Source organism: Eptesicus fuscus, chromosome 23, assembly GCF_027574615.1.
Source record: "Eptesicus fuscus isolate TK198812 chromosome 23, DD_ASM_mEF_20220401, whole genome shotgun sequence".
Lineage (NCBI taxonomy): Eukaryota > Metazoa > Chordata > Mammalia > Chiroptera > Vespertilionidae > Eptesicus > Eptesicus fuscus.
Window position 1 is genome coordinate 10,074,100 of NC_072495.1, and position 231,469 is coordinate 10,305,568.

The 231,469-nt window shown below is 43.0% G+C and overlaps 9 protein-coding genes and 1 non-coding gene across 21 annotated transcripts; 7 read left to right on the top strand and 3 right to left on the bottom strand.

Moving 5' to 3' along the window:
- Positions 1-3,352: 3,352 nt before the first annotated feature.
- On the top strand, positions 3,353-12,539 carry HVCN1 (hydrogen voltage gated channel 1). The gene is made up of 5 exons (XM_054712550.1): positions 3,353-3,809; positions 7,803-7,907; positions 10,325-10,556; positions 11,773-11,885; positions 12,227-12,539. Exons 1-5 carry the CDS (start codon positions 3,543-3,545, stop codon positions 12,290-12,292), a joined length of 783 nt encoding a protein of 260 aa, XP_054568525.1. The 5' UTR covers positions 3,353-3,542; the 3' UTR covers positions 12,293-12,539.
- Positions 12,540-12,584: 45 nt separating this feature from the next.
- Positions 12,585-40,947, bottom strand: TCTN1 (tectonic family member 1). 2 transcript variants are annotated; one of them, XR_003617933.2, is made up of 16 exons: positions 40,667-40,947; positions 39,709-39,829; positions 36,471-36,601; positions 35,252-35,403; positions 33,894-33,981; positions 32,104-32,213; positions 30,650-30,670; positions 26,136-26,273; positions 25,466-25,591; positions 24,918-25,003; positions 24,233-24,373; positions 16,657-16,819; positions 14,321-14,446; positions 13,501-13,645; positions 13,221-13,336; positions 12,585-12,667 (listed from the first exon to the last, which is right to left on the bottom strand). XR_003617933.2 is itself a non-coding variant. In XM_008142717.3 (15 exons), the coding sequence occupies exons 1-14, from the start codon at positions 40,884-40,886 to the stop codon at positions 13,502-13,504; spliced, it is 1,767 nt and encodes a 588-aa protein (XP_008140939.2). In that variant the 5' UTR covers positions 40,887-40,947; the 3' UTR covers positions 12,585-12,667; position 13,501. The 2 variants fall into 2 exon arrangements, 1 of the variants encoding a protein (XP_008140939.2); XM_008142717.3 differs by lacking the exon at positions 13,221-13,336.
- A 15,285-nt stretch (positions 40,948-56,232) lies between these two features.
- PPTC7 (protein phosphatase targeting COQ7) lies at positions 56,233-97,618 on the top strand. Of its 2 annotated transcripts, XM_008142716.3 has the most exons (6): positions 56,233-56,742; positions 80,732-80,911; positions 88,401-88,599; positions 92,690-92,813; positions 96,086-96,215; positions 97,532-97,618. In XM_008142716.3, exons 1-6 carry the CDS (start codon positions 56,517-56,519, stop codon positions 97,588-97,590), a joined length of 918 nt encoding a protein of 305 aa, XP_008140938.1. In that variant the 5' UTR covers positions 56,233-56,516; the 3' UTR covers positions 97,591-97,618. The 2 variants fall into 2 exon arrangements, with proteins under 2 accessions (XP_008140938.1, XP_028003004.1); XM_028147203.2 differs by lacking the exon at positions 96,086-96,215 and having other exon boundaries at positions 97,532-97,597.
- Positions 64,064-64,174, top strand: LOC114231958 (U6 spliceosomal RNA). Its single transcript, XR_003617993.2, has one exon. It is a non-coding gene; the product is annotated as a U6 spliceosomal RNA (small nuclear RNA).
- Positions 97,619-97,672: 54 nt separating the features above from the next.
- Positions 97,673-146,472, top strand: VPS29 (VPS29 retromer complex component). 3 transcript variants are annotated; one of them, XM_008142712.3, is made up of 5 exons: positions 136,919-136,936; positions 139,173-139,184; positions 142,187-142,378; positions 145,492-145,727; positions 145,978-146,472. In XM_008142712.3, exons 1-5 carry the CDS (start codon positions 136,934-136,936, stop codon positions 146,093-146,095), a joined length of 561 nt encoding a protein of 186 aa, XP_008140934.1. In that variant the 5' UTR covers positions 136,919-136,933; the 3' UTR covers positions 146,096-146,472. The 3 variants fall into 3 exon arrangements, with proteins under 3 accessions (XP_054568681.1, XP_008140935.1, XP_008140934.1); XM_054712706.1 differs by lacking the exons at positions 136,919-136,936; positions 139,173-139,184 and adding an exon at positions 97,673-97,708; XM_008142713.3 differs by lacking the exon at positions 139,173-139,184 and having other exon boundaries at positions 136,852-136,936.
- On the bottom strand, positions 109,291-136,845 carry RAD9B (RAD9 checkpoint clamp component B). The gene is made up of 12 exons (XM_028147202.2): positions 136,817-136,845; positions 136,604-136,779; positions 134,349-134,419; positions 133,137-133,280; positions 132,818-132,932; positions 124,767-124,866; positions 119,821-119,927; positions 116,633-116,739; positions 116,483-116,547; positions 115,834-115,956; positions 111,485-111,693; positions 109,291-109,415 (listed from the first exon to the last, which is right to left on the bottom strand). Exons 1-12 carry the CDS (start codon positions 136,843-136,845, stop codon positions 109,291-109,293), a joined length of 1,371 nt encoding a protein of 456 aa, XP_028003003.2.
- Positions 146,473-146,810: 338 nt separating the features above from the next.
- On the bottom strand, positions 146,811-156,381 carry FAM216A (family with sequence similarity 216 member A). Its single transcript, XM_054712705.1, has 7 exons — positions 155,957-156,381; positions 154,512-154,552; positions 152,542-152,663; positions 150,010-150,139; positions 149,745-149,928; positions 149,102-149,184; positions 146,811-147,466 (listed from the first exon to the last, which is right to left on the bottom strand). Exons 1-7 carry the CDS (start codon positions 156,046-156,048, stop codon positions 147,351-147,353), a joined length of 768 nt encoding a protein of 255 aa, XP_054568680.1. The 5' UTR covers positions 156,049-156,381; the 3' UTR covers positions 146,811-147,350.
- Positions 156,382-156,712: 331 nt separating this feature from the next.
- Positions 156,713-165,498, top strand: GPN3 (GPN-loop GTPase 3). Of its 3 annotated transcripts, none has more exons than XM_008142709.3 (8): positions 156,713-156,854; positions 157,582-157,690; positions 160,429-160,596; positions 162,164-162,288; positions 163,304-163,419; positions 163,561-163,657; positions 164,186-164,314; positions 164,956-165,498. In XM_008142709.3, exons 1-8 carry the CDS (start codon positions 156,807-156,809, stop codon positions 165,016-165,018), a joined length of 855 nt encoding a protein of 284 aa, XP_008140931.1. In that variant the 5' UTR covers positions 156,713-156,806; the 3' UTR covers positions 165,019-165,498. The 3 variants fall into 3 exon arrangements, with proteins under 3 accessions (XP_008140931.1, XP_028003005.1, XP_054568679.1); XM_028147204.2 differs by having other exon boundaries at positions 156,727-156,854; positions 157,566-157,690; XM_054712704.1 differs by lacking the exons at positions 156,713-156,854; positions 157,582-157,690 and adding an exon at positions 157,796-157,901.
- Positions 165,499-167,287: 1,789 nt separating this feature from the next.
- Positions 167,288-178,409, top strand: ARPC3 (actin related protein 2/3 complex subunit 3). Of its 2 annotated transcripts, XM_008142706.3 has the most exons (7): positions 167,293-167,396; positions 169,772-169,871; positions 174,000-174,076; positions 175,965-176,033; positions 177,085-177,211; positions 177,556-177,650; positions 178,106-178,266. In XM_008142706.3, the coding sequence occupies exons 1-7, from the start codon at positions 167,391-167,393 to the stop codon at positions 178,166-178,168; spliced, it is 537 nt and encodes a 178-aa protein (XP_008140928.2). In that variant the 5' UTR covers positions 167,293-167,390; the 3' UTR covers positions 178,169-178,266. The 2 variants fall into 2 exon arrangements, with proteins under 2 accessions (XP_054568760.1, XP_008140928.2); XM_054712785.1 differs by lacking the exon at positions 177,556-177,650 and having other exon boundaries at positions 167,288-167,396; positions 178,106-178,409.
- An 18,449-nt stretch (positions 178,410-196,858) lies between these two features.
- ANAPC7 (anaphase promoting complex subunit 7) lies at positions 196,859-216,672 on the top strand. Of its 5 annotated transcripts, none has more exons than XM_008142705.3 (11): positions 196,859-197,065; positions 200,926-201,112; positions 202,107-202,226; positions 205,371-205,482; positions 205,795-205,948; positions 206,802-206,944; positions 209,167-209,284; positions 209,951-210,147; positions 212,423-212,647; positions 214,004-214,154; positions 215,843-216,672. In XM_008142705.3, the coding sequence occupies exons 1-11, from the start codon at positions 196,866-196,868 to the stop codon at positions 216,030-216,032; spliced, it is 1,797 nt and encodes a 598-aa protein (XP_008140927.1). In that variant the 5' UTR covers positions 196,859-196,865; the 3' UTR covers positions 216,033-216,672. The 5 variants fall into 5 exon arrangements, with proteins under 5 accessions (XP_008140927.1, XP_054568404.1, XP_028003002.1 ...); XM_028147201.2 differs by having other exon boundaries at positions 196,999-197,065; positions 200,996-201,112; XM_054712426.1 differs by lacking the exons at positions 196,859-197,065; positions 200,926-201,112; positions 202,107-202,226 and adding an exon at positions 203,767-203,791.
- Positions 216,673-231,469: the final 14,797 nt, after the last annotated feature.

Sequence of the window (231,469 nt, forward strand, 5' to 3'; positions counted from 1 at the left end):
AGGCAGGCCCCAGGATCCTGGGTGGGGACAGATTCAGGAGGTTCACTCCTGGGAGGTTATATGCTCTCCTTGGGCCTCTTAGCATCGGAGGAAGTCTCAAATCAGGGGCTCCCCTGGTGCTTGAACAATATGGGAGACTGGGCAGGGGAGGCAGCCTGGAGTCGATGGGGTGTTCCTGGATATAGCATTTTGGAGCACCATCCCCTCCACACACGTCACCCACAACCTCGCCCCACAGTCTCAGCGCACTTAACAAGAAAATATTGGGGTTCAGGAAAGTCTTATGAAAGAGGTGGTATCCTTTTAATGAATTTGGAGCTTAGAAATGTACAAGGCACCACAGTACAGGAAGGAACAGTGGCCTGGGACCAAAGAGCTTCAGTCCTATTTTCAAGTGCACGGCTGCTGGTTACCTGAGACCATGAGCAAACCCTGGCCGCTCATGGTCCCATCACTGAAAGCATGGGGAGATCCGACCAGGTCATTTCTTTGTCTGGGTACATGCAGATGTCCTCAGCGATATGTAGAGGCATTTATTTTAACTGTTGTCTAGTATTTCATCACACAAATAGGAAGGATTCATTTCTCTTCCGCCATTTAGGTGAACATTTCTGGTGAACATTCTTGAGCATGTCATTGATTTGAGCACATATGGGCAGTTTTTGGGGGAAGCCCATCTGGGGATGGAATCACTAGATCATTAAGAAAGATATGCACAACTTCATCTTGACAAAACAATGCCATATTGCTGCCAAAAATGGTGGTGCCACTCCCTGTTCTTATCTTCAGTGTTCAACAGACCCCGTTGTTTCTGTTTCACGCCTTCACCAGCATTTGCTATTGCAGACTTTAAAATCTGGCCAATCGGAGGAGTGAAAAGGTGTGCGATAGTTACTTCACCCTGCATTTTCCTGAGTGCGGGTGAAGTTGAGTATCTTGGCCATTTGGGTTTTCTGTTAAGTGACTTGTTTAATATCCATTACCTAGTTTTCCGTGGAGTTGTCTTTTTGAAGGAAAATTTCTTTATATATTCTGGGTGCTAAATCTGTGTCTATTAAGTACTTTGTAATATTTACTGCCAACCTGTGTGTGTCTAACTTTGTAGGGGTGTCTGTGAGATAGAAAAGCTTTTAGTTTTGATGAGTCAATTCTATCCATTTCTGTGTGTTTTGTCTTCTTTTTTAAAAAATATATTTTTATGAAGAACATAAACTGATGAACAAAAATACAGAGACAGAGAAGTATTAAATAGACTATCAAACTTCAGAGGGAAGGCAGGGGAGGGTGTGTGGGGGGGTAAGAGATCAATGGACACAGACAGTAGGGGGGGGTGATGGAATGTGCTGGGGGTTGGGGGAGACAGGGGAGAGGTCAATGGGGGAAAAAGGAGACACATGTAATACTATATGTAATATTTTAAACAATAGCTCTAACCGGTTTGGCTCAGTGGATAGAGCATCGGCCTGCGGACTGAAAGGTCCCAGGTTCGATTCCGGTCAAGGGCATGTACCTTGGTTGCGGGCACATCCCAGAAGGAGGTGTGCAGGAGGCAGCTGATCGATGTTTCTCTCTCATCGATGTTTCTAACTCTCTATCCCTCTCCCTTCCTCTCTGTAAAGAAATCAATAAAATATTTTTTAAAATATATTTTAAACAATAAAGAATTTTAAAATGTATATGTGTATATATATATATACACACACACATATATATAGATATATATAGATATAGATATGTATATATTACTTTAGAGAGGAAGGAACAGGGAGAAAGAGAGAGAAACATCAATGATGAGAGAGAATCATTGATTGGCTGCCTCCTGCTCGCCCCACACTGGGGATCGAGCCCACAACCTGGAATCGAACCGTGACCTCCTGGAATCAAACCGTGACCTCCTGGTTCATAGGTTGATGCTAAACCACTGAGCCATGCCATTCGAGCAGTTTTGTCTTCTTTAAACAATCTTTCCCTGTTTTGAGGTCATGAAGATACTTGTTTGTATTTTGTTCTAAGACTTTTAAAGTTTTTAAAAAATACATTTATATACACTGAGTGGCCAGATTATTATGATCTCTGAACACATAATAATCTGGCCACTCAGTGTATATCCTATATAATAAAAGACTAATATGCAAATTGTCCCCTCAACCAGGAGTTCGACCAGCAGGCAGGCCGGCCAACCACCCATGTCCCCTCCCCCTGGCCAGGCTGGCCAGACCCCACCCATGCACAAATTCATGCACCAGGCCTCTAATCTACACTATTAAAAGGGAAAGCTGCAAATTATCATACCTTCACGACGCCCACCAGCCATTCAAGAGTGAGTATGCAAATTAACCCAACAAAGATGTCAGGTTAATTTGCATATGCAGGCACCGGCCGGGGGCAGGCGTTCCTCGCCGCCCCAGCCGCTCTGGGCCTCTGGGCAGCATGGGAAGGTGGAAAGGTGGCTCCAGGCTGGAGCGAAGGCGGTGCCGGCAGCCAGGGGAAGGAAGGCCCATTCTTGCAGGAATCTTCGTGCATCGGGCCTCATACACACACACACACACACACACACACACACACACACACACTGAGTGGCCAGATTATTATGCGTTCAGAGATCATAATAATCTGGCCACTCAGTGTATATATATTTTTGCTAATGCCTCCTAAACTTATTCTTTGTGTTGTGTGGGGTCTTTTGTTTACTTACTTTTCTATTGGGAAAGCCAGTTGTCCGAACCTCGCCAGCCCTTCCCGCTGATCTGAACTGCCACCACCATCACATCCGGGTTCCCACAGGGACCTGAGTCTGCTTAGGGCTCCCTTCTGTTCCACTGACCATGTCGCCTATTCTTGTATCCATACCTGAAAGTTTTCATTACTGAACTTTATAAAAAATGTATTATCTGGGCAAAGAGGGGAGGATCATTTGCTTTTTGCTTTGAGGCCATAGGTCTTTAATTGTCCTTTGTGTATTTAAAATAGCTGAACCTAGAAAAAAATCCATTTGCTTCTCACCTTTCAAGGACTGATCCACCCCGGCACGAAGTGGAGAGGGGGTCCTTCACTTTTCTGTGAAACTCTGGGTACTTTTACTTTTGGCTTTCCCCTCCCCCTCCCAACTCTCGCCTCTGGTTTTTCAGGTTGTGATATCTTTGACCCATGCGGCCTTCTTCCGATCTTTACACGTGGGCCCGTGATGGGTATTTTGTAACTGGGTTGTAGTACCAATTCCGTTGGTGACTGCCAACCAGACCACAGTGATAGGCCTGATGGGGTCTGGCATTTCCTGTCGCCTCACTGACACTGACAGCCTGGATTCCAAAAATAAAAGCACAAGAAACCACTGTGACCTCACGGTCTCTGTGCTCGCACGGTGCTCTGAGCTCTGGGGCTGCCTTCACCCCTGTGGCCCAGCTGGGGCCCTGCTCCCCGCCAGAGAGACGTGGGGTCCCAGTGGTCTGGTCGGGCTCTGAGGCCGCCCTGCCGAGCGCTCACTCTCTGTCCCCTCCCTTCAGACAGTCACGCGGAGGGCCAAGGTGGCTCCCGCTGAGAGGATGAGCAAGTTCCTGAGGCACTTCACCGTCGTTGGGGATGACTACCAAGCCTGGAACATCAACTACAAGAAATGGGAGAATGAAGAGGAGGAGGAGGAGGAGGAGGGGGGCGGCGGAGAGGAGGAGCAGCCGCCGCCGCCGCCGCCACCAGCCTCAGAGGAGGAGGGCAGAGCTGCTGACCCAACTTCGGACCCCGTCTCCACACCCAGGCGCCCTCTAGACTTCAGGACCAGGTTGAAGAAGCTCTTCAGCTCTCACAGGTTTCAGGTAGGTGGGCAGGGCCCTCGGCTGAGAGTCACGAGGCTGGGGTGGGGGCCCATCGCTGCCTCATTCATTGTGCAGATGCCTCCTGAGCACCGACCACGTGCCAGGCGCCTACACAGTGCTGGGTACACAGGGCAGGTCCCGTGTTTCAGGGATTAAATCTTACTCCAGAGGTCCATCATCTGAGGAGTGGATGAACAAAATGTGGTCCATCCATCCAAGGGAATACTGTTCAGCCACGAAAAGGAAGGAAGCGCTGACACCTGCTACAACATGGATGAACCTGGAGAGCATGATGCTGAGAGAGAGAAGCCAGACACTAAAGACTCTGTATTGTATGATTCCATTTCTGTGAAATGTCCGGAAGGAGCAAGCCCATGGACACAGAAAACAGATTGGTGGTTGCCACAGGTTGGAGGGAGGGGAGGGTGGGCAATGGCTGCCTCATGGGTACAGGGCTCCCATTTGGGGTGACGAAGATGTTCTGGAACTATATCGTGGTGATGGTTCCACAACCTTGGGAATAGGCTTAATGCTACTGAATTTTAAAATGGTTAAAATGGTAAATGTTATGTTATACAAATTTTGCCACACACTCACAAAGGAAATTAAAGGATAAACTTTGGAGGCAGAAAAAACGTGTCAGCCCCTCAAGGCCGAGAGGGTGCTAGGCCACACCCACTCTTCACCCTGGGGGCCTGTCTCAGCCAAAAATACCTGCCAGGCTTAACTCACTGCCGACTTCCAGGTGTGGTGATGGGGAGAACTTGAGGGGGAGATGGGGGGCTTCAAAGAATAGCAAAGGAATGGAGCTTTCTACAGAGTTCAGGATCGTCCTGACATCTGATTTTGAAGGATAAAAGCAGGTGGAGTCTGGCCAGCCGTCAGGTGGGCAGGCAGGAGTCCAGGAGCATGTGTGAGTCCCAGGAGAACGCCGGAGGCCCAGGGACACTGGGGAAGCACACAGCCCCTGTCAGCCCCGTTACCACATGGAGCCATTTGGGGGACCCTGGGCCAAGATAATCCAGTTCCTACCAAGAGCCAGTGTCCCTTCTGGAAGCAGAGAGAAGCAGCCCTGCCTCTCCCATCGCTGACTTTGTTCCAGGGTAAAATAGGGAAAACTTATTTTGGTATTTTTCGCTTTTATGTGGCTTAGAGAAAGAATGCAGGCCAAGCAACCCGGCACAGTGCTTTCCTCTGTGGCTGCGACAGGAAAGAAAGCGTGGTATTAAGTTGTTGGGGTTGAAATCCCAAACCCTCAATTTCAGCAGTAGGACGAACAAGCCAGCTTCCTTCCAGCTGCAAGGGGAGCCCTAGATTATCCCCCTCTGGGAGGTGCCCCCCTTCTCCTGACTCAGCCCACCAGCTGGCCCCCTAAGCTGGGATCCCCGGAGATGCTGGTACTGGGGAAAAATAAGTAGAGGTGTCTAGTCATTCACTCAACAGCCGTTTCTTAGCACCTGTGTGTGTGGAGGCGGGGTACAGTGGCGAGCGTGGTGGACACATTTCTGCCCCACTCACGGATGCAGTCATTCCAGAAACTGGTTACAAGTGGAGAGAAGCCCTCTGTAGGGAAACAGAAGGGGGTTCTGAGAGATCCTGGGGATGGGGGAGATGTGTCTAGGAGGTGACATTCCCCCCAATCCCCAACAGCTGACGGCTGGGCAGGAGTGAGCTCAGTGGGTGGGAGAGGGAGGAGCTTTCCAGGCAGATGGCCCTGTTGCTAAGGGCCCGAGGTAGGAAAGGGTCTGCAGCGTTGCAGGACGGAGAAGGGTCCACGAGGCATGTGTGTGGTGAGAAGAGGGACCGCTTGGCAAGGAAGGAGGCACCGGAAGGTCGTCATCCCCGGGCAGTGGGCAGCCATGGAAAGTTTACATGCAGGTGGGAGGGGGTGACATGACCAGATTTGGAGAAGGGGCGCAGAGTACAAGAAAGGTGGCCACCTCACAGCGGGGGATACAGGTTCAGGCTCAGGGGTTAGATCTGTGCTGGTAGGATCAGCCTACAGAAGATTCTGGAATCCCTTTCTTGCAAACCACTTGTTCCACATGGTTTGAGGTGGCCAAGGTGACATGATGTATAGCTAACTGCTGTCACACATGGGATGGCACAACCACGAGAGAAAATACAGGGTGGGGACCCAGGCATTGTAGCTTTGTGACCTTGGGCCTGTCTGTCTTTCAGAGGTGAGATTCATATAAAATTAATCATTTCAAAGTGAATCGTTCAGTGGCCTTTACTTAATACATGCACAATGTTGCACAGCCATCACCACTATCTAGTTCTAGAACATTTCATCACCCCCAAAGGAGATTCGGTACCCATTAAACAGTGACCGCCCAGCCCCTGACAACCGCTAATCTTACTGCATCTATTGATTTGCCTGTTCTGGACATTTCATATAAATGGAATCATACAATACAGATTGTCTTTTGCATCTGGCTTCTTTCACTTAGCATAATGTTTTCTAGGTTCAACTACGTTGTAGCATGTATCAGTACTTCATCTCTTTTTATGGCTGAATATGCAGCCTGATTTTAATATTTCTGTGCCTTGGTTTTAAGTCAGATCCCTTTAGCTCTAAAATAAAACCAAGGATGAAGAAAGAAAGAAAAGGGGGGAAAACGCACCAAAAGCTTGAATCTTTATTAAGCTGCTGAATTTGATCTGTATACAAACGTCATTGAAAAACAGTTTGCCATGCAATTTCACAATAATCCATATCATCAAATCATTTAATTACTGAAATAATTAGCTACAGGTGGAAATGATTTTAAAAAATGTATACAGTACTTCGTTCTTAGTGGGCCTGCACTTGTAGAATTTCATCCTGAAACTGCCAAGAAAATTAATGGCAACGTTAACCTTCAGAGGCCAAAATCTACGTACCTGAGAGTGTAAGAGGCAAGGCCCCGGGGGAAGCAAGTGATGGTCCAGTTTCCAAAGGAAGAAAGTCATGCAGCGTCCCCTGGGTCCCTCCACCGCTGCCATCCCATCACCACCCTGTCATCCCTGTGGTCTCTCTCAACACTGTCACCTCCTCCCATTAGTGCCCTCCTCAGAGTCGTCACCACCCCCATCTCCGTGACCACCACCATCACTGAGAGATCACCCACTCCCTCCACTCTGGTTCCCACTGCCCCCCTCTGCTCCCAGGTCATGACTGTCTTTCCCACAACTCTTCTGTTTTCCACCTGAGTGGGGCAGGTATTTCATGGCTCTGCACAGCAGCTGTTTTATGTGCACAGTGGACATCACTGTAACCCAACTGCCCAAAGCGGGCAGAGCCTGGAGCTTCCTCCCACAACTCAGACCTCTAAGGCTGCATGTTTTTCATTATTTACTGAGCATCTACTCTGAGCTTACCCTAGTAAGAGCAAAGCACATTACTAGGAAAATAAAAATGTGGCAAAATGTTTTTATTATTTTGCTTGCCACCTAGCAGTTTGGTTTGAGAGACGCTGGGAAACAGTGAACGAATAAGAAAAAGACAAGTAGTGCCCGGCCGACATGGCTCAGTGGTTGAACGTCGACCTATGAACCACGAGGCCACGGTTTGATTCCTGGTCAGGGCACATGCCTGGGTTGTGGGCTCAATGCCCAGTGTGGGGTGTGCAGGAGGCAGCTGATCAATGATTCTCATCATTGATGTTTCTATCTCATTGTCTCCCTTCATCTCTGAAATCAATAAAAAAAATTTATCAAAAAAAGACAAGTAGTGACAGAGGGTCAGGGAGTGAGCTGTCCTGAGATGCCCTGGTACAGGCACTGAGGTGGCGAACAGCCCGGGAAGGCAGCAGGGGGAGGAGGGGCGTCTGTGGAGGAGCTGGCCCCCAGCGGGCTCCCCACAGGGTACATGGGCCATAGCCAGCAGCCTCCCAACCTTGGCATTTTTCCCTAGTGTTTTCATCCAGATGTTTCCAAACCAACCTTTGAAAGATAGAAGGCGGTCTCCCTTTCGGGCTCATGGCTTCTCCTCCTTCCCTGGGTCCGCAGGTCATCATCATTTGCCTGGTTGTGCTGGATGCCCTCCTGGTGCTGGCCGAGCTCATCCTGGACCTGAAGATCATCCAGCCGGACAAGAACAACTACGCCGGCAGGGTAGTGTGTCCACAGCCCTTTAATGCTCTCTTCACTCTGGTGCCTGCCCTGAAGGGGACAGAGTAGGGTGGATAGCACCCGCCCTGAGGCTGCCTGAGAGCAGATCGGGTGCTTTTAGTCAAAGGGCAGAGGAAATGTCTGCCTTTCCAAGTTATAGATAAGCATTTACTACGACAGGAAACGTCTCCTTTCACTTGATGGCTTCCTGGACCGCTGAGCTGGAGTGTGTCCCTGATTCCAGAGGGGCGCTCTGACCAGGAGAACCATACTTTCCCGTCCCCTAGAAGAGCTGTTTCTCCTTCGCTGTTCTGATGGGGTCCCTAGGCTGGAACCCTCGGGGGATGTGCCACTGTTTATTCCCTGATTCACACTTCCTGCCGGAGTCCCTCCCAGACACTCGCCCAAGGGGCACTGGACACCCCAAAAATGCACCACCTGTGGCCCGTCGTCAGTAACATAGGAGACAGTCAGGGGCTGGAAAGCTTCTCCCAACACTTTTTTAAAAACAAAAGTCCATTTATAAAGCGAAAATGCCCTTTCAGGTGTAAACCACCACCCTTCCTACTGGTGGCCCCTTCCCAAGGCAGCCTTAGGTGTCCCTCTGCGGCCAGCCCCAGCCCTTCCGTACATGGATGAATTTCTTCTCTATTTTTCTTTAACAGAATCAATAACATACCTGCAAACTCACTGTCTTGTGCCCTTCTTTTTCCTCAACTTTTTTATTATGAAAAAAGGCAAATCTACATTTTGCTATATTTGCTTTATATCTCTACCCACAAACACACCCATGTATTATTGTCTGACCATTTGAAAGTAAGTTAGACATCATGACACTTCATCCTAAATACTTTGATGTACATAAGAATAAGGTCTTCCTCCTACAGAACCATAATAGCATTTTCATACCTTAAAAATTATCAGTAATTCCATATCTAATAGCCAATTAGCATCCACTCATGAGCATTGGCTGGCCAGTGAATACACTGGGGGATGCAAACTGGTGATTTTGAACTGTCTTTCCTTCTACATCACGTAGTTGGTATTCTTTTAGAAGAGCTTTCCTTTTTCCTGTGTACACGTGTGTGCATGTACCACTCACTATGGACGCATGGATTTTTTGTGTGTTATGTATTCAGTGTATTACAATGATAGCTATTCTTTTCAATATTCAAATGGTCCCAAACCTGGCCACTGTGAGCCCCTTCGAGTGGACTGCTGTGTTCCTTTGACACGACCCCATAGTCTTCGAGCATTTCCCTGCTCAAAGATGATGTCCCAGCCGACTTTGAACTTTCCCTGCCCAGAATGGAAATGGTTACTTTACTGAAGACAGGATCTGGGAACTCTTCACTCACCATCTACCTTGGTGATCACTGCTAGTCAACCCATATGGATCAGCCTTGGTCTTTTTAACAATTGCGTAGTGCTCCATATGGAGGTACTGTAATGCATTTGACGACTGCCCTTCAATGGATATTTCTATTTTTCTACAAACTATGTAGAAAATCTATCCTTACAAGTCTTTGTACACGTGAATTAAGCTGTAGGATAAATTCCAAGCAGTGGCACTGTTACCCAACTGAAGGGTCTGTTTGCCTGCATTTATCAAACGAGAGTCTGCAGCCACGAAAGTAAGGATTTATTAAGGAGATGGCACCATGCCTGGAGTCACAGGTGAGCTACTGCTCAAAAAACTCCTTCCCCATGGCTTCCAGGGGAAGGACTTTATAGCGGGGGTGGGGGGGGGGGGGGGGAGATGGGGGGGGAGCAGGGGGAATCGTTAATCATGATGACTCGAGGAGTTAGGGTCGTGGTCTCTACTGATTGGTTGGTGCTAAGGTAGGGGGTAGTTGATCATTGTATCTGGTCCTGATGCCAGCCCTGGAGTCATTGTCTGTTTTGGCAAGGATATGTTTGGTGGGATTGCTCCGCTTTCCTGGAAACTGAGGCCAACATGCTATCTGTAGTTTGACTGAAAATTCTGTCTCTATAATCAATAGACTTGTTCCTAAGACTACTGGATACTGACCAGAACCTCATTGCTCTGAGGGCTTAATGATTAAGCAAGGTGGGTGAGTCAGGCTGGGTGAGAGGCCCGTTTGAGTCAAAGGAAAAAAATGAAAAGGCCCAGTGAAAGAAAATAGGGTTTCTGCATGGTCCCCGTATTGCTATGCCAATAGGCATGGTGGATGTTTTCCAATCTGCCATCGCCCAGTTGCCCTTCAAAGAGCAGAGCCCTGTCTGCTGTTCCCGCTGTTTTACCAGCCCGAGAACAGGGCCTGGTGCTGGCAGAGCCTCGGGACTGGTCAGTGAATGAAATCTCTCTGGTGACCTGACAGGTGCACTTGAGGCCTGCTGGTCTGTGCGGCCTGCCCCAGCCCGGACCTGCTCTCACTGTGCTTCCTTGTCTCCTTCAGGTGTTCCACTTCATGAGCATTGCCATCTTGACCTTCTTTATGGTAGAGGTTTTCTTTAAAATATTTGTTTTCCGCTTGGAGTTCTTCCACCACAAGTTTGAAATCCTGGACTCCGTTGTCGTCGTGGTTTCATTTGTCCTCGACATCGTCCTCCTGTTCCAGGAGCATGAGTTTGAGGCTCTTGGCCTGTTGATTCTGCTCCGGCTGTGGCGGGTGGCCCGGATCATCAACGGTACGTCCCCTGCACTCCTGGGTTGCAGAGCAGATAGGAATGGGTGGCGCCTGGGAGTGGACACAGAGGCTGCAGGTCGTGGTTTCCAGGTCGTTTCCTCCTCCTCCCCGCAGTCTAGAGGATAGTGAAGTGGTCTGATCTGGTGTCCCACCACCACCTCTGTGGCTAAGAACTGACACTGAGACATGCGCTCTCAGAGGAACTACCTTTCTCCTTTAGGCCCTATTTCTATTAGACTAATCCCTGAGAGAATTTTATCACATCCTACCCACCTGGGGAGGGGCCTCATCCAAAAGGGGTGCAAGGAAGCTAAAAATGATTTACACTAGATCCTGCCCCCTTTGAGAAAAGCACATGTGTTAGTGTGGTGAAGGCTCTGAGAACTGTGATATTTTCCAAATTGACCAATCTGATACTTTCTGGGAACATAATACTTATTCACATGCCGTAGACCCTGGCTGTGGAGCACACCCTTGGGGAAATACCGTGTATTTTAGGTAAAAAGCCTATGCCTTGCACACCCTGTTTGTACAGGAAGCCTCCATCTGAGAATTAATGTTTTTGCTGTAACTTTATTTTATTTATTGATTTCAGAGAGAGGAAGGGAGAGAGAAAAACATCTATGTGAGAGAGATTGGTTGCCTCTAGCCCAACTGAGGCAGGGATGGAACCTGCAACCCAGATACATCCCCTTAACTGGGAATCGAACCCACAACACCTCGGTGCTCGGGCCAACACTCTATTCACTGAGCCACACCAGCCAGGCCAGCCCTTTGTGGCTTTTGCACACACTGCTGCTAGGCAGTGCTGTGGTGAAGCAGCTTTGTGGTGAGGAGCTTAATGCTCATCTGCTCAGTTATTATTATTATTTTTAATTGATTAAGGTATTACATATGTGTCCATATCTCCTTATTGCCCCCCATCCCACTCCCGTACATGCTCTCACCCCCGCTGCTGTCTCTGTCAGTGATTATTTTTTAAGGAATTTTCAGCCCATGGGAACCAAAGAGAAGTAATTCACAACGAGGTCCTCAGAAATAAGTTGCTCAGAAATGAAAAATCTGAATCCTAGTTCAGACGCCTTTAAGCAATGACTGTTTTACTTGTCTGTCACCACTCTTCCCAACTGGATACACTTATAAGGAACACAGATTTTTTTTTTTTCAAGTGGTTAAATTAGAAACCAGTGTCATTGAGACCCTCAATTATTTTTCAGGAATAATTATCTCGGTTAAGACACGTTCAGAACGGCAACTGTTGAAGTTAAAACAGATAAATATGCAGTTGGCTGCCAAGATCCAGCACCTTGAGTTCAGCTGCTCTGAGAAGGTAAGGAAGCACTCCTGGGGAAATCCCACCTGGCTGCAGCTGCCCCCCTTCAGCGCAGTGCTTCTCACGCCAGGCCTTCGCTCCTGTGTGCTTGGGCCAGGAGCACCCCTCCCGCTGGCTAAGTCTTCCCTGTCCTTGCCTCCTTCCCAGCTAGGCTGGGCGTCCCTCCTCTTGTCTCTGCCATTGTCCACTGGACGCCATCTGACTGTGGTAGTCGCCTTCACAGACTGATTCCACAAGCTTCATGGCCTGTCCTTGTTCTGGGGCGCACGGAATGATGGTCACGTCCCTGGTGAGGCTCAGAGGTAAATTCAGTTATTTGTCTGCTTTTGTAATAACAGGAACAAGAAATTGAAAGACTTAACAAGCTACTGAGACAGCACGGACTTCTGGGGGAGGTGAACTAGAGGCGTCCCTGCTCCACTCCAAAGACACCGCCTCCCGGGCTGTGGCTGTGAATGAGAACCACCAGCCGTCCTGGGGCATCTGCGGGACAGGGTTGGTTTGATGTCTTTGCCTCCGACCCAGCTTGGACTCTGGAGGGACACAGTCTTTCGGAAGGCTCTCTCTCTTCCTTGGTGTGACCGAGGGCTTCCCATCCCATTCCCACCTGCACTGTATCACAAATGTATTATAAGCTGTTTCTCATGTTGAGCACTTGATTCTTGCTCGAAAATGTACAACAAAGCTGGACAATCACTAGTTGTATATAACATTTAATCTCATCAAATGTCGTTTTCACGTTCTACGGGAATACTGAGGCATTCTTTCCTATGAGCGCTCTGAAAGACAAAAGAAAAACAAAAAGGAAGCTACCTTAGCTACCAGCCCATTCTGGAAAGGCCTTTTCTATTTCCAAACTGTTCTAAACAGCTTGTTGAAGGGCAGTTCCTCAAGGAGGCTGTCCTCGGGTTCCCAGCCCCTCCTCTGCATCACCCAGCTGCATCTCCCAGCTGCTAGCTGCTCCACCCAATTCTGCCACCTGATAACATCTTTCTCAATTACTGTACAATTAATGTAGAACATAAACTCTCTCCTTCCCCCAGACCCTCCTACTATATCCTTTCCAGCTTCAACTGCTTGGAACTGCTCTGTGGCATTCCACACCAGCCCACCAGTTGGAGAGCTAGCTAGCGACAGTGCCTGGTACAGAAATGTCAATTGGACCCAAGACTCCACTCTAATTAACATGACATTTGGGGGAAGATCCCCTCCTGAGGCCTTGTATTCTATCTGCATGAGCTTATACAATAGTTCGCTATTTTTGTACTCATTTCAATGGGACTTGAAAGAAAACCTGAACTAAAAACAATGATTATTTTAACAACAACTCACATCAAAGCAGGAGGTGAGTGAACTGGATAAACCCTCAATGCCTGTGTTACTTCAAAGTCTGTTCTCTCTACCGTCTTCCCAAAGGTGCAATTTGATTTCCACATACGATCTGTGTGCTGAGAGTTTTGGAAATTACCAAGATCAGATAGTGCCCCCTTTTAAAGTCAAACCAAGTAGAATAAAATTTCCAAAAGGAGGGAAATGAGTGGGGAGGGGAGGTGTACTGGTCTGGAAGCCACTCTATTCTAGAGGTGTGGCCTCCTTTCTTTAAATGACTTACGTCAAACGAACGGGAAGAAGAAATTGAAGGGCAGCTTGGCATTGATGGTTGGCCGAGCTCTGAAGCCTGCCTCTGCCGGTGCAGACACATCCACAAAAGAAACCGCAGTGGAAATAAGAACCGTCCTTTCTTTTCCTGAGTTGGTCTGTAATAAAAAGCCAGGGTGCTGTAAGCCTTGCCGCCCGGGTGTTACCAGGATAACAAAAACACGACATCTTTCACTCTGTTCCTCACTGACCACTGTTGGTCATTCAAAAATCTGATAGGTATGTGGAGGGCTAATCAGCCATTAACTTGGATGAGAGAAATAATTTTTACCCGGGTTGCCCAACACATCAATGTCAATCACAACTCAATTTTCATAAGAATTTTAAAGATAAATCTAAACAAGTGTGCTACTGTGAATGAAACCCTTGTCAGTGGAGGTTTTTCCTCTAAGTGAAAGAAAATGACAGCTACAGTGTTTTAAGAATCCAGATTGTTGCCCTAGATGGTTTGGCTCAGTGGATAGAGCGTCGGCCTGCAGACAGAAGGGTCTCAGGTTTAATTCCGGTCAAGGGCACATGCCTGGGTTTCGGGCTTAATCCCCAGTAGGGGACATGCAGGAGGCAGCTGATCAATGATTCTCTCTCATCATTGATGTTTCTATCTTTCTCCTTTCCTCTCTGAAATCAATAAAAATATATTTTTTAAAAAAGAATCCAGATTGTTTCCATTTTAATTATAATCTTTTTCACAAAATAGTAAATTTTACTATCACACTTGAGTTTTGTCTGGACTTGTATCTTAACCTATACCTTGAAACTAAAGTTAGGCCTACCTTAGGATATGAGGATGAAATTAGATTTGCAGTTACGTTGACTATTTTAGCCTGTGGGTTCAGTAAGGATCCGTACTTCGTCCACTTCACTTCTATAACCAAAGCCAGTGGGAGCTGGCAGACATCCTACAAAACAAAATGCTGTTAATCAGTTTGACTATTACACCAACCACACATCAAACTTAATCTGCAGTTCAGAGTTTTAATTATAAAATGTTTCACATATTACAAAATGTTCTGAACAAGAGAATGAATAGACTCTCAAAGTTCAGATAAAAACCGCTTAGAGAAAGCACATATTTTAAAGTACTCAATGCTCCAAAAACATTTTAACACCTAACGCACAATTTTTCCATTCCTTCCAATTCCTCTGATTTCTAAAGAGGCCAGCATCAGCTGGGAGTTGTAAGCCCAGTGCGTGTCTGTAGAACCTTCAGGGCCTTGCCTGCTCTATCTTCCTCTACCTCAGTGGTCGGCAAACTCATTAGTCAACAAAGCCAAATATCAACAGTACAACGATTGAAATTTCTTTTAAGAGCCAAATTTTTAAAACTTAAAATTCTTCTAACGCCACTTCTTCAAAATAGACTTGCCCAGGCCGTGGTATTTTGTGGAAGAGCCACACTCAAGGGGCCAAAGAGCCGCATGTTTGCCGACCACAGCTCTACCTGTTTATAGCTACCTCCGAGATACCTGAGGAGAGAAACTGGCATTGGGTGGGGAGGAGAGAGAATGGTATTAACAACAGACAAATTAAGCCCGATTGCATATTATGTTAAAATACACTTAAAAGAAATGTGCCTTCTTTTCATTTATCTGGTTTCATCAATTGGCAATTAAGGTGTTACACTGGGGTTTATAGGCAGAGTGTGAGTTGTCGAAGATACTGCCAGCTCTCCACAGGAACCGAGAGCCTCCATGGAGCTGCGCAGTTCAGACTGGACGCTGTGGGAGCTGGGCCTGAGGCCTCTGCTCCAGGGCCTCTGTTTGGGCAGCCCCCAGGGGAAAGTGGTTGGCGGGCCTTCCCGATCTTGTTCCTGCCTCTAGACCTCTTTAGTTGGCAACTGTGATAACTGTTGAAGCTGCATGATGGTTAGAAGGGATTCTGTTGTATTATTCTATTTTTGTGTATGTTTGAAATTTTCCATAATAACAAGTTTTTAAAAACACATCTCTTCAAGGCATGAAAAGCTAGCAGGCCTGCTAAATTTGTGCCTGCCAAAAAGGCACTGGTGGGATCCTTAGCTTGGAACTGCCTTTTAAGCAATTTGTAGGCTGAGAGATCCTTGAATATCCTGTTATTAGGAGAAGATGCAACAAGCAGCTGGTATAACTGAGCTTAGCAGATGCTCTCATGTCTGCTTCTACCTGGGTTTCCTGAAAGGTTGGCACAAAACCCACCCCAGGCCCTGAGCTACCTGGACCAGCACAGACCCTGGCAGTGCTAATGTCCTCACTGCTGCGTCTCCTCCCAACCTGTTTTCCCTTCTGAGGGGGAAGTAATCTCCAAGAAGCCAGAAGCAATCTGCCTGGTTCACTGAGGCAGCAGAGCTGAGCCAAGACTTAGCAGCTGAAAAGCAGGGACTGAGCAATCACCGGTCTCTGGTAGGAAGGGCGGGATCCGAGCTGGGGAGCAGTCCTCACCCCCACTGTCCCCATGCTATAAATATGCTAAGCAGATAATGAAAGGCCTGAAGAAACTGTGACAAGAAAAAGCTGGGCAATTAAAGGATAAGATGGAGAGCACACCTCCAGGGATGGGGGCCAGCCCACACTGACTGCTGAGACAAAAGGAAAAGGTGGGCAGAAGAATCACATGTGATCAGGAACCCATTTATAGGATGTCAAATCCATTAAACTCCTGGGAACTTTTGAATTGAAAGCTCTCATGTGGGCCGCCTTTATAGACCAGGGAACAGCGCTGTGGATGAGAGGATGTCTCAATCTCTTTGAGACAGTCCTCACACTTGTCTCATATCCAATGCCTAGAAGAGGCCTCATGTAACCCCAACAATGACAGTAGGAATGGTCAGGTTCCCATTTATGGAGTAACCACTAGGCACCATGAATATTAATTACCTCATTAACTCAACAATCCCTATGAGATCGGTACTATAACCATCATTCCCACTTCACAGAGAGGAAAGGGCCCAATCCCACAAAATCAATGGCCAATGACAAGTGTTAACAAGGACAAAATCAGTATTCAGGGTCCGGGCCCATCTGATATCAAAGCCCAGGCTCCCGCCCGGAGCCATCTACCTCCCCCACGGGGTGGAGGGCAGTGGAAGAAAGAGAGATCGCCATTATGTGGCCTTCAACTTCTCCCCCTGTACCTTCATGTGGGGTGCCTGGGCGATGAAGTGGATAGGCACCCAGTCCAGCACATCCTGGGCCTGAGAATTCCCAAAAGAGGCCACATAATCTGGGAAGCCCTGGCCCTTCAGCAGGCTCTTCACCTTCTCCACGACAAGGGGACACGTGATAGTGCTGGTCAGTCTTTGGAGAAGGAAAAAGAAGTCAATCAAATGAGGCTGTTGCTCACACCAGCATTTTTCACAGGCTCAACGACACACATGCTCTCTCTGGTTTATTTTCTCACTCTCCAAAAGGGGATTGTTTGAAAGAAGCCATGTGTTTCTAACTTTGAGAAATCGTCGTTGGCCAAGGAGATGAACCCAAAACAATGTTTCTCAAACTGTGTTCCATCAAGAGACTCTGTATAAGAAAGGTTCCATGGCCAAAAGTTTGGGAACTATTGCATACCCATGTCCCTCCTGAAGTACACTGGCATATTAAAGGCTCTGAGAAGTCCTACAGTAGGAACAGGTTTTTAACTTTATTTTTTTTAAATATATTTTATTGATTTTTTACAGAGAGGAAGAGAGAGGGATAGAGAGTCAGAAACATCGATGATAGAGAAACATCGATCAGCTGCCTCCCGCACACTCCCCACTGGGGATGTGCCCGCAACCAACGTACATGCCCTTGACCGGAATCGAACCCAGGACCTTTTAGTCCGCAGGCTGACGCTCTATCCACTGAGCCAAACCGGTTCTGGCCAGGTTTTTAACTTTAATTGGTATTTCCCAAACATATTAAATCATAGACCTACCCCTACTGACATCTTGTGGAAATGTATTCTGAACCCCCCTTTCACAAATGCTGGTCTAAAATGATCAGAACTAATAACGTAAGCTCTGGCTAGTGATGCTTAGTGATCAGAGCAGCATCATGAACGGTCACAGATTCAATTCCCGGTCAAAGGCACCTACCTGGGTTGCAGGTTTGTTCAAGGGCCCCAGGGCACGTGCAGGAGGCAACCAATTGATGTTTCCCTCTATTTCTCTCCCCCACCCTCCCACTCTCTCTAAAAATGAATGGGAAAAAATATCCTTGGATGAGGATTAACAACAACAAAACGGAACTAATAATGTAAAAATGTAAATGGCACGTACTGGTCTAACCAAAATAATGACATAATTACGCTGGGGAGTTACAGGGTCAGAAGTGAGTTGATGGTGGGGTAGGGGGTGAAAGGGAAAAGGGCCAGATTTTCATCTTCCATAGTGGGAACTCAAGAAATAATCCTTAAAACTAAACTATCAAGAGAAACCAAGATGGCGGCATAGGTTAAACACCTAACCTGCAGCCGGGCACAACAATTTCAAAAATACAACTAGAGGTCAGAACGGACATCGTCCAGAACCACAGGAAAGTTGGTGGACTGAAATGCCCACAGCTGGGGGGAAGGAGAAGGCCACGGGGACAGTCGGGGAAGCCGTAAAAGCCTGAGGTATGGAGAAACGGGCGGAGACACGAGCACACGCGCCTGCGGGGAGGATGGAACCGGAGAGGAGGGGGCGGCTGATGACCTGGCCGGAGTTCACTGGCAGGAAGGAGATAAAGGCTCCGGAGTGCGCTGAGCACCGGCTCCGATTGCACTGAACCCCATTCCGGGCGAAACCCTGGGAAACTCACTTTCGCAACTCCGCCGCCCCCGCAGGCCTCCCGGCCGGGGACGCTGGGGACGCCGCCGCAGCGGCGGCGCCCGGAGCCCGGCGGCCTCCCAGCACCCGTCCCCGCCGCGCAGCCCCCGCGCGCCTGGTGCCGCGGGCCGCGCGCGCACACCGGACGGAGGCCCGGGCGCCCTCTCCGTGCACCTCCCGGCGGCGCTAGACTTCAGTAGAGTTGACTGAATTCAAGGGATTAAGAAGTATAAATTGGGGGGACGCCGCGGCGGCGACGTCCGGAACGCGGCCATGGCGGTGCCTGGAGCTCGGCGGCCGCCCAGCGCCCGTCCCAGCCGCGCGGCCCTCGCGCGTCTGGTTCCGCGGGACGCGCGCACCGCGCACCGGACGGAGGCCCGGGTGCCCTTTCCGTGCACCTCCCGGCGGCGCTAGACTTCAGTAGAGTTGACTGAAATGAAGGGATTAAGAAGTACAAATTGAGAAGTTTGAAAAAGATAGCGGCGGAGGTTAAAGGCTGTTCTGTTGCCTCGCACCCAGCGAAATCGGAGGGGATGAGGTGTGGAGGTGCGTGGGTCTGGCTGGTGGCGGGGGAAAGGGGCTTTTGTTCCAAACCTAAGGGAGATTAGCTCTCCATCACCCTGAAACCCATCTTCTGGCGAACCCCGGGAGACCCAGATGCCTGCGGGGAGAGGCGGGACTTTTGCGGAGGTGCGCCCAGCAATCAGTGTTTGCTGCGCTGGAGTGCGGAACGAGGGGACTTAGATACGTGGAAGGCAGAAGGACCAGACTCACAGCCATCGAGGCTCGCCGCACCATGGCCTGTTGGCGCCCTGAGACCCCGCCCCGCCCTGGGACCCGCCCCGCACGTTTTGAAGACCTGCCCCGCAAGTCTTGCAGGCACACCTGCGCCCCAAGCAACGGCTTATGCATATGGGTGGCCTGCCCTCTGGCAGCGGACCAGATGATCTGCTGTTCTAGTCGGACTGCTCCAGGGCCACTCAGACAGGAGGAAGAAACTACAGTTTTTGCTGTAATCCTTGCTGAGTGCCTAAGGCAGTAGCTGATCTACACCCCATTGGAGACCCAGAAACGAGGGCATCTGGTGGTCTGTGGGAGATGACACCAGATTTCAACCACGTGCATAAGGGACACATTCAACGGGAATATTCAGTGAGCGCCAAAGCTTTGCTGCACCAAGACCCGGCCCATAAACGTGTCTCCTGCACAGCAACTCTTCCTTTATAGACAAAGAGAGCCCCCCCCAGTGAAACCAACAACAATCAAGACTTAACTATACAAAGGAGGACCAAGATGGAGGCATAGGGTGGAAGCCTGATTGTTGCCTACCACAACAACTTTGAGACTACGACAAGAGAGCAGAGCAGACACCATCCAAGACCACCATAGGGCTGGCTGAGTAGATGCTCTACAACTAGAATAAAAGAGGGGTATGTGGGATGATGCTGATGCCGGTGACCCAAAGACCACACTTTAAGAACTACGGCTCAGGCGACACAAAAGAACTATGGCTCAGGCGATACAACAGCGGCCTGGAACGTGCTCGGCGCAGTTCCCCCGGCGGTCTCCGGCTGAGGGGACGGCTCCACTGGCAGCCAAGCACGGACAGACGAGCCCCTATGAGACATGGGGTGGGAGACTCTGCGCTTGCTGACCTATGAGTCCGTCAAGAATCTCAACGCCGCGGAAGCGGCCAGGTGCGCATGCTCGGCGACCGGCCACCGATGCAGACCCAAGGGCCGACGCAGCGACGCCAGACCGGCCCACCGCCATGCACCGGGTGCACCGGAGCTTCGCCGAGCCGCCGCCCGACGAGTTCTGCAGCAGCCATACTGGAGCTCTGGAAGGATGGCCAGGGGAATTGCTGAGGGGGGATTGACCGGCAGGAATTGGGATCGGGAAGACGGGACCCCGCTGAGACCCGGGTGCGGGCGGGGTTGCGCGCCTCTGGGCTCGGGTGTGGTCACACGCCTCTGGGTATAAGTGAGGCCTCACGTCCCTGGGTCTAGGTGAGGCCACATGCCCCTGGGTCCAGGTGAGGCCGGACTCCGGGTCCGGGTGAGGCCAAGTGCCCCTGGACCCGGATGACACTGGATCCCATGCCCGGGCGAGGCCAAGCGCCCCTGGGTCTGGGAGAGCCCACACACCCCTGGGTCCAGGCGAGACGATGTGTCCCTGGATCTGGGTGAGGTCTTGTGCACCTAGGCCCGGGTGAGCCCAAGTGGCCCTGGGCCTGGGAGAGGCCAAGCGTCCCTGGGTCCGGGAGAGACCATGTGTCCCTGGATCCGGATGAGGCCTCGTGCACCTAGGCCCGGGTGAGCCCAAGTGGCCCTGGGTCTGGGAGAGGCCAAGCGTCTCTGGGTCCGGGTGAGACCATGCGTCCCTGGATCCGGATGAGGCCTCGTGCACCTAGGCCCGGGTGAGCCCAAGTGGCCCTGGGTCTGGGAGAGGCCAAGCGTCCCTGGGTCCGGGTGAGACCATGTGTCCCAGGATCTGGGTGAGGCCTCGTGCACCTAGGCCCGGGTGAGCCCAAGTGGCCCTGGGTCGGGGAGAGGCCAAGCGTCCCTGGGTCCGGGTGAGACCATGTGTCCCTGGATCCGGGTGAGGCCTCGTGCACCTAGGCCCGGGTGAGCCCAAGTGGCCCTGGGTCTGGGAGAGTCCAAGCATCCCTGGGTCCGGGTGAGACCATGTGTCCCTGGATCCGGGTGAGGCCTCGTGCACCTAGGCCCGGGTGAGCCCAAGTGGCCCCGGGTCTGGGAGAGGCCAAGCATCCCTGGGTCCGGGTGAGACCATGTGTCCCTGGATCCGGGTGAGGCCTCGTGCACCTAGGCCCGGGTGAGCCCAAGTGGCCCTGGGTCGGGGAGAGGCCAAGCGTCCCTGGGTCCGGGTGAGACCATGTGTCCCTGGATCCGGGTGAGGCCTCGTGCACCTAGGCCCGGGTGAGCCCAAGTGGCCCTGGGTCGGGGAGAGGCCAAGCGTCCCTGGGTCCGGGTGAGACCATGTGTCCCAGGATCCGGGTGAGGCCTCGTGCACCTAGGCCCGGGTGAGCCCAAGTGGCCCTGGGTCTGGGAGAGGCTAAGCGTCCCTGGGTCCGGGTGAGACCATGTGTCCCTGGATCTGGGTGAGGCCTCGTGCACCTAGGCCCGGGTGAGCCCAAGTGGCCCTGGGTCTGGGAGAGGCAAAGCGTCCCTGGGTCCGGGTGAGACCATGTGTCCCTGGATCTGGGTGAGGCCTCGTACACCTAGGCCCGGGTGAGCCCAAGTGGCCCTGGGTCTGGGAGTGGCCAAACGTTCCTGGGTCTGGGTGAGACCATGTGTCCCTGGATCCGGGTGAGGCCTCGTGCACCTAGGTCCGGGTGAGCCCAAGTGGCCCTGGGTCGGGGAGAGGCCAAGCATCCCTGGGTCCGGGTGAGACCATGTGTCCCTGGATCCGGGTGAGGCCTCGTGCACCTAGGCCCGGGTGAGCCCAAGTGGCCCTGGGTCTGGGAGAGGCCAAGCGTCCCTGGGTCCGGGTGAGACCATGTGTCCCAGGATCCGGGTGAGGCCTCGTGCACCTAGGCCCGGGTGAGCCCAAGTGGCCCTGGGTCTGGGAGAGGCCAAGCGTCCCTGGGTCCGGGTGAGACCATGTGTCCCAGGATCTGGGTGAGGCCTCGTGCACCTAGGCCCGGGTGAGCCCAAGTGGCCCTGGGTCGGGGAGAGGCCAAGCGTCACTGGGTCCGGGTGAGACCATGTGTCCCTGGATCCGGGTGAGGCCTCGTGCACCTAGGCCCGGGTGAGCCCAAGTGGCCCTGGGTCTGGGAGAGGCCAAGCATCCCTGGGTCCGGGTGAGACCATGTGTCCCTGGATCCGGGTGAGGCCTCGTGCACCTAGGCCCGGGTGAGCCCAAGTGGCCCTGGGTCTGGGAGAGGTCAATCGTCCCTGGGTCCGGGTGAGACCATGTGTCCCTGGATCCGGGTGAGGCCTCGTGCACCTAGGCCCGGGTGAGCCCAAGTGGCCCTGGGTCTGGGAGAGGCCAAGCGTCCCTGGGTCCGGGTGAGACCATGTGTCCCAGGATCTGGGTGAGGCCTCGTGCACCTAGGCCCGGGTGAGCCCAAGTGGCCCTGGGTCGGGGAGAGGCCAAGCGTCCCTGGGTCCGGGTGAGACCATGTGTCCCTGGATCCGGGTGAGGCCTCGTGCACCTAGGCCCGGGTGAGCCCAAGTGGCCCTGGGTCTGGGAGAGGCCAAGCATCCCTGGGTCCGGGTGAGACCATGTGTCCCTGGATCCGGGTGAGGCCTCGTGCTCCTAGGCCCGGGTGAGCCCAAGTGGCCCTGGGTCGGGGAGAGGCCAAGCGTCCCTGGGTCCGGGTGAGACCATGTGTCCCTGGATCCGGGTGAGGCCTCGTGCACCTAGGCCCGGGTGAGCCCAAGTGGCCCTGGGTCTGGGAGAGGTCAAGCGTCCCTGGGTCCGGGTGAGACTATGTGTCCCTGGATCCAGGTGAGGCCTTGTGCAACTAAGCCCGGGTGAGGCCACGTGCCCCTGGGTCTGGGAGAGGCCAAGCGTCCCTGGGTACGGGTGAAGCCAGATCCTGGGTCCGGGTGAGGCTGTGTGCCCCTGGATCCATCTGGGTGAGGCTGGGTCCCAGGCCCGGGTGAGACCACGCGTCCCTTGGGTATGGGTGAGGCCACGTGCCCCTTAGTCCGGGTGACGCCGTGCCCCTGGGTTCGGCCGAGACCAAACCAGAGGGAGTCGGACCCCCATTACCACCATTTGTCCACCATCCAGAGCTGAGGGGTCAGTGCTGACATGTACACATAAGGAACTACTGGACATCGAAATTGGGTCTCAAAAGAACTGTTGGTCCAGGGGGAAGCTCGCTACAGATTGATTCATTTGCCTGTCAGCATAAATATTATTGCTCGTCTCACATTCAGTTCTTATTAGTATATATCTAGTGACATATGATCTCGTTCATCTAGAGGAAATGATGAACAACATAGACTGAGGAACAAGAACAGAACCAGAAGCAAGGAGGCATCGATCGGACTATCGGGCCTCAGAGGGAGGATAGGGGAGGGTAGGGGGGGGGGGGGGGGAGGGGGAGAGTTCAACCAAAGAACCTGTATGCATGCATATAAGCCTATCCAACGGTTAAGTTCAACAGGGGATTGGGGCATGCGTGGGGAGAGGGGTGGGATGGGAATGGGGGGATGAGGACAAATATGTGACACCTTAATCAATAAAGAAATTTAAAAAAAAAAAAAAAAATTCAAAAAAAAAAACAAACAAAAAAAAAAAAAAAACTAAACTATCAAGAAATAGCGTTATATGCAGGCTATTTAAAGATTTGAAGGTAAATTTCCAAAAAATCAGCTGTAAGAGTTACTACCTCTGTGGTGGGGCAGGTGAGGGTAAGAACTGCTGTTTTAAAATAAGCCATGCAGAGCCATTTGACATTTTACAGTAGATGCATGTTTGATGATAAAAAAAAAAAGTACCAGTAAATTAAAAGCAGATCACACTCAGGCTTCCTCTCACTGGGCTTGCTATGTTGTGTGCAGTATATGAAAATGCAGACCTATAGCAAGGACTTCCAGGGGAAGTATTTTTGCAGTGAACTCAAGTGCTATGCAACCTTAAAAACAAAACATACAAAGCCTTGAGGTTTTTACTCCACTCTATTTGATTTGAAAAATGGTTGTAATAGTTTTCCTTTGAACCATGCATGGCTTATGGTTCTGAGAATTAAAATAAAAAATTTAAAAAAAACTATATTATAATGTATTGTCACTATTGCTACTACCTATTAATAATCATAAGGTACATTGTAGCTTTCACAGGCACTCCCATCAGCCAAATATCTGATTGACACGGGGTGGGGTGGGGGGAATGTTTTATTTTCTGATCAACACATGCAAGTTCCAACAGAAACAAGTCTCTCCCTTACCTTAGTTTACAGCCAGATTGCATATTGTAACCAAATAATACTGGGGTCCGAATCCCCTCTACTGCCAAGCAGTCTTGCTCAGCTGTGCTCTGAAGAATAGTAAGTTGTCCATATCTATTCATGGTCTGAATAATCCCAGACATTCATAGAGAGTTAAGGGATAACCACCCAGTACGACAGCAGTCTGGTTCTCAGGCGACAGTGGCACATGTGTGACTGAGACATGAGTGAGACCCAAATATCTCTTCTCTGGGCCTCTGGGAATATGACAGCTATTTCCCAGGAGATGGTAAAGGCAGTTATAACTATTTTCCTTGATTAGATCCTCAGAAGAAAAAAAATCTTCAGAAACTGGCCCTGCAAAATTAATTCCAAGTTTTCAAAATCACTAAATTTGTTTGGATCTCTGTGAAATTAAATACACCTAAATGTCTGTCAGCTTTTCGAGGTTAAGACTTTCATTATAAACATTGACATTTTCCTGGGTCATGCTGTTTCACCCCTAACCTCCAGTCTCCAAGGAGCCCCACATGCTGTGTGGCCTGACCACCCCCTCCAGAGCCACCAGGGAAGCCTGTGGCCGAGACCAGCCTCTCCAGCCCACAGGCCCCTCAGCGATAAAGGGAAGCGTGGCTCACGCACGTGGACGGGGAAATCAACCTTCCCCACGGAACCAAAAGGATATCCTTTGTGAGGCTGAAATCCGGCAGCTAGCGGGAGGCCCACAACATAACCAGGGTTTCCACTCAGAGGAACCGGCTTTGCATTTTGCTGTAAGACAATGCAGAAAAGCCCCCAAGTAATTCTCACTTTAACAAGGAAGTGGCAGGGGGGAAATGAAATGCTTTTCAGAATAAAATCCGGGATTACTGACCAACAAAATAATTTCTCCCCTACTCAGAACTATAAATGTATCTGCTGAGTGTAGGAGTACATCATGCTGTAAAGAGCAAGCTTGCATGCAAGGACTCAGTCCCCGTGGGAAAGGATGCAGGCCTCGGCCTGATTCATTACAAACCCAATGCTATGTGCAAGCCTTCGTTCAGTGCAAGGGGTTAGGTGTGGCAATACTTCTAAGCTGAGATTATGTTTTTCTTTTTTGTTTCTATCTTTTTTTTTAATTTCTTTATTGATTAAGGTATTACATATTTGTGAGATTATGTTTTTCACTGACAAGTTAGGATTTCTTTTCACTTGGCAGTGAGCTACTTGTACAAAATTGATCAAACTTACCTGAATAAAATGAATTTCAAACTTTTGCTGGAGTGGAAGCTCTGTGTCGCTAACTGTCCCCAGAAGGAGAGAGAGATCGGCTTTTGTTACTTCACCTGCATCTGTGTATGTGAGTCTGTACTTTACCTAAAAACAAAATGACACTCCAAATACATCTGTTCCCATGACATTTCTGTAGCTGTATTAATAACTCAAATAAAATATAGAGAGGAGGCAAGTGCTTTCCCATTTCTCCACTTGAAGCTTTTCTCTCCTGTCCAATCAGGTTAGGGGAGATGTTATTTCGGCGTCACCCCTGCTGACAAGCAGGGTCATTTGAGCCTCTCCGTACCCGATTACGTAAGTTCCAAATCAGCTGGCCTGGGCAGAATATAATCAGTCTCTCTCTGCAGTGGAAACATTAAAACAAAACAATGGCAACAAAAACAATCTTTTATGTATTCTTGTAAGTCATTAGGTTTATGGAGAAAAAGCACACGTGATTACTTCAGAGACAAAGAGGTGTCCTCTGAGGAACAGCAGAAAGACAAGCAGGAGGCCACATCAAGAAAAGCAATACCACAGTGTGGGCCAGAGCCCCTTTTGAAGGGCATCCAGTTGAACCCCTTGGGACCACGCAGTTCGAGTCTGCCACAAACTATTCGAGCTTTCAAAGCCAAGTGGGCCCTACCTCTAGAACGACCTTGGTGCAGACTTTAACAGCCCCCGCCTCTTCGACAAGAACTGGCTCCAATACGTGCGTGTCTGCCAGCCGGGTAAGGGTTTTATTTAGAGACTGAATGATGATGGACTGGACAGTGATAGGGACCTGCAAATAAAGAAGTCCTGGATTACCGAAGACACCACAACAGAGGTGAATGGGTTAAAATAACAAAACACTTGAAATGAACCTCCACTGATACACTGCCAAGTAGGGAAAAGTGTGCTACAGAACAACAGGCATGCTATGTAATTCCACATTTGCGAAAATGTGGATATTAATATGTAAGTACATATATATGTCCACAGAGAAAATACTTAAGAAAGATATAGCCAAAACTGTTGGCCCAGAAAGAAACTCACTACAGACTGATTCATTTGCCTGTCACCATAACCATTATTGCTTGTCTCATTTTCGGTTCTTATAAGTGTATTTCTATTAGCACATGATCTCACTCATCTAGGGGAAATAATGAACAACATAGACTGATGAACAAGAACAGAACCAGAAACAAGGAGGCATGGATCAGACTGTCGGGCCTCAGAGGGAGGGGAGGGGAGGGTGGGAGTAAAGGGGAGAGATCAACCAAAGGACTTGTGTGCAAGCATATGAGCCTAACCAGCGGTTAAGGACAACAGGGGGGTGGGGGCATGTGTGGGGAGGGGTGTGGGATGGGAATGGGGGGATGAGGACAAATATGTGTTACCTTAATCAATAAAGAAATTTTTAAAAAAAGAAAGATATAGCCAAAACTTTACTTGTGGTTACCTCTGAAAACATATGTGTGTGTACAAATGTTCACAGCAGCATTTATAATAGCCACAAACTGAAAACAACCCGCAAGTATATCAACTGATGACTGGATAAATAAAATGTGGTATATTCATACAAAAGAATATTATTCATCTATGAAAAGGAATAAGGGACTGACACTTGCTACAACATACATGAACCTTAAGCACATGATGCTAAACAATAGAAGCCAGGCACAAAAGGTCACATACTGTGTGATTCCTTTTATGTGAAATGTCCAGAATAGCGCAAATCCACAGAAACAGAAAATATATTAGTGGTTGCTGGGACAGAGAGAGGGGGTTGGGGAAGAATGAAGAGTGGCTGCTAATAAGCACAGGGCTTATTTTTGGAGCAGTAAGAATGTCCTGGTGATAATGGTGATGGCTGCACTACCTTGGGAATATACCCAAAACCACTAAATTGTACACTTTTAAATGGTGAGTTTTATGGAGGTGAATTATGTCTCAAACACACACACAAACAACTCTCATCACATCATCAAATGCATGTATATGTTATCACCTCCAAAACTCAGCTCCTACGGATTAATGCCCTCACTCTGTATGCACACATGCATATTCTCCAACAGTCCCAGGCACACCCTGTAGTATGTGGGTGTGGCTGGCAGAAACCAGACAGTCTAGGTTGTGTGTTTTTTAAAAATATATTTTAAATATATATATATTGATTTCAGAGAGGAAGGGAGAAGGGAAGAGAGAGAGAAACATCAATGATGAGAGAGAATCATTGATTGGCTCCCTCCTGTACACCCCCTACTGGGGATCGAGCCTGCAACCTAGGCACATGCCCTTGACCAGAATTGAACCTGGGACCCCTCAGTCCAGAGGCTGATGCTCTATCCACTGAGCCAAATCAGCTAGGGCCAAACGGTCCAGTTTAAACAAGCTTTAGAAAGACCAATGGGAAGAGCAGCACTAGTCTATCAGCATCCACAGGAACAGCCACAAGAATGACAATGGCAGGGCTGTTCTGGTTTCCTGCATGTCCCACTCAATCATCTCCCATCCCAAACCAAAGAACCAAAGCATCTACAATAATAAAAGCACAATATGCTAATTAGACCAGACGTCCCTCTGGACGTCCTTCTGGACGACCTTCCAGACAAAGCCGGGGCTATGAGGGAAGCCCGGGTCCTGGGTGCCAGAGGGAAGCCACTGCCAGCAGCCAGAGGAAGGAAGGCCTACTCTTGCATGAATTTCGTGCATCGGGCCTCTAGTACTTAATAATATGGGGCCGCCCTAGCCGGTTTGGCTCAGTGGAGAGAGCGTCGGCCTGGGGACTGAAGGGTCCCGGGTTCAATTCCGGTCAAGAGCATGTACCTTGGTTGCAGGCACATCCCCAGTAGGGGGCGTGCAGGAAGCAGCTGATCGATGTTTCTCTCTCATCCATGTTTCTAACTCTCTCTCTCTCTTTCTCTCTGTAAAAAATCAATAAAAATAAATAAATAAAAAACTATGGGGCCATAACTTAACCTTTCACTGATGGTTCAACAGATATTGACAATGATTCCAGGCTGTCATCAGGGGCTTCACTTAATGGGGAGACTGGATCCAATTTTTATATTCCTGATTCTCTAACAGACCTTGGAAGTCAATTGGAAAAAAAACCTTAGGCCCTGGCTGGGTAGCTGTTGGTTAGAGCATCATCCTGATATGCCAAGGTTGTGAGTTCAATCCCTGGTGAGGGCACATACAAATATCAACCAATGAATGCATAACTAAGTGGAACAACAAATTAATCTCTCCCTCTCTCAAATCAATAAGTAAAAATTTAAAATGAAGAAACCTCTGATATTAGTTGATATGCTTATCTTTCAGAGCACAAACTCTAACGCCACACAAATCTGAGTTGGAAGTCCCAGCCTTCCACTTCCTGTGTGGCCACAGGATGCAGAGAGAATGTGCGGGAAGCCTGTAACTCAAGGCCTGGTACGAAGAAGAGCTAGTCCAGTGTCATGGTCTCTGTGGCCAGACAGCCTGGATTCCTGTCCCGGCTCTGCCACTTCCCTGCTGCATAGCTTTGGGCAAGTAATTCATCTGTGAATCACGTGACAGAGGGGCACAATAACAGGACCTACTTCCTAGGGATTGCTGAGATGACCAAAGGACTTCAGACATGTGTAGCACTTGGACACACTGCTTGGCGTACACTACGTGCCTTTCAGTAACATCCCATTATTCCTCATAAGGATCTTCCCTACTTGATTGAGCCAATCCCCTAGTCACTCATTCACTTAACATATAACCCAACACATACTAGGCACCGCCCTAGTACTAAGGACATATCGCAGACAGGGCCACTGCCCCAGACAGTTCAAGCTCTGAATGGTAGGTTCAAAGCACTTTTTAGTGACTTAGAGGTATTTGAGAGCTAGTCCAGTGACTTTCAAACTGGGTTCCTGGGAGCTGTAGGGTTCCTCAGAGGGGCCAAACCAGCAGAGAGATGGAGAGGCGGGGCAGGTGGAGAGCTTCTGGCACCACCCTTATTCCAACCAGGGGCCTTGGGTTCAATCCATCTTACACACTAGGCAGAGCTCTGTTTGAGATTTCATTTGAAGAAGCTCTATAATTAAACAAGTTTGAAAACCCCCTTCACAGAAGAGGAAATCCAGGCCCACACACAGTAGTGTGAAGTTCAAATCACACAACTACTTCCTTTCAAATATCGACCTCAAACACATTTGTGTCCAGAGACTTAATGACATCAGTGACAGTAGGATCGTTGTCCCAAGTGCTTCCTGTGTGACAGACACTGCACAAAGCAGCTCATACGCATAGAGGCTTATAGCCCGCTTGACAACTGGGGGTGTGAGGAGCATGTTATACAAGAAAGTCATGGCAGAGCTGACTTTTGAATAAGGCTGACTAACCACACAGGCTTTGGGATACGATGGCAAGGCCATCGCCTGCATTCACAGGCAGGCATAGGGCACAGACCCAAGAATAAGAGGTAGATCCATGTTCCTCATCTCTGACATACCTACAGACACACTGGCCTCCTCACCATAGCCTGACAGGGCCCCTGGGCTGGGGGGATAGGCTTGGAACAGAACCTGTCTGCAACTAAATGCTGAAGCTACACTAGGATGCTCACCTCCTCACTGGGGAAAACGGCTCTATCGTCCTCACTGGACAGACAGCATCCTGGGGGCTAGCCCGCTCTCCTGACAAGAGACCAAGAAGGTATCAAGGGATGCCAAAAAGCACAGAGGATGATCATACCAACATATGACTACAAAAGGGTCATCCATGAAGTTTCCCTATTTCATTTCTGCTTGCTTTTTTTTTTATTTTGTTAATCTTTACCCCAGGATATTTTTCCATTGATTTTTAGAGAGAGTGGAAGAGAGAGGGAAAGACAGAGAGAAACATCAATGTGAGAGAAACACATCGATTGGTTGCCTCCTGCACACATCCCAACCAGGGGCCAGGCTGGGGAGGAGCCTGCAACCAAAGTACATGCCCTTGACTGGAATTGAACCCGGGACCCTTCGGTCCACAGGCCAACGCTCTATCCACTGAGCCAAACTGGCTAAGGCTCTGCTTGCTTTTTGACATGTGTTTTTGTTCTTGGCAGTAAGGTACTTTTCTAATCATAAGTATAATCATTTCCAAAGGCTCAGAAATAAGACAGAGTATAATAAACTTTCCATTGAGAAATATTCTTACCTTTGTTTTTGAATTAGGTACCTAGACAGAAAGAAACAACAAATTTTGTTAAATACAACAACAAAAAATCATTTTTATTGCTTTTTTTCAGACTGGGGCTCAAAGGGCATATTCATCTTATTTAAGACTTCACAAAGAGGAAAAAAGAATATCCTTAATCAAGACCTGCCAGCTACTTCTTCTTGTATCTATATCATAATCAAAGAGGTAACCTTACATTTCCCTTTGATATTCACCTCCTCCAAAATGGAAGCTTAATAGACCAACCCAACAGAGCCAGTCTTAGGAAGCCTCTCTGCTTCAGGGTCATCACTCGGTGTTTTCCATGTGGTCACCAGTGACACAGCCCCGTGAGGAAGACATGGCTCTCACCTGCCAGTCACTCTCACTGCACTGTGCTCGCTGGAAGGTCAGCATCCTTCACAGCCTCCTAAGTGGTCTTCCTGCCTCTAGCCCAAGCCCCCTCAAGCCACGCCCCTGGCTCCTCTACACAGCCAGAGCACTCTTCCTGAAGGTCTCAACCTCCCTTCTATAATCACAGGACACCCACCCTTTTAGGCCACTGGAGCTTTGGGGAGGGAGATGAGTAGACAATTTTGGGGAGGCCTGTGCTGGGAGAGACCTGTGCCTGCATGCCAGAGGGAATACTTCCAGAAAACTGAGAAGGCAAACTCGCTGGAAGAATTCGCAGGCCTAGATGGCTGACATGAGAAGGAGGGGAGAAAAAAGGTTGAACTTGACTCTGAAAACTGAAGCCCAGATGGATACTGATGCCACAGATCACTCTTCCACCACCTCCCAAAAAAGAAAATCAGGAGATCCGGGATTTCACAATAATCCCATGGTTTTAAACATTAAAAAACACTTTCTCCCCTGCAACCCTCCACATCATCCACCAAATGGGCCGGTGACGTCTCTCATTTCAGTTCAGGCTCGGGTCCCTGCTACCAGGAGGAAGGGGCCTCTCACCACTGTGGCCTCTTTCCCTTCCCCAGCAATCCTATTTCCTGTCCTTCCCTGGTTACTTATTTCATCTGCCAACCAGAAAGCGGATTTTCTACCCTTTTCTGGCCTGTTTCTCAGAGAGATCTCTACTTGGTGCTAATATGATTATTTCTGTCACAGACATTAAGATGCTTTTATCATTGGTAAAGTTTTTGGTTATTAATTTTTTTTTTAATTCAGGAGACAGACATTATTGGTTACCATCAAAATGAGTGAAAGAAAAAAGAAAAAATTAATAAAAGCAAAATATGAGCTAGCTAGATAGAAACAGAAATTATTTTAAGTGATTTTCCCCAGTATGTTCGGTATCAGTATACCAAAAAACTGGAGACATTTTAAAATTTGAGTGTCAATCATGTACTTAAATTATTCTATACTTGTCGTATTGTAAAAGGGTACCAAGAACAGAAAACAAACCTAACGAATCAGCTTCACAAAATAATTCTTACCCTCAAAATTTTAGGACTGCTGTAATGAGCCATGCTCAGAGCTTCCATTTCTTCGCACTGTTCCAAGTTTATCCTTCTGGTGCACTTAACAGCTTGATTCATCAGAAATGCTGGAAATCGTAACGTTCCCAAGGGGGAAAAAAATAAAATGAAAATTTCAACTGTTCATGGGTAGCTATAAAATTGTAATAGAAGTAAAATTACAAAATAAATTGATACAGATATATGACACGTTTAAAACAGGGCTTAAATTTTTTAAAAAATATATTTTATTGATTTTTTACAGAGAGGAAGGGAGAGGGAGAGAGAGTCAGAAACATCGATGAGAGAGAAATATCAATCAGCTGCCTACTGAGGATGTGCCTGAAACCAAGGTACATGCCCTTGACCAGAATCGAACCCAGGACCCTTGCGTCTGCAGGCCAACGCTCTATCCACTGAGCCAAACCGGTTCCAGCAGGGCTTAAAATTTATTTTTCAAATAGGTAACACATTCACATGATTCCAAATTAAAGATCACAAAAAGGGATTGAGAGGTCTCCCTTGGGGCCCTGGTTCCCCAGTCTCCAAGAGACACTCAGCATGAAGTTTCTTGTGTATCTTTCTGGAAATATTCTATGCAAATAAAAGTGTGTGTAAATATATTTTTAGTATTTCTTTCCCCTTTTAGAAACAAATGCACAATATATATCCTGCCCTTTGTTTTTTTCACTGAACAATCTTGGAGTTCAGCCTGTCTCATCCTCCTCCCCCTTTTTTTTTTTTTTTAGAAATAATTAGTATCCTACTATAGATATGCCATAATTTATTCAGCCAGTTCCCCATGATGGATGCTTAAGTTGTCTCAAGCTTTGCTGTCACAACCATTGCTACAATCTATTATTTTGCATGTGAGCCAGAGTTTCTGTAGGACTAACTCCTAGAAGTAGAACAGTGGGGTCAAAGGGCATATTCTTTTGCAATTTTCATACATATTGCTAAACTGCTCTTCACAGAGGTTGTACCAATAAATAGTCCCACCAGCTTTGTAGATGAGTGCCTACTTCCCCACAAGCCCTACATTCTTAAGGTTTGCAAATCCATTAGATGGAAATGTTCTCAGATTGGTTTTAATTCACACTGGTGCTGTAGCGAACAAGGTTAAGGATCTTTTCAACAGAATACATTTTCCTTCATGTATCAAATGATGTTTCATTAAGCCACAAGCTATCACCCATTCTTGGCTGGCTCCTTCCTAGTGAGGCTGGCATAAGGATGGGAGAGCCAGGCTTGCTGCCTCCCACTGCCAAGAGGATTGCTCCACAGTTCTGGGAAGCTCCGGAAAGGAGCAGCAGGGCCCATGGGAGGCAGTTGCGTGGGTTGCATCCCTGCCCCCGCTCCACCACCTAGGTAAGCCTGAGCAAGAAAGTGAATGTTTCTCATTTTCCTCATCAAATGACAATAACTCTACCTCAGAGGCACTGAACATTATACCCAGCACACAGTGAGTGCTTAATGAGTATCAGCTATTGACAAACTTTAGCTCTGGTGAAGAGAGAACTTCCCCACAAATGGAGGTGTTAAACAACTCAGCAGGCTGGTTCAGGTTGGGAGTCCCCATCCTACAAGTACTCAAGCAGTGACTACATGTGGTGGGAAAGATTCTGGCACCGAAAGACATAATCTTTGAGGCCTCTTTCAACTCTAAGATTCTCTGCTTCTAGTCATGAAGCCTGTTTAATTATGATTACTATAAATTTAAACTAAGCCAAGTCTGTTTTAAGGACAAGAAAAACTGCCCGCTCTCTTACCTGCAGGGTTATTATCAGTGCACAGAGATGATGTAAGGGGAGAAGGAAATCTCAAAAATGAATCTGAAGTCTGCAGAAGAACCCCATACTGCAAAGAGAAACACCAACAGTTATTAAGTCATTCATTCAACACTTATTGGATGCCTACTATGTGCCAGGCAGCATTTCAGGCATTAGGAACACAGTGATGAGCAAAAAACAGATATGGTCCTTGCCCAAATGGAGCTTACATATAGCTGCCCCATCCATTTCTTTTAAGGGTGCATGTTTCTTTGTATCCATGTTACTATACATTGCAGGCCTTTTTATTAAGGAATTCCTCTGGAAGGATATGTTAAGGAATTCCTCTGGACTATATAAGAAGCTGACATAGGTGTCTGCCTCTACAGACAGGAACTTGGTGGCCAGGGACAGGGGTGAGAGAGATAATTATTTTTCAACTAGAGGCCCAGTGCACGAAATTTGTGCACTGGGGGAGAGGGGGCCACCGCCCCTGCACTCACCAGCCTGAGCCTGGCTTCTGGCTGAGTGGTGCTCCCCCTGTAGGAGCGCACTGACCACCAGGGGGCAGCTCCTGCGTTGAGCATCTGCCCCCTGGTGGTCAGTGTGCGTCATAGCGACTGGTCGTTCTGCCATTCAGTCAATTTGCATATTAGCCTTTTATTATATAGGATAGCAATACTTATTTAAATCACACTGAAAGGTTTACTAAGGAACATATATAAAATAGCACATATCATCCCAAAGTCTGTACAGCTAAATATAGCTTTGAGAACATTAGGCATCCCACCAATCCCCTCTGTTCCAGTAGCATGCCTCTAGCACTTTGCTGCATTTCTTGAGGTGGAAAAAAACAAATTCTGCAGAGATAAATACACGCTTACCACACAATAAATGACTTTAAACCCTATATTAGAGCCCTGGCCAGTATGGCTCAGTTGATTATAGTGTTACCCCGTGTACCAAAAGGTCTTGGGCTCGATTCCTAGTCAGGGCACGTGTCTAGGTTACAGGTCCGATCTCCAGCGCAACTGAAAGATGTTTCTCTATCACATTGATGTTTCTCTGTCTCTGTCTCTGTCTCTTTCTCTCTCTCTCTCTCTCAAATCAATGGACATGTCCTCGGGTGAGGATTAAAACTAAATAAATAAAATGAAAAATAATTCCTATGTTAGAATTCAACTACTCAATTTTAATTTTCATGATCTTTGATTTATAGGCACAAACATTAATTTTTTGTGTGTATTATATGAATTATATGTCTCATGTAGCTGATTTTACTGGGAACATACTGAAAAAATAAGTTACAAGGACAGGATATTTGCAACAGGATGAATAGACTTAGGTTCTTGGCTCACCTCATATTTAGTAGTATTTGGAACATCTGGTTCATTTGTTAAAGAAACATCTGATTCTGTATTCAATGAAAAACCATTTAATGTTTTCATCAATTTATCAAAATTGTTTTCATCAGGCACTTCTGGATCAATAAAGGATAATGCAGGTTTATCTGTTTTTAGAAAAAGTATTTTAAATCAGTATAAAATACATATATATTATATACAGCACATATAAAATTTTGAAACAGTTTTAGTAGCAATAAGACATGCGAAAAAAATAAAGTATAATTCTCCATATTTACTTCCCCCGGGATTTCTGAATCTGATTAAATAAACAGGATCTTCAGACTTGGCCTGTTTCACTAACAGTGTAGAAGCAATGGTTTCTAAAGCCACAGATAAATAGCACAACAGAAGCCAGTAATAATAACTTTCTCCATCCTAGATGGCTATGGGAATGAAGGACCCTGTTTCTACCCTCACACAGCCACCTCTCAAGTCCGGGAGAATACCTGCTGTTTATGGAAAAGGTAGAGGGGAATAGGCTGGTAGGTTCACTGGGCCACTCTTATGTCAAAGAATGTGACAGTGATGGACCAGTCACTACTCCAGGTTACAAATCACAGAGTATTCCCCTACATTTTCAATTATAAGGGAACAAAGCCAAAATATGAAGACATTCTGAAAAGATGATAAAGCTTGACTGGGTACAACCATAAATGTGTCTCTGATCTTTGATAGCGCTAACATTTTACATTTTACCTGTGCTTTGGATCTAGTCACATATTTGAGCCAAATGCTCAGATAAAAATAAAGATCCTGTTTTCATGCAAATATTCTAAGTAAAAATAAAAGAGAAAAACGGAAATTGAAACTATAGCTAAACCTGATTCTAAATCATTAAACCAGGAGGAAATAAAGCAAAAAACAAAAAACCCTCATGTGCCTAAATAAATATAGATTCCTATGCATGTCTACATATCATAAACACCTTTAAAATGAAGTATGAGATTTCAAAAGTCAACTATCCAAGCAGTTCCTTTACTTGTAAAGAAAATGTGCATGCCCACAGGTCTCTAAAGTTACTTGCAGTTGCCTGGGAAACAGCCTCAGAAGATACACCCTAGCCAAATCATAGAATAATAGCTTTAAATCTAACTAAATTGGACATTTTCCCATAAAAGATCTTTTAAAAGAAAAAAAAGTCAGAGTTTTACAAAGTATATAAAATACTCACAGTTTGTAATATGAATGCAGAAAATAGATGGATTGATCTGGTCTACAACTTTAAATATTCTCTGGGGTGGGTTTGCTGTTAAATTCAAAGAATAGATGGCTGCTTTTTGGCTACAAAACTGACTATCACCCCTGAAAATTAAAAAAAATAATAAAATTTAAAAAGTTTTAAGGCATGTGCGCACAATCTTAGCAAGATTCTTTAAAACTGTCAGGTGCTTGTACTGTGTACTATGTTAACAACTACATGGAAGATATTTATGAAAGTGTGATGTTAGAAATGAATCCATTTTTATTTAGTTTATTCAGTGTTAAAATGTTTGGCATTTGAAACATTTTCCTCTAACAGGAAAAATATTAAGACAAGTAGAATAACCTTCAAGGAAATCTTGTCAAGTATGAAATGTAGATCAGGGCATAATTTTGATGTAAATGAACCCTGCAAACTCTGACAGAATCAATTATATAAAATTCTGCAGAACTTTTAAAAGTAATCAGAAGGGACCTAAAATTCCTTTTCTTCAGAATAAAGCCATCTTCAAAGTACTGTGAAAATTAGAAAATGTGAAGTCATCTGAAAGTTTTGGAGCTTAGAAGTTATACAGTCAGGTCTTCAACCGATCCCAGACTTGACAAACCTTAATCAATTTGACACAGATACAGATACGGCGATAGAGATATAACAGAAATGGGATCATATTCTACATACTGCTTTCAGGCCTTTTCTCACTTAATATACAGTATATTACCCAATATTTATGTCAGCAAATATGTTTTTGCAATTTTATACTAGAGGCCCAGTGCAGGGGGGGTGGGAGAGTATCCTTCAGCTCGGCCTGCACCCTCTCAAAATTCAGGACCCCTTGAGGGATGTCCGACTGCTGGTTTAGGCCCGATCCCGGCCTAAACCAGCAGTTGGACATCCCTCTCACAATCTGGTACCACTGGCTCCTAACCGCTCGCCTGCCTGCCTGATCACCCCTAACCGCCTCTGCCTCAGCTCCCGCCGCCTCGGCTTAGTCCGGAAGGACATCTGGAATGACCTCCGGAAGGTCGTTCAGCTGTCTGGTCTAATTAGCATATTACACTTTATTATAGATGATTTCATTGTACACCAACTTATTAAGATACCCTAATTTCTTTTTAACCAATCCTCTATTGTTGGTTTAGGTTGTTTCTAATTTCCCCGGTTCTTTATGATGCTATAATGACATCCTTGTACATACATATTTATGAATGTCTCCAATTATTTCCTTAGGCTATATCCCCTGAAGAAGAATTGCTGGGTCAAAAGGTAGGTACATAATTTAAGGCTTCTGAGACATCTTGCCAGATTGTCCTCCAGAAAGGCAAGATGCATCCTCACCAACACTGTAGCAAAGAGTGTAGTTTCCCTGGACTCTTGCCAAGATTGGATATTATCCAACTTATAAATAGCCTTTGCCAATTTCATGGGCAAAAACCCGTTATCTGGTTATTTTAATTTGAATTTTATCATTTACTAGCAGGTTAAACATATTCTCATATGGTTACTGCTCACTGGTATTTCCTCCATTAAGTTTTTGCTCATACCTATTGGCCATTTGTGTATCAGAATGTTTATCTTTTCATTGATTTGTGAGAGCCCATATTCTAAAGAATCTTCTCTAAGTGTCATGTGTTATACATACTTTTTCCCAGTTAATTACCTTTCAATTTTATGGTCTTTTTGTCATTATAGAAGTCTTAATTGGTTTTTACAATCACAATTCTTTTTTGAAAATTGAGGTATAATTGACTAATTTTTTAAAATAACAAAATTGTCCAACTTTTATAGTTTGTGGGTTTATGCTTAAAAGACATTCCGTAGCCTAAGATTAACAAATGGCATGGCTCAGTGGTTGGTTTAGTGTTGACCTATAAACCAGGTCACAGTTCAATTCCCCATCAGGGCACATGCCCGGGTTGCAGGCTTGATCCCCAGTAAGGGGTGTGCAGGAGGCAGCCAATCAATGATTCTCTATCATTGTTGTTTCTATCTCTTTCCCTCTCCCTTCCTCTCTGAAATAAATACACACACACACACACACACACACACACACACACACACAACAAATGTTCACCTATATTTTTCATTCATTTTTTTATTTTTTTTTTTTTGTTGTGATTAATCATCATCTGAGGATATTTTTTTATTGATTTTTTTTTTTTTTTAGAGAGCGTAGAAAGGAGGGGGGAGATGTGAGTCACATCGATTGGTTGCCACTTGCACCCTGACCACCAGGTCCAGGAATAGAGCCTGCAACCATGGTATGTGCCCTTGTCCAGAATTGAACTTGGGACCATTCAGTCCTCGGGCTGATGCTCTATTCACTGAACCAGCTAGGGCCATTCTTTAATTTTTTAGTGTATTTCATTCTTCAATCTATTGGTAAGAAGAGTTTGCTATTCTTTTTTTTTTTTTTTTTTTTTTTTTTTGCTATTCTTATTCAATAACCTCTTGGCTGCTCTCATCTGTTTATTCTTCCAGATGAGTTTCAGAATCATTTTAATACAATAACCCTTTCCCATCTAACTAGAATTAAATTTATAAACTAAGTTCTTATAAGTTAATTACATAATTACTCCATCTCTGAATATGTTGGTCCCATCCTGAATAAATTAACTTCTTTAAGTGCTGCTGTTTTTCAAAAAGCTTTGAAATCTGAATTAGGAGAAACAGATCACTCAGAAGAGATTCTTTTTTACCTTGTAATAGGCTAGGAATGTCATTTTCCATTATTTTCCTATACAATGTGAACTGTGAGGATTCCTGGGAGATTTGCATATCAGAAAGGTAAAAAACAAAGCTTTCCTGACCATCCATTTAATTTATTGTTACAATTACTATGTCCAAAACAAAAGCTGTAAAATTAAACTGCACCTTTCACCCTAGGCTATACATAACAGGAATTCACTAATGCAAAAATGATGCATTATCTGTTTACAAATCAAAGTGAAATGTAATTCAATCTCTGAACACAGATTTCATCATACTCTTAAAAAAGTACTCTGTCTGCTCTTTTGACTGCACTATCATCTGGCTGGATGCAATAAGGGACAGATCCTCTTCTACATATTGGTTGGACAGCATGGCTTCTGAAGGATGCAACTTTAGGAAATCAGGCTTGAGTTTTTCAGCCAAGGGGAGTTTTCATGTCTTCTCAAAATTTTATAATCTTGGTCTAATTGTATCAAAACTTCATGGGTCACAAACTTACATGACAACTGGAACTGAGCAATCAGAAAAGACACTAAAATCCATGGAGCTGCAATCAGGATCACAACAGCAGTTGACGTCACACTGTGCTGGAGACAGGTCACAGACACACAAAGCAGCAACTACAGAAAGGAGAGAATGGATGCAGAACATCACAATCAGCAGGTAGTGACTGCCCCCTGCCACTGCAATGCACACAAAAAACCTGTTTCATACAAATATCCATTTGATTTTTGCTACTGCACTTTGGGAGAAATGAAGATTAGTCAGTTTGAGCTAATCTGGGGTTTAGCTCAAATCTGGGGTTTAACTCCTCAATCTGGGGTTTCTCCAAAGTGGCTAGTCATCTGGCTCACTTGGAAAGCTGTTTGTGCTCTATCTACCTACAAAGACCCCGATTTGGTAAGCTGAGTGTGAAACCCAGACATCTGTGTTGTTCAAAAATTTTCCAGTGATGCTGATATTTAGACAGGTTTAAGAACCAGCATGCTAAATCACCTGCCTGACCATAAGAATATTGCAGATCCCCAACCTCCTCTGATTCAGAGGAAGGACCCACTTACGGCCACCAGGAATCAGGGTTCTGTGCATCCTCTGCATTTAATTTTCACAACTGCCTAGAAACTGTCCATTTAATTTCTTCTTTGGCTGCAAAGTTGCAAGGACTTCATTCATTATTACCTTTAGCATTAATGTTGTCCAGGACCACTGCAAGTACTTTCAAAGATTTGATATTGTCCCACTTACGCTCTCTGAGCCTCGGTTTTCTCATCTGTATGACAAGGATACTATCTACCTCTAAAAGTTATTGAGAGGATCCCTATGAAACACTTGGGAATGCTTGCACAATAAAGTGTTCAATAAACGTTAACCAACATTATTATATTACATCCTCACCCGGGCTACCCCCTCCAGGATGGATCACTGTGGATCCCCTGGAGCGGACACTTGGTACCCACCGTCCGTGACCGGGGTGGGCCTGGGACCGGAGGAGGGTCCGGGGTTCCTGGGGGTACCCGGGGGCCTAGCAGACAAGACAGGTCGGGGAGTCGTCGGGGCTGGTTCCGTAGAGTTGAGGTCCTCCGTTGTCACTACCAGGGTGGTCCCGGCTTGGGCGTTCACGGAGGCCCAGCAGTCCAGGAGCACCAGCAGGAGTCGCGGGAGGCCCCGCGGCCCCATTGTCGGGTCGAACCCCGCGCCGGCGGCGGCAGGGACCGTGTTGCCTGGCAACCACGGCGGCAAGGCGCGGGGCATTATGGGAAATATCCCGCGAGGCTACGCGAGACTGCGGAAGGTGAGGGCGGGGCTTCGGCAGGGCGGGCGGGGCTTCGGCTGGGCGGGCGGGGCCTCGGCTGGGCGGGCGGGGCCTCGGCTGGGCGGGCGGGACCTCGGCGGGGCGGGCGGGGCCTCGGCGGGGCGGGCGGGGCCTCGGCTGGGCGGGCGGGACCTCGGCTGGGCGGGCGGGGCCTCGGCTGGGCGGGCGGGGCCTCGGCGGGGCGGGCGGGACTTCGGCTGGGCGGGCGGGGCCTCGTCTGGGCGGGCGGGACCTCGGCTGGGCGGGCGGGGCCTCGGCTGGGCGGGCGGGGCCTCGGCTGGGCGGGCGGGGCCTCGTCTGGGCGGGCGGGACCTCGGCTGGGCGGGCGGGACCTCGGCTGGGCGGGCGGGACCTCGGCTGGGCGGGGCGAGCCAGCGGGACGAGCGGCTGCGTGAGACCAATGTTGATGAGGGGGGTTGTGTACTGGATCGGTGATTCCCTAGCCGATTGCGGCACAGGTTTAAAAAATTCGGATTTGCAGGTTCCATCTCAGCAAATTCTGACTCAGTAAGTTTAGGGCAGAGGCCAGCAATCAATATTCTCAACAAATGTCCTGACGCAACGGGTGAAGGGACAAATTTCGGAACCGCTCTCCAAACGCTACTAAATAAGGACTTTTGAAGGAGCACGGAGATGACTTCACCATCCTTGAATTTTCTCTATCCCACACTCTGTCAACATTTGCTTTGCCTTTTTTGTTTTAGATGTGTCGCCTGAGGTCGCCAGATAACTTCTGTTCACCGTGTTGTGATAGGGGGAGAAAGGAACACCTAACTTTTTTAGACAAAAAAAAAAAAAATCATTGGCAAAAATTAAGTAGAGTGATTTAAAGTCTTAAAAAGTAAAAACAGCCCTGACCGGTTTGGCTCAGTGGATAGAGCGCCGGCCTGCGGACTGAAAGGTCCCAGGTTCGATCCTGGTCAAGGGCATGTACCTTGGTTGCGGGCGCATCCCCAGTAGGGGGTGTGCAGGAGGCAGCTGATCGATGTTTCTCTCTCATCGATGTTTCTAACTCTCTGTCCCTCTCCCTTCCTCTCTGTAAAAAAAATCAATAAAATAAAAAAGTAAAAACAAAGTAAATATACTGTGTACAAAATGGCATGGAGACCACAAGACTTAAGGAAGCCCCTCCATTCTATTAATCTTACAATTCAGAAGTAAATGTCAAAATACTGAAACCTATGGTATTTATTCAAGAAATACATTAAGTCAGAAGAATGCCCATAGTATATACTGAGTTTATTAAATTAATATCACAAAGAGAAATAATCAAAGTGATATCTTTAGCAACTTCCTGTGGCATTCCAAAGTGTATAAAACTATAATTGGATCAAATGTGTAAACAGGTATTTCTTTTTATTTTTCTACAAAGGATTGTTTTAATATCTGACTGGGTTTCTGAACCACTTTTATTTATTTTTATTATTTTTAATACATTTTTATTGATTTCAGAGAAGAAGGGAGAGGGAGAGAAAGATAGAAACATCAATGATGAGAATCATTCATAGGCTGCCTCCTGCAGGCCCCAGGCACATGCCCTTGACTGGAATCGAACCCAGGACCCTTCAGTCCACAGGCCAATGCTCTATCCACTGAGCCAAACCAGTTAGGGCTGAACCACTTTTAATAACTTATGTAATGCTACCCTTAAATAAAACTATATTTCCCAAACCTTCATCTCATGGCTTCTAAGTCCAACACTTATTGTTGTTGTTTTAAATCTCTTTATTTTCAGGTACTTACTTTTCCATCCCTTAATATCTGTGAATCACTTGTGTCCTATTTTCATTTGAAATTTTAGTCTATTGGATTCAATTTTCCTAAAGTGCCTTTTGGCTCTAACATGTTTGTCTTTATGCTTTATGGTTTAGGAAATAATCTTACCATCCCTTTTGTCCAATCTCAAACATTTGGTAGATGGCCCCAAAGTAGTAATTTTATGACAACTTAGAAAATCAAAATGAGAGGTTCATCAACTCAAATCCATTTTGAACCTTGGGAACAATGAAACTTCATGTCACATGTGACCCTTATCTGCCAGGCTTATTTCATTCAACCCAGATGATCCTTTCTCCCTTTCCTCGGGCCTTGATAGGTTCCCCCATTGGGATGGAAGGACACAAGAAAGGGCTAAGATTTCCATATTTTGTCCAAAACTGCAGCATTTGGTTTGTGCCTAATGTTTGTGATTTAAAATGTCCATCTGTTTCTCCAGGATTATTGGCATTCTCAATTTCTTATTGTCTGTGCCAACATTGGAAGGAGTCAAGACAATTCAGCTTTTTGCAATTCTGCACTTGCTGCCTGTGAGGAGCCTGAAAACCCAACAATGGAAGTAGTTAAGAAAAATAGCTAAGGCTGATTTACAAGGTAGTGTTAATCACTCTGTCTTGGTCTTTCCTGTGGCTTGGGGTGAATGGGTTTTTATTGTTTTGTTATTGTTGCTAAAGTCATGACTGGGAAGTACCCAGTTTTTCCTATATGATTAAGTGTATCCATCCATCTTTATTCTTCTGAGCCAAATATTTTAAAAATAGGGAGGCAGAATCATCAAGCTTTACAAAGGGATTGCTTAGAGCTGCAGGGAGTTCAAGGCTGTGTGAGGACAAAGGATTGACTCTACTGTTCTGACTGAGGTGAGCAGTCCAAAATTGATTTCTAAAACAACACTCAGAAGAAGGTAACCCTTAACTTCTCTCCTCCTCCTATTCCCCATGTACCTTGTCAACTACCAGGTGCCTCAAATGTTTTCTGAAACATTATGAAGATAGAAGGGCTATTTTTCTGTTTTGTTTTTTAAATATATTTTATTGATTTCAGAGAGGAAGGGAGAGGGAAAGATAGAAACATCAATGGTGAGCCCTGACCAGTTTGGCTCAGTGGATAGAGCGTCGGCCTGCGGACTGAAGGGTCCAGGTTTGATTCTGGTCAAGGGCATGTACCTTGGTTGCGGGCACATCCCCAGTAGGGGGTGTGCAGGAGGCAGCTGATTGATGTTTCTCTCTCATCGATGTTTCTAACTTTCTACCCCTCTCCCTTCCTCTCTGTAAAAAAATCAATAAAATATATTTTAAAAATAAAAAGAAACATCAATGATGAGAAGAGAATCATTGATGGGCTGCAGCTGCCTCCTGCACGCCCCACACTGGGGATAGAACCTGCAACCTGGGCATGTGCCCTGACTGGGAATTGAATCATAGTCTTCTGGTTCAACCACTGATCCATGGAGGCCGGGCTAGAAGGGCTATTTGAACAAACTTCACATTTTTGAAAGGCCTCAAATTTACAAGTTTGACCTTTCCTGAAAATGAAGTAATAAATATGATAGCAGACATACACACAGGAGTAAAATAAGAATTCCATGTTTACCAGACAATTTTAAACTTGCATCCTATTAATAGACAATACTGCAGTTTGAATAAACTAGTTGGCTTTTTAAGAATCATGGGTGTACAAACATCTTTTCAAGATCGTGCTTTGAATTTTTTTGCATATCTACCAGAAGTGGAATTGCTGGATCATATGTAATTCTATTTTTATATTTTTTAGGAACATCCATACTGTTTTCCATAATGGCTGCACCATTTTACATTCCCACCAGCAGTACACAAAAGTTCCAACTTCTCCACACCCTCTCCAACGTGTTATTTTGTGTCCTATTGATAGTAGCCTCCTGTTGGGTGTGAGATAGGTCTCATGGTGGTTTTGATTTGTATCTCCCTGGTGACTAGTGATGTGGAGTATCTTTTCCTCTGCTTATGGGCCACTTGTATATCTTCTTCAGTAAATTGTCTATTAAAGCCCTTTGCCCATTTTTAAATTGTGTTCTTGTTGTTGAGTTGTAGGAGTTCCTTATGTATTCTGAATATTACTAACTCCTTACCAGGTATATGATTTGCAATTATTTTTTCCCATTCCATAGGTTGCCTTTTCACTCCGTTGATAATTTCTTTTGACATACAGGAATTTTAAAAGTCTGCTGTAGTCCCATGTGTCTACTTTTTCTTTTGGTGTCATATTCATTTTATCATTGCCAAATCCATTGTCCTGAAGCTTTTCCCCATACTTTCCTCTAGGAATTTAATAGTTTTAGGTCTTTAATCCATTTGAGTTAATTTTTGTATATAGCTCAACGTAAGGGTGTAATTTCATTCTTTTGCATGTGGATACCCAGTTTTCCCAGCACCATGTATTGAAAAGACTGCCCTTCCCCTATTGTGTGGTCTTGGCACCCTTGTGAAAAATCATTTGCATGGTTCAGTGGTTGATTGTTTACCTATGAACCAGAAGGTCACAGTTCGACACCTGGTCAGGGTACATGCACATGCTTGGGTTGCAGGCTACAGGCTCCATCCCCAGTAGAGAGTGTACAGGAGGCAGCTGATCCATGATTCTCTCTTATTGAATAGAGGCTTGGTGCATGAATTCGTACACGGGTGGGGTTCCTCGGGGTGGCCTGTGGAGATGTGGCCCCAGCTTGCACCCCAAGCCTTGCAGCCCCACAGCTCCACCTGGCACTCCGCCTTGGCCTGGTGCTGCCCCCTCACCTGCTCCACCATCCTGCTAAGGTCCTGCTCTCCTTGGGGCCTATCGGGGCTGCCAGCACCACCATGTTCTGCGCTGCCCCCTGGTGCTCAGTGCACGTTATAGCGAGTGGTTGAACTGGTCTCCTGGTCAAACTCCCAGCCAAACAACTGCCCGAGGGGACAATTTGCATATTAGGCTTTTATTATACAGGATGTTTCTATCTCTCTCTCCTTCACCCTTCCTCTCTGACATCAATAAAAATATATTTTAAAAGATCATTTAGCCATATATGCAAGGTTTATTTCAATTTACTCCTTTTTATTGCAGACAAGTATTCCATGATGGGTGTACCACAATTGCTTCATTCATTTACCTTTTGAAGGAATTTGAGTATTTCCAGTTTTGGGCAATTACAGATAAAGCCACTATAAACATTCACTTACACATATTGTGTGAACATACATTTTCATTTCTCTTGGGTACATACCTAGGATTGAGATTTCTGAGGTGTACAGTAGGTCTGTGTTTAATTTGACAAGAAACTGCCCAACCTTTTTCCAGAGTGACTGTACATTTTGCACTTCTGCCAACAATTTATAAGATTTCCAGTTGTTCCCCATGCTTATAAAAACTTGGTATGGTCAGTTTTGTCTTCATTTATAGCTGTTCTAGTAAATGTGTGGAGGTATCTCATTGTGGTTTTATTGGTTGACTTTTCGGAAATTCAGTCATCTCGTAATGGCACATTTACATTGCATTTTAATCTTGGGATGCCAAAAGCATTTGCTAAATATTAAATGAAGAAATGAATCCTTGCCCTAACTGGTTTGGCTCAGTGGATAGAACGTCAGCCTGTGGACTGAAGGGTCCCAGGTTCGATTCCGGTCAAGGACATGTACCTTGGTTGCGGGCACATCCCCAGTGGGGGGTGTGCAGGAGGCAGCTGATCAATGTTTCCCTCTCATTGATGTTTCTAGCTTTCTATCCCTCTCCCTTCCTCTCTGTAAAAAATAAATAAAATATTTTTTTTAAAAAGAAATGAATCCTTCATTTTCCTGTAGACAAAGAGCCTCAAAATATGGAAGTGAGCTGGCCTCCTTATACCACTAAGGGGCACTGCTCTCCCCCCACTTCTAGTTCTGTTTCTGTGCTGTAAACATGTTTTCATCATTGTCCTCAGGACCCGCAGGTAGTTCCGCTTTCACTCACCCCTTACTGGCATCCTGTTAGTGAATTCTTCTTGTGGCCTGAACCTGCTTCATTCTGCCATGTCATGGGCGCAGGCATTTCTGCTACAGCTTGCTTCAAAGCATGTACCTTTTGTTAAACCCAAATTGGTTGGAAAGAATGTGGAGACCAAAAGGAAAGCAATACAAAATGGAGTAAGAGAATGTCAAAAGCATCAACCTGACATTGTTGAAGCATGTTTTCCATACCCAAAAAGGAACCCATGATCTGACAAGAATGCATGTAGTTATGAAGACAATGCAAAAATTGAAATGTCCTGAAAACATGGTATGTGCATGGCACTTACTAAGCACGCCAAAGGCTTAAAAATATTCAGGAAAGGATGTAGAATTCCTTAATTGGAAAGGACAAAATGGTGTTGATTAATTCTGCCTAAAGCTAAAGGAGAACAATTGATTCTCAGGTCTTCTTGCCTTGAAGTTGACTGTATTTTCCCCAGGGCTTGAGTTCTGAATCTTGCAGTTTCACTTTTACCCCTGCAGGTGGCAGCCTTCATCACCAAAACTTCACAGAGTTGACCCTGAGGAGAAAAATCCCTTATCTTTATTTATTTTTTTCCACTGGCTCTATCATTCACTCTACAAATATTTACTGAGCATCTCCTATGTGCCAGGAACCAGGGAAACAGCAATGGTCAAGCACACACTGTCATTGCCTTCTAAGAATTTAATGGTTTGCGACAGATCTGGAACTTAATTCAAAGGTGAGAGGACCTCCCTACACACCGCCAAAGACCTTTCATATGTATGTTCTAGTATGAGGCACAAGCCCTAACTGGAGTCCTTACTCAAAAATAGAATGCCTTCTTGAGAAAAAAATGACTCTATATAAAGTTCATTACTGAATATCAATAATTTTTCAGGCTTACTTGCACTTAAAAGGAGGTTTCCAGCGCTGCCAGCATAACATGACTCAGTGGTTGAACTTTGACCTATGAATCAGGAGGTCATGCTCAGGTTGTGGGCTCCATCCTCGGAGTGGGGCATGCAGGAGGCAGCCAATCAATGATTCTCTCTCATCATTGATGTTTCTATCTCTCCCTCTCCCTCCCTTCCTCCCTGAAATCAATAAAAATATTTTAAAAATAAATAAATACGGAAGTGTTTTTGTTTTTTTTTAAAGGAGGTTTTCATAAGTTCCACACTCAGAGAAAAGAGTTGGGAAATTAAGGCTATTGAAATCATCACCAATGTAGAAAGGGGGTGTTGGAGTGGGTGGACAGGAGGATTGAGGAATTATAGGCTAGAGTTAACTCTCAAAATGTCCCCCAAATTTATAAGCCAAACATCTCCTTTTGAAAAAAAATTACCCAAAATTTGGATATAAGACCAAGACAGTACAATTCTTTCCATGTCATCTAAGACATTGTTGAACAAGCCCACCCAAGGATTAATTTTCTAGCAGGGGTTGGCAAACTTTTTCTGTAAAGGTCCAGATAGTAAATATTTTAGGTTTTAAGGCTGGCTTTCTGCTCTCTGTCAGTTATTCAATTCTGTTGTCTTAGTACTCTGTCACTGTACAGCAATGTAGACAATATGTAAACAAAGTTTTAATTAAAAAAAAACTTTATTAAAAATGCCAACAGCAGGGCCAGATTTGGTCCATAGGCCAAAAACTACACCTTTGTTTGCCTACTTGCTTATTGTTGACTATTGGCTCAGGTTTTTGACTGGTAGTTTCAAATTATTTCTCTCCAGTACAAAAAAGAACCCAGAAGCTTATAGTTTTTATTACCCTGTGGAGATTAACTAGTTTTATATATAAGTTTCCTACTTCTTCAAAATGCTCTCTGAATCAGCTTTACCATCTTACTGTTTTTCTCTTCAGCAAGTTGAACAAATTTTTGACATCTGTGAACCTGGGACCCTTCAGTCCACAGGCCGACGCTCTATCCACTGAGCCAAACCAGCTAGGGCTAGAAGCATGTTTTTAAAACAATCTCATTCCTCCCTGATTTCCTGAGTAAACCCATTTCCCAGAGACAAAGTTTTCCAGGCATAGCTTCATTAAACTCCTTCTTCACTTTTGGGTTTTCATTAGCTTTCTCTACTTCAAACCCGCCCCCCCCTCCCCCCACACACACACAAATGTATTTCCTCTATAATAAAGGCGCTGTTCGTTTTATTTATTTTCACTATTAAATACACCCCCATTTTATGGGTAAAGCCAGAGTCTGGGCTTCCCAAATCCTAAACCATGATCAAGGCTTATGCAATTAATGAATCAGAGCCCACGGGATCTCAGCAGTGAAGTGAGCTTTACCTGCATGTAGAAGCCAAAAGGAATAGAGATCATCCCCTCCACGCTCCAGCTCATGGCTCCGAAGGAAGCCCAGAACAACACACAAAAGAACGGATTTAGGGCTGCTAACTTTGCGGCATCCACCCACACTGTGTTCACATATTAAGAAGGCTACAACCTCTCAAACAAGAGCACTGTCAAATATGAATGATTTAGTTGCCTTTGCTGTATAAAGTCCAGCCTAAAGCTTTGCTGAAAGGTGTTCTACAAGAAGCAAAAACCTTCTGCCTAAATGTTTGTAAACTCAAGTTCTGCCCTCTTTCAAGTAAGCCTTCCCTGGAACAGAAACCTGCAGCCCTCCTCCCCCATGACCTAATCCCTGCTCCAGCCACCACCTGCTGAGGTCAAAGCTGTGCTCACAGGGGTTAGGTCAAGGCCTGCCCCCAGAGGCCCTTGTACTCAGGCCTCTGCCAGTTAAAATCCTGCTGAATAACTGTAGCTGTTACAAACTGCCCAGGTTAAGAACCTACTTAACCCAAGATTACCTCAGCCTAGAGCCCTGACTGCATCAGAAACTTGATCTCCACGTGTTGTGTTAGCCCCCAAATGTCAATCTTCATGCCTGCCTCTCAAAGTTTTCTGAAGAGCAAATTAACATGTTGAGGGGTTATGGAGAGAGTAATTAATTACACCCTTCTCAGCCTTTCCAAATTCCAAATCCACTGAGAAGTAGATGTATGGATCAGGCAGCTGGAGCTTTAAAGTCTCAGCTTTATTGATAAGGCTGATTAGAGAACAGGGCTTCATCATGCAGTCACCCTCTGGATCACATTGATTCACTCAGTCACAGGGTGGGGGACTGCAAGCCTCCTCCACAGGGACAGACTCTCCATAGCAGAGGAGGAAGCGAGTGTCCAAATGTCAGGCCACAGCAAGAAATAAAAAAAGAGAAGAGGACTGGGCAACAGGCTCAGCATCTTTTCCCAAATCCACCAATCAGACAAATTACTCCTGGTCTCATGAAAGGAAGAGGTCAGAAGTTTTCCTTCAGCAGTGTTTCTACTGAGGGGTCGAAGTTCCCTCTTCTCCATGTAAAGAAGTGGAGGATAAGTTCCCTTCTAACAGCTGCCTTTGATTTGAGTACTTAATCTTGATTCAGTAATTATAGCCATGGCACCTGGGTCACATGATGTGTTTGTCAGGATTCACTGTATTGTAAGCCAAACTCAAAGCAACTCAAGCAAAATAGGGAATTAACAGGAGTTCAGGGACTGATCCTCTTCAGATAAAGCTGGATGCAGGGTTTTGATCAATGTCACCAAGCCTCTGCTTCTTACCATCTCTAGGCTCTGTGTCTCTCTGTATTGCCTTTATTCTCAGGCTGACTCTTTCCAAGTAGTGGCAAAGATGCCCATAAGATGCTGTAAGCTTGCATCCTACCAGTTTACAAACCCTAATGAGAATTTCTCCTTAATATTTTCAGCAATATCCCATAATGGAGTTGCATTGGCCCAGCTTGGGTCATGTGCCTTCTCTCTGGACTAATCACTGTAAATAAGAGAATGCCATGCTCTGATTAGTTAGGCCTGGGTCATGTGACCACCTCTGGTCCAGTTCCACCCAAACTGCTTGAACCAAGGGGGCATTGGATTATTCATTCCTCCAAGGAAAATTAAAATATATTATCATAGAATGGAGAAAATGGATTCTAGCTTATGGCTACTTCAAAAGGGCTTTGCACAACAGTCATGGAGAGTATCTAAACACCTCTCCAGTTCAGCCCAGCTCCACCCATTAACTTCCTATGAAGTGAGCATGCTATTCAACCCCTTTCCTCAAATGTAAAATAAGATGCTAAGTTTTTTTTATTCAACAGCATTCACTTATTAGGAATTTATTTAGCACCTATTATTTAACAGGCACTGTTCTGGACACTTGAGATAAGAGTAGTGGATAAAATAGACAAAATACTTTGCTCTTGTGGAACTTACATTTTAGTCAGGGAAGAGCCAAACAATAAATAAGTCCTATGAAGAAAAACACAGATGAGACTGTTGGGTGGTCATGTGTTTAAATAGGTGGACAGACTGGGCTTGTCCCTTTGGGGCTAGCTAGGCTCTTAGGGTTAGGCTGGGCTCCTAGGGCTAGGCTCCGCCCTTCGGGAGTGGGCTCAGCTATTCCGGGCTTAGTTAGGCTCTATGGGGTAGGCTGGGCTCGGCTCTTCGGAGCTAGGTTCCCGCCTTCAGGAATGGGCAGGGCCTTTCGGAAAAATAAAATAAATAAAAGTAAAATAAAATCTATTTTGCAAAACAAAAATAAATAAATAAATAAATAAATAAATAGGTGGTCAGAGCAGATGATGCGGCGAAGCACATGGTTAAGAGCTCAATCTATGGTATCTATTGTTCTCACTCTCATTACTATTCTCACCATCACTATTATTATTTTATTTTTAATTATTTTATTATACTTTGTAATATTTAATGTTTTATTATTATTACTGGCATATTAAAAGCATTTGGTAACAACCTCCCCCCCGCCCTTGGTGTGTCCAGCATTAAATATTCTCAGTTTAGCATATAAGGCCCTCTACAACAGGTCCTAAACTGGTTTCCTGAGATGTAATTCACGTACCACAACATTCACCCTGTATATATATGTGTGTGTGTGTGTGTGTGTGTGTGTGTGTGTGTGTGTGTGTGTATTGATTTCAGAGAGGAAGGGAGAGGGAGAGAGAGATAGAAACATCAATGATGAGAGAGAATCATTGATTGGCTGCCTCCTGCACGCTCCCTACTGGGTATCGAGCCCACAATCTGGGCATGTGCCCTTGACAGGAATCGAACCTGGGACCCTTCAGTCCATAGGCCGACACTCTGTCCACTGAGCCAAACTGGCTAGGGCAACATTCACTTTTTTAAAGTGTACAGGTCAATGTTTTGTTGTTGTTTTAGTATATTTATAAGTTTATGCAACCATCACCACTATTTAATTCCAGAACATTTTCATTGCCCCAAGGAGAAACCCCATACCCATTAGCAGTCACATCCCACTCTCCTTCCTCCTGGCCCCTGGCAACCACTAATCTGCTTTCTGTCTCTATGGATTGGCCTATTCTGGGCATGTCCTATAAATAGCATCATACAATATGTGGTCTTTGGGGACTATTTTCTTTAATTTAGCATAATGTTTTCAAGGTTCATTGCTGTCCAGGCATGTATCATTACTTCATCCCTTTTTATGGACTAGGAATTCCTAAACTATTTGCCTAATAGTTCCTAAACTATTTTCCTAGCCTCATTTCTCATTATTCCTTATTCAAGTTGAGCTGCACTCGACTACTTGCTTTCTTGCAAACACTCTGCATTCACTGAGTTTCCACTTCTTCCTTTTGGAATGGTTCTACGCCCTCTGCAGACCTCTGTCTGTTCATTCAGGCCTCTCACAAATGTCACCTCTTCATGAGATGCCTTGTGTTCTCTGGCCCCAGTGGGTCCCATTCTCTTTCCCACACTCCTCTTTTATCTCAACCCTTAGTGCTTATATTCTCTATATATTTGCTTAATTTTAACCCTCCTACTATACTGTGATGGCCATGAAGTCACCAACTGCTTTTTTTTTTCTTCCTCTAGCCCAAAGTGCTCTGCCAACTACTTGTTTATGCGCATGGCATTAATATAACCCAGTGGTTCTAGACGGGGGTGGTTTTATTCCCTAGGGGACTTTTGGCAATATCTGAGACGTTATTGGTTGTCCCAACTAGGAGGTGATGGCATGCCACTGGCATTTAATGGGTAGAGGCCAGGGATGCTGCTAAGCCCCTTTCAATGCACAGGACACCATCCACAATGAAGAATAATCTGGCCTGAATGTCAGTGTTGCCAAGGTTGAGAAACCTTGCCATAATCTAATTAGTGCTCCTTTTGAATTGGTTAGCAAATAGAAATCAGAAGAGATCGGTGTACCAGTCTGGCAGAAAATCTCACTAGGGAATTCGTGCCTCTTTTTTTACTTTTCTTTTTTTAGGAGCTGGGGGTAACTCCAGTGCAAAACTCTTTCCTAATGCCATAGAGGTGCCCTGGGAACACAGATGGTATTTTCACTACTTCTTCGCCACTGAGAGTGACAACTGACCTCCCAGGAATCCTTGAAGTGTTAAGAATGTAACTCTGTTAAGGGATGAAACTCGTTAGGGCTTTTTAAGTCTAGCAAAATGTCAAAAGTGAATTGTGCTCCGGGGAGAGGGCAGGGAAAAGTGTTTTTTTTTTTCCAAAGTACCCTCTCCTGGCTTCTCCACCATGGTGAAACTTTTCAATGCTGGCTCTGGAATAAATGATTCAAAGGGAACCTGAGGCCCTGTCTCCTCTCCTTTCCAAAAAGTGCAACAGAGCTTTGAGAAAGGATTCTGTTCACATTGTACTTTGGTGAGCAACTCGTTTGCAGGAAGCTCATTTGCAAGAAACTCAAGGCACCCATATCACTTCACTGTGAAAACAGCAGCTGCATCAGAGCAGAGGTTACCAGCTTCAGAGTCACATCTTATGTTCCTGCTCATCTCATCCAACCGGTCCTTGTGAATGACAAAGAAATTAATAATATATGCCCTGAAAATGAAAGGCAGGAGCAATCTGAAGGAGTTGATGAGGCAAGGAAAGGGGTGGACATGCTATTTTAAAAAGTTTGTCCTTGGGGTAGAATTACCTGACAGCTTGGCTGGGATTTGACAGTGGTGTGTGTGCTTGAAAGAACAACCTTTAACACAGCTGGCATAGACGTAAATGCCAAGCAGAGGATCCACAAGGCTCCACCCCCTCTTCTGGGTGCTCTCCAATTGTTGTGGGTCATAAAAAATAGCAAGGTGTGATTGCATGCTCGGGATCACTTTATATTCTATCCAGTAAATGAACTTTTATTTGGTCTACATATTTGACAAAATGCCACTCACCATGTGAAACGATTTATTCCATCCAATTTTGATGAAAACCCTTAAGGACAGAAACATATAGAGTACTTTGGCACATTGTAAACTGTAAAAGTGTTTAATGATGACAATAATTAGGATAACAGAATAAAACAGAATAATGTGCTTTAAGTAGACAGTTGGCAGGACTTTAGGTACATTAATGAAAACAATAATTTAAAGAATGAGATGGGAATCCCAGGATTAACTACACTTCTGTCAAAAGTGAACTGGATCAAACAGACTGTCAAATTACAGGGGGAAAGTTAGGGAGAGGTGGGGGAGATAAGAGATCAATCAAAGGACTTGTATGCATGCATATAAGCATAACCAACGGATGCAAAACTCTGGGGGGTGAGGGCATATATGGGAGTGGGGTGGGGGGTGGCAATGGTAAGATATGTACACATATAATACCTTAATAAAAAAAATTGAAGAAAAAAAAAGTGAACTGGAAAAGGACCAATGCATCTGGTTAATATATATATATATATATATATATATATATATATATATATACTAAAGATATATTTTTATTGATTTCAGAGAGAGGAGGAGGGAGGGAGAGATAGAAACATCAATGATGAGAGAATCATCAATCGGTTGCCTCCTGCACACACCCTACTGGGGATGGAGCCCACAACCAGAGCATGTGCCCTAACAGGGAATCAAACCATGAGCCACACCAGCCAGACTATATTTATGTTTCAATAAAACTAAAAATCATTCCAAACTGAATCATTTGCATCAAATCTCAATTTTCTTTTATTTGTGAACCCCATTCATTCAATCATTCCTTTATTCAAAAAACATTACTTTTTATATTATTTATAGTTTCTATTCAATTATTCCTTCTTTTATTCAACAGACATTTACAAAGTACCCTACTGCATGCCAGGGATTGCATTAGATTCTAATAATACAATGGCAAATGATCTTTGCCCTTGGAAAGCTTAGGATCTGGTGAAATATCCATTCATTCATTCATTCACTTACTCACTCACTGTGTGCCCAAATGTCCAGATAATGGAATTACATTCTAGTGAGTAGATGGAAGAACAAGAGCTAAGGCCCAAGGCAGCTGTGAGCATGGCTGGAGCCTTTAGTGAAGAGGACATGACACCAAATGAAGTGAAGAGGTATGCAAAAGCTAGATTGTGTATAGCAACTCTAGGCATGGTATGTAATCTGAATGTACATTCATACACACATATGAACATGTTATTTGGTGAGCTAACCTCATCAGATTACAAACTCCTCATTAAATTTAGTTATTATTCAACCTAAATAATTTCAGAAGAAGGTTGCTTAAATAATAGTAAAAAACTGGAAAAGGATACTGTGATGTCAGTGGTGGGCTGAGAACTAAAAAAAGAAGTAGGGGAGCTGCCTTTCTTGCCAAGGGCTGTCCTTTGGACAAGAAGAGGTGGCGCTGTGAAGGAGAGAGGAAAAGGCGTTCATACCCTCTGCAAGTCTTTGGTACTGCGTGACCTCTCCTGACACCCAAGACAGAGGTTGGGAGACCTGCAGGTGGGTCCACAAGAAAATTAAGATTTGGGTCAACGATATTTGGGGCCTGAAATTATTTATTCTCAATTTGGCAGAACCATCTACAAAGTCTGAAACACTTCTCTATAACTTATCTGCAGTGGCCGTGTCTGTATCTCTGTCACTACTTGCTACACGCACACCCCCTCTCCCATTCTAATAGAGACATACAACATTTTCTCGAATTTTCCTAAATACTATGCAAAACGGCTCTTCTTTCCAGATTGCCAGCCCTAGTGCTTCCAGTATATAAATTCTGAAGGCGTCACTAGATATGTGTACTTCAATTTCTTTAATATATATACTACAGGATAATATTCATGACCTGATCCTAGCTTCTTTCAGGTTTCTCTTTAAAGGAATGGTGGCGTTATTTAAAACAATAGCCTTTAAATGATATGGTTAAAACAGGGGAGAGAACTGTCAAACAGTCCACCTTAATTCTTAATAATTTAGATCCCACGTCTAGGGGAAATCCTCGAAGTCCTGGATGCTGGGCAGTGAAGTAAAAAGCGACTACAATTCCCAGGAGACATTGCGTCCACACCCTCTGCGCACTCTCGAGCTGGGTGATTGCGAAGGGCACCGAGCCCGAGGGGCGGGGCTTGGGCATAAGCCGCGAATAATGGGCGGGGCTATGGGCGGGGGCATAGAGGGGGCGGTGCTCCCGGCGCGGCCCGGAACACGCTAGTGGAGCGGAAGATGGCGGCGGCAGCGGTGGCTGCAGCCGGGATCCCAGTCGGGCTGAGGCGGAGGTGCCGCCGGCTTTGACCTCGCTCTGGCTCCGGTGCGCGCGGCGGGGCGTGTGCGAGGCTCCGCGAGGCGGGCACGGGCGGCGGCAGTGACCGCGCGCCGCCCTGAGGAGCGCCCGAGCGGCGGCGCGGCTGCGGCTGAAGAGAGAACCGGCTCCGGGCCTCCGCGTCCTCCTGCTTCTCGGGCCCCCCGCCTCCTTGGGGGGGCGGCGGCGGCGATGTTCTCGGTCCTCTCGTACGGGCGGCTGGTAGCCCGCGCCGTGCTCGGCGGCCTCTCGCAGACCGACCCCAGGGCCGGCGGCGGCGGCAGCGGCGGCGACTACGGGCTGGTGACGGCCGGCTGCGGCTTTGGCAAGGACTTCCGTAAGGGCCTCCTCAAGAAGGGTGCGTGCTACGGGGACGACGCGTGCTTCGTGGCCCGGCACCGTTCAGCGGACGTACTTGGTGAGTCCCCTGGCCCGGCTCTCCCACCCCAGCCCGGAATCCGCCTTTTGGGGACTCCCCTGCTCGAGAGAGACTTCCCTCTTCTCTTTGGGCAGCGAGAGGAGCCCGAGAGCCAGTAGTAGTTCTCTTGTAGGGAGCGCTTACTATGTGCCAGGCGCCGTGCCAAGCGCTCGGAGGTGCATTTTCCGCTTGACCAACCCCCATTTTAGAGATGAGGAAACTGAGGCGCAGAGCGGTCAAGCCACGTTCTCAAGGTCATACAGCCTGAGAATGTGACCAGTTTGTTCGAGTTCAGAGCCGCACGCTTAGTCACTTGGCTGTGCCAGCCCTGGACGACCTCGTCCCTTCCCTCCCCGCCCCCCCCCCCGCCCCCAGACACCTGCAGGCTCGTAACCTCGCTCTTGTGCCCTCCCTCCGCCCTCCCTCCGCGTGTCCCGGGGATCTCTGCTTCTTCGAGTGATCCTGACGCCACAGCCCGGCCTGGGGCTGCTGGATCGCGAGCAGACAGACTGTCGTGAGCCCCACAGCCCCGCCGCATTCTTTCGCCGCCTCGATTGTGACCAGATCTCCATCCTTTTTCCGAGTCTTCCCGAGTCTCGCAGTGGGGGCCCCTGGCCTGGTGAAAAAACACTCACAGTGCGTTATCCCAAACTGTTCTTGCCCACTTGAGGTCACCGAGGGTGGAGGAAGAGTCTCCTTGATCCAAAATAGAATAGTCAAACCTTCTTCTAGACTGCAGCCAAGAAAGCCTTGAGAACTGGTAAAAGCCTTTGAGGCCACAGGTGCTTCCCAAGGACTATTCCTGTTACACCTTTGGAGGTGGGAGACTAGGGTGAGAGCTTGCAGAAAGGGCTAGATATAGATCACAAACTTTACCATAATGTACGTCTGTAGAGACCATGTATATGCCATAGAATCCTATGCCATTACGTGTCTTTTAATAAAGCACTTTGAAATTGAAGGACATGCTGTCATTGAACTTGGGTTCAAATGTCACTTTGGTTTCACTTCTCAGGTGAGATTGAGTTTTTGATTACTTTAAACTTCATATGCCGAGGCAAAGTTTGGCATTGGAACAAATGGTCCTGTAACTTTTTATGACAATAATTACTTTTTAATTTGATCTCAGAGTAACTGCCTATTATCTTTGCTTCTACTACATGTAATATTGGTGAACATGTAACTGGAAAGGTTGCTCTCAATGTAATTTATGAATTACCCCATTACCCGGGTTAAACAAGTCATTTAATGTTTAAGCAACACTCTAGATGTTAACTTTTAAAAGAGAAAGACAGACTCCTTAGAAGGTTGAGGAGCTTGCAGATTGAAATGCTACAAATCTGAAGTCAATTTGACCTTGATTCAGTGTCTTTATTAAAAGGCTGTCAGTAGCTGTCTTTTTCTATCACATTTAGAAGTGCTTCACTCAATGAGCTTGTGACCTGTGCTGCTTTTTCAAATTGCAGTCATAGTGCAACAGGGTAAGGGATAATGAGCCACTAAGGTTCCCCCTTACAGATTTGCTATGTGCTGGCTTTTATGAAAGATTTGTGAAATTTTGGTCAAACCCATTTTGAAAAAACTATCAACATATCATCTTGGCAGAAACCTGGCCTAATTTGGTACTCAGCTTTGCAACTTACTAGCCCTGTGATTCTGTGGTTTTGGGCAAGAGTCTCTCAGCTCATTTTCCTCATCTAGACTAAAGGATGCAGGGAGTGGACTATCTGACCCTCAAGGAATTCCGACCATCAGATCATATTTTGTTTTGCTTTGAAATGACGGCACCCCTTGTTATTTTGCACCTCAAGTAGCAGACATTACTTCCTGTCTTATTCATATGGGCACCTCCAGTAGATTTCTTCTGTGTTATATCTGGCTTTAATCAGTGGTTCATAACTTCCGCTGGTGTGTAGTCTCTGAGAGTTTTTGAGTGCCCAAAGGCTCATTCAGGGAATTTACTGACTCCATGAAGTCCATCCATGTACTATCTAGAGGTCCATGCATGGGTTCCAGATTTTAAACCACAGCTTTATACCCCTCCTAAAAGGAATGCGGCCAGGCTTCTTCAACTATATTTGACAAAGAGCTATTTTAAAAGTGTGTGTGTGTGTTCTGTGCGAATCAGGGGGAGACGTTCTCTAGGACTGTCCTGTTGTTTTGGAGCTCTTCTGGAAAGTCATCTTGGAAGCCACCTGAAACAACTTATGTTGGCCTCATTTGTCTGATCTTTGACCTACGCAAACCAGTACTTACGATGGTGCCTTCTATCATCACAGGTCTGATTGTCTCTTGCTGTGAAAGAGATGATGAATCTCAGCGAGTCTTCAATACTGCTTTTTACTCTGGAAGTTGGAGTTTTAAACTGAATTGTATCAAAAGGTTATGTTGAATGATCATGTTAGTGTTTTGAACTTTCTAGTTCTATAGATAATTCATTTTGTTTGGATTGACACTGTTTATTGCTAATTATCTGTGGAACTCACTGGTCATCTAGGGCTACTTGACTGTGGAATGAAAGCTGTTTATTTTTTTCTGTATTAGAAAGGGAAAGCTGTTTTATTTTATTTTATTTTTTTTTAAAATATATTTTATTGATTTTCCACAGAGAGGAAGGGAGAGGGATAGAGAGCTAGAAACATCGATGAGAGAGAAACATCGACCAGCTGCCTCCTGCACACCCCCCCACCGGGGATGTGCCCGCAACCAATGTACATTCCTTGACCGGAATCGAACCTGGGACCTTTCAGTCCACAGACCGACGCTCTATCCACTGAGCCAAACCGGTTTCGGCAGAAAGCTGTTTTATTTTAATTTAGAATTGATCTGTTCTATTAGTCATGCAGTGACTAAAGGTATTTGATGCTTTATGGCATTTTTTAGAGTCCCACTGGATTTCTCTTAGGAAAAACCAACTATAATGGGTGTGGTGAGACATAGGAACCACTCCTATTCACTGGAAAGTTGGCCAAGGTGTTTTCTCTTTATTAGGTCCAACAGGAGTAAACCAGAACCAGGAGGAGCTGTTTGCACTTTTCTTTTTCCTTCTTCCCTGTAGTTAGTAGTTCTCTTACTCTATATAGTGTGGATGCCTAAGTCCACAAGAATATCAGAACTGCCTAGCGTGTAATTGCGGGAGCTGCCTAGTGTGTAATTACTGGGCCTCCCATAGCCCTAAGCTACTTAACAATAGAATTAAAGCCTGATGAGAGTTTAAGACTTAGTAACCTTGGAGTCCAGTTCTTTCGTTTTACTGATGAAAAAACGGTGTCCTACAGAGGATCAAATGACTTTGCTAAGGTTACTCCGATAGTTAATGGCAGAACTAGGGCTAGCACCAAGACCTTTCCGTTACAACACTGGTTAAGTTTTCTTTACAAGATATATGAATTCAAAACCAGTCTAACTTCAGCTATTGTTTATCCTTTTAATGCTTTTTCTGCTTAAGGGTGTGTGTGTGTTCACAACTTCTTTATTCACTCAATGACTCATAATTAAAATGCAACAACAAAAGCTCCTGCATACTAAACCACATTTGACTGAAATCACTTCTTTAAAGGATGGCAGCATGGTCTGTGCCATGTACATTCTGACCTTTGAATATTGAGTTGTAAAGTAATTCTTTTTAAAAAATATATTTTTATTGATTTCAGAGAGGAGGAAGAGAGAGGGAGCCAGGGAGATAGAAACATCAATGATGAGAGAGAGTCATGGATCGGCTGCCTCTTGCACGCCCCCTACTGGAGATTGAGCCCACAACCCAGGCATGTGCCCTTGACCGGAATCGAACCTTGGGACCCTCCAGTCCGCAGGCCGATACTTTATCCATTGAGCCAAACCAGCTACGGTTGTAAAATAATTCTTATAAAAGTGTGGGATGTTGATTTAAGCTTGATTTAACTTGAAACCTTAAAAAAAGAAAGACAGCAATTTCCTATTTTAGCCTTTGGACTTGATTTGGATTGTGGCCACGTGTTTTTGTGAGTAACACCAGTCTTAAAAGTAGTGGTTGAAAGGTACAAGGATTACATGAACAATGTCAAGATCAAAATTTTATTTAGGAAGTGAATAGATGAGGTAGAATTTGATGTTTTCCAACAGTCCATGATAATTTTAATATATTTGGTAGAACCTCCATATCTGAAAGTGAGTCTTCCTTTTAACAAAGTAGTCACCTTGGGAGAGTGTGTATGGGCAGTAATAGTAGCCTTTTAAAAAGTCCTCTGTGGAATTTCCCTCAGCTAGATTTCAAGCTGCATCAAGAAACCAGTCTTATTATTTTTATATTCATAATTTTTTTAAAGTAAAATTTTAGCCTGATATACCTGTTGCCTGTAGACATGATCCTGATTGAATTTTTAAAAATTGAGATAATAATTCACCTGCCATATCACTCAACTTTCAAAGTAAAAAATTCAGTGGCATTTCTTATATTCACAGGGTTGTACAACACCACCATTAACTTGTTTCAAAACATATTCATCACCCCAAAAGAAACTCCCTCCCCCTTAGGAGTCACTCCCTCAACTCCTGACAACAGAAATTAGATTCTGACTCCAGATTTGCCTATTTTGGACATCTCATGTATATGGAATTATGTCATATTTGATCTTTTGTGTCTGGCTTTTTTCACTTAGTATACTATTTTCAAGGTTCATCCACATTGTATGTATTAGTACTTCATTCCTTTTTATGGCCAAATAATATTCCATTGTATGGATATGCCACATTTTGTTCATTCATATATTAATGGAAATTGGGTAGTTTTCACTTTTTGGCTGTTGTGAATAGTGCTGCTATGACATTCATGTATAGGCTTTTGTGTGAACATATATTTTCCATTCTCTTGGGTATATACCTACAAATGGATCATTCTGGACATATTGTAACTCTAACTTTATGAGGAACATAATGTTTAATACATTTTTATATAGTTCTAATATAATTATTTTCTACAAGGGCAGTATTTTTTAATGGCAACAATCAGATATGTAAGTTCCAAGATCAGCAGTACTTTAAATATACCTGATTTCATAATAATCTATGTGATTATTCACAGTCAAGAGAAAATTGTGGAATGTTAAGGAAATGTGAGCGTAATGAGTTTAGTAAAAGAACCTTTTAGGATTCATAGAGATAGCGGGGTTTAAGAAGCCACTGATCAAAAAAAAGTTACTGACTAGTTGTTGCCTGTCTTTTCTGATCTGTCATTCTGTAATAAATAAGGTTACAGGATTGATGGAAGAAGAACTTTACTGTTTTATATTGTATTGTATTTTATTTTAGTTAACCCTCACCCCGAGATCTTTTTTCCATTGGTTTTTTTAGAAAGCACGGAGGGGAAGCGAGAGAAATATCAATGTAAGAGACACATACATTGGTTGCCTCCCGCACACGCCTGACCCGGGGGCCTGGGATCGAGCCTGCAACTGATGTAGGTGCCCTTGAATGGGAATCGAACCCGAGACTCTTCAATCCAGGGGCTGACACTAGCCAGTGAGCAAACCAACCAAGGCTGTTGTTATATTTTTTCTCATTTAAAAAAAAATTATGTGTGTGTGTGTGTGTGTGTGTATTTCAGAGAGGAAGGGAGAGGGAGAGAGAGAGATAAACATGAATGATGAGAGAGAATCACTGATCGGCTGCCTCCTGCACACCCCACAGTGGGGATTAAGACGGCAAATTGAGCATGTAACCTGATAGGGAATCGAACTGGTTCATAGGTTGATGCTCAACCACTGAGCCATGCTGGCTGGGTTGCTGTTATTTTTTTTAAACTCCTCCCTAATATTTTTTTCATTTTGCTGTGTAGATATATTGTACTTTTTTCATAGGTTCTTATAAGGCACATTATTTTTAAAGTAATTTCCTCATTTGTTATACTGTCAGAGCTACTTTTCCTTTTTTTTTTTAAATATATTTTATTGATTTTTTACAGAGAGGAAGGGAGAGGGATAGAGAGCTAGAAACATCAATGAGAGAGAATCATCGACCAGCTGCCTCCTGCACACCCGCTACCAGTGATGTGCCCGCAGCCAATGTACATGCCCTTGACTGGAATCGAACCTGGGACCTTTCAGTCCGCAGACCGACGCTCTATCCATTGAGCCAAACCGGTTTCGGCAGAGCTACTTTTCCTTTGTTCACAATCTTTTTTTCCTTTTTTTATTAAGTCTTCATACAAGGATATGTTTTTATTGGTTTTGAGAGAGAGAGAGATATATCAAGCCGACCAGGGATCAAACTGCAACCTTTTTGGTGCATAGGACGACACTCCAACCATCTCAGCCACCTAGCTAGGACCACAATAGTGTTTTTAAAGACAGCATGCTGCTGCCCTAACTGGTTTGGCTCAGTGGATAGAGCGTGGGCCTGCGGACTGAAAGGTCCCAGGTTCGATTCCGGTCAAGGGCATGTACCTTGGTTGCAGGCACGTCCCCAGTAGGAGGTGTGCAGGAGGCAGCTGATTGATGTTTCTCTCTCATCAATGTTTCTAACTATCCTTCTCCCTTCCTCTCTGTAAAAAATTAATAAAATATATTTAAAAAATTAAGACAGCATGCTGTGAATGAGATTTATCCCCTTTGCAAGTTTTCTTTAATAATTTTTTTCAATTACAGTTTACATTCAATATTATTTTGTTTTTGTTTATAATCTTTAATCTAGAGATTCTCGAATTTAGTTTTAAATTTTCCTAAATTCCAGCTTCTCTCTCAATTTGTTAATATCCTTAAAGGATTCTAGATGAATGTTTTTTGTAGAGCAAGTTAAATTTTAAAAGCATGACTTTTTATACTTTTCAGAAAATACATTTTTGTGAAAGGGTTAAAAGTTGTAGCAGAAGGTAGAAAGCAGATGTTATCTGGTTGTGGTGGGACCAGGGTTGGTTTTGGTGGCAGGGAGGGGACATGGATGGGAGGAGGCTGATCCCTGAACTTTAGCACTGCTTTTTTGAAACTGGGCAATACATAACCTGAATGGTTGCAACAGTATCCAAATGGAGTTTGTACTCCTGTGTGACTCAAGAGGCACTATATCAGGTTAGAGTATTTGACCTACAACTCTGTCCTTTGAATAAACGCTTATGTCAAATTCAAGCTAAATGTCAAATTCATTTTACTTAGCTTAGGTCCTTGTGCTTTTTAGAGGGGCCTCACCTGGGGCTTTAGATTCAGAATTTTCATGAAAATGCTTTGGGAAAGTAAGTTAAGAATATTTTCTTTTCAAATAAATTTGACATTTCAAACCAGAAATTCTAGCCAGTTGAAAAATGGTGTGCCTTGTGATTTTCCCTTTCAAAGTCTCATTTTAAGAATTGGGGGTGCTCGCTTCAGCAGCACATATACTAAAATTGGAATGATACAGAGAAGATTAGCATGGCCCCTGTGCAAGGATCACACACACACACACACACACACACACACACAGAATTGGGGCCCTGGATTATTTTTCATGTAGTTAGTAATAAAACTTAGTACTTTATCTTGTTTGGGAATTGTTCCATATTTTAAAAATCTGTTAGTTTCTATCTCCCCGAGATCCAATTTTTTCCTATTACTAAACAATTCACACAATTCACAGAATTGCATCGTAAATCAAGACTTTTTGCAAAAGCTGACCCACTGCAGAGAATGTGGGGCTGTTAACACATACTCATTTAAACGTGAGTTGGCAAGTGGCACAGCTCTTGCAATTTCATTTAAAAGTTTAAAAAAGAAAAGATACTAAATGTTTTAGAATAAGATCCCAAACAGGATTTTGGATGGATTGAGGTGGGAGTTGGGGAGCAATAGTAGCTTTTATTTATTTTAATATATTTTTATTGATCTCAAAGAGGGAGAGGGGAGAGAGAGAGAGAAACATCAATGATGAGAGAGAATCATTGATTGGCTGCCTCCTGCACGCCCCCTACTGGGAATTGAGCCAGCAACCCGGACATATGCCCTTGACTGGAATTGATCCTGGGACCTTTCAGTCCACAGGCTGATGCTCTATCCACTGAGCCAAACCAGCTAAGGCTTATTTAATCTTTTAAGTATGAAATAACTGCTCTTCTTTCCACTCAATCTGTTCCCTCATCTATAAAGTTGGCTCATCAATAAGGGCAGTACAGCTAGTATAATATTTGGGACTTGAACCTAAATTTCCTGCCTACATGTCTAGTGATTTTAAATAAGTGGTTTTGCTTTGTGTGGGGACTTGAACCTAAATTTCCTGCCTGCATGTCTAGTGTTTTTAAAAGTGGTTTTGCTTTGTGTGTATAAAAGTATAAAAAAGTAACACATGTTCAGAAAAGCACAGTATAAAACATCTGTAACTCATAATTCAAACTATAGTCTGTGTGGTTTCCTCAGCCATTGTGTATATACAATTTTATGTATACACATTATTAAATGAAGATTACACATTATGTGTTCTTCTATGATGTTATTTTATGTTGTGTAAATTTAGCATATTTCCATACTGATAAGCATAACTGCGTCATACTTCACTGCAGTATAACCCCATAATTTATCTAACCAGTCCTCTATTTTTAGTTATTTAGATTATTTCCAATTTTCTGTTGTTGCAAGTAACACTAGAATAAATATGTCTGCATCTGAATACTTACTTAGGATAAGTTCCTCGAAGAGGCGTTCCTGAGTGTCAAAGGCTATGAACATTTGCAAGGCCTCTTATATAAATATTAGCATAGGTCCCTCCAGAAAGATTATGCTAATTTATACTTTTCTAATTACTATGAAATTGCTCTCATCAATAAGCTTATTGTTGATCTTGAGTCTGTCGTATTTGACAATTTATAAATTTACTAGGTTCTTAAACAATTGTTTTAGAGGTGAATAAGTTTGTTGCTGGTGAATAGTTCTAGAATTGATTGAATTGTTGGTATGAATCCCAAGGACTACAAAATGACTCAAAAACTCTGCCAGAGACTACAAGTGACTTACTACAAAGAATGCTTTCTGTTGAAGGATCCAGTACTATTTTGACTCAGACCAATTCCAACACATTTGTGCACTTATTATTTTTTTACTCATTAACAGTCTATTTTGAAAAGAAAGAGAATTTATTTCTTGTTATACTACTATGATTGTACATTTTGATCTTTCAAGGGTGCCATCATCCAGGAAGTTATACTACTATGATTGTACATTTTGATCTTTCAAGGGTGCCATCATCCAGGAAGTTTTTTACTTAATCAAGGATTAATTTGTGTTGTCATTTGAGATGGATGCAAATGGTTAGCTGTGCTGAATGAAGCACACAAGAAGTGCTGCTGTTTTCACATCAGTGTTTGAATAGGAAAATAGATTTGAGCTATTTGCATAAGAGCTAGAAAACTGTTCAAGTCCTGTAGGTTGACCACTAATTGTTAATATGGTCATTAGTGTTTCTATGAGATAAGAAAGTCTAAACAGCGATGTCTTATGTGTGTGTTGTTTGAAAAAATCCACTTCTCCTGTTTCTTTAGTGGCAGCTTTGATCTTATTGATTTTCATGCTCATGTACTCTGAATTCACTGAACAATCAATCGGCAATCTTTGGATAACAAGGTTAGTATGTTTTGTGAATACATTTTATACATACAAATTTATTTACAGATAATTTGAATTTACTGAAGTCAATTAATACTAATCTATAACTTTTATCACAATTTCAAATTGAAGAAAATGGTTGACCTGACTTTTTGTTACAGGCTTAAAGGAGAAAAGCTTTTCCATCTAAGTCAGGTGGTTAAACAGGCTCCCTTTTCTTGGAGTGTGACTTAGAATCTCGGAATTTTAGATGTTAAAAAAAAAGGAACTCTTGAGAGAATTTGTCCTTCTGCCCCTTATTCCACAAGAAAACTAAAGCTTAGAGAAGCGTTTTGACCAGTCTTCTACAGCCAGTAAGTGTCAAAGAAAGCAGGTAGTGCTGTCATCTCCAGACTGTTTTTCAGGCTTCTTTCAATCAGGCCTTCTTTTGACTGTGAGAGGAGCATCTTGTAGCCAGCTTTAACCCAGAGCACAATACTTTGTGGAACCCTAGGATTAGATAATGAGTTCATTCTCTTTTTGGAGTTCTTCATAACAGTTGGTATACCAGAGTATTGGTATTCTAACTTTTCAGTACAGTCAACTGGATTCATTGTTTACTGGTTGTTTCCTGTTAGTTCCTGACAGGTGCTGTGGAGAAGACCAAGAACAAAACAGATTTCAGCCCTGAAGTTTCATAGGCTGGTGGGAAAGGCGCATATACACAGGAATAGTATAAAAGAATACACACACATTAGATTTTTGTGAAAGCATGGAGTCAGGCCTCAGGAGATGGGTACATTGAGGCAATTGAGGAGGAGAATGGTAAGGCTGTCTGGTTTGAGGGATCAGCAACAGCAAAGAAGAAGATTCCCCAAACAATAGATGTTTATAGCAAGAGAATAGTTTGGAGTGGGGTGGGAATGGGAGGGCGGTTGAGAATTGATGTTAGAAAATATAGGTTGACCAAATTGTTGAAGGTCATAATTGTCAGGTTAAGGAATTGAGTGTTGTTTTGCTTTTTTGGTAGGAAACTATAAATGTTTTTGCTTTTGTTGATTTTGGTTTGGTTTGGCTGTTTTGAAAAGGCAGCAGGTTCAGATGGTACAGAATTCAAAAGGTATTCAAAATTAAAAAGGGTGCACAGTAAAGTTTTCCTGTCACCGTGACCTCCTAGCTGCAAAGTTCTTATCCCGAAAGAACCAGTGTTATCAGTTTCTTGTGTACCTTCTAAAGAATGTTTTTATATATAAAAGTAAGTAAGTTTATATATAGGGAAGGTATTTGACTAGAAGAGTAACATGGACATAGCAATCTTGTTAAAAAATGGTAGAGGGTGTAATAGGAGAACAGGAGGCAAAAGACCAATCAGGAAGCTACTGAAATAGTCTTTGCTATAAAGGGCTTTAACTAGGGCAGTGAAAAGTAGTTGGCCTGCAGACATAGAATCAGCAGGACCAAAAAAGGGTGAAAGAGAAAGAGGAATTGAAGTTGATTTTGAGATTTTGAATCTGATAACTTCCTTAAGGTTTCTAGCCTTGAGGTGTATGTGGGTTTGACTGCCATTAATTGGATTAGGAAATGCAAGAGAAGGATTAAGTTTGGGAATAGAAACAGGGAATTACTTGGTTCAAGAGGCTTTCAGAGACAGAATCACCTGGCTTGAAGAATGTTTGTGTCCAGTTGGCCTTTACTAAGTCCTGGATGTTCTAGCAGTGAGTCATTAGAATCTCCTCTACAGTTTGGTTTTCATACTTTGCTAAAAGGCCTGGGCCCACTCTGAGCATTCTGACTCAGAAAGTGGGGCTTGGGTTCAAAAGTAATCTCAATGTGCAGTAAGAATCGAAAACTGTTGTGCCAGTTACCAGGTCAGCACACAGGGATGAAAAGGTGGTTAGCAGTGTGAAAGAAACTCAGTCCTGAAGGTGGTCACAATATGAAGAGGGAGAAATAAGAAAGTCATGATAGAGGTGCTGTGATTAATAGTGATCTAAGAAAATGGTTAGGTCTGCTTATGTATAACTAGTTGTTATAAGATTTCCCATTTAAAATGAGAAATTTCTAAGTCTGAACCATGGCACATAGTAGGCAGCAGGCATTTAAGAGGTATCTATATATATAAAAGCCTGAGTGACCGACCGTCTGACTGTCTGACCATCCAACTGTCTGACTGGTAGCTATGACACACAATGACCACCAGAGGGCATATGCTCTGTCCGGTAGCTATGACACACACTGACGACCAGGGGGCAGACGTTCAACACAGGAGCTGCTGAACTGTGGTGTCTTGACAGCTGCAGTTCTCGGCTGACATACCCCTAACCAGAGAGGAGGGAGCCCAATTCCGGGATGCATCACCCGAGAACCGCCCTCTCGCAATCCAGGACCCCTCGGGGGATGTTGGAGAGTTGATTTTGCCTCAGTCCCCTCAAGCCAGGTTGAGGGACCCCACCGGTGCACAAATCCCCGGGCCTCTAGTTTGTTAAGTAAGATTACTTCAGCGTCAATTCTGGAGAAAGAAAACTAATTCATTTCTTTAAAGTACAGGTGATTTTTTTTCTTGTGTGTTTTTTGGATACAAATATATGTTCCTTAGTGCTTGAAAATGTTATTGTTGGCCCACCCAGAGTGGCTTAGTGGTTAAGTGTTGACCTATGAACCAGGACATTAGGGTTCAATTCCCGGTCAGGCCATATACCCGGGCTTGATAGGAGGCAGCTAATCAATGAATCTCTCACATTATGGATGTTTCTATCTCTCTCTCCATCTCCCTAACTTTCTGAAATCAATAAAAATATATTTGAAAAGCCCAGCTGGTGTGGCTCAGTAGTTGAGCATCAACCTATGAGCCAGGCGATCACAGTTTGATTCCCAGTCAGGCTCAATCCCTAGTATGGGGCGTGCAGGAGGCAGCCAATCAATGATTCTCTCTCATCATTGATGTTTCTATTTCTACCTCTCCCTTTCTCTCTGAAATTAAAAATATATATATTTATTAAAAAATATTTTAAAAAAGATAAAGTTATTGTTAAATGTTTAATGGAATATTGAATGGTGGTGGATGTGTGACTGGGAAAGATGAATGGACAACTCATCTTTTATACACTATCTGTGAGTGGAGTTATCTTTTGGTTGTCATCACAGACCAGTGCTTGTAAAGCTTGTAGCCTACAAATACTGGTCAAATACTTTTTTCTGATTGCTACAGGCTACACTGCTCCAAATCGTGTTATTTGGACTTTCTTAAAGACAGGCATAACTCATCCTATATAATAAAAGACTAATATGCAAATCGACCAAATGGTGGAATGACCAGTTGCTATGACACGCACGGACCACCAGGGGCAGACACTCAATGCTGGAGCTGCCCCCTGGTGGTCAGTGCGCTCTCACGGGGAGCACCGCTCAGCCAGAAGCCGGGGTCATGGCTGGCTAGCACAGGGATGGTGGCGGGAGCCTCTCCTGCCTCCGCGGCAGCGCTAAGGATGTCTAACTGACAGCTTAGGCCCTCTCCCTGTGGGTTCTCCCGAGGGCACCCAGACTGAGAGAGGGTGCAGGCCGGGCTGAGGGACACCCCACCTCCCCCGAGAGCATGAATTTCATGCAGCAGGCCTTTACATATTAGCTGCCAGCTGAGCACTGTGGCAGGCTCTGTTAACACATTATTTAGCTCCTCACACCAACGTTGTGTTGCCCATGATATTATTCTCATTTATGGGTGAAAATACTGAGGGTTAGAGAGCTGCCCAAGGACACCTAGTCCTGGAGCTAGAATTTGAACCCAGATCTGACACTTGCCAGCAAGATGACGAGACCTAGGTTTTTATCTTCCTGAAGGAAAGATTTCAATCAAGAGATAAAGTGTAGCAAAGCAAGAGAGAATTTATTGGCTACAGCAAAAACACACTTAGAACAGTGAAACAAGGAAGGGCATAGAAAAAGCAACAGGAAAGCTTTGGCTCACTGGGAAGTCAGGGAAAAGGGGGCCTTGGAGGTTCAGGGGGCTAGCCTGGGATGAACTGCTACTGCCCACTGCTCCCCTGGTTGCAAGTCCGGTGGGGTTCCTTAGAGTGTAGGGCAGTGATGGCGAACCTATGACACGCATAGCCATTTCTGATGACACACGGCCGCTGAGGCGGCCGCATGCCGAGGATGAAACATTTGTGAAATAATGTTTTTTCCTCAAAGTGACACTACCCGAGTTATGCTCAGTTTTTTGGTGAAGTTTGACACACCAAGCTCAAAAGGTTGCCCATCACTGGTGTAGGGGATACATGCCTGTGTGGGATGAAGAGAGGGAAGGGAATGGTATGGGTGTGCTCCCCTGGGACAGAGCTCAAGCTGAGTCCCTTATGTTGAGGCTATTTATTGCAGGTGGGAATCTTAGGGGAGGCCTCAGGGGAGGGTCTCAATGGAATATTCATCAGCTTTCCAGGTGAGCTCTTTCAGGGTCACGGTCTCCACTGATTGGTCAGTGCTGAGGCAGGGGGTCCTGAGTCAGTGCAGCTGGTCCTGAGGTAGCCATTTGTCTGTTTTTGCTGTTTTTTGGGGCCTGGAGCTGAAATACAACTGAGGCCTAGATGTTATATTTAGGGAGGAAAATGTGTGTGTGTGTGGGGGGGGGGGGGGGAGGGTGTCTGAATCTCATGAGGTTACCTCTTGTTTTCCCAGTTTTGCCCCTTGCCAGGTACCCAGGGCTTTCCGCCCTGGTGACCTTCTGCATCTGATTCATTGTCCTTTCCCTGCTCATGTCTAACTGCCTATAACAACTCCAAAACTATCTGCTGTGCTTTTGCCCAGTCTCTGTACACTACCTTTCAAGTAAAAAATTACCATTTTAAACTTTGTTTTACTGAGATGATTTTTGCTGAGTTTGAATACTACTTAGTTATTAGCTATTCTTAGGCTAATAATTGAGCAAAGCCCCACAATTAAAGCAGTGATGGCCTCATTGAGTCTTGTTGAGCTAGTCTGTGGGCCACAAGGACTTTGGTGGCCTTAGGCCAGTCCTTTCCTTCTGGGGACCTCCTAAAAGCCTTAACTCCTGCAGTGCATTGTTTGAGCTGATTGCTAGTGAGAAGTTCCTGGCCATCTGTATATATAAAAGCCTAAGTGACCATTTCAACCAAACAACTGGAACGTCAGGTCAACCAGTCGCTATGACATGCACTGACCACCAGGGGACAGATGCTCAATGTAGGAGCTGCCCCCGGTTGTCAGTACACTCCCACAGCAGGAGCGCTGCTCAGCCAGAAGCCTGTCCTGCCTCCGTAGCAGCGCTAAGGAGCGGTGAGCCAAGTGGTAAGGAGCGAGCACGTAGGCAGTTAGGAGCAAGGGGTCCCAGATTGTGAGGGCGCAGACCAGGCTGAGGGACACCCCCCTCCGCCCCCTACCCTCATCCCCGCAGGATTTCTTGCATTGGGCCCCTAGTGGTGTAATAAGCATTTACCTGAAGGGAAGGTTTCTTTTCTCTGAAAGCTCTATCCTCACCTTTATTACTTGATTTGTACTATATCCATATTAGTCACAATCATAGGTAACTGCCGGAAATGCCTGTCTCTTCAACCTCCTCCCTCATAACTCAAGTTTTTATAACTTTAATATTTTTCTGATTCTTTCAGCTAGTTGTAATCTGATCTTCCTTGCTTTTGTTTTTTTTGATGTATATGTACTTTGGTTTATTATAGCCATTTATCTTAAACCTCTCCAAGCGCTCTTTCCCTACCACAATCACCGGCACTTGCTTTTAAGTTCCTGTGGGCAGGAAATCTTTTATTATATGTAAATTTCTTAGCTGCCTTTTGCCACGTCTTGCACATAGAAAATGTTCAATAAAACATGTTAGATAACTTTTAATATTGAATTTAAGTGTATAATGTAGCTCCAACTGTATTTATAGTTTTTGTCATCCCTTCCATGAAGGTAACAGGTATTCATTACCAAAAAAATGGGAAAGTGTGGAAAATAAAAAGAAGGGGAAAAAATTACTTGTCCTTCCCTGGCTGGTGTGGCTCAGTAGTTGGGGCATCATTTGTACATTGAAAGGCCATGGGTTCAGTTCCTGGTCAGGGCACATGCCCAGGTTGTGGGTTTGATTGGGGTGCATACGGGAGGCAACCAGTTAATATTTCTCTCTCCCTTTCCCTTCCTCTCTCTCTAAAATCAATAAAAAAATATCCATGGGTAAGGATTTTAAAAATTTACTTGTTCTACCACTCAAAGACCATTACTTAACTAAACAATATGTAGGGGAACATAAGTAGCGTTTAGAAAGTAAGTGTACACTTGGCTGGCTTATTCAAAGGAATTATGTTTTCATTTTTTAAAAAAGCCCAGCCGGCGTAGCTCATTGGTTGAGTATTGATCTATGAATCAGGAGGTCACAGTTTGATTCCCAGTCAGGGCACATCCCTGGGTTGCAGGCTCGATCCCCAGTTGGAGTTGTGTAGGAGGTAGCTAATCAATGACTCACTCTCATCAGTGATGTTTCTCTCTCTCTCCCCCTCTCCCTTCCTCTCTGAAATAAATAAAAATATATTTTAAAAAATAAAGAGGGCCAGTGTAGCTCAGTTGGGTAGGTGTTGTCCCGTGCACCAAAAGGTCACAGGTTCGATTCCTGGTCAGGGCACATGCCCAGGTTGGCGGCTCCAGTAGGGGGTATGCAGGAGGCAGCCAATTGATGTTTTGCTCTCACATCGCTGTTTCTCTCTCTCCCTCTCCCTCTCTCTCTAAAAAAAAATTCAATAAAAAAAAACTTTTAAAGGCATTTTTGCCCTAGCCAGTTTGGCTCAGTGGATAGAATGTCGGTCTGCAGACCAAAGGGTCCGGAATTTGATTCAGGTCAAGGGCACGTACCTTGGTTGCAGGCTCCTCCCCGGCCAGCCGGGGCCCTGGTCAGGGCTCATGCAGGAGGCAACCAATCAGTGTGTTTCTCTCACATCGATGTTTCTGTCTTTCCCTCTCTTCCACTCTAAAAATCAATGGAAAAATATCCTCGAGTGAGGATTAAAAATAAAATAAAAAAACAAAACAAAAAAGGCATTTTTGATCTGGGCTACATGTGACTTTTTTTTTTTTTAATATTAGGTTAACCTTTAAGACCATAATTCTAGATCTGATCTTATAGATCTATAATCTTATAATCAGGAAAAATTTTCTCTTAGCCTAAAGGGCCAATACAAATAGGTACCCATCAGATAGCTGGACTTAATTGCTGTTACTTTCTTATTTAAATGTTAAGTTATTAGTGTTATATAACATTTCCTAATATCTAGAAAAACTAACCAGCCTCAGCATTAATAGAAGCCCTTAATTTTGTATCACACTAAGGGCCCTTCCTCTACTATTCATAACTTACCATAAGTGTGGCTCCCAGATGATTTGTCTGTTGCTTCCTCCTGACCTAAAAACATTGCTATCAGCATTTAGCATTTCAGGAAGATACTGTTGCAGCTCAAAGGAGTGAAGTGACCTATTCTGTGACTTCACCTTCAACTCTGCAGTTTGTGTGGTAGGGAGGCAGTGATTCATACCCCAGTCTGTGAGCTACCCAAGGTCCCCAAGCCACAGTTGAGCCAAAACACATTATTTCACATTAAGTATTTGATATTTAAACAGAAGAGCTAAAGTTAGAGGAAGGACATTTTTATTTTTAAAAGGTTGACTTTGAGTTTCTTTGCCTTCACAGTATCATTTCTTAACCCTCTTTATAGCATTTTCACTGCTTTTTAAGACAAAGCAACAGCCCAGAATAGTCTAGAAATTACTATCTCTAGTTAATGAAGTATTCTGGACAGTAGGTATGACTATGTGTATTCATATTCATTTTAACTTGATTAATTAAGCAATTTTATGTTTACTAAGCTAGAAAGGACTATTTTGTTTGGAATTCTAAAACATAAAATGAACTGTTTATTCCTTCTTTGAGCCAATATTTGAGTTTTGTTAACTCTCCTAGATAGTTCCTTTTTTCAGCAGAATTTCAGTTTTGCTTATTAGTTCCATTTATCACAGGGTTGAACCTTCCTTTCCATCCTTTCAGCTTCATTGCTTTAGCTTTTGAGTTAACTGTTCTGCTTAGAGATTTTGAGTTCTTGAGGTAGGGTTGGTTTCTGGAGAATGAAAAATGCAGATTTCGTTGTTATTAATGCAGAGTATTGTTATTAATGCTTTGGGGAAACTTCTTGTGAAGGGAATGTATCACTTGCTTGTTACAGCAGGAAGAACATCATCTATAATTATAAAAGTGTAATATGCTAATTAGACCAGATGTCCTTCCAGACATGCTGCAAGGGAAGCCCCGGTCCCGGGTGCCTGCCAGTGGCCAGAGGGAAGCTGGTGCCAGCAGCTGGGAGAAAGAAGGCCTACTCTTTGGATGAATTTTGTGCATCGGGCCTCTAGTAATTTATATAATTTCACCTCTAGAGAACTGAAAGGACTGTTAGTTAAAGTAAATTGTACTTTTGTGAATAACTCAACTGTTACATATATTTTTTCAGTAATCCTGCTTTTTTGTTCCCTTTGGGATAATTATTTGCAGATACATTTCACAGTTCTGAGTCACAGGGGAGTGTTCTTAATGCCCAAATAGTTGAGGCTTCAGAAATGTTGATACAAATGTGATCTGTTCCATTGGATAGAAATTGAATTTGTACTCTGATCTCATTTTTCTCTAGAGGCTTCAAGTTTGTGATGCCTGTAGACAAATAAGGTTGACTTGGAGAACCCTAGATTGTAGATTGAAGAAGAACCTCGGCATCTGAAAAGAAGCTGGCTGTAGCACTGCAATAAATACTGTCTAACCAGCTTCCTCATTAGATGAACAGTTGCTGCAGAAAGTGTAAAACCAGATCCTTATTCCCCTGAGTACAGAGGGTCTCATGCTACTTTTATAATTTAACTCTTGTGATCCAACCAAATTCTTACTCAGTTTCTCCTTTGGAGTTTCAATTCACTATCAAGTACCCGTCCTAGTAGATAGATGTTTCACTGATGGAAAAACAATCCTGTAGAACCATCTTTCTTCATTAGGGGATGAGGATCCTGTAAAATGCCTCAAGACAATCAAAGATGCAAGGAATAAAGCTGTTACCTTACAATACCAATTAATATTTGAAATTATGCCAGAGCCAAATTCTTCTTCACTGATGCTTATATTAAATTTGAAATAGAGTATTTATTCTTTGGGCATCACTTTTTTTCTGGAAAATGTTGGCTTTGTAACTAATTTCATGCCAGTCTGAAGATCAGTGTATTTGGGAAGGTTTTAAAAAGAATGGCAACCTCATGGTGATGGCTGATAGAGTCCTGGAGAGACTCAGGCTGATGTTGGCTTCATTCAGTCTTTTAAGGAGAGCCTTTTGTAATTACACAGATCACCATATGCAATTGGAAAGATAGGATTTCAATTGGAAAGATAGGATTAGTATTTTCATGCATTATTTTATTTATTTTTATTAAATCTTTATTGTTGAAAGTATTACATATATCCACTTTCTTCCCCATTGATCCCCTCCAGCCCACCCTCGGTAACTATAAATTTTAAAAATATATTTTTACTAGAGGCCTGGTGCACAAATTCATGAACGGCCGGACCCACCCTGATTGGGGCGAGGGGACGAGGGGTCATGGGTGGTTGGCCAGCCGGCCCCACCCCCTGGTTGAACTACTGGTCAAAGGGGACAATTTGCATATTAGCATTTTATTATATAGGATTGATTTCAGAGAGGAAGGGAGAGAGAGAGAGAGAAAAACATCAATGATGAGAGAGAATCATTGATTGGGTGCCTCTTGCATGCCCCCAACTGGGAATTGAGCCTACAACCCAGGCATGTGCCCTGACTGGAAATTGAACCATGACCTCCTGGTTCATAGGTTGATGCTCAACCACTGAGCCACTAGGGTCGGGCTGTGACTATAATTTTTTAAATATACATATATCTTTATTGATTTCAGAGAGGAAAGGAGAGTGAGAGAGAAACATCAACGATGAGATAGAATTATTATTTGGCTGCCTCTTGCACGCCGCACACTAGGGATTGAGCCCGCAACCTGGACATGTGCCCAGACTGGGAATTGAACTGTGACCTCCTGATTCATAGGTTGATACTCAACCACTGAGCCACAATGGTCGGGCTGTAAAATAATTTTTAAAAATGTCCTTACAAACAGATACATTGAAGTGATGTATCCATTTAAGTGAGATATACCGGAATTATTTGTTCTCCTCTCCTAATTCTTCACTTTAGAAAAACAGTCCATGGAAAACATAAAATATTATATAAAAATCATAAATATTTTCTAGTTGATTATTTCCCACTTCATAAGACTGCCATTTCTACATAAATGGTACAACTAAAGGAATCTTCTGTGCCCTTTAGTCTTCTCTCAGCCTTTTGCTCAGCCATTTCAGATATGTAACCATTATCTTAATCTAATAATGGTTTTAATTGGATTTTGGGTCAAAAGAAACACTTAAGCTAGACTGTGTGCTCACAAAATGTTATTAATGGAGACATAAGATGATTACAGTGAATTAAAGGAAATAGCTTCTATGTTCAGTGCAAACTCTATATCTTGGCATTCAAAGCCTTTCTAATTAACTCAGCCCACCTTTTCACCTCTCTTCACCTCTAAACAAATTATATTCTGACAAACTGGATTACTTGGCCTTAATCAGTTATCATATATGTGATTGTAATTTGATGTCTAGAGTAAGAATGCAGTTCACAAATGAGCTATTGGGCCAGGAATTCTCATTCCTAAGATAAGGTCTCCTTGAATTAACTCCTTGAATTTATTACTCTCTCTACCCTCCCAGAACATCTCATCTGCCCCTCTGGTGTCAGTTCCGGATCTTTGCCAAAGCACGAACTCAGATTGCCTTCCCAACAGCAGGCACATAGTTCCTGATTTCATACAGAACATTTTCTCAAAAAAATGCTCCACTGACACCTGAAACTAAGCACACCAGAGACAGAATTCAAAATCTGAAGTCATTCCCACCCCCTTCCCAACTGGCAAATCATCTATTCAGTACTCATTCCTCAAATTCAGAAACCTACTGATAAAAAAAACCCTATTGATAATAGAGCATAGGTATCTTTTGTATTTATTCCTTTGTATTTCCGGTGATTGTCTATTCTACTTTTCTCAGTACCTTGAACCTAAAATTTTGCAGCTGACTCTTGACCTCTCCCAGCCCATTTTCTCCACTGCTATCAGGATTATTTTCTTAAAATATAGATTGGATTATATCACTTGTATCCCAAAACCTTGTCAACTTATTATTTATAGCAGTGCTGTCCAGTAGAAATATACTGTAACTACATATATGATCTTAAATCTTCTAGTAGCCACATTTTTCAAAAGTAAAATTAAATATAGTTCATTTCAATTTATTTAACCCAATATATGTAAAATATTTCATCATGTTCAGTAAAAAATTATTACTAAGACATTTTATTTATTTGTTTGTTTATTTATTTATTTTGGTATTATGTTTTTGGAATCCAGAGTGTATTTTACATTTAATAGCCCATCTCAATCCAAACTAACCACATTTCAAACTCAGTAGCCACGTGTGGCTAGTGGCTTCCGTATTGGACAGCACAGGTCAATAGCATAAAGCTTAATGTTCTTCGTCTGCAATTTTGGGCCATCCACAATTTCAGCTACTGCTCTCCATATTTCAACTTACCCCCACTCACTCAGGCACCAGCTATACCTAATTGTCTGCCATTCTTTTTCTTTTATTATTACCCTTCCCTGTCTGGAAATCTCTCTCTCTTTTTTTTAATCCTCACCCGAGGATATTTTTTCCATGGATTTTTTTCCCCCTGAGAGAGTGGAAGAAAGGGAGGAGAGAGAGGGGGAGAGAGAGAGAGAGAGAGAGAGAGAGAGAGAGAGAGAGAGAGAGAGAGAGAGAGAGAGAGAGAAACATCAACAGGAGACACATTGATTGGTTGCCTTCTGCACTCACCCTGACTAGGGTTGGGAATCAAAGCACAACCAAGGTTACTTGCCCTTGACTAGAGAATCAAACCTGAGACTCTTCTGTCCATGGGCTAACACTCTTAACCACTGAGCAAACTGGCCAAGGCAGCAGTCTTCTCTTTTAATATTTGTTTTCTTTACCTCTAAATGAAATTTCCCTTTATATCTGGATTAATTCCACTGTTTAAAAGGTGTCCTCTCTTTTTGTGGATTGAAGCTTTTGCTAATATAGAAGAGGGAATATTATTTGTAGAAATAATTGCCTAGTATGAATTAAACTAGGTTTCAGATGTACATGTGAAAGATTATTCTGATTTTAGCCTGATTCTAATCCCAACTATGGTTCTTCATGTTATATAACTTGTTCTTTGTAAGTAAATTATATATGCATGCTAAGGCTTCCCTCCCACCCCCTCCCAGCTGTATTGAGAAGTTTATATGGTTTTTTAATCTCTTTTTCCCTAAAGAGATTTAGCCAATGGAATTTTGCCTGAGTTCTTTTTCCCATATAAAAGCAAACAGGTGCCTGAAAAGGTTGCACTCTATTCTAGGAGAAATCTGATTAATGTTGAAGGACTGTGTCAGGTCAGACTCTGTAACCTGCTCACAGATTATTTAATGAGTGCCGGAATCAACTCTCAACATTATCTCAGATTTTACTGGTTTTCTTGTGAAGGGCACTTGTAGATGAAACCAGTTTGTATAATAGTTAATTGTGGCTCTTAGATCAGAAACTGGTTAAGAAGAAATTCTTTCCTGGAGCAGGCAGTAGTTTGAAAGAATGAATGATTCATCAGATGGAGTTGCAAGAATTAAAATTGCATTCTGTGCTTTAACACAAATTGTTGCATTTAAACCCATGGTGAAATCTTATCCCTACTGATATAAGAATTCCTCAAAAGAAGTATCTTTTAAATAAACTATCTTAAATTCTCTTGGGGAAGGAAATGGGGAACATATGCAATAGTGTCAACAATAAAAACTTAAAATAAAAAAGAAAAAAATTATCTTAAGAATTTTTAGGTATCTTCCCAACTGCTTGAAAAAAAGTGGTACTTCTTTATGGTAGGGGAGACCTGTCATCCTCCATGCTTCTCTTTCCCCTACCACCGCTGCCCCCACCTCCCACCCCATCCAGTTCACCTGTCAGTCCTTTTGTTTCACCAGATCCCAAATCCCTGCACTCTAACTGCACTGCCACCATTTCACAATGGAGTTGCTAAGACTCCTGACTCATCCCTTCTTTCCACTGTTGTTCTCCACATCAGGCAGAAGGATCTTTTTTATTATTATCCTTATTACTATTGAGACTTTATTATTATTAATATATATTAATTAAAAATAAAAACAGATGCTATTGATGTTAATAATGTATTCTCTTTAACACATTATATCCCAAATATTATTTCAACATGTAATCAATATAAAAGTTAATGAGATAGCTGACCCTCTTTTTTCATATCAAGTTTTCAAAATCCAGTGTGCATTTTATACTTAGAGTACATCTCAGTTTGCATCAGCCCCATTTCAAGGCTCACTGGCAACATGTGGTAGTGGCTGTTTTATTGGAAAGCTCAGCCCTGGACAGGATAGTGGTTTTCTCTTAGGGAGGAGGAAAGGGAATGGGGTATATTCTTAAATTTGTTCTGTATTTTACAGTTAGTGACTAATACTTGAAGTTAAAAGATTGAGGCTTTTGATATTCTTAATGATTGCCAGCTGTGGATCAGTTGCATTGTTACTAGCATCAGTACTTTTTTTTTTTAAATCATTTTACATTCTTATAAAATACAACAAAAATTAATAGCACAAATTTCTTCTATATAATAAAAGACTAATATGCAAATTGACCAAACAGTGGAATGACTGGTCACTATGACACGCACTAACCACCAGGGGGCATATTCTCAACACAGGAGCTGCCCCCTGGTGGTCAGTGCACTCCCACAGGGGGAGCACTGCTCAGCCAGAAGTCAGGCTCATGGCTGGCAAGCACAGCGGTGGTGGTGGGAGCCTCTTCCGCCTCCACAGCAGCACTAAGGATGTCCGACTGCCAGAGGAGCGGGCCTAAGCTGTCAGTAGGACATTCCCCGAGGGCTCCCTGACTGCAAGAGGGCATAGGTCAGGCTGAGGGACAAGGGCCCCCCCCCCCGAGTGCACGAATTTCATGCACCGGGCCTCTAGTACAATAATAATCCTGCTGAAATTGTACTCTTGGCTGGTAGGCAATGCCACTCTGTGGTAACTCGCATGTTTATTCATCAATATATGAAAGATCAAATTCTAAGTTAGAGAATATGACTTAGGAGTATTAGTGTATAATATATCAAACTTGAGCACTTTTTATTCTGAATTTCAGGGTAAATATGTTTACTGCTATGTAGTAAAATGAACTGTCAGAAGGAGATGGGTAGGAATTCCTGAAAAGTTGGTAAGAACATCCTTTAAATGTAATTATTATTATTATTATTTTTTTTTAGGGGTTGCAGATGGTGTAGGAGGATGGAGAGACTATGGAGTTGATCCGTCTCAGTTCTCAGGGACTTTAATGCGGACATGTGAACGGTTAGTAAAAGAAGGACGGTTTGTCCCGAGTAATCCCATTGGAATCCTCACCACAAGCTACTGTGAGTTGCTGCAAAATAAAGTACCTTTGCTTGGTAAGTAGATATCCTTTGTGTTTTCCTTTCTAAAGATGTCCAGGAAATGGTTAACAATAAAACCAAGAAGTTAATCAGCCTACCTTTAAGCAGCGTTTGATAAAGAAGCTATTAAATACTTACTATTGCCGAAACCAGTTTGGCTCAGTGGATAGAGCGTCAGCCTGCGGACTGAAAGGTCCCAGGTTCGATTCCGGTCAAGGCCATGTACCTTGGTTGCGGGCACGTCCCCTGTCGGGGGTGTGCAGGAGGCAGCTGATTGATGTTTCTCTCTCATCGATGTTTCTGGCTCTCTATCCCTCTCCTTTCCTCTCTGTAAAAAATCAATAAAATATATTTTTAAAAAAATACTTACTATTTACTTACAAAATACGACTGCTTGGAGAGAATGTAAATAGGTACATCCACTTGGGAAAACAATTTGGAATTGTAGAATACAATTAAACATGAACAGATAGTATGCTCCAGCAGTTCCACTTCTAGGTCTATACCCTAGACTAGAGAAACTCTTATACATCTGTGTATCAAAGAGTAGGCACAAGAATGTTTACAGTAGCATTATTTATAATAGCAGAAAATTGGGAACATTCTAGAAGTCCATTTATAGTAGAAAAACACACTTAGAAAAGGAATGATTTAAAGCTGCATGCAATGCTCAGGAACAGCCCTGGCTGGTGTAGCTCAGTTGGTTGAGTGTTGTCCAATGCACCAAAAGGTCGCTGGTCAGGGGCATGCAGAAGACAGCCAATTGATGTCCATATTTCTCTCAATGTTTCTCTCTCCCTTCCCCTTCTCTAAAGTCAATAAAAACATTTTTAAAAAGTAAACTGTATTGTTTAGGGGTTCTAAAATATGATAAAAGAAGGAAGAAAAGCAAGTGATTATATAATTCAGGATAGTGGTTCTTTCCAAGGGAGGAAGAAAGGAGTGAGGTCTGGCATGAAAAATTCGATTGATTACCTGTGGGGAGTTCAGGTTGCAGATAGGTACCCCAGACTAATAGCAGTTAGCTGAAATAGCATGGCACAAAATAGATCCCTGTTAATCTTGTTATTAGAAAATGTACAAATACCTAGTGCTTATTTGGTATACTAATGAAGCATCCTTTGGCCAAGCTTCCACAGTTATTTGTTAAATGGTTTCCTGGAAACTTACCCAGCCTTCTATGCAGAATTTCAGAAAGGGTGTTATTAATTTTCTGCTAATTGCCAGTATCTTTCTGGTTATTAGTAGCCCTCCTCCCCCCCCCTCCCCCCCGCAGTCACCATCTGCATTTAAAATCAGCCTCTGTTCAGTGTTAATGGAGAGCTCTACATTATAGAATTTTGCCTTCAATTTAAATCCTTAAGAACGGTTTCTTTTCATTATGCTGCCATCTTCTGTTTTCTCTATGCTGTGATTAACCAGCTTATTTTATTTCTAACTAAAGAGAAATCTTGCCTTGAGGTTTCAATATACTGCTTTGTCTTAATCTGCTATTTTGGGCATGCAATTTGGAGCTTGCCTGGCATAGTGAAACATCCTAGATTCTCTTTCTAGTACCTCTCTGTCAACTTTCCATATGACTTTAAGCAAACCACTTAACCCCCTGACCCCTTGCTTCATATGTTGAATGGAGAAATGTGTGTGTGTGTGAGAGAGAGAGAGAGAGAGAGCGAGAGAGCGAGAGCGAGAGAGAGAGAGAGCTGGAGGGGGGGGGGGGCAATTAAAGCTTCCTGCAGCACTCAGAAACATGTTGAAGGAAAAGAGGACATTGCAGAATACCATCTAATAGTCTACATCTAAAGAGAACCTATAAACAAATTCCAGAGGCCTGAATGTTTCCATGAATCCTCTGCCCCGTAACCCCATGCATTTATTATGACTTGGAATAACCAATTACAGAAGAGCAGCTATCCTATTTTTGCACTTTGAAAGCTTTCTTCTTGCTAAATTTTTTCCTTATCTTTACTTCCCTTTTTGTTTACCCTCATGTACTTGGGAGATCTTAATAAATGTAAGGACATATCAAAGGTTTTTTTTACATTGAACATTATAGTTTTTTCTCCTAACAGACACATTGAAATAATCCTTTGTTACCATGTTTGACACATATGTACTTCTTTCTTACCTAATCTACAACTATCTAAGCTATTTGTAACTAAATTTAAGTATACTAGTATTTGGCCGAGACAGACTGCTGAGTTTTATTAAACTTCAGATATAGACCAAGAGACTAGAAGTGGGGGGTGGAGAACTGAGCAAGAACATGTACCACATGCTATTCATATTTTTGACAAATGGCTATTGGGCAGAACATATTTTGTATGATGATTCTATTAATGATAAATGATGGGATTTTTCTGTGCATTGAGTTAAGAAGGAAGGGTAATTGGCTATCTTGGCTCTAATGTAAGCTATGGAGTAGGTTATCTGACAGCACTTCCAGTTTATTGCAGTACCTTTGTTTTTCTTTGACATTTAATGGATAGAGACTAGATAGCTTAGCATTAGAGTGTCAGGTTAGTACCCAAGCATATACTGTAAAGAAACAACAAAATGGAATTTCTGAACATTAGGATGAGCCTAATGCTTATATTTAAGTGTTTTTAAATTATTAAGTTATACATTTTCATTTAGAAAAAATTATTAGCAAAAATTAAATTAGTGATTACGCTTTCTGTTCTTTTTCTGTGCATGTTTGTGCAAAGTATAGTGATAACAGGAATTGAATCTACTGTGTGCTCACACAGTGCCATGAACTAGGTTCATAGGTACTTTTTTGTTTTGTTGTTAAATATTTTTATTGATTTTTAGAGAGAGAGAAGTAGAGAGGGAGAAAGAGAAACATCAATATTGGGAGCAGAACAATGATAGGCTGCCTCCTGCACACCCCCCTGGGGATCTAACCCCAAATCCGGGCATGTACCCTGACCTGGAATCGAACTAGTAATTTTTGTGGTGCATGAGACAGCACCCAACCAAATGAACCACCCTGGCTAGGGCTCAGAGGTACATTATTCACCCTTTTGTTAGGAAGAGACTGAGGCCTAGAGAGACTAAGTGACTTGCCTGCCGGCAGTCACACAGCTAAAAATGATGGAGCACTGGGATTTAACACAGCTAGTTCCACCCCCTGTTTTCTTTGTTTCATTTTGCTTAACAGTTTGGCCTTTGCCTACTATTGCTTTTTTTAAAATAAATTTCACTGTTTTTGATGTACAATTCTTTAAGTTTGGTATCACTTTTTTTTAAAAAAAGGAAACTTCAATACTAGCTTGTAATTTACTTGTTTGACTTAAGTTATCATCCTTCCTTTTCAAATATATTTCTCTAACACAATTTTAGTTGCTATTAAAAAGCTAACACTTGAGAGAAGCAAGATGGCAGTATAGGTAATCGCCTGTACTTGCTGCCTCTCACAACCACATCAATACCACAACTAAACGGCAGAACAACTATCACCCAGAACTGCAGGAAGGCTGGCTGAGTGGAAGTTCCACAACTAGAGAGGTGAAGAAAGCACATTGAGACTGGTAAGAGGTGCGGAGGCAAGGAAAGTGCTGGCACCTGGATGTGCTGCTCTTTTAGTCGTATGGGAGATACAAGCTCCCACTTGCTCTGAACTCCAGTTCCTGGCAAGACTCTGGGGGACCCAGGCACATACGGGGAGAAACTGGGCTGTCTGGCATCGGGACAGGAATGTGAGGGCAGCTTTCTCTTAGAGGGGCTTGCAGCTATCATTGTTCCTGCATGGGGCGCAGGATGCGGAGAACCAGGGACTTCTCTGGTTCAGGGCTGACTGGCAGCCATTGCTGTTTGCTCCGCCCTGGTATTCCCAGAGACCCCGCCCCACCCAATTTACAACCCACCCAATCTGTGCACATCGGTTTTTGCATATGAATGGCTGGTTCTTTGCCTAAAACCTGTCAAACTGCAGCTGGGTCAGAAAGCCCCAGAGCTTCCAAAAGAAAGCCCAAGGCCCTGCCAGCCTTGCTTCACAGCTGGGCCTCATCTGGGCACTTCCAAACCCCATACAAAGAGGAGGAATCTGCAGATGTCTCTGTAGCTCTGGCTGGGCGGCCCCAGATAGTGGCTGACCTTGCACCTCCTTGGAGATCCAAGAGCCAGCGAACCCATTGGTCAGAGTGATACTATACCGGATTACAACTCTTCACATCCATAAGAGACACTCAGGGGGCAGACTCATTGAGCACCAAAGCCCTACAGAAGCAAGTCCTGCCCCATAAGGGTGTCTACTGCACAACAGATCTTCCAGTGTAGACACAGCTGGTCATCACAGCCAATTGGCTTGGAGGTCAATTCCTCCCACTGATACCAACAGCAATCAAGGGTTAATTACAACAAGACTGTGCAAACAGCCCACAAAGGGGTGCACCAAGAGCGTTCACTTCAGGTGACTAGGGAGGCTGAGCCACTGGGCCCTATAGGACACCAACCACACAAGGCCACTCTATCAACTCAAGAAGACTTAGCAGCTACCCAGTACATAGAAACAAACACAGGGAAGCAGCCAAAATGCGGAGACAAAGAAACAAGTCACAAATGAAAGAAATAGATGAAAGCAAACTACTGGATATAGAGTTCAAAACCACAGTTATAAGATTATTCAAGAATCTTACAGAAACCTCTGAGAAATTTAGTGAGACCCTCAAGGATATGAAAAAGGACCAATCAGAAATTAAGTTTACACTGACTGAAATAAAGAATAATATACAGAGATCCAACAGCAGACTAGAGGATCCCAAGTATCAAGTCAAAGATTTGAAATACGAAGAAGCAAAAAATACCCAACCAGAAAAGCAAAATGAAAAAAGAACCCAAAAATATGAAGATAGTGTAAGGAGCCTCTGGGACAACTTAAAGCGTACCAACATCCGAATTATGGGGGTGCCAGTAGAAGAGAGAGAGCAAGATATTGAACACCTGTTTGAAGAAATAATGACAGAAAACTTCCCCCACCTGGTGACAGAAATAGACTTACAATTCCAGGAAGTGCAGAGAACCCCAAACAAGAATCCAAAGAGGACCACACCAATATACATCATAATTAAAATGTCAAGGATTAAAGACAAAGAATATTAAAAGCAGCAAGAGAAAAACAGTTACCTACAAGGAAGTACCTATACGACTGTCAGCTGATTTCTCAACAGAAACTATGCAGGCCAGAAGGAAGTGGCAAGAAATATTCAGAGTGATGAATAGCAAGAACCTACAACCAAGATTACTCTACCCAGCAAAGCTATCATTTAGAATTGAAGGTCAGACCAAGAGCTTCACAGGTAAGAAAAAGCTAAAGGAGTTCATAACCACCAAACCAGTATTATATGAAATGCTGAAGGGTATTCTTCAAGAAGAGGAAGAAGAAGAAAAAGGTAAAGATAAAAATTATGAACAATAAAATGACAACAAATACATATCTATCAACAAGTAAATCTAAAAATCGAGTGAATAAAATCTGATGAACAGAATAAACTGGTAAATATAATAGAATCAGGGGCATAGAAAGACTGACAATTCTCGGGGGAAGAGGGTATAGGGGGTGTGGGAAGAGATTGGACAAAATCTTACACCTATGGACGAGGACAGTGGCGGGGGTAAAGGCATGTGGTGGGGGGAAACCTGGTGAAGGGGAGCTATGGGGGGAAAAAGAGGAACAACTGTAATAATCTGAACAATAAAGATTTAAAATTAAAAAGATAAAAGAACACTTTGTGGGGAGGGGAGGTAAGTGAGCAACCCAAGGACTTGTGCATGCATATAAGCATAACCAATGGACACAGACAGTAGCTGGGCGAGGGCATGTGCTGGGGTGGAGGAACAGCCGGGGAGAGGTCAATGGGGGAAAAAGACATATGGAATACTTTCAACAATAAAGAATATAAACTTAAAAAAAGAAAGCTAACACTTATTGTGTATTATTATAAGTGTTTGACATGATTTAACTAATTTTATCCTCACAACGCTATGAGGTAATTACTGTTATCCCTATTTTCATAGATGTAGACACTGAGGCACCGAGAGGTTAATTTGCCACAGGTCACACAGCTAGTAAGTAGCAGAGGTAGTATTCAGACACAGGCAGGCTGATTTACCTAAGACAGTGGTCAGCAAACTGCGGCTAGTGAGCCACATGCGGCTCTTTGGCCCCTTGAGTGTGGCTCTTCCACAAAATACCATGGCCTGGGCGAGTCTATTTTGAAGAAGTGGCGTTAGAAGAAGTTTAAGTTTAAAAATTTTGGCTCTCAAAAGAAATTTCAATCATCGTACTGTTGAAATTTGGCTCTGTTGACTAATGAGTTTGCCGACCACTGACCTAAGAGAATACTCTTTAATATTATGTGACAGTGTATATAGCTTGCCATGGTATGGATGTACTATAATTTATTTAACCAGTTGCTTAATTTTAGATGTTGTGGTTGCTTCCAGTTCTTCCTGATATTAAACGCTGTTTTGATACTTAAGTCTTATTTGCATCTCTAATTATTAGAATAAATTCTTACCAGTGGATATGCACATTTTTTAGGGCTATATTGCCCTTTAGAAAGGTTGTTTAGTTTTACTCTCTCTCCATTATGGAATGAGAGTGACCATGTTTGATACACTCTTGATGATAGCATGCGTTATCTTCTTTTGATTCTTGTTAAACTAGTAGACAAAATAGTAGTGTGATGATCATTTTTCATGTATTTCTTGGTGAACTGTTTATATTTCTATTTTGTCTTTTTTTCTTTAGGTATAAGTTTAAATTTTAGTACTTGAAGTAATCTTACTAGTTGTAATAACAACCTTTCATTCTGGGGAAGGTCATGCGAGCTATGTGCTGCAAAGGTACATGGAAGCTTTTGCTCTCTACTTAGAATGTGGTCTCTTCCATCTGAACATTATTAGTCTCTGTAAAGTGAACAGGTTGATTCCATAAGCCACCTGGGAAATTAGTCTTGTTACTTCAGAGTGAATCAGTTCCCAGTAAAAGTTCTTTGTGACCTCAACAGTTGGAAATCTGGTTAAAAATTGTAGTTGCGTGCCCTATCTTAAATGCTAGTGAATTTTGTGGAGGCTTCCTACCAGTGACTAATGAGAAATGTCAGGGAAATGTAGCATTCTCATTCTGGCATTTAAGTATTAAAGCTTAATATCTCAACAACATGCTTTTGAGCATTTGGCATAGATAATAGCACTATTGAAATGAAATTATATGGTTAAATACCAGCCATTTTTATTGTTTTCTTTCTCTGCAAATGGAAGAATTCAGATCATCAATGGCCCACTTACTATGTATCATACAAATTCCTTTTTCTTTCCCACCATTTGGACCCTGATCAGGTTATTAATGACATTTGTTGTGACATGGAGCATAACTAAGAAAGATCCTTTTTAAGCAAAGGTTCAAATTATGGCATGTTGTTCTTTGAGGTAATATGATAAAAATATGTGTACAAAGGCAGCTTTGGAAGAGAAAATAAATGGAGACCATTTTTGTTTCTAGGTAGCAGTACTGCCTGCATTGTGGTGCTGGACAGAACTAGCCACCGCTTACACACAGCAAACCTGGGCGATTCAGGCTTTCTGGTTGTCAGGGGTGGCGAAGTTGTGCACCGATCAGATGAGCAGCAGCATTACTTCAACACTCCATTCCAGCTGTCAATTGCACCACCAGAAGCCGAAGGAGTCGTCTTGAGTGACAGGTAATTTCCCCTTTCACTCATTAAAGTGTGAACAAGGCATGGCTTACTCACAGGTTCTCTCCTATCCCCCTCAACCACAGTGGCGATAGGCAATTTCCATTCCCAGATGAGAAAAAAAAGACATTGAGAATGTTCTCATCAGGAGAACCTTTTAGTTTGACTTGGAAAGATATTTTGCATATACTTGATATTGCAGCCAAGGTGAATTCTGATAAACACCCAATAATTTGACAAGACTGAAAATGCTATTTCAAGTTTACAAAATATCAATTTTTCATACCAAGATCACGTGGTATGTAGTTATGTTAAATTTTGCTAGAGAAATTAGTTATTATTCATGCATGCCATTGTCTGTGCAAGATTTTGCATACGTTACTAGGGAAGAGTACAAACAGGCATCTGCTTTATTTATCAGAATAACTTCCTGATTCTCAGGGCCTCCTACTACATGTATCAAATAGAGCTTGCAGTCCAGGCAGAACCTATTAGGACCAAGTTAACGTACAGGAAATGGAATCGAAAGTGGTCTTGGATATGTTCTGTGATGATGCTGTTGAGGTGCTCTCTTTTTCTTCTGACACCTTCTCTTGGTTCTGTTTTTTTAATCCTCACTGGAGGATATTTTTTCCATTGTTTTTAGAGAGAGTGGAAGGGGGAAGGGAGAAGAGAAAAACATAGATATATGAGAAAGATGCATCCATTGGTTGCCTCCCGCAACGCATGCGCCCTAATCAGGTCAGGGATGGAACTTGCAAACCAGGTACATGCCCTTAATGGGGAATCGAACCTGGGACCCTTCCATGTGTAGGCCATTGCTGTTCTAACCACTGAGCACCCTGGCAGGACCCTCAGTTCATTTTTAAATTGGGAAGAGAACTTTTTGAGACAATCAGTACTTTTTAAAATCAACTTTTACAGTTTATCATTTCTAAGATCAGAATACAGACAAGGCTAAGACAATCTCAGATTTCACTGTCTGTAACTATCTTGTAAGACCTAGGACAAACATTGTTGGTAATTCATAAATGTTGTTAACTGGGTGATAAACCTTTTGTAAAAATTGAAGCATTCTAGCAAGTATCTGTTGTCTCTACTTAATAGTCCTTATAAAACCATATCTTAAGCCCTAACTAAGATAAAATGATTATTCTACCATCTTTTATTTTTTGTTAATCCTTACCTGACGAGATTTTTCCATTGATTTTTAGAGAGAGTAGAAGGGAGGGGGAGAGCCAAGGAGAGAGAAATATCAGTGTGAGAGAGACATCATTTGGTTGCCTCCCAAACGTGCCCTTGACCAGAATCAAACCTGCAACCCTTCAGTTCAAGGGCTGACGCTCTGTACACTGAGCCAAACTGGCTAGGGCATCACTACCATCTTTTAAACTGTAATGAGTATATTACATAATGAGGTATTCAGTATCACCCATCTAAAATCTGTTGTTAAAAAAAAATAAAAATCTGTTGTTGACTCCTAGAGAGAGGTAAGCATTATTTACTTTCAGATTAAGGCAGATTACCATAAGTGGAAGAATATTTGATTATGGGCCCTTCTTCATTGTAATACACATTAATATTAACCATATTGGAGTGAGCAAACCTTAGAACCCCAGGACTTGATAGATAGTAAGTTCAGCTAACAGTTTTTAGAGAACAGTGTTTTAATTTTTCTTTATTTGATTCTTCTTGATTTGGCTTCTGAGTGCTAGAGCAGCCCTGCCTTATCTCACATACTATCTTTGGGACAGTCTGATTAGGGCAGCACTTGGCCTGGCCTGCCAATGAGGTGGAGGTTTCTTCCCCTGGAGCCCAGAGACAGCTTATTAGCATGTGATTTCAGCTTGTGTTTCAGTGCAGTCAAAAGTTTCCAGCAGCACAGTATGTTCAATCAAAATGGGCAGAACTGCAGCTGGCAGAACACCAAGCTCATGGGTGGGAGTGTTGGGAGAAGAGGACAAATTGTCCAATGGTAGTGAGTCTCTCACAGGCAGAATAGCAAAGGACACTCCTGTGGAAAGAAAAACCTCAGCATAAAATCGAGCTTCAGTGCCAACCTGGTCATTAATCAAAACTTCTAGGATCTGATTAGCTTCCAAAGACTGAGCAAATGTGAAGTGTCTTGTATTTTCTCTTTATTCCACAGAAGAAATCAACCTGATTTCCACCAGTTTTAGTCCCCCTGACCCCCTGCTGTATCTTAGCTATTAGTCCATCTTATCTATAAACTATTATTTTAACCTTGACTTACGGGTTTTCTTTTAGTAGCTGTTTTTACAAAATATTTATTATATGAATGTATAAATTAATTTGTTCCTTGACAAAGCCCATCATAGAACTTTTAGATGTGCTGCTTCTTTCCTCTGATGAGACGATGAACCAGAAATTTTCTCAGTGCACTTTTGAGGCATTTCCCAGCAGGCATGGGTGGGTTGTTAGTTTCTTGTGTTTTCTCTTCACAACTTTTATAACATGTTGCTTATACAGGTTTGGGGGTGGTGTTTTTTTTCTGTCAAGCTTAGGGTGCCTTAGTTCTGGCCGCACCCTTCTGGGTCATTGTATGCATTTTTTCCTGGCTCTTGTCACTTACAGGTTAAAGCAGGTTATCAGGTATCTATCTCACCTTTTCCTCACCCTGGAGGCCTGGAAGCAGTGAATCTGGACATTGGAAGTGGCTGAGAAATGGCCTCTCAGGGGGCCATTAACCCTTTGTATATATAGTCTTTTCTGTTTTCTCCCCACCTGGGTTTTTTCCCCCCATTCTCTGCTTTCATTAGGTTTTGTCAGAGGAAAAAAAATCTCCCATCTATTTTTTTTTAAATATATTTTATTGATTTTTTACAGAGAGGAAGGGAGAGGGATTGAGAATTAGAAACATCAATGAGAGAGAAACATTGATCAGCTGCCTCCTGCACACTCCCCACTGGGTATGTGCCCGCAACCAAGGTACCTGCCCTTGACCGGGATGGAACCTGGGACCCTTGCGTCCGCAGGCCGATGCTCTATCCACTGAGCCAAACCGGTTAGGGCTCCCATCTATGTTTTTAAAAATTTTATGCAAAAAGATGTGGTGCAAAGTCTACCTCCTATTCCTGCCGCCAGCCACACATTCTCTCCACAGAGGCAGCCACTGTTATCTTTTTCACTCTCTGTACCTTCCTCTTTCATTAACAACATATCACAAAGGTTATTTTTGTGTGTTTTTTATTCCCCAATTTGGAGGGCCAGTTACTTTGTTTCTTCATTCATTTAGTCATTCAACAGATATTTATTGAAGATCTATGTGTCAGGCACACTAATAAATACTTATGCATGTGGAGCACTTTGTAAGCCCTGGGAGATACACAGTCCTTACTCTGCCAGAATAAGTATCCCTTAGTAATACTAACATAGAATTTCCAATAATACACTAGTAATTACTAGTATTATATTATTGCATCTGTTTCCCATGAATGAATTCTTAGAGGATTTGCATGCTCTCATAGTTATTCCACTATAACACAACCTCCTGAGAGCCAGGTTCAAGTCTGCAGGGAACTGATAAGTGGACAATGAATAAGAGAGGATGGAATGTGACTCTAAAGAATTAGGAAATAAAGACTCATTTGCACTAGGATTTTAGAGACATGTTAGCATCTGACTCAGAAAAGAACCCTTCCTCCTTTGAAATCACATATGACTAATCACCACACTCTGTTTTACTTGGTAGTTTCAGTTAAGCTTTTGAAATCTATAATAATAAAAGCATAATATACTAATTAGACCAGACTTCCTTCTAGACGACCTTCCAGACAAAGCTGGGGCTGCGAGAGAAGCCCGGGTGCCAGAGAGAAGCTGGTGCCGGCAGCCAGGGGAAGGAAGGCCTACTCTTGCACGAATTTCGTGCATTGGGCCTCTAGTATTTATATAAGAGTGTTTAATTGTTTTCAAGGTTAGGAATTTCAGAATGACTGGCTCTTATTATTGACTCCTAATATAAATTAGAGGTTTTTTTTATAGCATTATTACATTGTAACATAGTGCCTGTTGAAAACTTTGAATGGTATCTCTAAAGAGCTTTCTTAACTTTGCACCTACCCTTTCCATGTCACAGCCCGGATGCTGCTGATAGCACATCTTTTGATGTCCAGTTAGGAGATATTATCCTGACAGCGACAGATGGACTCTTTGACAACATGCCTGATTATATGATCCTGCAGGAGCTAAAAAAGTTAAAGGTAATTAACTGAAAGGTTGGCCCTTGGAAACAATGGCCCTCTCTGGGCAGTTAAATTTTCTCCATTCAATTGCATTATCTCTTTTTATAGTTTTGAAAAGGACTATTTTGTGAATATAGGAAACTAATAATAGTACCAGTTTTTCAATCAGTTGTAAATGGAAATATTCACAAATGGAGAACTTAAAGGAAAAAGGCTTTTCACCAAGCTTTTAGTAGGGTGGTAAAGGTAGGAAAAGTCCAGATAAGAAATTTCTTGTTTGCATTTTTCATTGTATTTTAATGGTATTTAATAGTGTTACCTCCTGGTCCTTTTCTCACTTTATTCTCATAAGAAACCCAGCAGGTGTTGAAGCTGGGAAAGATAGGAAGTCATCATACCAGAGCCAGCCAAGGCAGCAGTCAAGGGCATCAGGCAGTTAGGGGCCTTGATGTGATCTGAGCTGTCACCATTAATAAAGCAGTTCAGCTTTGACCCATACAGAGAATGGAAGAAAGTGAAAATCAGTGTTTCCATATTCTTTGGCTTTGTAAAAATTGTAACTCTGGGAAAAGTTAGTTTTTTCTCATGCTTTTATCGCTAACCACTGTAACTTTGAGTAAGTTTTTAAACCTTTTAAGCAACATTTTCCTCACCTGTAAATTGGGGGTACAAAAGGCCCTGTTTTATAGGGTTATGGTGAAAATGAACTGAGACCAGGAGTACAGAATCCTTAGTACCAGGCCTCATCTCTGGGGTTCAATAAAGGCCAGGTGCTTACTGTAGTGATACTATACTCTGTGGTGACAGGGTGGTGAGCAGAAATGACATTCCCTGTCCTCTAGAGCTTCTATTCTAGTGGAGGAAGGTAGCTAATACAGAGAAAGAAAAAGATAATATACTGGGTGGGGCAAAGGTAGGTCTATAGTTATGAGTATGTGAAACAGTTTATTCTTGTACTAGAGGCCCAGTGCATGAAAATTTATGCACCGGAGGCGGGGTCCCTCAGCCTGGCCTGCCCCCTCTCACAGTTTGGGAACCCTCAGGGGTGGGAGGCGACCCAGCGATCAGGGGAAGGCGACACCCCATCACACCTCTGCTGCTGCCACTACCGGCAGCGCAAGCCTCGGCTGGCCCTGGTTACCTGAGCCTCAGGCGGCCCTGGGCGGCTGGGCAGCCACCATCCGAGGCTTGCCTGCACCTCGGGCCGGCCCTGGGCGACTGTGGGGGCTGAGGGGACTGGGGGACTCTGGAGGCAGGCATGCAGAGTGGCCTGGCCCGCCTGCTGCCCCGGCGGGGCTGAGGGGACTGGTGCCACCATCTTTGAGGGTGTGGAAGTCAATTAACATATCCCTCTTTATTAGATAGGATTATTTAATTGTTGCTAATCCTCACCCAAGGATATTTTTTCCATTGGTTTTTAGGGAGAGTAGAAGAGAGAGGGACAGAGAAACATCAATGTGAGAGAAACACATCAATTGGTTGCCTCCTGAATGAGCCCTGACCAGGGGGGCCCAGGCTGGGAAGGAGCCTGCAGCCAAGGTACATCCCCTTGACCTGAATTGAACCCAGGACCCTTTAGTCTGCAGGCCAATATTTTATTCACTGAGCCAAATCGGCTAGGGCTTGTTATATTATTTTGCATACGAACAAGTATAAATCTACTTTTGCACCACCCTGTAGTGTTTATGGTAAATAAGAAGAAAAAGCAAGGTGAAGGGATAGGGAATAGAGAGGGTTGCTGTTTTAGAAAGATTGGTCAGGGAAGGCCTCTCACTGAGATAACATTGAAACAGAGGCCTATTATAATCTATACTGAAACCATTCTGAATCTTAGGATGTTAGAGCTAAAATGGGCCTTGTTTCCCATTCCATTTTACTGATGAAGTTGAAGTAGCAAGGGTAAGGGAGTGGCTCAAGATTATACAGCTAGATAAGAATCTTCATCCTATATAATAAAACCCTGATATGCAAATAGACCAAACAGCAGAATGACCGGTCGCTATGACACTCACTGACCACTAGGGGGTGGATGCTCAACACAGGAGCTGCCCCCTGGAGGTCAGTGCACTCCCACAGGGGAAGCACCGCTCAGCCAGAAGCCAGGCTCATGGCTGGAGAGCACAGCAGCAGTGGCGGGAGCCTCTCCCACTCCCGAGGCAGCACAAAGAACCCTCGGAGGATGTCCACCTGCCGGCTTAGGTCCACTCCCCACGGGGAACAGGCCTAAGCAGGCAGGCAGACATCTCCAAGGGGTCCCAGACTGCAAGAGGGCGCAGGCCGGGCTGAGGGACTACCCCCCATCAGTGCACGAATGTCGTGCACTGGGCCTCTAGTCATGATATAAAATTCTAAAGGTATTTTCAGTAGGGAAACTGGCAGCTCTTAGAGAGCAAACTGGTGTTGGCCAGGAGCACATTTATAAGCAAGGGGGAAAAATTTTTTTTTAACCCTCACCCGAGGATATTTTTCCATTGATTTTTAGAGAAAGTGGAAGAGAGAGGGAAAGACAGAAATATCAGTGTGAGAGAAACTCATTATTTGGTTGCCTCCTGCACATGCCCTGACCAGGGTCTGGGCTGTGGAGGAGCCTGCAACAGAGGTACGTGCCCTTGACCAGAATCGAACCCAGGACCCTTCAGTTCGCAGGCCAATGCTCTATCCACTGAGCCAAACCGGCTAGGGCAGCAAGGAAATTTTTGAGGTCATTCCTAAAGTGCTATAAAAATTTGCCCTTTCATTCTCATCCTATTTTAGCAAAAATACCTGAAGAATTTCAAATGGGAAAAAAAGCAGAAATAAAAACCCAAACCTCAGGGCCCAAGGCCACCTATCAAAAACTTTCTGGCCGAAACCGGTTTGGCTCGGTGGATAGAGGGTCGGCCTGCGGACTGAAAGGTCCCAGGTTCGATTCCGGTCAAGGGCATGTACCTTGGTTGCGGGCACATCTCAAGTGGGAGGTGTGCAGGAGGCAGCTGATTGATGTTTCTCTCTCATCGATGTTTCTAACTCTCTATCCCTCTCCCTTCCTCTCTGTAAAAAATCAATAAAAATATATTTTTTTTAAAAACAAAACTTTCTGATTCACATTGTATGCAGGCAGCACTGATGGGCTCATTCCTTTTAGTGAGGGTGCAATGTTTATTGTCTTCTCTAACTGGAATAAAACGCAAATGGTGGAAACTGATTAGATAAATGTTACTATCTTAAAAAGTGATATTTGTAAGTATACTTCAATACAAAAATCATGTGAGACATTATCATAAAAATAACTCTCTCATCCTTCATCTTAGAATTCAAATTATGAGAGTATACAACAGACAGCAAGAAGCATTGCTGAGCAAGCTCATGAGCTGGCCTATGACCCAAATTATATGTCACCTTTTGCACAGTTTGCATGTGACAACGGACTGAATGTGAGAGGTAAGCAATCTTTAGGAAGGTCATAGGGACATAGTAAGATGGGAACATTCTGGGCTGTGGGGTGAGGTAAACTAGAGCACTAGAGTGAGACTGTTGAGATGTCCTCTCTTAGCTGTGAGTGGTGGCTTTGAGCTAGGTCATTAGGCCTTAACACTAGAAGACAAGAGCAAGTGCATGTCATCATGTCTTCCCCACAGAGGACGCCCTTCAGAGCTGAACTTCATAGGCTACAGAGGCAGGCGGAATCTGAAGCCCTTTATTGCCACCACTGCACTGCTTGGACCTCAGCCCAAAAGGCCTCCAAGCTCTGCCTGGAAGGACTGGACATTCCCAGCAGTTTAACATTTGCCCTTCACGGGTCTGACATTTCACTTCTCCCTTCCTTTGGCTTTGTGGGACTCGTTGACAGTATTTGCCTGCCAAATTGCCACAGCAGGTTTTGAAGAGGGAAGTAATGTTAACCTGTCCTTGCTTGAAGAGCCCTTCTATCTACTAAGTGATATTAACTTTGGGAGCAGGACAGTGGCTCTGTCTTGGAGCTGGGATGATGTGTTGGTGGTAACATATCAGAACTAGTACAGTTGGTCAGTTTCTTGCTAGTATTATATTATGACATGTAAAGCATTTCTTAGCCTTCCAGGAAATATTAAAATAGGAAAAAGCACATGCCATAGCTGTTTGGCAGATTAGAGTACAAGATTGTTCCTAATTTCAAAACAGTGGGTATGTTTGTCCAAATTAGGATTATGCATAGAAACATGTAACTTTCTTGTCAGGCAGAATTTATCTTAACCAGATTTTCTTTACTGTGATTGCTATAAACAGAGGAGGTAGTGGCCATTTTATCAGAGCTACTGTTTTAAAGAGCAGGGAAGGTTTTTTTTAAGTGTCAGTTAAGTTACATGTAATTTCTTGGTGTTTTTATTCCTCTCTTTTTTAAAAAAATATATTATTTATGTATTTCAGAGAGGAAGGGAGAGGGAGAGAAAGCTGGAAACATCAATGATGAGAGAATCATGAATCGGCTGTCTCCTGCATGCCCCGCCACTGGGGATTGAGCCCTCAATCTGGGCATGTGCCCTGACCAGGAATCAAACCCTGACCTCCTGGTTCATAGGTTGATGCTCAACCACTGAGCCACGCCAGCTGGACTTTATTTCTCTTCATCATTTTTTTTTCTTTCCTCTACTAGAATATATTGACAAATCAAACCTTCGTGAATTGCAAGCATTTGTCTCCTAGAACTTACTTAGGCTTACAGTTTTGATTGACTTTACTTTTTACGATACATGACTACATTTTCATTTTTGTTTTAGGTGGAAAGCCAGATGACATCACCGTCCTTCTTTCCATAGTGGCTGAGTATACAGACTGACACACCTAGGTGTCAACTCCTGCCTTTCCTTCCATCATCCCAAATTTTCCCCAGCCGTGTGTGCTGATCCTGCTGGCAGGACCATGATTCTTTGCCACTGATCTCAATGGCCAGTGATGTAAGCCTTTTTGCCTGTCTTTTTGAGACCCCATTGAGATCCTTGTTAAGAACCACTACTGTCATTCACTAGCTCATATCTGCCAGCAACTTCGAAGAGAATCAAGATTTGAAGATTGGCCTTCACTTCTCATTGTCCTTTCCATGATGGGATCGGAGGTTTTCAAAGCTAAAATGGCTATTACTTTTCAAAAATGCTTGAAGTATTGAAGAAAATGAGTAATGTTGGTAAAGTGAATTAAAAATTACAGTGTGTAAAAGGGATTTTAAAAGTATAACACAAACTCTATGTTATGGTACATCTCCTAGAAACATACATTATTCATCAAAAGAAATGTTACATGTATACTATACAGTCTTTGTTATGATGATTGAGTGTGGCTTTGTGTTTTCATTATAAACTCCTATTTTTCAGGGGCTTATAATTCTGCTCTAAAACATTGCTCTGGATTATGAAATCTTGATCCACGAGCTTTTTTTCTTACAAATTGGAAGAAATTTTCAGTTTAATTCTATGGATGCAAATGTTTCATGGTTTTTAAAAGATGCTTAATTGTGATCCTAGGATCAAAGTTTTGGCAGTTTATTGATTCATCCAACTCACAGGCTGGTGGCCTGAACTGCAGGAGTAGGGAGACTCTTTACCAAAATTTTAATGGGAATGTTACTCAAGATTGTAGAACTCCTCAAAGCCAAGGAATTTAATGTTATGGCTGAAATCCTCCCAGCTGTCTGACATGATGCCCCTGTGTGGGAGCTCTAGGCCCATAGGCCTAATGGGCTGAGAATGGACAGCTGTTATTTTGAATTTTGGGGGTCATGCTACTTCTAGTCTCACTCAGACCCTTTATTAGTAGCCTTGCTTTCTGTATAGCATGCACCAAATTCAGGGGGTCCATGTGGAAGGAGCACTGTGGGCAGTAGCAGTAACACAAGAGTCCATGAGGAAAACTAGTGATGATATGACATTTGCATTTGCCCTACACAGAAATTTAGGGGTTTCTGAATCAAGCTTAATGTTTACAGTTTCCAAATAGCCATCTTGCAGTGTATAGTTTCCTTATAAAACTATCCCACATTCAGTTTTCCCATTATCTGCAAGTTCAAACTTATTTTTAAGGTTTGTGTATAAGTCGACTGCTGTAAAGATATATATTTTTGGGTCAGTCTTTTTCTTCATTAACTTGGTGGTAGAAAAATATAGTTAGCAATCCTTAAATTAAAGCCATGTTTTATATATAAGTCAGGTAACATTGGTGTATAGATGAGAATGCAATTAAACCTGATGAGAATCTACTTGAGGAGAATATAGAAAGTCTCTCTCTAAAGGAGATACATACTCCCTGGTTTATTGCATTAAAACTTATGTTTGAGGTTACCTCAACTTGTTTTAAAAGATTTTGTTTTGTGAAATTGTACTGTATATTTGAGTAACTGTCAAGCTTTTGTTTTATTTAAAATTGTTTAACATGTACCATGTACATGTCATTACTATATTTCAATGCATCATGCTTGTAACAGGCATTTCATTTATAATAAGAATGAGTTATTCATTTGTAAACCGTTCAGTAATTTATCTACTATTCCTAAATTGGCATAATGTTAGATATCTATTTTGAATCACCTTTAATTACATGTCAGAATGCCTTAATTACCCTAACTTGACAAAACAGTTCTTTGGTAGAGGAGATGGGGGGTGGAGGGAGACTGTTTAAGTAATGAGAACCCATTGTGCTGTGATAAAACACAGAAGCCAGAGTGGCAAGTGGCGGGGTATTTATTTTGCACAAAATATTTGCAGTCTCTGTGTATTTTAAAAAGTAAAGAAAGTTGCATCCAGAAGGGTTTTGTTGCAAGAAGTACATTTATACTTGGGCTGATGACATTAGTTCTTTTATTGAATTTCTAATTATTTCTGGTCAGAGGTGTGTAGCCTATGATCTGGATATATTTTGCATTAATTTTCCAATGCCTAAATTTGATTCCTGGTAGAGCAGTGCTGATTAAGTCACTGGCTTTGCTCTCATTTAACCCATCAAACACAATCTTTGTAAAGCTAGATTGGTGGTATTTTAACACAACTTATTTTATCAACTTATCTTTTTTGAGAAATTATTGTTAGAAATTGACAATATGTTTGTTCCAGTGATGTTGAATTTAGTGGGACAAGAATCGAGTTTCACCGTCGAACTAACTTTTGGACCTGGCCTGTAAATTTAGTAATACAAAATATTTTCTCTTTTCCCTGTCCTTTTTGTGTTATGCACTTAATTTTTTTACTGCCAGTGGTCAGTTGGAGTGCTGCTTATCAAGTAACTCTCCTTCCACTCTCAGTGGTCAGAGGCTGTGTTGGACCCATGCTGGAATTTTCCAGTCACAGGACCCAAACCTCTGTGGGGTATGAATGAGATATGCCACTTGGTGGGTCTGATTCTGAACTTGATGTGTGTGTTAATTGTATTTTAAATCAAGCAGTATAAAAAAGACACACACACACATTTGCCTCATGTAATGGACTTTTATAACAAAAGAGAATTTGGATTTCTAATTTACAAAAGGCAAATTATTTATCTCTCTCTGGATGCACCAAAGACCAGTAAAGTTTATAGCTTTTCCATCTATATTTATAAAGCAATACTGTATTATAAAAAATCAATATTTTTATCACATGCTTGAAATTTTTATTTTGTTCTGTTTTAAAATGTGCACTCTAAACATATCAGAACCTTATTTCTTCCTGTGAACTTAAGCTGCCTGCGCACAAAAAATACTTACCGAACGGATATGCAGTAGAGCCCTAGGCTCTTAAAAAGTGAAAGAAGAAATGAAGGGGAAAACAAGTTTGTCCTGAATTACTGTACTGGCTTGACATGGTCGATGGGTACTAAATCACAAAAGAATCCATTCCAGGTGTGTATGTCTGGGGGTTGGGCTGTGTCTAGATTAGCAACTAGATTTCCAGCTTTGCATGATGGGAGTGTCTCTCCTATCAGCTACATTTGTTTTGGATAGAACAGTAGCCTTCAGTACCACCTTCAGTACCACCAACCTACCACATCAAGTAACAAGGCAGGAATTGTGGGAATTTACTGAGTTCGTTTTTGAGAGTTTTGGAGATTGTAAACAAGATTGACTAGAACTATAAGTGTTTGTACTTTGGATAAGTTCTTGGTTCCTTGTCACCTTATACCAGCTATCTTTGGTAGAAGCTACGGCATCAAATTTCCCTGGAAACAATCACATTTTTGCATTTAACAAATTTTACAATATCAAACAAAAAAACAAAATCTGCTTATAAAACTGAAAATATGAAACAAAACATTTGGATTTTATTCATAAAAAATTAAATTCTTTGTAAAATTGAACTTCTCAACTAAAAATTGGCAGTGTCAATGTCAAAATTTTAACGGTTAGCAGGTAGTTTGTGGCAAAGATGGCTAAATAATGAAGCAAGTTTGAATTTATACTAATGAGCTGCTTTTTTCTGTTGAGACTATCATTATTTGTCTTACCCAAGAGGCAATGACCTGAATTGGATGTCTGAAATATAACTTATGCAGGAATAGTTCTGTAAATACATTTAAATAAACTGTAAAGATATTTAATAAATATAGTATTTATACTAATCTGTGTACTCCTTTTAATTGAAATAGTAACTAAATAAGACACCAACCCTGACATTGAGTTTGTTGGTCTCTATCAAGTCCTCATTTCCAACACTCTTAGCCTAGCAGTGACTCCGTACTTTGTAGCTATTATTTTGTCTGTTACTAGTTCTCTGCCTTAGGTCTTTTCACCAGCTGGTTTACTACAACAGTTTATCTTCCTCAAAAATTCATCAAAATGGACTGATAATTCAAAGTAAAATACACATGGTTTCCTAGCAGAGAAGGCTTTTGCATATTCTACATGGTATGAAGTGAAAGCACAGAAAAATCTGGTGTCATTTAAATTTAGCATTCTTTATCTAAAATCCAAATTAAATACAGTTTAACAGTATAACTATCTTTTACAGATTAGTGCAGCATCCAGGCAATTACTGATGATGATGTCTCCAGGACCTAACCCCACTGCCCATTTCCAAGAGTGAGCCAAAAACTTCCATCCTCTGCAAGGAGATCTATAGTTGCCCACGTATCATGTGAAATTCAGTGTTAGTCACCAGTGTAAGCATAAGATATATAAATCTTTAGCCTACATGTGAAAGAATTGCTTGAAATTATGTGGGTATTGTCAGTTTCCACAAAAAGCCCATTTTCATTCACTGAGGAACATTTTGGGATGAACTTGAGTTTTTATTAGGTTACTGTGGGTAGCTCTGACTCATTATTGAGCTACAAGAGCCAAATTCATTCTGGTTTTAGTTAGAAGTCTGTTCACAGTTCTAAAGTTGACTGATCCACTCAGCCACCTTTGTTTATGAATTCCTCACAAAATTTGAAGTACAATTGCTTACCAGTTAACACTTCTTTGGGATTTGGTGGTTTCACAAAGACTTAACAAGATGTTACAGCAGTCTAGTTTGTCAGGTTATAATTGACTTTTAAACAGGTTTGGGGGAGGGAGAGGCTTACATCATCAGATATTACATAAGAATGCTTCTGTGCCAGATATTTTAGTCTGTGCAGGTAACAAGATTATTCTTAAAGGGGAAAAGAACAGAGACACTCATTTCACTCCAAATCCAGGCTTTTTTGACAGTGGAGGTAAGTGCTCTATGTCAGATATACAGATATAACTTTTTGGCATCACTTCCATTAAATCCTTTTTTTGTGTGTTAGACTGCAGAAAATCGCATCTGAAAATCAGGATAATTTAAAGCTATCACAAATAAGATTTTACAATATGTAAAAAGACTCCAAAGTGAGGGAGATAGCTATATACCTGGTGTACCAGTTAATAATGCAGATTTGGTAATCAAAACAAGGTAATTTTAAGAGAAACATCAAAAGTGCTTTCTAATAATGTCCATCGCTAGCTACACATTTCCCCCATCTTTCAGGTAATTTGTGGATACTGTCCCAATAGAACTTCTCTTATTTTGAGGCAAACCACTCAGAGACCCCATTTTCCACTTCTGTGTATGTTTTGAAGTGCTGCTCAGAAAGTGCGTGTGCTATGGATTGGAACAAGTGGTAATCTGAAGGAGCAAGATCTGGTGAATACGGCAGGTGGGTTAATACTTCCCAGGCAAGATCTTTTAACGTGTCTTTAACTGGTTTTGAAGTGTGTGATGGTGCATCTCATGAAGCAAAATTATTTGCCGTGTCTTCTGGCCCATTCTGGTCGTTTTGTGATCAAAGCATGGTTCAAATTGATTATTTGTTGTCGGTAGTGATCAGTATTAAGTTTCATCTGGTTTTAGAAGCTCATAATACACCACACCTTCCTGATCCCACCAAATGCAAAGCATTGTCTTCTTTCCTAAGCAGTTTGGCCTTGCAGTCAATGTTGATGGTTGACATGGATCAACCCATGATTTTCTGGGTTTGGGATTCTCAAATCCACTTTTCATCATCAGCCACAATTTGATGCAAAAAAAGACTTTCGTGCTGTTGAAGCAACATTTGACTGATGACTTTTCGCTTTTTCCATTTGTTTTTCGTTCAGTTGATGTGGCACCCATTTTCCTTCCTTTAAAATCTTTCCCATTGCTTGTAAACGATTGAAAATTCTTTGCTGAGCAATGTTTAATCTTTTTTTTTTTAATGAATCTTTATTGTTCAGATTACAATTGTTTCTCCTTTTCCCCCCCATATCTCCCCACCACCCACTTCCCACCCCCCTCTGCCTTTACCTCCCCCCTGCTGTCCTTATCCATAGGTGTATGATTTTTGTCCAGTCTCTTCCGTACTCCCCACACAGACACCCCTTTCCCCCTGAGAATTATCAATCCACTCCCATTCTATGCCTCTGATTCTATTAAGTTCACCAGTTTATTCTGTTCCTCAGATCTTTAATTCACTTGACTTTTAGATTCACTTGTTGATAGATATGTATTTGTTGTTCATAATTTTTATCTTTCTTCTTCTTTTTCCTCTTTTTAAAGAATACCTTTCAGCATTTCATATAATACTGGTTTGGTGGTGATGAACTCCTTTAACTTTTCTTATCTATGAAGCTCTTTATCTGCCCTTCAATTCTGAATGATAACTTTGCTGGGTAGAGTAGTCTTGGTTGTAGGTTCCTACTATTCATCACTTTGAATATTTCTTGCCACTCCCGTCTGGCCTGCATGGTTTCTGTTGAGAAATTAGCTGATAATCGTATGGGTGCTCCCTTGTAGGTAACTAACTGTTTTTCTCTTGCTGCTTGTAAGATTCTTTGTCTTTTGCCCTTGGCATTTTAATTATGATGTGTCTTGGTGTGGTCCTCTTTGGATTCCTTTTGTTTGGAGTTCTGTGTGCTTCCTGGACTTGTAAGTCTATTTCTTTCATCAGGTGGGGGAAGTTTTCGTTCATTATTTCTTCAAATAGATTTTCAGCATCTTGCTCTCTCTCTTCTTCTGGTACCCCTATCATAATTCTGATGTTGGTTCGCTTTAAGTTGTCCCAGAGGCTTCTTACACTATCTTCAACTTTCTGAATTCTATTCTCTTCTTGCTTCTCTAGAGGATTGTCCTTGGCCTCTCCTCTTTGTATTCCAAATCTTTGAGTTGATTCTTGCGATCCTCTAGTCTGCTGTTGGGTCTCTGTATAATATTTTTTATCTCAGTGTATGTTTAATTTCTAGTTGGTCCTTTTTCGTATCCTCGAAGGTCTCATTGAATTTATCGGCCTTTTCCATGAAATTCTTGAAAAACCTTATAACGTGGTTTTGAACTCTATGTCCAGTCGCTTGTTCTCCTCCATTTCTTTGGTTTGTGATCTGTTTCCTTGCCTCCTCATTTTCACTGCTTCCCTGAGTTGGTAGGGTAGCTTTGTGTATTGGATGTCCTATTGGTTCAATGGGTCAGCCTCCCAGTTACTTGAGGTGGACACTCTTGGTGTACCCTTGTGTACTGTGTGTCCCCCAGCAGGAGCTACAGCAAGAACTAGTTTTCTCCTCCTTTGCTTGGGCGGTTTTGGAGCAGTCTGACTGGAGCTGCAGTTTATTTGGTTAAGCTGCCACAGAACAGGCCATTTATATGCAAAAGCCGCTGTGTGGAGCCTGGGCAGGTTTGTAGAATGTGCTGGGCGGGGCCTCAGAGCTGGGCGGGGTCTCAGGGCGTCACTAGGCTAGGGCGTGGCAAACGGCAATGGCTGGCGTCACCCGTCTCTGCCTTTCCGCGTTTCCAAGTCCCTGCACCCCACGCTCCAGTGCAGTAAAACTGATTGCTGGGCACACCTCTGCAAAAAAAGTCATTCTCACATTCCGACCCGATAGCCGAGAGTCCAACTTCTCCCCGTAGGTGTCTGGGTCCCCCACGTGTCCCCAGAAACTGGATTTCAGAGTGATCAGGAGCTTGTCTCCCTGCGGGTTGAAGAAAAGCCGCGCGCCCAGTCGCCCGCCACCAGCCCGATTCGCGCGCCTCCGTACCTCACTCAGCTTTTCAGCGTTTGTGCTCTTTCTCTCCTTAGTTGTAAATCTACCACTCAGCCAGCTTTCCCGTGGTTCTGGGTGGTAGACGTTTTGTCTTTTAGTTGTATTTTTGAAATTGTTGTGCGAGGCAGCAGATTAGTTGTTTAACTTTGCCACCATCTTGGTTCCTCTCCTCGCAATGTTTAATTTTTCTGTAAGTTATTTTTGAGTTTGACACACATCTTCATTCAATAATGCTTATAATTGTTGGTCTTCAAACTTTTTTGGTTGACCTGGACGTTCTTTGTCTTTCACATCAAAACCATCACTTTTAAAGTATTTAAACCAGTGTTCACAGTATCTTGAGATGGAGCATGTTCACCATAAGCTTCCCAAAGTATACGATAACTTTTAGTAGCACTTTTCTTCAAAATACAGTAATGAGGGAGAAACCAAGATGGCGGCATAGGTAAACATCTAAACTACTGCCTCGCAAAACAATATCAAAACTACAACTAAAAGACAAAATGGACACCATCCAGAACCACAGGAAAACTGGCTGAGTGGAAATTCTACAACTAGAAGGAAAGAGGAAAGCACATTGAGACTCAGGGGAGCTGCAAAAGGCTGAGGTACGGAGATGCGTGCGCATGGAGAGGACGGGCGGCTGACTACATGGGTGGCTGAGTGCGTGGCTGGCTTTCTAAAGCGGGAGGGAGACAGAAGCTCCCGACTGTGCTGAACTCCAGTTCCGGGCGAGTTTCTGGGCAACCAGACTCATTCGGGGAGAAACTGGTCTATCTGGCAGCGGGCGAAATTCGAGGGCAGTTTTCTCTCAGAAGTGCTTGTAGCGATTACCGAAGGACACTGAGACCCAGGGGCCTCATAGGGCATGGCTGATGGGAAGCCAAGGCTGTCTGCTCCACTCTGAGACTCCGCCCCATCCAAGCTGAGCACAGAGGCTTTTGCAAGTCTTCTCCCATAAGGGTGTCTCCAGCATAGAAGTTCTCCCAGCATAGACACAGCTAATCCTCACAGCCAATTGGCCTGGAGGTCAATTCCTCCCAGTGATACCAACAACAATCAAGAATTAACTACAACAAGGCTGTGCACACAGTCCACAAAGGGGGTGCACCAAAGTGTCCACCTCAGGTAACTGGGGGAGGCTGAGCCACTGGGCCATATAGGACACCTACCACACAGAGCTACTCTATCAACTCAGGGAAGCAGCCAAAATGCGGAGACAAACAGATCACAAATGAAATAAATGGAGGAAAGCAAACGATTGGATATAGAGTTCAAAAGCACAGTTATAAGGTTTTTCAAGAATTTCCTAGAAAAGGCCAATAAATTTAGAGAGACCCTCGAGGATATGAAAAAGGACCAACCAGAAATTAAACATACACTGACTGAAATAAAAAATATTATACAGAGACCTAACAGCAGACTAGAGGACCGCAAGAATCAAGTCAAAGATTTGAAATACAAAGAAGCAAAAAACACTCAACCGGAAAAGCAAAAAGAAAAAAGAATCCAAAAATTTGAAGATAGTGTAAGGAGCCTCTGGGACAACCTCGAGCATACCAAAATCCAAATTATGGGGGTGCCAGAAGAAGAGAGAGACCAAGATACTGAAAAACTTTGAAGAAATAATGACCGAAAACTTCCCCCACCTGATGAAAGAAATAGACTTACAAGTCCATGAAGCACACAGAACCCAAACAAAAGGAATCCAAAGAGGACCACACCAAGACACATCATAATTAAAATGCCAAGAGCAAAAGACAAAGAGAATATTAAAAGCAGCAAGAGAAAAACAGTTAGTTACCTACAAGGGAGCACCCATACGATTGTCAGCTGATTTCTCAACAGAAACTATGCAGGCCAGAAGAGAGTGGCAAGAAATATTCAAAGTGATGAATAGCAAGAACCTACAACCAAGATTACCCAGCAAAGCTATCATTCAGAATTGAAGGTCAGATAAAGAGCTTCACAGATAAGAAAAAGCTAAAGGAGTTCATCACCACCAAACCAGTATTATATGAAATGCTGAAAGGTATTCTTTAAGAAGAGGAAGAAGAAGAAAAAGGTAAAGATAAAAATTATGAACAACAAATACATGTCTATCAACAAGTGAATCTAAAAATCAAGTGAATAAAAAATCTGATGAACACAATAAACTGGTGAATATAATAGAATCAGGGGCATAGAAAGGGAGTGGACCGACAATTCTCAGGGGGAAAGGAGTGTGGGGGGTGCGGGAAGAGACTGGACAAAAATCATACACCTATGGATGAGGACAGTGCGGGGGAGGTAAGGGCAGAGGGTGGGGTGGGAACCGGGTGGAGGGGAGCTATGGTGGGGAAAAAGAGGAACAACTGTAATAATCTGAACAATAAAGATTTATTAAAAGAAGAAAAAAATACAGTAATGAATTAAAACCTCCCACAAATGCCCTTTTTTTTGGCACGAAATTTGACATTTTTTAAAATATATATTTTATTGCTTTTTTACAGAGAAGGGAGAGGGATAGAGAGTTAGAAACATCGATGAGAGAGAAACATCGATCAGCCGCCTCCTGCACACCCCCTACTGGGGATGTGCCTGCAACCAAGGTACATTCCATTGACCAGGAATCGAACCCAGGACTCTTCATTCCCCAGGCCGATACTCTATCCACTGAGCCAAACTGGCTAGGGCTCGACATTTTATGTGTAAAAATATCTATGATGTTAACACTTTCAGAAAATTTGACATGAAGTTTTGAAGCTTGTCAATACAACAAAACAGGATAAATATCAAATCGCATATATATCAACATATGTGTAACTCCACCTATTGAAAAAAATCCACGCCCTGACTGGTTTGGCTCAGTGGATAGAGCGTCGGCCTGCGGACTCGGGGGTCCCAGGTTCGAATCCAGTCAAGGGCATGTGGCTTAGTTATGGGCACATCCCCAGTGGGGAGTGTGCAGGATGCAGCTGATCGATGTTTCTCTCTCATTGATGTTTCTGGCTCTCTATCCCTCTCCCTTCCTCTCTGTAAAAAATCAATAAAATATATTTTTTTTTAAAAGAAAGAAAAAAATCCACATTATTAACCGGTACACCTAGTATTTTTATTCTTGACTCCCTTCCCCAGGGATTTTGCTTAAAATCTTAACAATATAAAAAGCAGGCCGAAGCCGGTTTGGCTCAGTGGATAGAGCGTCGGCCTGCGGACTGAAAGGTCCCGGGTTCGATTCCGGTCAAGGGCATGTATCTTGGTTGCGGGCACATCCCCAGTAGGGGGTGTGCAGGAGACAACTGATCAATGTTTCTCTCTCATCGATGTTCCTAACTCTATCTCTCTCCCTTTCTCTCTGTAAAAAATCAATAAAATATATTAAATAAATAAATAAATAAATAAAAATAAAAAGCAGTGACCAAAAAGGTCATGGCACTACAAAAGAGTGCATAACTATGTCTGAAAGCACCAAAACTCAAATGTTTGCAATCAAATACAAAAATACCTGTTAGTCACGAAACTCTACAAGAGGTATTGGGTGCACTCCAAATGACTGCTGAAGAACGTTTAAATACCTTTATAGCCTGGCCATCATGGCTCAGTGCTTGAGCATTGATCTATGAACCAGGAGGTCACAGTTCTATTACTGGTCAGGCACACGCCTGGGCTGCAGGCTCTATCCCCAGTGTGGGGAGTGCAGGAGGCAGCCAATCAAGGATTCTCATCATTGATGTTTCTATCTCCCTTCCTCTCTGAAATCAATACAAATATATATATTTTTAAAAATGCCTTTATAAAACTGGCAAAGAAAATGCTAAAAGCTCTACTGTGAACATGCATTGAAGAATTCTAATGAGCCTTTTTCCTGCCCAGAAAATGTCTGCTTTCCAAGTCGTATAATGGATTTAAAGCAAATTACATATAGTTAACAAGCAGCTATTTTTACATATGGTTGTGTTACGAGATGAAGATGTTTAGAAAAGCAGAAGTCCATCCTGCATTTCAAGGGAGTCCAAGACAATATAGACTAAGTGTGAAATGTGTTTGAGGTGTGTCAGTAAATGGGGTCATTAAATGTTAGAATATATAAAAACTGCCATTATTCATTTCCTCTTCACTGTCACTTGATGTTGCCAGACTGTTGAAAGGGTTGTCGCAGTGTTCTCGCTGGTCGGAAGAAACTGCTCTAAAGAACATGCAATATGAGCCTAACCAATGGTTAAGTTCAACAGGGGGTTGGGGCATCCGTGGGGAGGGGTGTGAGATGGGAATGGGGGGATGAGGACAAATATGTGACACCTTAATCAATAAAGAAATTAAAAAAAAAAAAAGAACATGCAAGTGCCCTAAACAGTTTGGCTCAGTGGATAGAGCGTCGGCCTGTGGACTGAAAGGTCCCAGGTTCGATTCCGGTCAAGGGCATGTACCTTGGTTGTGGGCACATCCCCAGTAGGGGGTGTGCAAGAGGCAGCTGATCATTGTTTCTCTCTCATTGATGTTTCTAACTCTCTCCCTCTCCCTTTCTCTCTGTAAAAAATCAATAAAAAATATTTAAAAATAAAATAAAGAAATAACATGCAAGTAAACTGGAGGGGGGGAAAGTAACTGTACTGTTTATTCAAAGTAAAAGTTCTCATTAAGTGCTCCAGGGAATAGCCCTTTTCAGAAACTTGGCCAATGTGGTCACCCTAACTTCGATGACGATGGTTCATGAAACACCCAGAACCTTCATGACCGGACCAATGCATTCTCTAAAACAGAATCCTTCCCCCAAAGGCACAGTTTGGGATCAGTGATCTGCTTCTTACTCCCCTGCCTGAGCCATTTAAACTAACGCCAGGGTTCTAAGAGACAGAGGACAAAGGCAGAGTTTGCAGGTAATTCTGCTTAACTCCCATCTTCTCTCCTTTCCCTCCTCCTGTGACAGAAGTGAACCCCCCTTCCCAGCTAATGCCTATCCTTTCCTCCCTGTCTGCCTCACAGCCTCCCCTCTACTGGATAGGAATATAAGCATTTTGAAATAATGTCTCTAATCCTTAAAATATATAAGAAGTCCCATCCTGTTCCTCCCTCCCTGCCTTACCTCTGCTGTAGTTGTCTACACTTGCTGTCTCCATTTTCTTATTCTCCTATTCAGTCCTATCTAAAAGATCCTGACACCACCATTTCACAGAAACTCTTATTATGGTTACCAAAAATCCTCACATCCTTAAGCCAATGGCCATTTTCAGTCTTCATCCCACTTCCTACTTAGACACTTTCTTCTCGTACCTTCCTCATGCCATACTCTCCTGGTCGCTCTTAGACTTTCAACAGCCTTTGCATCAGGGTTTCTCAACCTCAGCATTAGCTTCATCCTGTGCCATTGTTTCCCCCTGGCTATCTACTCTCTAACCATACTGGCCAGCCTTCAGTTCCTTAAAGCCACCATGTTTCCTCTATCACAGCGCTTTGCACACACCACACATTCACCCAACATCCCCCATCCAATATTACTGTCCTAAAAAGTCTTTTGTACAGCTTAAGATAGTGACTTTTAGAAACAGTATTTCTCCTTCTAGATTTCTAATTCTAACTAAGACACTCATATTCCCAAACCAATAATAGCAGCAATAGCAAAACAGGCTTGAGTAAAATATTAATGTAAATGTAAAATTGAAACTCATTACTTAAGATACTTCTGTTTCTAATAAATTGTGTTTATCCTCAGTAGATTTCATAAGGTTTAATGTTAGCATTCTGTGAAGCTTATCATCAATCTAGTAAAATGTTGGTATTTTTATATATTATTGACTGTGACTTTGCTATGAAGGAATTTGTGATGTTTTGGGGGTAAAAGTTATATTGTATCACTATAAATAAATGATTTTCCAAACAGATTTGAAAAATGAAATGAGAAGAACATTTATTTTAGAAAACAAACTATATGACTAGCATATTATTTGTATTCAAAGATATGTATGCTATACACGATCATAATTTATTCTTTAAAACAAGTGATCCAAATCCCTACTTGAATATACTATGTAAGAAATTACTCTGATGAAGGGATTAAGCAAAACAACAACCACATAAAAAATAATTGAATCAACAGTCTATAAAATAAATGAGTCTTTTCTCCATCGCAGATTGGTTTCACCTCTCTAATGTCAAAAAGTAAGAAAATTTATCTTCAGGATATTGAGGGTGGGCTGGAGCAGGGAGACTGCAAAAGGGTGACAGATGATGAGAATTCTTGACTAAGACATGGTTATGTCTCAATGTTTTTCTTTTACCTTCCTGAGAGATGGAAACCCTGGCTCTTCCTCGGTGTCACTATTCACTCTTTTCATTATAGGACTGCCAGAATTTTCCAACGCAGCAATGTTTGAGAGAATCTCATCGGCATAAAGCTTTCTGGGTGCTACTTTTCTTGAGATAGACTCCATGGCCTTGCTATCTTTTTTACCAGCCTTTGAATTTGAACATGCCAGATCTGACCTGAGGTATTAATACAAATTAAATGAATAAACGATTTACTTTGAAATAAATATATAAAAGCCTAAGCGACTGTTACGACCAAATGACTAGAATGACTTGTCAGCCAGTCACTATGACGTGCACTAACCACCAGGGGGCAGACACTCAGTGCAGGAGCTACCCCCGGGTGGTCATTGTGCTCCCATAGCCAACCTTCCATGGCTGGCCAACCTCTCCCGGCCCCTGCCCCCTGCCGGCCAGCCCCCGTGATAGGCCCCGATCAGGGGGCCGGCCGGCCAACCTCCCACGGTCCCTTACCCCAGCTGGCCCCCCAATAGGCTTCGATCACCAGCCAGGCAGAAGGACCCCACCTGTGCACCAATTTGTGCACTGGGCCTCTAGTTTTTATATAACTAATGGAGCAATATGGGATGACAATGATAACATTGGTTTAGGGAATATAGTGAAATAATATGGAACTAACTGTTTTCAAAGTTAAGATTTACATATATGATTATTTAGAAATTCTCTCTATAGACTTGAATTTTTCTTAACCTACTGTGCATGAGACAATCTTGTGAAATGGTAACAGGACCAAGTTAAAAAAAGAGTCAAATAAATTACTAATACAGGCAGTCCTTGGGTTACATTGGACTCAACATAAGTCATTTCATGGTTACGTCGCCATCTCCCATTTCTTTATTTAAAAAAAAAGTTCCATCATTTCGACATATGTACATAGTGGTTTATGTTTTTTATTTTTTCTAATAAATCTTTATTGTTCAGATTATTACAATTGTTCCTCTATTTGTTCCCCCATAGCTCCCCTCCACCTGGTTCCCACCCCACCCTCTGCCCTTACCTCCCCCACACTGTCCTCATCCATAGATGTACGATTTTTGTCCAGTCTCTTCCCGCACCCCCCACACTCCTTTCCCCCCGAGAATTGTCAGTCCACTCCCTTTCTATGCCCCTGATTCTATTATATTCACCAGTTTATTCTGTTCATCAGATTTTTTATTCACTTGATTTTTAGATTCACTTGTTGATAGACATGTATTTGTTGTTCATAATTTTTATCTTTACCTTTTTCTTCTTCTTCCTCTTCTTAAAGAATACCTTTCAGCATTTCATATAATACTGGTTTGGTGGTGATGAACTCCTTTAGCTTTTTCTTATCTGTGAAGCTCTTTATCTGACCTTCAATTCTGAATGATAGCTTTGCTGAGTAGAGTAATCTTGGTTGTAGGTTATTGCTATTCATCACTTTGAATATTTCTTGCCACTCTCATCTGGCCTGCATAGTTTCTGTTGAGAAATCATCTGACAGTCATATGGGTACTCCCCTGTAGGTAACTGTTTTTCTCTTGCTGCTTTTAATAGACTGTCTCTTGCCCTTGGCATTTTAATCATGATGTGTCTTGGTGTGGTCCTCTTTAAATTCCTTTTGTTTGGGGTTCTGTGCACTTCCTGGACTTGTAAGTCTATTTCTTTCACCAGGTAGGGGAGGTTTTCTGTCATTATTTCTTCAAATAGGTTTTCAATATCTTGCTCTTTCTCTTCTGGCACCCTGATAATTCAGATGTTGGTACGCTTGAAGTTGTCCCAGAGGCTCCTTACACTATCTTCCTATTTTTGTATTCTTTTTGTTTTTTGCTTTTCCGGTTGGGTATTTTTTGCTTCTTTGTATTTCAAATCTTTGACTTGATTCTTGGGATCCTCTAGTCTCTTGTTGGATCTCTGTATATTATTCTTTATTTCAGTCAGTGTATGCTTAATTTCTAGTTGGTCCTTTTTCATATCCTTGAGGGTCTCACTAAATTTCTCGGAGGTTTCTAGAAGATTCTTGTGTAACCATGGTTTTGAACTCTATATCCAGTAGTTTACTTTCCTCCATTTCTTTCATTTGTGACTTGTTTCTTTGTCTCCGCATTTTGGCTGCTTCCCTGTGTTGGTAGCGTGGCTTTGTGTGCTAGCTGTCCTATAGGGCCCAGTGGCTCAGCCTCCCTCATTACCTGATGGGGACACTCTTGGTGCACCCCTCTGTGGGCTGTGTGCACAGTCTTGTAGTTAAGCCTTACTTGTTGTTGGTATCACTGGGAGGAGTTGACCTCCAGGCCAATTTGCTGTGAGGATCAGCTGTGTCTATGCTGGGAGAACTTTTGTGCTGGAGACACCCTTATGGGGCAAGACTTCCTTCAGTGGGGCTTTGGTGCTCACTGAGTGTGTTTCTTATGGATCTGAAGAGTTGTAGTCTGGATGGTCTCTCTCTGACCACTGGGTACACTGGCTCTTGGATCTCCAAGGAGAGAGGCCACCCAGCAGGAGCTACAGAGAGATCTGCAGATTCCTTCTCTTTGTTTGGGGTTTGGAGGTGCCCAGATGAGGCCCAGCTGTGAAGCAATGCAAGCTCCTGTTGAGCCTTTGGTATTCTTTTGGAGGCTCTAGGGCTCTTTGACCCAGCTGCAGAATGTTAGGTTTCAGATTGCAAAGGGCCAGGCCTTCATATGCAAAAGGCTCTGCATACAGCTTGGGTGGGGTTGTAAATTGGATGGGGCGGGGTCTCAGGGAATAACCAGGGTGGAGCAAACAGCAATGGCTGACCGTCAGCACTGCCTGGAAGAGGTCCTGTGTCTCTGTGTCCTGCAGCACCATGCAGGAACAATGATCGCTGCAAGCATCTCTGAGAGAAAGCCGCCTCGAGTTCCGCCCGATGCCAGACAGTTCAGTTTCTCCCAGTATGAGTCTGGGTCCCCAGAGTCTCGCCCAGAACTGGAGTTCAGAGCAGTTGGGAGCTTGTATCTCCCTCCCGATTGAAAAAGACAACAGCGTACTCAGTTGCCAGCCCTTCCCACACGCACGCACCTCCATACCTCTGCACTTCACTTCTGTACCTCCGCACCTCCTCTGAGTCTCAGTGTGATTTTCTCTTTCCTTCTAGTTGTAGAATTTTCACTCAGCCAGCCTTCCCATGGTTCTGGATGATGCCCATTTTGTCTATTAGTTGTAGTTTTAAAGTGGTTGTGCGAGGCAGCAAGTTCAGTTGTTTACCTATGCTGCCATCTTGGTTTCTCCCCTATTATTTATTTACCACAAGTAAAGATCAGGAATTGTTATCTTTTAAATTTTTTTTACTGTTTCACTTCATTGCTGTGTATGTGCTCCATGTGAGTGACGTTGCGCCATAGGAACAGATATCCGAAGTAACCCGAGGACCTACTGTGTCTGTATAATGAAATTTATACAGTCTTAAAAATCATGTTTCCAAGTCATGGTATTGGAACATGTTCACAATATAATATTTTTGGGGTGAAAAACAGGACTACAAAACTACATATGCTATATGATCTCAATCTTGTTTAAAAACACAAATATATGCAAAATAAGTCTGAAAGGAAATATGGTGAGCCAAATGTTAACAGTGGCTATCTCTAGGTAGTGTAATTGTGGGTGATGTTCGTATTTTTCTCTGTAATTTCATGTATTTTCCAAATTTCCCATAGTAACTTTATGTTGTTTTTACAGTTGAAGCACCCTCACCACCACCAAATGAAAGTTATTAAGAGACCAAAGGAAAAAAAGAAAGAAAAACAATGGCTGTCCCTATGAGAAAGAGAATTCTAGGTAGGAATAGACTTTCCTGTGCATCTTAACACCCTGTCACTCCTGAAAAGCAACTATTACAAATGAAAATGAGCCCTAGCCGGTTTGGCTCAGTGGATATAGCATAGGCTTGCGGACTGAGGGGTCCCAGGTTCAATTTTGGCCAAGGACACATACCCAGGTTGCGGGCTTGATCCCCAGAGTGGGGCATGCAGGAGGCCAATCAATGATTCTCCCTCATCATTTATGTTTCTATCTCTTTCTCCCTCTCCCTTCCTCTCTGAAATAAAAAATATATATATTTAAAAACAACAACAAAAGAAAATGAGTTTTGGGTAATAACAAAGATAAATTAGAGAGTCTTGGTAAATTTTGACCAGAAAAGGAAAAGCAAATATCCAGAGCAAGGTCCGTGATATTTCTGTTACGGTGAAGTCTTCCTGATTCCGTCAAAATTTCTGATCGAATGTTTTACTCCTCAATTGTTTCCGGAATTATTTCAGAGTAAATGGCAATGGCTTTTTCCCAGCCAATAAAGATGTTAAAACATGACCTTACCTTTTTCGTTTTTGTGACAGACACAATGATTGCGGAGAAGATGCTCTACTTGGCTCATCAGCTAGTGTAGCCAAAATAAAGTTAGCTTCCAATAGCATATGGTCAATACTTAAAGCCATAGGTCTAAAAAGGCAAAGTCAGAGCAAACATCACAATCATTTTCTGTTGGACATTGGGAAAATATGAAAAAATTATATCTAATTCAGGAATAAAAAGAAACAGTAGAAATAGAATTCCTTTTAGTCTTCTCACTGATTAACACAGTCCTAAGAGCTGAAATCATGAGATCTAAGTTTATAAAACAGCTATCCAAACTCAGTCTCATTTGAAAGTTCAGTCCTGGAGTATCATATAAAATATCATAGTTTCACAGAGATTTAAGCCATGTATTATTTTCTAATTAGGCAATTTATTCCTATCAAATTTATAAATGTTTTCACTCTGCAGAAGCATATATCTTTCTCAATCAAGTTTACCAATTAAAAAATATGTTATGGCATCTTTCAAAATTTTAGTTTGATAAGTATTGCTAGTGAGGTTAAGGAATTCCTGAGGTATGGATTAATTTCAAAGGGATTATAATGGTTTTATTATTAACATATAACAAAAGAAAAAGAAAGAAACTCAGAAAAGTTCCCCAAGGACCTACTTCCCAGGAAAATCAAAATGCATGGTTATAGGAGCATGTGTAGCTTCCGAAAATATCAGCATTCCCTAAAAGGAAAAGAAGAAAGAAAAATGAAATATTTCTTTTAAAACTACCAGTGAAAATTTTAATTTTGTACAAATTTTTCTTTACCTTCAATTCTTTGCAGCAAAATGTTATTTCAGTGTCAACCCCAATTTGAAAGAACTCAAACTCATGTGGACCCACAAACATCTCACTGTATACAGAACTGTTCAAATCTGTTCAATATAGTAGGAAAATGAAGAATAAAATTAGTTCTGGAGATATTTGTTAAGTTTGAATATAAAAATATAACCTAAGTGGTAAGTTAACCATAGCCATAAATTCCATGACATTCCTTCATTGAGAGGTGGAGTCTATGTCTACTTCCTCTTTCCTAGAATCTGGGTGGGCAGGCTCTCTGACTGTTTTGACCAATAGGACATGATGAAGTGATTTGGTGCTGGTTTCTGGGCCGAGGCCTTTAGCAACTAGTAGCCTCCCTGTCTATCCTCTATCCACTTCCTTTATCCTGCAACACTTGCTCATGCTGACTTCATGCTTTCATAAATGAAGAGGCCACATAATGTGCAGGTACTCTGGACAATAATCCAGCTGAGTTCCCAGCATCAATTACAAGCCATGTCAATGTCTGTTCAAACCTATTGCCTATTTTTCACTTGTGTTTTCCACAAAATTAGCTTCAATAAATATCTTTGATGTACACTCTCAGATAGGAGTGTATATACATAAATACGAGATTACTTTTTTTAAAAATATATTTTATTGATTTTTTTTACAGAGAGGAAGGGAGAGGGATAGAGAGCTAGAAACATCGATGAGAGAGAAACATCGACCAGCTGCCTTCTGCACACCCCCCACTGGGGACGTGCCCACAGCCAATGCACATGCCCCGACCGGAATCGAACCTGGGACCCTTCAGTCCACAGACCGACACTCTATCCACTGAGCCAAACCGGTTCCGGCACGAGATTACTTTTAATAGCTTCAAGTTATTTCATTACTTTTACACAACCCATCTCCTATTAGATCTGAAATATAGAAACAGGTATTAAAAGTGCTCATCTCTGGATAGTGGGATTTCAGGTGACTTTTGTATTAGTGCTTTTTAAAAATTATTTTATGATGCCCTAGCTGATTTGGCTCAATGGATAGAGCGTCGGCCTCCGGACTGAAGGGTCCCAGGTTCAATTCTGGCCAAGGGCACATGCCCGGGTGTGGGCTTGATCCCCAATAGGGGGCATGCAGGAGGCAGCTGATCAATGATTCCCTCTCATCATTGATGTTTCTATCTCTCCCTCTCCCTTCCTCTCTGAAATCAATAAAGAAATATATATTTTTTTAATAAATAAAAATTATTTTATGAACATAAATTATGTAAGTACTAGAGTCCCTGTGCATGAAATTTGTGCATGGGGGGAGGGTGTCCCTCAGACCAGCCTGCACCCTCTCCAATCCAGGACTGCTGGCTCCCAACCGCTCACCTGCCTGCCTGCCTGCCTGATTGCCTCTAGCCACTTCTGCCTGCCAGCCTGATCACCCCCTAAGCACTCCCCTGCCAACCTGATCGATGCCTAACTGCTCCCCTGCCAGCCCAATTGCCCCCAACTGCCCTCCCCTGCAGGCTTTGTCCCTCCCAACTTCCCTCCCCTGCTGGCCTGATCGCCCCCAACTGCCCTCCCCTCCAGGCTTGTCCATCCCAACTGCCCTCTCCTGCAGGCCTGGTTGCTCCCAACTGTCCTCCCCTGCCAGCCTGGTTGCCCCTAACTGCCCTCCCCTGCAGGCCTGATTCCCCCAACTGCCCTCCCCTGCCAGCCTGGTTGCCCCTAACTGCCCTCCCCTGCAGGCCTGATTCCCCCCAACTGTCCTTCCCTGCAGTCCTGGTCGCCCCCAACTGCCCTGCTCTGCCGGCCCAGTCACCCCTAACTGCTCTCCCCTACAGGCCTGATCGCCTCCAACTGCCCTCCCCTGCCAGCCATCTTGTGGCGGCCATCTTGTGTCCACATAGGGGTGGCCATCTTGTGTGTTGGAGTGACGGTCAATTTGCATATTACCTCTTTATTATATAGGATAAGAACAAAGGATAAATGGTATACATTTTTTTTAAGGGCCAAACAATACCTTACAAATATATTAATCTCAAACAAGAAGGCTCATGTCACTCCAGGGTGCTAGCATAGAGTAAGTTCAATAATAGAATTAAACAATTGGGTCCCTAGTCAAACATAACTATAACTACTCATTAGAAAGTTGTTAATGAGGGACAGCATCTCCTGGTTATTAAATGGCCATCTTTATTCATTTAATATGGCATTATGGAATATAAACCAGACCCCTTCACTAGTCAAGTATATATTTCCCAGATCATGCACTCCTGAGTGCCAAGAAACAATGTAGAGGAGATTTGAGAGAAGCAATAATAGCACAAATGAGTTTGTGCCCTGTGCTCAGGTCACCAGGCACCACTTACTAACTGTGTGACACCAGCAGTCACTTAGTTTCTCTGTGCTTCATATTCTTCAGATGGAAAAGAGGGATCATAATAGTACCTACATCACAGAGTCGTTACAAAGATCAAATGAATTCAGAAATGAAAATCATTTCGAACAGAACCTGGCACAAACTAAACACTACAAAAGTCATCTGACACAACTTAATCCCCGGTTCTACTGGTTTTTCACTTTAAAATAATACAGTTCCTCCCTTTGTATTCTTTCTTTACTGCCTGCTATCACCAAAAAAAATTATCCAAGGTCAAAGAGTCTCAAACAACTTGTGCCAAAAAGACCCCATAAATTTTATTGATACCAAAACCGATTTGATAGTGCCTTACTTTCTCCATTCCATCCAGGTAACTCTTGGAAGAACTGACTTAAGAAGTATTCACATTTTCTGCCCTATACATTTGCTGTCTGAAATATCTTACATTTCCAATTCAAATATACTTTTTCTTATGTAGTCAAAGGTCATCTCAATTGGATTGCTGGCCTCTTAATTTTTCTTTATGCTAAACACAAAGTATAATAAAGGATGAGAAAAACTTTAAAATCTTAACTTTAAAAGTTTTCTCAGTAACCATTTTCCTAATTTTAAAACAACTGGAATTTCAAAGTGAAGCATTTAAATTACTGATTGTGTAAATTTCCTGGATCTCTTAAACAATTTAATGATCTTTCTACATCTTACTGCTTTTTAAACAAAAATAAATATTTTGCCACTAATATTTACTGCATGGTTAGTCATCAAGAAAACAAGGAAGTGATATTACATTAAAGCACTATGACAGATATAATCCTTACCCATTGATTCCTCAGTAGAACTCTTAATGCAAACTTCCAGTGGAGTAACTGCAAGAGTAACTTCCTCTTGACTTGATGTGAAAAGAACAATTGCCTCAGCAAGCACTCTGGGAAATGTAATAAAAAATATTACCTTCTTTGGAAAATAAGAAACAGCTTTCTAATGGGACTCAAATCTTTTTTAAAAATATATTTTTATTGATTTCAGAGAGGAAGGGAGAGGGAGAGAGATAGAAACATCAGTAATGAGAGAGAATCATTGATCTGCCTCCTGCATGTCCCCCCCTAGGGATGGAGCCCACAACCCGGGCATGTGCCTTTGACCGGAATTGAACCCGGACCCTTCAGTCCGCAGTCTGATGCTCTATCCACTGGGCCAAACCAGCTAGGGTGGGACTGAAATCTTTAATCTAGAAATAGTTTGGCCTAGATTTAGAAAAATTTACCCAAAATGTAAATTTTTCTTCTTTCTTCTATATGAGCTGCTATATTTTAGTATATTTTGAAACTGTAACTTCATTTAAAGGCCAAGAGAATAGTAAAATGCATTCTTGCCCTAGCCAGTTTGGCTCAGTGGATAGAGCGTCGGCCTGGGGACTGAAGGGTCCCAGGTTCGATTCCGGTCAAGGGCATGTACCTTGGTTGCGGGCACATCCCCAGTAGGGGTTGTGTAGGAGGCAGCTGATCGATGCTTCTCTCTCATCGATGTTTCTGACTCTCTCTCCCTCTCCCTTCCTCTCTGTATATATAAAAAAAACAAAAAAACAAAAAAAACAAAATGCATTCTTAGTAAAGCATGTGAAAGCTGTAGGATAAACCAAATACTAGAATAAAATGCTTTATTCTTTTTTTTTTTTTTATGTAACAATTTTTTTTTAATTGGCCTGGGATCATACTCCTAAGGGAAATAGTAGAAAACAGAGCCGTTCTAAAACAATTGGGGTAAATGCTGGAGACCCAGCTGAGAGGTAGAAGTTTACAAGCAGTCTGCTGCCTATATTCTCTTTCCCTTTGTTACTTGTCCTGGATTACTAATCATTACTTTCAAGGTTATCTTGACATCCAAGTGCTTTTTCATTCTGTGCTCCCATTTTAAAAACAGATTTATTAAGATATAATTAACATACTACACAATTCACAGATTTCAAGTTGTTTGACTTGGGTTTCCACAATGAATAATAATGCTGAGCACCGCCCTAACCGGTTTGGCTCAGTGGATAAAGCGTCGGCCTGCGGACTGAAGGGTCCCGGGTTTGATTCCTGTCAAGGTCATGTACCATGTTTCTCTCTCATTGATGTTTCTCTCTCATCGATGTTTCTAATTCTCTATCCCTCTCCCTTCTTCTCTGTAAAAATCAATAAAATATATTTAAGAATAATAATGCTGAGCACATTTTCATGTGCTTATTAGCCATTTTATATCGTCTTTAGAAAAATGTCTATTCAAATCTTCTGCCTGTTTTTTAGTTAGGTTATTTGCCTTTTTATTATTGCATTATAACTTCTGAGCTACTTTTGAAATTGAGGTGTTATTTGATAAAAAAAAAAAAAAAACAGATTCTTAGAATTTTTGTAATGTTGGTATTAGTGTTTCTTGATGCCAAAATGTGAGGAACGCCTACCAAATTCATCTGGAAACATTTCCAGTGTTAAGGGGGAAGTTTTGTACAAGATACCAAACAACCTGGTATAAAAAAAATGATATGAATGTGCAATTAGGGAAGAAAAATACCAGTTGCTAATAAGTATATGAAAAGATGCTCAAACTGCCTAGTAATGAAATAAAAACAACAAAGAACTCTAGTAATACCATTTTCTACCTATTATGTTGGAAAAAAATTTAAAAGATCGTTCATATCTTTTACTTGGAAGGATTTTCCTACACTTTTGGTGGGAATGTAAATTGATACAAACTTTCCAGGTAGCAATTTGATAATCAGTATGTAGGCACATTTAAAATTAGTAAGCCTTTGAGTCAGAAATTTAATTTCTAGGACTCTATTTGTGTTTGACAGCCTAGAAGAGGCCCCACTGATCCCACCTCCTCTTTTTCAGGTCCTATATAAATCCCCTCCCCTTGAGTGTGGGCTGGACAAGTAAGATTCACTTCTAGCAAAGAGAAAATGGCAGAAGTATAAAACAGCAATTCTGAGATTAGGATATAAAAAGACCATGGCTTCCATCTTGGGAGACTTCCCCTCCTCCTCTCTGTCTCTGTCTCTGTCTCTCGTCACCATGTAGTGAGAACAATCAGGCAGTCTAAGGAGAGGCTAGCCTGGTGAGAAACTGAGGCCTCCCAGCAACCATGTCAATGAGCTTAGAAGTAACTCCCTCCACAGCTTTCAGATAAGACCACTGTCCTGGCTGATGGCTTAACTTCAACCTTGGTGACCTTGAGCCAGATGCACCTCAGTAGTAGGAAGTAACAAATGTCTGTTTTTTAGGCTCCAAGATTTGGGGAAATTTGCTCCACAGCAACAGACAACTAACACATTACCCTATGTACTACTAGCAGCATTGTTTGTGATGGCAAAAAGTTGGAAACAACCTTTTTCACCAATACAGCAGTTCCCCCTTATCCGAGGTTTCACTTTTCTGGATTTCAGTTATCTCCAGTCAACTGTGATCTGAAAATATTAAATGGAAAATTCCAGAAATAATTATGTTTTAAAATGCTTGCCATTCTGATTAGCGTGGTGAAATCTCATGCCATCCGGTGCCACCCTGCCCAGGATGTGACTCATCCCTTTGTCCAGTGTCTCCACGTTGTATATGCTACCTACCCGTTAGTCACTTAGTAGCTATCAGTTATCATCAGCTAGACTGTCAAAGTATTGCAGTGCTTATTTTACTTATTAATATCCCCAAATCGCCGAAGTAGTGATGCTGACAATTCAGATATGCCAAAGAGAAGCCAAAAAGTGTTTCCTTTAAATGAAAAGGTGAAAGTTCTCCTTAATAAGGAAAGAAAAAAGTCATGCTGAGTTGCTAAGATCTATGGTAAGAACAAATCTCCTATCTATGAAGTTATAAAGAAGGAAAAGAAATTCCTGGTAGTCTTGCTGTTGCACCTCGAACTGCAAAAGTTACAGCCACAGTGGGTGTGGTAGTGCTTAGTTAAGATGGAAAAGGCATTGAATTTGTGGGTGGACGACATGGGCAGAAAACATGTCTGACTGATGGCAACATAATGCACCAGAAAGCATTGAGTCTATAGGAAGCCCTGAGCAAGTCACCACATTCACGTAACATTTATTACAGTATATTGTTATAATTGTTCTATTTTATTAGTTATTATTGTTAACCTCTTACTGTGACTAATTTATAAGTTAAACTATCATAGGACTGTATGCATAGGAAAAAAACAATATATATAGGGTAGGGTACTATCTGCAGTTTTAGGCATCAACTGTGGGGAGGGAGGACTCCCGTATTGTAGGATAATGGATAAGTAAATTACCAATCAGTCATACAATGAAAAGTTATATAGTCATTAAAAATAATAAGATAGATTTAGGTGAACTGACATAGAAATTGAAAAAAAACAAGTTGCCAAACAAAAATAATAGTGGGACATTTTCTTTGAAAACACTACGTATAATATATTATAAAAAACTATGTATAATAAAGTATGTGATATCAATTTGAGAGGCGGGAAAAAGAGATCACAATAATTATAGGGAGAGTTACAGAGAAAATGGCTATAAATTTAACAAAATAGCTATGAAAAGAAGAGCTAGAATGATATACACCAAATTATTAATAGATATTATCATTGCCAGTAGAATAAAGGGGACAGGTAGAGGAGAAAGATTTTCATTTTTTAATCTTTGCAATCTTCTATAAATTTTAGATGTATTTCGAGAACATGTATTTCTTTGGTAATTTAAAAAACAACAAGGATAAAATATCTTTTGGCTTACAAAGTAACTAATGTTTGATGTTATGGCTTAACTGAAAAATTGAGTACACTGACTCATTCTCTAGAGGAAAAAACTGGAAATACTCAAGGATAAAATCAGTTCATATAAAAAATGTTGAAATTTCTTATGCTGTGTGTTTTAAGACGCAGACAGAAGGCACCATGTAAATGCAAAATATTAGAAAATATATTTTTCTCTTGATATCATTTGATGAAGAAAGCTACTGATGGAATATTTTTAGAATTTTCTTGGCCACTAAATTATTATTGCTACCATTAGGCAATTACAGTAATTTTCAACCAGTGTGCCACAAGAATTTTTAAGACATGCAATACATGATTAGTCAGGGGCACTGACCTCTTTTCTCTTAGATTGTCCAATTTTTAAAAATGACAACAGCTCTCTCCCTCCCTCTCTCTTCCTCTCTGAAATCAATAAAAACATATTTTTTAAAAATGACAACAGCCTTTGCCGGTTTGACTCAGTGGACAGAGCTTCAGCCTGCGGACTCAAGGGTCCTGGGTCTGATTCCCATCAGGGCACATGCCCGGGTTGTGGGCTCAATCCCCAGTAGGGGGTGTGCAGGAGGCAGCCGATCAATGATTTTCTCTCATCATTGATGTTTCTATCTCCCTCTCTCTTTCTCTCTGAAATCAATAAAAATATATCTTTGAAAAAAATGACAACAGCCAACACAACAATAGCTGTCTGGTGTGAATGAGTCAAAATTATACCTTTTTTTTTTTTGTCAAATCAGCAAAACATATATTTTTTGGTGTTATGCAAACAAAAAACAAATACTTTAGTAATTATTTTATGTGTGCTGTGGGATGAAAAAGGTTGAAAATCGCTGATACACTATTATCTTTATCAAGATTTCCTCTTGATCCTATCTGGTGATTTCTCCAAGTCCAGGATTAGCTTTAAAACAAAAAAGTGACTTATTTAAAAGCTCTAGGACATTAATTCTTTACTCTGTAACCATACTATTTTCAGAAAAAGAATCAACAGAGAATTCATTACCTTGGCTGAATCATTAGTATATTACTACACGTATTCTTTTCAAAAACAACTTGCAAAGGCTGACTTTCTTGAAAACACACATTGTGAGTCTTTTTAATACCTTCAAAAGAATAAACAACCTGTTAATTTTAAGTTCAAAATTAAAATATTAAGAAGTTTTTAATTTTCACAGCCAAATTAAAATAATACAAGTAAAGTTATATTTAATATCTGGCAGGTGCACACAGCATGGAGAAGCACTATTCCTTAATGAATGTGTTTATCGCTCCCTAGTGGACACCAGGCAATATGTCAGACCATCTCACCAAGCAGGCAATAAAGAGTTCCCACATTATTTTGAAATACAGTTAATTTCTTAAATTGTGTGTAAAATAGTGATTGCCCACTACAGCTCAGCTATCTATGGTTCGGTTTCTGTCATCCAGGCCTGATATTTCTGAATGGGACCTTTGGAATATAAAGCTGAACATCTAGCCTGTGAATTATTTTCCTTTGAGAAAAATGTGTAGCAATAATAGCTATTGGCCCTATATGCCAGGAACTGAGGTATACATTTTACATACATTACCTCTGATCCACACAATATCCCTATGGGGCAGGTACTTAATCTCAGAAGAGGAAACAATAACTCAGTGAGGCTAAATTACTTTTCAAGGCTATGCTTTTTAAAAATATATATATTTTTAAGTGATCCCAGAGAGGAAGGGAGAGGGAGAGAGAGAGATGGAAACATTAATGATGAGAATCACTGATTGACTGCCTCTTGCACGCCCCATACCGGGGATCAAGTTCACAACCTGGGCATGTGTCCTGACCAGGAAACAAACCGTGACCTCCTGGTTCATAGGTCGATGCTCAACCCCTGAGCCACGCCAGCCAGGCAAGGCTATATATATACCTTTTTAGAAAGTACAGCAGGTCCTGGAATAATGTTTTTCATTCAAAGTCATTTAATTATAACTTGATGAGATGCCATAGGAACTTAAATCTTGTTTATACCAACTAGCCTATGGTAAAATTGTTTTCAGTTATATGGGGGGTTTTTTGCCTACAAAAGACATTAAGTGGAAACTTAATTGTATAGTTAGAATTTGAATCTAAGTTTGAATATAGAGCCCATGCAATAAAATCCAGTGGGCTATAACTTTCTACAGCATAATAATGTTGCTGTGTGAATCAAAAGGACTTACTAAAGATAACATTTCTCAACTTATTGTTTTACTTAAGTAATAACAGCAACATTTAATAATTTTATAAATATTTACTGAGTACCTACTAACAAAAAAGATTTGGATCAATGTCATAAGTACAAGATTTAAAAAAAATTTTTTTTTTTTTTTTTAATTTCTTTATTGATTAAGGTGTCACATATTTGTCCTCATCCCCCCATTCCCATCCCACCCCTCTCCCCACGCATGCCCCAATCCCCTGTTGAACTTAACCGTTGGATAGGCTTATATGCATGCATACAGGTCCTTTGGTTGAACTCTCCCCCTCCCCCCACCCTCCCCCTACCCTCCCCTATCCTCCCTCTGAGGCCCGATAGTCCGATCGATGCCTCCTTGCTTCTGGTTCTGTTCTTGTTCCTCAGTCTATGTTGTTCATCATTTCCCCTAGATGAGCGAGATCATATGTCACTAGATATATACTAATAAGAACTGAATGTGAGACGAGCAATAATAGTTATGCTGACAGGCAAATGAATCAATCTGTAGCGAGCTTCCCCCTGGACCAACAGTTCTTTTGAGACCCAATTTCAATGTCCAGTAGTTCCTTATGTGTACATGTCAGCACTGACCCCTCAGCTCTGGATGGTGGACAAATGGTGGTAATGGAGGTCCGACTCCCTCTGGTTTGGTCTCGGCCGAACCCAGGGGCACGGCGTCACCCGGGCCTAGGTGCACGAGGCCTCATCCGGATCCAGGGACACATGGTCGCACCCGGACCCGGGGACGCTTGGCCTCTCCCAGACCCAGGGCCACTTGGGCTCACCCGGGTCTAGGTGTACGAGGCCTCACCCGGATCCAGGGACACATGGTCTCACCCGGACCCAGGGACGCTTGGCCTCTCCCAGACCCAGGGCCACTTGGGCTCACCCGGGCCTAGGTGCACGCGGCCTCACCCGGATCCAGGGACACATGGTCTCACCCGGACCCAGGGATGCTTGGCCTCTCCCAGACCCAGGGCCACTTGGGCTCACCCGGGCCTAGGTGCACGAGGCCTCACCCGGATCCAGGGACACATGGTCTCACCCGGACCCAGGGATGCTTGGCCTCTCCCAGACCCAGGGCCACTTGGGCTCACCCGGGCCTAGGTGCACGAGGCCTCACCCGGATCCAGGGACACATGGTCTCACCCGGACCCAGGGACGCTTGGCCTCTCCCAGACCCAGGGCCACTTGGGCTCACCCGGGCCTAGGTGCACGCGGCCTCACCCGGATCCAGGGACACATGGTCTCACCCGGACCCAGGGATGCTTGGCCTCTCCCAGACCCAGGGCCACTTGGGCTCACCCGGGCCTAGGTGCACGAGGCCTCACCCGGATCCAGGGACACATGGTCTCACCCGGACCGAGGGACGCTTGGCCTCTCCCAGACCCAGGGCCACTTGGGCTCACCCGGGCCTAGGTGCACGAGGCCTCATCCGGATCCAGGGACACATGGTCTCACCCGGACCCAGGGACGCTTGGCCTCTCCCAGACCCAGGGCCACTTGGGCTCACCTGGGCCTAGGTGCACGCGGCCTCACCCGGATCCAGGGACACATGGTCTCACCCGGACCCAGGGATGCTTGGCCTCTCCCAGACCCAGGGCCACTTGGGCTCACCCGGGCCTAGGTGCACGAGGCCTCACCCGGATCCAGGGACACATGGTCGCACCCGGACCCAGGGACGCTTGGCCTCTCCCAGACCCAGGGCCACTTGGGCTCACCCGGGCCTAGGTTCACGCGGCCTCACCCGGATCCAGGGACACATGGTCTCACCCGGACCCAGGGATGCTTGGCCTCTCCCAGACCCAGGGCCACTTGGGCTCACCCGGGCCTAGGTGCACGAGGCCTCACCCGGATCCAGGGACACATGGTCTCACCCGGACCGAGGGACGCTTGGCCTCTCCCAGACCCAGGGCCACTTGGGCTCACCCGGGCCTAGGTGCACGCGGCCTCACCCGGATCCAGGGACACATGGTCTCACCCGGACCCAGGGATGCTTGGCCTCTCCCAGACCCAGGGCCACTTGGGCTCACCCGGGCCTAGGTGCACGCGGCCTCACCCGGATCCAGGGACACATGGTCTCACCCGGACCCAGGGACGCTTGGCCTCTCCCAGACCCAGGGCCACTTGGGCTCACCCGGGCCTAGGTGCACGAGGCCTCATCCGGATCCAGGGACACATGGTCGCACCCGGACCCAGGGATGCTTGGCCTCTCCCAGACCCAGGGCCACTTGGGCTCACCCGGGCCTAGGTGCACGAGGCCTCACCCGGATCCAGGGACACATGGTCGCACCCGGACCCAGGGACGCTTGGCCTCTCCCAGACCCAGGGCCACTTGGGCTCACCCGGGCCTAGGTGCACGCGGCCTCACCCGGATCCAGGGACACATGGTCTCACCCGGACCCAGGGATGCTTGGCCTCTCCCAGACCCAGGGCCACTTGGGCTCACCCGGGCCTAGGTGCACGAGGCCTCACCCGGATCCAGGGACACATGGTTGCACCCGGACCGAGGGACGCTTGGCCTCTCCCAGACCCAGGGCCACTTGGTCTCACCCGGGCCTAGGTGCACGCGGCCTCACCCGGATCCAGGGACACATGGTCTCACCCGGACCCAGGGATGCTTGGCCTCTCCCAGACCCAGGGCCACTTGGGCTCACCCGGGCCTAGGTGCACGAGGCCTCACCCGGATCCAGGGACACATGGTCTCACCCGGACCCAGGGACGCTTGGCCTCTCCCAGACCCAGGGCCACTTGGGCTCACCCGGGCCTAGGTGCACGAGGCCTCATCCGGATCCAGGGACACATGGTCGCACCCGGACCCAGGGACGCTTGGCCTCTCCCAGACCCAGGGCCACTTGGGCTCACCCGGGCCTAGGTGCACGCGGCCTCATCCGGCTCCAGGGACACCTGGTCGCACCCGGACCCAGGGACGCCTGGCCTCCCCCAGACCCAGGGGCACGCGGCCCCACCCGGGCCTAGGTGCACGAGGCCCCACCCGGATCCAGGGACACATGGTCTCTCCCGGACCTAGGGGTGCGTGGCCTCTCTCAGACCCAGGGGCACGTGGCCTCACCTGGACCTAGGTGCACGAAGCCACCCGGACCCAGGGGCGCGTTACCTCTCTCAGACCCCTGGTCGCGTGGTCTCACCCGGATCCAGGGGCGCACGGCCTCACCCGGACTCGGGACCCAGCCTTACCCGGATCCAGGGGCCCACGGCCTCACCCGGACCCAGGGTTCAGATTCGCCCGGACCCAGGGGCACATGGCCTCACCCAAACCCGGAATCCAGCTTCACCTGGACCCAGGGGCGCGTGGCCTCACCCAAACCCAGGGGCGTGAGCCCTCACCTAGACCCAGAGGCGTGTGACCACATCTGAGCCCAGAGGCTCGCAGGCTCGCCTGGACTCGGGTCTCAGCGGGGTTTCGTCTTCTTGATCCCAATTCCTGTTGGTCAATTCCCTCTCAGCAATTCCTTCGGTCATTTTCTCAGAGCTCCAGGGCGGCTGCCGCAGAACTCGTTGGGCGGCGGGCTCGGCAAGGCTCCGGTGTGCCCGGTGCCCGGCGGTGGGCTGGTCCGGTGTCGCTGCGTCGGCCCTTGGGTCTGCAACGGTGGCCAGTCGCTGAGCGTGCGCACCTGGCCACTTCGGGGCATTGAGATTCTTGAAGGACTCGGAGGTCAGCAAGCACGGAGTCTCCCACCCCATGTCTCCCAGGGGCTCGTCTGTCCGTGCTCGGCAGCGAGTGGAGCCGTCCCCTCAGCCGGAGACCGCCGGGGGAACTGCGCCGAGCACGTTCCTGGCCACCATTGTGTCGCCTGAGCCATAGTTCTTAAAGTGTGGACTTTGGGTCACCGGCATCAGCATCATCCTGCGTACCCCTCTCTTTTATTCTAGTTGTAGAGCATCTGCTCAGCCAGCCCCCCGGTCTTTCTGGCTGGTGTCTGCTCTGCTCTCCCGTCGTAGTCTCAATATTGTTGTGGTAGGCAACGATCAGGCTGCCGCCCTATGTCTCCATCTTGGTCCTCCTTTGTACAGTTAAGTCTTGATTGTTGTTGGTGTCACTGGGAGGAATTGTCCTCCAGGCCAATTGGCCGTGAGGACCCTCTTTGTCCATATAGGAAGAGTTGCTGTGCAGGAGACATGTTTGTGGGCCGGGTCTTGATGCAGCAATGCCTTGGCGCTCACTGAGTCTGCCTCTAGAATGCCTCCCATATGCAAGTGATTGAAATCTGGTGTCATCTCCCACCAACCACTAGATGCCCTCGTTTCTGGGTCTCCAATGCAGTGTGGGTCAGCCACTACCTGAGGCACTCAGCAGGAAAAAGCTTCTGCTCAGCTTGGCTGGGGCGGAGCTACAGGGTGGAGCCTACAACCTTGGCTTCCTGTCAGCCCCGCCCTATGAGGCTCCTGTGTCTGTGTCCCTCTGTATTCCTTGCAAACACCTCTGAGAGAAACGCACCCTGGAGTTTCGCCCACTGCCAAACAGTCCAGTCCCTCCCCTAATGAATCTGGACTCCCAGATTCTCGCCTGGAACTGGGTTTCAGTGCAGTTGGAACTGGGTCTCAGCGCAGTCTGGCGTCCCTGTCTCCTTCCCAGCAGGGCCACCCAGTGGCGCAGGCAAAAGTCCGTCCTCTGCGCACCTTCCAGTGCGCGCGTCTGGAGCCGCCGCTTCTCTGTGCCTCCGCCACCACAGCCCAAATTCATTCCCCCAGCGTGCGCCTGGCTTCCCAGGGTTTCGCCCGGAACTAGGGTTCAGTGCAGTCGGAACTGGGGTTCAGCACGGTCCTGAGCTTATGTCTCCTTCCCGCTAGGGCAGTTCAGTGGCGCAGGCAACAGTCCGTCCTTTGCGCCCCTTCCCGTGCGCGCCTCTGGAGCTCTGCCTTCCCCCGCTCCTCTGTGCCTGCGCCCCACAGCCCAGATTCATTCCCCCAGCCTGCGCCTGGCTTCCCAGGGTTTCGCCCGGAACTGGCGCTCAGTGCAGTCGGAGCCGGCGCTTAGCGCACTCCGGAGCCTTTATCTCCTTCCTGCCAGTGAACGCCGGCCAGGCCGTCAGCCGCCCCTTCCTCTCCGGCTCCATCCTCCCCGCAGGCGCGCGTGCTCCTGTCTCCGCCAGTTTCTCCATACCTCAGGCTTTTACGGCTCCCCCGATTGTCCCCGTGGCCTTCTCCTTCCCCCCAGCTGTGGGCATTTCAGTCCGCCAGCTCTCCTGTGGTTCTGGACGATGTCCGTTCTGACCTCTAGTTGTGCCTTTGAAATTGTTGTGCCCGGCTGCAGGTTAGGTGTTTCACCTATGCCGCCATCTTGGTTTCTCTTAAAAAAATTTTTAATTGATCAATTTTTAAGAGAGAGAGAGGAAGAGAAAGAGGGAGAGACATAGATTTGTTGTTACACTTACTTATGCATTCATTGGTTGATTCTTGTATGTGCCCTGACCAGGGATTGAACCCATAACCTTAGCAAAGATTTTTTTTAAGCATACAATTTTACCTGCTAACTTCAAATAAGATACCGGCATTCATAATGGATATAATTAGAGCTAACACTTAGAGAATGTGCCAGGCATTCTTTTTATATTTATTGATTTGAGAGAGAGAGAGAGAGAGAGAGAGAGAGAGAGAGAGAAAGAAAGAAACATTGATTTGTTGTTGTTCCACTTATTTATGTATTCATTGGTTGAGTCTTGTATGTGCCCTGACTGGGGATCCAACCTGCAACCTTGGCACATCAGTACAACACTCTAACCAACTGAGCTACCTGGCCAGGGCCCAGATTTTCTTTTAAACAGATTAGAACTATAACTTCCTAGAAAACTCATTGAATCTTCACAAAAACCCCAGGAAGCTGGTACTAACATTATCCCCAATTTATATATTGAGAAACGGAGACACAGGGATATAAAATAATTTGCCCAAGGTCTCAGCAAGGAAGGGGCAGAGCAGGATTCCACCCCAGACCTTATGGCCTCCAGAGCCCACGCTGTTAATCACCAGGCTATACACACTCAAGCATGTAAAAGTCCTATGAGTACAACATTCAAATATTGACCACACAAAGCTGGCAGGCAAGAAATCTGTTTTATAGCTTGGTGTGGCAGAGAGAATGAGTGAAGGTTTTGTTCCTACTATTGTGGGGCAGGACTTAAATCAGGGCTCTATGACTTACTAGTTCTTTGACCTTGAACCAGTTACCATGCTTCTTTCAGCCTAGAGGAAAATAGTCTTTTGTTTGTTTGTTTGTTTGTTAATCCTCACCTGAGGATATTTTTCCATTGATTTTTTTTAGGGATAGTGGAAGAGAGAGGGAAAGACAGAGGGAAACATATTGATTGGATGCCTCCTGCACAAGCCCTGACCAGGACTGGGGCCAGGAAGGAGCCTGCAACCAAGGTAAGTGCGCTTGACCAGAATCGAATTGGTCTGCAGGCTGACGCTCTATCCACTGAGCCAAACTGGCTAGAGCAGGAATTATTCTTTTTTGTGCTTACCAAGGAACAGTGTTACCATGGCATTCTTACAGAATATCAAGCAGCCAGTTAATTTGAGAACAACCAATTGTTTAAATTAAAAATTGGTTTGTATGCCAGGCAAAGCTTGTGTCACTGACAAGTAAAGAAATAATATCAATCATCAGATGATTGGTATTATTTCTTTACTTGTCAGTGACACAAGCTTTATCTTCTACAGAGACAAATAAGATAATATTTTTCAAGTACTTCCAACTGCCCTATCATAAAACTACACAAATTCTAAGCAGTAATGTAATGAGAACTCTTGACATGCAGTTTGAATATTCTAAACATAAAAATATTAACAAGAAGCACACAATAGTTTTAATAATACCTACCATGTCTGCAGAATAATTGAATGACTACTTTGCACTTATCAGATCTGGTGAATATTTTGCACATCTCTACATTTCTTTCGAGGGAATTCAGACATCTAAAGATGGGCAGAATTGACTGTAATACAAATAAGATTATGGAACAGCATATACTCAACGTTTAATTAGTTTAAAAACAAAAAAGAAGAGTATGCATATTCATAAATGAATAGATTTGTCCTACCTGCCATTTAAACCAAGTATTAAGTACAGAATAGATGTTCTGACTGATATACTGAATATTTCCACAATATAAGAGACAACCAGGGCCACTTATATTTACCTTCATTCCCAATTTGCAATTTAAATTTGATTTTGTGCCATTCATTTCTACTGAGGTTGACCATTGATAATGTTGGAAAAACACAGGAGAGAAGAGAACACATCCGTATGCTGAGCGACAAGAATTCACAGACCTTAAAGCAAGCTGGGGGAAAAAAAAAAAAGCTATTAAGGAAAAAAAAAAGTTCTTTAAATGACTAATTTAAAAAATTCTATTTTGTTTAATATAGCAATTAAATGTTCAAATAAGGTGATCAGATGTTAACTGCATTATATGGCTACGAATTATATTATATGGACTGCATCTATACACTGTATATTAAATTTGCATATGCATACACACATGTGTACATATCTATATTGAATATATATAGGTATTGAATCTAAAATTTTGCATGTTGAAATTGTAAAATTGCAAATGCCTACAGGGGCCTTAACTTTAATGTACAAAGTGGCAGAAAGCAATATGAAAGGGAGTAAAAAGAGTTCACAGCAAAATGGCAATCTCTTGCCTTTTCTAAGGGGAGAAACTGTTAGTCAGTCTCAGCCAACTACTTCCACTTGGGAATACAGGCCCCAAACTGTCAGATCTTCTTGAGTTTTCAAGAGAAACAGGAAATTCATATTTTTATGTGGACTCTCCCAATTTTTAACTGTTAGAAATAATTTCAATTTTTAAAAAACACAGTGCAATCCCCATAAAACACTTGTACAAGCCATATCTAGCCTCTTGATCACCAGTTTGTGACTTTTGATTTAAATTAATTGTGTTTATCTGCATGATTTTAAAATTTATTATGCTCTAAATCAGTGCTTTTCATGGGTGTGCTCTAAGAATTTTTAAAACATGTAATACATGACTATTCAGGGGCACTGGCCTCTTTTCCCTTAGATTGTCAAATTAAAAAATGATAACAGTCAACACAATAGCCGCCCAGTGTGAATGAATCAAAATTATTCCTATTTTTTGTTAGATTAGCAAAAAATATATTTTTTGATGTGCCAAAAAATTTGAGTAGTTTATGTGTGCCATGAGATGAAAAAGGTTGAAAATCGCTGTTCTAAGTATATTTAGATATGCACAATAAATATGAACAGTGAAAAGGATAATTATAATTTCTGGATTTCCTAGTTAACATACAATCTGTACTGGAATCTTAAACTTCTTTTGTCTTAATAAATGAATGGTCTATGAGTTAACTTTCTTACTTACACCTTTTTCAGATGGGTCTAGCCACAGCTCGTCACTAATTCTTGATAGAGCTTGGATTGCTTTCCCAAATACTACAGAGAAAAAGAAAGGTGCTGCTTATATTCTTTCTCTCAAACAAAAACAAATCATAGGTCTACTTCAGCATTCATTGGACTTAAATTCATAAAGAACAGTGTTTATAGACTAATACTACAAATTGCTTTAAGAAATACATTATGGGGGTTGGGAGCAGGGTGGAGAGGGTCAATGGGGAAAAAGGGAACCTCTGTAATACTTTCAACAATAAATTAAAAAAAAAAGAAATACAGTATATAATACTATTGGCAAAATGCCAAGTTAATAGTAAGAGCTCAATAAATTCAAAGAATGAGTATATGAAATAACATGCAACAAAATTCTTCCTTTCTGCATGTTTGCAGTGTTGCATGGGACTACTGTGGCAAGCCAATTTCCTCCCATACTAATGTATTTTAAAACTTGTATCTTCCCCTACCCCACCCTGGGAAAAAGTGTACAAACAAAGAATGGAGAGGATGGTTTGAAGGTTTTTAATAACTTGACTGGTAGCAAAGTCAAAGCAAGTCATGAGATAAATTAGAGGCTCTCAAGATGCATCTCTGATGTTTGAGGATTGCATGAAAGATGCCAAATCTTCCCACCAAACACACTTAGATGTCCTTTCAGAAAGAGAGACTGGTCTGACCTGGCATGACGCTTGCAATAAGTAAAAAAATGTGGCAAACAGATATGGAATGGAATGCTGCAAAATAAACACAGATATCAATTTATGGAAAAGTACACAAAAGGGAAAACAATTCCAGAACATAAAGTTAGAATATAAGGCTTAAGAATCATAAGTATGTGAGTTGGGAGTGTGGACCTCAAACTGAGAAAGACTGGATGACTGGGGAGCGGGGGTGAAGATAGATGCATTTATCCCTTTTCCCACTTCACATTCACGTTTTCCTGGAGCTGCCTAATGCAGACCTTTCATTCAGCCAGTGAATATTTATTGAGCACTTACAGTGTTCCAAGTACAACCCCAGTGCAGTGGGGGTATAGGGATGAACAAGACAGGAATAGTTCCTGCCCTCACAGTGTTTACAGTTCAACGTAATTAAACAATTATGTAAATAATTGCTCATTAAGAAATGAGGTATACACTGCCAAAGAGAACTTCCTGTTCCATAATACTGTTCCATAGAAGTCCTCAACACAGGGAAGCCAGCCGCATTGCAAGATGCCTTTCCATGATCATTTTCAGGTTACAGTTTGTAGGAAACCATTGCTTTTCCAAATACAGGTTTTTTTAGAGTAATTTACATGTTTATAAAGTACCATCCTATATAATAAAAGGCTAATATGCAAATTATCCCCTTGGGAGTTCAACCCACTGGGAATTTGACCCATTGGGAGTTTGACCACCTGGGAGTTCGACTGCTGGCTATGATGTGCGCTGACCACCAGGGGGCAGCACAGAAGGAAGGTCCTGGCTGGCAGCCAAGGGAAGGAAGGCCCCAATCACAGGCCAGGCCTAGGGACCCTGGGACCCTACCTGTGCACGAGTCTCATGCACCAGGCCTCTAGTTTATAATAATCGTCCCTGTATCTTCCCATTTATTGAGCTCTTTACATGCATTTCCTTTCATCGCTACAACAAAGATGCTATTTGTCATCTTACTGATGACAAGAAACTGAGCTCTAAGGTGATTCTGTAGCTTGTCCCGGGTCACAAATTAAAAAATGGTAGGATCGGGGCTGGGCGGAGGGGGATAAAGGATTGGGGGGCGGGGTAATGGGAGACATCTGTAGTACTGTCAACAATAGAATAATAAAAAAATGTAATTTAAAATAAAAAATAAAAAGTGGTAGGATCTAAAGTAAAAAACTGGTTTGCTTTTCCCATGACACTAAAATACTTTGTCCAAGCGTTATTTTTTATCCTCCTCAACTCCGCCCCACGGTTCATCCCAATTTTGAGGCCCGCACTCCCAATCTCTGTCCCGATGGTTCAACTTCATTTCGTAGACACCTCTGAAAACAAATATTAAGCAGAAATCAAAGCACATGGCCCTTCATCTTCCCCTCAGAAACTAACAGGACCATGGGGATCGGGGGCTGGTGGTGGCCAGACTTTGTGTCCTCAGCCCTCATGCATAAAAGCAAAGGATTAAGAATAAGATGATGGCGGACCGCCCCTGTAACCCTCAGGCTTTCCCTTTTTCTCTGTAGGAAGGGAAGAAAGGCCGCTCCACCTTTAACCTGACTGCCGCTCATCCCGCATTTCAGCATGGCTGCGGGCCCTACAAGCTGAGTCGCCAGGAGCGCCTCAACTCGACGCCCCAGGTTCCCGGACGTCGCCCGCGCCTTCAGAAGCTTCGAGATCTCCTCCCTCCCTTCCACTTCCACTCCATCCCCGGAAGTAGCTTCGCTTTACGGCGGGAAAGCGCCTATGCGGGCCACCGTACAGCGGTCTCAAGTGGACTTGTTTTTCCATTGGTTGTGAGCGAAGTGGGCGGGCCTCCGAGGAGTGTGAGGAAGAGGGCGGCGGCGGTTGTGGTGACTGAGCGGAGCCCAGTGACAGGATGGTGAGGATGGCAACTGCGGTGACCGAGGCCTGGCTCTTGGCCGGGGTGCTGCGTCGTAGGGAGCGGCTGGGAGTCTCCGGGCGAGGGTTGAGGCGATCCCGGAGGCCTGGGTGGGCGCGGTTCAGGCCGGGCCTGGGAAGGCCCAGGGGGAGGGCAGGGGAGGTAAGGGAGCGGCCACTTCTGGGGGAAGCCGGCTCTGGCCTTGTACCCCCGCCCCAGGGGCCAGAGGACGTCCGAGGGGGAAAGAGGCCCCTCTCATCTGCTAGTCCTGTCGCGAGACCCATACGCCCGAGCGCGGAAAGGCCCAAAGGGCCTGTGCTTCGACTGTTCCGGAGAAAGGGGCACGGTCCCCCTCCGTCTCTAGACCTTTCCCTAGTTCTTCCCCGCTGGTTGGGGTGTACAAGTTATTCCCCACCCCCCACCCCAGTTGGCGAAAGCGGGCTTCTCAGAAGCAAACCGGGAAGTAGCGAGCAGAATCCCTTACCCGGTTTAGTTTGCCATCCAGGGAAAGGGGATAAAAACGATCCCTTTCGCCCTGACACAAGGTGCAGCTGCCATTGCACTGAGGTAGTGTGCTCTCGGAGGACTGCAGTTTGGGCCCTTCGAATTGCCGAAACTCCTGGTTTCTTTAGGATGCTGCGACCTTTTAGAGTAGGAGTCCCTAATGATCTGTGAACTCCTTGAAATTTTTTTGGAAGATTTTGAGACTATGTACGTTTTTCTGGGCAAAGGGCCAGAGTTTGGTGCTAAGGGGGTAGTTTGGGGAGCTTTACTTTAGTCTTTCATCGGCAGGCCCGTCACCCTCTCACCCCCAATAGGTTGCTACCCCTAAGACCTTCCTGCAGAAAAACTCGGAGAGCTGCTACTGGTGAGGGCTCATAGCTGTACTCAGTTTTCTGAGGTGCTCTTGACGCCCTAAAACAGGCGTCCTCAAACTACCGCCCGCGGGCCACATGCGGGTGTTTTTGCCGTTTTGTTTTTTTACTTCAAAATAAGATATGTGCAGGGTGCATAGTTTTTTTTAAACTATAGTCCGGCCCTCCCAACGGTCTGAGGGACAGTGAACTGGCCCCTTTTAAAAAAATTGAGGACCCCTGCAAACGTTAAGAACAGTTTCAAAAGGAACTCTGATTATCTTGGTATTTGTGTTGATGAGATTTAACTGTAAAGGAACTTTTCTTCCTGGTGGGTATCCATTGCATTTTTAAGATTATCACGATTCTGTGGCAAACATAGCTTTTGAGGTGGCTTATAGACATGACAGAGATTTATGGTATATACTTCCTTATAAATGTAAAAAGCTTTAATCTTACTTTTGATTTTTACTTCTAAACCAGACTCCAACTTAGAGCACATTTTACAGTAATTTTGAGACAGTGATCCTTGGGAGAAGACGAAATTCCCCCCCCCCCCCCGTTTTTTCTTTCACTTTATGAAGACAAAATTTCTTGACATGTAACAGTGTTTGTTGAGAGGTTAACACTTTTTTAGGGTAGCTGCACCAGCACATCATTTTTCATGTCAAATAGAAAGAACTGGGCGAAATTTAGCCTTAGCCCATCTTTTATTTGGCAAAGGAGACAAGAAACATTCAACACTCAGTAGTATCCAAGAGTCCACAGGCAGCATATCCAGGGGTGGGGAAGGTCCATTTTTATGTGGAGGAATGTGTTTGTTTTTATCATCTTTAGTTGGTGACTTCATCACTTGATAATGTATTTGTAGTGCTACATTAGATCATCTATACAAAATAATGACCCAAACTGCAGCATAATTTTACAACTAGAATTTTAACATAATTAAAATCAATATAATTGAGGAATAATTAGGCCATAAGAATCTAGAAAATGTTAGCTTTCATTAAAGCTATGACTGATTAATTTTCAAAATTGTCTTATAAAATGCTAAATAAACAGGAAATGAAAGGGTATGAGAGTCATGTGGAGAATAAGATTAGGAAAAAAATTGACAAGGCAAAAAATTTTACAAGTATGTATGCATGCGCGTATGTGTCACATTTAAAATACAGCAAATGGTTCTTTTGGTATTTTGAGCAAAGCTGATTTTTAACATTTTCTTTCATAACACTCAGAAATCATTAACAATTGTTTGCATATTCATTTGATATGAGTTTTTTTGGGTTTGTTTCTTTTTGTTGCTTTCTTTTAACATTGGTCATGTTTCACCCTTTTTTTTCATTCCCCCTGTCTGCAATCAACTTCTTCATTCCACTAAGGCTGGGCACAGAGTAAGTTTCTTCTCTTAGCTCCTCCTAATAATGGTGGTTGGGTGTCTGATTACTGGGATTTTCACCCTTTTATAGTCTATCAAATAGGAAATAGCCAAATTCCTATGCTTTGATTGGGTTGGTTCTTTATTTGAATTTAACAAGACTGCCATTTCCAGGATCTTTTGCTGTCTTAAAAGACTATAATCTATGTCTAACCTGAACTGTCAAAGTGTGGGATTTGGGCAAGGACATTCCTCAAAGTCTGATATTTGTTATGTGACACTGTTTCCCTTAGAACTTTGTCACTTGCAGGAAACCAGAGCCCTAGTTAGGACCCTTACTAATTTTAAATAATTTCTGTGTGGTCTTTCACACAGTTATATCTTTAGAATGCTGATATCTGGGCACACGGGCATAATCCACAGTAAATTATAGAATTTAGGTTATCAATCATTATAAAGTATCATTTCTTACTCATGTTCTTTTTAGTTCATTCAGATGGAACAACTCATTCACTATTAGACCCAAATATTTTTTTAAAAATATATGTGTGTATATGTATATATATATATACATATATAATTTTTAAAAAATATATTTTATTGACTTTTTACAGAGAGGAAGGGAGAGGGATAGAGAGTTAGAAACATCAATCAGCTGCCTCCTGCACACCTCCTACTGGGGATGTGCACGCAACCAAGGTACATGCCCTTGACCGGAATTGAACCTGGGACCTTTTAGTCCGCAGGCCGACGCTCTATCCACTGAGCCAAACTGGTTAGGGCTATGTATATATTTTTTAAATATATATTTTTATTGGTTTTCCGAGAGGAAGGGAGAGGGAGAAAGAGATAGAAACATCAATGATGGGAGGGAATCATTGATCAGCTGTCTCCCGCACACCCCAACTGGGGATCCAGCCCGAAACCCGAGCAAGTGCCCTTGACCAGAATCAAACCTGGGACTCTCCAGTCACCAGGCCGTTGCTCTATCCACTGAGCCAAACCAGCTAGGGCAGTCCCAAACATTTTCAACCTGTTATAGACATATACCCTTTTATGAGTTTGAAATTCTTTTTTTTAAAAAATAAGGATATCTTTTTACCTTTTCCTCAAATGCCAGCTTCCCACATTAACTATGCACTTCAATACATATCTGAAGGGATCTCCCTCTAAAGATGAAGATTGTTATATCTCTAGGTACTTGTGTACTCATTACCAATGAAGGTCAAAACTTCATGGTGGTTTTAGTTTTACCGATATTTTACCCATCTGGATTGAAACAATATAAGTCCTTGAGCAAATACCAGCTGAATCTAGTCTTTATAAAGAAACTTATTTAACAACTACTTTTAAAGCGCTCTAATTTTACTGCAGTTACTCTACATCCTGAATAGTTCCTTTCCTTTGTAATCATTTTGATATTTGTTGCAAGATGAATCAAGCTTGTTTTAATAATTTTCATTTTGCACATTGTTTTTTATTAATTTTAATTTACAAAGTCAGTGGTGACAACTATTTTGTTTTATCTTATTTTAGATATTTAATGTTTTCTTTGATAATAAATAGTCATACCTTTTTAAAAAGCAGTTAAAGGGCATGTACATTTATGGATGGGACAACATGCTGTCATAGAATGAAGGTGCTTATACTAATCAACATGAAATTGTTGTCCTTTGGAGGGCAGATATTTTTAAACTAGAGGCACCAGTGGGGGCCTGCGGGGATCTGGTGGAAACCGGCTCTCTGACATCCCCCGAGGGGTCCTGAATTGTAAGAGGGCGCAGGCCAGGCCAAGGGACTCCACCAGTGCATGATCCGGGCCTGGGGAGGGACCACTGGAGGGCTCCAGGGCGTGTCTGGCTTGCTTGCCCAGTCCTGATGGGCTGGACCCCAGCAGCAAGCGAACCTACCGGTCGGAGCGACTGCCCCCTGGTGGTCAGTGCACATCATAGCGACTGGTTGAAGGGTAGAATGAACGTTGGACACAGCATATTATTAGGCCTTGATTATATAGGATAGGATGACCTCTTTGAATATTAAGTGACTTAGTTAAATAATATTTACATGTAAAATCATTAAAATTTTATAGGATTGAAATTTTTATTCTTTAAAGTGTAAATTTTTTTTTGGTCATCTGAGACTATGTTGCAACTCTAAACCACTTCCTACTAAATTCATCACTTATTTAGCGGACTCTTTTTTTAATGCTCTAATGCACATGAAAGATTGTGAAAATGTTATTTTAAGTTTGGAAATTAAACTGAGGGCACATAGGCAATTTAATCTAGACAATGAATATATGGCAGTGAGGATTTCTAATAAAAGAGAAGATAAAGATTATGAAAAGTACACATTTGTCCTATTGAAACTTTGTGAAACATAGGTTGTTTTTATTCCTCTGTAATGTGTAGCTAATAGTTTTAAGTAGCAAATATTGTAAATTTTGGCTATTATTCCTCCAAATAGTTGTCAGGCTAGTAAACATAAATTATAGAATTAATTTTTTTCTCCATCATTGCTTTTTTTTTTTTAATCCTCACCCTGGGATATGTTTAGAGAAAGTAAAGGAGAGAGGGAGGGAAGGAGGAAAAAACATCAATGTGAGAGAGAAACATCATGTGAGAGAGAGACATTGATCAGTTGCCTCCAACCTGGGATCAAACTGGCAACTTAGGTATGTGTCCTGACTGGGAATCAAACCTACAACCTTCTGGTGTACTGGATGACACTCCAACTAAATGAGCCACCTGGCCAGGGCTCTATCATTTCATTTTTAACAATTCTCTTTATTAATGTATCTGGAATCAATACACGAGATTTTAAGAACAGAGTACGTTATCATATGTGCTATGTGTGTTTGTTTAAATGGTTATGATAAGGAACTGTATGAATAACCTCTGCTCCTTTGTGTCCTGGAATCTCTGATTAGTTTAATTTAAAAGGGGGTTATTGGAAGAGTGTATCTTGTTTTGACATAATGTTTAACATTATACCTTGTCTCACCTTGACACTTTAAAGTTGGTGTTGGTATTAGGAGACCTGCACATCCCACACCGGTGCAACAGTTTGCCAGCTAAGTTCAAAAAGCTGCTGGTACCAGGGAAGATTCAGCACATTCTCTGCACTGGAAACCTTTGCACCAAAGAGAGTTATGACTATCTCAAGACTCTGGCTGGTGATGTTCATATTGTGAGAGGAGATTTCGATGAGGTGATGTATTTCCCTTTCTTTCACAATATTTCCTTTTCTTGATTTTCACGTATAAAGCTTTATCCTTTAGACTAGTTTCTCAACTATTAAGATCTCTTCCCCCCCCAAATATAAAATTTCTATACATACCCTTCCTTCCTGTTTGAAAATCACTGAATTTTAGATTGCTCAATAAACATATTAAGTACTTGTTCTAACTAAATTGATATGGAGTAAAAGTAGTTTTGTCACTATTTTTTGTAGTACTATCATTTAGTTTATAAAGTTTTTGTTATGAACTTCTTACCACCACCATCACCTCTACTACCGTGTTCCAAGGACCACATCACTTTCCTATTTTCCAACTTCCTGATTCTACCCTTCCTCCCTCCACAGTTTGTTCTCCAAGTAGCAGAGTGATCCTTTTTAAGTGAAGATCACATCACTGATCTGTTGAAGATCCTACCATGGCTCTCTGTCATCAGGGTTAACCATAAAGTACTGGCAGGAGGAAGTTTTGAGGAGGTCATAGAATTGTTCTATATCTTGATTGTGGTGGTGCTTACATGACCGTATGCATTTGTCAAAACACCTTGAATTATATACTAAAAAGGGTAATTTTACTCTATGTAAATTATACCTCAGTACACCTGACTTTAAAAACGAAAAAAATGTTAGAAATTCTGGGGTTCCAATTTTGCCCATTAATTAACAATGAGATTTTAGGCACATTACATCCTCTTTCTGGCCTTAGTTTCCTTCTGTGTAAATAGATTGGAATAGATGATTTTTAAAACCCCTGCCAGTACTAACAGTGTATGATTTTAAATTAAAAATCTGAGTGTGAAAAATTTATTTTGTATTTCTGGGAATATAAACTTTCATAAATTATTTAACTTTATGGTTGCTTTTTAATGGGGCTCTTGATATCAAACTAAATGACCATAGTGGTGGTGTTTTTAGTGGATTTTTAAAAGTTTGGATAAACTAGAGGTTGTACAGAGATGAAAGACGGGAATGAGAAGGGAAGGGGCAAACTTCTTGTCAATAATTAGAATATAGGTCTGGTTTGTTAAAAACATTAGGCATTCTGTTTGTGTTTTACTAAAAATAGTTTTAGCCCTAGCCAGTTTGGCTCAGTAGAGCATTGGCCTGCAGACCAAAGGGTCCCGGGTTTGATTCAGGTCAAGGGCATGTACCTTGGTTGCAGGCTCTTCCCTAGCCCCAGTCCTGGACAGGGGGCATGCAGGAGGCAACCAATCGATGTATTTCTCTCACATTGATGTTTCTGTCTTTCCCTTTCTCTAAAAGATCAATGGAAAAATATCCTCGGGTGAGGGTTAACGAAAAATAATAATAAAAACAGTTTCAGTAGCAAGAATTCAAATTTTTGCTACAAATTTGCTCAAGTCACAGACCCTGGAGCCATGCTACCAAACCCTGGTAGCTCAACCACTTACTAATTGTATGACTTTGGGCAGGTTATTTTAACCTCTCCATGCCTCCGTTTCTTTTAATCCATAAAATGGGGGGTCAGAATAGAATCTACCTCTTAGGATTTTTTTCCCTTAAATATATTTTTATTGATTTCAGAGAAGAAGGGAGAAGGAGAGAGAGTGATAGCTTCTTGTATGCCCCACACTGGGGATCGAGCCCTCAACCTGGGCCTATGCCCCCACCAGGAATGGAACCGTGATCTCCTGGTTCATAGGTCGCTCAACCACTGAGCCACGCCCGCCAGGTTTAGGATTGTTTGTAAGCATTAGGTAGATTGTTATTTATAAAGCCCTTAGAATAGTGCCTGGTTCATACTGAGTACTATGTATTTTTTTTATTTATTATTATTATTTTTAAATATATTATTGATTTTTCACAGAGAGGCAGGGAGAGGGAGAGAAAGTTAGAAACATCGATGAGAAAGAAACATCAATCAGCTGCCTCCTGCACACCCCCTACTGGGGATGCGCCCGAAACCAAGGTACATGCCCTTGACCAGAATCGAACCTGGGACCCTTCAGTCTGCAGGCCGAAGCTCTATCCACTGAGCCAAACCGGTTAGGGCAGTACTATGTATTTTAAATTATTTTAAGCCATCTATATAACTTAAAGCCTGGGATACAGGCCATATGCCTAGGATTCTTAGGTAGAAGAAACCCAGAAATTTGGTGGGATAATAATTTTCTACAGCATGCCCAAAAGAATCCATATTCTATAAAAATAAAAACAAGAAGGTATTGCATGAGAAATTTCAGTTAGGTGCATAGTTGCAGCCTTAGAGACTAAGGAGAAATCATATTTAATAAATGTGTTGGTTGTGGAGGAAAACAGCCATATGAGACTGAATATTTAAAAGCAGTTTGTTCGGGTAAAGCTGGGTCCCGGGTCCGGGTGAGGCCGTACGCCCCTGGATCCGGGTGAGGCTGGGTCCCGGGTCCGGGTGAGGCCGTGCGCCCCTGGATCCGGGTGAGGCTGGGTCCCGGGTCCGGGTGAGGCCACGCGCCCCTGGGTCCAGATGAGGACGCACACACCTGGGTCTGGGTGAGGCCATGTGCCCCGGGGCCTGGGTGATGCTGGGTCCCAGGTCCGGGTGAAGCCGCGCCCCTGCGTCCGGGCAAGACCAAACCAGAGGGAGTCGGACCTGCATTACCACCATTTGTCCATCCAGAGCTGAAAAGTCAGTGCCGACATGTACACATAAGGAACTGGTGGACATTGAAATTGGGTCTCAAAAGAACTGTTGGTCCAGAAAGAAACTTACTACAGACTGATTCATTTGCCTGTCAGCATAACTATTATTGCTCGTCTCACATTCGGTTCTTATAAGTGTATTTCTAGTGACACATGATCTCGCTCATGTCGGGCCTCAGAGGGAGGGTAGGAGAGGGTGAGGGTCGGGGGGAGAGATCAACCAAGGGACTTGTGTGCATGCATACGAGCCTAACCAATGGTTAAGGACAACAGGGGTGTGGAGGCATCCGTGGGGAGGGGTGGGGGATGGGAATGGGGGGCTGAGGACAAATATGTGACACCTTAATCAATAAAGAAATTAAAAATAAATAAATAAATAAGGGGGAAAATAAATAAATAAAAGCAGGTTGTTTTTTAAACATGAGTATGTCTATTTCTTATTTTAGAATCTGAATTATCCAGAACAGAAAGTTGTGACTGTTGGGCAGTTCAAAATTGGTTTGATCCATGGACATCAAGTTATTCCATGGGGAGATATGGCCAGCTTAGCCCTGTTGCAGAGGCAGTTTGATGTGGACATTCTTATCTCAGGACACACACACAAATTTGAAGCATTTGAGCATGAAAATAAATTCTACATTAACCCAGGTTCCGCCACTGGAGCATATAATGCCTTGGAAACGTGAGTAGTATGTACTTTGGGAATTTGGGGTTTTTATAAATTTAATAATTGCTTGTGTGACATTTCATAAAAGAGAAATGCAATCACTTAAATAATTATAGCCTTTCTGGCCATCTTCTTTTGGTAATTATTCTTTTTAATATGTAACAACCAGATTTCTCCTTGAATCCAAATTGTCATATTAAATTGAAATTTATAGTGCTGTGGCTTTTTAGTACAAAACACTGACATTCTTTATATCTCCTTCCAGAAACATTATTCCTTCATTTGTGTTGATGGATATCCAGGCTTCTACAGTTGTCACTTATGTGTATCAGCTAATTGGAGATGATGTGAAAGTAGAACGAATCGAATACAAAAAATCATAAAGCCAGGCCTGTCTTGATTTTTTCTGTTGTTGTTTCTTATTAATTCCCCTGTTCAAATCAAGTAATTAAACATTTAAGAGCCACAAAATTGTATCACTTTTATAATATTTTGCAGTAAAATATATCGTCTTCTGTTAATACAATGTCTAAGCTTCTTGTAAACTATAAGAATTTATTTAGTTTAAGTATATGATTTCTATGAAAAAATGTCCCCCACACAGTAAATGGTTACATGTTAAGAAAAACTTATCATTGTAAATATCTTCAAAGATGATATTTAGAACTTTATTATAAAAGTAGTGCATGAGGGAAAAGAATCTGGACTTTCTTGTATACATTTTTCTCTTCTCCAGTAATAAAGTTACCTTTCATTTATACTTTCTTGATAATCTGTTTTAATTTTTAAAAACCATAAAAATGAGAGACCAAATGAAACTGTGGATAAGCATTAAAGTGATGAGATGACTTTTTAGAGCTCTCATTTCTTAGAATATTCTGGGTCATAATGTTGGACTCTGATTTCATTTTCTAAATAATATGCCATATGGACATATTAAATCAGGAGAGATCCTTCAAACAGTTACTTTAAATTGCCCTATTTTTCAAGTTTTAACAAAAAAAAGATTTTAACCCTAATGTTTAGAAGGAAGCAACCTAGAATGAATATATACTGTAAATCCTCTCATTAGTACAACCACCCCCAACTTAATCTAGTTTGAGAGGCCAAGTGTTTGTGTAGCAATTTTCATAAAATAGGGCAAACTGACATTTCCATTTTTCAGTTGTATTCAAGCAGCAAATATTTATTAAGCATCATTTTGCAATCCAGGGTGTTATCTCTATTAAATGCTATGCCATATTAGGATATTTCAAGACTTTTCCTCAGCCCAATCAAGAAAATATTTGTCAGATATTCTAATGTTGCTGTTTTAGGACTTATTGTAAACACAGAGAGAATTATACAATGTAGTTGTCAGATTTAAAGAAAAAACAATTCAATTTTAAGTGACAAAAATTTTAATTGTATCTAGCTAGAAATAAAAGCATATATTTACACAGAGACTTTATTACACAAATATATTATTGGAACATGGAACTACATCAAACCAATTACATGGTTTAAACATTTCTGAACAAACCAAAATTACTTAATGACTTAATGGTAAATAACAGTATCATCCTAAATGTAGAGAGGACACAATTCACAAACCCTATCCCTACCTTTGGCACATTATCAATATATAAGACAAGATTGTCAAGTTAACATCAGATGTTCTCCCTGTTCTTCAATTGACATTGATTGCATACACTTACTTAGTAAATCTTCCTTTATTTCTTCATTGGTGTATGATTCAAAATCATTTGTAGAAACTAAAGACAAAAGAAAAAGAGTTTACAATGTCTGTTTTGGAAACAAAATGTATTTCATCCTAAAAATTGAGATTTGTATATAAGAACAACCTTCAAAATGACCTACCTTATTAATAAACCTTTAGCAAAAACAGTTTGCTTACATTCTCAAAACTTAACTCCCCTTTCCTCCAAATCTCTTACTTTTAAAAATAAGACACTCAATACTGCTCGGCCAGAAGATCACAGTTGGATTCTGGTCAGGGTATATGCCCAGGTTGTGTGCTTGATCCCTAGTGTGGGGCATGCAGGAGGCAGCCAATCGATGATTCTCATCATTGATGGTTCTATCTTTCCCTCTCCCTTCCTCTCAATTCAATAAAAAAAAAAATTTGTTTTTAAATCTTAAAAATGATACCCAGTGCTGTATTCTAGCCAAGCTATTGTACAGCAAATTCTGTTACTAAGTTCTATTTTTCCTTTGCTTTGTAACTTTATTTTTATTGTTAACAATATCACAGTTGTTCCCATTCTTCCCCTGCCTTAGTCTACCTCCAGCTAGCGCCCTTTGTTTTTTAAAATCTATTGGTTAGAGAGAAATTACAGTTTCAGCATTCTCCATTTTAAGTTCCTTCTTATCTCTCTTCTCTTGGGGACCACAAGGACCTTTCCCCTGCCTGGGGTTTTCTCCAGTTGTTCTTTTTGGAACCAGACTTGCCTTTATCCCTACAGTTTCCCTCAATTCTTGGATAGGCATAGTATGGTATTTATAGCAGAGCTAAGTGGCACTGTCACACTGTGGTAGTAACTAGGAAATGATGTAACTTCCACTTAATCCTTTCCATTTATCAATTCTGAGTAATACTTCTGAGCATTTGGTCTTTCTTCCCCTTTTGTCTTTTTCATTTTGTGCTATTCTGTAATTGTAGAAGGATCCTTTAAGCCGATCCTTCCCAAGTCTAGATTTGTCTGAGTTGCTCTGTCACCTGCTTGGCTTGCTTCCACTGGTTTGTTGAGTAGTATTAAAATGGTATTGGTGATAATAGCTCTTTGTAAACTATTTGATGCTATACAAACTATGTTATCCTTCCAAAAAATGGCACTACCTCATAAAACAAGTGCTATGGCTTGGAAAAAGTCATGTTTTTGTGAATCTGGGTTCTGATATGATAAATTCTGTTAAGTCTCTAACCTTGATATTATACCTTTTAAAATATATATATTTTTTATTGATTTCAGAGAAGAAGGAAGAGGGAGAGAGAGATAGAAACATCAAAGATGAGAGAATCATCGATTGGCTGCCTCCTGCACGTCCCACACTGGGGATTGAGCCTGAAACCCGGGCATGTGCCCTGACTGGGAATCGAACTGTGACCTTCTAGTTCATAGGTGGATACTCAACCACTGAGCCATGCCAGCTGGGTAACATTATGTCTTAATTTATAATTGAAAATACTTTGAATCTTACTCCTCTGAGCAATGTGTTCTTTTAAATGAAAGCAGAAATATATTCCATGCTTAGTTTTATTTAGAGCAATACAAGCAAATCACATTCTAAATTTTCAATGGCTTCTGTAATATAAATCTATATTGGGTTTAATTATTTTTTAAGCATAAGATATTTTAAAATGCCTATTTTTCATATTCTACATTTACCTGATTGCATGAACAGTCTGCCTGGTTTTCTAAAAATCTTCAGCGACTTACATCTTGTTTTAGACACATATCCAGTTTTTAAGCTATAAGAAAGAAAAGCATCTTAATCGCAACCAGCAAGTGAACAGCTGCCTAATGATTGTAGAAGACTAAACAAATTCTCTCTTAATATTAAGCTGCTAGCATCACCAAAGAGCCCTTTCAGCCCCTGAATTCTCCTGTGACTTACTAACCCTGAAATGCAAAGCTAATTATTACGCAGGTTGAATAATTAGGCTTCTTATCTCATTTCCCCTCCTTTTTTGTTTATTCCCCTGTGCAGAAGCAACCATATGCTTCTCCTTTTGGAAGTGTTTGCATTATTTTGAATTTGAGTGGGAATCACTGAAAAGAGCAGTCCTCCATATCTCTAGCTGATCAAGAAATGTTGACAATTCCACGAAATAAGTTCTAAAAGATGTGGCATATCCCAGTCAGCTCAGTAAAGAGACCATATGATAACATCCTTTTGTGTTTTTTTGTCCAGCCGCTTTTGAACTTAGCAAAGTCAACATAATGGGGAACATAAGTTTTAATATCATTTAGCTACCCTTCAAATAAAATTGGGGTACATTTTCCTCCTTTTAAACAATAAGAAGCAGACCTTCCTTTGTTTCTCATGGGTCGCCAAAGGGAATGCTGTATGATCATTTCAGGTGCAGATGCGGCTGCGATGTTGGAAGGCACTGAGTCCCCTCTCTCCAGTTGGTGTCGCCACGTAGTACAGGGGTAATGCTGCTTCGGGGAGTGACGAGAACTGAGGTGGCTCCTGTGATGAGTGAGGACGCCTGTCATATAAATCACTTCAGTTAGAGGACCCTCTCATTTCTTGTGACAACTAGTAAGAAACTAATTGCAGGTGCACCTGCCTGGCTTGTGAGAGTTGTGCTGGATCATATGCATGTACTGCCTCTTCATTAACACCCTCAGATAGTTCACATTACAGATCTTAGCAATGCTGCACAGATAATGCTTCTGGCCTATGGTGAGGTCTGGATGCTAAAAGACAGAACAAGATTTATAGGCTTTTATCTGAAAGGATGAATGTTTAGCAGAGTGTACCATCTGTACGTTTTACTTAAGCAAATTCAACTGTGTTAATTTGGCCAAGAAGAGAGAGAAAGAAATGGCCATTTAAATAGTACAAGTGACTCTGCTTGCCATTTCCACTCAAGTGACTCAGATGCCCAGTGAGGTTTGAGGACCAATGCCCTAGAAGAGTAAGGAAAATATGAGTCCGCTGTTATGTCAGTGAGTCTGTTTTGGGGTGTATGTGTGTGCATGTATGTGTGTGGTGCTTTTTTTTAATTGAATTTATTTGGGTGACATTGGTTAATAAAATGATATAGGTTTCAGGTGTACAATTCTATAACACATCATCTGTGTATTGTTTTGTATGTTCACCACCCCAATCAGTGAGTCTTAATTCCCATGTGCCTCTCAGTGAATGTGGGCATCTCACCTATATAAAGTAGTATCTAAAAGCAACCCAATTACTCTACTTAGTTTAACTAAAAACAAACAAACAAACAAAACCGGTCCTTTCTAGAACCATAAGGATAACTGAGTTGGACAGATGGAGAGATAGTCTGATGGGCTCTGATATAAGTAATTTCGACTAATATTTTCACTGTACTTGCTGATTTTAGAAGTTAACACTTACCTAAAATGCAAGACTCCACTACATATGTGCTGCGTGCAGGCACACACACACACATACAGGATTTACTGAACTGGATAGGTAATAATCCAGAGGAAATTCAAAAGGTGTGCCTGAAAACTTTACCAGTTGGCACAACTCTTTAGCCTAATTTGTGTTGCTCTGGAGAGGCTACCCTGCCAGCTATGATTTTTAAAAAAATATATTTTATTTATTTTTAACAGAGAGAAAGAGAGAGGGATAGAGAGTTAGAAACATCGATGAGAGAGAAACATTGATCAGTTGCCTCCTGCACAACCCCTACTGGGGATGTGCCCGCAACCAAGGTACATGCCCTTGACCGGAATCGAACCCGGAACCTTTCAGTCCGCAGGCCAACGCTCTATCCACTGAGCCAAACCGGTTTCGGCCCAGCTATGATTTTTAATGGGTAATACAGGACAATAGTTGTGTTAAAGGGTGACTGCCATTTTCTCTACTTGCTTGCTTCTAATTTTGTAGTCTTTGAGAAAAATCTTTATGCGGTTGGATTTCTATCTCTAGAATGGAACTCTCCTCAAGTGCCTTCATGTTTGAGGCATTGAGTTTCCTGCATAAAGGTACATCAAATCTGAAGGTCATAAAGCCCTGAAAGAACTCATATGATAAGAAATCTATAATAAAATTCTTGTATTCATTCATGGTTGACCCAACAGGAGATATATATATATATATATATATATATATATATATATTCCTACACAGTATGCTGGGTGCCTTGTCTTCTGCAGTACCTTACCCTCTAAGTCAGCAATTTCCAACCAGTATGCCACAAGAATTTGATATCTGATTATTTAGTTGAGGGCACTGGCCCCCTTTCTCTTTTTTATTTATTTATTTTTGTTGTTGTTTGTTTTGCTTATAAGTCTTTTTTTTTTTAATTTCTTATTGATTAAGGTGTCACATATTTGTCCTCATCCCCCCATTCCCATCCCACACCCCTTTCTCTTTTTTAAATTTTTATTTATTTATTAGAGAGAGAGAGAGAGATTTGTTATTCCACTTATTTATGTATTCATTGGTTGATGCTTGTATGTGCCCTGACAAGGTCAAACCTGTAACCTTGGCACATCGGGACAATGCTCTAACCAACTGAGTTACCCTGCCAGAGCCTGACCTCTTTTCCCTTAGATTGTCAAATTGTAAAAGTGACAACAGCCAACACAAAAATAGCAGCCCGGTGTGAATGGATCAAAACTGTACCTTTTTTTTTTTTTTTTTCAGATCAGCAAAAAATATATTTTTTTGGTCTGCTACAGAATTTTAAGTAATTAGTTTGTGTGTGCCATGAGATATAAAAGGTTGAAAATAATTTCTCTAAGTAGCTTGTCTATATATATAAAAGACTAAGCGACTGTTCGACTGTCCGATCCAGTAGCTATGATGTGCACTGACCGCCTGGGGCAGATGCTCACTGCAGGAGCTGCCAAGCTGCGGTGACTTGGCAGCTGCAGTTCTCAGGTGACGCACCCAGAACCAGAAAGGAGAGACCCTGATTCTGGGATGCATCACTTGAGAACTGCCCTCTGGCAATCCAGGACCCCTCAGGGGATGTGGAGAGCCAGTTTCAGTGAGATCCCCGCAGGCCAGGCTGATGGACCCCACCGGTGCACACCGGGGCCTCTCGTCTTCAATAAAAAGTTCAGCTCTGAATACAAAGAGTATTGGTATTAAATCAAGTATTGGTAGGTAGTTAGCATACCTTTAGAAAGGACACATCTGTCATTGATTTAGGGATGTGAATTGTTTGAATTTGAGGAGTTTTCCATAACTCTTGTAGCTTGGCTATGTGTGAGTTCATTTTGTGTCCATCTTTGATTCCATCTGTAGGCAAGGACATTATTATGTGAATTTCATGAGAAAGATCAGTTTAACAAATTAACTATTAAGGTCTAGGTATTTACATGTACCAGTGATTATTCTGGAGTAATAGCATGGGCTGTTAAATTTTTTTAATTGATTTTAGACAGAGGAAGAGAGAAAGAGAAACATGGATGTGAGAGAAAAACCTGTTGATGGACATTTGGATTTTTCCAGTTTTGAACTATTATAAATGAAGCTGGCAGAACAGATTTTAAGTTAAAAGTTTTTACTTAATAAAGTGAATTAAATAAGCACAGTTTTGTTTTAATGTTATTGATAACAAAGGACACTATAATTTTATATATTAAACTTTAATTTTCAGTTATTTAAGATTTGGGCAAACCAGATATGGCATAATGAAAGACTAGTTTGTCAACAAATAGAAAAATCATCTGGAAATTGTTATTATGACCTTTAAATCATCATTTGGAAACTGTAACAATAAAATGAATACTAATTCAACATTTCAAGTTTATTATTATTTTTTAAAATATATTTTTATTGATTTCAGAGAGGAAGGGAGAGGGAAAGAGAGATAGAAACATCAGTGATGAGAATCATTGATTGGCTGCCTCCTGCACGCCTCCTACTGGGGATCGAGCCGGCAACCCCGGACACGTGCCCTTGACTGGAATGGAACCTAGGACCCTTTGGTCCGCAGGCCAACGCTCCATCCACCGAGCCAAACCAGCTAGGCTCAAGTTTATAATTTTAAATCTTTACTGAAGTCATAAATGTGGGCTAATTCTCTAAGAGTATATCTTTTGTGTCCCTGCTAATAAATATTTCTAAGATGGATATCATAACCTGGTCTAAAATTTTAATTGCTCAAAAGCTTGTTAGCATTTCGTTACAGAAAATGAAACATTTAAAAATAACAGTTACACTCAAAACAACAAACAACCTAACTGAACTACGGGCAAAGGACTTGGATAGACTTTGGATATCTCCAAAGAAGACACAAGAATTGTCAATTAGCACATGAAAAGATGCTCACTATCACTAATCATTAGGGAAGTCAAAATCAAAACCATAGTGAGATACCCATAAGGATGCCTATCATAAAAAAAAAAAAATCCAAACAGAAAATAAGTGTTAGGGATGTGGATAAATTGGAACCCTGTGCATTGCTGGTGGGAATGTAAAATGTGCAGCTGCTATAGAAACAATGTGGCAGTTCTTCAAAATATTAAACATAGAATGACCATATGAATCAGCAATTCCATTAGAAAATCACACTATTTATATTTATATGTATGTCTGCATTTTTATACCTATATACTTACAGGTATGTATGTTTTTCTTAGGTAACTGTCAGGACTATACAATTTCCAAGGAAAAGCAAAGTGAATCCAGGTTTATATATCACTGAATTGAAATTGCTCCCTCCCCAAAATTAGTGAGACACCTTTGGGAGGGCATCTTATCCTCTCAACTCCAGCTGCTCTATCCTTTACCCCAGGGGAGAGGAAAACAGCAGCATTAAGAATTATTTTGTTCTTTGAGTTTGTTCCATTTAAAAATTTCCCTTCAATCTGTGCTCTCTTCTTTTCAACCAACATCAGTTATAAACACAGTTTTCAGATTCATTGCTATTTTGAAAGACTATTTTTAAAATGCTTGATGTAAGATATCTTCATGGGAGACAAAATACCTGCTGATTGTTCTCTGAGAAATCTTAAAGACTAAGATCACCAAGGAGGCTAATGAAATCTATTTTTAAACCTCCTTTGTGTAAGAGTTATAGCAAAATTGACTTCTCTGAATCATGTTATTATAGGTATTATCTGATTTATGTGCTTTACTCACCAGTACCTTTGGAATTCTGGTAATAAGAATGTCCAGCTGATCTGTTCAAAAAAAAAAAAAAAAAAAAAGGATGTAAATAGTAGGTGGTAACGACAAGTAACTGACAGCTTTATAAGCATTAAAGAAGGTATTTTAAATGAAAAAAAGGACAGTATTGCATTTGCTTTATACTTTTCATGCTTCCATCAGACAGAATGTCTTGCAAATTTTCTTCTGTCATTCTGGTTATATCCTAATGGCTCCTGACTTATTTAAAGTGAGTTATCTGATATTTTATATTTTCTTTGCCATATTATTAGGCAGGATTTACTTTAAGCCAAATTTGGCCTTAGTTTTATAGCCTCCTAATCTAATTCCTACATTGTGTTTAATAAAGTAGTTTGGGCTTCTAGTCCTAACCATAATATTTTCTTGTTCTCTTTATTTTTAATAAAGTAATTGGGCTATGGAAAAGACTATCTTGTTTTTTATTGTATGTAATTAAGGTGTTTTAGAACCCTGGATTTGGAATGTTTCTAATTTTGTATAGGTTCTTTTATTTTTCTCTCAAATTGAGACAAAACCCCCTTCCTTCCTTCCTCCCTCCCTCCCTCCCTCCCTCCCTCCCTCCCTTCCTTCCTTCTTCATTCTCCTGATATACTAGGATCCAGCACTTCACTAAGCACTGAGAGGAACAGAAAAGAAACACAAGACCCCATCTCATCTTTAAGAAGTCTTCAATCCACCATATATTTAAAAAATAAAATAAAAAAGGCCATGGGTGCAGCAGCCATGTCTGTGAGCTGCATTGGCAAACAGCCAGCAGCTCTCTGTTTTAGGGAATAATTGATGAAAGGGATGAGGAGGTACTGCCTTCAGCAGTGACTTCAGCAACTGTCTTCAGCATCAGGAAATAATAGTAAAACCCTGCTCAAAATAAAATAGATTTATGAAGAAATGAACTTCTGTGTGAAGGAAATGTCAAGTGCTTCTGATATTCATAGTCATCTGTTTCATTGACGATTATGAATCCCCACTTGACGTAAAGGTGGCTAATGTCACACACAGGGAACTGATTTATTGACTTGGGAGCCCTCCATTGAGCCAAGGACGCTTGTTCCCGCAGTCTCCCCGTCTCCCCCGGGTTTACGCAGAAGTCCGGTGACCAGGCCGCTTTTCCAGCAGGTTTCCCGGCGCCCCCTCGGGGCAGAAAGATGCACGCAGGTGACTGTCGCAGTCACCGCGTTGTCATTGCTCCAAACAGCCCTCAGAAACCCTTCCTTTGAACAGTGAGTCGGCTTCCATATTTCCCATCCCGGACACAACAAAGGTTCTCCCCGCCTCTCTCTTCAGTGCACTGGGGCCAGTCGATTGGAGCAGCCAGCTCCCAACCCCTCCTCCACAAGGGGGATCACGACCCGGCCGGTCCCCGTCCTCCCTAACCCCTCAGGGCCCCGCAGCCTCACCCGCCTCCGCCACCCTCGGTCCTGGCCACTGCCGGAGGCTCTGCGGAAGAGCTGCAATCCGTCCAGGCGGACACCGGACCCTGGCCGAGCATCTCCTCCCGGGTGCAGGGACCGCGAGCTGTGTGCGGGAAAAGCTTTCCCTCTTCCCCTCCCGGGTCAGCACGCTTGCGTCAGGTCGGGAGATATTGGGGGTGCAGAGGCGGATGCTGGATTCTAGCCCCCTCTGGGGCGTTCCGGACACTGCCCGAATAGCTCCGGGAGAGCGGGGAGGGCAGATCCACGATCCTGGAGTTAAATTGGGGAGGAGCGGGAATTCTTCAGTTGACTACGCGTTTGCACGTTTGCATCTTTTTTGTGGAACGGTTGCGTCGCGGAAAGGAAATATTACAAGCCCTCCACAACAGGAAGTGTCTTCCACCTCAGTATTCCAGACCCTCGGCAAATTTGCAAATCTCGAATGTCACCATATGTGTCAAACATCCGTACGCAAACCAAGGACCCAAGCACCCCGCGCAGGAATGCGGAGTGCTAGCCGTTATCTGTAAACAGTTATTACCAAGGCAACCAGGCTTCCCCGGTCTCACCACCAAGGGTTTGAACCAACAACCCTCTGCGCGTGCGCACACATCCCTCCCTTCCCAGGGTTTTCTTAGGACGCGTTTCGCGCGGGACTTGACCTGCGGGATGCTCCGTACTCGGAGGTGTGGCATGTGAGCGGAATTTGGATTGTGATTGGTTCGCATCTCGCGTCCCCGGAACTCGGGGCGTCGCGCGAAGGCTGAAGGGAGTGTGGCAGCCAGTCTTGGTGACTGCTGCGCGGCGGGCAGCGCCGGGATCTCAGGGAGTTGACATGCCTCGATATGCGCAGCTGGTCATGGGCCCCGCAGGCAGCGGGAAGGTGAGGATTTGGCGGAAGAAGGAGGGAAAAGTAGGAGTTCGTGGGCGGCTGGGAGGTTCGGGTCCAGAGGAGGGGACCGGCGGGTTTTTGTACTGGGGACCCTGAGACCCTGGGCAGCTCCCTTCTGCAGTCTGGGCTTCAGTACCCTGTTCGTTGTTGTTTTGAAAGGAGAAAAATGATAGTTGCTAATATTTATTGTATACTTATGCCCCAGATACTGCGCTGAACACCTCATTTGTTTCCACAACAACCCTCTAAAATAAGCTCTATTAATCCGGCTGTACAGATAAGGGAAATGAGACACAGAAAGGCTCTTTGCTCAGGATCACAGCTAGTAAGTGGCGGCTGGAATCCAGTTTTTTTAAATATATTTTTTTATTGACTTCAGAGAGGGAGAGACAGAAACGTCAGTGATGAGAGAGAATCATTGATAGGCTGCCTTTTGCACGCCCCCCACTGGGGATGAGCCTGCAACCTGGCCAGGTGCCCCAACCAGGAATCAAACCATGACCTCCTGGTTCATAGGTCGATGTTTAACCACTGAGCCACGCCATCCGAGCTGGAATCCAGTTTTGTCTAATCCGACCCAGGTCTAGCTCCCAGGGATTGATGAAGGCCTAGTTTTGTCCCTAGCAGACACTGCCCAAGGTGTAGAGTCCTTCTGGGGGTGCAGGAGATAACATTACATTGCTCCTGCTCTGACCCCTTGAGCCCTGTGACATTACAGAGTACTTACTGTGCCACCATGGTCCAGCACTGTGAGGCCCTCAATCGGTCTGTCCAAGTCGTGAACCTTGATCCTGCAGCAGAACACTTCAACTACTCCGTAATGGCTGGTGAGTCCTGAGCAGAGCTGTCCCCCTCCTTCAGGAAAATTAAGGGGGTGAGGAGGCCGGGAATGCTGGCTGCTGGGCGCAGAAGCTGAAATGTTATTACAGTCTGGTCCCCTGGTTTCACGGTGAACAGCATGAGGCTGAATGTCATTTGGTGACATCCACTTATGTTCAACAGTATCCTTTCTCGTGGTCTCTTATGTACTAAATTCTAGTAAGTAGGTGCCTTCCTCCCTACCCTTCCCTTCTGTACTTTCCATGCTTAGTGCTGCTATGGTGAATCTGCTTTACTGCTGATCATACTCTGAGTGAGCCCCCTAAATGTTTTTTTTTATTTTAATTTATTCATTCAAGTGTCTGTGGAACAAGACATACTAATCCTATTTTCATGTACCTTTTAATCAGGGAGATAAGCAATAAGCAACATGTTACAGATTGTGATAAAGACTGCCAGTAGACTGATTAGAGGGAATAACTAGAGGAGATTGCTTTAGGTAGTGTAGTCAGGAATGGTGTCTTAGGAGGAGGGGATGTTTGGGCCCAGACCTAATGATGGTAATATGTTCATCAAGCTGGGGAAAGGCTTTCTAAAATGAGAGAACATAGCCCTAGCTGGTTTTGCTCAGTGGATAGAGCATCGGCCTGCAGACTGAAGGGTCCCGGGTTCGATTCCAGTCAAGGGCACATGCCCAGATTGCGGGCTCGATCCCCAGTGGGGTGCATGCAGTAGGCAGCCGATCAGTGATTCTCTCCCATCATTGATGTTTCTCTCTCTCTCTCTCTCCCTCTCCCTCCCTCTCTGAAATAAATAAAAATATATTTTTAAAAAATAAATAAAACGAGAGAACATCAAGGTCAATACATAACCTAGAGATGGAAAAGGGTTTGGTATATTCCAGAAAAAGCAAAGATATTGATAAGTTGGAGCATAATGAGGGAAGGAAAGAAGTGGGTAGGAGCTAGTAGGACATGAGAAGTTTTGTTTTTATCCTGTGCTTGTTTGTGGTTTTGTTTTGTTTTTACTTATTAACTGTAATTCATCTGGTGGATCCAACAGAATTTGTTTCAACACTCTTTTTTGTTTGTTTGATTTTTGTTAATCCTCACCCAAGAATATTTTTCCAGTGATTTTTAAAGAGAATGGAAGGGAGGGAGAGAGACAAAGAGAGAGAAACATCCACATGAGAGAGATACATCGATTGGTTGCCTCCCACATGCACCCCAACCAGGGCCAGAATTATGCCTGCAACTGAGGCACGTGACCTTGACCCTATTCAAACCCAGGATCCCTCAGTCTGCAGGCTGACACTTTATCCACTGAGCCAAACCAGCCAGGACTATACTGCTTCCTTATTCTGTTAGGGCTGCTATAACAAAATGCCATAGGTGGAGACTTGCAAAAAATAGAAATGTATTTCTCACATTCTGGAAGCTGGAAGTCCAAGATCAGGATGCCCACACAGTCAGATTCTGGTTAAGACCCAGTTATATTCTGTAGGCTGCCAACTTCTCTCTGTGTCCGCACATAAGGGGATGAGGGATCTCCTTGGGGCCTCTTTTATAAGACCCCCTCATGACCTAATCACCTCCTAAAGTCCCCAGCTCCTAATATCATCACCTTGGGCTTTAGGTTTTGAACATATGAATTTTGGAAGGACACAAGTATTGAATCTCTAGCACTTGTTAGCAATGGAATGCCATTAGAGGGTGTTAAGCAGGGGAGAGGGTTGGCATCTGATTTATGTTTCTAAAGGTAACTGGCTCTTGGATGACAAATGGACTCTAGAGGGTCAAGAGTAGAAGCAGGGACCAGCAGTGCAGCTATTATAGTTGTCCCAACTTGCGTCAGATGTTATCCCTGGGAAAGTTCGTGAGAAGATAGTATCCACATACTAGTACATGCGGCTGTGAGTGAGGCACAGTTCTCTGGGAACAGAGATTGTAGGGTTGAACACAAAAATAAAAACCTACTGTAGATAGTTAAAAATACTGATTCCCAAAAATTAGTAATAGAAGAGAACCATGCATATGCCAGAATTTTTTAAGCTGCTGCTATAGGTGATTTAGCTCTGTTATCTCATAGTCCTCATCCTTCCACCCTAGGATGTATGATTTGTACCCCATCTATAAATAAGGACAGTGAGGCATTGGAAGGTTAAGTAGCTTCCTTGGGCTCATTGTGTTAAGAAACAGTCATTGGTTTTCTTGGTTTGTTTTATTTACTGGTTATAGGATTCTTAGTGTATATTCACATGGTTCAAAATGCAAAAGGTACAAAAGAGTAGATGTCTCTCCCAGCTCTGTGTCCCAGCAGTCAGCTGCCCTCCTAGGAGGCAGCCAGTATTGCCATTTTCTGGGGTGTGTTTATCCATAGAGAATGTATGCATATAAAATCAAAGATGCATATTGTGTATATATCGTGAGTCTTTGTCTTTTTTTTTTTAACACAAACAATGGATTCTTACATGGACTTCTATACCTTACACTTTTCACTTAACCGTATAACTAGGAGATTGGGTGATAATCAAATACTTAAAGAGCTTTTCCTTTTTATGGCTTCATAGGATTCTATTGTCTGGCTATACAATAATTACTTCCCACAGACACTGCTATAGGGAATAACCATGTACAGAAATAATCTCATATGTGTGAGTTTTTATATGATGGTTAATTATCACTTGTGAGGATAACAGTTTTCAAATGGATGTGCTTCTATTCCGCGGCCTACCTATCCTTTTCAGACATCCGGGAACTGATCGAGGTGGATGACGTGATGGAGGATGATTCTCTGCGGTTCGGTCCCAATGGAGGATTGGTGTTTTGCATGGAGTACTTTGCCAATAATTTTGACTGGCTAGAGAGCTGTCTTGGCCACGTAGAGGATGACTACATTCTTTTTGACTGTCCAGGTAGGTGAGCCATTTGGATGTGTCATTTTCCTCAAAGTCATGTGGGTCCTGTCCTCAGTAGGAGAAAGTGCCGTGAGCATTTGTCGCTCTGAGTTGTACAGATTGCAGTAAGGTACAAAGCTCCTATTCATTGGCTCTAATCATTCATTGAGCTTACAGAGTGCTTAACTTTGTACACGGAGAATACCATAGAGAACCAGGCAGCTATGGTCTCTGCCCTGGTGGAGCTCGCAGTCCAGTGGCAGTGCTAGACGGTATAAACAAAAATCACCCAAATGTTACTTAATATTCCTTTGTGACAGGAATAGCATAGAGCAGCGGTCGCCAGCTGGTGGTCCGCGGATCACTAGTGGTCCGTGAGGTCCGAAAGGTTGGCGACTGCTGGCATAGACCATCACACAGCAGGGAGGTTAGAGGAGGCTTTGATCCAGTGGCCTGTAGGCTGGGCCATAGCCCGAAGGTGAGGGAGACTGTGGTCCACGCAAAAGTCATAGCACGTTGTAGGCCTGCGGGCAGGAAGGAAGGAGGTGGGTTTGAGGCACCAGAAAGGCTGTTGTGGCCGAAGCACACAGTGCACAAAGGGAGATGTTGGAAGTGAGGCTGGTCGGGGAGAGAGAAACGCATATGACTTGTTAAGCCAAATTGTGAATTTTAGACTTGAGCTTAACTTAGCTTTGATCATATGTGGCTCTCACTTTTTCCCTTTGCTTTTAATTGAACATACACACACCCACAGAAAGGTGCAGATGTCATAAGTGTTCAGCTTGATGAATATTCCCAAACTGCAGTTAGCACTCGCTTTTTTTGTTTTCCTTTTTATTGAATTTATTGGGGCGACACTGGTTAACAAAATTGTAGCGCTTGCTTTTGATGGGCAAAAACTAAAAAGTGTGATGAACCTCATGATTTTGTGATTGCTTCAAGAGGCTGTAAAACCCCTTAAAATGGAATATATTATTACCAGGGCTTGACTTCCTTTTTTTGTTGTTGTTGTTGGGTTTTTTTAAAAATATATATATTTTTATTGATTTCAGAGAGGAAGGGAGAGGGAAAGAGAGAGAGAAACATCATAATGAGAGAGAATCATTGATCAGCTGCCTCCTGCATGCCCCTTACTGGGAATCGAGCCCACAACCCAGGCATGTGCCCTTGACTGAAATCGAACCCAGGACCCTTCAGTCTGCAGGCTGACGTTCTATCCACTGAGTCAAACCAGCGAGGGCTGTTGGTTTGTTGTTAATTTTAATTTTTTTAAAATATATTTTTATTGATTTCAGAGATGAAGGGAGAGAGAGAGGGAGAAAGAAACATCAATAATGAGAGAGAATGATTGATCGGCTGCCTCCTGCATGCCCCCTACTAGGGATTTAGCCCTCAACCAGGGCATGTGCCCTGACTGGGACTCGAACTGTGACCTCCTGGTTCATAGGTCGATGCTCAACCACTGTGCCACTCCAGCAGGGCAGTTTGTTTGTATGTTTTTAACCATCTTATGGGGAAAAATTTTTTTTGTATTTATTTTTTAACATTTTCTGATTGTAATAGTCTTGCAATTTTCTTCATGTAGGTCAGATCGAGTTGTATACGCATCTGCCTGTGATGAAACAACTGGTCCAGCAGCTAGAACAGTGGGAGTTTCGAGTCTGTGGAGTTTTTCTGGTCGATTCACAGTTTATGGTGGAGTCTTTTAAGGTTTGAGGATAAATCTGTTGTTGATATTTCAGTTATTAGTACAAGCAGATTTCTGTCTCCTTTAATCATTGTGTGATTCTGGACATTTCACAAACTATACTCTAGAGCAGGGGTCCTCAAACTTTTTAAACAGGGGGCCAGTTCACTGTCCCTCAGACTGTTGGAGGGCCGGACTATAGTTTAAAAAAAACTATGGCCGAAACCGGTTTGGCTCAGTGGATAGAGCGTCAGCCTTCGGACTCAAGGGTCCCTGGTTCAATGCCGGTCAAGGGCATGTACCTTGGTTGCGGGCACATCCCCAGTAGGAGGTGTGCAAGGAGGCAGCTGATCGATGTTTCTCTTTCATCGATGTTTCTAACTCTCTATCCCTCTCTCTTCCTCTCTGTAAAAAATCAATAAAATATATTTTTTAAAAAAAGCTAAATTAAAAAAACAAAAACTATGAACAAATTCCTATGCACACTGCACATATCTTATTTTGAAGTAAAAAAACAAAACGGCAAAAACATCCGCATGTGGCCCGCAGGCCATAGTTTGAGGACGCCTGCTCTAGAGTTACTTAGTATCCCTTATAAAATTATTATAATAATTTATTTTCACTTCAGATGGTAAACTATGATATTATATAGAGAACTTACCAAGAAAAATGAGGCAGGTGCATATTATGTATGTGCATTTTTAATTCTCTGAGGGCTATTTGTCTAGTTTATGAACTGTCTAAAACTTTATTTCTCATTAATAGCTCTTAATTGATTTTTTAAGGCAAAGAAGGTTGAAGATACGGTCTAAATTGAGATTTGTGACCACCATAGATTAAGCCTACATCTTTTTTTCTCCTCACCTTCGGAAACCAAGGGTCAGCCTCTGATTAGTGGACTGTCCTTTAGGATTAGTGTTTCTTTGATTTAGGCCAGTTCTGCTCCAGTGAGGCACAGAAGCCTCTCTTTCATGCAGAGACTAGGGAATTTTGGTGGCACCTGTTGATTTATCTTCCCTTTCCTGTTTCCTTCTTCAGTTTATTTCTGGCATCTTGGCGGCCCTGAGCGCTATGATCTCTCTAGAAATTCCACAAGTTAACATCATGACGAAAATGGACCTGCTGAGTAAGAAAGCTAAGAAGGAAATTGAGAAGTGAGTTCATGACCTCCATTACAATCAGATCTCAGTTGCAGAGATGAATCTTCTAAGCTTTATTTACATGTGAGGTTCTGTCTGTCTGTAAATCGGATTTCTTCTTCCTTTTATTCATCAGTCTCTTTCTCACTTTTAAAGGTTTCTAGATCCAGACATGTATTCTTTATTAGATGATTCCACAAGTGACTTAAGAAGCAAAAAATTCAAAAAATTGACTAAAGCTATATGTGGACTGGTAAGCTGGTTATATTGTTTTTTTGTTGTTGTTTTTGTTGCTTTTTGTTATTCATCAATGTCCAGTCAGTGGCCAACATTACAGAAAGCACAATCCAATCCTATTTCCTTGCAATGGGGAGGTGGTGGTGACAGGCTGTGGGCTGGCCAGTCAGCAGTTTGATTTTTTTTTTCCATTTCCCCCCCACAGTTTAATTTAGAAGCAGTTATTGGTGATAGCCAGTAAATTAACTGACATGTCCATTATTCCAAGCCATTTTGGGAGTTCAGAACTGTCTGTGCCCTGTTGAAGTCTCCAGTGGTTGTTGAATTCAGATAAATGCCTATGAAACAGTATCTAGTTATGTAGTAAGTTGAGTGTTCTGGTGAGTCAGACCAGAAAAATGAATATTGATTTTCCACTTTGTCTCTGTCTATCCCTCCCCTCCCCCACAAATGATAAATGGTTATAAACCTCAAATATATAAGTTGAAAATTAAGCATGTTGCACAGTTTCAGAATGACCCTTTCTGAAATCTCCAACTTATAGATTGACGACTATAGCATGGTTCGATTTTTGCCTTATGATCAATCAGATGAAGAAAGCATGAACATTGTATTACAGCATATTGATTTTGCCATTCAGTATGGAGAAGACTTGGAATTTAAAGAACCAAAGGTAATTTCTGGTTTAGGGGTATTTATTAGCTTTTAGTAAAAATGTTTGCCGGCACTCCTTGATCTCCTGCATAATCTCAGGAACTCAAATTAATTTTTGTCTTAGTGGTGGCAGTAACCCGGGCTTCTCTGGGTGATGACTGAAATTGACTCCTGAGCTCAAAGAGCAATACTCTCTTCTGTGGCTCAGTGTGTTGGAATATGGTCCTGTGCATGGAAGGGTCATGGATTCAATTCCCAATCAGGGCATATACCTGAGTTGCATGTTTTAATCACCTGCCAGTGTGCATATGGGAAGCAACCAATCAATGTTTCTCTCTTGCATACATGTTTCTCTCTGTCTCTCTCTCTCTCTTTCTCCCTCTGTCCCTCCCCCTCTCTCCTTTCCCCTCTCTAAAAATTAGTGGAAATGACTTCAGGTGAGGATTTAAAAAAAAGAAGAAGAAATGCTTCTAATGAGATATAAACACTTAAATATTCTGTCAATCATGCCTTTTGTTACTATTACCTGTGTGCAGCACCAAGAGCTGGCACTGAGTGTTAGCTCCTTAGAGAGCATTACCTGCAAAATACGTAAACACATGCTGTGTCTGACTGAGGGGAAATCAATGCATTTTCTATCTTGTGTTTCCTTTGTGTCAGGAACATGAAGACGAGTCTTCTTCTATGTTTGATGAATATTTTCAAGAACATCAGAATGAATAAAGAGTTTATTAACATGTAAATGTATATATGTGAAGAACTTGTGGCTGAATCGGCAAAACATTTTTCTCAAAGGATGCAATACTAAAAAGCTGCTTATTTTAATGAAAAAAATAATATTTGGCTCGTTATCAACAACACACCTGAATCAAGTTCTTGGTTATTCTGAAACTGCTGCTGTTTAAAGTGGAATCTTTCAGTGTTATATTTTTATTAAGTATCAATTTAGATTTTAAAAGTTGAAATTAATTCACATAGATTTGTGTATAATGTAAATTAGCACCTGTGGTACAGTTAGGAACAGTCTATCTTTATTTTTTTCTGTTTGGTTTTGTTTTTTTGGAGGAGCAGGAATTATTGTAACAAAATATGTATATCCAAAGGTGAAAATATGTAAGGTTATAGATAAAACCATTGTTTATATGTATTCCAAATTTTTACATTGAAAATGTATTATTTGTATAATTAAAAAATGAAAAGTGACTAATTTTAAAGATATGTATCCTATTTAATAAAGAGGGAATATGCTAATTGACTGTCACGTCCTCACAAATGGTGGTGCCCACAGCCAATAAAGAGAGAATATGCTAATTGATTGCCATGCCCTCACAAGATGGCGGTGACCAGTCCCCTCATCCTTGCCTCATCCAGCCTCAGTCCCCCAGTCCCCTCAGGCCCGCCTCATCCAGCCAGAGTCCCCCAGTCCCCTCAGCCCTGCAGGGGAAGGCAGTTGGGAGCAATCGGGCCAGCAGGGGAGTAGTTAGGCATCAATCAGGCCAACAGGGGAATGGTTGAGGGGCTATTAGGCTGGCAGGCAGAGTGGTTAGGGGCAATCAGGCAGGCAGGCAGGAGAGTGGTTAGGAGCCAGCAGTCCCAGATTGTGAGAGGGATGTCCCCTGAGGGGTCCCAGATTGGGGAGAGTGCTGGCTGGGCTGAGGGACACCCCCTCCCCATGCACAAATTTCATGCACCGGGCCTCTAGTGTATATAAATAAAAGAAACAGCATTAACCTTTCATTACACTCTTATTCTCCATTGATAATTTGAAATAACTCAGCCAGGGAAAATTTTTGAATTAGAAAAATTTCCCAAGTAGGTGCTAGTCATGGGATAAAATGGAAGCTCAACAAAACATTATTTTTTTAACCTTATTTTTATGGAGCTGACATGCTGGGTCCTTGAGATTAACCATAAACAGGAAAGCCTCTGATAAGAAATGGGAAGAAGAAACAGTAATGAAAGGGAAAGTGATAACTGGCTACTTTGGGCTCATTGTCAAAGAAGGCTCCTCCTAAAAGGTGCTATTTGATAGGAGACCAAAATGAGAAATCAGTGTGGGAACCAAAGTATTCCAGTCTGAGGAACTGGCAGAAGAAATGGGCCAAAGCAGGAATGAACTTGTCTTTTAACATGAGGTGCTTTTTAGTAATAGTTTAAAAATTCCTGAGCCTTTAATATGTTCTAGGCATGTAAGTGCTAAGCACATTACATGCAATTCATTCATCCTCACAAAACTGAATTAAGTACTGCTATCTCCATTTACAGGTGAGGAAATTGATTAACTAGATTAATTAGCCCAAAATTACACAGCCTGTAAGTGTAGGAGCTGGAATTCAAATCCAGAGTCCATTTTCTCAGTCATTACACAAAGAATTGCAGTACAGAGTAGCCCACAAATCCCTTACCAATGTGCTCTCCTTCCCCATTTTTAAAACTAGTAGGTTCATTCATCCCCTTAGCAAAAATTTGTTGATGCTTCTTATGTATCATCACATTTTTAGACGCGGGGTACACAGCAGTGAACAAAACAGACAAAAATCCCTGCCTTTTTGATGTTCACATGGATGGGGAGATAAACACCAAAAGTAGTTCAGTAAAAGAATCGTGAGAGGGAAGCCTAAGAACCAGGAATTCATGGTTGGATGCAGGTCAGGGCACATGCCTGGGTTGCGGGCTGACCGCCAGTGTGGGGCGTACAGGAGGCAGACGATCAATGATTCTCATCATTGATGTTTTTATCTCTCCCTCTCCTTTCTTCTCTGAAATCAATTTTAAAAGTATTAAAAAATAAAATAAAATAGTGTGACCCAAGTAATGCTTCACCCGGATTTGTAACTCCAAAACCCATCGCCAGCTCCAGGCCTCACGCATGCGTAACACTCAGCCTCTTACTTAGGGCTGGCGCGCCCCCTGGCGCCCCTTCGGATCCCCGCAGCCCCAGCAGCCAAGGGCGGAACTTCAAGGCCGGAAGCGCAAATCTTCCCCTCGCCCTCCTCTTCCGGTTCACTTCCGCCTACCCCTCCCAAGCTCGGGACCGGAAGCTCCTCTCTCTAACCCGATTCTCCTAATTGAGTTGAAACTCGAGAGACGTCAAGATGCCGGTAAGGAGCCCGAGTCAGGGGTGTGAGGTGATGGCGAGAATGGGGGGTCGGGGGGGAACGGTGAGAAATGTGCGTGCGCTGCGAGGAGCGGACCAACCCGGTCGGAAAGGAAGCAGGATCCAGAGCAGGGAAGAGGGGAGGCAGCCAGTTCTTGTAGGATTGAGGACCGGGGAGTGTCGGCCGTGGGGTACGAGAGAGGCTGCCTCAGGCCTTTGGCCCCTTCTCTCCAGTGCCAACCCCTTCTTTGCCCCTTCTGCACCCCCCTCCCCCGCGACACACACACACTGGCTGGGTCCCCAAAGCCTCATGGAGCCCCTAAGTCAAGGGATACACTTTTTATTTTTCATTTTTCTAGTCCAGGGTCCGGCTTCTCCTTTTTTCTGAAACCCCACTTCCCTCTCCAACCCAGGGGACGGGTCCCTTCCGCTTCTTGTCCTCTGTCAGACCCCACTTCCTCCCCTGTCACCACCCCCTGGGGCCGCTGTTGGTTTAGGGCCCTCGGGGCAAACTCAAGGGCCGAGCCTGGTTTCCACACGTTTCAGTTTGATTGTGCATTAGGAGTAAAATTAATGGTGGTCTGGTTTCTCTTCATTTCTGATAGCCAGTCTGTGGGGGTAGATTTATGGCCGTCGTGGTAGGTCTCCATTTTGCAGATTAGGGAAAAGGAGGTTTTCAACAACATGGGATTGTTCAAACAACAAACATTACTGAGCACCTACTGCGTGCTAAGCACGGCTATAGCAGTGACTAAGGCAGCGAATCCCTGTTCTTACGGAGTTTACATTCTAATAGGGAGGCGGACAGGAAACAAATGTAAATAGAATAAAGGAGATAATTTCTGATAGTGACAAATGCTATGAAGAAAATAGATGGGGCACAAGACAGTAGTTGTAGTAGCTGGTGAAGGGGATGGTGGAGGCTGCTTTAGATGAAGCATACCTGTGATTAAAAAAAAAAAAAAAAGGTGCAAGCCATAGTTCTAGATACAAATATTGTGAATCCCATAGCTACCATTTGATTCCTGATGTGTTCCAGGCAGGCCCTGAGCTACACACTCTATATAAATTATCCCATTTAATCCTCACAGTGATCCTATGAAGTAGATATGTTATTGTTTTCTCATTTTCCAGAGGAGGAACCTGAGGCTGGGAGAAATTAAGTAATTTACCCAAGGTTGCACACTAACTAGTGCAAAAGCCTTGGTAAGCCAGGTTTTAAGCCAGTACTCTACAGCCCTGTGCTCATTCCAGTTGGACACCGAGAACTTATTTAATATCTTTTTTTTAAAAATATATTTTTATTGATTTCAGAGAGGAAAGGAGAGGAAGAGAGAGATAGAAACATCAATGATGAGAGGGAATTATTGATTGGTTGCCTCCTGCACATTGGACTGAGCCCACAACCCAGGCATATGCCCTTGACCAGAATCGAACCTGGGACCCTTGAGTCCCCAGCCGATGCTCTATCCACTGAGCCAAACTGGTTAGGGCTTATTTAATATCTTGATATTACTCAATTAATATCTGTCTTCTCCATTAGCCCGAAAGTTCTTCAAGGATGGAGACCATACTGGTCTTGCATACCTTTAAGTGACCAAGCCTTGCGTTTAGAAGGTGCTTAGTAATCATTTGGTGAAGGAATGGATACATGAATGGGGCCTGTGTTGTCTTACAAAAAGCCAGAACTAGGAATCCTATACATATTGCTCTCATAAATGTGATTTTTCTCCCTTCATCCTTTAACTCACACCTCCCCACTGAAGGCAGTATGTATTTCCTCATTATATAAATTTGGAAACAGGCTAAGAAAAGGGATGTCTTGGTCAAAGATATAAAGCTAGGAAGTGGCAGAACAGAATAATTAGTGCTTGAGTTCTGGCTTAACAACAGCTGATGGGTGGGTACTCCTGGTTTATAAAATGTTTGCCTATTTCTGCAGTGTAACTACTCCCACCAGTTACCAGTGTGATGTCACTGAACGTAAAATTGAAAGAGATGCATACTAGCACCCCATCCATTATGTAGTACTATTTCTGCCATAAAGATACAAAAGACATAAATAACTTTAAGACCGTAGTCAACAGTAAAATAATTTTTAAAAATAAGGAGTAAATGCATTTTGAATCTTTATTACCTTTGTTTTTAATATAATTTATTGCAAATTTATATAATTTAATTTTTGAAAATTCCTAGGGAGGTAACAGTTGGTTTTCATGAGCCAGTAAGAGCCAGCTCCGCATATTGCTGCCACCCTCCCCTCTGCCACATGCCCTGGTTGATCTTGGGTGGGTTACTCTTTTTTTTTTCCTTTGGAGAAATGTACTTGTTTGCCCTGCTGACATTTGTTCTGCATTCTTATCTGGCTTGCCACTCCAGGCTTACCACTCTTCTCTCATGGACCCCGACACCAAACTCATTGGAAACATGGCACTGTTGCCCATCAGAAGTCAGTTCAAAGGACCTGCCCCTAGAGAGAGTAAGTCGAAACCCCTTTCCATTACTTTCAGATTTTGGTGTGAAGCATCTAGCAACCCTCTGACATTAAGTCAGGGAAATTCTTGGCTCAGTCCTCTGTCTCTGGTTGCTGTTGTATTTTCTATTTGTTTGGTGGCTGTCGCTTTTTAGGCCTGTCAAGATTATGGGTATATGTTGCATCTAATAGGGAACTATCTTTGCTGCTAATTTCTCCAGGATATCTTGTTGAGGGAAAAGAGAAAATGTGCTTAAATCTTGACACTATTTCTGTTATCACTGTCAGTTCTTACAAAATAATCTAATGCTGCTACTTCTATAGAATGCCATGTCCCCACCCCTTCTCTTATCAAGCTGGAAAAAAAATTTTTTTTTAACTTTTATTTATTTCATTTTTAACCCTCATCCGAGGATATTTTTTCATTGATTTTTAGAGAGAGTGGAAGAGAGAGGGAAAGACAGAGAAATATCGATGTGAAAGAAACTCATCAATTGGTTGCCTCCTGCACACGGCCTTACCAGGGTCCAGGCCGGGGAGGAGCCTACAACTGTGTATGTGCCCTTGGCTGGAATCGAACCCAAGACCCTTCAATCCACAGGCCAATGCTCTATCCACTGAGCCAATCCAGCTAGGGCAAAACAAAACATATTTTAAACTCTTTTCCTTCTATTTCCTTTTTCCATTTTTCAGGAGTTTCAATTTTTAGCAATACCTCAGTCTTAAATATCCTATCTAATAATAGAGTAACATGTAAATTACCATCACTCCGCTACGCCCATGATTGGGCGGCGGGAGGCTGGGGGGCGGGACTCGGGGTGGCCTATCCGGCCATTGAGAGGCACGGATCCGCTGCCACTGAGGGGGGCTACCCTGCTGTTGAGAGGCACAGGGGGCCCCCTGTGCCTCTCAACGGCCAGATCCGCGGCCGCTGAGGGGGCCTTCCGCGGACACCCAGCTGCACCTCTCAACGGCAGGGTAGCCAGGTGTCCGCGGCAGCCCCCCTCAGTGGCCACGGACCATCAAAAGTGGGGGAACTGAGTGCCTGTCTGCTGGTGCACCAGGCCTTTCAGAAGCCTCCGGCCGTCTTGGCCTGGTGCACCAGCAGACAGGCACCCAGCTCCACCGCGAAAAGCGAAAGCGTGTAGGGGACCCCACACGTGCATGATTCAATCATGCACTGGGCCTCTAGTATATATATGTGTGTGTATTTTTTTTTTTCTAGGATTTTTAGAGAGACAGGAAGGGAAAGGGAGAGAGAGAAAAAAACATCAATGTGAGAGTGAAACACAAGCCAGGAATGTGCCCCAACTAGAATCTAACTGGCGACCTTTCTGTACATGGGACAACCAAATGAGCCACATCGGCCAGGGCTCAATCTTTTTTTAAAAATATATATTTTATTGATTTTTTCACAGAGAGGAAGGGAGAGGGATAGAGAGCTAGAAACATCCATGAGAGAGAAACATCGATCAGCTGCCTCCTGCACACCTCCTACTGGGGATGTGCCCGCAACCAAGGTACATGCCCTTGACTGGAATCGAACCTGGAACCTTTCAGTCCGAAGGCTGACGCTTTATCCACTGAGCCAAACTGGTCAGGGCCAGGGCTCAATCTTATATATTAAAAGATATGTCCTAAGAAAGATTGCTAATTCTGAATTTTATATCTGCTTTCTTTCTTGGTACTCACATTCCCCTCTTCTCCCCCACCCCCCCCCGCCACCGCCCCCAACCATTTTTTACTGTTCAGAGCTCCATTCTTTTTTTTATTTATTTTTTATTTCTTTATTGGTTAAGGTATCACATATTTGTCCTCATCCCCCCATTCCCATCCCACACCCCTCCCCACGCATGCCCCCACCCCCCTGTTGACCTAAGCTCCATTCTTTTTAGACACTATCTGAGATTCTTCTGACACATTCTGAGATAATCTGCCAACAGTATGATTTGTATTATATTAGACATGGTTGTCTATGGCCATACCACCCTGAACGCACCCGATCTCGTCTAGACATGGTTTCCCTGCACCCAGAAAGGGTCTGCACTGAGTTCCATTCATGGTTTCCAAGGCCATGGTTTTAATTAACAATATTTAACTGAGGCCCTCTCCGTCCTTCTGCCAGACTGTTAGACTTGACCTTTATAAATTTAATTTTGTTTCAACACCAGTTGAAAGCTCAATAAACTTAATAAATCTGGTGAGTCACTATAGTCTTTACTTGATTTTGAAATGAAGAAAAAGGAACAGATGGGGAAAAGAAAGCAGACCAAAGAGAAGAAAAATGACATAAAAGAATTACAGTGCAGGGAAAAAATAAGAGTCAATGTTGGCTTAGATTCCTTGAGAACAACCCTTTCAGATCGGCTCAAAATACCATATGGTATTTCAAAAGATACGGTTGATCAAGGGGTTAATCTAATTACCAAGCTTACAGTTCTTTGTGGATTTCTACAGATAAGGAATGACCTGTTACTCTTCCTTAGAGGACTGGATTCGAACCAAATTGGAATTATGGATGAATGTAATCTTATGCTGGGAGTTACCAGTAAATAACTCTTAGCATTAATCTAATTATTTACAAATATCTCTTGAACACCTTTTATGTGCCAAATACCCTCCTAGGTTCTGACTCTTGTAGCCTCCTCACCACCTATGGTGACATTTAAAAGAACTGGCTGGTTTTTGTAAACACCGTTAAAATCTTTGAGGAAGTTTCTTTTTTCAGATAAGAAAATAGATTGCAAGAAATACACATCTAGCCCTAACCTTCTAGCTCTCTATCCCTCTCCCTTCCTCTCTGTAAAAAATCAATAAAATATATTTTTTAAAAAAAGATTGAGCCCTGGCCGATGTGGCTCATTTGGTTGGACGTTGTCCCAGGTTTGATTCCAGTCAAGGTCATGTACCTTGGTTGTGGGCACATCCCCAGTAGGAGGTGTGCAGGAGGCAGCTGATTGATGTTTCTCTCTCATCGATGTTTCTAACTCTCTATCCCTCTCCCTTCCTCTCTGTAAAAAATCAATAAAATATATTTTTTAAAAAAAGAAATACCCACATCTAGAGTTCAAATTCTATTGAAATTCTTTAGCAGAGGAATGAGCAGAAATAATGACTGCTGAATTACAGAGTATTAAAACTTAAGGATTATTTTGCATTTCTGCTGTGTGAGAGGGATAGCAGGCATGGACAAGAGATAAAAATAACTGTTTCTGTGTTGCTGAAACCAGCTGCCGGATACCAAGACCCTGGGATTGTGACCTTTTTAAAATAAAAAAAGGAAAACAAAAAATTGCCAAAAAAATTGTAATGAGATTTGTCTTTGTCACAACAGTATTTCTGGCTTTTTTCAGTCTAGCCACCTAGAACAGCTTGTACAAATATATTTGAAGTCATAGTTTTTGTAAACAGAAAGATGTGTATGAAAACCCCAATGGGTTCCTAAATGACAGTTGAGAGGTGTGTTTTTTTTCTGAAACTGTCATATGTACATTCAAATAAAATTCTATTGAATGCTTTTTAAGTCATTTTATTAAAGTTAGTTTATGTCTCAGTCTGTTTTTATAAATGCATTGAGAGATGTCTGGAATGATGTTCACCAAGTGTTAATAGTTATTTCTGGGAAGTAACATTAGGGTGACAATTAAAAATTGTTTTGGGCCCTAGCCGGTTTGGCTCAGTGGATAGAGTGTTCGCCTGTGGATTGAAAGGTCCCAGGTTGGATTCCAGTCAAGGGCACATGCCCGGGTTGCGGGCTCCATCCCCAGTAGGGGGCATGCAGGAAGCAGCCCATCATTGATTCTCTCTCATCATTGATGTTTCTATCTCTCCCTCTCCCTTCCTCTCTGAAATCAATAAAAAATATATTTTTTAAATTGCTTGGTATTGATTAATCTTTCTAATGAGTATGTATAGTTTTTATAAAAACAACAAAGCTATAAGAATAAATTATGTATATATTTCTCTAGAAATTGTCTCAAGACTTTATATTTCAGTAGCCTCATTTTATTTTATTCAACTCCAAAATTCTTGTTCATTAATCTTGGATAATTTTTTTTTCTTTATAGCTTTCCTAGATGTTATGTTTTGCATTAAGCTAATGTTCTCTGCCCCCTCCCTTTGTATCTTGCTTAGCAAAAGACACAGATATTGTGGATGAAGCCCTCTATTACTTCAAGGCCAATGTCTTCTTCAAAAACTATGAAATTAAGGTAAAGTACAGAGCTTTTAATATTCAGGTAATTTTCTGTTGGGAAAAAGATCTAGCTGGCAGTCAGGTTGCTCCAAATAAAATGAGATTATATGATTTTAAAAATCCAGAATAGTACTTAATGTTAGACTTTATGTCAATATTAATTTCTTATTTTTCTTTCAAAGTCTACACCACAGGTTGGCAAATGACAGCCAAAGGGCCAAATCTGGCCCACCACCTCTTTTTGTGAAAAAAGTTTTATTGAAACACAGTCATACACATTTGTTTCTATTTTGTCTATGGCTGCTTTCACGCCACGATAGTTGAGTTGAGTGGTTGTAATAAAAACTGCAAAGCCTGAGATTTATTATCTGGTCTTTGTTTCCTTATCCTACATTAATTAAGTACCTACTATGTACCAGTCTATAATTAAAAATCCTATATGCTATGTTATTTTTTATACACTTCTGTATCCTGGACCTGAGATGGAGAAATAAACTTCAATGACCCTGACCCTTCCTTTAAGCACCCTTTCTCCCCTTCTCTTAGTTTTTGGTAGGAATCAGGTCAAGAGGAAGGTGGTAGAGAAGGAGAGGGGGAAATGGAAAAAAATTTCGAACTTTGGCTATGAGTAAGTTACAAGAAATGTCAACACATTTTATGGATAATACTCTAGAGTATGAAACTTCAACTCCCTGCCAAACTTTGACTTTTTAATCAAACAGGGTCTGGAATCTTTATTTGTAGACACTTGGCCTACAAATTGTAGTCTAAATATTCTGTGTTATTAGCAGAGTGTTTTCTGTATCTAATGCATGGTCTTACGTGTTTTATTTGTAATATGTGTAAATAAATATTATAATTCTGCCACATTTCATTCTCGCTTGAATATCACATGATCTGAAATATAGGGAAATGTATAGTTTGTTTTTTAAACTATAAATCTGTGTAAACTTTTTTTTAAGTATATTTTTATTTATTTCAGAGAGGAAGGGAGAGGGAGAGAAACATCAATGATGAGAGAGAATCATTATTGGTCAGCTATCTCCTGCACACCCCACACTCTAGGGATCGAGCCTGCAACCCGGGCATGTGCCCTGAATGGGAATTGAATTGCGACCTCCTGATTCATAGGTTGATGCTCAACCACTGAGCCACGCTGGTGGGGCAAATCTGTGTAAACTTTGACCTGAAGTACGTGCCACATTGGGTCCACACCCAATCACCTTTTCCACATTTTCCTTTAGGATAAGAGTTGGGCTTATGGAGCTCTTCAAGAACAAGTCACACATGAAATATTGTTTCCTCTTGTAGAGTCATGAATGTTTCTGTTCTCGGCAGAGATCCTAAAGTGAAGGGGTTTTTAAAATTAGCCAACCATATGGTGCACCTCAGCTTTCCTGGCAACTCTGTGGCTCAGCTTCCTACACAGAGTGAGGAGCTGTTGGCACAGTTCCTCGGGAACCCAGGGGCAAGAGGGACGGAGGACAGCAGGAGCAGCACAGGGCAGACAGAAAGCGGGCTTCAGAAGACTGCGTTTGGAGAATGGGACTTTTTCTTAATGTATTTTTATTGATTTCAGAGAGGAGGGAGAGGGAGAGAAAGGTAGAAACATCAATGATAAGAGAGAGTCATTGATTTGCCGCCTCCTGCATGTCCCCCATTGGGGATCAAGCCCACAACCCTTGACTGGAATCGAACCCGAGACCCTTCAGTCCACAGGCTGACGCTCTATCCACTGAGCCAAACCAGCGAGGGCTGGAGAATGGGAATTTTTGATGCTATAGTAACTATACTTTCGCAGTTTTCAGTTGGTAATCAAAAGACAAAGATGTGAATTCATTTGTTCCACATAATTGCTATGCTTTGTTCAGGACTGTTTTTAAGTTTTGTTTTCCCCTTTGTAGAATGAAGCTGATAGAACCTTGATATACATAACTCTCTACATTTCTGAGTGTCTAAAGAAACTCCAAAAGGTAATGAAACTTGCATGATCATCTATCAGGAAAACAAATTACTGATTGGTATTTGGACTCGGTGAGACTTTAAGGGCAAATAGAACATATTTCCTCTGACTTAGAGCATGGACTTGAAAGAAAAATCTGAATGTAGATCTCTAAACTTACAGTGTAGTTGACTACTCAGAGGATAAGGTATTTCATGTCTTCTCCTAAGACAGAAATCTTGAGCAAAAAAATCCCGGTTAAGCCTTTGGCTCAGAGGTTCTTTTTAAAATATATATATTTTTATTGATTTCAGAGAGGAAAGGAGAGGGACAGAGAGGTAGAAACATCATTGATGAGAGAGAATCATTGATCAGCTTCCTTCTGCACGCCCCCTACTGGGGATCGAGCCTGCAACCTGGGCATGTGCCCTTGACCGGAATTGAACCTGGGATCCTTCAGTCTGCAGACTGATGCTCTATCCACAGAGCCAAACCAGCTAGGGCTGCCTCAGAGGTTCTTAACTTGGGAGTCCAAGGATAGGATTCAGGGGTCCATGAACCTGAGTGGGAAAAGATTTCATTTTTCTTTTCACTAACCTGTAACTGAAATTTAGCATTTACTTTCATTATTAAGGTGGACAACAGCCCACAGTTGTTTTAGCAATACCTGTGACTTTTTCTCCAATAGAAACCACAGTATTTTGCAGTTAGAGTGGAAGATTTTTTTGCAATATTGTTTACACATCACTACTTCAGAATTTAGTTATTAGAGCCATGGCAAGATTTTGTATTTAGTGCATGAATAAAGAAGCGTATGTATGACTATAACATAAATTTGTGGGGTTTTTTCATATTATAGTTATTGCATTTCAGTATAATTGGTTTCTTTTGTAATTCTATGTATTGTATTTTAATTATTTAAAACATTATTCTGAGAAGGGCCCACAGATAAAGCCTTTGGGCAAAAGGTCACCAAAAACATTAATCCCAGCCAAAGCTACTTAAACTAAAAATTATAATTGTATATTATTTTTTTCCCCTGTAAAATATATTGTGTATATATAATTTTTTTTTTTTTTTAGTGCAATTCCAAAAGCCAAGGTGAGAAAGAAATGTATACACTGGGAATCACTAATTTTCCCATTCCCGGAGAGCCTGGTTTTCCACTTAATGCAATTTATGCCAAACCTGCAAACAAACAGGAAGACGGTAAGGACAGTATCTTCACTTCTCTCTATTTGGCACAATGTTTTCTCCATTTGACTTTTTACCCTCTTTCTCTTCTTGCCTTGATTGCTATACAATTGAGAGTGGAATCATTAGCACATACATTCTCTTACTAGCCACTCTCAAGAGATTCTTGATAGCAACATAACATGTAGAGAATCTTTTGGATCAAAATGAATATAGTAATAAAGACTTTTAGACTGTCATTTCTATTTCTTAACCTGTTTGAGTGTACAGAAATAAATTGCAAAAGTCAGTGTCCAGATCAGTCACGAGCACATTTGTGATACAGTTTTTTGTGTTGGTCCACCTGCTCCTTATTTTAGAAGTGATGAGGGCCTATTTGCAGCAGCTAAGGCAAGAGACTGGACTGAGACTTTGCGAGAAAGTTTTTGACCCTCAGAATGATAAACCCAGCAAGGTAAGACCCTCTTCTTTGCCTATTTAGTTGATAACTCACCTTTTATCCTATAGTCTCCATTAAATGAATCACACTAAGATCTTTCATTGCAAGAAAACCCTTAGTTTCTGAATTGGAGTGTTGTTAAACTTTGAATATGTGCCTTGTACATGGTAGGAGTTCTCAGTGAATCACAGTGCATAATGATTACATATAGAACAGATTTTTTTTTTTTGCATGAGATATCTTGAATGTATTACCTCCATTTTGTCTTCATAATTTTGAATAACCTGTCAGTCACTAAATAAAAAATTAATTTTACATTTTTACATGTGCCTTCAAGAAATGTGTATAACATAAGGGCTGCCAGACTAACACAAATTTTAATATTAAATAAATTCATATTCTGGCCTTACCTTGAACTTACATTGTAATTTGACTGCCACTGTGCATTCTGTTTTGTCCCCTCTTGTTAGTGGTGGACTTGCTTTGTGAAGAGACAATTCATGAACAAGAGTCTTTCAGGACCTGGACAGTAAAGAGAGCTGGGCAGACACTGTTTCCACAACCGTGGGCAGCATTTTACAGCAAAATGTACACAGTTCTTTGCCTTTATTTCATAAAGTTTTATACAGAAGAGAGAAGAGAACATGTCTTTACTTGAAAGGTTCATTATCAAGAATTTGGGGGGGGTGGGGAGAACGAATTGTCAAAGGGTGATTTGAAATTTTCTGCAGTATTAAGCTGGTGCTTAATAAGTAATAATAAAGGAATTTCTAACATTTTGTCAGAAAAACGTTATTCCTTTGCCATTCACTTAACATTTTTTGTAGATAATATTCATCCTCTTAAAGTGTACAATTCAGTAGTTTTTAGTATATACGCAAAGTTTTGCAACTATCACTACCAAAAAATTTTCACCACCTCAAAAAGATGTCCTCTTTAGCAGTCACACACTCCACCAGCCCTCCCCCATTCCTCTCCAACCCCTTCCTCCTAGTCCCTGGCAACCACTGACCTATTTTCTGTCTCTGTGGATTTGCCTATTCTGGACATTTCACATCCATGGGGTCATATAACAGGTGGCCTTTGTGTCTGGTTTCTTTCACTTAGAACAATGCTTTCAGGATTTGTCCATGTTATAACTTTGTTCCCTCCCCCCCTTTTTTTAATTGTGGTAAAATACACATAACGTTTACCATTTCAACCATTTTTAAGTGTACAGTTCACTGGCATTAATTACATTCCATTCACAATGTTGTGCAACTGTCATCTATTTATTTATTTATTTTTTAAAATATATTTTACTGATTTTTTACAGAGAGGAAGAGAGAGGGATAGAGAGTCAGAAACATCGATAAGAGAGAAACATCAATCAGCTGCCTCCTGCACACCTCCCATTGGGGATGTGCCCGCAACCAAGGTACATGCCCTTGACCAGAATCGAACCTGGGAGCCTTGAGTCCGCAGGCCGACTCTCTATCCACTGAGCCAAACCGGTTTCGGCGTCATTATAGTTTTTATTTGTATTTCCCTAGTGACTAATGTTGACCATCTTTTCATGTGGATATCAGCCATTTGTATATCTTTTTTGAGAAATGTTTATTCAAATCCTTTGCCCATTTTTAACTTGAATTATACTTGACCCTTGTCAGATATGTTTGCAGAAATGTTTTCCCATGCTGTTCTGTTTTTTCTCTTTCTTTCTTTTTTTTTTTTTTTTAATTTCTTTATTGATTAAGGTGTCACATATTTGTCCTCATCCCCCCATTCCCATCCCACCCCTCTCCCCACACATGCCCCAATCCCCTGTTGAACTTAACCGTTGGATAGGCTTATATGCATGCATACAGGTCCTTTGGTTGAACTCTCCCCCTCCCCCCCACCCTCCCCCTACCCTCCCCTATCCTCCCTCTGAGGCCCGATAGTCCGATCGATGCCTCCTTGCTTCTGGTTCTGTTCTTGTTCCTCAGTCTATGTTGTTCATCATTTCCCCTAGATGAGCGAGATCATATGTCACTAGATATATACTAATAAGAACTGAATGTGAGACGAGCAATAATAGTTATGCTGACAGGCAAATGAATCAATCTGTAGCGAGCTTCCCCCTGGACCAACAGTTCTTTTGAGACCCAATTTCAATGTCCAGTAGTTCCTTATGTGTACATGTCAGCACTGACCCCTCAGCTCTGGATGGTGGACAAATGGTGGTAATGGAGGTCCGACTCCCTCTGGTTTGGTCTCGGCCGAACCCAGAGGCACGGCGTCACCCAGATTAAGGGGCACGTGGCCTCACCCATACCCAAGGGGCGCGTGGTCTCACCCGGGCCTGGGACCCAGCCTCACCCGGATGGATCCAGGGGCGCATGGCCTCACCCGGACCCAGGATCTGTCTTCACCCGTACCCAGGGACGCTTGGCCTCTCCCAGACCCAGGGGCACGTGGCCTCACCCGGGCTTAGTTGCACAAGGCCTCACCTGGATCCAGGGACACATGGTCTCTCCCGGACCCAGGGACGCTTGGCCTCTCCCAGACCCAGGGCCACTTGGGCTCACCCGGGCCTAGGTGCACGAGGCCTCATCCGGATCCAAGGACGCATGGTCTCACCCGGACCCAGGGACGCTTGGCCTCTCCCAGACCCAGGGGCACATGGCCTCACCCGGGCCTAGGTGCACGAGGCCTCACCCGGATCCAGGGACACATGGTCTCACCCAGACCCAGGAACGTTTGACCTCTCCCAGACCCAGGGCCACTTGGGCTCACCCGGGCCTAGGTGCACGAGGCCTCACCCGGATCCAGGGACACATGGTCTCACCCGGACCCAGGGACGCTTGGCCTCTCCCAGACCCAGGGCCACTTGGGCTCACCCGGGCCTAGGTGCACGAGGCCTCACCCGGATCCTGGGACACATGGTCTCACCCGGACCCAGGGACGCTTGGCCTCTTCCAGACCCAGGGCCACTTGGGCTCACCCGGGCCTAGGTGCACGAGGCCTCATCCGGATCCAGGGACGCATGGTCTCACCCGGACCCAGGGACGCTTGGCCTCTCCCAGACCCAGGGCCACTTGGGCTCACCCGGGCCTAGGTGCACGAGGCCTCACCCGGATCCTGGGACACATGGTCTCACCCGGACCCAGGGACGCTTGGCCTCTCCCAGACCCAGGGCCACTTGGGCTCACCCGGGCCTAGGTGCACGCGGCCTCATCCGGATCCAGGGACACATGGTCTCACCCGGACCCAGGGACGCTTGGCCTCTCAGACCCCGGGGCACGTGACCTCACCCAGGCCTAGGTGCACGAGGTCTCACCCGGATCCAGGGACACATGGTCTCGCCTGGACCCAGGGGTGTGTGGGCTCTCCCAGACCCAGGGGCGCTTGGCCTCGCCCGGGCACGGGATCCAGCGTCATCCGGGTCCAGGGGCACATGGCCTCACCCGGACCCGGAGTCTGGCCTCACCTGGACCCAGGGGCATGTGGCCTCACCTAGACCCAGGGACGTGCGGCCTCACTTATACCCAGAGGCGTGTGACCACACCCTAGCCCAGAGGCGCGCAACCCCGCCCGCACCCGGGTCTCAGCGGGGCCCCGTCTTCCCGATCCCAATTCCTGCCGGTCAATCCCCCCTCAGCAATTCCCCTGGCCATCCTTCCAGAGCTCCAGTATGGCTGCTGCAGAACTCGTCGGGCGGCGGCTCGGCGAAGCTCCGGTGCGCCCGGTGCATGGCGGTGGGCCGGTCTGGCGTCGCTGCGTCGGCCCTTGGGTCTGCATCGGTGGCCGGTCGCCAAGCATGCGCACCTGGCCGCTTCCGGGGCGTTGAGATTCTTGACGGACTCGGAGGTCAGCAAGCGCGGAGTCTCCCACCCCATGTCTCATAGGGGCTCGTCTGTCCGTGCTTGGCTGCCAGTGGAGCCGTCCCCTCAGCCGGAGACTGCCGGGGGAACTGCGCCGAGCACGTTCCAGGCCGCTGTTGTATCGCCTGAGCCATAGTTCTTTTGTGTCGCCTGAGCCGTAGTTCTTAAAGTGTGGTCTTTGGGTCACCGGCATCAGCATCATCCCACATACCCCTCTTTTATTCTAGTTGTAGAGCATCTACTCAGCCAGCCCTATGGTGGTCTTGGATGGTGTCTGCTCTGCTCTCTTGTCGTAGTCTCAAAGTTGTTGTGGTAGGCAACAATCAGGCTTCCGCCCTATGCCTCCATCTTGGTCCTCCTTTGTATAGTTAAGTCTTGATTGTTGTTGGTGTCACTGGGGGGGCTCTCTTTGTCTATAAAGGAAAAGTTGCTGTGCAGGAGACACGTTTATGGGCCGGGTCTTGGTGCAGCAAAGCTTTGGCGCTCACTGAATATTCCCGTTGAATGTGTCCCTTATGCACGTGGTTGAAATCTGGTGTCATCTCCCACAGACCACTAGATGCCCTCGTTTCTGGGTCTCCAATGGGGTGTAGATCAGCTACTGCCTTAGGCACTCAGCAAGGATTACAGCAAAAACTGTAGTTTCTTCCTCCTGTCTGAGTGGCCCTGGAGCAGTCCGACTAGAACAGCAGTTCATCTGGTCCGCTGCCAGAGAGCAGGCCACCCACATGCATAAGCCGTTGCTTGGGGCGCATGTGTGCCTGCAAGACTTTCGGGGCAGGTCTTCAAAACGTGCGGGGCGGGTCCCAGGGCGGGGCGGGGTCTCAGGGCGCCAACAGGCCATGGTGCGGCGAGCCGCGATGGCTGTGAGTCTGGTCCTTCTGCCTTCCACGTATCTAAGTCCCCTCGTTCCGCACTCCAGCGCAGCAAACACTGATTGCTGGGCGCACCTCCGCAAGAGTCCCGCCTCTCCCCGCAGGCATCTGGGTCTCCCGCGGTTCGCCAGAAGATGGATTTCAGGGTGATGGAGAGCTAATCTCCCCTAGGTTTGGAACAAAAGCCCCTTTCCCCCGCCACCAGCCAGACCCACGCGCCTCCACACCTCATCCCCTCCGATTTCGCTGTGTGCGAGGCAACAGAACAGCCTTTAACCTCCGCCGCCATCTTTTTCAAACTTCCCAATTTGTACTTCTTAATCCCTTCATTTCAGTCAACTCTACTGAAGTCTAGCGCCGCCGGGAGGTGCACGGAAAGGGCGCCCGGGCCTCCGTCCGGTGCGCGGTGTGCGCGTCCCGCGGAACCAGGCGCGCGAGGGCCGCGCGGCGGGGACGGGCTCTGGGCAGCCGCCGAGCTCCAGGCACCGTCATCGCCGCGTTCCGGGCGTTGCCACCGCAGCGTCCCCCCAATTTGTACTTCTTAATCCCTTGAATTCAGTCAACTCTACTGAAGTCTAGCGCCGCCGGGAGGTGCATGGAGAGGGCGCCCGGGCCTCCGTCCAGTGTGAGGGGCGCGCGGCCCGCGGCACCAGGCGCGCGGGGGCTGCGCGGCGGGGACGGGTGCTGGGAGGCCGCCGGGCTCCGGGCGCCGCCGCTGTGGCGGCGTCCCCAGCGTCCCCGGCCGGGCGGCCTGCGGGGGTGGTGGAGTTGCGAAAGTGAGTGAGTTTCCCAGGGTTTCACCCGGAATGGGGTTCAGTGCAATCGGAGCCGGCGCTCAGCGCACTCCGGAGCCTTTATCTCCTTCCTGCCAGTGAACGCCGGCCAGGTCATCAGCCGCCCCTTCCTCTCCGGTTCCATCCTCCCCGCAGGCGCGTGTGCTCATGTCTCCGCCTGTTTCTCCATACCTTAGGCTTTTACGGCTTCCCCGACTGTCCCCGTGGCCTTCTCCTTCCCCCCAGCTGTGGGCATTTCAGTCCACCAACTTTCCTGTGGTTCTGGGCGATGTCCGTTCTGACCTCTAGTTGTATTTTTGAAATTGTTGTGCCCGGCTGCAGGATAGGTGTTTAACCTATGGCGCCATCTTGGTTCCTCCTGTTTTTCTCTTTCTTGATTGTGTTCTTTGAAGCACAGACATTTTTAATTTTGGTAAAGTCCCATTTGTCTATTTTTTCTTCAGCCACTTGTGTTTTTGGTGTCATATCTAAGAAACGATTGCCTAATCCAAAGTGTTGATTTATGCATATTTTCTAAGCATTTTATACTTTTAGTTCTTATATTTAGGTCTCTGATCTATTTTGAGTTAATTTTTATATCTATAATAATAAAAGCGTAATATGCTAATTAGACTGGATGTCCTTCCGGATGACCTTCCGGACAAAGCCGGGGCTGTGAGGGAAGCCCGGGTCCCACGTGCCAGAGGGAAGCTGGTGCTGGCAGCCAGGGGAAGGAAGGCCTGCTCTTGCACAAATTTTGTGCATCGGGCCTCTAGTATGATATTAAAGTAGGAGTCTAGCTTTATTCTTTTGCATGTAGCTACCCACTTGTCCTAGCACCATTTGTTGGAAAGACTATTTTTCTTTTATTTTTAAAAATATATTTTATTGATTTTTTTTTTTAGAGAGGAAGGGAGAGGGATAGAGAGGTAGAAACATCGATGAGAGGAAACATTGATCAGCCACCTCCTGCACACCTACTGGGGATGTGCCCGCAACCAAGGTACATGCCCTTGACCGGAATCAAACCTGGGACCTCTCAGTCCGCAGGCCGATGCTCTATCCACTGAGCCAAACTGGTTACGGCACTATTTCCCTTTTAATTATCTTGGCCCCCTTGTCATAAGTGTATGTGTTTATTTCTGGACTCTATTTTCCATCCTTATGTGACATTCACTTTAATAGCTGGCCGGTTTTTAGCATTTATGAAGTTTTCATTATTTGGCTGACAGAAGTAGCTATTATGTGGGTTCTTCCAAAAACATATGAGACCACATATTTCCTGGTATATTAAAGTTATAAATTAGGTATTTCAGGAAGTGCCTTGAGTCCTTTGGATATAAAGTTACTGACTGCTATATCTATCACACCTTTATGTGTTTGGCTTTTCTTTTAAGAAGCAGTTGTGCCCTGGCTGGTTTTGCTCAGTGGTTAGAGTATCATCCCCAGGACCAAAGGGTCAATTCTGGTCAAGAGCATGTACCTCTGTTGCAGGTTCGATCCCCAGCCCAGTCAGGGTTTATTCAGGAGGCAGCCAATGGATGTGTCTTTCTCAACATTGATATTTCTCTCTCCACCCCTCTGCCCCCCCCACTTCTCTCCTTTCCACTCTCTCTAAAAATCAATGGAAAAAATATCCTTGGGTGAGGATTAAAAAAAAAGGCAGTTGTTTCAGGATCAATATTAAGATAATATTTGGCCAGAAGGACAGGGTGCCTTTGAGGTTTTGTTTTTCTTTTTTTCTTTTTTTTTTTTTATATATTTTATTGATTTTCTACAGAGAGGAAGAGAGAGGGATAGAGAGTTAGAAACATCAATGAGAGAGATACATCGATCAGCTGCCTCCTGCACACCCCCACTGGGGATGTGCCCGCAACCAAAGCACATGCCCTTGACCGGAATCGAACCTAGGACCCTTGAGTCCGCAGGCCGACGCTCCATCCACTGAGCCAAACCGGTTTCGGCAAGGTTTTGTTTTTCTTTTGAATCTGGAAGTAGTCCATGTTCAGGGCAGTCATATAAGGGTGTTATCGGGGACCCCTAATAGTTACCTCCTATTTTCCTGCTTCACCCTCCTTTGCATTTGGCTCTCATCCTCATAGTGTCTAGATGCTCCTGCATCCCTGGGCTTGGCAGGAAGAAGGGGTATACTAGCTGAGTGCCCCATACATAGGCTTCCCAGAAATCCTGCCCAAAGACTTGCACTTGTGTCTCCTTGGCTTCCAGCTACAAAGGAAGATTTTAACTGAGCATGTTATGACTCTGGTTATCTGTGTTTGCTACCAAGGACAAAGGGAAGCACTATAGGATCAGAACGAGTTTAAAGTTGTATTAAAACTAGAGTTTACCCTGATGCTCAGTCAACTAGAGTGTTGCCATTTTGGTTTCATGGGTTAATATGTAGTTTTAACGTATGAGTTAAATACTCTTGAGCAGCGGTCGCCAACCTTTCGGCCCTCACAGACCACTGGTTGGCGACCACTGCTCTTGAGCACCTGTTCACTGAAAATCTGAATTATGAACTAAGTACCATATTTTACATACAGTATAGGAATGTCAAAACATACTCTAGATACATGCAAGACAGTCTTGAAACCAAAAGTGTTTGGTGGGTTTTTATAATTTAAACTAGTGGCCTGGTGCACGGATTCATGCACATTGAAAGGAAATTAATTAGAAGAAATATTTTAGTATCATTATTCGCCATTTCTCTATTGTCAATGACGCGGGCTTTCTTTCAGCTTCAGAATGTCAACAAAAACAACCAAATTCATGATCAACAATGACAGATCGAAACACACGCGTGTGATTGGCGCCAGCAAGAGCTTTATATATATTGCGCATGCGCCAGTCAACATTTATTTACTTATTTATTTATTTTTAAATATATTTTATTGATTTTTTTACAGAGGGGAAGGAAGAGGGATAGAGAGTTAGAAACATCGATCAGAGAGAAATATCAATCACCTGCCTCTTGCACACCTCCCACTGGGGATGTGCCTGCAACCAAGGTACATGCCCTTGACCGGAATGAACCTGGGACCCTTCAGTCCGCAGGCCGATGCTCTATCCACGGAGCCAAACCGGTTAGGGCAACATTTATTTTTCAATTGCCAGTGCGCGTCATATATACCAGCTGGCCGGTCACTTAGCCTTTTATATATATAGACTAGAGCTCTGTGCACTGATTTGTGCACTGGTGGGGTCTCTTGGCTTGGCCTGTGGGGATTGGGCCAAGACCGGCAGTCCAACATCCCCTGAGGGATGTAGTAGTGCATGAAGTGGCAGGCGGCCAGGGAGGAGCCCAAGCCCAGGCCGGGCGCTGTGCTGCTCCCGCTCATCCCGGCCCTACTGTGCCTGCCACTGCCGCCACTCGGTAGGCTCGCTGCTGCTCTGCCACAGTCTACGCACCCATCCTAGGGCGTTACTGGGGTGCCCATGACCAAGAAGCAGCCACGGGCTCACACCCAGTGAGTCCCGATGCAGGTCCTGATCCTGGTTCCTGTCCAGATGGGGGAGGGGCGCACAGGGGGAGTGTCTGCGGGAGAGGCTCAAGCCGACACAGCTGCACTTGCCAGACGTGAGCCCGGCGTCTGGCACCCATCGGTCAGCTGGGCAGCACTCCTGCTATGGGAGCGCACTGACCACCAGGGGGGAGCTCCTGCGTTGAGCGTCTGCTCCCTGCTGGACAGTGCGCGTCATAGCGAACGGTTGACTGGTCGCTTAGGCTTTTATATATATAACTAGCAGCCCGTTTGCACAAAGATTCGTGCAATAGACCTTCATTCATCTGGCTGCCTGCACCAGTTTTCTGCCGGCACCGGGGACCCAGGCCTTGGCTGTGGCCACCGCCTTCTGCCTTCTTTCAAGGTCGGGGCTTGGCCCCGGGCGGCGGCCTTGGGCTCTGCTGCACCCCAGCGTCCCTGCTGCGGATCTTAGGAGCCGACCCCCTGGTCATTGCCTGCGATCAGTGCAGGCTCCCCGCTGGTGCTCAAGGCCGGGAAAGTCTCGGGCGGAGGCTTTCCCGGCCTTGGGCTCGGCCGAACTCAGCGTCCCTGCGAGGGTTTCCTGGTGGGCGTGGCTGGTGGGTGTGGCTTGTGGGTGTAGCGAAGGTACAGTCAATTTGCATATTACTCTATTATTAGGTAGGATTATCTAAAATCAGATTCTGGCAGTTTAGGTTGGAACTTCTGTTACAGACTCTCAGATATGTCAGAAAGGAAGAAAGCAAGCCACCGTGATCCATAAAGAATACAGTAGGTCCTCGGGTTACGTCGGAGATCCGTTCCTATAGCGCAACATAACGCGATTTTCGCCGTAAGTTGGGACCCACCTGCATAAGCACCTACGTCACTCACATGGAGCACATACACAGCAGTAAAGAAGTGAAACAGTAAAAAAAATTAAAAGAAAGATAACAATTCCTGACCATTACTTGTGGTAAATAAATAATAAAAAACACAAAGCACAGTCCTAGCAGTTTGGCTCAGTGGATAGAGAGCTGGCCTGGGGACTGAAGGGTCCCAGGTTTGATTCTGGCCAAGGGCACATGCCTGGGTTGCAGGCTCAATCCCCAGTGGGGGGTATGCAGGAGGCAGCCGATCAATGATTCTCTCTCATCACTAATGTTTCTTTCTATCCCTCTCCCTCCCTCTTTGAAATCAATAAAAATATAATTTAAAAAAACCCATAAAGCACATATGTACATCCGTCAAAATGATGGAACCTTTTTTTTTATAAGTAAATGGGAGATAGTGACGTAACCACGAAATGATGTAGGTCGAGTCTGATGTAACTCGAGGACTGCCTGTAAAGGTTTGTTCCTGAAAAACATGTTTTGTTTTTAATTGTGGAACCTTTGTGATAGAAACGAACTCTCTCTGGTGCATGTCCCACTAGTGCCAGCAGGGGGAGCATGGACACTAAGAGCCAAAAGCCTGGCTCCTAGAATATTTCTCCTTGGTTCTGCATAATGTAGGTGTTTTGTTTTTTAATGCACCTGAGAGGACAGTTTCCAAAGGATTTAGAATAAATTATGCAAGAAGTATAACAATGGATTTAAAAGAGCAGCTTTAATCAACATGTAATGCTGACATTAAAAGAAGATTGTTACAGCCCTAGCTGGTTTGGCTCAATGGATAGAGCGTTGGCCTGTGGACTGAAGGGTTCTGGGTTTGATTCTGGTCAAGGGCACATGCCCGGCTTGTGGGCTCGATCCCCAGTAGGGGGTGTGCAGGAGATAGCTGATCAGTGATTCTCTGTCATCATTGATGTTTCAGTCTCCCTCTCCCTCTCTGAAATCAATAAAAACATTTTTTTAAAAGTATAACTTTTTAAAAAAATCTAATATTTGGCTCAAAACTACCACACTCATACTCATATTTATTGATTCTTTCTTTTTAAGATTTTTAAAATTGATTGTTAGAGAGAGAGAGGAAGAAAGAGGGAGAGAGAGATAAACATCTATTTGCTGCCTCCTACATGCCCTCTACCAGGGAGTGAGCTGCAACCCGTGCATGTGCCCTGACTGGGAACCAAACCACAACCCATTATGCACAGGATTACATCCAACCAACTGAGCCACACCAGCCAGGGCACAAGGTATGATCTTTTAGGGAAGGCAATTTAGTAGTAATCATAAGACTTATTTTGATTTGTTTTAGGGTTTTTCTTTCTTTTTTTAATTTTGTAACATTTTAAAATGCTCATTCTCTTTGATCCAGCAACTTCAGTTCAAGCATTGTGGAATACTGAAAGACACACCTGGAAATAATTTAGTCATTTTTTAATAGCGAATTGGATACATAAGTTATAGTCCATCCATAAAAGCCATTATAAAAAAGCCGAAACCGGTTTGGCTCAGTGGATAGAGCGTCGGCCTGCGGACTCAAGGGTCCCAGGTTCGATTCCGGTCAAGGGCATGTACCTTGGTCGCGGGCACATCCCCAGTGGGGGGTGTGCAAGAGGCAGCTGATCGATGTTTCTAACTCTCTATCCCTCTCCCTTCCTCTCTGTAAAAAATCAATAAAATATATTTTTTTAAAAAGCCATTATAAAAAAATAAGGAGCTCTCTCTATCTGTCCTGTCAGGGAAAGACGCCTTATAAAAAAAGTTGAGGACTTTTAATATGATTCCATCCTTGTTTACGTAATTAATTGTATGTACTCCAGGGAAAACGGAGCTTATGCATCAAACTGTTAACAGTGATTTTCTTAGGGCAGGAACAAAGACTGTTCTGAGTCATACGTACTATAATTCAGTAAGATATATGTGATCTCCATAACCAGGGGGGAAATCTTTTTTACAAAAGATAGATAGAAAATCAACTTTTAGAAAAAAAAATGTATTAGCCAGAAACAGGCTGAGGACCACAGTCACCTTGTTCTGTTTTCTTAAGCATCCTGTTTATGTTTATCATTTTAATATGCCACTCATTGCTGTCATGTGTTGGAAGATTACAGCCCAGGGAAATTCTCAAACAAGATTCATGAGAACTGTTTTTATTCTGCATTTTCCTTTTCTCTACAATTACCAGTACTGAAGACTTTCATAAAAAGTTTGGAGCTGTGTCCAGAAAAGGAAGTACTGCTATTACACGAAAAGCCATTTGGTTTGTTTCCCCTTCATTTTGTTTATAGAAGTTTGGAAGACCATTCCATTAGGAGAGTGTAATGTTAGGGCCGCATGTGTTCTGCGTTGATTTTGAGATAAAACATCAATCATGATTTTCCACTTTGCTTTAACCCTGCAGCTCTGATTTATTGGTTTGATCTGGCAGTTGTACTAAACACTTTGCAGTTTTTATTCTATTTAACCCTTCTAAGAACCGTTGTGGCAGATCTAAGTACTTTTCCCCTTTTCTAGGTGAAGGAAGCTTGTGTGTGATATAACTTGCTATAATATAATTAGTATAATATCACACACCTGGAAGCTGGCAGAAATGGCAATTAAAGCCAAGTCTTTATGAATCCAGGGGCTGGCCCACTCAGCCATTGTAAGATGGTCGCTTTGCTACATTGATATTTTTAGTAACACATTCAGGCAACAAGATCAGGAGGTTGTATTGCTCCTTGTGCTCGGCCAGCTGTTGGAAGGATGTTCAAGAAATGTCCATGTGAACTCTGCTGTCAGGACCTTACCCATCTGATGAGACGTATATACATCAAGATAGAAACCAAGAAACACGGAAAGATGGACATGACTGCCCAGCACGGGAGAAGCCCAGAGAAAGAGCAGGCTGTGACTGCTGAAGCCATTTGGGAAAGATTTAGTGAAGATGACATTCTAACTGAGCTCATCAGAACAAGTGAGCCAAATTAGGCAGGCTACATGGGGAAGGGGTAAATTGGGCTATGATTAAGCCTGGCATGAAGGAAACCTTAGGGCAAAGAATCTGGTGGGGGAGAAGCTGCCCTCGCAGGAGGTAATTAATGCCCCATATATATATATATTTTTTAATTTTCTACATTCTTTTTTTTTTAATTTCTTTATTGATTAAGGTGTCACATATTTGTCCTCATCCCCCCTTTCCCATCCCGCCCCCTCCCCACGCATGCCCCAACCCCCTGTTGAACTTAACCGTTGGATAGGCTCATATGCATGCACACAAGTCCTTTGGTTGAACTCTCCCCCTCCCTCCACCCTCCCCTATCCTCCCTCTGAGGCCCGATAGTCCGATCGATGCCTCCTTGCTTCTGGTTCTGTTCTTGTTCCTCAGTCTATGTTGTTCACCATTTCCCCTAGATGAGCGAGATCATATGTCACTAGATATATACTTATGAGAACTGAATGTGAGACGAGCAATAATAGTTATGCTGACAGGCAAATGAATCAGTCTGTAGTGAGTTTCTTTCTGGACCAACAGTTCTTTTGAGACCCAATTTCAATGTCCACCAGTTCCTTATGTGTACATGTCAGCACTGACCCCTCAGCTCTGGATGGTGGACAAATGGTGGTAACGGAGGTCCGACTCCCTCTGGTTTGGTCTCGGCCGGACCCAGGGGCACGGCTTCACCCGGACTAAGGGACACATGGTCTCACCCGGACCCAGGGACGCTTGGGCTCTCCCAGACCCAGGGGCACGTGGCCTCATCCGGGCCTAGGTGTACGAGGCCTCACCCGGATCCAGGGACACATGGTCTCACCCGGACCCAGGGACGCTTGGCCTCTCCCAGACCCAAGGGCACGTGGCCTCACCCGGGCCTAGGTGCACGAGGCCTCACCCTGATCCAGGGACACATGGTCTCGCCCGGACCCAGGGGTGCGTGGCCTCTCTCAGACCCAGGGGCACGTGGCCTCACCTGGACCTAGGTGCACGAGGCCTCACCCGGATCCAGGGACACATGGTCTCACCCGGACCCAGGTGCGCTTGGCCTCCCCCAGACCCAGGGGCACGTGGCCTCACCCAGGCCTAGGTGCACGAGGCCTCACCCGGATCCAGGGACACATGGTCTCACCCGGACCCAGGGACGCTTGGCCTCTCCCAGCCCCAGAATGCCCCATATTTTTGAGAGTAAGGGTCAGGCTAATGAACTTCAAGCTATTTTATTGGCAATCCAAAGGACTTGATAGATTGTCCACACTCAGACACAATTCTGCTTTTTACCCATCACTCTGAGAACTGTTTCCCTGAGCAAACACCACTTTTCCTGCTCATTGCACAGTTTCTGTACTTGACTCTCAAGTGCTTTTAAAAAAAGAGTTTTCCTGAGATACAATTCACACACCATACACATTTAAAGTGCACAATTCAATGGTTTTTTTTTTAGCCTAATACATTATTATTTTTTAAAATATATATTTATTGACTTCAGAGAGGAAGGGAGAGGGAGAGAGAGATAAAAACATCAATGATGAGACTCATTGATCGGCCGCCTTCCACTGGGGATCAAGCCTGCAACCTGGGCATGTGCCCTTGACTGGAATCAAACCTGGGACCCTTCAGTTCCGCATAGCCTACTACATTATTTTTATAACAAATTTCATTTTAACGATCTTGAGTGTACAATCTAGTGGCATTAATTAGAATTATAGTGTGCAACCATCACCATTATCTAATTCTAAAACTTTTTCATCACCCCAAACTAACCGTAAAATAATATCTCCCCATTCCTCCTCCCCCAGCCCCTGGGAACCTCTAATCTACTTTTTGTCTCTGGATTTCTAGATACTTCATATAAGGAGAACCATACAATTATTTGTCCTCTTGTGACTGGCTTCTTTCACTTAGCGTAATGTTTTAAGTGTTCACCCATGTTGTAACATGTATCAGAACTTCATTCCTTTTTATGGCTGAATAATATTCCATTGTAGGACATACCACATTTTGTTTATCCCTTCATCTGTTCATGGGTTGTTTTTGCCTTTTGGCCTTAGTGAATAATATTGTAATGAACTTTGGTGTACAAGTATCTGTTCCAGTTCCTGCTTTTCAAGAAATCATTTGCCATTGTATCACAAGACCCTGTAAGACTTCTTCCTGAATCACTCTCTGGCTGTCTTATATTGCCATTTAAATTGGGCAGTGCATCCCTAACCGGTTTGGCTCAGTGGGTAGAGCGTCAGCCTGCGGACTGAAAGGTCCCGGGTTCGATTCCAGTCAAGGGCATGTACCTTGGTTGTGGGCACATCCTCAGTGGGAGGTGTGCAGGAGGCAGCTGATCAATGTTTCTCTCTCTCATCGATGTTTCTAACTATCTCTCTCCCTTCCTCTCTGTAAAAAAAAAAAAAAAAAAAAAAATCAATAAAATATATTTTTAAAAAATAATAAAAATAAATAAATTGGGCAGTGCATCATTGTAGCCCCTGTACCTGCATACAGTAGGCACTCAAGTGTATATTGAATGAATGAAGATTTTGAAAGCCAAGACAGGGTGCCTCTCAAAAAGTAAATACCTAGTAAATGTTCACTGACTTATTTAAATTTTCTTTTAAAAAAATATTTTTATTGATTTCACAAAGGAAGAGAGAGGAAGATAGAAACATCAATGATGAGAAAATCATTGATCAGCTGCCTCCTGCACACTCCACACTGGGGATCGAGCCTGCACCCCTAGTATGTGCCCTGACTGGGAATTGAACCATGACCTCCTGGTTCATAGGTCGATGCTCAACCACTGAGCCACGCTGGCTGGGCTACATTTAAATTTTCAAGCAGAGTGGCAAGAAGATAAAATCAGGATTTTTATAAGGTTGCATTAGTCACAATGCATCAAATGCTTTGGAGGGTAGAAAAATGGGAGGGAGATACGCCTAGGAGTAAGAATCAGCAAAGAATCAATCTAAGAGGTTAATCAGAATAAGAGGTGGATCAGTAAAAGCTGGGACTCCGAGAAAGGAATTTCTTGGTGTTGTTACTAGTATTAAAGTCTCCAGAAAACTTTATTTTATGGCAGTTGAACTCTGACTGGGGCAAGCCCTCTTGGTTTTGCCTTTGTGCTTGCATGAGTTAGTTGCCATAGCCTTAGTTGACTGACCATCTCATAAACAAAAAAACGTCAGGCTGGACATCTTAGAACTCCAGAATACATTTTACTGTAGAGAGGGAAAATCATTTGGAAAGATGGCCGTATGTATTTTCTCCAGTTGTTCTGGCAAATTCTTTGTCCTGAAGTTCCTTTCCACTGAAAGGAAGGCTATCACTGCCAGGAGACACTTAAGAGATGTTAAGTAATGTTTCCCTTAGAGTAATTTACAAGTGGTGTGTTTTTTCCCCTGGTACAAAAGACAGATCTAAGAAAAATGTCTAATGCAGCTGGGAAAGATTTTCATTCTTAGGAGGCTGCTGGACGTTCAGAAATGAACTTAAGTGGAGCAGAACATTTACATTAATAAATTGTTCCTTTTCTTAAAATATATATTTTATTGATTTTTTACAGAGAAGAAGGGAGAGGGATAGAGAGTTAGAAACATCGATCAGCTGCCTCCTGGTACATGCCCTTGACCAGAATCGAACCTGGGACTCTTCAGTCCACAGGCTGACGCTCTATCCACTGGGCCAAACCGGTTAGGGCAATAAATTGTTCCTTTAATATATCTGATTCAACACCTCATGGTATCTGGTATCCACGTCATTCTGCATCTGTTAAAGGGGCTAACCTAAAGGTTCACAGCCAGCTATCTACTCGTCAATTATGGGCCTCATTTCTTCGCCCATGAAAGGAAGAATGAACATGAGATAATGTCTAATGTCTGCTCCAGTTCCAAAGTCATCATTTTATAAGATGATTCCGTGAGAAAAAGGAAGCTTTGTACCCTGGCTATATCTGTGTGTCCTGAGTTGCTATACATGTATCGCTATATGTCCTTTGAATAACATTCAAATCAGTATGATCTGAATTACATTAAATTAATGGAATTTAACCTTGGAATCCATTCTACTTGGGGGCAATTGATTTTAAAGAGGGTTGTAAAAAAAAAAAAAAATTCCAGAGAAGGTAGATTCTCCTTTGTCTCTTTATTTTTTCTCTATAAACCTGCCAAATCCACAATTTATGTTGTACATTCTATGAGTTTTTTTTATTTTTAATATATTTTATTGATTTTTTACAGAGAGGAAGGGACAGGAATAGTCAGAAACATTGATGGGAGAGAAACATCAATCAGCTGCCTCCCGCACACCTCCCACTGGGGACGTGTCTGCAACCAAGGCACATGCCCTTGACAGGAATCGAACCCGGGACCCTTCAGTCCGCAGGCTAATGCTCCATCCACTGAGCCAAACCAGTTAGGGCCATTCTATGAGTTTTGACAAACATATAATGACATGTGTCTACCATTATAGTATCATATAATTTCACTGCCATAAAAATCACCTGTGTTCCATAAGTTCCTCCCTCCTCCCTAACCCCTGGCAACCACTGATCTTTTTACTGTTTCATCTTTTCCAGGATGTCATCTATACTAATAAAAGGGTAATATGCTAATTAGACCGGGAGACCTTCCAGACATCCTTCCGGACAAAGCCATGGTGGTGGGGCTGAGGCAGAGGTGGTTAGGGGTGATCAAGCCAGCAGGGGAGGGCAGTTGGGGGCAAGCAGGCCGGCAGGGGGGCAGTTGGGGGCAAGCAGGTTGGCAGGGGGGGCAGTTGGGGGTGATCAGGTTGACAGGGGGGGCAGTGGAGGGTGATCAGGCCAGCGGGGGGGGGCAGTTGGGGGCAGGCAGGCCTGTCGGGGGGCAGTTGGGGGCGAGCAGGCCGGTGGCGGGGGGACAGTTGGGGGTGAGCAGGCTGGTGGGGGGATGGGCATTTGGGGACAATCAGGCTGGCAGGCAGAGTGGTTAGGGGTGATCAGGCAGGCAGGCAGGTGAGTGGTTAGGAGCCAGCGGTCCCGGATTGCGAGAGGGATGTCCGACTGCCAGTTTAGGCCAGATCCGGGACATCTCCTGAGGGGTCCCAGATTGGAGAGGGTGCAGGCCAGGCTGAGGGACAGCCCCCTGGATTTCGTGCACCAGGCTTCTAGTATAGTTAGAATCATACAGTATGTAGCTTTTTACTTTTACTTTGGCTTATTTCAGTGCATTTAAGTTCCTTCCATCTTTTCATGGAACACCAAGACTGTGCTCCAATGACAAATCTGTCTGTAGTGCTAATTGAACATTAATATGCAGGCAATCAGTCTTGACAGTTATTGGCAAACTTGCAGAATTTAAGGACCAAAGCCAGAAACTGTATTATTTATTTTCTTGCTAATCCAATATGTAGGATAAAAGTCTTTCTTAAATACATTAATATAATTAAAAATATTAATCCATTATCTTTTTGTACTGTAATATGTTTTATTTTTCATTAAAATTGTACTGGCATCATTATTTAGGTGAAGTTTAATAAAATAATATTTTCATTGTCTGGTTTTTCCCAGGCCATTATTAGTCATTTCAGGATTATTACTAAAAGTAGGTTTTTTATTGTTTTGTTTTGTTTTTGTAAAAGAGAGGGGTGGCCAAGAGAATGACAAGACAAGTCACAGACTGGTAGAAAATATTTGCAAAACACGGAGCTGATAAAACAAACAAACACTGTTACCCAAAACATACAAAGAACCCTTAAGACTCAGTAGGTAAGACCATAACCCGATTGAAAGATCAGAAAAAGCTCTCAACAGAAACCTCACCAAAGAAGGAAGGTATGTCCTTTGAATAACAGGTGGCCTAGGGAATTGCAAATTAAAACAACACACATATTAGGGTGGCTAAAGCTCAACCTAGCCTTCATCCGCTCTGAGCTAGTGACTCATTTCACGGGGCAAAAGGAAGCCCTTTCACACCCAAGGGCAGCCCGCCTCCAGCAGCTACTCCCGCCGCAGGAGAGGGGGCGTGGCGCCCTCAGCCCGCGGCGCCCGCGTTACTGAAAGCAGTTAGGGCTGTCCCTGGCGCCTGAGTAAAATATTTAAATACAGCTGTTAAAAGGATTTCCCCCCCCCACACACACAACCTATGATATTAATTTTTATTTATAATAAATGTTTATACATTTTCATGAATTTCTGAGAGACACAAATTCCTCTCGTATTCATTTCAATTGCGCATGCGTTTACACTCAGGTGCCTTTTGCCCCCAGCGCATTGTCAGTCCCCAATAAAGTGTGCAACTTAGAACAATGGTGTCGCTTTTGCTGGGACGAAACAAACCGAAAACCAAATCATTCCACCTGAAAGGGGGTGGGGAAGACACTGAGGTATTTATTCAGGCAACTTCAGTAGTTGCCTATTTTCCCGGGGGCGGCGCCACTCGTGGACCCGATGGACCCAGGCGAAGCCGCCATTTTGGAGTCTTCTCTAAGGATCTCCTACCGGCTTTTCGCGCCGCTGCCACGGCTCCCCGCGGCCTTGCCGGGCAGGATGAATGTGATAGACCACGTGCGAGACATGGCGGCCGCGGGGCTGCACTCCAACGTGCGGCTCCTCAGCAGCTTGTTACTTACAATGAGTAATAACAACCCGTGAGTTGAGGCGGGGAGCGGCCTGGGGCTGAGGAGAAAGCGGCGCCTGTTGGGGAGCGGGGGCTGAAGGGGCCTAGGGACTGCGGGAAGGAGCGGCCGCGGGCCTCAGCCGAGGCGCTGGGGTCAGCGAGGGCCTCATCGCGCGGAGCCGACTTAGGAACGCCAGCGGAGTTCCCTGCGTCCCGGCGCGGCGCCCGGCGCTGGGATGAGCTCCCTGCGGGGAATGTGGCGAGTGGCGGCGGCGGCGGCTTCTTCAAGAAAACGCAAGGCGGAGGCTCTGAGGACGGCCCTGGCGAGGGTTCCCCGAAAGTTGAGAGCGTAGGGTTTCCTGAGGTCCCTGTTACCGGGCATGGCGACTGTCACGTCGCTGGGCTGGTTCCTCTCGTCCCAGCTCCTTCCTGAAAAGAACGTTTTTCTCCTTCGTCGAAGCTCAGAGACCCCCCCCGTCTCCTGGTTTCATACCGTCGTCCCACATTTGAGACGGGCTTTCCCTCCTTGAGCGTGTTGGCAGGGTTCACTTTCTCGGGAAACCTCTGAAAATGGAGACACCCTGGGAGGTTGGGAGAGGCCCCTTTGCTGTGGTCAGAGCTGCCTTTTATTGAGTCTTAGGACGGAAGAGGTGCGGGGCCCTTTCCAGCCTGGAGTGCTTCAATGTCTCCTTTGTGCTAAAATGAACTTCCTTCCCATGGCCAGCGAGGCCGGACACCTTCCTCCCCAATTGAGTCTCATGGCCTCTGCTCACTGCGCGCCAGCCTCCCTCCCTGTCTCTTCTTCCTGATACTCAACACCCCCAGCTGGTTCTCAACTCAGGTCTTTTGCATTTGCCTTTCTGCTTAGAGTTCTTCCCGTAGACCTGCCTCCTTACACAGGTTTCAACACAGGTATCCCTTCTAAAGAATTCCTCTCCGCTCATCAGAATTGTTCCTTAAGCCTCACTGTTCTCTCCCTTTGCCCTGGTTTAGAGTCTGCATCACTTTACTTTAAAAAACGGAGATGTGATTGACATGTCACGTTTATGTTAATGTCAGCGGCACAATGTAATAATTCTGTGTATATTGTGATAGGATCACCACAGTAAGTCTAGTTAACATCCATCGCTACATGTAGTTGCAGGTGGTGGTTTTTTCTCTGGTGAGAACTTTGACGATCTGTATTCCCCATCACCCTGTGAAGGAACACATCTCTTAACTCCTAATGAAGTCGGCCCAGTGCCTGTGTTCAGTAAGCACTCAGACATGTACTGCACGTGCTCAAGAAGTGCATACAGCCTGCAGAAGGTGAACTACCCTGTCAGGTGCACACATCAGTAAGTGGAGGAGCCATCATGTCTGGATTTTGGTCCTTTTGACTCTCAAGGTTTCCATTCTGACCAGGACAGCCTATCTCTAAATGGCATTACAATTAAATTTTCTACTCGGGGTGGGCCCATTTGCATTTGGCCTGCTCTTGAAGCTGTAGAGGGCAGAAAAGAAAGGACCCTTGAATGCCTGCAATGCAGCTGCTCTCCCTATTTCATTTCCATTAGTGTGCTTTTGGACCTCACTACGTGCAGCCCATCATTTTGCCACTTAGTGTTGACAGGGAGGAGCTCTGGTCTCTGTCAGCCTTCTGTGTTTGTTCTGGAACCTTTCACTTGGTTCTGAGTGATTTGTCAAGAAACAGTTTCCACCGTTGGGAATTTGTGCACGAGTTAGTCATTGTCCTTGGTTCTTGAAGATGTTACACGATAGAAGCAGTCTGATCCCCTGACTAGACTTCTTCATATTGGGTTACACTGGCAGTTTCCTAGTTTCAGGAGGCATTTAGATTCTGACCTTTATCATTTATATTTTCAAATTTCTTACTGAATTGGCAATACAATACAGTAAAAAAAAAAACAAAAAACAAAGCAGAAAGGGTCTGCAGATAAGTATCTGTCCCTGAGTCTTTTTAAAAATATATATTTTATTGATTTTTTACAGAGAGGAAGGGAGAGGGAGAGAGAGTTAGAAACATCGATGAGAGAGAAACGTAGATCAGCTGCCTCCTGCACACCCCCTACTGGGGAATGTGCCGGAAACCAAGGTACATGCCCTTGGCCGGAATCAAACCTGGGAGCCTTGAGTCCGAAGGCCGACGCTCTATCCACTGAGCCAAACCGGTCAGGGCTGTCCCTGAGTCTTGAACCTCACCCCACCATTTCCCTTCTCCAGAGGCAAACAACAATTAAGTTTTTCACATATTATTCCAGAGATAACGAAAGTAGGCATGTATGTTATAGTATATAAATATATGAATGCTTTCTGAGTATAGTAACATTTTTTATCCAATCTTATTTATCATTAAATACATAGAATCTCAGAGTTGGAAGAGATCTTAACTATCTGGACTATAACTTTCAATTTGTGAATTTCCTTTGTAACGTTATATCCTGTGTTTAAACTTTCCATCCTTTTTAAAAGTTTTTTTTTTTATTAAGATAAAATTCACATCCCATGGAATTCTCCCTGTTAAAGAATACATTTCTGGCCTGGCTGGCATGGCTCAGTGGTTGAACGTCGACCTATGAACTAGAAGGTCTCAGTTCAATTCCCAGTCAAGGCACATGCCCAGGTTGCGAGCTCCATCCCCAGTGTGGGGCAGCCAGTCAGTGATTCTCATCATTGATGTTTCTATCTCTGTCTCCTCCCTTCCTCTCTGAAATAAATAAAAACATACTTTAAAAAAAGAATACATTTCTGTGGTTTTAAATATATTCACAGAGTTGTGGAAGCATCACTGTTGTCTATTCCAAAACTTCTTCATTACCCAGAAAAGAAACTCTCTTATCTAGTTGTCACTCTCCAATTCCATTTCCTCAGGTCCCTGACAGCCACAAATCTATGCCACTTTTTTTTTTTTTAATCCTCACTGGAGGATATGTTTTTATAGTTTTTTTTTTTTTTGGAGAGAAACATCGATCATTTGCCTCCTGTATGCTCCCCGAACAGGGATTGAACATGCAACGTAGGTATGTGCCCTGACCGAGAACCGCAGCCTTTTGGTGTGCAGGAGGACGCTCCAACCAGCTGGGCCACCAGGTTGGAGCTGTGGTTCCTATTGCGTATCCTTTGTCAGTCAGCTTCTAGGCACTTACAACACTTGTGAACAATATTCAAGGTTAAAGTTTTGGGACATTGGTTTCATTACACTGTACTTAAACCCCTGAGACTCAAAATAAAAATTCTTCAAGTGCTTATAAAGTTTACTCTTGTGTATAAAATAAAAAACCTTTATCAAATAAGACTAATCCTCTTTCTATCCCACTCTATTCCACTGGCGTATCCTCTTCTATTTCCATATTTCAGTATTTCTATTTTCTTCAGGATTTGAAGAGTTTTCAGTTCCCTACAAACCTCTTTTCAGTACTTTCCTAAAAAGGATTCAACTTGTGAACTTTCTCTTTTCCAAGTTTTCAACTCTTCTTTGGTAATACTAGTTAAATCATTGTGATTGTTCTTCTTTGTCTTATCCTAAAAATTGATGTTAATATAAGAGAGTATGGATATCTGTCAAACTGTTAAATTAAGAAGTCTTGGGTTAAAGAAGAGGAGAAAAATATATACATTTCTCTTTGTACACCTTTGTAGTTATACCAAGAGATTTAGAGGTATCACTGCTTTTACAGTAAGTAAAGGAAACATATTTAAGGCAATTTTCTAGATGTGTTGACCATATTAGCATAAAGTATGCCTCATTCCTCTAATTTTAGGAACTAGCACTTAAGGCACATTTTTTTGCGGGGGGGAAACTGTGCTAGGCTTGGACACTAAGGGTGGGCATGTACTTTCTAACATTTCGAAAACAACCCATGTAGGGGGTATACTTTCTTTGTTTTCTAGTGAGTTATTCTCCCCATCTCAGAAGTACCAGCTTTTGGTGTATCATGCAGATTCTCTCTTTCATGATAAGGAATATCGGAATGCTGTGAGCAAGTATACCATGGCTTTACAGCAGAAGAAAGCCTTAAGTAAAACTTCAAAAGTGAGACCTTCAACTGGCAATTCTACATCCACTCCACAGGGTCAGGTAATTGGAGATACAAAGTGTGATTTTGGTGTGGGGGGGGTAGGGCTGGGAGCGAGAGAGACTGAAAGAATTTGTAAGACTGATGTTTAGATGTGGAAGATGGTAAAATATAATTTTAAAGGGGACTTGACTGGAGAAACAAAGATGAAAAGCCACTTAAATGAAAGAATGCATCCAACCAAGCACTAAGGGCTAAAAGCAAAATTCACTCTGGATGAATCTAAAAATGGAATTAACTATGAATTATCTGGGTTCTAATCAACGTCATGCATTGTTCTTCCCTTTCATACAAACAGAACTTAAAATCTAGTGTTTTTATATTGTTAATGAAAATACAACTTTAAAATGTAACTCACATTTTACGACTGAATACCTGGGGAAATATATGGGAAATCTGAAAATTCCTGCCAATTTTTGATAGTTGCTTAAGAATCATCCGATCATAACGGTTACTTAGGCTTTTATATATATACTAGCGTTCCCGTTGCAGGAAAAATCCTGCAATAGGGTTTCCTGCTGCACTCTACCCCGCCCTGCCTGCTCTCCTCCCTTGTCCCCCGGCCCGCCTTCTCCGCCAGCCCGCCAGCTTTTCCCTTCTCCCCCGGCCCCGCCTCCGTCCCTCCCTTCTCCTCCCCCCGGCTTGCTTGCTTCTCCGCAGCTCTTGGCTTCTTTCTATGCTGTCTTGATATGCAAATTAGCTGCCATCTTTGTTGGGGTAATTTGCATACTCATCCTGATTGGTTGGTGGGCGTGGCTTGGGTGTAGAGAAGGTGTGGTCAATTTGCATATTTGTCTATTATTAGGTAGGATATAGATAGATAGATGTTACTATGAACACTTCTGTGTAGGCTTTTATTTGGATACATGTTTTCAGTTCTCTTGGCTGTATATATAGGAGCAGAATTGCTGGGCGATATTATTGTAACCCTATGTTTAACATGAAGAAGTGCCATACTCTTAATATTTTTGAAGAGATGTTTTCATTCCCTCTTAGTGTCTTCCATCTGAAATTGAAGTGAAATACAAAATGGCTGAATGTTACACAATGCTAAAACAAGATAAAGATGCCATTGCTATACTTGATGGAATCCCTTCAAGACAAAGAACTCCCAAAGTAAGTTGAATTAACAATTTGTTACATTTTCAACTCCCCATTCCTTCCACCACTCTTCTTTCATGTTTTCTCTATACATGAAGGAGTCCATTTGAACTTGCCTCTGGTTTTTACTTAGTTCCCTTGTTAATGAGTTTAGAGTTCAGAGAGGTAGAAGAGTGCCTTTCTTATGAGACCCTGAAAATTTAGCTGATGAAAATGGTAGCTGGAGAATACAAGTGCTTATTCTTCGTTTTTCTTACTGTAGAAAAGAATGAATTGCAATACACTTCCAGGTGGCAACTATACTGTTTTAGAACCTCATTTTTTGGTAATGTGAATGGTTTTATTAATCCCTTCATTTTCAAAATCAAGTTTACAAGAGCCTTTTGTACTTATTTGTGTGGGGGTTATGTATTTGTGTTTGATTTGACAACATAATGAATATAATATCTTCAACTGAAATCAGAAGATCTGGTGTCTTATCTGAGTTTTGGGCATACAAGCTGTTTGTAAGTGTGTACTTGGGCAAATTCCAATCTGAACTTTACTTTTCCCCCTTATTTATAAAATGAGGATAATAATACTTTTTCTGCTAACTTTTGGAAAAACTAAGTTTATGTATGTGAGAATACTCTTTACTGTTCTGTGAGGAGTATTACATTGGACATCTTTGATTACGGGTTTTTGGGTGTGTGTTTTTTTAAGCCCAGTTTAGAAAAATAATGCAAATCCTTCCTCTTAGATTGAATTCATGTCAGTATTTAATATTCTACCATATTCTTTCATGTCACCTGTCTCCCTCACTTCATTGAAAAACTGTTCTGTGTAACGTGCTTAACAGTGAAGAATTTTATCTGTAAGATGCATGTGTTCATCCTCCTGTCCTTAAAAGAAGAGGAATCTTAATCAGTAAGGACCTAGTGTGTTTAGTTAGTGTTTTTTCACCTAAATGTTTCTGAGTTTTAAAAGTAACCAATCAAACTTGATGAGAATGTGTTTAAGTATCTCTTTATAATGAGAATGTATTTATGATTTTCTGAGGTTTTATAATTAAGCTATTTCCCCAGTATATTTTATGGTGGTGGCTGCTATTAAAAACATTTGGAAGCATATTACACACTACCCTGTCTTATAATCAGCATGAGTGGTTATATATTATTAACTTGTGTTCTGGTACCCTATGAAAGACTTACCTGAAGAATAATTTTTTCATAAATGAAGAATATCTTCCTTTTGAAAGATGCTGTTTTGATGATAAACTTTGAATTATACCTGTTCATTGTCTTATTGGAAGTGCACCATTATTTCCTCCTCAATAACTTCAAGGAGTTTGGGGACAATGACTAATGACAAAGAAGCTCAGTTTTGTGGTATCCAGCACTTGGTATTTACTGCCATCATTTTAAGAGGGACTAGAGGAATCTGCATTAATTAGGAGTACATATTCTTCATTCTGTAGAGCTGTTATAGCCAGGAGCAAACAAAGATATGTGCCTCAAACATAAACCTATAATATTTACAGTTTTTCTTTCTTGTCTGTTAGGGAGTTAACTGGCTTCTCAGTCTGTGTACAGGACAAGGAAGTGAGTCAAAATACGACTAAATGAACGTCTGTTAATGTATGGTAAACACCGCCACACATTCCTTCACATTTTAAAGGAAAATTCCAGTGTGAGATTATTATATCTTGGTAAATCTTCAACTTTTAAGAGCAAACATATAACATACAATTTCTCACTCAGTTTTTAGAAAATGATTACTGCTTGTGTTTATAACTGGTAGAATGTGGCTTTGTGATGTTACCAAGTAAGTATCTGCTTTAAAAATAATTGACTTTCTCACTAGGTAGTACTCAAAACTCATTCTTTTGAAGTGCCAGGTAGTTTAAAGGGAATTTTAATATTTGTTTGCCCATCAGTCATGATTTGTTAATAACAAGCAGTCAAGAAAGGTTTTTAAATTTAAACTTCTTTTTAAGTTTGACACTAATACTGGAGTTTTCCTTTAAGTACCTTTTTTGCATTTCAATATAGCCTAAAATGGAAAAATCTGAGGCCAAATAAAAAAGTTTTATTTCTAGTATTATTTCATTGAATCAGTATGGATTTATGCCATACTAGATTGTTTTATATACTGTAAGTACATAATTGGAACATGTTTTTCATCTTCAGAGCCACTCTTTTGAGTAAATATCTGGAGTACGAAGCTACAGATGATTGAAGAGATTGGGATTGGCTTTTTTTCTCTTTTGCCTTCATGTTGACTGCTTCCTTAGGTTATGATCTGGCAAACTGTGTTGTGTTATGCTCTATTAATTTTAAATTGGAATATTGTGTTTTTCTCTTTGGACTTTTAAGATTATTTATACTTTCCCTGTACCTTCTTTGGAACGTTCAAGTTTTCTCAAATTTTCCCTGTTGCATTTTTGAAAGGGTTATTTTAATAAAGTTTTGCGGAGTTACATATATGAATTGTGTTATTTAAATAGTATAACTAATCTCTGGATCATTGTTACCTTTAAAGGTCAGTTAGAGTTTAATTTTTGTAGCATATCTTTTATGAGTCAGGCAGTACAGTACCTATTGGTCAAAGCTTTTAAGTATGAGAAAGGATAGAGTCTAGCTGCTAGACTAATTGTCAGAGAGAAGCCAAGTATTGTGCTTTTGGGTCTGTCATTTCCTTTTTAGGGAAAATTCATCTTAAGTAACTATGTTAAGAATTCCTCACTTTCTATGGCTTGATGTTAATTGCATTTAAAATATGTAAACTTGAGCACTTCTAGAATAGTTCATCTTCTGTCTTAAGACCAAGAAAGAATCAAGGTAATTAGAATTCTGTAACATTTCTCAAATGAATGTTACTCCCATTTCCAGAGGCAGCATCTTTGGTCCAAATACTATTGGACCTTTTGGTTGGGTAAGTGAAAGGAATTTGATTTTCCTTTTAGAAATGGGAGGACATAGGAAAAGCAAAGGTAGTAATTTTCTGTTTGTTTTGACGAATGGAGTTGGTCTTTGTTTATTTCCATGGGGCTCTGGGTAGATTTTCTAGTAAAAAGTAAAGTAGTAGCTAGTAATAAAAATCAGGACTTAAATTGACGGTGAAATATTTTCTTTGCAATATACACATAATCTTATTGTCTTCTGTTTTCATTTATTACAGATAAACATGATGCTGGCAAACTTGTATAAGAAGGCTGGTCAGGAGCGCCCTTCAGTCACTAGCTATAAGGAAGTGCTGAGACAGTGCCCATTAGCCCTCGATGCCATTCTAGGTACGGATCGTTCTCTGCCTATATTCATGGAGTGTTTACTCTCTAGTGTAGCAGTTCTCAATCTTGGCGGTATACTAGAATAGTTTTATTTTTCCAAAAGTTTCATCTGTAGATGGTGATTTAATAGATTACCGTTGTCATGTATTTCACTGATCAAGAAATACTAAATTATGTTTGTTCTGTCATATGTATTTTGATTCGAATAGGGCAAACGTTGCCTTTAGCCCATGGAAAGGGTAACCTGTTGGTTATTACATTGTAGAAGAGAGATGCTATGCCTCATGTTCTTTTTCCTGCTTTCTGTTGGGTTAGGTTTGCTGTCCCTATCTGTAAAAGGTGCAGAGGTGGCATCAATGACAATGAACGTTATCCAGACCGTGCCTAACTTGGACTGGCTCTCTGTGTGGATCAAAGCATATGCTTTTGTGCATACTGGTGACAACTCAAGAGCAATCAATACCATCTGGTGAGAGCCACAAAATTAATTAAGTGTTCTTGAAGCCCTTTCCTTGTAAGGAGGTCTGATATATCTAAATTAGCAAAACAGAAAAATTAGATGCTTATCTCTTGGTGTTGCAGCCAGTTGTCCCTGGGCTTTGTTAGTCTCTTAATGTACCATGTGGTCCCAAATGTAATAATCTCTGCTGAGCACCTGTTAATTGTAAACTTGGACTGAGTTTAGCTCTGTACTTGCAAAAGTAGTAACCATTGCAAAGCAAACTGCCTTTGTGTATCATGCTTGATTGAACCTAGAAGACATCTTTTTGCATGCCCAGAAGCATAGTTATTGCAGCATCTGATCTGGGTTGCGTCCCTAGGACTGGGATTTTCTTTCTAGTCAGGTAAAGTCCAAGGACAAGAGACTGGGATTTGTGTTACGTTATCATTTGGTTGAGTATCGAGTAGCTGTCATTTGTGAATAACATTACATTTAACATCATATAGCATATTTTGTCCACTGAAAAACTGCAATCAGAAAGTTATCTCTAGATAACAAGAGATTTCTGCTTTATTCTGTATATTTGCTATCTTATATAACTTTTTTTTTTGAGATTTGTCATTGCATTTAATTTTTATGTCTAGATAATACAATTTCATTATTTTTAAATTATATATTTTAACTTTTAGGTATAACTTTTTTTTTTAAATCATAAGCTCAGAATAAGAAAATCTAGTGTACAGTTTGTTTTTGAAGATTTTTATTATGAAAAATGTCATACATACACAAAAGAAAATAGTACTTATATGCCTGTCACCCAGACTTAACAACCAAGAGGATTTATAACAGGTTTTAAGGTTCACTGTTTAATATCTTAAAGTTCACTAGAGAAAAAGTCGTTATTACGAGATAATGTGGATCTACTGGGAAGCTTAGCAGATCTGTACTTCAGAGCTGGAGACAATAAAAACTCTGTCCTCAAATTTGAACAAGCACAGATGTTGGATCCTTATCTAATAAAAGGTAAGTAATTCTTGGGGCAGGGCGGAAGTGACAGTAGAGGGGCAGATCAGGAAAGATCGAAAATGTAGCATGACTCTTTCTCCACCATCGAGGTGCATGCGTTCGCTTCTCCTTCACCATGTCTTCCCACAAGACTTTCAGGATCAAGAGGTTCCTGGCCAAGAAACAAAAGCAGAATTGGCCCATTCCCCAATGGATTCTGATGAAAACTGGTAATAAAGTCAGGTACAACTTGAAGAGGAGACATTGGAGAAGAACCAAACTGGGCCTTTGAGAAATCACACATGAGAGATGATTCACATATTTATGCTGTATCCAGGTTGCCTACAACTTTAAATGATTGAAAAGATGCTACTGTCTGGACAGTTGGGACATTTCAATTGGAAAATTAATGGATTTGTGATTTTGCTCTGTTGATTTTTTTTCCTTGTGATAGTAGGTTGGTTCATTAATAAATGTGTGAGACCTTTTAAAAAAAACGTAGCATGATCTCTGATACCAGTTTTCATGGAAATAGTTTGTAAAATTTATTACATTTGCTGTTTACCATTCTTTTGGTCCTGACACGTGTCTCTAACACTTGGGTAATTCCATTTGAGCAGTTGTTTTTGCTTATTCAAGTGTCATCTCACCACAGATCATTATTTAGGTGTTTTGTTGTTTTTTTTCATTTGCAAGGAGTTATAACCTCTCCTTATGATCATAGGCTCTCAAGATTTATAGATTTATGATGTGCCTGACTGAGCGTTTGGATGGCATCCCCAGAACTGTAATATCCTTTTAGGGGATTTACTTTACTCTGTATAGTTAAAGGAATAAATGAACAGATGTTAAGAAAAGGATGAGGTGAATGAAGGAAGTAATTAGGAGTGAACAACAACAAAAATTATTGATCTGAAAGAAGATTGCAGTTGAAGGAGTAAGCCACAGGTACTTCTAAAGCAGTGGTCGGCAAACTCATTAGTCAACAGAGCCAAATATCAACAGTACAACGATTGAAATTTCTTTTGAGAGCCAAATTTTTTAAACTTCTAACGTCACTTCTTCAAAATAGACTCGCCCAGGCCGTGGTATTTTGTGGAAGAGCCACACTCAAAGGGCCAAATAGAAGGGCTGAGGTCTGCTTGTAAAGACCCCAGAAAGGCCATCAGAATGACCTTGTTACAATAAACAGTCTTGTAGACACTTAAGCCACAAGAATGACAGAGCAGTGAGAGGAAAAAAGATGAATTTGTTTGCTTAAGGTCTCCCTCTTGCCCAGTGCTTATTTCTCTCTCCAAGCTACCTGTGCCCATAATGAAAATGGTGTTTTAGAAATACTAATCTGGTAGTAGTCAGCAGCCTGGAGTTGGAAACTCAGACCAGAGTCAGGGCCAGCAGGGAATGTTGCAGTAATCTTGGCTTGAGACATTTTCCTGGGAATCTGAAGGGATAGTAAGGAATGGAGGGAAATAGTGTTAAGAGATGAATGACAAGAACGAGGGCTCTTTTTATAGAACATGAGAGAATAAAGTGTGTGTGTGTGTGTGTGTGTGATTTTACATGAACTAGACTCCAGAAAGAACTAGATGCTTTTCTGGAATAGGCTAACATTTTTTTTCAAGATCAACTGGCATATTAAGTGTGTAACCCTGACTGTGCCTAGACCTCTTGGAAGAGAGAACTTAGTTGATACCTTTTTTGGGCCTTTCTGGTTGAGTTAGGATAGCTGTAGTTCACGCAACAGGATGTAGAGACAAACAGTTCCTGAAAATAGGCTTTCAAATTGTGAGGTAGGTCCTACTCCTTTCCTTTTTCTTTAGTTTGGATGTGTTTTTTTCTTTTTTAAAATATATTTTATTGATTTCAGAGAGGAAAGGAGAGGGGTAGAGAGATAGAAACATCAGGGATGAGAGAGAGAATCATTGATCGGTTGCCTCCTCCACACCCGACACGGGTGATCGAGCCTACAATCCGGGAATGTGCCCTGACTGGAAATTGAACTATGACCTCTTAATTCATAGGTTGACACTCAACCACTGAGCCATCCCAGCTGGGCTGTTTGTTTTGTTTTGTTTTGTTTTCCTTTTTTATAAATCATTTTGTTGGGAACTGGGAATGCTGATGGAAGGAGCTCATGATGGTGGAAAGGGCTCAGATCCTAAGGAGCTGGGGCCTCGGTGTGGGCTCTGAGGATGGTGCTGCCCTTTATGAAAGAGTTTAAAGAGCTTCTTCCTTTCTAGGAATGGATGTATATGGCTACCTCCTGGCACGAGAAGGGCGGCTGGAGGATGTGGAGAATCTTGGCTGCCGACTTTTCAATATTTCTGATCAGCATGCAGAACCCTGGGTGGTCTCGGGGTATGTTTATGTGCTTCCTTTCCCCCCCAGTTTCCAGCAGATTCTTTGGGAACTTGTAGTTCTTCTGGAATAAAATATAGCTTGAGAACACAGGCTTAAGAGATAATAAGACTTGGATTCGAATTATGGTTTTTGACTTTAGACACGTGATTTACCTCTTTAAATCTCTGTTCTCCTTTGGAAAACAAGGACAATACCCCTGTTTCATGGGGTAGGTATAAACTGAGATAGTGAATGCATCATGCTCAGCACAGGAGCTGCTGTTTTGTTATTGAGTTGGCTTTATAAGTTCTCTGAATGTCTGATCTGATAACATATCATCAGGTTCTCCTTCCATATCAAGATTTTCCCCTTAAAAATGTTTAGTAGATATTTTTGTTTTTTTTCACTGATAGATTAAGTGTGGTTTGTAATAAGAATCATGTAGAGGGCCTTCTATGAAGTTTCTTTACATAGGCATACCTTGGAGATACTGCAGGCTCCACTCCAACTAACTCAATAAATGGAGTTTTATAGTATTTTTGTTGGTTGGAAGATCTTGCCTTCAATTTGCAAAAAAACAAACAAACAACAAAAACCCCAACACCTGTGAAGAACAACAAAGCAATAAAGCGTGGTATGCTTGTATTCTTCTCTCAGGTAACTTTTGGTTGTTTTTTTCTCCAGGTGTCATAGCTTCTATAGCAAACGCTACTCTCGGGCCCTCTATTTAGGAGCAAAGGCCATTCAGCTGAACAGTAATAGTGTTCAAGCTTTGCTGCTTAAGGGAGCAGCACTCAGGAACATGGGCAGAGTCCAAGAAGCAATAATCCACTTTCGGGAGGCTATACGGCTTGCACCTTGTCGCTTAGACTGTTATGAAGGTAAGATAAAAACTGTAGATGACAGTGTGAATCTGTAGGTGTGGCGGCAGCACTCAAATGGAAGGTTTTGTTAGGCTGGCAGTTCCCAAACTTGGTTGTACTTTGGAGTCCACTGGGGGAACTTTTAAAGGTCCTGATGCCAGGTCACTAATACCATGTAAATTAGAATATTTGGTGGTGGAAGATAGGCATCAGTGTTTCTTTTGAAGATCCCGGGTAATGCTGATGTGCAGACAAGTTTGGGAATCACTGCATTAGGCTTTTTAAATTACTTTAGGGGTTTCGCTGGATTTTTTACTTCATACTTTCAGAATCCATTTCTCTTTGTTTTTGGTGAGGGAGTAAGTAGTCGAGGTTAATTTTTTGGTCCATTTTTTGGCTTCTCAAATGTGGACAACTCATTAGTGTAAATCTCCCTGTGCCAGCACTGTGCTGAATCACTTGGCTATTATATAGGTCTTTATTCTATTTCACAGTTGCCTTACATTGGGCCAGAAATTTTACCCATAGGGTAACTCCATATTCATGTGATGGTGGTGGTGTGGGAATTGGTAGGTTCATTGTGACTCCAGAGTGGGCATGATCAGGGTCAAACTTTGTTTTGTTATGTACTATTTTAAGTTCATGTGAACTGACCCTAGGAGTTCAAAGGAGTTGTGCCAGCTTCTGCAATATTTGGTGACTCGGTCACAGGCTTTGAAATAACTCTTACAAGATGCAGTTCCTCCAAAGCATATTTTTATAGGAATTTAAAAATAAACCCAGGAGTATAGGAGTCATTTGCTGTTAACAGAAAGATGAGTTCAAATTTGAAAAATAAAATTTGATAGGGGGGGTAAAAAACAAATCTGCTTCCTGTGTGGATTACTACCCCAATAAAATTAAAAAGTAAAATGTAAAATAAATAAATAAATAAAAACAAATCTGCTTAGTCAAAGCTATACCTGTGGTGGATTTGTTCTTAAAGAAACCCCAGCAAACCAAGCTTTTGGTTTCAAATTAAATTCTTAATCCTGAGCTATAACTACCCTACCTCCCAGCAGCTTTTATCATGCTAATTCCTTTGTGCTGCGAGCCTGATTCACCTGAACCCAGGAATGCAGTAGAAGAGCTTGGACCCAGGCTGGTTAGAGTTGTTGGGGACAGAGCTGGCTGGTCAGTGAGGCTTCAAGGGCTGCCTTCACTCAAGCTACCATTTGGAGATTGGATCAGGGTGACTGGTCATACCCTCTGGTGTTTGCAGCCTCCAGCCTAGCTTCTTTTACTGGTAGGAGCATTCTTTCCATTTCTTTCTGGCATTCTTTCCATTGCCTTCTGACATTCCAGTGAGGCTTTTGCAGGGAAGTATAACTTCTCAAGTAGTTGCAGACCTCTGCATTCTGACTCTAACACGTTGCCCTTAAGAGTTAGGTAATTTCTGGTTAAGTATCATAGCGTGTGGTGGAATGTGCACAAATGTTATAAATGCTGCTAGGGTGGAGGAGTATGCAGAGAAAATCTGCCAGGGATTGTGTGGGTTTGGGGTTTAAGCTGTTGTTCTGTTTTGATGAGTGCTTTGTGCCAAAAAGTACTTCCTCTGTTTTCCTCAACTTCTTGGCATGAGAAGTTGAGAGTTGACTGTATCTGAAGTGTCCCCATAGGACATTTACTAGTAACTTGCTGTGGGTATAAAAAGAGGCAGAAGCTGCTAATCTTGGTGTATTCGGTCCATCTGATGAAGCTCTTCCCATCTAGTTTAGGGAAGTCCTCAGCAGATGCTTTTGGGGACTGTGTTTCAAATGAAAAAGTCGTCTTTTCTCCTTTGGTTGCTCCCAAGGGTCTCTAGTTTGTAGAACTGGACATTCACTTTTATATAGGAGCTTAAAACTAGGACATGAAAGGTGACAGCACAGTGGAAATTAACAGCTTGTTAAGAGGCAGTGAAACCTCTGGTTTTGTTAGAAACATCTGTGACCATTTCAGCCAATGATTAGTGTCATACTTGTTTCTCTAACATTCAGCTGGGCTGCATGCTTCAGTTTACTTAGGCGTGTTCGTTACCTTCCTAACTGAAGGTGCCTTCGAAGTGCAGGCTTTTTCCATATCCGTGAAGTGCTCTGGGGAAGAGCACTTTTTAGTTACTTCATCAACATACCGTCCAGTCTAATCTCACCATCAACGTTTTCTCCTGGCCTGCCCCTCGTCTGAAACTTTGAAGGTTTATAATTTGTCAGAGTGGAAGCATGGCTTAGAATGGTAATGTGGTTGAGCTTTTTATGTTTTTTTGTTTTTTTAGGTCTCATTGAATGTTACTTAGCCTCAAACAGTATTCGTGAAGCAATGGTAATGGCTAACAACGTTTACAAAACTCTAGGAGCAAATGCACAAACCCTTACCCTTTTAGCCACTGTTTGTCTCGAAGACCCAGTGACACAGGAAAAAGCCAAAACTTTATTAGATAAAGCCCTGAACCAAAGGCCGGATTACATTAAGGCTGTGGTGAAAAAAGCAGAACTGCTTAGTAAGTGTATTTTATTTACTTCCCTGTTCATCATTCATTGTATAAAAACTTAACCTCAATTGGCTTCCCCAGTTCAGCTAAGTGTGTTTCTTTTATAGTAGATCTGAGCCCAGATGAATTGGTTTAGCACAACTAAATGTAGCTGGCTTAGATCTGCTTGGATTGTCAGGGACTGACTTTTGTGGAGCTATATTTGGTTGTTACTTGTTCAGCTCACTTTGATCCAGTTTTAGTTGTCCTGAACCAGTTTGGACTGAATATAACTGGTTTGCACCAACTCGAGCTGTTTTGACCCATCTGGATTCTCTTAACAATTTCCCTTTTAGCCTTGTTTATTTTTTATTTTATTTATTTTTAAATCCTCACTCGAGGACTTGTTTTTATTGATTTGAAAGAGAGAGAGATACCGAGAGATAATTTGCCTCCCGAATGGGCCTACTAGGAATTGAACCTGAAACCTGGTATGTGCCCTGACTGGGAATCAAGCTGCCACCTTTTTTCCCCCCCAATATATTTTTATTGATTTCAGAGAGGAAGGGAGAGGGAGAGAGAGATAGTAACATTAATGATGAGAGAGAATCATTGACTGGCTGCCTTCTGCACACCCCACACTGGGGATCAAGCTCACAACTGGGCATATGCCACCAGGAATTGAACGGTGACCTCCTGAGCCACACTGGCTGGGCAAATGGCAGGGGACGGCACTCCAACCAACTGAGCCACACCAGTCAGGGCTAGCCATTTTTCTTTTTTTAGTTCCTATTTATGATGAACTCCTGGATTTGGGCTAGTTTGGCAAATAAAATAACATGCTCGCTTTTTATTTGAACCTAGGTTAGTAGTACCTTTAAAAAAAATCAGAACCCAAACTGCAGATTTCCTAATGGAATAGGAATTCTGATGAGCTTGTTCTTATTTTCTGCCACACCACTTTTTTCTTGAAGACATCTACAAATAGATTGTCGGATTGTGATCAGTGTTGTGGTTTTTGTGTATAAGACTTGAGATGGGGCCCTAGTCAGTTTGGCTCAGTGGATAGAGCATCGGCTCTCTGCCTGAAGGGTCCCCGTTTCGATTCTGGTCAAGGGCATGTACCTTGGTTGCAGGTTCCCCAGCCCTGTTTGGGGTGCTTGTAGGAGGCGATCAATCAATGTCTGTCTGTCTGTCTCTCTCTCTCTGTCTCTCTCTCTCTCACATCATTTCTCCCTCTCCTTTCCACTCTCTTTAAAAATCAATGGAAAAATACCCCCTTGGGTGAGGATTAACAACAACAAAAAACAACAACCTGAGATGGGAATGTATTTTCAAAATGTCGGGTAAGTAGGAAAATGAGGGTCTTTTTTATTTTTTTCCTAGGCAGAGAGCAGAAATACGAAGATGGAATTGCTTTGCTGAGGAACGCACTAGCTAATCAGAGTGACTGTGTCCTGCATCGGATCCTAGGAGATTTCCTTGTAGCTGTCAATGAGTATCAGGAAGCAATGGACCAGTATAGTATAGCACTAAGGTAGGCACTTAGCCTCCTGGGGGGAAGTTTGATGAGGGGTAGAGAAGGCAGGGAACTATGTCACAGAAATTCTGGAAACATACACATTGTGCCCACGGTTGCAAACAGAGTAATAATAGAAGAGGAATTTGTGAATTCATGACTTCAAAAAAGAATTTTTAAGTATATTAACATTAAAGAATGGTTTCACTCATAACCAGCTCACATCACTATAATTTCTGTTTTCATTTGTGTAAATCATCTTCCTGGCCTTGACCACACATATACATATTTTTATAGGGTTATATGTAGTATATATTTTATATTCTGCTTTTTCAAATCAAAGTATTATGAGTACTTTCCCATGTTTCTACCTACTATAGTAGTTAAGAACTTAAGCTCTGAAGTTTGGTTACTTACTTTCACCACCTGTTATCTTGGGCGAGTTACTAACAAATTTCCTTGTCTATATCTATCTGCCGTACTAGGTATTAAAAGATTAAATGAGGATTAAACAATTTTTCCATGTAAAGCTCTTAGCACTGTGCCTGGTACATAGTAAATACTAAATAAATAGTGGTATTCTTACTGCTTAGTACAGAAGTGATTTCTTTGAGGGTTGTCTGTGTGTCTGTAAGGTCATGATGAGGCCTGTCTTTGAGTCTGATCACATTCATTTACTTATTCAGCAGTTGAGCACCACTCCTGTGCCTGGCATCTCAGTAACCACTGGGGATGCTGCAGTTCCAGTTGCTCTCAGTCTCAGACGTGCAGACTGATGGATACCACGTGCTAAGTGCTTTCATAGCAGTCTCTAGATGGCAAGGTGGGAGTACAGAGGAGGGTGGGGGATCCCTGGATGTGGGTGAGAGCTGTATGGAAGGTTTTAGAGAAGAAGAGATAATACAAATCAATCTACAGGTATATTAGTAGGAACAGGATTCCCACATGGGTTTTGTCTGCTTTTTGGAAGCCCAGAAGCAAGTGAGAAAATAAAATGCCAGACTTTTATTAGAGGTGGGATTTGTTAGAGGTTGGATACCTGCTGGCTTGGGTGATGGTCACAAAGAAAAGAGGAAAGATTGCTTAGGAGCCAAGTAGATAAATGTTCTTGAGCTTCTGAACTTTGGGGGCTCTTGCACGTGTAATGGCTCTTAGCTATTAAACTTGAATGCTCAGATATGTGTTGCTTTGGGTCCTGGGGTCTAACCTAGGAGTTGACAAATCTGTTCCATGGTAAGCATGATTTTGGTTAACTCCTGCAATGCTGATATGTTTAATTATGTCATAAGAACATGGAACAATTTTATTCACAGGAAAATAAGTATTTTTTGTAACCCTGTAGCTTAAAAATCCAATACTGTTAAGAAATTACATTTTAATTTTTCTGTTAATGGGTGTTTTTCATTTGTGTTATCTGATTGCTTCCTCTAGCTTAGTGCTAGGGGTAATGTGTGAAAAGGTTTAAGAAATAAATGAAGAAAAACTCAAATTGAAGATTCTGAAAATTAGGACAAGATGCCTTTTTTCACTTCTAGTGGTGGATTCCCGTGATCCTGCCTATGGAACTGGAGTTGTTCGGAGAGGCCAGGCATTAGCAGTTTCTCTGTGACTGGGTGGTCATTTCACTGGTGAGCCAGGGAGATGCCATCAGCCAGCAAGAAGCAAGGCAGAGATTCAGGCCTCTCCTTTGTTTTGTTGTCCCCTAGTTTGGACCCCAATGACCAGAAGTCTCTAGAGGGGATGCAGAAGATGGAGAAGGAGGAGAGTCCCACGGATGCCACTCAGGAGGAGGATGTGGACGACATGGAAGGGAGTGGGGAAGAAGGGGACCTGGAGGGCAGCGACAGTGAGGCGGCCCAGTGGGCTGACCAGGAGCAGTGGTTCGGCATGCAGTGAGGCAGGCAGCAGCTCCGTGGCCACACTGGCCTGCCCTGCTCTGAGCACTTCCATGGACTGAAAGAACCGTAGGAGCCCGCTCTCTGGGAGGACAATGATTCAGCATGTGATTGCAGCAGGGGTTTCTGCCCCCTGGCTCCTTATTTCTAGTAGTGACTTCATTTTTTAAAACTGAGCCTGACCAACCTTCCATATAAATCCATCCTTTCCTGCTCCAGCCAGGGAGGACTGAGTAAGCCTTCTGAGAGGCCCACAGATGTGCTGGGACAGTACTTTTTATATAACTAACTTCTAAATCTGAAAGCTCGAGGAATAGACAGTGTTTTGTGTATGATGATGTGGGTGGGTTTGAAAGGAGTGACCTGTCACCCAGAGCAAGAGTGTCAACTCCTGAGTAGGACAGCAGCATGGGCTCGCCCTTTCAGAGAGGGTTCCTGTCCCAGAAATCATCATCCTAGTAACCTTGCTTCCTTCTGCAATATTAGTAATGCCTTAAGCTGACAGTTGCTATTTTGCAGAACAATTTTCCTACTTCCTAATCTGGTAACTTGCCTATGAACCTGGGCCGCATCTGAGAAAGGTGTGACCTAGAGCATGAACACCTGGGGTAATTATAATAAAACTGTTTTCTGTACAGTAATGGTGTTGGGTTGATCAGAATGGAAGCCCATTATCAATTATTTTCTCTCTTTCTCTCTCTTTATCTCTTTCTCACAATGCATTATTTCAACCCTAGAATTATTTGCCATAAATAGACTCCCTTTCTTTCCAGAGTGTTGGAGCCAGTAGGATTGGGAACCTCAGGTAACACTAAGCTGGGTCATCCATTTGCATTTTCTTATTGGTAACTTTCCCTGGGGGAGAGTCTTTGGCCAGATTTTAGACTGTTTCTGTCTGGCTGTCAGGAGCTCTGAGGTTGGTGTCTGGTTTCAGCATTTGCTGTGGGGTCAGCAGAGGGGTCATTCCCTCATACTTCTTACTTAAGGTGATGCTTTTGATAATATAGGTAACCAGGAAGTGGGGTTGGGGGTGGCACAGCTAACCTCAAATTCTCATTAAAACAAACTTAGTCAAAGGTGGTATAAAATATGAATTTGATGTAAAGGGAAAGTTCTGTTCTGAAGTGTGTAGTAGTTTAGAAGCTCAGAACACCTGATAACTGTAATTTTAAGTGGACAAAAAGTTACTGTTAAAGTATCTTTCAGTATGAGAACCAGTGCCTGGGCAGCATCATTTGATGGAGCAGTTTCTAAAGAGCCCAGCAGGCAGTGGGGCCATTGCAGGTGACCGTGTGACCTGGAGAAGACGCTGATCATTGGCCTTAGTGCTCACTCCGGAATGCAGCTTCATGTCCTTCCTCAGCTTGCCTCTGAGCAGCCATTATCAGTGCATTGGGAGAAAAGGTGGAACCTCTTTGCCATTCCCCTGACTGGGGGGGAGAACCCAGCCCCACTCTCTTATTTTTGCTTGTCAGTCTCATCACCATGACCCCTGAGATTCCCTCGGGTTCAGATTGTGCCTTGGTGCCCAGGCCCTGTGCATACCTTCCATTAGTACCCTTGAGTGTCTCCCTTTTCCTGGGCTGGCCCTCTGCTCTGCTGGGAGGTCCTAGATCAGTCTGTCTATTCCAAGTCCCTCCATCCCTGCATCATCTGGGGTTAGATCCTTAAGGCCCCTCCCACCTGCAGCTCCAGCGTTTCTATCCTGACAGGTTCCAGGTGGAAGAGGCAAATGAAGCTACATCTTTAGAGCACCTGACATAGAATTGGGAATACTCTTAGTCCACATCAAAGAATGGGAAGAGTTTGACCTGGAGAGTGCTGAAGATCTCAACTGGTACTATTACCACTATCATTTATTCTCACAAACAGAAAAACCTTACGTAGGCAGGGAGCTGGGACAGAATCAGACCACCCAGCTCTCTGGCTGTTCCACTGAACCACCTGCTAGGAGACCAAGCCACCTGCCAAGGAGTGGCCTCCCAGGTGCCTTCTGGTGCCTAGAGTTTCGCACAGCCAATATGGGGATGTTTTAACTGATTCTTATCATTCTCCTCCCCCCCCCGCCCCCCCTATTTGTAGCACAGGTGTGGAATCAGACTGACTGGGTTCTAAAAGTCCCAGCTCTCCCACTGTCAGCGATGTGGGTCAGGCTTGGTAGTTAGCTTCCATGGCCTGGGCTCCCACATCTGCCTGGGGTCTGAGGACTGAATAAAGCTCGTATGGAGTTCAGCATGATGCCTGTTGTGAATGTCACCACCACCATCAGGGTAAATACCAGATTGCCGATTCTTCCCTGGGGAATTGGAGACTAGGCTGAAGCCTTGTCCTTTTCTCTTTGTGGTCCTTCCGCTGAGCAGGGAGGCAGGGTCCTAAAGAAGGGTGCTCCCTGCCCTGCAACTTGGTCTTATTCCAATTCTGAACCCGTTCAGTGTGCCAAAGACCTGGCAGGCATGGTCCCTACAGGGCTGATGTCGGGAGCTTTCTTTGCCAGCCTTAGATCGGGGGCCACAGCCCTGCCTTTGAATTCTTCCTCAGGATGAGGCCAACTATTTCCCAAATCCACTTTCCGAACTTGATCATGCAGATTTCCAGGCCCAGTACCAAATCTTAATCCAAATCCAGAACCTGGGCTCAGGAGTCTGCATCTTTTATCACTCCCACCCTGACTTTCTTTTCTTTCTTTTTTTAAAATTTATTTTTTTACAGTGAGGAAGGGAGAGGGATAGGGAGTTAGAAAGAAACATGGATGAGAGAGAAACATTGATCAGCTGCCTCCTGAACACCCCCTACTGGGGATGTGCCCGCAACAAAGGTACATGCCCTTGACCGGAATTGAACCTGGGACCCTTCAGTCCGCAGGCCGACACTCTATCCCCTGAGCCAAACCGGTTAGGGCATGACTTTCTTTTCTAATACAGGTATTCCCTGGTCCAAATCTTGAGAAACCTAAGAGAGGGGAGGGCCCCAGAAGCTGCAGGCCTGACTTCAGAGGGCTCCTGGAGGCCTCAAAGTAGCTCCCTGTGGGTGGGAACAACTCCCATGACCAGTCTCTGGGGCTCATGCCCAGGCCAGCTCAGCCAGCTCCAAAGCCGCAGAACTGCCTGCTGCCCAGGACCGAATTCTCTGCTGACAGGCAGTGAAGCCTGACTCAACAAGCACTTCACCTTGGCCTCTGTGGGCAGTGGTCACATCAGGCCTGCCAGGAATACCTGGCATTGGGAGGGCCTCTGTAGAGGTAAGTGCCCTAGTAAGGTTTTCCACTTTCTTCAGGAGCCTCCCTACCCAGGGCAGCAGGAGGGGCATGAAGGGTAGGCTTCTGTCTTCTGACCTGGCCCTGCTGCACCTGGGCTGTCACTAGTCGGGGCTAACGTGTGTGGGGTTTCCCAGATTGCTGTGGAAGATATCACTTGTTGCCAGCACAGAACATGTCATGTATTTCAGAAACCACACAGTGGCAGTAACACTGGGAATAAGCCTAAAGCCCTCAAGTCAGTCTCCTTAGCAGCCATTAAAAGAAAACAATTTTAAAATAGAGTACCCTCGTGCATTGCTGGTGGTATTGTAAATGATACAGCCACTGTGGAAAACAGTCTGGCAGTTCTTAAAAAATTTGAACAATTGCCAAATGATCTAGCAATACCCAAAGGAATTGAAGCAGGGTCTTGAACAGATAGCACACCCATGTTCATGGCAGCAGCATTCATAATAGCCAAAGATGGAAGCAACCCAAGGGTCCATTGGATGGATGAATGGATAAAGGAGCTGCAACATCCATACAATGGAATGTAGTCTTCAAAAGGAAGGAAATCCTGTCCTGCTACAGCATGGGTGAAAATTAAGGACATTATGCTAAGTGAAATAAGCGTTACAGAAGGGCAAATACTGTGATTCCACTTATAGATGAGATCCCCAGAGAAATCATATTCATAGACATGCAGAAGGGGCTGGAAGGAAGGGAAATAAATGGGGAGTTAGTGTTTATGGGGCAGAGTTTCCCTTTGGAATGTTGAAAAAGTTCTGGAGATCTGTGATGGTGGTGACACAACAATGTGGATGTACTTAATGCCACTGAATTGCACTTAAAAATGATTAAGATGGTAAATTTTGTTATACTTTGAAAACCTTAAAACAGTAAAGAAATGGCCTGTAATTCTGCCATCCAAATAACCCTGTTAACACAAGTATTTGTTATATATATTACATAAACTGTTGAAAAAATTCAGTTGAGTGAATTTGAAGATCTAATTGGCTTTATTAAAGCGATTCATGAATCAGGCAGCATCTCATTCCGAAGTACACTTGAAAGGGCTGTGCAAAATAGAAGGTTTTTATAGGCAAAAGGAGTAAAGGGGCTACTGACAAAAGAAAAGAAAGGATTATTTCGGGGGTTGGGACATCTTTCTATGGGGGAAGAGAAGGGTAAGGGTTTTATCATGCGGCTTGCCTGTTCAGGGCCCATGTGACAGATTACTGGTGTTTAACCAGAAAATTCCAGACTGGTTAATATTATGATTCTGGGCCCAGCTGATGTGGTAAAGTGATTGAGTGTGGACTTAGGAACCAGGAGGTCATAGTTCAATTTCCGGTTGAGGCACATGCCCCCCAGTGGAGGGTGTGCAGGAGGCCAATGATTCTCCTCATTGATGTTTCTCTCCCTTCCTCTCTGAAATAAATAAAAATATATTTTAAACTATTTTGACTCTAGAAGAGGTTAAAACCATAGTTCGATCAGGTATTAAATCTAGGTTTAGTATCATGGGCTTTTAGCATGAGTGATGCCATTTTGTCCCTGTGTTTTTTCTCATAGCAAAATGAACACATGGTTTAAAAAATTCAGAGAGAAGTATAAAATTTAAAATATATCTACTTCCCAATCTCTACTGAATCCCTGTCTCTGCAAAATAAGTTTCTGTACTATCTTTAGAAAAATGGCATTGAGCTTTTAACTAACGATATGTATATATAAAGTATACCAAAGTGGTCATGCTGTACACACAGCGGTGTCAATGTGCTCTTCCTTGTTGGTTCTGACAATTTCACAGAATCTCACTCTGTGGATGGCAGTTTCTGTAACCCGTTTGCTTTGGTGGGCATTTGTGTTTTTTTTTTTTTGTTTTTGTTTATTTGATCGGTAGTTTGCACTGTCACAAACATGTTTGCATAATATTCCAAAAACATGCAGAGGTCAAATTCCTTATAGTGAAATATCTGGATCTCCGAGTATGTGCTTTGAGGTTTCTGTGAGATTGCTCTCCAAGAAGATGGGAGTGCCTATTTCCCACAGCCTTGCCAATGCTGGTGTCACCAGCATTTTTGTTTTCCCCCAGTCTTAGATGTGATAAATATTCGATCATTTTGATTTGCTTAAAGTGATTGCTGCTATTTCTTGAGTGCTCATCTGGGTCAGGCAGTGAGGCAAGCCCTTTGCCTATGTTATCACATCCTTAGCCTCACACGCTGAAGCATGGGTGGAATTAGACCCATTTAATAGATGAGCAAACTGAGTCTCAGACATGTTGGCTGTTTTCCTCTGGGCTTTTTCCCCTGTAGCTTCAATATGATCTTAACTATGATCTCTACATAATTTTATAGTCAGTTAAAGGGAAAATAGCCGACTTAAGCACGTGTCTGTGCTCTTCAAATCCAGCACACAGGCTTGCTGGTTTTAAAGGCTGCCAAACCCTGTGGCAAGGGCAGCACCATCAGGACACAGCTCTCACTGGCCATTTAAATCTCCCGGTGTTTGTCACTTTATAAACAGCCCTCTGGTGACTTTTGTGCTCACAGCCCTTTCCTTCTTTGGGTAAATTCCCAGGAGGAGGATTTCTGAGTGAAAGGGTATAATCATCTTCTTTAGAACTTCCAAGGGAGCTGGCCAGTCCTCTCTCTGCAGTAAATCTGTGAGCCCAGGCTGCCCTGTGGCCTCCACCGGCTACCCCAGTGAAATGGGACTGAAACTCCCACTTCACTTCCTCTTGCTGGAGCTGTGAGCTTGTGGACTCTGCCTTCGCTTTCTTGGGCCTTTGGAATTTGGGGCCCCTTCCCCCATAGGACGGCCCTGTTGGCTCTGGGTTGGGGAATGTTTTCTGGACTGAGGTCAGATCTTGCCTGCTTCATGGTAGGGGGGATGCTGCCTGTTTGTATCCTCTCTGAGTTTCCATTCTTTCTTCAGGGCCCTCTTGGAGGACCCCCACTTTCCCAATAGGAGGACTGAGCCTCTCAGAGGGAGGGCCTCTCTCCACCACCAGATGGAAGCCTAGGTCCGTGGCCTGTCACTGGCTGTGTGGTTGTAGGCAGGTCCCTTAGCCTGTCTGTGCCTCCATGTTCCTTTGGAAAAGGACTCAGACAGATGGGTCCCCTTTCCCTATTGTTGAGTATGGGGGCTTTGTGGGAGGGATGTTAGCACTCAAGCCCTGGGGTGGGGGTGGGTATAGGAGGGGAGTGGCCCTCCCAGGTCTACATCTTGTCCCTTTGGAGTCATGAGCCTTGCTCTCTGGCCCATGGGCTGGGCCCCCTTTGGTGCTGGATCAACAGATTTGCCTGAGCCCCTCTCAGTGCCAGATTTAGTCCTGCATGGGCCTCTGGCCCAGGAAAATAATTTGTTAATTTTTGGATCATCTTTTACCCATGACTTCATTCCACTTGGCCTGTCACCCATCTCCCTTATCAGTCCCTTGGGGCAGTAGGGATTTTGTCCAGGAATTGAGTGGGAATGGCAGCAATCAGGGATCTGTCCTGAGAGAGGCCTCTGCCCTCCAACTTTGTTGGTGCCCAGACTAAAGCCCCATCCTTGATGGGCCGAAACAAGCTGACTGACTCCCAAGGCCCACAGGCTCAGGCTGAGCCTGACAGTGTGTGATAGGAAGGGACAGAGATGACCCTATGCACTGTCCCCATCTGGAGCTTTTTCTGGACTGTCAGGCATATACTCAAGCCATCCATATGTTGACCAGGAGGGCATCTTCCATCAGCTAAGGGAAGGCCAGCGGGAGACACCTTGGAGGTCAAGGTCGTGTCGAGACCCCTAAGGAGATACAGGAGGGTGGCTTTCCTATACAATAATTCTCCAGTGTACCAAGGCCCAGACAGAGCTTGCTTTGAGGCCAGAGAAACAGTTTTTTTAATTTTTTAATAAAGTGTGAAATTTGCAAAATATAGCATACATATAAAGGTATATGACAACATATATAGTGTTTGAAGAATCACATAAAATGCAGCTATACACTACACCCAGGATAAGAAATAGAACATTTCCACAATCCCAGAAACCTGCTGTGTGCTCAAATCTAATCACATCCTATTTCCTCTCTCTTCCCACCCTCCTCTGCCCCAACCCTGCCAAAGGCAACCATTATTCTGAATTTTGTTTTTATACTTTATTTTCTGACTCTGGATTCTTTTTTCTTTTTTTTTTTAATATATATTTTTATTGATTCAGAGAGGAAGGGAGAGAGAGAGAGATAGAAACATCAATGATGAAAGAGATTCACCAATTGGCTGCCTCCTGCACACCCCGGGGATCGAGTCCGCAACCCGGGCATGTGCCCTGACAACTGGGAATCAAACAGTGACCTCCTGGTTCATAGGTTGACTCTCAACCACTGAGCCATGCAGACCGGGCTGACCCTGGATTCTGTGAACCTTGTGCAAATGGTGAGCTCATTTTGCTCAATTGTAAAATTATACTGTTCTATTTTCAGTTTTACCATGTTTTTTCATCCTAAACAACACTTTTGTTTGCTTGTTCTTGAACTTAATGTACAGTCATGTTGCCTGTACTTCAGCATATCTTTTGCTTAACATTATTTAAGAAATTGATTGATATTGTTGCTATAACTCATTCGTTTTTTAGTAATAGACATTCTTTTTAGAGTAGTTTTACATTTATAGAAAAACTAGAGGCCCGGTGCACGAAATTCGTGCACGGTGTGTGTGTGTGTGTGTGTGTGTGTGTGTGTGTGTGTGTGTGTGTCCCTCAGCCCAGCTTGCACCCTCTCCAATCTGGGACCCCTTGAGGAATGTCCAACTGCCTGTTGGATATCCCTCTCACAATCCAGGACTGCTGGCTCCCAACCGCTCGCCTGCCTGCTTGCCTGATTGCCCCCTAACCACTCCCCTGCCAGCCTGCCTGATCAATGCTTAACTGCTCCCCTGCTGGCCTGATTACCCCTAACTGCCCTCCCCTGCTGGTCTGGTCACCCCTAACTGTCCTCCCTTGCAGTCCTATTTGCCCCCAACTGCCTTCCCCTGCTGGCCCAGTCACCCCTAACTGCCCTCCCTTGCCAGCCTGGTTGCCTCCAACTGCCCTCCCCTGCAGGCCTTGTCACTCCTAACTGTCCTCCCCTGCAGGTCTGGTCCCTCCCAACTGTCCTCTCCTGCTGGCCATCTTGTGGCGGCCATCTTGTATCACATGGGGAGGCCTTCTTTGACCACATGGGGGAAGCCATCTTATGTGTTGGAGTGATGGTCAATTTGCATATTACTTTATTATATAGGATTAAGTGGATAGTACAGAGTGTTCTCATATGCCCTGCCCACAGTACATTAGTATGGTATATTTCTTACAATGAATGACCAAGATTGATACAATAAGTCCATAGTTTATTCAAATTTCCTTCTTTTTTACCTAATGTCCTTTATCTGTCCCGGATCCCATCTAGGACAGCATATTACTTTTAGTCAGTATGTCTCCAAAGGGTTCTTATGACTGTGAAAGTTTCTCAGACTTTCCTTGTTTTTGATGACCTTGACAATTTTGAGGAGGGTTGGTGAGGTATTTTTTAGGCTACCTTATTTATTTATTTATTTATTGATTTATTTATTTATTTATTTATTTATTTATTTATTTATTGTTATTCAATAGCATATGTTTACTCCTTGTTTTTTAAGTATATATATTTTTTATTTCAGAGAGGGAGAAAGAGAAATGTCAGTGATGAGATAATCATTGATTGGCTGCCTTCTGCACACCCCACACTGGAATCGAACTTAGGGACCCTCTTCAGTCCACAGGCTGACACTCTATCCACTGAGCCAAACGAGTTAGGGCTACTTTGTTTTAATAAGAAATCAGATATATACACTGTAACAAGAGTTGTGACAGTTTCCACTAGGTTTTATTCATGGAGTTGATGTACCTTGTCACTCTTGTTACTGTCTTTGGCTTCTTTTTGTTTGTTTATTTTGTACATATAAGTTCTTTGGTTGATCTCTTCCCACCCACTAACCCTCCCCTGCCTTCCCTCTGGAATTTGACAGTCTGTTCCATGCTTCTGTGTCTCTGGATCTATTTTGTTCAACAGTTTATTTTGTTCATTAGACCGCACCAATGAGTGAAATCATGTGATACTTGTCTTTCTCTGACTGGCTTATTTCGCTTAGATTAATACTCTCCAAGTCCTTCCATGCTGTCTCAAAGGGTAAGAGATCTTTTTACTGCTGCGCAGTATTCCATGGTGTAAGTGTACCACAGCTTTTTTTTTTTTAATATATTTTTATTGATTTCAGAGAGGAAGGGAGAAGGAGAGAGCTATAGAAACATCAATGATGAGAGAAACATCAGCTGCCTCCTGCACGTTGCCCACTGGAGATCGAGCTCACAACCCAGGCATGTGCCCTTGACCAGAATCAAACCCAGGACCCTTCAGTCCGCAGGCCGACGCTCTATTCACTGAGCCAAACCAGCTAGGGCTACCACAGCTTTTTTATCTACTTGTCTACTGATAGGCACTTGGGCTGTTTCCAGATCTTAGCTATTGTAAATTGTGCTGCTGTGAACATAAGATGTGTACATTCTTCCTGATCGGTGTTTCGGGTTTCTGTGTTTCGGGTTTCTTAGGATATGTTCTAGAAGTGGAATCATTGGGTTAAATGGCAGTTCCATATTTAATTTTTTTAGGAAATTTCATATTACTTTCCATAATGGCTACACCAGGCTGCATTCCCACCAGCAGTGTACTGGTGTTCCCTTTTCTCCACATCCTCACCAGCACTTGTCATTTGTTGATTTGTTGATGGTAGCCACTCTGACAGGTGTGAGGTGATACCTCATTGTCATTTAAATTTGCATCTCTCTGATGATCAGTGACTTTGGGCATTTTTTCATATGTCTCTTGGCCATCTGTATGTCCACTTTGGAGAAGTGCCTATTTAGGTTCTTTGCCCATTTTTTAATTGGATGGTTTGTCTTCCTTTTGTTAAGTTGTATGATTTCCTTGTATATTTTGTTTAATAACCCAAATATGTTCTCCCTACAGTGGCTTCCTTTTCATTTGTTGATGGCTTCTTTTGCTGTGCAGATACTTTTTATTTTGATGAAATTCCATTTGTTTACTTTCTCCTTAGTTACCTTTGCCCTAGGAGATGTATCTGCAAACATATTCCTATGAGAGATGGCTGAGGTTATGCTGCCTATGGTTTCTTCTAGGCTTTTTATGGTCTCACAACTTACATTTAAGTCTTTTATCCATTTTGAGTTTATTCTTGTGTATGATATAAGTTGGTGGTCTAGTTTCATTTTTTTGCATGTATCTGTCCAATTTTCCCAACACTGTTTATTGAAGAGACTGTCTTGACTCCATTGTATGCTCTTGTCTTCTTTGTCAAATATTAATTGAATGTAATGGCTTGGATTGATTTCTGGGGTCTCTATTCTTTTCCATTGATCTATATCCCTGTTCTTGTGCCAGTACCAGGCTGTTTTGATTACAATGGCTTTGAAATATAACTTGATATCTGGTATTGTGATTCCTCCTACTTGGCTCTTCTTTCTTTCTTTTTTTTTTTTTTTTAAATATATTTTATTGATTTTCCACACAGAGGAAGGGAGAGGGATAGAGAGCTAGAAATATCGGTAAGAGAGAAACATCAATCAGCTGCCTCCTGCACACCCTCCACCGGGGATGTGCCCGCAACCAAGGTACATGCCCTTGACCGGAATCGAACCTGGGACCTTTCAGTCCGCAGAACGACGCTCTATCCACTGAGCCAAACCGGTTTCAGCTGCTCTTCTTAAGATTGCTGTGGCTATTCAGGGTCTTTTTGGTTCCATATAAATTTTTGGAGTATTTGTTCTAGGTCTTTGAAATATGCTGTCGGTATTTTTTTAAAATATATATACTTTATTGATTTTTTACAGAGAGGAAGGGAGAGGGATAGAGAGTTAGACACATTGACGAGAGAGAAACATCCATCAGCTGCCTCCTGCACACCCCCTACTGGGGATGTGCCCACAACCAAGGTACATGCCCTTGACCAGAATCGAACCTGGAACCTTTCAGTTCACAGGCCAACGCTCTATCCACTGAGCCAAACCGGTTAGGGCACTATTGGTATTTTAATAGGGATTGCGCTGACTCTGTAGATTGCCTTGGGTAGTATGGACATTTTAATTATGTTAATTCTACCAATCCATGAACTGGGTATATTCTTCCACTTGTTTATATCTTTATCTCTTTATTTTCAATGTCCTATAGTTTTCTGAGTATAAGTCTTTCTCCTCCTTGGTTAAGTTTATTCCTAATTATTTCACCTTTTGTTGTTGTTGTTGCAATGGTAAATGGGATTGTTTGTTTAGTTTTTCTTTCTGAGAATTAATTACTGGTGTCCATCGATTTTTGGGTGTTGATTTTGTATCCTGCTACCTTGCCAAACTCATTTATTATATCTAGTAGTTTTTTCATGGAGTCTTTAGGGTTTTCTATGTACAATATGTCATCTGTGAATAATGGGAGTTTTACTTCCTCCTTTCCAATTTGGATGCTTTTTATTTTTTCTTGTCTGATCGCTGTGGCTAGGACTTACAGTACTATGTTGAACAAGAGTGGTGAAAACGGACACCCATGTCTGTCGTGTTCCAGTTCTTAGAGGAAATGGTTTTAGTTTTTGCCCATTTATTATGATGTTCGCTGTAGGTTTTTCATATATGGGCTTTATTAATATGTTGAGATATGATCCCTTTATTCCCACTTTGATGCGCATTTTTATAAAAAATGGTTGTTGGGTTTTGTCTAAGGCGTTTGCTGCTTCTACTGATATGATCATGTGATTTTTGTCTTTCAATTTGTTTATGTGATGTATCACGTTTATTGATTTGCAAATAATGTACCAGCGTTGCATCCCTGGAATAAATCCCACTTGGTCATGGTGTATGATCTTTTTAATATATTACTGGATCCAAATTGCTAATTTGTTGAGGATTTGAGCATCTATGTTTATCAGGGATATTGGTCTGTAATTCTCTTTGTAGTGTCTTTATCTGATTTTGGAATTAGGGTAATGCTGGCCACATAGAAAGAGTTTGGAAGTGTTCCTTCCTCTTAGATTTTTTGGAATAGTTTGAGGAGTATAGATGTTAGTTTTTTGAATGTTTGGTAAAACTCCCCTGTGAAACCATCTGGATCAGAGCTTTTGTTTGCGGGGAGTTTTTTATTTTTTATTTTATTTATTTATTTATTTATTTTTTTAATATATATTTTATTGATTTTTTACAGAGAGAAAGAGAGAGGGATAGAGAGTTAGAAACATCGATGAGAGAGAAACATCGATCAGCTGCCTCTTGCACACCCCCCACTGGGGATGTGCCCGCAACCAAGGTACATGCCCTTGACCGGAATCGAACCTGGGACCCTTGAGTCCACAGGCCGACGCTCTATCCACTGAGCCAAACTGGTTTCAGCTTATTTTTTATTTATTTTATTTTATTTTATTTATTTATTTTTTAAAATATATTTTATTGATTTTTTTTACAGAGAAGAAGGGAGAGGGATAGAAAGCTAGAAACATCGATGAGAGAGAAACATCGACCAGCTGCCTCTTGCACATCCCCCACTGGGGACGTGCCCGCAACCAATGTACATGCCCTTGACCGGAATCGAACCTGGGACCTTTCAGTCCGCAGACCCGACACTCTATCCACGGAGCCAAACCGGTTTTGGCTTATTTTTTATTTTTATTTATTTCAGAAAGGAAGGGAGAAGAGAAGAGATAGAAACATCAATGATGAGAGAGAATCATTGATCGGTTGCCTCCTGCAAACCGCCTTCTGGAGATCAAGCCCACAACCTGAGCATGTGCTCTTGACCAGAATTGAACCCAGGACCCTTCAGTCTGTAGGTTGACGCTCTATCCACTGAACCAAACCAGTTAGGGATGCTGGGAGTTTTTTGATTACTGCTTTTATCTCATCAGTTGTTACTGGCCTATTCAGGTTTTCTTATTCTTCCTGATTCCTTTTTGGGAGATTGTATTTTTCTAGGAATTTGTCCGTTTCATCCACATCATCCAGCTTGTTGGCACATAGTTGTTCATAGCATTTTCTTTATTTTTGTTAATTTAATAAATCTTTATTGTTCAGATTATTACAATTGTTCCTCTTTTTCCCCCCATAGCTTAGCTCCCCTCCACCCGGTTCCCACACCACCCCCTGCCCTTACCTCCCCTGCACTCTCCTCCTCCATAGGTGTACGATTTTTGTCCAGTCTCTTCCCGCACTCCTACACCCCTTTCCCCCCGAGAATTGTCAGTCCACTCCCTTTCTATGCCCCTGATTCTATTCTATTATATTCACCAGTTTATTCTATTCATCAGATTTTTTATTCACTTGATTTTTAGATTCACTTGTTGATAGACATGTATTTGTTGTTCATAATTTTTATCTTTACCTTTTTCTTCTTCTTCCTCTTCTTAAAGAATACCTTTCAGAACCGGTTTGGCTCAGTGGATAGAGCGTTGGCCTGCGGACTCAAGGGTCCCAGGTTCGATTCCGGTCAAGGGCATGTACGTTGGTTGCGGGCACATCCCCAGTAGGGGGTGTGCAAGAGGCAGCTGATCGATATTTCTCTCTCATTGATGTTTCTAACTCTCTATCCCTCTCTCTTCCTCTCTGTAAAAAAATAAATAAAATATATAAAAAAAGAATACCTTTCAGCATTTCATATAATACTGGTTTGGTGGTGATGAACTCCTTTAGCTTTTTCTTATCTGTGAAGCTCTTTATCTGACCTTCAATTCTGAATGATAGCTTTGCTGGGTAGAGTAATCTTGGTTGTAGGTTCTTGCTATTCATCACTTTGAATATTTCTTGCCATCCTGTCTGGCCTGCATAGTTTCTATTGAGAAATCAGCTGACAATCGTATGGGTGCTCCCTTGTAGGTAATTAACTGTTTTTCTCTTGCTGCTTTTAATATTCTCTCTTTGTCTTTTGCTCTTGGCATTTTAAAATATATTTTATTGATTTTTTACAGAGAGGAAGAGAGAGGGATAGAGAGTTAGAAACATCGATGAGAGAGAAACATTGACCAGCTGCCTCCTGCACACCCCCTACTGGGGATGTGCCCGCAACCAAGGTACATGCCCTTGACCGGAATCGAACCCGGGACCTTTGAGTCCGCAGGCCGACGCTCTATCCACTGAGCCAAACCGGTTTCGGCAGCTCTTGGCATTTTAATTATGATGTGTTTTGGTGTGGTCCTCTTTGGATTCCTTTTGTTTGGGGTTCTGTGTGCTTCTTGGACTTGTAAGTCTATTTCTTTCACCAGGTGGGGGAAGTTTTCAGTCATTATTTCTTCAAATAGGTTTTTAGTATCTTGCTCTTTCTCTTCTAGTACCCCCATAATTTGGATGTTGGTACGATTGAGGTTGTCCCAGAGGCTTCTTACACTATCTTCAAATTTTTGGATTCTTTTTTCTTTTTGCTTTTCTGGTTGAGTGTTTTTTTGCTTCTTTGTATTTCAAGTCTTTGACTTGATTCTTGTGGTCCTCTAGTCTGCTGTTAGGTCTCTGTATAGTATTTTTTATTTCAGTCAGTGTATGTTTAATTTCTAGTTGGTCCTTTTTCATATTCTCGAGGGTCTCGCTAAATTTATTGGCCTTTTCTAGGAAATTCTTGAAAAACCTTATAACTGTGGTTTTGAACTCTATATCCAGTCGTTTGTTTTCCTCCATTTCTTTCTTTTGTGATCTGTTTCTTTGTCTCCGCATTTTCGCTGCTTCCCTGAGTTGGTGGAGTAGCTTTGTGTGCTAGGTGTCCTATAGGGCCCAGTGGCTCGGCCTCCCCTGTTACCTGAGGTGGACACTCTTGGTACACCACTTTGTGGACTGTGTGTACAGCCTTGTTGTAGTTAAGTCTTGATTGTTGTTGGTATCACTGGGAGGAATTGACTTCCAGGCCAATTGGATGTGAGGATCAGCTGTGTCTATGCTGGGAGAACTTCTGTGCTGGAGACAGCCTTATGGGACAAGACTTGCAAAATTGCAAAAGCCTCTGTGCTCAGCTAGATGGGGCGGAGTCTCAGGGCTGAGCAGACAGTCTTGGCTTCCTGTCAGCCCTGCCCTATGAGGCCCCTGAGTCTCAGTGTCCCTCGGTAATCGCTGCAAGTACCTCTAAGAGTAAGCTGCCCTTGAGTTTCGCCCTCTGCCAAACAGTCCAGTTTCTC

Bases quoted from the DNA above. Each gene is read 5' to 3' on its own strand.
- TCTN1 (XM_008142717.3), bottom strand. From the start codon at position 40,886: ATGGGGCCGCGGGGCCTCCCGCGACTCCTGCTGGTGCTCCTGGACTGC. The intron at 26,274-30,649 runs GTAAGAATATTT...CTTTATTTGCAG, and splicing joins TACCTAATTCAAAAACAAAG to GTCCCTATCACTGTCCAGTC. The intron at 14,447-16,656 runs GTACAGGGGGAG...TTTGTTTTGTAG, and splicing joins CCCAGGCACCCCACATGAAG to GATGTCTGCCAGCTCCCACT.
- RAD9B (XM_028147202.2), bottom strand. From the start codon at position 136,845: ATGGAAAAACAAGTCCACTTGAGACCGCT. The intron at 134,420-136,603 runs GTGGAGCGGCCT...TTTTCTCTGTAG, and splicing joins GAGCGGCAGTCAGGTTAAAG to TATTTGGGAAAGCAATCCAA. The intron at 119,928-124,766 runs GTAATGAATTCT...TACATTTCCCAG, and splicing joins ATACTAATGATTCAGCCAAG to AGTGCTTGCTGAGGCAATTG.
- HVCN1 (XM_054712550.1), top strand. From the start codon at position 3,543: ATGAGCAAGTTCCTGAGGCACTTCACCGTCGTTGGGGATGACTACCAA. The intron at 3,810-7,802 runs GTAGGTGGGCAG...CTGGGTCCGCAG, and splicing joins TCAGCTCTCACAGGTTTCAG to GTCATCATCATTTGCCTGGT. The intron at 7,908-10,324 runs GTAGTGTGTCCA...TGTCTCCTTCAG, and splicing joins AGAACAACTACGCCGGCAGG to GTGTTCCACTTCATGAGCAT.
- ARPC3 (XM_054712785.1), top strand. The intron at 176,034-177,084 runs GTAATGAAACTT...TTTTTTTTTTAG, and splicing joins GTCTAAAGAAACTCCAAAAG to TGCAATTCCAAAAGCCAAGG. The intron at 177,212-178,105 runs GTAAGGACAGTA...CCCTCTTGTTAG, and splicing joins TGCAAACAAACAGGAAGACG to TGGTGGACTTGCTTTGTGAA.
- PPTC7 (XM_008142716.3), top strand. From the start codon at position 56,517: ATGTTCTCGGTCCTCTCGTACGGGCGGCTGGTAGCCCGCGCCGTGCTC. The intron at 92,814-96,085 runs GTAATTAACTGA...CCTTCATCTTAG, and splicing joins AGGAGCTAAAAAAGTTAAAG to AATTCAAATTATGAGAGTAT. The intron at 96,216-97,531 runs GTAAGCAATCTT...TTTTTGTTTTAG, and splicing joins CAACGGACTGAATGTGAGAG to GTGGAAAGCCAGATGACATC.
- VPS29 (XM_008142712.3), top strand. The intron at 142,379-145,491 runs GTGATGTATTTC...TTCTTATTTTAG, and splicing joins TGAGAGGAGATTTCGATGAG to AATCTGAATTATCCAGAACA. The intron at 145,728-145,977 runs GTGAGTAGTATG...ATCTCCTTCCAG, and splicing joins GCATATAATGCCTTGGAAAC to AAACATTATTCCTTCATTTG.
- ANAPC7 (XM_008142705.3), top strand. From the start codon at position 196,866: ATGGACCCAGGCGAAGCCGCCATTTTGGAGTCTTCTCTAAGGATCTCC. The intron at 205,949-206,801 runs GTGAGAGCCACA...AATATCTTAAAG, and splicing joins AGAGCAATCAATACCATCTG to TTCACTAGAGAAAAAGTCGT. The intron at 212,648-214,003 runs GTAAGTGTATTT...TTTTTTTCCTAG, and splicing joins GAAAAAAGCAGAACTGCTTA to GCAGAGAGCAGAAATACGAA.
- GPN3 (XM_028147204.2), top strand. From the start codon at position 156,817: ATGCGCAGCTGGTCATGGGCCCCGCAGGCAGCGGGAAG. The intron at 157,691-160,428 runs GTGAGTCCTGAG...TATCCTTTTCAG, and splicing joins CAACTACTCCGTAATGGCTG to ACATCCGGGAACTGATCGAG. The intron at 160,597-162,163 runs GTAGGTGAGCCA...TTCTTCATGTAG, and splicing joins CATTCTTTTTGACTGTCCAG to GTCAGATCGAGTTGTATACG.
- FAM216A (XM_054712705.1), bottom strand. From the start codon at position 156,048: ATGCTCGGCCAGGGTCCGGTGTCCGCCTGGACGGATTGCAGCTCTTCC. The intron at 152,664-154,511 runs GTGAGTAAAGCA...CCTTGCCTACAG, and splicing joins CCAGAATTCCAAAGGTACTG to ATGGAATCAAAGATGGACAC. The intron at 150,140-152,541 runs GTATGCTAACTA...TCTGTCTTTTAG, and splicing joins CAGATGTGTCCTTTCTAAAG to CATCCAGACCTCACCATAGG.